The sequence below is a fragment of the Dendrobates tinctorius genome, unplaced genomic scaffold (assembly GCF_039654945.1).
Source record: "Dendrobates tinctorius isolate UK_male_01 unplaced genomic scaffold, ASM3965494v1 ptg000003l, whole genome shotgun sequence".
NCBI lineage: Eukaryota > Metazoa > Chordata > Amphibia > Anura > Dendrobatidae > Dendrobates > Dendrobates tinctorius.
The window spans coordinates 103,134,846-103,423,203 of NW_027361671.1; the positions used below are offsets into that span (position 1 = coordinate 103,134,846).

Sequence of the window (288,358 nt, forward strand, 5' to 3'; positions counted from 1 at the left end):
CGCACGTTCCTGGTATGACCCCGCTGCAGCGCTGTAGATTGGCAGTCACATGACCATGGGATCTGCCGAGGCTCCGGCTGTCACATGCCCAAACAGCGAGCGGAGCGGCCGCACAGCACGGAGCATGGCCAATGTGGCCAACAGGGTGTCGTGGTGGCCGGGAGCAGCTGGAGGAGGCCAGGGAGAGCACGCCGCTGCTGAACGGAGTCGGCAACCGGCAGGTGAGGGCGGGAGGAGGGATACTGGGAATTGGGGGGCTGTGCAGATAGGTGGCCACGGCGAGGCTGTGCAGGGGAGGACATGGGGGGGCTCTGTAGGGGGAGGACGTGGGGGGCTGTGCAGGGGAGGACATGGGGGGCTCTGTAGGGAGAGGACATGGGGGGCTCTGTAGGGAGAGGACATGGGGGGGCTCTGTAGGGGAGGACATGGGGGGGCTGTGCAGGGGAGGACATGGGGGGCTGTGCAGGGGAGAACATGGGGGCTGTGTAGGGGAGAACATGGGGGCTCTGTAGGAGGGACATGGGGGGGCTGTGCAGGGGGGTACATGGGGAGGCTGTGTAGGGAAGGACATGGGGGCTGTGCTGGGGGGTACATGGGAGGCTGTGTAGGGGAGGACATGGGGGGCTGTGCAGGGGAGGACATGGAGGGGCTGTGCAGGGGGGTACACGGGGAAGGGGGGAGGTGCAAGGGGAGAACATGAGGGCTCTGTAGGGGGTGTACTGTGGGTCTGTGCAGGGGGAGGACACGTGGGTCTCCTTACACTGTTTTATGGTGCGGCTCTCGGCAGGGCAGTGGTGGAGGTTCAGTAGCGTCATCAAGCTAATACATACATATATATATATATAGAGAGAGAGAGAACTGCAAGAAGATGAAAGTCTAGATATTTAGAAATAATAACAGCAGAGTTAGTAGTAGACTAAAAATTAGATCTTTAAGTGTAGTGTGGGCTCTTCGGATGCTTCCGGATTATCAACGACCAAAGGGGCGGCAAATTTTTCGGCCGCCACAAACAGTTGCTACGCCACTGCATGTACCCATTCACAGAGACCACAGGAAATACCTCAGGGTGGCGGTGACGATCCGGGGAGAGATAAAACATTATCAGTTCAGAGTTCTCCCCTTCGGGCTAGCTATTGCTCCAAGAGTATTTACAAAAATAATGTCAGAAGTAATGGCCCACATAAGAGAGCAAAACACCCTGATAGTTCCATACCTGGACGATCTCTTAGTAATAGGCGTCACCTTTCACCACTGAAAACAACAACTGGACATGGTCATGAGATCTCTAGTGAGTCTAGGATGGATGCTGAATTTGCCCAAATCCAGACTTGTACTAAGTCAGGTACAGGAGTACTTGGGGTTAATACTAGACTCAACCAAACAGAAATATTATCTTCCGCAGATGAAGATTCAAAAGATGACACTGATGGTGTCACAAATGATAGCTTCCCCAGTCACTACCCTGAGGAAAGCAATGTCTCTATTGGGATCAATGACAGCCTGCATGCCAGCGGTACAGTGGGCACAAAGCCACACTCAAAACCTACAGTGGGAAATATTAGACACAGACGTTTCCCTACACGGGAATTTAGACATGCAATTAGACATCTCACCAAACACAATACATTCCTTAACATGGTGGGCAGATCCAGTCAATCTAACCAAGGGGGTTTATTGGGCATTACCAGCGACAAAGATCCTAACTACAGATGCAAGTCCCTGGGGGTGGGGTGCACATCTAGGCAGTCAGGTGGCACAAGGGCCCTGGACCCAGGGAAAAGAGTCAGCTTCCTCAAACATGAAAGAGATGCTGGCAGTAAAACTAGCTCGCGTTCATTTTCTGGATTCACTTCGCTCCCAACACACACGGGTCTTCTCAGACAACCAGGTAGTGGTAGCATATCTAAACCACCAGGGGGGAAACAGGTCTCGAGCGCTGATGGAGGTAATAAAATCCATCTTCTTAGGGTGGCACGGTGGCTCAGTGGCTCATCTGCAAGGAGTTTGTATGTTCTCCCCGTGTTTGCGTGGGTTTCCTCCGGGCACTCCGTTTTCCTCCCACATTCTAAAGACATACTAATAGGGAATTTAGATTGTGAGCCCCATCGGGGACAGTGATGATGATGTGTGCAAAATGTAAAGCGCTGCGGAATATGTTAGCGCTATATAAAAATAAAGATTTATTTATTATTTTATTTATCTTCCACCTAGCAGAACACAATCTAGAATCTCTGACAGCCCTCCACATAAAAGGTTCGGAAAACCGAACAACGGACTTCTTAAGCAGAACACGCCTAAAACAAGGGGAGTGGGAACTAAGCCAGTTAGTGTTCAACCAGATTGTGAAACTCTGGGGCTGGCCAGAAATAGACTTATTTGCGAACAGTCAGAACCGGAAGTTGGAAACCTTCTGCTCGATCGATCCCCGAGGGGGCCCATTAGTTCTAGACGCCTTCACGATACCCTGGGATTATCAGCTTGCTTACGCTTTCCCACCAATATCTCTCATCCCCTTAGTACTGAGGAAAATATGGGGGGGACAAAGCGATGGTAATTATGATAGCCCCCTTCTGGCCTCGGAGAATATGGTTCTCCTGGCTGAGAAGAATGTCCGTTACAGACCCCTGGGTCCTACCAGAAACTCCAGACCTTCTATACCAGTGACCAGTGTATCACCCCCATATGAAAAACGTACACATGACAGCTTGGCTTTTGAAAAGGAACTCCTAAGCAATAGGGGCTTCTCGTCAAACTTGGTATCCATGCTACTACAAAGTCGAAAGTCAGTAACCATTAAGGCATATGGGAAAGTATGGAAAAAATTAATTTCAGTATCAGGTTCTGACCCAACGGGAGAAATCCCAATAGACAGAAATCTGGAATTCCTACAGAAGGGGTTGGAAAAGGGGTTAGCTACCAGCACCTTGAAAGTACAGGTGGCGGCCTTGGGAGCTTTGTATAACCATGACTTAGCCAAAAATCGGTGGGTTATGAGATTCATTAGAGCCTCAAGTAGATCCAGGCCGATCCCTCTATGCACCCCCCTCCGGGATCTAAACCTAGTGCTAAAAGCACTAACCAAATCTCCCTTCGAACCCCTAGTGGAGGCTCCCTTAAAAATATTATCCCTTAAGACCTCCCTCCTCGTAGCCTTAACTTCTGCCCGTCGCATTAGTGATATGCAAGCTTTATCTGCCCACTAACCCTTCACTCAAGTACTGGAGGATAGGGTAATTCTCAGAACCGACCCAGCCTATCCCCCCAAGGTTCCGTCACAGTTTCATAGGACCCAGGAGATCTCCTTACCCTCCTTCTGTCCCAATCCCAAGAACAAAACAGAAGGGGTACTGTACACTTTAGATGTAAAAAGGTGCCTGGTCCAATACTTGATAACCACAAGGGAGTTTAGGAAGGATAGGGCTCTGTTTGTCTGCTTTCAGGGTCCACGGAAGGGTCAAAAAGCATCGAAGGCCACACTGGCGAGATGGATAAGAGAGGCCATCACCCTATCCTACTCCTCTTGTGGGGCGGCCATCCCGGAGGACGTAAGGGCCCATTCAACCAGGGCAGTGGCGTCATCCTGGGCGGAGAAAGACGGCGCTTCAATAGACCAGATATGTAGAGCTGCCACTTGGTCTTCCCCCTCTACAATCTTCAGACATTACCGTCTAGACTTGACCTCCTCTTCAGATCTCACCTTTGGGAAAAGGGTTCTGTGTTATGAATGAGCCACCGAAGGAGGAAAAAACAAAAATACAAGCTAAGTCCAGAAAACCGGAGAGGTTGGTAGCTATCGGATTGCAGACCCCTGATCCTATCCACAACAACTAACAGCAGCCGTGGGGGGTTCCTACGATGCCCTAGACCCCTCGATCACAGCCGGAGAACTAAATAGGCCTAAAGAAAGAAAGGGGAAATCTAAACTGCCCCAGAGCAGACCCCAAAGCAATAGGCAGCCCCCAACATATAATGACGGTGAAGCAAGATGAAAACACTAACACAGATAGAAAGATAGGTTGAGCAAATGATGGGGCCCAAGCTAACTAAAAAGGACAGGACAGAAAAGCTGCTGTCTGCAATCCGCAAAAAACCCTACCAAAAAATGTCCCAACTGTCTGATAGGAAAAACAGGCCCTGAAGTCGCTAGGACTTCAAAAAGACTATATCAGTACTCAGGTAAATTCTGAAGACAGAGAAAAGAGACAAACTGATCAGAGACAAAAGTGGAACTCAGCACACCCCCGACCGGGGATGGCTGAACTCCAAAAAACAAGGAAAACAAAACTAATAAGTTCAATAGCAGAGCAAAAACTTATCTTTGGGAAGCAGGAATCAGACTGGTCTCCAAGAATCCAGCAGAGAAATCACCAGCGACTCAGAAGGGCGTCGGCTGCCTTATATCCAGTCAGAATTTCCTGTTACCCAGTCATCATCTACCATATCAGGTGTTTGGTAATCAGCCTCACTACCTTCCTTCACCAGAAGAGGGAGTTCATCAGACATCGACGATGAAGGAGAAAATGAACTCACAACAGTACCTCCCCCTTGAGGAGGGCGATCAGGATGGGCCCGATGAAAGGCACGAACCAATCCTTCGGCATGAATATCGGATGCAGGGACCCAAGAATTACAGTATCCTCCTGGCCATAACCCTTCCATTTAACCAAATACTGGAGTCTTCGTCTAGCCAGGCGAGAATCCAGTATCTTCTCAACCTCATATTCCACATTACTTTCAACCAATACCGGGTCAGGAGGTGCCACCACAGGAACTACTGGCTCAACAAACCTCATTAACAGAGACTTATGAAACACGTTATGGATCTTAAATGTAACAGGAAGAGCCATTCGAAAAGAGACTGGATTAAGAATCTCCAAAATCTTGTAAGGTCCAATAAATCTAGGTTTAAACTTTGGAGAAGCCACCTTCATAGCGATATTCTTTGATGACAACCAAACCATATCACCCACCTTAAACTGGGGACCAATGGTCCTATGCCGGTTGGAAAACCGCTGGGCCTTTTCCTGGGAGAGAGACAACTTATCCACCACTTGGTCCCAGATCTGGTGCATTCTCTCCACCACAGTGTCAACACCTGGGCAGGCAGAAGGCTCCACCTGCCCTGAAGAGAATCGAGGATGAAACCCAAAGTTAGAAAAAAAAGGTGACATCAAAGTGGCAGAACTAGCTCTATTATTTAAAGTAAATTCGGCCAAGGGCAAAAATGAAACCCAATCATCCTGATCAGCAGAAATAAAACATCTCAAATATGACTCCAAAGTCTGGTTTGTTCTCTCCGTCTGCCCATTGGTCTGAGGGTGAAAAGCAGAGGAGAAGGACAACTGAATTCCCAGCTTGGAACAGAAAGTCCTCCAAAATCTAGACACAAACTGAACTCCTCTGTCAGATACAATGTTCTCAGGAATCCCGTGCAAGCGAACCACTTGTTGCAAAAACAAGGGCACCAACTCTGAGGAAGATGGCAACTTAGGGAGTGGTACAAGATGGACCATCTTAGAGAATCTATCACAAATCACCCAAATAACAGTCATTCTCTGAGAGACAGGCATATCAGAGATAGAATCCATTGAAATATGGGTCCATGGCCTCCTGGGCACCGGCAAAGGCATCAACAACCCACTAGAGCGAGAACAAGGTTTAGACCGAGAGAGAGTCCCACAGGACTGCACAAAATTCCTGACATCACGAGACAAGGCGGGCCACCAAAAAGACCGACTCACCAAATCTCTAGTACCAAAAATACCTGGATGACCATCCAATGCAGAGCAATGAACTTCAGACATCACTCTCTTCCTCCACTGGTCAGGAACATACAATTTTCCAATGGGACAACGCTCAGGTTTGTCCTCCTGAAACTCTTCCAGAGCACGTCTCAAATCGGGCGAGATGGCAGAAAGAACTACCCCCTCACCTAAGATGGTAGCAGGCTTGGTCACAACAGGAGAATCAGCAAAGAAACTCCTAGAGAGGGCGTCTGCCTTGACATTCTTAGTGCCCGGAAGAAAAGAGACCACAAAATCAAAACGTGTGAAAAACAAGGCCCACCTAGCCTGTCTAGGATTCAAGCGTTTGACCGACTCCAGGTAAATCAAATTCTTGTGGTCAGTAGGGACCACGACTTGATGTTTAGCTCCCTCCAACCAATGTCTCCACTCCTCAAATGCCCATTTCATGGCTAACAGTTCCCGATTCCCCACATCATAGTTACGTTCGGATGGGGAGAACTTTCGGGAAAAGAAAGCACAGGGATTCATTTTAGATGTTACAGGATCTTTTTGGGACAAAACAGCTCCTGCACCAATCTCAGAAGCGTCCACCTCTACCTGAAACGGGAGTGAGACATCAGGTTGCCGCAAAACCGGAGCAGAAGTGAACCTTCGCTTCAGCTTCTGAAAGGAAGAAACAGCCTACGGAGACCAATTCAGCACATCAGCACCCTTCTTAGTCAAATCAGTCAATGGTTTGGCAATACCAGAAAAATTAGCTATAAATTTACGATAAAAATTAGCAAAACCCAAAAATTTCTGGAGGGCCTTCAAAGAAGTGGGCTGAACCCAATCATAAATGGCCTGTACCTTGGCCGGGTCCATTTCAATAGTTGACGGAGACAAAATAAATCACAAAAATGAAATCCTCTGTACACCAAAAAGGCATTTCGATCCCTTGACATACAGGGAATTCTCCCTCAAAATCTGGAACACAGTCCGAACATGTTCCACATGAGAGTCCCAATCCTTGGAAAAGATCAAAATATCATCCCGATAGATGATCAAAAATTTATCCACCAAGTCTCGGAAAATATCATTCATGAAGCACTGCAAGACAGAAGGGGCATTAGTGAGCCCAAAAGGCATCACCAGGTACTCAAAATGTCCCTCCGGAGTATTAAACGCCGTCTTCCATTCATCCCCATGCTTAATGCGAATAAGATTATACGCCCCCCTGAGGTCAAGCTTTGTAAGCCAGCAAGCACCTTTAACTCTGGAGAATAGATCAGAAATCAGGGGTAACAGATACTGATATTTAACAGTAATTTTGTTGGGGGAACGATAGTCAATACAAGGCCTTAATGACCCATCTTTCTTAGCCACGAAAAAAAAAACAGCACCTAAGGGTGAAGAGGATGGTCTAATATGACCCTTCTCCAACGACTCCTTAATATAGGATCGCATAGCCTCGTGTTCGGGTACAGATAAATTGAAAAGTCGACCCTTGGGAAATTTACACCCAGGGCTCAGCTCAATTGCACAGTCATAACTCCTATGAGGAGGCAAAGACGCAGACTCATTCTCACTAAATACATCATAATAATCACCCAAATAGTCAGGAACTTCATGCGACTGGGGAGAGGTGGAGAAAACAGGAGCATCACTAAGGGCACACCGACAACCCCAACTCACCACAGACACAGATTTCCAATCCAAAACTGGATTATGGATTTGCAACCAGGGAAACCCCAGAACGATGGTATCATGCAAATTATGCAACACCAAAAATCTGCAATTTTCTTGATGGTCTGGGGCGACCCGCATTACCACCTGGGTCCAAAACTGAGGTTTATTCTTCGCCAAAGGAGTAGCATCAATACCCCTCAAAGGGATAGGCATCCGCAGAGGTGTCATAGGAAACCCACAACGTTTAGCAAAATCCAAGTCCATCAGGTTCAGAGCTGCTCCCGAATCCACAAAAGCCTTAGCGGAAAATGTGGACAGGGAGCAGATCAGAGTAATTGCCAGAAGAAACTTAGGTTGAACACCACCCACAGCAAATGTGTGTGCAAAACGTTTCTCTCGTTTAGGGCAGACAGAAATAATATGCGAGGCATCACCACAGAAGAAACACAGCTTATTACGCCTTCTGAACTCCTGACGTTGCGCCCTAGACAAAACTCTATCACATTGCATAGGTTCAGACATTTGTTCAACAGGTGGCAACACCTCTCGTGCGGTTTTGCGTTCACGCAAACGCCGATCAACCTGAATGGCTAATGACATAGAATCGTCAAGACCAGAGGGAACAGTAAATCCCACCATAGTATCTTTTACGGTTTCTGACAAACCCTTCCGAAAGAGAGCTGTCAAGGCACCATTATTCCAGGTAGTAAGGACCTTCCACTTTCGGAATTTTTGACAGTACAACTCTGCAGAATCCCGACCCTGGCTCAGCGCCAACAGGGCCCTTTCAGCCTGATCAATAGCATTAGGTTCATCATACAACAACCCCAAGGCCTGAAAAAATGCATTCACATCAGTCAGAATAGGATCATCAGGTTTCAAAGAAAACGCCCAATCCTGGGGATCGCTGCGCAGCAAAGAGATGTCAATTTTAACCTGCTGCGCGGAGCTCCCCGACGAGTTAGGCTTCAAGACAAAAAATAATTTACAATTATTCTTAAAATTCAAAAATTTAAACCGATCCCCAAAAAACACATCAGGAGTAGGGATCTTTGGTTCAGCAGCATGTGAATGAGCAAGATAGGCGGAAATTCCCCGCACTTCAGCAGTGAGCTGCTCCACATGATCAGACAATTGCTTAATCTCCATTGAGAAAAAACTCCTCCTACGGCCTCAGAGAAATAGAGGAAAAAATATACACAAAAAAAAATTTTGACACTTTTTTTTTTCCTTTTTTTTTTCTAACAATTCTTTCCTGCTATTGAGTACCCTAGAATCTGCGGTATGGCTGGTGATTCTGTTATGAATGAGTCACCGAAGGAGGAAAAAACAAAAATACAAGCTAAGTCCAGAAAACCGGAGAGGTTGGTAGCTATCGGATTGCAGACCCCTGATCCTATCCACAACAACTAACAGCAGCCGTGGGGGGTTCCTACGATGCCCTAGACCCCTCGATCACAGCCGGAGAACTAAATAGGCCTAAAGAAAGAAAGGGGAAATCTAAACTGCCCCAGAGCAGACCCCAAAGCAATAGGCAGCCCCCAACATATAATGACGGTGAAGCAAGATGAAAACACTAACACAGATAGAAAGATAGGTAGAGCAAACGATGAGGCCCAAGCTAACTAAAAATGACATGACAGAAAAGCTGCTGTCTGCAATCCGCAAAAAACCCTACCAAAAAATGTCCCAACCGTCTGATAGAAAAAACAGGCCCTGAAGTCGCTAGGACTTCAAAAAGACTATATCAGCACTCAGGTAAATTCTGAAGACAGAGAAAAGAGACAAACTGATCAGAGACAAAAATGGAACTCAGCACACCCCCGACCGGGGAAGGCTGAACTCCAAAAAACAAGGAAAACAAAACAAAACTAATAAGTTCAATAGCAGAGCAAAAACTTATCTTTGGGAAGCAGGAATCAGACTGGTCTCCAAGAATCCAGCAGAGAAATCACCAGCGACTCAGAAGGGCGTCGGCTGCCTTATATCCAGTCAGAATCTCCTGTTACCCAGTCATCATCTACCAGATTAGGTGTTTGGTAATCAGCCTCACTACCTTCCTTCACCAGAAGAGGGAGTTCATCAGACATCGACGGTGAAGGGGAAAATGAACTCACAACAGTTCTGGAGGCGGTGGTCCCTCCCTAGAGGTACAATCTTTATAATTCTCTCCGTGGTGCCGTCATGGGGGAAAGAGAAAATCGTAGTTACTTACAGATAACCGTATTTCTCTGATCCCATGACGGCACCCGTACACCCCCTCCCTTTCACACACAGGTGTGCACATTAGAGTGAGTTAATTAGCTTTAGTACGCGGTGCCTCTATTAAGCTTAATTTGATTAATTTTGGATTTTTATAACCATTTGAGTTGCAGCTGAAAGTTCTGTATAATGCTCTGTAAACCAACTGATGTGGGAGAGAGGTAACGCCTTTTTCATCTGTAGGTTTCCTGTCCCTGAGGGCGGATCCCTTTCTCTCCGTGGTGCCGTCATGGGATCAGAGAAATACCGTTATCGGTAAGTAACTACGATTTTTATTTATATAGCGCCAACATATTCCGCAGCACTTTATAATTAAACGGTGACATACAGACAATAAATTCAAGATGAAACAGTTACAGGATAGAGGGAGGGCCCTGCTCGCCAGCTTACGGAGGCTATGTTGGACTCACTGTATATATGGAGGCTATGTAGGGGGCTCATACTGTATATTGGAGACTATATGGGGCTCACACTGTATATATGGAGGCTATGTGGGGGCTCATACTGTATTTTGGGACTATGTGGGGCTCACACTGTATATATGGAGGCTATGTGGGGGCTCATACTATATTTTGGAGACTATATGGGGATTCATACTGCATGGTTAAGCAGGATCAGATTTCCTAAATAAATCAGCGAAAAACATCATGCAGGAGGGAGAATTGGGAAATAAAGTCAGACAGGTGAAACTACGTTCCCTGTTGTGCCCAATGCAATATCTCCCATCCTGATAAGGACAGTGCTTAACTTAGCCCTCTAATGTGTAACTTATGCCTCTAAAAATGTCCTTGTACAAGTCCTCCCGGGAACAGGGAACGTAGTTTTACCTGTCTGACTTTATTTCCCTTTTCTCCATTCTGCATGATGTTTTTTTTTGCTGATTGAAAGCTTCTAATGGTAAGTTTCAACCATTTTCTTATTGAGCACTGGTTCACTTTTTCACTTTAATGTCTGTATATGCAATTACAATTGGCTAGACAAATTTTAATCTTGAATATTAAAAGTTATATTTTATTTAAGAAACCTGATCCTGCTTACCCCTACTTAGATTGATTGGATTCTTGTACCCCTAGTGTACTTTGCTTATCTTGGCTCATACTGTATGTAGGAGGCTATGTGAGGTCACATACTGTATGTAGGAGGCTATGTGGGGTTACATACTGTGTGTAGGAGGCTATGTGAAGTCACATACTGTATGTAGGAGGCTATGTAGGGTCACATACTGTATGTAGGAGCTATGTGGGGTCACATACTGTATGTAGGAGGCTATGTGGGGTCACATACTGTATGTAGGAGGCTATGTGAGGTCACATACTGTATGTAGGAGGCTAAGTGGGGTCACATACTGTATGTAGAAGGTTATGTGGGGTCACATACTATATGTAGGAGGCTATGTGAGGTCACATACTGTATGTAGGAGGCTATGTGGGGTCACATACTGTATGTAGGAGGTTATGTGGGGTCACGTACTATATGGAGGAGGCTATGTGGGGTCACATACTGTATGTAGGAGGCTATGTGGGGTCACATACTGTATGTAGGGGGCTATGTGGGGGCTTATACTTAATGTATGAGGCTATGTGGAGGCACATATATATAGAGAGGTTATGTGGGGACTATATATAAGGTGCTATATTGTGGCTTATATTGTATATAGGAGACTGTGTGTTGGCTCATATTGTACGTTATATAGGGGGTCTGTGTGCAGGCTCATTCAGTATATAGAGGCATGGGCGTAGCCACCGTGGGGCGGGGGGGCAACTGCCCTCCCCTAGAAGAAGGGGCGCACAATTAAAGAACACCTGGCCGCGGTAGTGGAGAGCGAGTTTACTTTTCCCGCCGCCACGCCCCCTCATGCACCCCATCCTCGCCCTCCCAAAGAGACCCACTGCAGCCCCGGGCCCTCACTGCTAATAAATCCCAGCATTGACGTCGCTGGGCTGCTCTATGCGCACAGGCCTTTGATGAGGTCACAGGAGAGGAGGAGTCAGGGGTCACTTGATCAGGGGCCTCAGTGTATGCAGGACTCTGCTGTGCTGGTTGTCATGGTGCTGGATGAGGGGAAGTCTATGTGTGGAGTCAGGAGGGGTTTAGAGGGTGGGTGTAGCAGAATTGTTTGTGTACAAGGTGTATGGAGCGGAGATGTGTGTGTGCGAGGTATACGGAGCCGTGTGTGTGTACGGAGCGGAGTCACGTGTGTACAGGGTGTACGAAAAAGAGCCCTGTGTGTACGAAGTGTACGGAGCGGAGCCGTGTGTGTACGAGGTGTACGGAGCGGAGCCGTGTGTGTACAAGGTGCAGGGCCGGTGTTAGGGGTAGGCAGACCAGCTGCCTAGGGCCCCCGCTCCTCCAGGGGCCCCCAGCCAGCGGCACATCACACAGCCACTATGGGGTCCCCGTGAGGCAGGGGGGCCCGCCTGCCCCCAGCGCCGACTCCCGCATTGAAGGAGGCAGTGATGGAGGAGTGTCAGCTGACTCTCCCTCTCCCATCATTCCCCGCTCTGCCTCTGACACAGCGGGGGCGCGATCACTGTGTGCCAGACAGAGCAGGAGGAGACAGGAGCAGCCAGCAGCGCAGGCACGAGGAGAAGGTAAGGAGTGTTTTTTTTTTTTTATTCAGTGTGAGTACTGGACTGTGGGGCCACTCTGGGGGGACTATATACCATGCTGGGGGGGCTATATACCAGCCTGGCCTGTATTATACCATGCTGGGGGGGCTATATACCATGCTGGACTGTATTATACCATGTTGGGGTGGCTGTATACCATGCTGGACTGTATTACACCATTCTGGGGGGGATATATACCATGCTGGGCTGTATTATACCATGCTGGGATGTATTACACCATCCTGGGGGGGCTATATACCATGCTGGGCTGTATTACACCATTATGGGGAGCTATATACCATGCTGGACTGTATTACACCATTCTGGGGTGGCTATTTACCATGCTGGGCTGTATTACACCATTCTGGGGGGGGCTATATACCATGCTGGGCTGTATCATACCATGCTTGGGTGGCTATATACCATGCTGGGCTGTATTACATCATTATGGGGGGCTATATACCATGCTGGGCTGTATTACACCATTCTGGGGGGCTATATACCATGCTGGGCTGTATTACACCATTCTGGGAGGCTACATACCATGCTGGGCTGTATTACACCACTTTGGGGAGGCTATATACCATCCTCAGCTGTATTATACCATGCTGGGCTGTATTACACCATTCTGGGGGGCTATATACCATGCTGGGCTGTATTACACTATTCTGGGGGGGGCTATATACCATGCTGGGCTGTATTACACCATTCTGGGGGGCTATATACCACGCTGGGCTGTATTACACTATTCTGGGGGGGGCTATATACCATGCTGGGCTGTATTACACCATTCTGGGGGGCTATATACCATGCTGGGCTGTATTACACCATTCTGGGGGGCTATATACCATGCTGGGCTGTATTATACCATGCTCGGCTGCATCATACCATGCTGGGGGTGCTATATACCATGCTGGGCCGTCTTATACCATGCTGGGCTGTATTACACCATTCTGGGGGGGGCTATATACCATGCTGGGCTGTATTATACCGTGCTGGGCTGTATTATACCATTCTGGGGGGCTATATACCATGCTGGGCTGTATTATACCGTGCTGGGCTGTATTATACCATTCTGGGGGGCTATATACCATGCTGGGCTGTATTATACCATGCTGGGCTGTATTACACCATCCTGGGGGGGCTATATACCATGCTGGGCTGTATTACACCATTATGGGGTGGCTATATACCATGCTGGGCTGTATTACACCATTCTGGGGGGGGCTATCTACCATGCTGGGCTGTATCATACCATGCTGTGGTGGCTATATACCATGCTGGGCTGTATTACATCATTCTGGGGGGGCTATATACCATGCTGGGCTGTATTACACCATTCTGGGGGGGGCTATATACCATGCTGGGCTGCATTACACCATTCTGGGGGGCTATATACCATGCTGGGCTGTATTACACCATTCTGGGGTGGCTATATAAAATGCTGGGCTGTATTATACCATGCTGGGCTGTATTACACCATTCTGGGGGGCTATATACCATGCTGGGCTGTATTACACTATTCTGGGAGGGCTATATACCATGCTTGGCTGTATTCCACCATTTTGGGGGCTATATACCATGCTGGGCTGTATTATACCATGCTCGGCTGCATCATACCATGCTGGGGGTGCTATATACCATGCTGGGCCGTATTATACCATGCTGGGCTGTATTACACCATTCTGGGGGGGCTATATACCATGCTGGGCTGTATTATACCGTGCTGGGCTGTATTATACCATTCTGGGGGGCAATACCATGCTGGGCTGTATTATACCGTGCTGGGCTGTATTATACCATTCTGGGGGGCTATATACCATGCTGGGCTGTATTATACCATTCTCGGGGGGCTATATACCATGCTGGGCTGTATTATACCGTGCTGGGCTGTATTATACCATTTTGGGGGGGCTATATGCCATGCTGGGCTGTATTATACCTTCCTGGGCTGTATTATACCATTCTGGGGGGCTATATACCATGCTGGACTGTATTATATCGTGCTGGGCTGTATTATACCATTTTGGGGGGTGTGAGAATCATGTGGGAATAGTGGATGAGGGCAGGTATATCTCGCCCACATACCTTTCCTATGTGGCCTAGTCTGGTCAGTATATCACCTGGTTACTAATGAATAATGGGAGGCAGATATAAAAGGATGCCAGGTCGTTGTGTGAGTGTCTCAGCCTGGGAACACAGAGAGCTTGTCTGTGTGAGAGACACACGTGAGTGGAAGCAGTGCCCACTGCAACTGTGGCTTTGCTGGACGGGAGAAGCCCGCCAGTTGGTAGTTAGGTTGTACCTTGTTTAGTTAGTGCCGGACAGGCAAGGATTTGTTTTATGTTTTTTTTCTTTATGCATTGCTTTCACCTTTAATAAACCTGACCCAGTGTCAGTTATACCCGGACCCCGGCTGTGTGCCTGAGTTTCATGCTGAACGCACGTGACCTTTGACCCCAGCAAAGGCTATCCCGGAGTGTTTTATCACATTGTGGTGGAGAACGCGGGCATCACGTTGGAAGCATGAGCATGGAGGACGTGGTGAAAGCGCTGGTACAGTCCACCGCCGTCCAGCAAGAAGCTAATCGGGTGATGATGGCACAGCTGAAGGAGTTGGTGGACATGACAACTACCGATCGTTCGCTTCTCCAGCAGGTGGCGCAGCGCCTGGCAAGCTTACCTGAGGTTAACCTGGAAACAGAGTCGAGAGTGATTCACGTGAGTCGGTACTGGCAGAAGATGTCGTCGAGGCATACCTGACCACGTTTGAACGGACGGCGGTGCGAGAAAAATGGCCGAAGGCACGATGGGCCGGCCTGATTGCCCCGTTTCTTTCCGGTGAGGCCCAAAAGGCTTATATGACTTAGAGCCTGAAGCTGCGCAGGACTTTGACAAACTGAAAGCCGAGATCTTGGCCCGGATGGGAGTGACGACCGCTGTCCGTGCACAGAGAGTGCATCAATGGACTTATCAGCCGGATAAACCACCGCGGTCACAGATGTTCGACCTGATCCACGTGACGAAGAAGTGGCTACAACCCGAGGTGTTGACAGCGCCAGAGATAATCCAGAGAGTCGTCATGGACAAGTACCTGAGAGCTCTACCGCCAGCCCTGAGGAAGTGGGTAAGCCATGGAAATCCTACGACGGCAGATCAACTGGTGGATCTGGTTGAACGTTACTCCGTGGCGGAAGGACTCCGAGACGACGCTACCCCAACTCGTTCTTCATCGTCTCCACATAGAACCGGTAAGACTGTTCCAGGGAGTAGGGGAGAAGGAAAAATCCCTAAGACAGTGGGGGAGGAAAACGGGACTGCCCGCAATGCAAGGCCGAGAGTAACGAACTATGGTCTAAGCAAGGGGCCCGTTAGGTGTTTCCGCTGCCAAGAGATGGGACACATTGTTGCGAACTGTCCGCTCACTACTGAACCCATGCAGTGCGACGTCACAGACTCTAAAAAACGCATGTCTATGGTTGCACGGGTACTGAGTGTGAATGCTGGTCAAAAGGATGTGGAAAAACACTTGTGTGATTTAACTGTTGATGGAAAAAATGTGGTGGCATTGTTAGACTCGGGAAGTGTGGTGACTGGTGAAGGCCAGTCTGGTGTCAGCCCCGACTGGACCATCAGACAAATTTTCTGTAACGTGTGTGCATGGAGACACCTGTTCGTACCTCACCACGGTCATATGCATTACTACTTCCTATGGGTCTGTGCAACATAAAGTGGGACTCGTCCCGGCGTTATTGCATGATGTTATCCTGGGCCGGGATTTTCCCCACTTCTGGCAATTGTGGGAGAATCAGTTGATGCCTTTGGGTAATAGTGTACATGATTCTTCTCCCAGGGCGCGTGTGGGTCCCGAACCCCTGGAAGAGGTCTCCCCGGAAGACTCGGGGGAAGAGTCTTCTGGAAATGACCTGCAGTTCCCGTTTTTAGTCATGGCAGGTGATACGGAGGAGACCGGGGAAGAGGAGGAGGCCGACAGCCGTCCACCTCCCCGTTTGCCGGATTTAGAAGTTCAGAAAGATGACTTCCAAAGCGAGCAAATAAAGGATCCTACCCTTTCTCAGGCTAGGACAAATGTAAAAGTTATAAATGGGGTACCCGTAGAACCTGGCTCTAGGCTGGCATATCCTTACATGGTTCTGGAGAATGATTTACTCTATCAGATAGAGAAAAAGGGGGAAGACACGGTGCAACTATTAGTCGTGCCAAAACCCTACCGGCGGCAGGTGCTGGACCTGGCCCATGGACATGTGATGGGAGGTCACCTGGGAGTCCAGAAAACCACCGAAAGGATATTACACTGTTTTGTTTGGCCAGGCATGCATCACGATATTCGTGTATATTGTGAGTCTTGTCCTGACTGCCAAGCCTCTGCACCTAAGCCCCGATTCTGTAGCCCTTTGGTACCCCTACCTATTATTGAAGTCCCGTTTGAGAGGATTGGGATGGATTTAGTTGGGCCCCTTCCACGGTCTGCACGTGGACACCAACATATCCTGGTCATCTTGGATTATGCCACGCGTTACCCGGAGGCCATCCCTTTGCGTAACACGCCACCAAGACGATTGCCAAGGAACTGGTGCATGTGTTTAGTCGGGTCGGTATACCAAAACAGATACTCACCGACCAGGGGACCCCTTTTATGTCCAGGGTAATGAAGGAGCTCTGCCGATTGTTACAAATCGAACCGTTATGCACATCCGTGTATCACCCTCAAACAGACGGGTTGGTCGAACGGTTCAATAAAACTCTGAAGCAGATGCTGAGAAAGGTGATAGACAAGGATGGGAAGAACTGGGACTATTTACTTCCGTATTTGCTTTTTGCCATCAGGGAAGTACCCCAGTCTTCCACGGGATTCTCGCCTTTCGAGTTATTGTACGCCCGACGTCCTCGCGGAGTGTTAGACGTTGCAAAAGAAACCTGGGAGGGTCAGGTCACTCCGTTTAAAACACTGATAGATCACGTCACACAAATGCAGGACCGTATTGCGGCTGTTATGCCTATCGTCAAAGAACACATGATGCAGGCTCAAGGAGCCCAAAAAATAATCTATGATAGGGGCGCCAAGATCCGTACGTTTGCACCCGGAGATAGGGTGTTGATCCTGGTCCCCACGGTGGACAGTAAGTTCCTGGCAAAGTGGCAGGGCCCCTTTGAGATCAAGGAAAGAGTTGGTGAAGTAAACTACAAAGTATACCAGGCAGGTAAACGGAAACCTGAACAGATTTATCATGTAAATCTGATAAAACCCTGGAAAGATCGGTCTGCCTTGTCAGCGGAGCTGGCCCGTCCCGTCTGCTCGCATACCGTACCGGAGGTACGGGTTGCAGAGACTCTCTCGGAGCAGCAAAAGACTGAGGTCAGGCAGTTTCTACTTCACAACCAAAAGTTTTGCTCAGAAAAACCCGGGCAGACTACGCTAATGAAACATGACATCGTAACGGAACCTGGTGTCACAGTTCACGTAAAACCCTACCGAATCCCGGAAGCGCGCCGTGAAGCCGTTTCCCGAGAAGTGTAGGCAATGTTAGATTTAGGAGTCATTGAGGAATCGCACAGTGCTTGGTCCAGCCCGATTGTACTAATTCCTAAACCGGACGGCACCATCCGGTTCTGCAATGACTTCAGGAAACTGAATGCAGTCTCAAAATTTGATGCCTACCCTATGCCCCGGGTCGACGAGTTAATAGATCAGTTAGGAAAAGCCCGGTATATTACGACCCTAGACCTAACAAAGGGGTATTGGCAGATCCCTCTGGCGGAGGCTGCCAGAGAAAAGATGGCATTTGCTATGCCGGAAGGTTTATTTCAGTATGGGTATATGCCGTTTGGACTGCACGGGGCACCGGCGACCTTCCAGAGACTGATGGATCGAGTCCTGAGGCCACATAGGCAGTACGCTTCGGCCTATTTGGATGACATTGTCATTTACAGCTTGGACTGGGAGACTCATCTCCAGAAAGTACAAGCTGTGATTGACGACCTGTGGGAGGCAGGTCTAACTGCGAACCCCAAGAAATGTCACATCGGGCTAGAAGAAGCCCGGTATTTGGGGTATGTAATTGGGAGAGGTATTGTTAAACCCCAGCTCGATAAGATTCAGGCGGTTCAGGACTGGCCGCAACCTGTCAAGAAGAAGCAGGTGCAAGCCTTTCTGGGGATCGCCGGCTATTATCGCCGGTTCATACCCAATTTTGCAGCCATCGCTACTCGCTACCCCCCTGACGGATCTTACAAAAGGGAAAGACTCCGTCATGATTAAATGGAGTTTAGCGGCTGAAGAAGCCTTCCATAGCCTAAAACGGGCACTTTGCTCTCAACCAGTACTGGTGACTCTGGACTTCTGCAGCGAGTTTGTGGTACAAACGGATGCCTCTGATACCGGTATCGGGGCCGTACTGTCACAAGTGAGGGACGGAGTGGAACACCCAGTCCTCTATCTCAGCAGGAAGCTGAACAAACATGAGCAAAAGTATGCAGTCATAGAAAAAGAGTGCCTAGCCATTAAGTGGGCTCTAGAGGCCCTCAAATATTACCTGGTGGACCGAAAGTTCAGGCTGATCACTGACCATGCCCCTCTCAAGTGGATGCACTTGAACAAGGAACGGAATAGCCGGGTGACCCGGTGGTTCCTTGCCCTGCAGGCCTACACTTTTACGGTGGAGCACCGTCCAGGGGTACAGATGGGGAATGCAGATGCCCTGTCCCGAGTGCACTGTTTGGCGGGTGTCATTGCTCGACCGGAGTGGTCTGAGCAGAGGGGGGGGGATATGTGAGAATCATGTGGGAATAGTGGATGAGGGCAGGTATATCTCGCCCAGATACCTTTCCTATGTGGCCTAGTCTGGTCAGTATATCACCTGGTTACTAATGAATAATGGGAGGCGGATATAAAAGGATGCCAGGTCGTTGTGTGAGTGTCTCAGACTGGGAACACAGAGAGCCTGTCTGTGTGAGAGAAACACGTGAGTGGAAGCAGTGCCCACTGCAACTGTGATTTTGGCGGGAGAAGCCCGCCAGTTGGTAGTTAGGTTGTACCTTGTTTAGTTAGTGCCGGACAGGCAAGGATTTGTTTTATGTTTTTTTTCTTTATGCATTGCTTTCACCTTTAATAAACCTGACCCAGTGTCAGTTATACCCGGACCCCGGCTGTGTGCCTGAGTTTCATGCTGAACGCACGTGACCTTTGACCCCAGCAAAGGCGATCCCGGAGTGTTTTATCACAGGGGCTATATACCATGCTGGGCTGTATTATACCGCGCTGGGCTGTATTATACCATTTTGGGGGGCTATATACTATGCTGGGCTGTATTATACCATGCTAGGCTGTATTATACCATTCTGGGGGGTATATGCCATGCTGGGCTGTATTATACCATGCTGGGCTGTATTACACCATTCTGGGGGGGCTATATACCATGCTGGGCTGTATTATACCATGCTGGGTTGTATTACACCATTCTAGGGGGCTATATACCATGTTGGGCTGTATTATACCATTCTGGGGGGCTATATACCATGATGGGCTGTATTACACCATTCGGGGGGGGCTATATCCCATGCTGGGCTGTATTATACCACACTGGGCTGTATTATTCCATTCTGGGGGGCTATATACCATGCTGGGCTGTATTATACCATTCTGGGGGGGGCTATATACCATGCTGGACTGTTTTATACCATGCTGGGCTGTATTATACCATGCTGGGCTGTATTATACCATGCTGGGCTGTATTATATCATGCTGGGCTGTATTATACCATTTTGGGAGGCTATATACCATGCTGGGCTGTATTATACCACGCTGGGCTGTATTATACCATTTTGGGGGGGCTATATACTATGCTGGGCTGTATTATACTGTGCTAGGCTGTATTATTCCTTTCTGGGGGGGGTATATGCCATGCTGGGCTGTATTATACCATGCTGGGCTGTATTACACCATTCTGGGGGGGCTATATACTATGCTGGGCTGTATTATACCATGCTGGGTTGTATTACACCATTCTAGGGGGCTATATACCATTCTGGCGGGCTATATACCATGATGGGCTGTATTACACCATTCGGGGGGGGGGCTATATCCCATGCTGGGCTGTATTATACCACACTGGGCTGTATTATTCCATTCTGGGGGGCTATATACCATGCTGGGCTGTATTATACCATTCTGGGGGGCTATATACCATTCTGTGGGGGCTATATACCATTCTGGACTGTTTTATACCATGCTGGGCTGTATTATACCATGCTGGGCTGTATTATATCGTGCTGGGCTGTATTATACCATTTTGGGGGGCTATATACCATGCGGGGCTGTATTATACCGCGCTGGGCTGTATTATACCATTTTGGGGGGGCTATATACTATGCTGAGCTGTATTATACCGTGCTAGGCTGTATTATACCATTCTGGGGGGGTATATGCCATGCTGGGCTGTATTATACCATGCTGGGCTGTATTACACCATTCTGCGGGGGCTATATACCATGCTGGGCTGTATTATACCATGCTGGGTTGTATTACACCATTCTAGGGGGCTATATACCATGCTGGGCTGTATTATACCATTCTGGGGGGCTATATACCATGATGGGCTGTATTACACCATTCGGGGGGGGGGCTATATCCCATGCTGGGCTGTATTATACCATACTGGGCTGTATTATTTCATTCTGGGGGGCTATATACCATGCTGGGCTGTATTATACCATTGTGGGGGGCTATATACCATGCTGGGCTGTATTAGACCATGCTGGGCTGTATTATACCATTCTGGGGGGGCTATATACCATGCTGGGCTGTATTATACCATGCTGGGCTGTATTATACCATGCTGGGCTGTATTATACCATGCCGGGCTGTATTATACAGCCCAGCATGGTATACAGCCCAGCATGGTATACAGCCTGTATACCTTGGTGGGCTGTATTATACCATGGTGGGCTGTATTTTACCATGGTGGGCTATATACCATGGTGGGCTGGGCTGTATATCATGTGGTGCTGGGCTATATACCATGTGGTGCTGGGCTATAGACTATGCGGCTGTGTTATATACCATGGGGGGTACATTTTACATTTTATTCTATAGGGGGAGGCTGTGTTATATAATATGGGAGGCTACATTATATTCTATGGGGAGGTGGGCTATGTTATATTCTATTTGGGGCTACATTATATTCTATGGGGGCTGTATTATATTTATTATATTCGATGGGGGATGCATTATACTATATGAGGAGGGCTACATTGTATTCTATGGAGGGGCTACATTATACTATATAAGGGGCTGCATTATATCCTATGAGGGGGTTGCCATATATTCTATGGAGGGGTTGCATTATACTATCTGGGGGGTGGGGCTGCATTATATTCTATGGGGGGTTACATTATATTCTGTGGAGTGGCTGCATTATACTCTGGGGTAGCTGCATTATTCTCTAAGGGGTGGCTGCATTATACTATAAGAGGGGGGCTGCATTATATTCTATGGGGTTACATTATATTGTATAGCGGGGCTGCATTATACTCTGTGGGGTGGCTGCATTATGCTCTATTGGGTGGCTGCATTATACTATATGTGGGCAGCATTATACTGTATCGAGGACTATGGGGAATACATTATATGATGAGCTATGGGGTGTATTATACTATGGGAAGTGAATTGTACTACATGGGTGACTATGGCGGTGCATTATACTATATGGAGAACTATGAGGAGTGTATTATGCTATATGGAGGACTGAGCAGTGTATTTTAATATATGGAGGACTATGAGGATTGTATTATACTATATGGAGGACTGAGGAGTGTATTATACTATATGGAGGACTGTGGGGCAGATTATATTGTATGGAGGACTATGGGGCGTAAACTGTAGATGTGCTGCTGATAACATGATACTGTATGGTGATCTGTTAGGGTGTGTGCACACGTTGCGGATTAGTCTGCGGCTTTTTCTGCAGAGAATCCATATCTGTTGGCAGAAACTGCAGGGTAAAACACATGCATTTTTCCTGTGGATTCCTAGCATGTGTACAGCTGATTTGATGCAGGTTCTAGTGCGGTTTGGCAGTGTGGATGAGAGATTGATTGATTTGTATGTCCCGGAACGTACACTGCAGCTGCGGTTCCACAAAAAAGTAACATGCTGCGGAAAATAAACCGCAACAAATCTGCACGGAATTTTCCGCAGCATGTGCACGGCGGATTTGGTTTTCCATAGGTTTACATGGTACTGTAAACCGCATGGAAACTGCTGCGGATCCGCAGGAACAAATCTGCTGTGGATCCGCAGCAAAAATCGCAACGTGTGCACACACCCTTAGTGATCCATTAGTGATCGTTCTGTCCCCATTATTCTTTCTCAGACGGTGGAAAGAGGCTGGGAAACAAGTGTTGAACGACTTCTTCAATTTTGTCGATCACACTCATTTAGCGGCCTGAAGTCAGTGCATGTAAATACAATCGAAATGCTTCTGTGTGATGTGCAATATGTTCGCATTTGGAGCCCCATTTTAAACTTTGCCTAGGGCCCCACTTTGCCTAAAACCGGCCCTGACAAGGTGTACGGAGTGGAGCCGTGGTGTACAAAGTGTACGGAGCCGTGTGTGTGTACAGAGCAGAGCCAAGTGATACAGGTTGTACGAAAAAGAGCCCTGTGTGTACAAGGTGTATGGAGCGGAGCCGCGTGTGTATGGAGCGGAGCCGCGTGTGTACGAGGTGTACGGAGTGGAGCCGCGTGTGTACGAGGTTTACGGAGTGGAGCCGCATGAGTACAAGGTATACAGAGTAGAGCCGCATGTGAACGAGGTGTATGGAGCACAGCCGCGTGTGAACGAGGTGTATGGAGCACAGCCGTGTGTGAACGAGGTGTATGGAGTGGAGCCATGTGTGTATACGAGGTGTACGGCGTGTGGCCACATGTGAACAAGGTGTATGGAGCAGAGCCACATGTGTACAAGGTTTACAGAGTGGAGCCATGTGTGTACGAGGTGTACAGAGCGTGGCCGCGTGTGAACGAGGTGTATGGAGCAGATCCGCATTTGTACGAGGTTTATGGAGTGGAGCCATGTGTGTACTGAGTGGAGCAGTGTGTGCGCGAGGTGTACGGAGTGGAGCCGTGTGTGTACGAGGCATATAAAGCGGAACCGTGTGTGTATGAGGTATGCGGAGCAGTGCGTGTACAAGGTGTATGGTGGGGGACAGTCCCGATTTTGAAGTTCTGCCCCGCTGTCTTGGCCGGGAGCTTACTTTTCCCGTGGACGCAGGCGTACCCAGCGGATCCCCGAGGAGCACTTTAAAACTCGCACGGGACATTCCACCGGAAGTGACGTGCTGGAAGCTGACTGGAAATTAGGTAATTTCGGAAGGAGATTGTGATGGAACCATGGAGGCACTTCAGGGAATGCTTCAGATCCATCGCCGTGTCCTCCTCCGACAGCGCAGACAGCGGGATTGCCTTGGAATCGGGGATGCCAGCCATGTGAGCGGATCATGATATGTCCTGCACCAGGAGTCTCAGGTGGGCACTACAATGGGAGCCGGGCTGCTATAGTATCTTTATAGAATCTTTCTTTCTCTCTCTGTTTCTTTCTCTCTGTTCTTTCTTTCCTTCTCTAATCTTTCTTTCTCTGTTCTTTCTTTATTTCTCTCTGTTCTTTCTTTCCCCTCTTTCTTTCTCTCTCTGTTCTTTCTTCTTTCTCTCTGTTCTTTCTTTCCCCTCTTTCTTTCTTTCTCTGTTCTTTCTTTCTCTCTCTGTTCTTTATTTCCCCTATTTGTTCTTTCGTTCCCCTCTTTCTTTCATTCTTTCCCCTTTCTTTCTTTTTGTTCTTTCTTTCTCTCTGTTCTTTCTTTCTCCTTTCTCTCTGTGTTCTTTCTTTCCCCTTTCTTTCATTCTTTCCCCTCTCTCTTTCTCTGTTCTTTCTTCTTTCTCTCTGTTCTCTTTCTCTCTCTGTTCTTTCTTTCTTTTTCTCTCAACTACTGCAAAATCAACCCAGGAATTTTTTAAGGAAAAGAAATGAAATTTTCTACAATGGTCGAGTCAATCACCAGACCTCAACCCCATCCAGCAGCTTAACACAAAACTTAAGGCAGAATGAACAACAAACAAGCCAAAACTAAAGTCAGCTGCAGAAAAGGAAAAACATCACCAAGGAGGAAACCCAGTGTTTGGTGACGTCCACGGCTTCCAGATTTCAGGCAGTCATTGCCTTTAAGAATCCTCTACTAAGTATTGAAAATGAACATTTTATTTACGGTAAAGTTATTTTGTCCATTTACTTTTGAGTCTTTGTAGAAAAATGGTTGCAATTCCTAAACCCTTCAAGGGACATTTTTGTTCAACCCCTTTATTTAAACCAGAAAGTCTACAATTCAATTGCTTCAATCTAAATTAAAAAAATAATGGCCTGCAGAGGCCAAATCATGAAGATTCGGTCACTGTCCAAGTATTTCTGGGCCCCACTGCATGTATATACCTGTATATGGATATCATTTTATTGTGGGCGAAGGTAAGGGGAGATATCGCTTGGGCCCCCGATCTTTTAAGACGGTAGTAATGTGCCTGGAAGCAGCGCTCCACTGCGGCCAACAAGGTGGGTCACGGATGGATCCAAATCACAATTGCTGTGGAGATACATGAATTATGGTCGGGGGTCTCTTCAGAGCTGAAAACATAAGAAACATAAGGGGTTAAAAATAAAACCTGATCGTCCCCCCCAGAGACCAATTACGTGGAAGAACCGAACACCTAGTAGACCGACGGAGAGGACCGCGGGGTGGACGTCAACGACGGGTGTGGGGCTTGGACTGGTGAATATGTTTTATTATTTTCTCACCCCACACTAATAATGCAGCCAGTTGTCAGGGTTTGTGGGAGTCAAATCCCCCAAAAAATTAGGATTCACCAGAATTCAACATCTTTGGTAACTTCGTAATGACCACACTGGCCACAACACGGAGAGACGGTGGCATTGTGTGTCGTCAGTGACTCGGGAGCCACCTCTGCCATAGACACGGTACAGGCTCCTCAGTGCCGCGTCTACTGTGCCCAGTGCTGCCATCTGCCCGGCGTGCCCGCCTGACAGAACAGCGCCGTGCCTACTGCGGGGAATCCTGGTGACGTACAATGACGTCAGGCGGTCACGTGTCTCACCGCAGTTGCCTCCCTCCTCCGGCCTCCTGAGTGTCAGTGCGGTCCAAGATGGCGGCAAAGGTCGACCGGACTCCTGGAAACCGGCACTGAGTGCGTCGTACAGGACACAGAGAGAGTCACCGGGACAGCGGGAAGAGTGCGAGCTAGGAGAGCTTGTGACCGGCCGAACAAGCGCTGAGGGGCTGACTAGCGAGGAGCCGGCGTGTCCTTGAGGAAGAGGAAGGAGCGACACGGAGGAGGACGAGGAGGAGAGCAAGAGGCACGGGGGACCGTCCGGGGCCATGTTCTCGGTTCTGTCGTACGGCAGGCTGGTGGCCAGAGCCGTGCTCGGCGGTCTCTCCCAGACGGACTCCCGGGACTACAGCCTGGTCACCGCCAGCTGCGGGTTCGGTAAAGATGCCAGGAAGGGCATCCTCAAGAAGGGCATGTGCTACGGGGACGACGCCTGCTTCATCGCCCGGCACCGGACGGCGGATGTGCTGGGTGAGTGTCTGCGGGGGCTGCTCCCGCCGGTGTCGCTGTGTACCACGTTTCTATACGTCCGGTGTAGTGTACGAGGCACGTGATAAGACCCCGACTCTCCAGGCTTAAAGGGGCAGCGCTTACCCAGACTAGATCCCGGCACGGCTGCTATCAGAGAACAATGGCGTAGTCATGCAGGAGCTGGTGTTCTCCCCAGACTGTGCTTAGTGCAGGGATCAGGGCTGTGAGCCATTAGTCCTGCACCCTCCTGTGTAAGGCACGCTCTCCAGACCTCTCTGTACATTTGGGGGAGACCTTGCTCTCTTTCTCCTCTTGTAAGGAGCCGGTGGTCTGCACTGTGTATGGTTATGGTGGGCGTCATTGCTGCTGACAGAATGGTGACTCCAGGGCCCGTCCTATAGGACACATTGGTTTGGTAGAGAGGGGAACCTCACTCAGGACCCCTGATCATAACCAGAGTATGGCCCCCACGTGCCAGGACTGGCTGGCGGGATCTGGACAGTGTCGCCCTCCTCATGGCCATACTGGGGAGAGGCCTCATCTGTTATGTGTCCTTGAGATGTGCACACCGTGGCCTGGTGACATTGTCAGCCGTGCAGAGGACATGGGACAAGGGCTTGTACTCCGTGTCCTGACAAGAAACCCAACCCTTACCTTCTGGTGTAAACTGACCTGAGCAGGATCCCGGCCCATTGCTGGCTTCTGCACTCAGTAACCTTGCACTTCTTGATTTTTTTCCTCTCTCTGGCAGAGTCTGTATTGTATTTCTGCTGCCACAGTCATAGAGTAGTAGAAGCAGGGTCTGTAGGATTTCACGAAACACGCTGAGGCTATCACACTGCCGCCATCTTCACACATTGCGTTTTTGCAGCATTTCTTTCTGCATCAGAACCTGCTCTCTTGGCACTAACGTAAAAGCAGGTTTTGCTGGGTGTTTGCCTCGGTTTTGCTGCAGATTTCTCTGTTCAAGCTGATAAAGTTTAGTTGTTAAAAAATGATTCAGCCTCATCAGGTTTTGGCAGTAAGTAAAACCCGATGCCCATTGCTTTCAGAAACGCTGCTAAACTGCTGAAAATGACATGCTGCGTTTTTATAGATCTTTAACAAAAGTCAGGAAAAAAAACAAGCTGTGTGCGTGAGTTTCTGAAATCTCAGACTTTGCTGGTACTGTGCATAGAAAAACTGCAGAAACACATATACTTGCTAGCGTAGTTGTATTAGGGCATCACACTGATTATATAATTTCAAGTAATTTTCCCGGATTAGAAAAACACGAGACTTCTACTAAAAATAGTGCCACACTTGTGCGCCCCTGAGCCTTTCTGCAGGCTTTCTTTTTGGGGTGTACGCTTTCCCTCCTCCTTGCCAGATGCTGCCAATCATAGCTCGGCGGTCTAAGGCTATGCGCACACGCTGCGGATTCTGCTGCGGATTTGGCCTCTGTGGATCCGCAGCAGTTCTGCAGACAGTGTACAGTACAATGTAAGTCTATGTGATTTACATTCTGCTGTGCACATGCTGCGGATTTTCAACTGCAGAAAAACTGCGGTTTTGAATCTGCAGAAAGAATTGACTTGTCACTTCTTTCTGCAGATTCCGCTGCGGTTTGCCAACTATTCCATTGTCCAGGTGTAAACCACAGGGGAAAACCGTTGGCCAATCCGCAGATAAACCGCAGGTCATTTTACCTGCGGATCCGCAGATACAAATTCGCGGGTGAATCCGCAGCGTGTGCACATGGCCTAATGGTTTGAGTGAGCTTTCACCTCTCCCGGACAGTGCCAATTACAGCTGCCGAGCTGTGCTTACCAGCATCTGCGAGGGAGAAGCTCGTGCCCCAGAGAAGAGCAAAGAAATGTCCAGTTGTAATGTAAGCAGAGATTTCACGTATTTCACTCCAAAAGTGATAATGAGAGTATCTCTGCAAAGAAACGATGAGGCGCAAAACAGAAAGCAGGGGCAAATCCAGGGCAGCTCAGGGACTTTTATAAAGGATTTAACACTTTTTTTTTTTTTTTTTTTTTTTTTTTTTTGTTTTGTTTTGTTACCAAGTGTCAGGTCGTCTTTTAAACAGGTTCTTCTTGATTTTACAAAATCTGTCCAATTTTATAAACATACATTTAATTAAATCCAGCTCTTGGAGGTCCCTGCTACTTCCAGAAGTGACTACCTGTTTTCCAGTCATCTGTGCTCTACATCTGATCTCACGAGTCATAAGCCAAATATGATGACCAGAACGTCATCACTTCTATCTGTAAGGACCACAGAGTTGCTGGAGCTTAGTCTCAAGGAGTAAGCTATTAAAGAGAATCTTGTCACCCCATTTTAGCCCTATCAGCTGCCGGCACCGCCATCAGGGGCTTATCTGCAGCATTCTGTAATGCTGTAGATAAGCCCCCGATGTAACCTGAAAGATAAGAAAAACGAGTTATATTATTCTTACCGAGGGGCGGGGTTGGGTGCGGTGGGTGTCACGGTCCGGTGCCTCCCATCTTCTAGACATGACATCCTCCTCCTTCTGCCGCGGCTCCTGCGCAGGCGTACTGATCTGCCCTGCTAAGGGCAGAGTAAAGTACTGCAGTGCGCAGGCACCAGGCAAAGTCAGAGAGCTCCAGTGCTTGCGCACTGCAGTACTTTACTCTGCCTTCAACAGGGCAGATCAGTACGCCTGCGCAGGAGCCGCGGTACAAGTAAGAAGGACGGCATCGCTAGAAGATGGGAGGCACCGGACCGCGACACCCATTGGACCGGACGCCCAGGTGAGTATAATCTAACTAGTTTTTCTTCTCTTTCAGGTTACATCGGGGCTTATCTACAGCATTACAGAATTCTGTAGCTAAGCCCCTGATGGCGGTGACTGCAGCTTATAGATGAAAAAATAGGTGACAGATTCCCTTTCAGCAATAGTTACCGTATTTCTTTATATTATACCGGTCTCTACCCTGGCGGAGATTATGTAGTGTTGTGGAAAACCCCTTTAAAACCTGTCTGAGTTATTTGTACTTCTCTACATGCTGCACATGTTGCCCTGCTGAGCTTGTGTGTCCCTTTTGTTCTATTAAATTTCTGCAATTATATTTCTGTTAATACCAGTATACTGTATGTTGGGACTGGCTGAGATTAGCTATGCTGGTTCCTGCAACACATTAACACATTGCACCTGCATTAACCAGGTTGTCCTGAGATGCCCATTACCCAGACATGGCAATCCTCTGTATTTCTCCCTCTGGCTACTTTGTTGTGAAATATTGCCAGAAGTTTGTGTACTAAAGAGAATGGTGAATAAAAGCAAGTGCAGCTAATATAGAGCTATTTATCCATAGTAAATTATTCCTGCTCTCATTCTGCTCAGGGAAATGAAGGCTATATGTTGTAATTTTAAAGGTCTGTTCAACTGCTGACAGTGCTATATGGGTGATGTGCATGGTCATGTAGGGTTAGTGACCAAAGAATCCCTGGTTTTAATCATCCCGGAACATTGACCGTAGAAGACCCATTTATGTGCTGTATCCCAGGCTCTCAGCATTGGGTGTTGCCTAAACGCTCTTCTTGCTCTTGAGTAATGGATGTAGCATCTAATTAGAATTTACCTTCTACAATGCAGTTGGTAACTTTGCACTAAATAATTTTTATACACACTTTTTAAAGAGGATCTATCACCTCTTGGAAAACTTCACAACTTAAAAGGAGTCTAAAATATCAAGCTTTTTTCCAAAATGTTACAATTTTTTTTGAAAACGAAAAGATTTCTGTTGGATTTTGTTATAATGCCTCTAACCCTTTAAAAATGGTAGGCTGAAAGTAGCTAAACTTGGCTCTTCAGTGTGTCACTATTTTGACAGCTCTGTGAGGCTGAAGAACTTTGCAGGTGAAACAGTCACTGTATGTAAGAAGGGTTCCTGTGTATTGTGGAGCAGCAGTAGGAAACTCGAAATGGGGAGGGAGAGAAGTAGTCTCACAGATTCTCCTCAGTGATGTACACACATTGTAGTGATTGTCAGCCTAAAAGGGTCAATGTGCCAACGATTCTGGATGCAGCGTGTTTTCGTCTAAAATGCTGCTTTCTATTGAGCGCAGGTAAATCTGCATGTGATCACTGAACCGTGCTGATTTATCGAATCCAATACATTCTATTGAAGAAACTTCTCTTGCGGGGGACTAGTATTTCCACATTAGAAATTCATGTGCTGCATGTCCGTCTCCACGGGTGATCCGCAGGCGTCTGTGCACGCGTAGTGGGCAAGGGGTTTCTAGAAATTCCATCCACTATGCTGTAACATCTGGCCGATGTGGGTTTGACGCTGCATTGATGGACCTCGTCAAACCCACAGCTGTTCCTGATCGTGGGCGCGTACCCCAACAGGCAGCTGTTTGCTCTTGCAGATGAACTCTTAAGAAGCTGCCGTATTCTCCTTCTTTATTTGGTCGTCATAATGCTCAGGATCATCTTATTATACCGCTGATAAGTATTAATTAACAATATGATGTAAAGTTCAGGTTCCTGGCAAATTTTCATTGATTCGTTCTTTGGGATGCATTGAAATGATTCACCATGTTATACATTCTCCACTAGTGAAATTGAGGGGAAAGAAAAGGTAAATTTGATTCTCCGACTGTATTCTATGCACTGATGAGTCAACAGAACAGTGATCAGGCCAGATCTCTGCACAAGGCTCCGTCTACCAGATGCTATAAGGAATCTCTCTCCTCACCGTTGGTATCTCCCAGAGAAGAGTCTTGCCAGACTGTGCGCTCATTTTTGTTAAAATGAAAGTAAAACCTGTGTTCCTGTAATAGTCTGATTACTCAGATGTATTTGAGAGAAGTCACTCTTCATGTTTTTCTCATAACTCATAGGTTCTCTTCGAGGATAAGTATTCCTGATGCTTCAGCACTCCAAGGTGTATTAGTAATGACACACAGAACCACTAATAAAGAACGTCTTCCAAGTATATTGATAAAAATTGTGATTAAAGGGTCGCGCTAGGGAATTTTACTCACCGGCCGCCGTCTTCACCTTGTATCTTCCTCACTGCTGCACTACGTCACCACGTTTGTGACCGGCTGATTCACACAGTGGTTGCTGTATGGGGCAGAGAGAACTTTCTCAATCTAAGGCTAAGGGACTTCAGAATGAGACTCTGTAGTCATGTTCTGAGTCCCATGAACATACAACGTCCTCTGCACATAGTGATTTGGCAGGTGGCAGAGGTGGTGTTGTGAATCCAGAACATGGCTGACACTGGGCGAAGAGGGCGGTGAGTGTTACTACACTAATTACCCTCACAAACATGATACCTAGCACACAGGAAAATTCAATGTACTCTTTAACCTTGGCTCCTCAGAAAACATTGTACTATTTCTCCTTTTAGGAGCAGTCTGGGTAACAGAGCGGCAAGTGTCAGAAAACCAGATTTCACACAACTGCCCTGTAGGCTCCTTGGCAGAAAGCAGATGCAGTCTATGATGCCGGTATTCTCTAAGCACAAGGCAGCGCTGCTGAGGATTGTGACTGATTCCAGCTCATCATTTGCAGTACACAGACTTTGTAGAGCAGTCCACTACAGAGTCATTTCTCTGCCTGTGTTCTCGTACATTATCCAAGTCCCTCCATTTTAGAAACAAACTAGTTTGGTTAAAGGGAACCTGTCACCAGGGTTTTTCTATATAAAGTAGGCCCAGCACTTGTACTCCCTCTGTTACAGCATTCTGGTATGCTGTATATCTGTCCCCAATGTGCTCTGCATAACACAAAAAATAGCTTTTATTATACTACCCTACTGCAGAGTTCAGTCCAATGGCATCGCTGGTCTTGATCCGGCGCCTTCTCTTTTTGCGATTGCTGTCCTTTTCTGCTTTGTGGTGATGACTGTTCCTACACCTTCCACACAGTGTCCTCCATCACTTCTCTCTGCCATGCCGAGGGCAGATCAATGTGCTGTAGTGTGCATGCTCTGGGAAAGGGCAAAGAGTGCCTGTACATGCACACTAAAGTACTTTGCTCTGCCCTCGTCAGGGCAGAGAGTAGTATGGCTGCGCAGAAGTGTGGTGGAGGAAACTGGATGACTCCGGACACGTCATCCATATGAAGGTGGACGGTGATCATAAAAAGAGAGGAGGCGTCCATAGAACCGGACCTTGCTATAGGCAAGTATAGTAAGCTATTTTTTGTGTTGTATAGAGCAAGTTGGGGACAGCATTATAGATTGCTGTATATGAGGGCATACTGGTGCTGGCCTTGCCTCATTTGGGAAAAACCTGGTGACAGGTTCTCTTTAATGAATATAAGTTACTGATAATTTCTGGAATTTGTGAAAGGGGTTTTCCTGTAAGAAGCATAACTAGAGTGGTGGTCAAGCATGTTACCGCTGTTCTACATCTGTGGAGCTTTCAGAAGCTGCCACGGGCTGTGTTCAGGAGTCATATACTGTACACCGACGAGAACAGAGTTAAATGTTCATCCACCTTCGAGCAAAGTTCTCATCTCTAAAGTTGTGCAATGAGGTTCTTGGGACCCCAGTTCTAGTGAATAGTGGAGCCCCCAGGGGTCAGACATTCAACACACAGCCTGCAAATAGATAATTGCTGTTTGTGGTAAACCCCTCTAAATTCTGCCTGTGTAGTTAATTTTTGGTTAAAATATTCCCTCGGTGTAAAGGTTAACTGCATCCACAACATGTCCTAGTAAGAATTTAGTGTTAGATTTTGTCTGGTTTTCTTCAATATATTCTTAAAGCACTACTATCTTATTTTTTTTCTTCTATATTAAGGCCCCGTTACACATAACGATGTCCCAGCGATCCCACCAATGATCCGACATGGATGGGATCGCTGGGACATCGTTAGGTTGATCGCTGGTGAGCTGTCACATAGACAGCCCCTCCAGCGATCAGGACCAGCGAGCAAGCTGGTTTCTAATGTCAACATCGGGTATCCAGGAGCTGCGGCTCTTGGAGGATACCCGCTGTTTACCTTGGAAACCGGCGTACACGCTGGTTTCCAAGGTAAACATCGGGTATCTGAGGCTGCGTTCACACGTCATGTTTTTTTTTTGCGCTTTCACGGCGGTTTTAAATGCGCGATTTTGCCGCGAAAAATAAGCATCCCATGCAATCCTATGGGATTCCGCAATGCTGTGCTAATGCTGCGTTTTTTTCCGCAGCAGAATCACTTCACAGTAAAAAAACGCAGCATGCTCATTAATTTAGCGGAATCGCGGCGATTCCACCCACATAGGAATGCATTGTTCTGCTTAGTTTCCACATGTAGCTGTGCCTACCATACGAAAAGTAAGCACAACATTTGCAGATGGTACCCACGGTCCGGAGGAAAGGAGACTGTCCTCCGGGCTGTGGGTACCATATCCCTGTAAAAAATAGAATTAAAACAAAAAATATTGTTGTTCTGACCTTCCGGCGTCCTGCGCCGCCTTCCCGCCTCTCTCCACGCTCCCGGCATCTTCCGGTCCCAGTAATCCTTTGCGAGAATGACAGCGATGACGTCGCGGTCTCGCGGGAGCGCGACATTTCGCGGTCATTCGCGATGATGTCGTGGGAGCGCGACGTCTCGCGGTCATTCACGCAAAGGATTACTGGGACCAGAAGATGCCGGGAGCGTGGAGAGAGGCGGGAAGGCTGTGTGGGACGCTGGAAGGTGAGAATAACAATATTTTTTACATCCTATCTTTTACTACTGATGCTGCATAGGCAGCATCAATAGTAAAAAGTTGGTCACACTCGTCAAACACGATGTTTGACGAGTGTGACCAACCTGTCAATCAGTTCTTCAAGCGATGCTACAGATCGCTTGGAAAACGCTAGCATTCTGCAAGCTAATTACGTTTGCAAAACGCTAGTTTTTCTGCGGGAATTTAAAATGCGATTTTCCTGCGGAATGGAATCCGTAATTCTCGCGGTAACTTTTGCGGGAGTTCCGCTACGTGTGAACTTAGCCTAAGAGCCGGGTGGCTCCTGGATACCCGATGTTTACATTAGAAGCCAGCGTCGCTGGTCTCTCGCTGCCACACGCAGCGATGCGTGCTGGCCAGCGGGAGACCAGCGATCAAAAAATGGCCCAGGCCGATCGAGCACGATCAGCGATAACCGGCAGGGGGACCGGTCGCTGATCCCCGTCACGCACAGCGATCTCGCTAGTGAGATCGCTGTGTGTGACGGGGCCTTTACTGCTGAAGTGGTAGCTCTAATGTGTTCCCTGCCCGTAGTAATATACTTATCAGCTGCCACGTCTTCTGCTTTTCCCCACATTGCTCCTGTCCCATTCCCCATTCTGCCATCTTGTGACTGCAGCTGCTGACTGACTGGATGTCAGAGGTAACGGTCACAAGCTCTCAGTGTGATTCCGAGAGTCTCGTTCTGGCTCTCATATACTTACATTTAGAAGTGACCCCCGGCTCGCCGAGCCAACACGAGGGTGAATCCGGCATGTCACAACTAGCGGTAGCTGACCGGAGTGGCCCTGAGAGTAGAAGGCAGCTGGTATGTATGTTAAGGCCCCGTCACACATAGTGATCTTGCTAGCGAGATCGCTGCTGAGTCAATTTTTGTGACACAACAGTGATCTCACCAGCGAGATCGCTGTGTGTGACAGCGATCAGCGACCGGCCCCCCTGCCGGTATCGCTGCAGGAAAGGCCAGGACTTTTTTTTGGTCGCTGGTCTCCTGCAGGCCAGCACGCATCGCTGCGTGACAGGCGGGAGACCAGCGATCTGCTGGTAACTAATGTACACATCGGGTATCCAAGGGACGTGCGTCCCTTAGATACCCAATGTGTACGTTAGTTACCAGCGCGCTGATGCAGGGAGCTGGTAATTAACGTACACATCGGGTGTCTAGGGACGCACGTCCCTTGGATACCCGATGTGTACGTTAGTTACCAGCTTCCTGCATCAGCGCGCTCGTAACTAACGTGCACGGCGTCGCTGTGCTGATCGCTGGTGAAGCTGTCTGTGTGGCAGCTCACCAGTAATCACATAGCGATTCACCAGCGATCCTGACACATTGATATCGTTGTCAGGATCGCTGGTGAGTCGCTATGTGTGACTACAGCCTTACTAGGGGCAGGAAACATGCATTAGTGATATCACTCCAGGGGTGAAAAAGAAGCTAACAAAAACACTGGGGTGCTGCTTCGATTCTGCATGCCTAAGTAATTGTAGTGTTTCCAGCGCTTGCTCACAAGTCGCTCATAATACTGCAAGCTTCCAAGTGGAGCTCCGTAATTCTGGTCAAAAGGTGGATCTTCACTTTTTTTTCCTTCTTGACATCAGTCCTAAGACTGCACCACCTGCTAAGATCATACAGCGGGACCTGTCACTAGGATTCTGAGTATGAAATCTAATTTCTGGAGTCTTTTGCTATCGATGTTCCCAACAATAAAATGGCTTATTTAGACAGTGGTGAAACATAGCGTGCGGTCACATTTCTTCAGTTAATTCTTGCATGTGCTTTATGTAGGCACAGAATGGGGTGTGGAGAAATGTAGAATAAAATGAGTCACTCCACAGTGGAAACGTTCAGTTCTGGGCCTCGTGGATTTTCCACAGTTCAGTGACTCATGCGGGAGAATGATTCTCTTATTTCAGTTTTGCCATATATGGGATCAGCGTTCTTTATGGAGACATAAGAGGGCAGCAAATAGTCCAGTTCTTAAGCCTATATTTAATTCCTCTTCTTGTGCTTCCAGCTACATTTAGTTTGTTCTGTAGCTATTCACAGCAGTGTTGAATGGAGGACAGATTTTACTTAAAGGGAACCTGTCACTAGATTCATGCTGTCCAAACCCCGATTGTAGCCAGGTATGTCTTTTTCAGAAAGCAAGACCATAGAAAGACATTGGACTAGTCCAATACTGTCCCCGGCCGGCTTCTCTCCATCTTGTGCCATGAGGGGAGCTGTTTACGTGAGAGCCAGCTTGGGGCCACGCCAGATTAGTCAGGTCTCTTCCATTGTCCTCAGTCGGATTTACAAGCTGTTTTCTCTGAGACATTGTAGCGTTTCAGAGAAAGACACAGGGTGTGATTCATGTTCCCCTGGCCCTGGAAGCGCAAATCAAGTGATAGGTCCCTATAACCTAGCATATATGATTGTATATAGTTTCTGTTGTCTAGATATTTGAGGTATGGGAATGTGACCGACTTTGGCTACTAACCACACTCTGGTATTGCTGAAGGTCATAGAAAATACATCCATGTTCTAATGTCATTTGTTCATTCGCCTTTAGAAATTTCTAATAGATCTTTTGAAGGTGGACGGCGAAGAATAAGGGCCAGGAAAATAAATATTAAAATCAAAATGAAGCATTCAGAGCAACACTGGCACATTGTATACCTTGAATTACAATATGCAACAGTCTTAGTGAATTGGAAGTGTTTGTCTGCTGCCATACATGAAGGGAATCCGCCACCAGTTTGTGCTACACAATCTAAGGGTTTAGAGACCTTGATTCCACTACTCAGGGCTGTAGAGTCAATAAGCCAAACCTCCGACTCCTCAGTATCCCCGACTCACGATCAGGAATAGAACAGACATTTAATAACTTTCCAAAATTATGAAATAATTTACAGCACATCCTGCACTGAACTACTGTACACAATGTTTTATATATTTTAGGTGTCGGGAGTCGGTCCTTTTTATACCAACTTTACCAAAATGGACTCAGCCCTGAAAGTAATGTGTGCGTTACTGGGCTCCTTGCTGTAGTTTTTATTAAGTCGCTGTTACCTGCTGTAGCTGTTAGTCCTCTCAGTGATGCACTGTGTATAACCTCACCATTCCCCCTCCCCCACACCAGTAATTGATCGCCTTCCACCAATACTGTAGATAGCTAGAAAGCTGACACAGTGGTGGTGGGCAAGGATAAGTAAAGCTCATGAATATTGAGAATTACATTGCGCGATCATGGAGAGGTCTTGCGGGATATAAGCCAGTGATTTGTAAAAACAAGATGCCCAGTATCTGGGTTTCTGTCTCTCCTTTATGCTGTACTCAGTTGGGGTAATAAAATTCTGGTGACTGTCTCTTTAAAGGGAATCTGTCACCAGGTTTTCGCTAGTTTATCTGAGTACAACATGATATAGGGACAGAGACCCTGATTCCAGCTATGTGTTACTTACTTTGCTGATTGTGGCAGTTTTCATTAAAAATGTTTTTTTGTGCTGTAGATCTACCGGTTCTCTGAATTCTGAGCTCTATATAACCCTGCCCACACCACTGATTGGCAGCTTTCAGTGTATTCTGTGCATAAGCAGAAAGCTGTGGTGGGGGTGGAGCTCTACAGAGCTTATGAATATGAAGGACTACATGGCAGTAGGCTTACTAGTCCTCAAGTGATAACATCATTGTTTTATCAGGAGATTATCAAAATTACAGCAAAAAGCCCAGTAGGTGACACATCGCTGGAATCAGGGCCTCTGTCTCTACATTATACTGCTTTCAGATTAGGTGGTAAAAACCTGTTCTTGGATTCCCCTAGAGTATAGCAGCCTTACTACAGGGTAGGTGTTTTGTGTAATTGTTACATTTTTTACGACTTGTCACTTGCATGTGTTTAGTTTGCAAACATTTTGCCAATGTCCAAGAACAATATTTTCCTTTAGAGGATAGGTAACACATGAAAGAGCCACTGTTTACAGGGTTGGGATTTATTTACAGTCTGATTTCCTGGCATGATATAACTTGTTAGTTTATCCATGTCATGCAAAATGAAAGCCCCCATGCACTCTACACAAACATCAGCCAAACCCACCAATATCTGTACCGCAGAGGATTGTCGGGCGAGAATGGTATCCAGAGAGTACTATTCTCTAATGTTTACGGTAAGCTTCTCCTGTGTATGGAGAGATGGGTAAGAGAGCTGATGGCCAAACCATCATCCCACCGACAACTATCTAAAGCCTATGGGCCTTTAGGGCCCCGTCACACATAGCGACTCGCCAGCGATCCTGACAACGATATGATCTTGTCAGGATCGCTGGTGTGTCACTACATGATTGCTGGTGAGCTGTCAAACAGGCAGCTTCACCAGTGATCAGCACCTGCAACACGCGCGTAACAAATGACGCACGTCGCTTAGTTACCCGCTGTGTACGTTAGAAACCAGCGCGCTGGTGCAGGGAGCTGGTAACCAAGGTAAACATCGGGTTTCTAAGCAGCGCTTAGAAACCCGATGTTTACCTTGGTTACCAGCTCCCTGCACCAGCGCGCTGGTTTCTAACGTAGACATCAGATTTCTAAGCGGCGCTTAGAAACCCGCTGTTTACCTTGGTTACCAGACTCCAGCTCGCTGATCGCTGGTCTCCCGCCTGTCACGCAGTGATGTGTGCTAGCCAGCGGGAGACCAACGATCAAAAAATGTCCTGGCCATTCCAGCACGATCAGCGATACCCGGCAGGGGGGCCAGTCGCTGATAAGTGTCACACACAGCGATCTCGCTGGTGAGATCGCTGTTGCGTCACAAAACTTGTGACTCGGCATCGATCTCGCTAGCGAGATCGCTGTGTGACGGGGGCTTAAGGTCATCAAATTTTTTTGCTAGGCAATCACCTAAAGACACTTGTCTGCTAGTAAAGTAGTTTGTGATTTGCCCTCATATCCCAAGTCATTTGATAAGGCCCTTCAAAGAGGCCATTATTGACTTTTACTGTTGCAAACTAATCACAATCCTTAGGCTATGTGCACACGTTGCGGATTCTGCTGCGCTTCGGCCTTGCGGAAACGCAGCAGTTCCGCAGACATGGTACAGTACTATGTCACCCTATGGACTTTGAAATCCGCTGTGCTCACGATGCGTTTTTTTCCGCGCAGTTTTGCTGCGGTTTACAAACCGCAGCATGTCAATTGTTTGAGCGGATTCCGCAGCGGTTTCACACCTTTAACATAGTAGAGGTGTGAAACCGCAGGGCAAAACCGCAGGTCACTTTACCTGCGGATCCGCGCGGAAAAAAACGCAGGTGAATCTGCAACGTGTGCACATTGCCTTGCTTTTTATTTTTTTTCAATTTGTAAATGAAAGCACAGTAAACTATGCTTTTCTACTCAGATCAGTTGCTGATAGAAAGCATATCGTGCTGTGTACGTTTTTGCATTGTCCTACTCCAGGACCTTCTGTTGGAGGTGTTTAGAAAATCTTCCCAATAATTCTTCTAACTGGTAGATGTATGTGTTTACAGTCTAGTGGAGAGTGAGACGTATTCTAATTTTTATGTAATTTGATAATTGTTTATTTAGCACATTATGTTGTCTTTCCCGCCCCGTCTGTCTCACTTGCTGCCCACGGGCTGTACTCCAGTGTAATCTATCTCTGGCCAGAGACATTGACAGATTACAGGAGGTGTCTTTGCCTCTGTGCTCCAGGCATGATGTCAGCCAAGCAAGTCTTGTTGGACAGGTAATAGGCAGCATGGTCGCCCAGGCTCTATAGCACTACACCAATGCCTGTGTTATGAACAGGGAGAAGACAGTAGACTGATGCCAGATACCCCTGGACACAGCTACCATCCATTAAGAGCAGGAGAAACCTAGTGAAATGCAACATGCCCCATGATTTTTTTCCACTCTATCAACCATTCCCCATGAAGATCGCCATGTGAAGCTTCAAGCACTGTAGTCAGGTGATATTTGATATGTGATATCCTTGTCCTTTTAGATACTTAAGGTTGGAATGTTTAACCTACTGTTTGGAAAATTGCCTTTTGCTTTAACATTATAAAGTCACCTCAATGTTATTTGAAGTTCATTGATGTTTAGTAAACAAAGAGCATGATTACCAGGACTCATGATGTGTCTGCTGACTGGTTCCCTTCACCAGTGCTACTTCAATGATCTTAGATCTCTTCTCACATGTTGGCTACTGCAGAACCATTCAGCCTTTCAGAGATGATTAAACTTTTACTGTTGTGAAGTTATAAGGGTTAAGAGTTGACCAGCGATTTCTCATTTACAAGACCATTTTTTTAGGGACCACCTCACATTTGAAGTCCGTTTGAGGGGTCTATATGGCTGAAAATACCCAAAAGTGACACCATTCTAAAAACTGCACCCCTCAAGGTGCACAAAACCACATTCAAGAAGTTTATTAACCCTTAAGGTACGTCACAAGAACTGAAGCAATGTGGAAGGAAAAAATGAACATTTTACTTTTTTCACAAAAAGTTTACTTTGGAACCAATTTTTTCTTTTTTTTTTTTTTCTATTTCCACAAGAGTATCGGGAGACAATGGACCACAAAATTTGTTGTGCAATTTCTCATGAGTACACTGATACCCGGTATGTAGGGGAAAGCCACTGTTTAAGCACATGGCAGGACTCAGAAGGGAGGGAGCACCGTTTGACTTTTTGAATGCAAAATTGGCTGGAATCAATGGTAGCACCGTGTCACTTTTGGAGTCCCTCTGATCATAGAATCCTAGAATGGTAGAGTTGGAAGGGACCTCCTGGGCCATCTGGTCCAACCCCCTGCTCAAAGCAGGATTCGCTAAATCATCCCAGTCAGATGTCTGTCCAGCCTCTGTTTGAAGACTTCCATTGAAGGAGAACTCACCACTTCTCGTGGCAGCTTGTTCCACTCACTGATCACTCTAACTGTCAAAAAGTTTTTTCTAATATCTAATCTGTGTCTCCTCCCATTCAGTTTCATCCCATTGCTTCTAGTCTTTCCTTGTGCAAATGAGAATAAAGTTGATCCTTCTACAATGTGACAGCCCTTTAGATATTTGTAGACCGCTATTAAGTCTCCTCTGTCTTCTCTTTTGCAAACTAAACATTCCCAAATCCTGCAACCTTTCCTCATAAGACAGGGTTTGCAGACCGGTCACCATTCTGGTCGCTCTTTTCTGAACTTGCTCCAGTTTGTTGATGTCTTTTTTAAAATGTGGTGCCCAAAACTGGACACAATATTCCAGATGAGGTCTGACCAAAGAGGAGTAGAGGGAAATAATGACTTCAAATGATCTAGACTGTATGCTTCTGTTAATACTTCCTAGAATTGCATTTGCCTTTTTTGCTGCTGCATCACACTGTTGACTCATATTCAGTCTGTGATCTATTAGTATACCCAAGTCTTTTTCACATGTGCTGTTGCTTAGCCCTATTCCTCCCATTCTGTATATGCTTTTTTCATTTTTATTGCCCAGATGTAGTACTTTGCATTTCTCCCTGTTAAAAACCATTCTGTTAGTTGCTGCCCACTTCTACAGTTTATTTATCTTTTTGAATCCTCTCTCTCTCTTCTTTAGTATTAGCTATCCCTCCTAGCTTTGTGTCATCAGCAAATTTAATCAGTTTACCCTCAATTCCTTCATCTAAATCGTTGAAAAAGATGTTGAACAATACAGGGCCCAGGACAGAGCCCTGTGGTACCCCACTTGAGACATTCCTCCAACTGGATGTGCAGCCATTTACGACCACTCTTTGGGTCCGATCACTAAGCCAGTTATGAATCCACCTAACAGTTGCCTTGTCCATTCCATACTTAGTCATTTTTTCAATAAGGATTGTATGAGATACTTTGTCAAATGCTTTGCTGAAGTCAAGATATACTATATCTACAGCATTTCCTTGATCCATCCAATCAGTGATTCCGTCATAGAAGGAAATTAAGTTAGTCTGACATGACTTATTAGTTACAAACCCATGCTGACTCTGTTTAATCACTTCATTCTTATCCAGGTACTGACATACATGTTGTTTAATTTGTTTAAATTACCTAAACAGTGGACCCCCCCCAATTCTCTAACTCTAACCCTCATACCTACCCTAATCACAAACCTAACACTAACACACCCCTAAAAGTAATCCCAACCCTAATGGAAAAATGGAAATAAAAAAAGTTTTTATTATTTTTATCCAACTATGGGGGTAATAAGGGGGGGGGGGGGTTAATTTACTATTTTTATTTATTTATTTATTTTTAGAAAAATCTATTGTTGCCGGCCGGCAGATCTTGGCGGGCGCACTGCGCATGCGCCTACCATTTTCTTCAAAAAGATGGTGACCGTGGAACAGGACTAGGGGATGCAGGAGGGTCCAGGGACACCAGAGGTACTGGGGGGAAATTTGGGGACCCCATTTCTCTCCTCTGATGTGCGATCACATTAGAGGAGAAATTTAGTTTTTTGGGGTTTTTTTGCGTGTGGTCGTCGTTATTTCGTTAACGGCAACTGCAACACTGAGATCAGTAAAAACCGACCCGAATCATGTTCTCTGGGGTCAAAAGGCGTATCGGCGGTCGTTAAGGGGTTAAAAAGAGAGTCCTGGTATTTGGGACTTTTTTTTGTGGGAGGGGATTAAAAAGCCTTCTTCACAACAATTGAACCTCCTTTAACGTGTTTGTTGATTTGGGGGCAATCTTAAAAGCGGCAATATTCCTTTGACAGTTACATGTCAAGCAGCACTCCACTCACTGCTGCTAACCTGGTAAATGCCACTGTCAATCTTTCATCGCAATATTGCAAGTATACTAAGGCCAGTCTTATAGTAATATAATAAGTGTACAAATCCCAGCCTGATACCAGTATCGTACCTATCTGCATCATCAGCTCTTAATATGCTGTTGGTCTAGTGATCGGATGAGTGCTGAAATGCACCAGTATGAAACTCGTGTGGCTACCTCGCTGCGTGCTGAGGCTTGCAGATAAGATACTGTCTTATACTGTAATTTGTTTCATATGTTAGCCTCAGGACAGGGTGTAGGCTAGGGCTGAAATCTGTGGTTTGTGTTTGGTGTTCTGATTTTACCTCTTATCCCAGAACTGATACAGGTTAGGAAAGGTTTCTTCATACTTCACTGAGCAATGTGGAATAGAACTGTCCTGGAAAGTCTTGTTCAACTCGTTGACATCCATTTTTTTTTTTATCCTTTTCCCCACAACAAGACTTCTGATGGACAGAGGATCAAATACTTGCTGACTGTGTTTAGTAATGCACATGTCTTCCGTACAACTATAGCTGATATTTTACCTTCTCCCAATGTGACATACAGCTGGGTATAGGTGCATGAAGGGGACTCAGGAACTGAGCGTGCTACATACAGCTGGCTCCTAGCTTTAATAACTCTGCTGATGGACGCTAGCACCAACCATGGCAGATTCAACCTACTTAGATGCCATAAAACAATACTGTAGCAACAATGACAGAACTGCATTTAATTTTTTATCTTTTACCATTCTGCTTTTCCATTTATTGTGGTAATTTAAACGGACTCGTCTGAAAAAAAAGAAAAAAAAAATCAGGTCCACATTCAGCTAAGTCATAGGGGAAAAAATAAGATTCTTGGAAGACTTGATTAAAAAGCAAAACAACAAAATTTGAAAAAATGGCAATGACTGGAAGGGACTAAATGAAGAGTAATGCAGCATTGGACACATGTCGAAACTCTTCACTTGTACCAGAGTAAGGTTGTTTTACACATGTGACTTTCATTGTCCAAGTACTGGACCATGAGGTCTCCTTACATTAACTCAGTATATGTTTTTAGGAAGCTGTTGAGCTGAATTAGGACCCCCAGCTTGTCCATACTCAGAATGTGAACGTCAGATGTATGAACCTTTCTGAATGAAGTGGTGTCCAGCGGTCATCTTGAAGCTGGGAGTATATTAATGCGCTTTACTCTTTCCGCTGACCACACTTGTTCTAGTATAGTGTCCTTTTTATAGGTGCCACTATCCTTCCATGTGTATGCTTGAAGTTGCTACTGTTTCCCAGTATCTCCAATTTCCCAGCATGGTTTGACTGCCTGCCTGTCTTCAGCTGGATCATTTCAGCTCCGGCTCTCCTGGCCACTTCTCCTCTCTTTATAACAAATCCGGGAACCAGAGAAAGTGAGGAAACAGTTGCAGTTCTCACTTCCTCTGGGTGTCTGATTTGTCCGAAGGGTGGGAGAATGACGTGACCTGGAAAGCCAGTGGTGATACCCGCACTGGAGGCGAGTATTGCTGTTACTATTTTAAAAGGGGGGGAAACATAATGATTGAAAAGGGATTGTCCGAGTAATGGACAATGCCATTAAGCTCCCCAGAGAATTCAGTCCAAGGCATGTTCGCACAACACATCTTTCACACTGATTTCAGCACACATTCTGCACATGAAATGGGTCACTTTTTGAAGCAGATCTGCAGCACAAATTGGAGGGTATGCCTCGGATTCTCTAGCATTTCTGCTTCAGTTTAATCAGCTTAAAGAATCTATTGTGTGAACATGGCCTGAAAGAGAGAAGCTAACACTGCATTGAGAAAGTTCATACGGTTTTGTCATCGAGAACCTTCGTAGGAAAAGGTAAAGACAAAACTTAGCAAGTGTGGTGTGGAAAACCTTGCTGGGAACAGTCATGACCAGTGAGCCAAACTTTATCCCCCAACAATCAGTTCCTGACCTCACTTATTAATTTGTAATTGAATGGACAATGATCCACAGTCGGGGGACGGTGAGCGCAGCAAAGACGGTAACCAATGTCAGTGGTTGTGTAGGGAGATCTTCTCCTAGTGCATATGGGGGTCTTGTTTCGTGTCCACATACCTCTGGCCTCGTTGTGAGTAGGGGCTTGTGCTGATGTGTTGCAGTCACTGTTCGCATGTAATCACACTTAGTGCTAATCTTCACTAACCTCTAATCCCTGGCATTCTGCATCAGATTTACATACCTATAAATACATTTTGACATGAGCAGGAGACCTTTTTCCATATGTATTACTAAATACTTTGTCAGGCTCTTATCGTGAATATCCGATTGTCCAAGTTCTGTAAGTGGCACCCAAGAGGAATCCCACTCACACTGAATACAACCAATTTTCTTTCATTGCTGAAGTTCACAAAAAACTCGAAAGGGTTTTCCAACAAAAAAAAGTTAATTTTAAAGTTAACTTTAATCAACACATCTTGAAATAATAATAATTTCCACAATTGGATGTGTTTAATAAAATGTCCCTGTACTGAGATAATCTTATAAATGTGCCCCTGCTGTGTAATGGCTGTGTCTGACCGTACAGGGACATAGTCTGATCATACCACAGCTCCTGAGCAGGGGAGGAAGGAAAAAAGTATAGAAACATTACAGTATGAGATCGCAAGTGATTCTTTTTGAAAGGTAAAAGATTTCCCGGCCAGGGGCACATCTATAAGATTATCTCAGCACAGGAACATTTTATTTAAACACATCCAATTGTGGAAATTATTATTACAAGATCTATTGATTAAAATGAACGTTGGTCGTGGGAAAACCCCTGTAAAGGCCCCGTCACACACAGCGAGGTCGCTAGTGAGATCGCTGATTTTGTGATGCCACAGCGATCTTGCCAGCGACATCGCTCTGTGTGACACACATCAGCGACCGGGGCCCCCTGCTGGGTATCACTGATCGTGCAGGATCGTCCTGGGCCATTTTTTGATCGTTGCTCTCCCGCTGGCCAGCACGCATCGCTTCGTGTGTCAGCGGGAGCCAACGATCAGCGAGGCTCCCAGCGCTCTAAGCAGGCGCTGGGAGCTGGTATCTAAGGTAAATATCGGGTTACTAAGCGGCGCGCGTCACTTAGTTACCCAATGTGTTCCCGGCGCGAGCACGCAGGTTTCTGAGGTACACATCGGGTAACTAAGTGATGCGCGCCACTTAGTAACCCGATATTTACCTGATATACCAGCGTCCTCGCTGGTGCTGATCGCTGGTCAAGCTGCCTGTTTGGCAGCTCACCAGCGATCATGTAGCGATGCACCAGTGATCCTGACAAGGTCGCATCGTTGTCGGGATCGCTGGTGCATCTTTATGTGTAACGGTACCCTAAGGAACTTTTTCACAATGTCATTGAGGATGACCTTTACATTACAATCTGCTCCTCTTTTATGATGAACAGGTGGTGGTACGGTTGACCTCTATTCTTTTTAATAGAATCTGATTAATCTGTTCAGGCAGTAGTCTGGCAACATGTGTCACTCAGATTATAGGGTTCAAAGCTGGGTCAGGACAAAAATCCCATTCTCAGTCTGTCAAGGCACCTTTTTGGAGGACTTTCTCTGCTAGTGAAATGCATATAGTAAAGAAGGTGCATTAGGCTTAGTTCACATCTGCATTAGTTATTTCCAGATTTGTGTCTATTGCCGGAGGAGAAATGCCAGAAAAAATGGCAGTGCTGGAACTGTCGCATAGTGGAAACCAACAGCACCCAACAGACTCCATTGACTATTGACTATCATGGGGTTCATCAGGTTTCTGTTATGGTGGCTGATTTATAATAATAAAATAGATAAAATGGCGCTGTATTCCCGTATTATTTTGTTCAGCATTCTTGGTGTAATCTACCACTGATCCTCCATCATAGATGTGAAAGTAGCCTAGCTTTTAATTTAGTAATCTGATAGTATACATTCCTCAACATTGAAATTGCAGCATCAAGAAGGACGCGCTGTAAGGTTATGTAAATGGAGGAAGTGTCGGGTGTCTCCAAGGTCCTTCTCTAAGGTAAAGGAAGAATTATTATTAAGGAAAAAGATAGAAAAATGACCTTCATATTTTAATCTATGGAATATCATTCATTAAAAGGTGTTTTCTGGGCTTGAGGTAAATTTATGTGGTCTAGTTTTGTTAGTGAATCCTGGCACTCCACACACGGTCTGGGTTCTCCCTCAATTTCCAGACTGAGCAGTTGGTCACTTGCTGAGTAGTTCTCATCTTTTCCTCAATAGACCATTAAGAGAAACAGATGAAACGCTAATCGGCACGTGACCACCCACTTGACCTGGCAATTTAGGAGATCCACACTGTCAGAATTCACCATTCATTCATGGTGAGTGCGGACATTTCTCACACCCAGAAAACCCCTTTAAAAAAAAATATTGAGACAGATTTTCTAATGTGTTTGTTTCCGGATCTGGCACATAAGGTTTGATTGTGTTATAGCAAATTTAAAAAGCAAATGTTCCCAAAAAAAGAGAAATTCACTGCATCTAGCCATTTTGTTGTGCTCTCTAGCTTCATGGCTTAAAGGGAATCTGTCACCCTTTTTTCTGACAGCTGCCGGCATTGACATCGGGGCTTATCTACAGCATTCTGTAATGCTGTAGATAAGCCCCCGATGTAACCTGAAAGATAAGAAAAACACGTTAGATTATACTCACCGGAGGGGGCGGTCTGGTCCGATGGGTGTCGCAGTCCGGTCCGGCAGCTCCCATCTTCTAGCAATGCCGTCCTCTTCTTCCCTTCCTGTAGTGGCTCCGGTGCAGTGCGCAGGCGTTGGGAGAGGTCTAGCGCCTGCGCACTGCAGGACTCTGCTCTGCTCAACAGGGCAGAGCAGTGCGCCTGCGCTGGAGCCACTACAGGAAAGGAAGAAGAGGACGTCATCGCTAGAAGATGGGAGGCGCCGGACCACGACACCCTTCGGACCGGACCGCCCCCTCCGGTGAGTATAATCTAACGTGTTTTTCTTATCTTTCAGGTTACATCGGGGGCTTATCTACAGCATTACAGAATGCTGTAGATAAGCCCCGATGTCAATGCCGGCAGCTGATAGTCAAAAAAAAGGTTGACAGATTCCCTTTAATGTCACATGAGCATTGCGACTGATCAGCTTTTGATCGGATGCAGTTTCATTATTCCATCAGTGCAGAAATCTACTCTTGATGTAATAGTGATGGCAGCTGCACTGCTCCTGTAATAAAATTGTTCTTCTTTCTCCTCTTCCACTTGAATATGTCATTCATTCAGGTTAAAAAAAACAACTGACAGCACAGTGAGGTGTCTGGTTAGTGTTTTATCTTGTGGGGATAGATGGAGAAAGAGAGTGTGCAGAGTTTTCTAACAAGTTCTTTACCTCACCCCAGAGTTGGATTCACATGTACAATGCTCAGCAGGTCTGTGTTTTATCCTTCAGGCTGCTGTTTCTGTCTGTGTGCTAAATAATGAAGAACAGGAATCCCTTTGTGTGCTGTGTATTTGGGGAGATTACTGCGGCTAGTCTCCTTCCACCAGCCCCGAAGCAATTGCAAATGGTGATGGACAACCGCAGCCAGAAATGCACACAATTTATCCTAAAACGTTACCTGAATGTACTGTTACCCTTTTAATGTGTGGTAAATTGACAATTGCTTTTTAACTGCATATTTATGTGAAGCTATAATTCCTCTATTTCCAGGTGTGGCCGATGGAGTGGGTGGATGGCGAGACTATGGAGTTGACCCATCTCAGTTTTCCGAGACTCTTATGCGCACGTGTGAACGTTTGGTTAAAGAAGGACGGTTTGTGCCAACAAACCCTGTCGGGATCCTGACCTCCAGTTACTGTGAGCTGCTCCAGAACAAAGTACCTTTATTAGGTAAAAAGTTTGACTGTTATACTAGTATTCTCTGGTATAAAAGACTGTCTGAAAATATTTGCAGTACTAAATTAGTGTTAGATTTAAAAAATAAATGGTGACATTTAGTGTTCATGTAATTAATATTTTTAATATGTGGAAAAAAACTTTGATACTGCAGCCATGGAAAAATCTTACCCTGGCCTAGGAGGCATCAATGACTGCACAACTGGATTGAAGAATAAGCTTCATTCATGGGAGGCCATGTCCTAGCTTCCTAATTGCCTCCCCAGCAAAAACATGAGACTTCCTGCAATAGTAGTGGTCACTTATTCAGCTGCAGGTGGAACCTAGTCTGCAGGTATTGGTTCAGGTTATCTATATCTATCTATCTGTCCAAACATTGACACATTTGTGGCAAAAAAGAAATCAATGTTACAGTAACATCTAGGTACATTGCTTACAGCATGTCTCAAAAAAAATGTATATAATAATTTTTTTTGACATGCTGTAGGCAATGCACGTAGATGTCACTGTAGCAGTGATTTTTTTTTAAATTTTTTTTGGCACAAATGTGTCATAATGTTTGGACCAATGCCCTTGGCGGTGTCTATGTCTCTGGAGGGATAAATCCTTCTAAGAAAATGCAATATCCAAAGGCACCTGCCAACATCTCAGGAATTGCAGTCATGTTACATTACAGTTTTGTCCTGAAGGGGAGGTTCAGTTATGTGAATTGGGGTCTGTTAATGATTTACTTAGAGACAAATAAGTTCCAGGATTTTGTTTACTCTAAGAATAATCCTCTGATGGTCTAAAGGTACTGTCACACTAAGCGATATCGCTAGCAATATCGCTATAACTTGTGACATTATAGCGATATTGCTAGCGACATCGCTGTGTGATACTTACCTACAACCCGCTCCCCCGCTGGTTATCGCTGATCGCGCGAGAACGTTCAGGACCGCTTCTCGTCGTCAGCTTCCTGCGGCGCTTCCTGTGGAGAGATGAGCGACGAGCGTGGACGTGGGCGGGAGGACGCAGGATCGCCGCGTCTGACAGGTAAGTAGCGACCCCCGTCCCCAGCGATGTCGCTGGTGAGATCTGCCTGTTTGGCAGCTCACTAGCGACCACTTAGCGATGTACCAGCGATCCTGACCGCGTCATATCGCTGGTCGGGATCGCTGGTGCATCGCTAAGTGTGACAGCACCTTAAATCGACTTCTCCACAGATGTAGAAATAGGCATTTTGTTAAAACATGCTCTGTTTGTGCTTGATTTCACATCTCTGAAATAGAGAGAACTTGATAGATCTGAGTCCGTCCTGTATATTCGCCTTGTAAATTCTTTGGTAAAGAAGCATTGTGTATTGGATTTGTGGTGGAGTAGAGAACGTCTTGAGTTGATTATTTTGGTTACCTCAGCTCTGTCTAAATGGAGGATACAGTAGATAGTTCTATATATTATACACTACAATCCACAGGTCACCCAAACAATGGTGGCCCAAGGAGAGCAGTAGGGTACATCTAGGAATCCCCTCTACCAAAGATCTCTGCAATACAACAATGTGCAAATCATTATTTTTGTTAAATTCATTATGATCACACACCGGCGTCTGTGGCAGGGATACTTTACGCCATGTCCATTACTTGCCTGCAATGACTTCTGTGCTGGTATTCCAGTTGTACTTGCGTTTCAATGTAGCACAGTCATTTGCCTATTTTTGTAGTATTCTTGTTTCATACAGGTATCAGCGGCAGATAATGACCTCCGTTTTTCAATACTGATTTAATTGTCTTTCATAAAATCTCCATTTCTTACAATTTTTATATTGTGTTGGTTTCTTACAACCAAGGCAGGCACCATAGAGTAAATACCCGTGCTCTGGTCAGCGGTGTAAAGGAAACCTAAGCAAAATGACACAAGAAATAGGTACATGGTAATTGGATGTGCCTTGTTTTTACAAAGTCAATATGCAAAACAAGTGCACAAATTTTATTTATGGTTTACAAAACCACAGTATCTGAAGACAAACCTAGGATAAAACAAAGTGCACACCCGTATAACCAACCACATGCCTGGCCATATTGCACTAAGGTATAACCACTGCCATAGCGGAAAATGACCAGACACTATATTCTAATGGGTCGAAACATACAATTGTGACGATCAGCCAGACGTGCTATAAAAAGCATGGGGAAAAAATGGAAACACGTAATATATGTGAAAAAGGAGGCCGATGGGTGGTTGAAGAAAAAGCTGGAGTATATGTAGTTGTAACAGAGAAATAGAGGAAATCTGTCAAATTCCAAATAAGCAAAGTGTATGATTGGTAATGTTGAAAAATAGTCCTCTTCGTAGAAAAGAGAAGAAAAAAGTCTCTGCAACGGATTTATAAGGGGGAGAGTCTGTATGTCTGTGGTCTAAAAGTGCATTGAGACTACACAATTATCGTGACCGATCTTTCTTAAGAATGCGCCTTCTCGATAATTGCACAGTCTAATCTGGCTGCCGATCACCTGATGAACGAGCAAAACGTTCGTGGGGTGAAATGATCTTTGTTCTCGACAATGCATCAACAGGACTCGCACTTCTGGGAACGATATAAACCGATGTGCATTGAACAATGTATTACTGCTTATTCCCCGTTTACCTGAAGTGGAGTCGGCCTATGGCTGGATTGCCTCCATCCTTCCTGAGAATAGAAGAGGCCACAGTGCTGTTTTAGCTCCTATAAGTTTAAAACATCAGCACTGCGGCCACTTCTGCTCTCAGTATGGTAGTGGCCTGAGGTTGGACCCTTATATAAATTGATGGCATATCCTGGAGCTGTCTGATCACATTTTATAAAACAAATGCTCTTTTAAAAAATGAATAAAATTTGGGGGTCATCTTGTCAGTGAAGTAGTTTACATGATTCACTATGTATCGGTTTAAAAAAAAAAAGTACATTCCACCTTGACCCTCCAAGATTTGGGGACTAAATGGGAAATGTATCTGGTGGGCTCCTGCAGGTCTTGTGATAGGACATATGTTCCTCTTAATCTAAATGTAAAGGTCAGACGGGAGCAGAATGTTCTGCCGAAGTACGAGGATCCATTTTATGACTTTCCAAGTATAGGAGATCATATTAATAACTCACAAGACGGATGGGTTTTTAGTACAGAAAGGGGCCAGTGATTACAGCCAATGTGTCTGAGCAGCTTTCGCTGACCTTCTGAACAGCACTTGTGGAAGCAGAAGAACCTGATGATTTCTAGAAAATGACACTCTGCACAGGCTGATCATACACTTCACTGGAAATACAATTTAATGATGAGGGATCTAAAAGAGGTTATTTAATTTTAAAACCCCAATCTTGTAAACCATACTAGGGAATTGTGGGTTAACAGAATGGCTCTTATGTTCACAACTTTTTTTTTTTTTTTACCTAATTTGGTAACTGTTAGTGTCATTCTTTGTGCTGTATTTACATAGGCAACCCATTGATTTTAATGGGCATTATGATATATGTAATACTTGGTGGTTGTCCATTTCATGTTATATTAAATTTGGGACCGCTGGGTGGCGTGGAGGCCTGTTTCTAAATTTAAAAAAAACAAAACGTTTTCCTACCAGACCGCCGCCGCCCCTCCTCATCACTACCTGTGGTCTCCCCACAGGTCTTCATGGCTTCCTCTTGTGTGGCCAGACTTCACTTTCATTTTTGGTGGACACTGATCAGGTGCATCCTTTATAGACAAGGGAGCCTTCAAACAAGTAGAGTGTGTGATAAGCGGAGAATCCCATTTTTTGGCCACTTGCATTGTGGACCCGTACGGTTTCCAAGAAATGGTGATGGCTCCTACCTTGAAGTCCTAACAAGTCTGAATTTATAGAGGTTGTCCTGTGACAAAATGGAGTTTATTATCTGTGCGTTTACACAAAACATAACTTTTTTTCATTTGAATGAAAAAAATGATTGGCTAGATGCTTGTTTTGGGTGAAGCCTCTCAACATGCCCACCTATTGTTTCCAATCCTGATGGTCACACACACTCAGTCTCGCTGCCTGCATTGTGTTTAGGGGGCAAATAGGCTGATTCATCAAGACACACGCCCCCTTAATGAATTCGGAACCTCTCCTGAGTGGTGTGCGCGCCTCCCTGGAATACAATTACTGGCGTGCAAAATACCCTGTTACACCCTGAATCCTCCCAGTTCTGCCCATTTCAGTGGAGTTGATGAAAATGCCTAAAGTTTTGCCAACTCTCTGCTGCACACAAAGGTTTTACAACAGTTTTCTGGCTGTTGTGCAGACCAGCCGTTAAAGGGAATCTGTCACCCCTTTTTTGAGAGATCATTCTATTGTGTGTCTCATGAGGATTCTCTTAGTACTTTTGCTTCCCCCTGACCCCGCACCTTTCATGCATAAATACCTTTTTTTATATCGGTTCAGATGTATATAAACTGCCGCTGTCTGGTCCACTGGGCGGGGCTTATTCATCTGCTCCCCCCCCTCCCTGTCTTGCTCTACACAAGAAGAAATGCGTAGAGCAAGACAGGGAGGGGGGAGCAGGTGAATAAGCCCCGCCCAGCGGACCGGACAGCGGCAGTTTACATAGATCTGAACCGATATAAAAAAAGGTATTTATGCATGAAAGGTGCGGGGTCAGGGGGAAGCAAAAGTACTAAGAGAATCCTTATGAGACACACAATAGAATGATCTCTCAAAAAAGGGGTGACAGATTCCCTTTAAAGTGAATCTGTCTGAGGGTTTTTGCTATGTAGTCTGAGCGCAGCATGAGGTAGGGGCTGATGCACTGACTTCCGGGATGTGTTGCTTATTAAGACTTATTTAGACTATTTTTTTCAATACAATAAGTGTTTTCTCAGCAGGAGATGAAGTATCTCTCACTACCAGACTAGCAGCCCAGTGCTTCCTGATCCAGCCATGACCCCAGCACTGATTAGCAGCTTACTGTGAATATACAGTGCCTACAAGTAGTATTCAACCCCCTGCAGGTTTACACATTCGGAATTAACTTGGCATTGTGACATTTGGACTGTAGATCAGCCTGGAAGTGTGAAATGCACTGCAGCAAAAAAGAATGTTATTTCTTTGTTTAATTTTTTTTTAAATTGTGAAAAGTTTATTCAGAGGGTCATTTATTATTCAACCCCTCAAACCACCAGAATTCTGTTTGGTTCCCCTAAAGTATTAAGAAGTATTTCAGGCACAAAGAACAATGAGTTTCACATGTTTGGATTAATTATCTCTTTTTCCAGCCTTTTCTGACTATTTAAGACCCTCCCCAAACTTGTGAACAGCACTCATACATGGTCAACATGGGAAAGACAAAGGAGCATTCCAAGGCCATCAGAGACAAGATCGTGGAGGGTCACAAGGCTGGCAAGGGGTACAATACCCTTTCCAAGGAGTTGTGCCTACCTGTCTCCACTGCTGGGAGCATCATCCGGAAGTGGAAGGCTTATGGAACTACTGTTAGCCTTCCACGGCCTGGACAGCCTTTGAAAGTTTCCTCCCGTGCCGAGGCCAGGCTTGTCAAGGACAACAAGGAAGGAGTTCCGGGAAGATCTCATGGCAGTGGGGACATTGGTTTCAGTCAATACCATAAGTAACGTACTCCACCGAAATGGTCTTCGTTCCAGACGAGCCCGTAAGGTACCTTTACTTTCAAAGCGTCATGTCAAGGCTCGTCTACAGTTTGCTCATGATCACTTGGAGGACTCTGAGACAGACTGGTTCAAGGTTCTCTGGTCTGATGAGACCAAGATCGAGATCTTTGGTGCCAACCACACACGTGACGTTTGGAGACTGGATGGCACTGCATACAACCCCAAGAATACCATCCCTACAGTCAAGCATGGTGGTGGCAGCATCATGCTGTGGGGCTGTTTCTCAGCCAAGGGGCCTGGCCATCTGGTCCGCATCCATGGGAAGATGGATAGCACGGCCTACCTGGAGATTTTGGCCAAGAACCTCCGTTCCTCCATCAAGGATCTTAAGATGGGTTGTCATTTCATCTTCCAACAAGACAACGACCCAAAGCACACAGCCAAGAAAACCAAGGCCTGGTTCAAGAGGCAAAAAATCAAGGTGTTGGAGTGGCCTAGTCAGTCTCCTGACCTTAACCCAATTGAAAACTTGTGGAAGGAGCTCAAGATTAAAGTCCACATGAGACACCCAAAGAACCTAGATAACTTGGAGAAGATCTGCATGGAGGAGTGGGCCAAGATAACTCCAGAGACCTGTGCCGGCCTGATCAGGTCTTATAAAAGACTATTATTAGCTGTAATTGCAAACAAGGGTTATTCCACAAAAATATTAAACCTAGGGGTTGAATAATAATTGACCCACACTTGTATGTTTAAAATTTATTAAAATTTAACTGAGCAACATAACTTTTTGGTTTGTAAGATTTATGCATCTGTTAATAAATCCTGCTCTTGTGTGAAGTTTGAAGGCTCTAACTTATTTGCATCTTATCAAACCTGCTAAATCTGCAGGGGGTTGAATACTACTTGTAGGCACTGTACAATGTACATAGAAAGCTGTGGTGTGGGCGAAGTCAGCTTTTGAGCTCTTCTACATCTACAGCAGAGATTGTATCACAACTGCTGCACCCAGTAAACAAAGTGGTACATCACTGGATTCAGGGTGTCTTTCTCTACATCTTCCTGCTCTCAGATGAGGTAGCAAAAAATTTGCTGACAGATTCCCTTTAAAAATTATCAGAACAAGAAGCGCCTACTTCTTGCCTAGACTGAGCACATTAGGTGGACCTTCTCAGAGGAAATAAAATAGTGCATTAGGGGGTGCTATAAAGGTATTATTTAATCATGGGACAACCTCTTTAAAGTCCCAATGACTTTCGGTTAATTATATTATGTAATACTTCATTAGTAGATTTAGGAGAGCATCCTTGCTATAAACTTCCTAGTTATGTAAAAGCCTTAATTTGTAGTAGAGGTGCCTAACAAATGCTGCCAACTCTGAGGGCAAGCTGATAGGCTTACGATAAAAATGTTTATTAATTATGATAAAATACAGGAATAATAATGGGAGCAAAAGAATCAATGTGTTAAAAAGTTAATTAAAAACAAGGCCACACATCCACATAAGAAAAAATGGCCATAAGTAGTAAAACCCTGAGATGTAATCAGGCCAAAAAAATGCGGTTCTTAATGTGATGCAAAAAATCCGTAGTTGGTAATAAATTATCAATAATACATATAATGTGCATATAAAGAGTTACCAGGAATCAACCATAAAGTTCTTAGTGCTAAAATGTCAAAAACAAGAAAAACTCGGGTGTAAAGAAGGTGTCAAAAGAATCAGTATGAACACAAATTGTGGATAGGGACGGTTAATAAACTGATATATAAGCACATTGGAACAGCAGTGCTACTGGATAGAGATAAGACCATCTAATTATGAAATGGTCATAGTAGTATTTGAATGCTTACAGAGGTAGTGGGGTCTTACTCTCCTGGATAGCGTGCCTCCCCAACGTGCGTTTGAGGACGTTGCGTTCATCAGTGGTTGGTGGCATAAGAATCAATAACCAGCAGCTGCACTGAGTCATCGGAAATGCTGGGGACACATGGAGACCACATGACCTGGCAGCACCAGGCACGACAGCGCTTCCGGTGACGCAGCGCAGCTACTGGTTATTGATTCCTATGCCGTGCTCTGCTTCAGCTTTGACCACACCCCCCGTTGCTGCTATTGGTACTTGCACGCGCACACACCTTTATCCAGGTTCACAACCCCATTATGTGATTGGCCCTTACACACATACCTTCATCTTTTCGAGACTTCTGATTTGCTAATCTTTATATTTAAACCTCCCTCCTGCTTCATGCCACCAGCCATGACGAAGGCAATGTACCGAAACACGCGTTGGGGAGGCACGCCATCCAGGAGAGTGAGACCCCACTACCTCTGTAAGCATTCAAATACTACTATGACCATTTCATTCCTGACTTGATTTTTACATAATTAGGTGGTCTCCTCTCTATCCAGTAGTACTGCTGATCCAATGTGCTTAAATATCAGTCTATAAATTGTCCCTTTCCTCAATTTGGGTTCATACTGATATTCTTTTGACACCACCTTTACGCCTGTGTTTTCCTTGTTTTTGACATTTTAGCACTAAGCACTTCATAGTTGATTCCTGGGAAGTCTTTATATGCACATTATATGTATTATTGATATTTTATCACAAACTACGGATTTTTTGTATCACATTGAGAACCACATTTTTTTGGCCTGATTATATCTCAGGGTTTTGCTACTTACGGCCATTTTTTCTTATGTGGATGTGTGGCATTGTTTTTATTCAACTGTTTTTCACACATTGATTCTTTTGCTCCCATTATTAGTCCTGTATTTTATCATAGGATAAAAAGATTTTTATTAATTATTATATACCTTTTGGACTTTGTGGTCTTTTTTTACTCCTTTTGTCTGTTTTTCCTTGTTATATTCTTATTGTCCGTAATTAACTGTATATTGTCCAGACTCAGTTATCAGGGCTATCCTTCTTATTCACTGAATTTTTGATTATCTCTACATATCTGTACCCTGCCCCTATTATCATTCATTTGTTATGAGATAAAAGGCTTGTACAATCTTGCTGTGATGTAGTATTCAGGCCATGTTCACACAGTATGGTCTAATTCACGCTTCCATGTTTAAACCTGGTCTGTGTCTGTTTTTACCATCAGTTTGTGATAAATAAATGTTGAAGCTTCTCTTATATTTTTGCAATGATAAATACTGACAGCACACAAATGTCTGAATGAGGCCTAAGAAGGTGCTCTGCACTCCCAATGAAACTAAAGATCTGTATAGTTGTAGTAGAATAACATTCCACAGAGTGAAAGGTTTTGTTTTGCAATCCTCAAACCCTCAGACCTTTCTCCTTGGATTGTGTGGCATCAGTGGGCATGTTTAGGGTACTATTGGGAGTGCTGAGAACCTTCTTACTATATTTTAAAAGGAGTTATCCGGTCAAAACCGATAACTTTGCAATCACTGTGTGTGACTGCAGACTTATGAACCCCCCCCCCCAGCGCATAGTGTGCTGCGGGGATTTGCCGGGTTCAGACCGGAGGGTGTGTATGCATTACACATACTCCCGGCTGGTAGGCATGGTCTCACTCCAAACACTTGTATTGAGCAAGATTGCACCCCATCTAGTGACGCGGCCGGTGGGCGTGGCCCATTAGAGGGCGCTGCCTCGCTCCATACAAGTGTATGGAGAGCACGGCCACCTCCACTGGCTGGGAGTATGTATCGCTCCTACATACACTCTGTTCCCAGGTCTGAAACCGGAGAATCCCCGCAGTGCATACTACGTGTTCTTCTCCATGGTGATGCAAGACCATGTATAACACAACTAGATCGTATCATGAAAATAGGTCTTTTAGGCTATGTGCACACGGTGCGGATTTTACTAAATCCGCAGGTCAAATGACCTGCATTTTTCCTGCGGATTTAGTGCATTTTTTGTGCAGTTTTACTCCAGTTTTTCTGCGGATTTCCACCTGCGGATTTGTAGAATGGGGCAGGTGGAAAACTGCAGCAAAAGCGCACAAAAGAAGTGACATGCTGCTGCTTTTATTCCGCGCGGAAAAATCTGCAGCATGTGCACAGCGGGTTTTTTTTTTTACATAGGCTATAATGGTACTGCACATCACATGCAGTTCTGCTGCGGATCCACAGGGCCAAACCCGCTGCAGATCCGCAGCAGAATCCGCACCGTGTGCACATAGCCTTAAAGGAACTGTTACAAGTTTACTACAGTTTTATGCTCTTTGCTTCTGTTGCTGTATAACCATGTATTGGTCCATAAGCATTTCACTTTTATTTCCTTCAAGGAAGCAGCACTGCCTGCTTGGTTGTTCTGGATAGAAGTAGTCATCGTTTACACACCGCAAACTTAGGAGATTCTGGTTTCTTAGTGGTACGGGCCGGAGAAGTAGTGCATCGGTCAGATGAGCAGCAGCATTACTTCAACACTCCATTCCAGCTGTCTATAGCACCTCCTGAGGCTGAAGGTGTGGTACTCAGTGACAGGTAGGTATCAGTGTACCTGGTGATGACTAAATCATGTGACTTTCCTTTTTACTTAGCATTGAGCTCCTAGTTTTCTACCCAATCCTGGCCCCTTTAAAGGGAATTTGTCACCCCATTTTAGCCCTATAAGCTGCGGCCACCACCATCAGGGGCTTATCTACAGCATTCTGTAATGCTGTAGATAAGCCCCCGATGAATCCTGAAAGATAAAAAAACACGTTAGATTCTACTCACGGGGGGCGGAGTCTGGTGCGGTGGGTGTCGCGGTCTGGCGCCTCCCATCTTCATACGATGTCCTCTTTTCACGAAGTGACTGGCCCTGCGTTACGCATCCCGATGATCTGTCGGTCACAAAACCAACAAAGACAAGCAAAGGGACACAATTACAACGGTGGGCCCTGCAATAGGGAACGGAGCAATGGACACCTCCTGCACTCTCCTAAGAAGTGCCCTGAACTCTCATGATGTTCCCTATACAGGTTATTTCAACCTGTCGCCGACCAGGATACCTTGGTACCTCACTTGCCCTGCACCTATCTCTTACTAGGGTTACTAGGGAACTGGCAAGTGCGGACACTGGTCCCACCGCTGTACTAATAAAACACCAAGGAAAAATAACAGACAGGGAAAAACAAACAGCACTTGGCTTCCTCTGCTGTCATGCATCGGACAGCAGAGTAAGGCACCCGAACACCACTTTCAGCTGTATGGCCACTGCACCAGATAAGGTGCTAACACCACTGCTCCAGATAACTCCTCTCTTTAGAACGGTTGGTTTCCAAAGGACCTGTATTTCACCAACAGTGAGCTGCAGCACCTGGTGACCTTTTATAGGAAGAGGGAGTGGTCACCACCTGCTGACTAACTAAACATGTAGTAACACCAGCGGTCACCGGGGGGGGGGGAAACCCACCAGCAGACTCATTAAACTTGTAGTAACACCAGCGGCCACCGGGGGCAAAAACTAACATTAACCCCCGATGGCCTGAAAAGAAAAAAAAGCCCACATAAGAGAATCCAGACTGACACAGATCCAAAAATGGATCGAGACACCTCTGTTATGAATGGGTCACCGAGGAGAAAAAAGCAAAACAAGCTAAGTCACAGAAAACCAGAGAGGTTGGTAACTATGCAGATCCCTGATCCTACCACACAACTAGCATCAGCCGTGGAGCGTACCTACGATGTTCCTAGACGCTTCGTCACAGCCGGAGGACTTAATAAGCCTGAAGCAAGAAAAGGGGAAAACTAACTGCCCCAGAGCAGACCCCAAAGGAATAGATAGCCCTCACACATGTATTGACGGTGAAACAAGATGAAGGCACAAACACAGGCAGGAAAATAGGTTGAGCAAACAATGGGGCCCAAACTAACTAGAAAGGAAAGAAAAGACACTGTCTGCAACCTGCAAAAAACCCTACAAAAATAATGTCCAACACTTCTGATAGCAAAATTAACCCGGAAGTCACTAGACTTTTCCCACTATATCAGCACTCTGAAATATTCTGAGACCGAGCAAAAAGAGACCAAACTAGTAAGGGACAAAAAGCAAATTGGCAAAATACTGATAAATAAGAGTGGAAATTCAGCACAGCCCCCAGCCGGGGCTGGCTGACCACTCAAAAAACTGAATAGACCAACAAAATCAAGTGTGAACTTTAGCAGAAAAACTTAGCTTTAGATGACTGGAACAGAGCTGAAAACCAAGAGCTGATAAGCCAGAAGGAATCACCAGCAACTTAATAGGGTGTCGGCTGTCTTAAATCCAATCTGAGACTCCTGAGGTCCAATCGTCATCCTCATTCTCAGGTGGCAGATCTCCACTGATCAAATCAGCCTCACTACCTCCTGTTACCACCAGAGGGAATCTGGAAGGAGAACTCACAACTGGTGAACCAGAGAATGAACTCCCAACACACCTCCTTGCTTCTCCCTCGGCTCCTGCACAGTCGTACTTTATCTTCCCTGTTGAGGGGGGAAGGGGGGTGTGGTATCCACACAAATGACATACAGATCCAAATTATTGGTAGAAAATCCCTTTATTGGAAAACATCGGCAGAACAGGGAGGTAAGGCCTCTTTCACACATCAGGTTTTCTGCTTCAGGTGCGATCCGGCGCTTTTGACTAAAACCGGATCCGTCGAAATGCAATGCCGGATCCGGTTTCCCCCCCATTGACTTGCATTAGAGCCAGATCGAGCCGGATGGCCATGCGTTTCATCCGATTTTCGCCGGATCCGGCAATGTGACGCGATCCGGCGTCTGGAAAAAACGGTGACTGTAACGTTTTTTGTATCCGTCGAAAAAGCCGGACACGCCGGATCCGGCGTGTCTGGCTTTTTCATACAATGAAAGCCTATGAGCGCCGCAATGCGCCGGATCCGAGCATGAGCATGCTCAGTAGCTCTGCCCACAGGACATATATAAAAGCAAGACAATGGGACCCTCAGCCACACCCAACATGCCACCCAAGCCAAGAACCAGGAGCAGGAGAAGGCAGCAGACATCTGCAGCAGCAGCACCATCAGCACCACCCCAAATGGAGCAGCATGCTGAACAACGGGAGGGGAGTCCAGCAGCAGATGAGAGACGGTAATTATCAAATCCCCCATTCCTCCAAACTAGGGCTATGGAATATCAAGATATTCATTGGCCCTTTGTTTCTCTTTATTCAACAGCCGCCCAATAGATGCAGCAGCAGCAGCAATGGCAGCAGCAGAAACACCACCCACAGGCATGGAGTGTGGCCACCAGGAAGACAGCACATCATCTTCTGGGAGCCCTCCCTCGCATCGTCAGCGTTTGACGGTAAGTTTTTATTTCCAAAATCCATCATCTCTGTAATATATGTGTATTCATTGCCTTTTATTTCAAAACAGGAATCACAAGATGAAGAGGAGCTCCCAGAAGAAGAAGGAAGGGGTGGACAGACACTTGGAGTGGGCTCACAATTGGTAAGTTTTTTGCATCAAACGCAGAAACACAACATCACACTACACACAACACATAGAAAACAATGTTCTGCAGAGCACACACAGCAAACAAATGCCTACATCCAAAGACATAACATTTTTTGTTTTCTTCTCTAGTCTTCCCAATCTGGTGCTCGGCCAAGAGGTCCTCGCAGTGCCTCCCAGGGTCGTCGGCGACAGCAACGCGGCGGTCACCAGCGTGTAAGTATAAATATTTTTGCTTTGTTTTTTTTTGCACTTTTTATTTCATTTCTTTTGTGGAGGCTAATTGTTATTTTTGTCTTTTTCTTTAACAGCCTTCACAGCGTGCTCCCGACTCTGACGGTGAGGATGGAGGGATTGATGTGGACCGCCTCATCGATCTCGTCAGAGAAAGGGAGCCGCTCTGGAATATGGCTGACCGACGCCACGCTGACCTGATCGTTACCCGACGACTCTGGGAGGAAATCTGTTCGCTCCTTGTGGACCGCTGGGAGGACCTCGAAGCTCGGGCCCAGATTAAAGAGCGTAAGTATATACAGTACCGGTTGCTTGATTTAAACCAGTGTTTCCCGAACTCCAGTCCTCGTGGTCCCCACGGATCATGTGTTCAGGATTTCTATTTACTTTGGAAATCCTGAAAACATGACCCCTGGGGACCATGAGGACTGGAGTTTGGGAAACACTGATGTTGTATACTAACCACTTTGTCCTTTCTCGTTTCAGGGGAGAGAATTGTGAAGCGGTGGCGGTCTGTGAGGGATCGTTTCAAGAAGGAGTTCAATAAAGAGATGCGGGCCCCGAGTGGATCTGGAGGACGCAGGAGCAAGTACAAGTACGCACGAGCCCTGTCGTTCCTCCGGGAGACAATGCTCACCAGAAGGTAAATATTACACACCACATGTGACAAAAAAATGTTTAGATGTAACTTTCTTTTTTTCAGCCAGGGCCATACCATGTCACTATTTTAATTGTTTTTTTTTTCTCTTTATTCCACAGCACGGTGAGCAGCACTCGGGAGCCTGCACGATTGGACCCTTCTGAGGCGATCCCTGAGGAGACCGGCACCGAGGGACACTTCGACCGCCCCGGTACATCTGCACCTTCCCAGCCTTCCCACACATTCGACCCATCTGTCCCATCCACCAGCACAGGAGCATCGTGGCCGCCTACATTACATGAAGCTGCTGGTGAGGAGATCGCTTTCCCTTTACCCCACCCTTCTGCCCCTGCCACCTCTAGTACACCTGCGGGTACTGGGCGGCAGCGGCAGAGGGGTCAGGAAAAGACTTATGCGCCAGAGTTCTTGCATCTGAATGCATCTTTCCAGAACTGTCTAAAAGTCTTGTCAGAGCAAATCTCCGCAGGCTTTCAGCAGATCAACTCCAGCATTCTGGAGGTGAAGACACTTCTGCAAACCATGCATTCAGAAGCAAGATCTTCGCCAAACCACACCTTTTTCAGGTCTGTTGTGGAGCGCATGGAAACGCTCTCTCCTGCCCAGCAGATGCATGTAATGCATTCATGCCACGCTGCTCTCCAGCAAGTTACCTCCCAACCTCCTCCTCCCACCACAGTAGTTCCTCCACCTGCACCCCCTCCAGCCACTTTCCATCCTCCCCCTCCTATTACATCTACACCCCCTCCAGCCACTTTCCATCCTCCCCCTCCTATTACATCTACACCCCCTCCAGCCACTTTCCATCCTCCCCCTCCTATTACATACCATCCACCTCCCCAGCACCATCCACCTCCCCAGCACCATCCACCTCCCCAGCACCATCCACCTCCCCAGCACCATCCACCTCCCCAGCACCATCCACCTCCCCAGCACCATCCACCTCCCCAGCACCATCCACCTCCCCAGCACCATCCACCTCCCCAGCACCATCCACCTCCCCAGCACCAGCAACCTCCCCAGTACCAGCAACCTGCCCCGTACCAGACATCTCCCCACTTCCAACAACCTGCCCCGTACCAGACATCTCCCCACTTCCAACAACCTGCCCCGTACCAAACTCCTTCCCCATACAACTTGCCATCAACATCATCTGCTCCTACAGTCCCTGCCCAACCCTCCACTCCACCACCCACCACCTCTTCTGCTTCCCACATGTCCACCCATTCTGTAGTTTTTTCCACACCTTCACCTCTAACTGTTCCTTCCCCACCACGATCCCAGTCCTCTCTCCACACTCCCAGTGTCGAAGTGTCCCGCAGCCCCTACAGCAGTATTTCCACCACACACTACACAGATTTATAATGTGTGTATTTAAATAAAAATGACCAGTTTTATGGTTTCAGTTTTATAGTTTCAAAGCTTTATTAAACAAGTTTATTAAAATTTTAAAAAAGTTTACTAAAAAAAACATTTTTCAATAAAAGTTAAATTATTTTACACTGGTTGTCTGTCATTTCTTTCTGCGGCGAAAAAGGTTAAATACAGGGTATTTAAAAGGTGAAATGGTATTCAAAACTAGGTATATAACTGTGGGTAAATTTTAGCTTTTTGCCACAGTTGTGTTCCTGGTTGTGTTTGAAGCAAAGTATTTCACCTAAAAAGTTGTGTTTATTGTTGGTGATTTCCTAACAATGTACACAACTTTTGTTAAAAGGTGAAATACTTTGCATAAAACACAACCAGGTACACACCTGTGGCCTAAAGGTAAAAATAGTAAGACCATGACAAGATAGCCAACTTTGGTTGGCAAAGGTATATACTGTTGGTACAGAAGGTACACAAGTTTGGTTGGGCACAAATCTTTCACACTCTGTCATCCTGCCAGTGTACTCTGCCTTGAGGTGACAAAGTATAGTGCAAAATTGTCCCTCATTACTGAAACCGTCACAGAACTTCTAGTGGTAATGTCATGGTAATCTTGCAAGGTGGTTTCTTCAGAGGTGTCCTCAATGGAAATGGGTTCCTTGCAGATAACAAAATTGTGGAGTACCACGCACGCTTTGATCACCTCGTCCACAGTTTCTGTCTTGAGGTTGATCGCAGTCAATAGGACCCGCCATTTGGCTGTCAGAATACCAAAGGTACATTCAACCATTCTTCTTGCTCTTGTGAGGCGGTAATTAAAAATGCGTTTTGGTCTTGTCAATCCTCTGCTAGAGTACGGTTTCAAAAGGTGTTCTGACAGCTGGAAGGCTTCATCCCCTACACAGACAAATGGCATAGGTGGACCAGATGTTTGCGGCAGCGGTCTAGGTGGTGGGAACTGGAAGGTGTTTCCATACAGTTTACGCCCCATGGCAGACAGTTTGAAAACTTGAGTCATTGGAGCGGCCATAGGCCCCAATATCAACCGCAATAAATTTGTATTCCGCGTCAGCGATGGCCATGAGGACAATTGAAAAATATTTCTTGTAATTGAAATATTCCGATCCCGATCCGGCTGGCTTTACAATGCGGATATGTTTCCCGTCCACAGCGCCCAAGCAGTTGGGAAACTGACATATCTGTTGAAACTTGTCAGCAATTTCAATCCACCTCTCTGTTGTGGGCTCTGGTAAAAACTCTTCAGCTAAGGAGTCCCACAGTGCACGGCATGTGTACTTCACTATTCCAGATATGGTGGAAATCCCGAGTCTGTACTGGAAATGCAGTGACGAAAGGGATTCTCCAGTTGCAAGAAATCTGTGGGGAATTAAAAAACAATAAATTAGTTTTAAATCACAGCATTACATACCAAAACTGAGCTATAACACTTGGAGATACAAACTACCACCAACAAGATTGCAGTGAAAGTGTGCTCTGATGCGATCATATCCAATAAATGTGGCTTACCTTAAAGTCACCATCAGACGCTCTGCGGGTGAAACAGAGAAGCGGCAATAGGTGTCCGCTTTTCTTATGAGGTGTGCAATGCGCTCCACCAAGTAATCAAAATTCTCCATTTTCATCCTAACATATCCAAAAAATTTATCCGGGTTTCGTCGAAGGTCCATGCAGAGTGTAGAATAGACCCCACGCGTCATTCTCTTGGCTGTGATGGGGTGGATCCACAAACGTCGTCTACGATGCCTGATGCGCTGCTGTCTCGCTCTCTCCTTCTCCAGAACAATCACCCTCAAACGATTCGCCTCCGCTATAAAATCCGCCAAATTCTTCAAAATATTTCCAATGACAACATCCATCTTCGCCAGTAACTTGCTCTTCTCTCCAACCTGCACTTTCTCCTCTACAACCTGTCAAAGAAGGGCTGTAGGAACATGCTATATATAGTTTTCCAGTAGCCAATCCCGTTCGGAAGGCCACAAGGGTCAATTTTAAAAACCGGATCCGGCGTAATCCGTCGAAAAACGGATAGAAAAACGGATGAACCGGATGAGACGGATCCGGTTTTGTCTGTCAAGAAAAAGACGGATCCGGCAGAAAACCGGATCCGTCACATCCGGTTTTACTAAACATTTGCCGGATCCGGCGTTCCGGCACGACGCCGGATCGCGCCTGACGCCGAAAACCTGAAGTGTGAAAGTAGCCTTAATATACAGGAGTTGTAGGATTACATAACAAGTGCCACATTAGAATGATTTATCATACTCTCCACATTTATATATTCATTTACATGTTGTAACCATAATGTGAGCTCTAAAGAATCAAATCAAGCTGCCTAGGGTATAACCTGATAAAACCTTTTCTATGTGCCAATTAGAGTAGAATAGCACCTCAAATTGAGGTGACAAGGTATTTATTTTAAATTGCACAGGGTTTAAACTGGCCTCCCAGAATATAGCGTGTAGTTAACCCATTCTGTGTACCTAATATAATTCAGTGGTACCTTTAAATTAGGTTGCAATATAAACTGCACAGGGATTAAAGATTACTAGCCATTGTGTCACTAAGCAGCCATAAGCAGGAATGCACAGACACATGCATCCAGAGCAAACACCCCCACACAAGCGAGAGTACAGTGAGCTCTCACAGAAAATACCGAGTGAGGAGGGGAGAGGAACAGGGAGGAAAATCCTCAAGGTTACCTGAACGGGCACTGGCGGACAGAGTAAGTTGGCGGCGCATCTCCCCAGACTAACATTAACCCCCGATGGCCTGAAAGGGAAAAAAAAGCACACACAAGAGAATCCAGACGGACACAGATCCAAAAATGGATCGAGACACCTCCTCCTTGCTTCTCCCTTGGCTCCTGAGCAGGCGTACTTTATCTTCCCTGTTGAGGGCAGAGTAAAGTACTGCAGTGCTCAGGTGCTGGGAAAGGTCAGAGAGTTCCGTGCCTGCACACTGCAGTACTTTACTGTGCCCTCAACAGGGCAGATATAGTATGCCTGAGCCAGAGCCGAGGGAGATGCAAGGAGGAGGACATTATCATATGAAGATGGGAGGCGCTGGACCGGACCGCGACACCCATTGGACCAGACCCCCGGGTGAGTATAATCTAACGCTTTTTTTCTTCTCTTTCAGTTTACATCGGGGGCTTATCTACAGCATTCTAGAATGCTGTAGATAAGCCCCTGATGGCGGTGCCGGCAGCTGATGGGGTGACAGATTCCCTTTAAACAGCTAATTGGTGATGATGCCGGTAGTTGGATCCCTACTGCTCTAGTATGCATGGCCTATTCCAAGACTGAGTAATACATTTAACAAAAAAAAAAAACGGATTTTAAATGCATTGACATTAGAAATAAAAAAAAAAAAAGCCTAGAAAGTGTTAGCTGAGGACCACCCATCTACTATATAATCGTCTAATTCTGTCTGTAACAGAAATCCCGTGGCGCTGAGTGGTCGCGCCCAGCCGGCCACGACCAATCGGCACATTGGAACGACGCACGCCTCCGTCGGGAGATAGAGATTGATTCTAGAATACCCGATGCATTAGAATCAGGCCACCATCTAGTATACTATAAGTGTCCAGGTGGTCCACGTTCTGCTCTGCAGTGATGTTCTTAAAAAGTTACTGCATAGTAGAGCAACTGCACAACATTGTGTTAGTATGGAGTCCGGCTGTCTGACACAGCCAGACTCCCCATAGTAAAGGTAAGTTTTTTTTTTTACCATATCTGCCTGTTTAAATGGCCCTGAACAAGCTATGTGTATACAGAATAAAGTGTACGGAGGGAGCAGGAGCTGCTGGGTCCTAGGAGATGGTCGGCACTATGCAGCCCTGAGGCGGAATTTCCCCTGCAGTTGGCTGAAACAAATGAAAAATCTGAAAACGTGTCCAATGTCTATTAAAAAAAAAAATGGTTGTGGAAAGGGGATCAAGATTTAAAATGTATTTTAATGGTCCTTTTTGGTCATAAATAATTAACACATTTCCTTTATTTTCCCACTGATATCAAAGGAAAAAAATGAGTATGAAAAGAACATAAAAATTAGTCCCTATGTATCACAAAACAGATCTAAAAATTATTTGGTTATCCGTACAAGGGAAAAATTTACAACCCTTTTAAACTGCTTGTAGGAAATAAAAATAAATAAATAAAAAATGTGCCTGGTCAGCAGTGGGGACAAACGGTCTGGTCTTGAACTGGTTAGCTATCCTGCTTTAGTGTAGACTGAGGAGCATGTGCTGGATGCGATGCCTCATTTCCTTTGAGCAGAACTGTAGGCATGTGAGCAGAGTGGTCTCATGTTGCTTTCACATCAGTGTGAAAAAATTTCCAGCAGCACACTGTGTTCTTGCAAGGGAAAGCAACAGTCCACTTGGCAGCGAGCCGTGTGTTAGATGGGAGTGTTCAGATGGCAGCCGTTTATAGGATGTGTGCAGGATCCTTCCCCCGACCCATCAGATGGCACACCATGCACATTCAGCAGGAGGCTGACCATTGTGCTGAACCTTGATATGTCAATGTGCTAACACACAACGAAGATATAGTAGATTAATAAAAACAACTGTTTCTATTAGATGAATAATAGGTACATTATATTAATAGTATCTAGTTATAGCCCATGACGCTAGTGATGCCGAGGTGGACCTTCTGTCTATCGGAGGAGATGCTAATGCTTCTTCTCGTTCTCCTCCGTACAGTCCGGATGCAGCAGACAGCAGTTCATTTGATGTTCAGCTCGGTGACATTATTCTAACCGCAACTGATGGACTTTTTGACAATATGCCGGATTATATGATTCTTCAAGAGTTAAAAAAGTTGAAGGTATGCAGCCATAAGTGACCAAACTCATGATGTGCATTTATTTTGGTATGTCCTGATTTCACCTAACAACCATGTAATACTTTTTCTCCTTCTAAATAGTTCCAATGACAGTCAGTACCATGTCTAGTAATCTGTTGTGCACGGATTCTGTTTGGGGTAGATTGTAATGAGCAGGAATCTGTCGGGGAAGCATTCCAGGTTGAAGGACAAGGGGCAGTAGCTTATTGGTCCCCTTTACATTAGGGACCAGTCATTGAACATATGATGATGCAGTGTGTATTTTAGGTTGGTGACCTTTCTAATGATGAATTTCCTCCTTCTCTCCAGAATGCAAACTATGAAAGTATACAGCAGACGGCACGCAGCATTGCTGAGCAAGCCCATGACCTGGCATATGATCCCAACTACATGTCACCATTCGCACAGTTTGCATGTGACTATGGTTTGAATGTCCGAGGTGAGACATAGTCTGTGTATGTAACACACTGGAAAGAGTCTGGGAGTTTGCATATGTGCAAATAGGGATGCTATTCCAGATGACAAACACTCAATTGCATACAATGCGCCAGAATTAAAAAAAAAAAAAAAAAAAAAAAAAAATTGTCTTCGTCTCTCTCTTCCTGATTCCTTCTATTACACTTCTTGTAACTATCACATTTGAACCCTTAACAGAATCAGTCAGCAGGTTTTTGCAATATAATCTAAGAGCATGATATAGGGACAGAAACACTAATTCCAGCGATGTATCACTTACTGAGCTGCTTGCTGTCACTTTTTTATACAATCACTGTTTTCTTCTGTAGATCTAGCAGTTCTCTGAATGCTGAGCTGTGTATAGCCCTGCCTAATCCACTGATTGGCAGCTTTGTGAATACTGTACATTGTCAAAAAGCTGCCAATCAGTGATGGGGCGGGATCACATGATCAGGTTGACTAGGAGGCACGAGAAAACTAGTCCTGTAGCGATAATCTTTTGCTGATAAAACAGTGATTTTATTGAAACGGCAAAACACACAGCCCTCTAAGTGACACGGTATTGGAGTCAAACTCTGCCCCATCCTGCTGCTCTCAGGTTAAATAGCAAAAACCTGCTGACAGATTCCCTTTAACCCCCGACACCCCTGGGCCATTTTCTGTTTTTGTTTTTCCCTATGATACCATTTTGAGGTAGAATGTTTTGATTGCCTCCTATTTCATTTTATTTCAATGTTACGGCTAACAAAATCCGTAATTATGGCTTTTCTAATTTATTTTTCTTGTGGCGCTGTTTACCAATTGGATTAATTTATTTTCTATGTTGATCAGACATTTCTGAATACAGTGATGCCAAATATGTGCTGCGATCATCTGATCGCCTGTGCAATACATCAGCACTGCTATGTATAGCAGAAATCATGATCTATGAATGCCGGCCATGAGCCTGCGTTGACAGGAGTAGCGTAATGACAAGCACGAGGGGCTTTCATGAAAACCCATTGCCCACCCCCACCCTACAATCACGTGACAGGGCCGAATTAAACCCTTCACCCCGATTCCTGTTTTCACCTTCGTGACCAGGCCAATTTTTACAATTCTGACCACTGTCACTTTAGGTAATAACTCTGGAACGCTTCAACGGATCTTGGTGATTCTGAGAATGTTTTCTCGTGACATATTGTACTTCATGATAGTGGTAAAATTTCTTCGATATGACTTGCAATTATTTGTGAAAAAAAACAAAAATTTTGAAAATTTCGCCATTTTCAAACTTTTTAATTTTTATGCCATTTAAATCAGAGAGTGATATCACACAAAATATTTAATAAATAACATTTCCCACATGTCTGCTTTACATCAGCATACTTTTGGAAACATAATTTTTTTTGTTAGGAAGTTATAAGGGCTATTTGAAAAAGGAAGTTATAAGGGTAAAAAGTTGACCAGTGATTTCTGTTTTTTACAACAAAACTTGCAAAACCCTTTTTTTTAGGGACCATATCACATTTGAAGTCACTTTTAGGGGCCTATATGATAGAAAATACCCCAAAATTACACCATTCTAAAACCTAGCTCTCAATTCTCAAGCTACTCAAAACCACATTCAAGAAGTTTATTAACCTTTCAGGTGCTTCACAGGAATTTTTGGAATGTGGAAGAAAAAATAAACATTTATTTTACTTTCACAAAAATTTTCCTTTAGACATAATTTTTTTTTTACTTTCGCAAGGGCAACAGGAGAAAATGGACCATACAATTTGTTGTGCATTTTCTTCTGAGCATGCCAATACCCCATATGTGGGGAAGATCGAACTGAGTGCACGGCAAGGTTCAGAAAGGAAGGAGCGCCATTTCACTTTTTGAATATAAAATTTGCTGGCATAATTAGCGGTTGCCATGTCGTGTTTGGAGAGCTCCTGATGTGCCTAAACAGTGGAAACCCCCAACAAGTGACACCATTTTGGAAACTAGACCCCTTAGGGAACTGATCTAGATTTGTATTGAGCACCTTGAACCCACAGGTGCTTCACAGAAGTTTATAACGTTAAGCTGTGAATATAAAAAAAAAATTTCCCTCAAAAACTCTTTTTAGCTACAAATTTTGTATTTTCACAAGGGCAAAAGGAGAAAATGGACCCCAAAGTTTGTTGTGCAATCTCTCCTGAGTTCAGATATGACCCCATATGTGGTCTCAAATTACTTCTGAGGCACAGTGCAAAGCTTAGAAGGGAAGTAGCGCAAGGTACAGTGCAGATTTTACTGCACTTGTTTGAGGGTGCCATGTTGCATTGGCAGAACCCCCCCATAATTTACCCCATTTTACCAATTAAACCTCTCAATGAAGTCATCTAGGGGTGCAGTGATTATAGTGACACCACAGGTGTGTCACGAACTTTATACCATTGGGCAGTGAAGAAAAAATAATTTACATTTTTACCACCAATATTGTGTGTTAGCCCCAAGTTTTACATTTTTACACTGGGAAATGGGTAAAAATGGCACTAGAATTTGTCCCACAATTTCTGCTGAATGTAGAAATACCCCATATGTGGCTGTACTACTTTGCCATACGGAGAGACTTGGGAGGGACGGAGTGCTATTTGCCTCCTGGAGCACAGATTTTTCTAGACTAGTTTGCGGATTCCATATAAAGACCCAAATAAGTGCTAGAAAAGCAGAATCCCCCCTCAGGTGACCCCATCTTGGAAATTATAACCCTTTGGGAATTTATCTACGGATGATTTTGACTCCATGGGTGTTTTCCAGAAACAGGCAGCAGTGGATGTTGCTGAGTGAAAATTGCAACTGTCATTGTAGTGACCAGTATGTTGTAGTGACAAGTACATTATGCCCAGCTCGTGCTTCTGGAGACACACACTTGTAAATTAGGCGGGCTCTCATCACTACCGAAATGCCAAACGTGGGGAATAAATGTGGTTTAGGCACAATGGGGGTCAGAAGGGGGGGGGCATTTGGATTTGGGAGCGGAAAATTTGCTGAATTTCTCTTGGGGAGCGAGGAGCCTATTCGCTTTTCCAGTCTTTTTGCTACCAGTAACGTAGAAGCCCCCTATATTTCCGTTAGCAGATGACGGCCCTGATTGAGGGCTTGCTTTTTAGTGGATTGAGTTAAAGCTTTTATTGGGAAAATTTTACATACCGTTTGGGATCACATTTATCTGGCGCTCTACGCTGAGCACTTACTTTGGGGTTTCCATCTAAATCTCCGAGTGACATCACGGATGAAACCCCCGAGGTATCCATTCTCTATAATGAGGCAGCAGATTTACTCTGGACCCCGTCTGGCCTCTGTTCGGCGATGTCCTTTTCAGAAGTGCACAAAACTGTGCAATCCTAAAAAGACTGACACCACCAGATCACAGGTCCCCTGGTGTCCACAGTGACTCCATCTGCCTCATTATAGGGAATTTTCCGCCGGGAGTTCTGTTTGAATCGCGTATTTCAGAGATTTACACGGAAGCGCTCATTGCAAAGCGCAGGATAAATGTGCACCGAGCCTTACTGCGATCTTTGGAAGGCAGAATGAAAAAATCAACCTCATCTGAAGAATTGTTTTTATTTATTTTTTTACGCTGTACTTCGTGCGGTATAAGTGATTACGTGACTTTATTCTTCGGGTTGGTGTGATTACAGTGATACCAAATTTATAGCAGGTCTATGTTTGGTTGCTGTCACACATTAAAATATGCTTTTTATTGCGAAAACTAGTTTTTGCATCACTATATTTTGAGAGCTATAATTTTTTTTCCATATTTTGGCCCACATTCATGTGAGGGCTTGTTTTTTGCGGGACGAGCTGACTTTATCGGTACCATTTTTGGGCACATTACATTTTTTGATCGCTTTCTATTCTGATTTTTGGGAGACCGAATGAACAAAACCCAGCAAATCAGGAATTGCTTTTTGTTTTGTTTTTTATACCGTTCCGTGTTTTGTAAAATTGGTAAGACAGCTTTATTCTTCGGGTCAGTACGATTACAGCAATCCCTCGTTTATATTGGTTAGGTTTTGGCGCTTTTACACAATAACTCATTTAGAGAAAAAAAATAATAATTTTTGCATCGCTTAACTCTGAGAGCTATAACAGCGGCATCATAGTGGTTAAATGCCTGCGATTGGTGCTAGGACCGATCCTGGGCATTGCTGCGGGGTGTCAGCTGTCACATATAGCTCAGCGTGAGGCAGTGCAATCGTTCTGCCGTAGATATACTGCACCTCCCGCAGAACAGTATATGTATGGCGCGTGTCGGGAAGGGGTTAATGATGCGCTTCCAGTCGCGGGTAGAGCACCGCTACACCTGCAGCCACTAAAGGCACATGACAGCTGATTAAGTCAGCTATGATGTACAGGGAAAGATGCGGCCTCAGTGTCAGAGCCCGTGTCAAGGTCAGGGACTCTACAAATGACGTCCTTTGTCGTGAAGGGGTTAGAACTGTCAGAATGCTGGCATAAAGGAGGCCCACACTTTCCATACAGCCTTGGGCTTTTCTGATGTGTCTGCTGTACACGGATTATTTTATTTTTTTCTCTTAAAATTGAAGTCCTGGTCGGGCTATTCACAAATGATGAAATATCTAAATTCGTGACACAATTTGCAAATTCTTGACCATGTTTGCGACCAGTTTGGCTGTCACTTTGAGCCTATAGATAGATGGGGATAGATATAGTGAGCTGATCTGCAGTAGCCACTTCATATTAAATGGAGCTGTGCTGTTCAGCTCTTTTCAGTGTTATTACTATGCTAAGGCTGGTTTCACACTAGCGTTTCACTGACCTGTGTCGGTCTGTGCATGGCTGCCGCTAAGCTCCACCCCCTGCCGCGCCTCCTCCTGTCAGCTCCACCTATGGGCTCATGACGCTGCATGCGACATGCGTACCCTATCTCTAGCATTGGGTACACAGGCTGTGCGCAGGTATGCGTTTGCCGGCGTATGCGTCCTTTTCACGGTGCGGCGACCTGCGCCAAACGCACCGTGTTGCATTTTGGTGCGCTCGGCGCACCGTAAAAAGGACGCATACGCCGGCAAACGCATACCTGCGCACGGCCTGCATACTCAATGCTAAAGATGGGGTACGCAGGTCGCATGCAGCGTCAAGCGCCCATAGGCGGAGCTTAGCGGCAGCCATGCGCAGACCGACGCAGGTCAGTGGAACGCTAGTGTGAAACTAGCCTAATATTGCGCCATCATATTTCACAGCGCTTTACAGATACTGTCATCACTGTCCCCATTGGGGCTCATAATCTATATTTCGTATCAGTATGTGGGAGGAAACCCAGATAAACACTGGGAAACCATACAAACTCTTTGTAGATGTTGTCCCTTGTTGAATTTAAACTCAGAACCCCAGTGCGGCAAATCTTCAGTGCTGACCATTAAGTTTTGTTTCTGAGCTTTTTGTTTTTTCACACCAGTTCCTGAGCCTGTTCAATTCGCCTGCAATATCCCTGTGACATGCATTGCTTCCTGGGGTGGTGCTATGGTATTCTATTAAGCTGATGGCTAATACACAATTTTGCAATTGGATATTATTAACCATTTATATTCTGTCTTGCCTGCTTGATATCATCATATAGACTTCAGATTACAGTTGACAGTCTACTATGCATGTTTGTATCTGCTGTGTACAACAACAACAAATTATAATCGTTTTGTTTTTCCCTTTAGGAGGGAAACCCGATGACATCACTGTTCTTCTGTCAATTGTAGCTGAATATACAGACTAAAATACCTGGAACATCTGCTACAAATTTAGCGTTCTGTTTCTTTCCCTGTAACCCTTGAACTTCTAATTTTATGTTATACTGTATCCTGCTGGCAGGACTGCAATTTTTCAGCATATTTCATTGGCCATTTCTAAAACCACGCCATGTGCGGATTACAACGGAGGACGAAGTTAAAACCACTACTGTTATAATGGTTGTGATTTACAGAAGGCGTAAATTTACCTTCATCACCCAACTAGGAGCAACATAAGGACGTGCCTCTGTATAAAGCAGCGCTTTTATCAGGACACTGGGTTTTGTTTCTAATTTTTCATTTTGCCAAAAAGCACATTTAGGATCCATTCAAAATTGGGGAAAAAATGCGGATTTTGTAATTCATGAATTTCCTGACATTTAGTAGATCTTGAATTCCCCATCATCATTTTGCATCTTTTGAACCTTGACTAGAAGCCTTTTTATATTTTGAACTGCTGTACTATACGACACAAAGAAGTTCCTTCAGATGTTTGTGTTCTTTTTAAGACTACTTAACTTAAAGCCATGTTTATATATGTGTTATATACAGATCTGTATATAATATATATTTTGGGTAACATTTCGTGACTATGCAGTGAAATTCTACCTGTCACTTCAGTTTTGGGTGTAAGTCGGTCACTTTAAAGGACTTTACTGTATTTTGAAGATTGCAACTCAGAAATACTATGTGACTGTGATTTCATTGTATTTTATACGTGTGTTGTGTGTAATGTTACCTCAGATTGTATATTAACGTTTTTCTTCATTTTTGTGAAACTGTATATTTGCATACCTATGTTGGGCTTTTATTTCAATGTCAACATGTACCATGTACATGTCATAATGATAGCACATCATGCTTGTAACAGGCATTAAATTCTCAATGAGTTACTCGTGTGTACGCAGTTAAGAAATGTATGTTCTCTTGCTAACCTGTTGTCTTGTCTACACAAGGTCACATCGAATGACTTCTGATATTGCCTTAACTGCCCAAAACTTGACAAAGCAGGAAAACCAGCATATTTACTCACAAAAAAACATGACTTTTCAATGGAAATTTGACATTCATTGCAGCTTGCCTTATTCATCCTCCTCATTCACAAGTAACCTACTTATCCTCCCAGCTGGGCTGTTAGCTCTTTATGCTTCTATACCTACCTGCTAATACACTTTCACTTTTTTGAGATTTTATCCAGGGAGAAAACCTCTAAAGACTCCAATATACATTAGATGAAAGTGGCTGAACGTGCCAATTTTGGCAGGATCAGACAAAAATCTAATGTTTATGGTGCCTTTAAACTGTCCCCTGCTACGTTATGATACGGATTGGGCAATTTCAATTCAATGGGCTGATGGTTTTGTTTAGCGGGGAGACCACCCGCTGCCAGAACACTCAGCCTGTCGACATGGCTACTAGCCTGGAGTACCACATTGGTTAGCGCAGGGTAAAGTGAAGGTCCAATTTTTACTATACATGTCCTCTACAATTCTTTGTATCCAGAAATGTAGGGGCGCTGTGCTGACAAGTGCCATTGGCCCTTTCTCAATGTGGCTTAAACCAGGCACTCCAGGTAATAGTTTCATTAACTGTGGCCTGGTATTCACAAGTAACCACTAGTTCCAAAAGGGAGGGGAGCCTGTTCTTAGGGAGAGGATGCCATCCGCTGACACAAACCTCCTAGTGCCCTTAAAGTGTTGTTCCTAACTTCAGACATGGATATTGTCAGATGGTGCTTAAAAATACTATTGTAATTTACTGCCTATTAAAATTTTCAGCTGTTCTTGAAAATTAAGAATTTTGTTTACAACTCGTTGCCAAAGAGACCGACCACTGGTGTTCTCTAGCTTGTAAGCACTGTGCTCTTAAGGCCTGTTTCACACATCAGTTTTTCACCATCGGTCAAAATCCGCCGTTTTGCAAAAAAAAAAAAACTGATCCACCATTTTGGTTGGCGGATCCGTTTTTTTCCCATTGAGTTGCATTACCGGCGGATCTTAACGGCTGGCCATCCGTTGGATCTGTTATTTTGCGGATCCGCCAAAATTTTGGTGTCCGCCAACATGCCTGGACAGACCATGCAACGTTTTTCGGCCGTCTGAATCCACATTTTACATTGCGCATGCCTGGAGGATTTGCCTTGGCTGCAAATTTAACCCTAAACCCTGTTCTGGCGGCAGAAAAAATTTCTCTCTCTTGCTCTCTCTCGCTCTCTCTCTCGCGGTTCCTTTAAAATTCTTCGATGGATCCGTTAAAACAACGGTCCGGTGCCAAACGACGTGGTCAGTACAGGAACGGATCCGTTGTCTGCCATTTTAGCGGATTTTAACTGAGGAAAAAAACTGATGTGTGAAACAGGCCTTAGATGGCAGGGATTAGGAGTTAACTATCACTCCAGGGATCCTGACCAGCTTCAAAACAGTTGATACAAGCTCTATAGAAAAGAACTTGCCAGTGCTGCACATGTTCTGCTGTTTAGCAGGGGTGGTCAAGCCTTCTAGGCAACGATCTGTAAGCATAAAAAAAATCTAAAGAACGGCTGAAAATGTTAACTGCAATAACTAGGAGATCTGACTCTTTATGAAGATATGAATAACCCTTTAACATTTGGACCTTATTGGTCACGCTGTTTTAATATGTCAATTAGGCACATTATAAATTGTTTGCTGGAATTGAAAATGATGTAAAAATTCTTTCCCCAAACAAGCGTTTGTTTGCATCATCCCACTATGAAATCCCTGCCCTGGAGATCAATAATTGCTCTGATAGTTTAATCATGTAGTACATTTACTAATGTTACTAATTTCACTGTCAGGAAAGAACATTTTGGAATCTTAAATTCAAGTTTACTGACAACCAGTTATTTGTCATATTGGGCTAAATAGGATTATATTTGGGGCTGACATTTGTTACCTATGTTGCTCTTCTTCACAAGACCTCCTGGCATAATAATTATGTATTAAGTGGGAATTAGAATTAAAGTAGAAAACTAAAATGTATAACGGGTCAGAGGCTGGCTCCTCTGTGGGCAGGCTAATGCATTGGTATTTCCTTTGCGATGTATAGATGATATTGGCCACCATAAATGTGGTTGTTATATAATGCCTTTGCTACATTAACCTCTTATAGACGGCATATTATAACACACATAAACATCCCGACCAAATATAGCTCTTGGGTAGCTTTCTTTTTAACTTGGTCATCCATAGTTCTACTGTTTTTAGATCCTAGTGGAGCAAATGATACCTGGCCATGTTTGTAAGCTGGTGATTGATGACAGACCATCTCTGGTTGTCCAGTTTGCACTAGAATGTGCACCAGCTTGGTTATTCTGCTTACAGGGGTGTTATACTGCTTCTTGATCCTCTGAGAACCTGGATCAGGTCACCTGTCCGCACACTAATCATCCTCTTTGCCACATTAGTTCAAAAACCTGATGGTGCAAGAGGATTGAAATAAAAGAATTCAGACTCCTTTTATTCTAGTAGTTTGTTTGTGTGTTGTCCTGGTCATTATGTCTTATTTGGGTGGCAAGAACAAATGTTCATGGGGAGGAGAATGGTCTCATATAATCTATTAGGCCAAACATTTTTGCTTTCTATAAAGTCTTTCCGGATAACCCAGCCTTCCATAAATTGTAAGTGAGCCTGAAGATACCATGGAAAACGTCTTACCTGGAGAAGTTTGATTCTTCATACAAAGTAACATTTACTGAAATTTGGAATGGTTGTGATCATTAAAGCTCAGTTGTCAGTGTGTTATGAATTATGATTAATTTAATCTTCGAGGCCAATGAAATGATTTCGTACTATTTTTAGTCTTCTGTTGGGCCATTTCACAGGGAATCTTAGTTGGATATGAAAAATTTAAAGTTGCATATTGTCAAAATGAGTTTATGGACTTTGCTTTTAGTCTTGTTATGGGGGCCGTGACTAAAGATGTTCGGTTACTCAGCAGTGAATATGAAGTCGCATGACAATCCAGTTTAGCTGTCTGTATGTAGATCGGTCTGATAAATTATGCATCTTAAAATGACTGGACGGTGAAGCAACTATCCTTGATAAAGATGCACCGATACATTTTAGGGCAATCACATCATAAATTACAAAGTAACCCTTAAAAGTCTTTCCCAGCATTAGAAAACCAGTCTGCTTTCTTCTAAAAATGGTGGCACATCTGGCTACTCTAATTGACATGGCATTACTTTAGCTCAAGTAATGCTGTGTCTGAGATCTCATGGATCAAGACATGTGGCTCTAAGTGTGAGTGCACACGTTGCGGATTGTGCTGCGGATTTTTCTGCTCGGATTTGGCTAAGGGTGTGTGCAGACGCTGCGGAATCCGCTGTGGATTCATCCGCACGGTTTTTGTAAAAAAACGCAGGTCAAAAGACCGCGGATTATCTGCGGTTTAGCCTGCGGTTTGGTCCTGCGGATTCACCATCTCCACAATGGTGGAGATAGGAACCCGCTGCGGATTCCGCAGAAAGAATTGACATGTCAGTTCTTTCTGCGGTTTCAAAACCGCAGGAAATCCGCGCGGATTTTTCCGCAACGTCTACACAGCGGTTTTTGTTTACCATTCATTTGAATGGTACTGTACACCGCAGCTAAAACTGCTGCGGGTCAGCAGCAGCCAAAACTGCTGCGGAACCTGCAGCGTGTGCACATACCCTTAATCCGCAGGTCAAAAGACCTTTGTTTTATCTGCGGTTTGACACCTGTACAATGGAGCAGGTGTGAAACCGCTGCGGATTCCGCACAAAGAAGTGACATGCTGCTGATTGAAAACCGCAGCAAATCCGCACTGAAAAATCCGCAGCATGTGCACAGCGTTTTTCATTTTCCATAGAAAATAAAGGTACTGTACAATGCAGCAGAAACTGCTGCGGATCCGCAGGGCCAAAAACACTGCGGATCCGCAGCAGAATCTGCAGTGTGCACACACCCTAAGGGTTAGACTTCTTTCCTCTGCCAAAGCAGCCTGAACCAATTCTGTTGTCCATTCAACAAGATCCTATGTTTTTGATGATCAAATTAAAGTCTCGTGTTTGGCGATATTTACCCATCCAGGTTATCATTGGTTCTATACAGGGTACAATTCCTATATATTTTTTTTAATTCTAAATAAATTAGATTGTTCTGTTTTTTAAAAAGGTCTCTTTTCATCTTGGGCATTTATGGCATAAACTATGAATATATTTTGACCCCAACTCGGATGAGAAACACAACGAAAATGTTAATGTAGAACCTGTCTTTCCATCTGTGTATGCTTCGTCTGCTTCTATACCTCTACTCATAATGATCAAAGTTGGAACACTGAGCAATGTAGCTCTTGGCTTCTCCCTCAAGTAACACCAAAGACGGGTAACAGTAATAGCTTTCCATACATCTAAAAGCAATATTGTAAGATAGATGCTTATGTTTTGCCACTTGTGTGATGTTCTGCACTCTACATATCAGCCTGGTCTCTTCCTTTTAACGCTGAATGCGCACAAAACATCTATTTTAAGATGAAAACAAAACCCATGCACTTCCTAAAGTGAAAATGATAATGTGATCAAAGTTGATGCTAGGACTAGTACAGAAACTCTCGCGTGTTAGGTTTTTGTTGTTTTTTATCATCTTTTATATGATGAAAGTTTAGTGGTTTTGGGGAAAAAGGGATATTCAGCTACTAAAATGCTGCTTTATCAGTATGTTACTACATTGTGTAAATTTGCATTAGTGGGAAAGTTTTGTGCGCTTGCTCTCTGCAGATCTGCTGAATGATAAGTGTAATGTAAAAATAAGTGTACTCAACTGAACGTAGTCTTAGAGTGTTGTCTTAATGTTGGGCCTCTTCCCTGGAAGAAAGAATACGATGTGTTATAAATGGGTTGTACAAAATTGGAATCACACTTTGTGTGTGTGTTGTAGTGCAACTCGGCTACATTAAATCGGATGTGGCTGAGGACCACATACAACCTACTCACAGGTGTCTAGTCCTATACAATCTGTACGAGGCTGAATCTTGGATGTGCATATAACCGCTATTTATGGGTGATCTATCTAGGACAGATGATATCTAGCTGTGTGTAAATGTTCAGTTACGTAAAGTTGCTAAATTTCTGCCTTTCAGTCGGAAAGTCTACTTTAAGATTTTAAGGCTGTACATGGTAGATCTTGGTGACAAGGGTACATAAACAGAGTATTTTGAATGTTTGTTTTTTTTATGTAGCTTCTAAATGGAAATGTCTGCATTTCATGTATGATGTCACAAGTATGGGAATAGACTATGTAAATATATGAAAGTAAACAGTAAAGTTATTTAATAAATATAGTATTTATACTAAAATGTTCGTAGTCACGATCAGTGTGTTTTTTTTTTTTTTTTTTTAAATCCCACTTGCCTTAGAATTTTACTGTATCCATTTTATTTGGTCGGTTTGGCCTTAGGTGTAGGGTTTTTTTTTTCGCATTGCTTTTGAGGACACTTTCTAAATATAGTAATGCTTTTTTTTTTTTATATACCTATTTTGAATAAAAAAAAAACCCTGACCAAACAGCATGAAAGATAAAGTACATGAAATTAAACAAAAGTAAGATTTCAGCACACCAGTCACATTACACTGGTAGTTGGTGATCTGCCATAATAGCCATGTAGTCCGCAAGATGTGAGTGCTTCAGTTCTTAAGGCTATGTGCACACACTGCGGTTTTGGCCGCAGCAGTTCTGCAGACAGTGTACAGTAGCATGTTATCCTATGGGATTTACATTCTGCTTTGCATATGCTGTGGATTTTTAACTGCGGAAAAGCTGCGGTTTTGAGTCCACAGGAAGAAATGACATGTCAATTCTTTTCTGCGGATTCTGCTGCGGTTTACCATCTCCTCCATTGTAGAGGTGATAATCCGCTGGTAAAACCGCAGATTATTTTACCTGCGGTTCCGCAGATAAAAAATCCGCAGACCAATCCGCAGCGTGTGCACATAGCCTAAAACTTGCGTAATCTTCAAGATCCTTCATATCAATAAAATGTTTTAAATAAGACATTTTTTTTTTTTTTTTTTGAAATTGCATCTGTAGTTATGTGACAAATGAATCAATGACTTAAGACTACAACATTTTCCCATTAGCCAGGTGAGTAGCAGTCAGACTCTTCATAGGGTCTGTTGGCAGCTAATACAGGACTTTAGGACAGAGTGGGGCAGGAGAAGGCGTGTAAATCTCAATACAGAGGGTTGCCAGTTAGGGATACTGAAGATCTGCTGAATTGTGAAGTGTAGGGCTGCTTTTTAAGTAAAGATGATCCTATAAATTTAATGTTACTTGCAGACTGTGCCCCCCATTAAACAGTTGTATAGATTTCATCCTGGTTATACTGTATCTCATCTGATGCTTCAGTTTCCTTTTTGTGAATGGTTTCTTACAAGCGCTTCCTAGCAGCACATCTTGGGTTTTTGTGAATTTTTTTTTTTTTTTCTACTACTCTTGGTTACTATCAAGCAGTTGCTAAGATGAAATGGCCAAATTGACTTCATACTTTACCAATGATCTGAAGTTCTTGCTCCAATTATCTTCTATTATACAGAATGTTTCCTGGCCACTGCCTGCTCTGCACACTGATTTGTCTCATACACGAGAAGCGGTGGTCAGCGGCACATAACTTGTTTGGCCTCGTTTCCTGGCTACCTAAACATGTGGTGAGTCACACAGGGGGGTGCTCTGCTTCCTGACATTGTTAATAAATCTCCCCTGGTAATCGCTGTTCATCTATACTCTCTTCTCATAAAGTTAGAGAAATTAAATTTGTCATGATGCATGAATGTTGTAGGACAGCATCAACATTTCTAAAAGTTGTGGGTATAATGCGGACGCTTCTTTGTAAACATTTCCTAAAATGGCCGTACAAGAAATAAAACAAGGCATGAAGAGCCATTTCAGCAAGGCTGTGAAAAGCTGCTCAATGCAGGATTGTACAATGAATGTTGCAGTTAATATGAAGGCACTTTACATCTCTATGTATTAATGTGTATATATAATCTTAGTATACACACATGCTGCCAAAGAAGGTATGTAAATGGTTCCCAGCCAAGAGGAAGAAAGCTGGATCTCTAGTGCCACCTATTGGAGGTAGGATGTTTCACTAAACCGAAGACCTCAATATGAAATTACATCAATTTGTAGACCGTTGTTTTTGTGTTCTTGCGTGGTCAGTGGCTGGGTGGGAAATCAAAAAACGCTCCGTTTTTTCTTTGTAATATTTCTTTCTGCAGGTAAATGTCCTTTTAATCAGCCTTACCAAATGAAGTCAGACAGTTGGGGATCATGCAGATGTTCACGTGAATCAGTCCTAGCACCGGCTGCTCATGTTTCTCTTGACTTGAGTGTGACAGCCTCATAAAATATATGAGGCTGTCACATTTGGGTTGGGAGAGACACGGCCAGTCCATGCATTGCAGTCTGAAATTGAACAGAGAGCCACGGACATCTGCATGAACTCTTAAGCCCCCATCTCACATAGCTGTTGTCTCACTGATTTTGTGACGCAACAGCGATCTCGCTACATGTGACACATTGCGGTGATTGGGCCCCTGCTGCGATGTCGCTGATCGTGCTCGAATGTCCTGGGCCATTTTTTTGATCACTGGTGTCCCGCTGGCCAGCATGCATCGCTGTGTTTGACAGGGACAACAACGAACAACCTCAATACTACAGGTCTGAGAGACAGGGTCCCAACGACCGTCGTTTTGTTGCTGTTGAGATCTGACTGACATCTCACCAGCAACCTCGTAGTGACACACCAGCGATCCCTACCACGTCGCATCATTGTTGGGATCTCTGGTGCGTTGCCAAGTGTGACGGTACCCTTACTTATTTGGTCGCTATGTAAAATAGGAGGCATTACAGCACATACTTTCTATGTGGATGAATAGTAGTCTGCATGCCCTTTTCACAGGGAGTATTTGCTGACCTAAAAATCTGGCTTTGCAAAGTTTGTTTTCTCCACCAGAGTAAACGGCACTGCTGAGGAAAAAGGAAAAGTGACCACTTCCTCCATCTGCTAAGTCACCCACAAGCTACCTGCAGTACTGGTAAAATCGGTTGCAGGGAGTGCAGAGGGAATTTGGGGAATAGCAAAGAGAGACAGATGTGCTGTACTGTTGCCTATGCAAAATGACCATACCTATAAATTATCAAGAATAACTGATTATTTTTCCATGCAGAAAATTATCACTTCTATATTAACCCTCCATACTATACTATTTATTGAACTGAACACCAGATATAAATAATAAATGTCCAGCACTGCATTGCTACTAAGGATCAGGATTGCAGAACGGGCTATGGTAAAATTTAAACTGGACTTATGTTTGGACATAGTGCAGTGTATGTCTGAGCAGAGTGGGGCATTGTCGTTTCTTCAGAGAAGAGGACTAGAACTCTAGTGCCACCTATAGGAAGTAGCAGTCCTAAAAGTCAATGTCGACCCTTTACGCTGTGTGCCCACAGTAGAGTTTTTAGGAGTCAAACTGCTTCAAAAATGCTTAAAATAAGCTTCCCATTCATTTTAATGCTTTTTGGCCTTTTTGTGTCAATGCATGCGTTTTTTACCGCTAAGGAATCGCTTAGCGGCTAAAAATGCAGCATGTTCATTACTTTTGCGGCTTAGTCCGCGTTTTTAGCTATTTCCTATGGTCCAGAAGACGTGTGGAAAAAACGCATCAAAAACGTGCATTTTCTGGGAAGGAGTCCGGTTTTGTGTCAGGTTTAAAACGCTACTGTGGGCACTTAGCCTAAAGGTGTCTTGTCACTTGACGTAATAAAGATTTTCAGGCAACGTCACATTACCTTTTGGTGTCCAGACAAATGTTATCACCAGTGTATTGCTAGGGGCATGACCTAAATGTTACCGGCGCAAAACAAAATATGCAGACATTGCATATTTCCTATGGATATGTCAGCAGCTCATCTGCAGCGTAATACAGTAACAGCAATATGGATGGGATTTGACCAATCTTTTTTTTACATGTGAATTAATGTGCAATGAAGATTTTCAAGTCTGTGGCATCTCACTTCTTTTTAAGGCTGCTTTTACACTTACCATGTTTTTGCAGGTCGTTTTTGCGGCCCCCAAAAGATTTCTATGGGGCCGCAAAATCGTCCCGCAAAAATTCCACAGTGTGCCGTACAGCCGTGAGGGCCGTGAAAAAGGATCGCGCCTGCTCGATCTTTTTCACGGCATACGGACACGGGCCCCCATTGAAAATGTTTTTGCGGTGCACCGTGACTTCTGGTTTTGCCTAACACCGGTTTTTTTTTTTCCAATACTATTTCCATAGTATTGGAAACATGAAAAACGTCGATCCGCAAGATTTTGCTGTCAGTTATTGCAGCAGACCGTAAAAATTGCGGCAATACGGCCCGCAAAAAACCCAGTAAGTCTGAAAGTAGCCTAAGGAATACATTGCCTTCACTCATGCAATACACAGGGTGAAGTCTGTGGTATTTCCATAAAATCCATGGCAAACCCTGCATGTAACATGGATTCTAATGCATATTTGTGGTGACCTTGCAGCAATAAGTTATAACTCTGAACATAAGTAAAAAGTATCATTTGGTTTGGCTAAAGATGCATTCACATATCTACACTATGCAGTCTATGCTCATAATACCTGGCCTGACTGTAGGTCTCCTTACCTGCTAGGAACTTGAGGCTTTTATTTTGCCTCAGAAGACCAGCAGTTGGGCCAGGAATTGAGATTTGATCATGAACGGTATGATATGGCTGTGCGAATATACCCAAGACCTACATTCATACGGTCAGTATTTGGTTGGTATTTTACATCAGTATTTGTAAGTTAAAATAAAGAGTGGAGCAATCAGATGAAAAGTAGAATAGAAACACCATATACAAATCAAAAGAATACCTGCGCTGGCTAACTATATCCAAAAAAACGACCAATATAAGTGAATGTGGATTGTTATACCACTTACGTCATAAAAGTTGCAGAACTGCAAATTGATCCAACGTGCACCACGTGTGGAGATAACCGTGCCGCGGTGGTGAAGAACAGAGCCTCTGGTCTTCACCACCGCGGCACGGTTATCTCCACACGTGGTGCACGCTGGATCCATTTGCAGTTCTGCAACTTTTATGACGTAAGTGGTATAACAATCCACATTCACTTTTATTGGTCGTTTTTTTTTGGATATAGTTAGCCAGCGCAGGTATTCTTTGTATATGTTTTTTTCTTTGGGTGTGCACAGACCCAGTATATATACCAGCAGCGGCTGCATTGCACATATCCATTCCTATCTGCACCAGGAAGCGCCAGTGTGTATTTGTTATTATAGAATAGAAACACCTCACCACTTCTGTATTTTCCACCAACTCCTGGTTTTACCTTACAAATACTGATTTAAAATACTGAATGTATGGAAGTGGCCTGATGGTGAGAAATTGTATATTAGGCAGCCATATACAGAAGAGAGGCAATGTGCTTAAATGCAGCAGCAACCAGTTGCTATGTCAATAACACTAACATGCAATACACAACACATCATTCAAGTGTATTGCTAAAACTCCCCCCCCCCCCCCCAAAAAAAAAAAAAAAAAAGCCATAAAATGGGTTCTGATGCAATATATGCATGTACAATACCATTTTGCAATAAGGGTAAGTTAGTAAATGTTTTGTTAAAGCATTAATAATATCTGTGTGGCAGGCCTATATATACCCACTGAGATAGGCCATCTACAACCACAACACAACATCTTTGTCATGAGGATCCTGCTTGAAATCCCCCTGAAAAAGCCCTTTAAAGAAAAAAAAAAAACAAAAAAACAAACTAATTAACAAACACGGCAATGTCAAAATGACTTACTGTGCATATGTTCAATCTTTTTAAGCTTCTTTTAACCACTTCAAGCCTCGGAAGCCATGAAGCAGCCAATAGAAGTCACCTGACCATTCTGCAGGCGGCTTCAGTTTGGAGGCCGCTCAATAGTTTCAAACACAGCTGGTGGTTTCCTGAAACGTCTTGTGCTTAAAAAACTCAGCAGGAATGCTGGCATCTGCAGACTTTGTGTGCACATACCCCATCTGTAAACCTATAGGGGTAGCAATATACAGAAAGGAAGTATCTGGCTGCAGAGCTCCTTCACCAGCAGAGGTTTAGAAAGTCTGTGACAGTTCCCTGCAGAATTCTTCATCTTCCTCCTCATCTTCACTTGCTGTCACCAAGGTATGCAATGCCTGATGAGGCTTTTCTTGCTGTTTTGATGACATTGCTCCGAAAAACAGGGAACAAAACTAAAAAAAAAAAAAAAAAAGCATATGAAGTTTATAGTTAGACATGCAGTATGACTTCACCTGTTCTACAAATGTGCACAATCTATACCAGATGTTCTCCAAATATCAACCCCACTAATTTATATAATTTACATTTGGAGGTAAAAAATAAAAAAGTTACACATTTTATCTCAGTAAAATGTATATAGTTGCTTTTTTTAAAATGCAAACATTCCCATTTTACTTTATCTGGTCACCTTTGCTCATCCTTACACAATGCCTTTATGTTGATAATAATTGTATAGTAGGAGGATGAGTTTTATAGATCAGGTTATTTGGTGTTGGGGGTCATGGCTTTGTCTGGCAGCATGGGTGTTGTGGGTCACCTAGGTTGCTCCTGCTGGTGCGGTGCCAAAGTGGGGGTGGTCAACTCACAGCGCTATACCTGAGACATTAGGGACCTCCTACCTAACTTAACTAAGAACCTCCTGTTTGGTTTTGCCGCAGTAAATCAACGTATATTATTTCTAGGTGTCTTTTCTCCAAGTTGGAGAAAAGATGTCGATCATTGAACTAGGACACCTAGAAGTATCATGTACTGAGAAGTGTGTATGACACAAGTGCACTATTAATTCGAGCACCTGCTGGACATTGGATGTGATTACTCCAAAGCCTACAATCAATAGTCATATATATTTGTTTTATATATTTATTTTATACACTTCTGTATCACTATTAATTCCACAGCGCTTTCCAGACATTATATATACAGTCATGGCCAAAAGTGTTGGCACCCTTGAAGTTGTTCCAGAAAATTTAGTATTTCTCCAAGAAAATTATTGCAATTACACTTTTGTTATACATGTTTATTTCCTTTTAATGTATTGAAACAATACACACAAAAAAAACAGAAAAAAAAAATCAAAACTGAAGATAATTTCACACACAGCCTTAAAAATAGGATGGACATAATTATTGGCATCTTTCCAAAATTGTGGGTAAACAACTTTGTTTCAAGCATGTGATGCTTGTTCAAACTGACAAGTGGCAAGTAACAAGTGTGGGCAATATGAAAATCACACCTGATAGATAAAAAGGGGAGACGTTGACTAAATCGTTGCATTGTGTGTGCCAAACTAAGCATGGAGAACAGAAAGAGGAAAAAACTCTGAGGACTTGAGAACCAAGATTGTTGAACAATATTAACAAAGTCCATCTCCAGAGATCTTGATGTTCCTTTGTTCATGGTGCGCAACATAATCAAAACATTTATAACCCATGGTACCAAAGGCGGACACTGACACAGGGGCATCAAGCTGTGTCTGGCACCCCTCCTTTTATGGTGACAAAGCTATACTAGATGGAGGCCCGATGCTATCGCATCGGGAGGGCGGTAATGTCACGATGGGGGCAGGCTTTTCAGCATTGAGAATCTCTGCCCACATGTGCTCACCCACCTATCCACTCTCTTTCCCCATGTGCCGACTTCTCCCGTCTGTGCTCTCTTCTTTGACCTGTCTACCCCATGTGCTGTCCCCCTTGTCTGCAGTCTCTCTCATTCCTGGGCTGTGTTCTCCCCTCATGTGCTGTCCCGTTTGAGCCGTCTCCCCCCTGTGTCTGACTGTGTACAAAACATACCACAACTCCTGAGCGGGGGAGAAAGCAAAAAATACTGACATTACAGCAGGAGATCGCAGAGGATACATTTTGTGAGGTAAAATATTGTTTAAAGACTGTCAGTGAAATATTTTACCTCACAAAATGAATCCTCTGTGATCCCCTGCTTTAATGTCAGTATTGTCTTTTGCTTCCTCCCCTGCCCAGGAGTTGTGGTATGCTCCGTACACGGTCAGACAATTTTTAGAATGAACTTTCATTCGCGGGAAAACCCCTTTAACGTGACCGGCTTTCTCTGTCTGTAGGCATGTCGCGCATCTGCCACCGGGATCAGCCAAATGATTCACTGTGCCTGCGCGGAATTTGCGCAGGCACAGTGCGACGGTGTTCCGCTTGTGGTACCACGCAAGAGGCTGCGTGAGTGTGAATGTAAGTGTGTGTGTGAGTTGCGTACGGCGTATAGAGCGTGTGTGTGTGGTGCGTCGGTGTTCCGCTGGTGGTATCGCGCAATAGTTTGTTACCAGCAGCAGTCTCCATATTGAGACACCCATCACTTGGGTGTCCCAATATGGCGGTCGGTGAACTTCCTCCGCTTGGAATTCTGGGATACGGTGACAACTGGACAGAACAGGAAATGAAAACATTACAAGGCATATTATATATATATATATATATATATATATTTATTAGACACACACACACACAGTATATATATAAAAAAATTGAAAGAATAGCACAGTTAAAAATAGGGTGCAGAGCCTCACAGGCACATACCAGTCCTTGCATATAAGGTCAAAAAGAGTTGAAGCAGCACACCATAATGCAGTGGTAAGGTGCTCTTTATTAGCCCCTGTGGCGAAGTTTCGGTCCTAGGTCCACACCTAGGAAAACGCTCCGCGACAGTCAACCCCTTAGGCCTGTTTTACACTTCAGTTTTTTTCCATCAGTCAAGATCCGCCGTTTTCGTAAAAAAACTGATCCGCCATTTTGTTTGGCGGATCCTTTTTTTTTTCCCATTGACTTGCATTACTGGCGGATCTTGACGGATGGCCATCCGTCGGATCCGTTTTTTGCGGATCCGCCAATTTTATTGCGTCCGCCGACATGCCCGGATGGAGCTTGTAACGTTTTTTTGGCTGAAGGATCCACATTCCTGTAGTGCGCATGCCCGGAATGATCTCAGCCGGAAATTTAACCCTGAAATCATTTCTGGCGGATGGTAAAAAATTCTCTCTCTCAAAACCGGACCGCTGCCATCCGTTCACTTCAGTTAGCAACGGATCCACTTTCCACCGTTTTGGCGGATTTTAACTGACGAGAAAAAACTGAAGTGTGAAACAGGCCTTAGGTCTCCTTGAGATTACAGATTACCTTGTTATAAGCTGTAGTAGGTAGTGGCTCTTCTGTGGTATGCTGGTTTGGTTTTTCAGCAGTGATTAACACTGGCATGGTTGTATGCAGTGGGCCGTTGTTAGCTAGATGATTTTCTTTGCTTCTTTCAGCCAATACACTGGCTTCTTTGTGCACAACAGGAGTAGACCTATTAGAAAAATGTATAAAATTGCACAACTAATATTACTTTGTTTTACTTTAAAGTGAGTACACACAGTGCGGATTCACCTGCAGATTTTTCTGCGCGGATTTGCAGGTAAAACCGCAGGTAAAGTGACCTGCGGATTTGCCAGCGGTTTTCCCCTGCGGATTGACACCTGGACAATGGAACAGGTGTCAAACTGCTGCGGAATCCGCAGAAAGAATGGACATGCTGCGGATTTGAAACCGCAGCAAATCTGCGCGGAAAAGGTTTTGAAATCCCATTAGCTAACATGGTACTGTACATTGCTTGCGGATCTGCTGCGGATCCGCAGGGCCAAATCTGCTGCAGATCCGCAGCATGTGCACATACCCTTAGGCTTTCAAGCAGTGTTAGATCTGTCAGTGCCTGAATAGAAAGTAAGGACTTTTCCTACTACTTGTAACGTTTGGCAAAATATCAATTTCAAGAAAAATTTTACAACTTTTTTTTGCATACTGTGGTTTTTTCTGTTTATTGTTTTTTTTATTATGAATTGGATGTTTTTATTACACAATAATAATTACAAATATTAGTAAGCAGGAAATAATCTGAAATACTAGACATTATATACGGTATTTATTAAAAAAATAAGGTGTGGCATTTAGAGAGTCGGTTTTCAATGTATTCAAATCTTTCCTGTGTGATTCCTATGTTTGAGCCTATCGTATAGTTATTTGTTGATTAGTTCTTTGAGGACTTGCACATAGATCTATATTCGTTATTCACAGGCACCCCCATGACAGATCATCATTTAAAGCAGTTGTTTAGTACTTTTATATTGATGGCCTATCTCTTGAATAGATCAATATCAGATTGTTGGAGGTGCGACACCCAGAATATCCCACCTCCGATCTGCTATTCCTGCCGCCGGCTGAACATGATCACTTGCGGAGCAGAACAGCACAGCTCCATCAACTGTATAGTGGCTGCAGCCGTATACTGCACATCCGCCCCCATTCGACTGATTAAAAGTGGATTTACAGTACCCCACTGTGGCTACTATACAGTTGAAGGAGCTGTTCTGTTCTGCTCCACAACTGATCACATCCAGTTGCCACTGGCAGCAGAAACAGTTGATCTGGGAAGGTGTTATACCCCCACCGATCTGATATTGATGACCTATACTTAGGGTCCTGTCACACCAAACGATGCACCAGCGATCCCAACAATGATATGACCTGGTCAGGGTCACTTGTGCATCGCTACATGATCGCTGGTGAGCTGGCAAACAGGCAGACATCAACATTAATGTTGAGTAGAATTAATTTCGGCCTATTGGTTCGGCCCTCCACAACAGTCAGTTTCCCCTCGGGAAAATTAATTGCCCACTCCTGGTCTAGACCAACTCTTGAAAAACAACCTTATAGCATTATCCCTTCTCCACCGACTTTTAAAGTTGGCAAAATGCAGGGGATACGTAGCTTTGGTTGCTACACACTACTAAATTTCTATATTAACACTTGTGCAATATTAAGGAAGGAAGAATTTTCACAAATTGACTTTTTGAAATGGTGGCATCCCATGACTGTACTCCTGAGGAAGCCATCTTGGTATGGCAATACAAGTAAGGTAGCGGTCCCAACACAGTTAAATTTTGGAGGATGGGACATACCCTTTGGCCTAGATTCATCAAAACAATTTTGCGAACCCCCCCCCCCCCCAATATATACAAAAAAAATAATGAATACATGATCTCCGCTACTGTAAACATTAAAATATAAAAGGTACTTGGTTAGAGTTTTTTGATCAAAGAATTCAAAAATCATCCAACCATGTCAAGTGTACCTTTTATAAAAAGTGGATCCTTAACGATCTTCCAATATCTTAAAAATAATTTTAACATCCTGATTTGGAGTCGTCCTCTATGTTAGAGATCACCAACATATTACCAAAAAATATAAAAAAACCTATTGCATTCCCAAAACAAGTCATACAACTTCTTGATAATCTAAAATACAACAATGTGTGGAAATTAAACAAACTTTAAACTATATTTAACAATAATTTGGAATTGGAAAAAAAACATTGAGAAAAACTAAAGACCTAAAAAAATCAACTAAGTCAAACTTAAAAGTCAAAAAGATACAAGTATGATAGCTATGTAATCTACATATTAAAGTGTTGGTGTCTGCTAAAAAAACCCAACTCCCTATTATTGCATAAGTTCTATGAGTGTATATAAAAAACGTCTAGCTGAAACCCTTTTTTATTTTCCACATCCCCTCTTTGTATTCCTGTCCCCCATCACCATCACCCCCATCATTCCTCAAACCTCCCTGATTTTACAGAAGTTTGATAAAACCAATAAAAATGTATTGAAAAAATGCAATAAAAAACAATGTTCTGAAAAGGAAGGATCATATCCATGGCAAGAACAAAGGATTTCAATCTATGTGGAATATGTTTGTAAAAAAGACTGACTTACCCAATAACTGAGCCTTCAGAAGATGCATTGTCCATTTCTTCTAATGTTGCCAAAACAAAGTTTGCTTCAAATACCATGTCATCTATACTGAAAATTATTGGTCTAAAATGACACAGTTAAGTAATTATTGGTCTTGACACAAACAGTTTGTTTACAAGATGATTAGAAAAGCTGAGATTACCATTGGCAATTAATATTTAAAATAATGTTTATAAAGAAATTTATTGGATAAAACCTACTCTCCTGGTTTGTGGAAATGAATTGTAATGACAGCACTGGTCGCCTCTGCAAATGACAAGAAGCCCTATAAATAAATAGAGAGCGCTGTGTTAGAAATGAGTGTCACAAGGCAATTAGATTAAGGCTTAGTCTTCACAATATAAAATATTTACATATACAGTAACTTACATTGCTTTTACTTATCTTTTACCACTAGGACACCTGTCTCACTGGCTCATATGATATCCATATGCCCTCATTAGGAATACACAAGTGTTTAATTCCTTTAGCACCAGAGGGTGTTTTGAGGTAGGACAACCTTAATCCAGGAAAGAAGACGACAATGGCCTTCATTTATTAAGACTGGCACTCTGCATGCCACTCTTATTCATGGCCGATCAGTAATAAGATGCACCTAATTCATGGACTCCTTTCTCAACAGCCGCTGTGCTTATATAGCGCAGCAGAAAGTGCATTCCCGCAAAATGCTGTACATGTACAGTGTGGTGATCTTGCCAGCTCAAGAGCAGAGCTAGCAAATTCATCAGCAGGTGTCCGCTATATAGCTTGCAGTGACGCCCACGATTGGTGCTACTACTGATTATGGTCATTTAACTCCTCAAAAGTGACAGCAGCATCTATCTGCTTATTAGAGCAAGAGGGCTACAACCTTGTGGTGAGTGCCTTTGTGTCTCCATGTCACAGACATTACCAGTAGTGAAAATTTAAGGTAACATTATAGGACAACAGCCTTTGTTGAAACCATGTGGTTGGTCTCAAACTATCTTACAAGGATTTACGAATGTGGTGAAGTAAAAGCTCTATAAAGCCCTCCTAAATGTCAAAGAAATGTTAAACTCTGTAGGCGTCTCTTCAGAAAGAACAACCAGTCCATCTTTAATCAAAAAGGTAGGTTTACTTGGGGGTAATATAGGACCGATGAGAGAGATTGAGTGTTACGGTTCTGCAGCACAGGGCTAGGGTAGGAGGGGGAAAACTGACCCTGCACTGCGACTAGGCTGATGCCTTATGATGGAGTGGGCGGCCCATTCCTTGTGAATAGACCCACCGACGATCCTAGGCTAATCTCAAGCGAAGACCTATAGCTAGGGGGATGGACTGGGTACAAAAACGGGTCACCTCCTAGCAGAAAACACAAAGAAGGCTGCAGAAACAAACTGAAAACAAAAACTAAGAGTAGCAGAACCGGGGTTCCCAGAACTGCACTAGTTAAACACACAGAAAGCAAAGCAAGGCTCCAAGCGGATTAACACTGTTGTCCAGCAAGGAATGGGAGACAGGTGCAAGCTAATAAAGGGTGATACAATCACCTGACCAAAGGCAAAACCCAGCACCAGGGGAAAAAGACCAGCAGCCAGAACTCTACAAGAAAATGGCGGATAGTCACAAACTGAGCAGATTCTAACATTGAGAAGCATTTCTATACTGTATATCACACTGAAGGAAGAAACTTCTGGCTGTAATCAATTGCCTTAGGTATGGTTGATGTAGTGAGTTATAGAATGTCCCTAGACTATATGGTTAGTTTAGATGACTGGGCGACATGGTCTATTGGCTTATTAATCCCTTAACGACCAGAGGTATTTTTGTTTTTGCATTTTCATTTTTTGCTCCCCTTCTTCCCAGAGCCAAACTTTTTTATTTTTTGGTCAAAATGGCCATGTGAGGGCTTGTTTTTTTGTGGGACGAGTTGTACTTTAGAACGACACCACTGGTTTTACAATGCTGTGTACTTGAAAACGGGAAAAAATTCCAAATGCAGTAAAAATAGTGAAATCCCACAGTTGTTTGTTTTTTTTCTTTCACCAAGATCACTAAATGCTATAACTGCCATTATGATTCTCCAGGTCATTACAAGTTCATAGACACTAAACATGTCAAAGTTCTTTTTTATTTACGTGCTGAAAAAAAAAATTCCAAAGTTTGCAAAAAAAAAAAAAAAAAAGTGCCATATTCTGATACCTGTAGCGTCTTCATTTTTCGTGATCTTAGGTTGGGTTATTGCATTTTAATGCAATGTTGCGGCGACCAATAAAACGTAATTCTGGCACTTTTCATTTTTTTCTCGTTACGTCGTTTAGTGATCAGGTTAATAATTTTTCTATATTGATACAGCGGGCGATTCTGAAGGTGGTAATACCAAATGTGTATGTTTGATTTTTTTTTTTTTTAAATGTTTTACTTTGAATGGTGCAAAAGGGGGGTGATTTAAAAAATATTTTAAAAAATTAAATTTCAAACTTTTTTTTTTTACTTTTTGCATGCTTCAATGGTCTCCATGGGAGACTAGAAGCTGAACTTGTCCAATCGGCTCTGTTACATACAGGCAATGATCAGATCGCCTGTGTGTAGAGGAATTGCTGACTTGGTATGAGTGCCGGCCACTGGGCGGCGCTCATAGCAATCCGGCAGTGACAACCATAGAGTTTGACAGCGGTATTTAACGGGTTAACTGCGATACCACCCGCGGCGGTTCCGGGCACATTTCAGCTGTTCATAAGAGTTGACATATGCCGGGAAAGATCAAAGGGAGGGAGTCCGACATCGGCATACTATTACGCCGGATGGCAGAAAGGGGTTAAGGAGCTTTTAATACCTTGATATTTGGATTTTTGATGGCTGAGATTGTGAAAAGCATATCCTTAATTGTGGCTTCCATTCTGTTGGTAAGGTGGGGCAGAGTAGTGGATACAGTGGGGAAAATAAGTATTTTATACACTGCCGATTTTGCAAGTTTTCCTGCCTAGAAAGAAAAGAGAAATCCTCCTACTCTGCACTCATTACCTGTATTAACTGTACCTGTATAAAAGACACCCATCCACACACTCAATCACACTCTAACCTCTCCACCATGGCCAAGACCAAACAGCTGTAAGGACACCAGGGACAAAAGCGTAGACCAGTGTTCCCTAACTCCAGTCCTCAAGAGCCATAAGGTCAGGTTTTAAGGATTTCCTTAGTATCGCCCAGGTGGTGGAATTATTCCCTGTACAGGTGAACAGATCTCACTTGTGCAATTTTAAGGGAAATCCTGAAAACATGACCCGTTGGTGGCTCTTGAGGACTGGAGATGGGGGAACACTGGTGTAGACCTTCACAAGGCTGGGATGGACTACAGAACAATTGGAAAGCAGCTTGGTGAGAAGGCAACAACGGTTGGCACAATTATTAAAAAAAATGGAAGAAACACAAGATTGTCTGTCAATCTTCCTCGGTCAGGGACTCCATGCAAGATTTCGCCTCGTGGGGTAAGTTCTGCCCAGAACTACACAGGTGGACCTGGTCAATGACCTGAAGAGAGCTGAGACGACAGTCTCAAACATTACCATTGGTAACACACTAGTTCGTCATGGATTAAAATCCTGCAGAGCATGCAAGGTCCCCCTGCTCACGCCAGCACATGTTCAAGCCCATTTGAAGTTCGCCAATGACCATCTGGATGATCCAGAGGAGGCATGGAAAAAGATCATGTGTTAAGAGGAGACCAAAATAGAACTTTTTGGCATCAAGTCCACTCGCCCTGTTTGGATTAAGGATAAGTACAACCCCAAGAACACCATTCCAACAGTGAAGCATGGTGGGGGAAACATCATATTGTGTGGGTGCTTTTCTGCAAATTGGACAGGACGCCTGCACCGTATTCAAGGGAGGATGGATGTCATGTATCACGAGATTTTGGCGAACAACCTCCTTCCCTCAGTAAGAGTATTGAAGATGGGTCATGGCTGGGTCTTTCAGCATGACAATAACCTGAAACATACAGCCAGGCCAACTTAGGCCTGTTTCACACATCCGTTTTTTGGCATCTGCATGCATCCATCAAAGTGTTAAAAAACGGATCCGTTTCCGTTTTGCCGCAAACGGATCCGCCTTTTTGACGGATCTGCAGTAGCCGCTAATGGAAGTCTATGGGGCAAAAAACGGATCCTCCTGAAAAAATGGCAGATCCGTTTAACGGAAAACAACGGATTTAGACAGATTTTAAAAAACGGAAGTGTGATCCAGGCCTTAGGAGTGGCTCCGTAAGAAGCATTCAAGGTTCAGGAGTGGCCTAACCAGTCTACAGACCTGAACCCAATAGAAAATCTTTGGAGGGAGCTGAAACTCAATGTTGCCTAGCGACAGCCGCCGAAACCTGAAATATCTGGAGAAGATCTGTATGGAGGAGTGGGCCAAAAATCCCTGCTGCAGTGTGTACAAACTTGGTCAAAAACTACAGGAAACATCTGATCTCAAAAGTTTCTGTAACAAATATTACGTTTTTCTATTTTATTAATTATTTCATGCAATAAAATGCAAATTAATTACGTAAAAATCATACAATGTGATTTTCTGTGATTTATTTTCAAGATTCTCTCTCACAGTTGAAGTGTACCTACAAAAAAAAATTGCAGACCCCTCCATTCTCTGTAGGTGGGAAAACTTACAAAATCGGCATTGTATCAAATACTTATTTTCCCCACTGTATATACAGGTGCTTCTCACAAAATTAGAATATCATCCAAAAAATTTCAGTTATTCAATATAAACGTGAAACTCATTATATAGAGTAATTACAGAGTGATCTATTTCAAGTGTTTATTTCTGTTAATGTTGATTTATTATGGCTTACAGCCAATGAAAACCCAAAAGTCGTTATCTCAGTAAATTAGAACAAAAAACACCTGCAAAGGCTTCCTAAGTGTTTTAAAAGGTCCCTTAGTCTGTTTCAGTAGGCTCCACTATCATGGGGAAGACTGCTGACTTGACAGATGTCCAGAAGGCAGTCATTGGCACACTCCACAAGGAGGGTAAGCCACAAAAGGTCATTGCTAAAGAAGCTGGCTGTTCACAGAGTGCTGTATCCAAGCATATTAATGGAAAGTTGAATGGAACAAAAAAGTATGGTAGAAAAAGGTGCACAAGCAACCGGGATAACCGCAGCCTTGAAAGGATTGTTAAGAAAAGGCCGTTCAAATATTTGGGGGAGATTCACAAGGAGTGGACTGCTGCTGGAGCCATTGCTTCATGAGCCACCACACACAGACGTACGTACCCAGGACATGGGCTACAAGTGTCGCATTCCTTGTGTCAAGCCACTCATGACCAATAGACAACCCCAGAAGCGTCTTACCTGGGCCAAGGAGAAAAAGAACTGGACTGTTGCTCAGTGGTCCAAGGTGTTGTTTTCAGATGAAAGTAAATTTTTCATTTCATTTGGAAATCAAGGTCCCAGAGTCTGGAGAAGAGTGGAGAGGCCACAATCCAAGCTGCTTGAGGTCTAGTGTGAAGTTTCCACAATCAGTGTTGGTTTGGGGAGCTATGTCATCTGCCAACTACCAGGAAATTTTGGAGCACTTCATACTTCCCTCTGCCAACAAGCTTTTTGGGGATGGAAATGTCATTCTCTAGCAGGACTTGGCACCTGTCCACACTGCCAAAAGTACAAATTACTGATTTAAAAACAACAGTATCGCTGTGCTTGATTGGCCAGCAAACTCGCCTGACCTTAACCCCATAGAGAACTGTCAAGAGGAATATGAGAGACACCAGACCCAACAATTCAGACAAAAACAGAGAAACACAGGACAACAAACGTGAAAAAATACTCTGCTGTAAAAAAATATATCTAACAATAAACAGCAAGTGCTAGTAAAAAATGATGACAAAACAGGGTATTTAATTGATACGCTTTTTGCAAAAAAATGTATACTATGCCGCTCTACCAAACGACAAGGTATACGCTTCAGAGCAGTCCTAACTAATGTATTTAAAACCTGACCATGTGAACAGTACCTATATGAGCAGAATTCAGAAAGGTAATGTCTAAAGTGGACACGCTGTGTCAGATGGCTTTATATGTACATGGCCCCCAAGAGAGGGGTGGGAACCTGCCAAAAACTTGCAAAAGCAAGAGACCAATTGAATAACAAATTCAGACAAGCTGAAGGCTGCTATCAAGGCAACCTGGGCTTCCATAACACCTCTGCAGCGCCACAGGCTGATCGCCTCCATGCCGCATTGATACAGTAATTGATGCAAAAGGAGCCACAACCAAGTATGCATTTACTGAATATATATTTCAGTAGCCCAACACTTTGGATTTTAAAATCATTTTTCAAGCTGGTGTTATAAAGTATTCTAATTTACTGAGATAATGACGTTGGGGTTTTCATTGGCTGTAAGCCATAATCAACAATAACAGAAATAAAAACTTGAAATAGATCACTCTGTAATGACTCTATAATATGCGAGTTTAAATTTTTGTATTGAAAAACTGAAATTAACTTTTTGATTATATTCTAATTTTGTAAGAAGCACCTGTATATCTTAGCTTGTAGCTAGACGAAGAATGCAATAGAGATTTTGGGGTATTTAGAATTAAGCTCTGAAATAGTATACGTTGATGTGAATGATCTAATAGAGCTATTGATAATTTAAGTCCCATTTTATACCAAAGGTAAAAAGTATGATGGGATTGTTAGGAGATTATATGTGCTGTATTATATATAATAGTTGATGTCTGGGGGGCTGAAGATGGCGAGGTCGGGGGCTTTTGATACTTACCAGCTGGGACTTTTACGAGCATTAGTATAATAAGCCATGTTATAACCCTGTTAGTAACCATGCGCTGCATCACATTTAAAGGGGACCTGTCACCCCCCAGATGTATATGACCTATTAATATGGGCATACACGTATTAGAAATGCTACACTCGTCCTACCTGTATGCCTCATATTAATGGTATTGTTGCTGAAAAATGTTATATTCTGTGTGTACGCTTATGATTTCTTCCAGGCTCCGAGGCATGCGGTACTGTAAGATATCCCTGCCCGTTTTCATTACAATACTACCAGCCTCCCATCACCTTCTGTTATGGCCCTGGAATTCTGGGCCTGCGCCCTTCACTCCTTCAGAAATACCTCATCCTCCCTTCTGTGGGCACAGCATTCAGGGATCTTCTGTGCAGGCGCCAGCGACTTGCGCTCCAGTTGCCTCTGGTATGCGCGCCGATAAAGTGCTCTCCCCACTTCCTCCCTGGATAGTCATCACCTGGTACACATGATTCCTAGCAATGACTATGCAGGGAGGAAGTGGGGAGAGCATCTTATTGGCACCTACACTGGAGGTCACAGTGACTCGCCTGCGCAGAAGATCCCTGAATGCAGTGCCCATAGAAGGAAGGGAGCGGTTCAGACTGTGGTGACTCGCAGGGCGCAGGCATAGGATTCCGGTGCCATAACTGAAATACATGGGAGGAGGGTAGTATTATAATGAGGAGAGAAGGCAGGGATTTCTCACAAACACGGCACGCCCCAGAGCCTTGAAAAAATTATTAGAATAAGGAAACAATATAACATTTCTCAGCAACAAGACCATTAATATGAGGCATACAGGTAGGACTGACTAGTGTAACATTTCTATAACCTGTATATTCTCTTTAAAGAATCACTCCAGCCCACCCCCACCCCCTCCACACCTAAGCTGAAACCCTAGTTACGCCTCTGGGGCTTCCACATTACTGGTGGCACAAGGATTTTGGAGAAGCGACATGGCTGCCACCGAAAGAAATCCAGCGAAATCTGCACTCTCAAATCCAAATGTCCCCCTTCTTCTGAGCCCCAGTGTGCCTATACTGCAGTTAGTATCCACATATATTTGCCATTGCTTTAGCAAGGAGAGCCCACTTAATTGATGGGTGCATGTCTTCAGAAGCACGAGCTTGGCACACTGTTCAGGCACCACACTGGCATATCTGCATTTTCACTAAGCAACATCCACTGCCACTTGTTTCTGGAAAATGCCCATGGAGTCAAAATAATCACTACACCTGTAGAATTCCCAGAGGGGTGTAATTTCCAAATTGAGGTCAACTAAGGGAGATTTCTGCTCTAGCACTGGGCCGACTTCTCAGTTGGCTACAAGTTCTACGCTAGGGATGGGCTGCACCTCAATGGAGAAGATGAAGCTGTGCTGGGGGAGAAAATAGCTAGAAAGTTGGAGGAGTGTTTAAACTAGGGACTGGGGAGGGTATTCATTTTATAGGAGGGGAAGACTGTGCAGATAGAGACCTGGGCACAAATAATGAAATTGGGGGTGGGGGGGGCTAGAACAGTTAAGATTTTAGGGAAGAATAGAGGTACAGAGAGAGATACATAAAGTGCATGTATACTAATGCCAGAAGCTTCACCAACAAAATGGAGGAATTAGAATTAACTTTGTTGGAACAGAATTATGACATGGTGGGGATAGCTGAGACATGGCTGGACGAGAGCCATGACTGGGCGGTTAATTTACAGGGCTATAGTCTATTCAGAAATGACCGTACAAATAAGCGAGTGGGAGGTGTGTGTTTATATGTAAAATCATCCTTAAAACCCATCCTGTGTGATAATATATGTGAATCTAATGAAAATGTAGAGTCCCTGTGGGTGGAGATAAGGGGAGGGGGGAAAAATATATTATTGATAGGTGTTTGTTATAAGTCTCCAAAAAAATAATGGAAGCAACGGAGAATATCCACGTAAAGCAAATAGATGATGCAGCGACTCAAGAAGTCATTATTATGGGGGACTTCAACTACCCTGAAATACATTGGGGAACAGAAACCTGCAGTTCCAGCAAAGGTAATAGGTAATTGTCTTTCATAGTTGTCAAAAACCTTTCACAACTGGTTCAGGACCCAACGAGAGGGAGGGCACTGCTAGACCTAATATTAACCAACAGATCAGACTGCATATTAAATATAAGGGTTGGGGGTCACTTGGGTAATAGAGATCACAAAATAATAAGTTTTCATGTATCCTTTAATACGATGTGTAGTAGAGGGGTTACAAGGACACTAAACTTCAGGAAGGCAAATTTCCAATGGATGATAGATGATCAGTGAAATAAACTGGGACGAGACATAAAAGTACAAAAGAAAATGGGAGACGTTTATTTGCATCCTGAATAGGACCTGTGCACAATATATACCGTATGGGAATAAACATGCTAGAAATAGGAGGAAACCACTATAGCTAAATAGAGCTGTAAGGGGTGCAATAAGTGACAAAAATAAAGCATTTAGAGAATTAAAGCAAGTAGGTAGTGAGGAGGCATTAAATAAATATAGAAGATTAAATAAATTCTGTAAAAAAGCAAATCAAGACAGCAAAGATTGAGACAGAGACTCACTGCCAGAGAAAGTAAAAATAATCCCAAAATATTCTTTAACTATATAAATAGTAAGAAACTAAAAAATGATAGTGTTGGTCCCCTTAAAAATAGTCTGGGTGAAATGGTGGATGAGGATGAGGAAAAAGCCAATATGCTAAATGACTTTTTTCAACAGTATTTAAACAAGAAAATCCCATGACGGATAACATGATCAGTGATAAAAATTCTCCATTAAATGTTACCTGCATAACCCAGCAGGAAGTACGTCGGAGTCTAAAATTCAATAAAGTTGACAAATCCCCAGGTCCAGATGGGATACACCCCTGAGTACTGCAGGAATTAAGTACAGTCATAGATAGACAATTATTTTGAATCTTTAAAGATTCCGTAATAACAGGGTCTGTACCACAGGACTGGCGTATAGCAAATGTGGTGCCAATATTCAAAAAGGGGACAAAAACTGAACTTGGAAATTTTAGGTAAGTGAGCTTAACCTCAACTGTGGGTAAAAATTCTGGAAATTTTTCTAAGAGATACTATACTGGAGTCCTCACTGTATCTGAAACTGAACCTGTCAAAGACTGAACTCCTTGTTTCCTCCCGCTACTAATGTACCTATACCAGACATTGCCATTTCCGTGTGTGGTCCCAGTATTACTCCCCAGCAACATGCCCACTGTCTTGGGGTCATACTTGACTCCAAGCTTTCCTTTGCCCCCCACATCCGATCACTGGCTCGCTCTTATCTGCATCTCAAAACATTTCTAGAATTCAACCTTTTCTTACTTTTGACTCGGCAAAAACTCTTACTGTTTCTCTTATTCATTCTCGTCTGGACTATTGTAACTCTCTTCTAATCGGTCTCTCTTACCAAACTCTCCGCCCTCCAATCTGTCTTGAATGCTGCAGACAGGATCATATTCCTCGTCAATCGTTACACCGATGCCTCTACCTTGTGCCAGTCATTACACTGGCTACCCATCCACTCCAGAATCCAGCACAAACTTATTACTCTCACCCACAAAGCTCTCCATTGCTCAGCACCACCCTATATCTCCTCCCTTGTTTCAGTATACCACCCTACCCATGCCCTCCGTTCTGCTGATGACCTGAGGTTAGCATCCTCAATAATCAGAACCTCCCATTCCAGTCTCCAAGACTATACACGTGCTGTGCCAATTCTTTGTAATGCACTTCCCAGGTCAATACGATTAGTCCCCAATCCCTACAATTTTAAGTGTGCCCTGAAAACGCATTTATTCAGACTGGCCTACCGCCTCAACACATTAAACTAATCTATCCCTGTGTGGTACAGTCAAAAGTTTTACCATAACCAGGTTCCCTGTATCATGTTCCCACATGCTTTATGCATCTATTAGCCCTCTGTGTCTGTACTGTTACACACTTATTATGGCTGGTCCATACAATCGGGGCAATTGTTACCACCCACCTTTCGTGTCTACCTTTTTCCTCAGATTGTATGCTTGCGAGCAGGGCCTGAATTCCTCTTGGTATCTGTTATGATCTGTGTGATTATTGTTATGCTGTAATGTCTATCGTCTGTACAAGTGTTATGAATGGGTCACCGAGGAGGAAAAAACCTAAACAGGCTAAGCCCAGAAAAACCAGAGAGGTTGGCAACTATGCAGATTGCAGATCCCTGATCCTAACCACACAACTAGCAGCAGCCGTGGAGCGTAACTAGACGGCTCGTCACGGCCGGAGGACTAAATAAGCCTAAAGCAAGGAAAGGGGAAAACTAACTGCCCTAGAGCAGACCCCAAAGGAATAGACAGCCCCCACACATGTATTGACGGTGAAACAAGATGAAAACACAAACACAGGCAAGAAAATAGGCTGAGCAAACAATGGGGTCCAAACTAACTTGAAAGGAGAGGAAAGGAAAGACACCGTCTGCAATCGGCCCAAAACCCTACAAAATAATGTCCAACACTTCTGATAACAAAATTAACCCTGAAGTCACTAGACTTCTCCCACTATATCAGCACTCTGAAATATTCTGAGACAGCGCAAAAAGAGGCCAATCTAATAAGGGACAAGAAAGCAAATTGGCAAATACAGATAAATAAGAGTGGAAATTCAGCACAGCCCCAGCCGGGGCTGGCTGACCACACAAAAAACTGAATAGAACAACAAAATCAAGTGTGAAAATTAGCAGAAAAACTTAGCTTGAGCTGACTGGAACAGAGCTGAGAACCAAGACCTGACAAACAGAAGGAATCACCAGCACCAGAGTAGGGCGTCGGCTGTCTTAAATCCAATCTGAGATTCCTGAGGTCCAATCATCATCCTCATTATCAGGTGGCAGATCTCTACTGATTAAATCAGCCTCACTACCTCCTGTTACCACCAGAGGGAGCCTGGAAGGAGAACTCACAACTGGTAGACCAGAAAATGAACTCACAACAAGTCCCCTCTGAAATGTAAAGTGCTGCGGAATATGTCGGCGCTATAGAAATAAAATTTATTATTGGAGTATTAGAAGAATAACCTCATGACCTAATATCAACATGGGTTTAATCTGATGAGTTTCTATGAAGAGGTACGTTACGGACTGGACCAAGGGAATGCAGTGGACATGGTGTACATGGATTTTTCAAAAGCTTTTGATACGATGCCACACAAAAGGTTGATACATAAAAGGAGAACAATGGGGATAGGGGAAAATGTGTAAGTGGGTTAAGAGTTGGCTCAGGGATAGGAAGCAAAGGGTGTTTAGCAATAGATCACACTCAGACTGGGTCGCGGTTAGCAATGGGCTCTTTATATGGAGTCTGCAAATTAGTCTCCGAAAATTTGTTCTCCAAGAGTCAAATAGCGCTCCTTCCCTTCCAAGTCTTGTCGTGTGGCTAAACAGTACTGTACAGCCACATATGGGGTATTTCCATGTTCACGAGAAATTGTGTAACTAATTGTGTGGTAATTTTTACCTATTTTCCCTTGTGAAAATTTAAAATATGGAGCCAAAACATTATCATGGTAAAAAATGTATTTTTTTTCTTCACCGCTCAATGGTACAACATTTTGTGAAACACATGTGGTGTCAATATGATCACTGCACCCCTAGATTACTTAAGTGGTGTAGTTTGTAAAATGGGGTCAGTTATGGGGGATGCTGCTGGCCTGAGTCCTCAGAGGCTCTGCCAATATGACATGGCACCCGCAAACCATTCCAGGCAAATATGCACTCCGATATGGCGCTCCTTCCCTTCTAAGCTTTGCAAGGTGCCTAAGTAGTTTTGTTACCACATATGGAGCATTATCATACTCATGCAACATTGTTTAAAAAAAATTTGGCCCAAAACTTGAGGCCAAAACATTTTAGTTGAAAAAATGAAACTTTTATTTTCATAGCCCAATGTTTTATACAATCCTGTGAGATACCTGTGGGTTTAAAATGCTCAAAACACCCTTAGAGGAATTCTTCAAGAGGTGTAGTTTCCAAAATGGAGTAATTTTTTTTTTGGGGGGGGGGATTCCACTGTATATGCGCATTTAGGGCTCTGCAAACGCAATATGGCGTCCGTTAACTATTCCAGCCAATTTTGTGCTCCAGAAGTCAAACGGTGCTCATTCCCTTTTGAGCTCTGCCCTCAGCCCAAATACTTTTTCACCACATATAGAGTATTGGTGTACTCAGAAGAAATTGGACAACAAATTGTATTGTCCACTTTCTCCTGTGATAATGAAAAATGTGGAGCTAAAGCAACATTTTGTGGGAAAAAGTACAATTTTAATTTTTTTCTGTGATGCACCTAAAGCATTGATATATTTACTGAATGTGGCTTTGAGCACCTTGAGGGGTGCAGTTTTTAAAATGTTGTAACTTTTGGGTATTTTCTGTCATATAACCACTGAAAGTCACTTCAGATGTGCTGTGGTTCCTAAAAAAATAAGTTTTGTAAATTTTGTTGGAAAAATGGAAAATTGCTGTTAACTTTTTAACCCTTCTAACTTCCTAAGAATTTAGTTTTTTTAAATGATGCCAACATAAAGTAGACATATGGAAAATATTTATGAATTATTTTGTTTGGTATAACTCTCTGATTTAAGGACATACAAATTCAAAGTTTGAAAATTGTGTCATTTAATTGACAAATTTTCAATGTTTTCATACATAAACGCAAATTATATTGACCAAAATGTACCACTAACATGAAGTACATCATGTCTTGAAAAAGTTGTGTAAGGTGGTGAGATATAATGTCTTTCATGCTTCCATTCCCTCTAATTATCTTCCAGTACTTAATGTTTACAGATGTGTTTTATGATTGCCTGCGGTACTGCTACATGTATAACTATGTATTACCGCTCATTGCTTATGGTATTGCCACTTGAATGTGCTACCATTATATAGAAAACTGTATTATTGTCTTGTATTCCTTTATTATAGTATTGCATGTATGTTATGTGTCCTTTGTACATGTACCGACAGGGAAAGTTAGTGTATCCTTCTTGGGATGTTAGAAGAGGGCACTCTTAGTACATAGTTTCCCCATAGACCGAGTAGATGTAATTATGTTGCAGGCCACTAGATGGGGGATGTTCAGAGGGTTAATTGTAGGAGGGGCTGCTGAGAGTTAAGGTTAGTGATGAGTGGTTTAGTTAAATGGGGCCAGGACGCCCAAGTGTCCACATGGGCTATAGACCCAGACAGTTCAGCAGTCACGTAACGTTAAGTCGTTATAGCCCATGTTACCCACGGCCACTGCATGTCTTAGCAGTGGGTCAGAACAGAAAAAGGAAGATGTGGCATCTTACCGCCTGGGCCAATGCTATTAGGGCAGAAGTTGGCTGGACTAAGGAAATAGGAGGAGCTGGAGCTTCGACGAGATCTGTACAGACGGGCCAGATGCTTCACCAGGAGCCACCAAACAGTGATTGATGAATTCGTGTCTGGGGCGAAACAGACTGAAGGAAATGTCATTATATTGAGGTCAGGCCAGGAAGGAACTGGGAAGCAGTCTAGTGCGGTCCGGTCCAGGTGTGCACTGAAGTGAAAGCAAGCAAGAGAAAGATGAGGAAGCAAGCAAATGTCATAATATAAATCAACTGAACCATAGAATCGTAGAGTTGGAAGGGACCTCCTGGGCCATCTGGTCCAACCACCTGCTCAAAGCAGGATTCGCTATATCATCCCACACAGATGTCTGTCCAGCCTCTGTTTGAAGACTTCTATTGAAGGAGAACTCACCACCTCTCGTGGCAGCCTGTTCCACTCATTGATCACTCTGTCAAAGTTTTTTTCTAATATCTAATATGTGTCTCCTCCCATTCAGTTTCATCCTATTGCTTCTAGTCTTTCCTTGTGCAAATGAGAATAAAGATGATCCGTCTACAATGTGACAGCCCTTGAGATATTTGTAGACAGCTATTAAGTCTCCTCTCGGTCTTCTCTTTTGCAAGCTAAACATTCCCAAATCCTGCAACTTTTCCTCATAAGACAGGGTTTGCAGACCGGTCACCATTCTGGTTGCTCTTTTCTGAACTTGCTCCAGTTTGTTGATGTCTTTTTTAAAATGTGGCGCCCAAAACTGGACACAATATTCCAGATGAGGTCTGACCAAAGAGGAGTAGAGGGCAATAATGACTTCACGTGATCCAGACTGTATGCTTCTGTTAATACATCCTAGAATTGCATTTGCCTTTTTTGCTGCTGCATCACACTGTTGACTCATATTCAGTCAGTGATCTATTAGTATACCCAAGACTTTTTCACATGTGCTGTTGCTTAGCCCTATTTCTCCCATTCTGTATATGCTTTTTCCATTTTTATTGCCCAGATGTAGTACTTTGCATTTTTCCCTGTTAAAAACCATTCTGTTATTTGCTGCCCACTGCTCCAGTTTATTTATATCTTTTTGAATCCTCTCTCTCTCTTCTCTAGTAATAGCTATCCCTCCTAGCTTTGTGTCATCAGCAAATTTAATCAGTTTACCCTCAATGCCTTCATCTAAATCGTTGATAAAGATGTTGAACAATACAGGGCCCAGGACAGAGCCCTGTGGTACCCCACTTGAGACATTCTTCCAACTGGATGTGCAGCCATTTACGACCACTCTTTGGGTCCGATCACTACGCCAGTTATGAATCCACCTAACAGTTGCCTTGTCCATTCCATACTTAGCCACTTTTTCAATTAGGATTGTGTGAGATACTTTGTCAAATGCTTTGCTGAAGTCAAGATATACTATATCTACAGCATTTCCCTGATCCACCCAATCAGTGATTTTGTCATAGAAGGAAATTAAGTTAGTCTGACATGACTTATTAGTTACAAACCCATGCTGACTATGGTTAATCCTTTCATTCTTATCCAGGTACTTACATACATGTTGTTTAATAATTTGTTCAAAGATCTTTTCTGGTATAGAAGTCACTCACCGGCCTATAGTTGCCTGGGGCCACCTTCTTCCCCTTTTTGAAGATAGGAACAACATTTGCTCTTCTCCAGTCTTCTGGGACTTCTCCTGTTTTCCAAGAATTTTCAAAGATTATGGAGATGGTGATTAAAAATTTCTTCTGCCATCTCCTTCAGTACTCTGGGGTGTAATTCATTTGGACCTGGAGACTTGAATTCATTTAGGTTATTCTAAGTGTTTCCACACTATCTTTCTGTTTTATAGATATCCTGGATTCTTCTATTCCCTTAATAGGACAGTGAAGAACAGTTGATGTTACATTTCCTTTTTGAGAGAAAACAGATGCAAAATAGGAATTTAAAAGTTTAGCCTTCTCAATATCCTGTCTTACCATTTCATCATTTTCATCCTGTAAAAATCCTATAGCATCTTTGACTTTTCTTCTACTTTTGACATATCCCCAAAATCCTTTATTGCTTTTGATGTCTCTTGCAAGCCTCAATTCATTGTCAGCTTTAGATTATCTGATCTGTGCCCTGCAGGTTCTGCAGATAGCATTATATTATTCTTTAGATATGCCTCCCTCTTTCCATTTTATAAACATTTCTTTCTTCCTTTTTAGCATGTGCTTAAGTTCTGTGTTCATCCATCCTGGTTTCCTTAAATGCTTCCTATTCTTCCCTCTTTTCGGAATTGTTAACAATTGTGCTTTGAGAATTTCATTTTTCAAGATTTCCCATCCTTCCTGGACATTTTTGTCCTTAAGGATATCCCAGCCATTGGATCCCTCCAATTCTCTTTCTGAATCCCTTAAAATCTGCCTTTGTGAAATCTAACCTTGATATCTGAGTCTTCACAGGTCTTCCTCCTCTAGTCATCCAAAATTCTAAAATAGCATGGTTGCTACCTCCAAAGGTCCCAGACACTTTTACCTCCTCAACCATTTCCTCCCTGTTTATGAGGATTAGATCCAAGGTAGCAGTTCCCCTTGTTTTCTCCCCTACCTTTTGGAAGATAAAGTTGTCAGCAAGAGAGGATAAGAATTTCCTTGACCTGTTAGTTTTGCCTGAGAGAGATTCCCAACAAATGTCTGGATAGTTGAGATATCCCATGACAACCATGTCATAACTTTTGGAGAACTTGGCCATTTGATGTAACGTGGATGTAACGTGTATGGTGCAGTAACCCCTGTTAAAGCTAGGGTGCGCTTCATATACGACTCAGAATATGCATGTGGGCATTTCCTTGATGGAGAAACAGTGACCGGCATGGTTGTAAATGTGTTGCAGAGGTTCTCTGTGCTATAAGCCAAAATAGCGTTATGCTGGGACTTGTAGTCCACGAGTTGCTTATCTATAAGGGCGGCTTATAGGGCTAGTCAGAGAACTGGGCGGGATCGGCTAGCCACACATAGACTGCCCACATATGGAGGTCATTTGGGTTATATAATGGGACTGAGGTCTGATCACATGGGTTGTGTGTTTGATCCTCAGTGGTCAGAGTGCAAGGTCCCGGAAGGCCTGTGTGTGTTGGAAGTGTCTGGGACTGAACTTCCTGGAAGAGCACATAGAAAGGCTTGGACAGGGTAGAGTCTGTGACGGCTCCCTGTAGGGAAGCTACTGCCCGACTGTGGCTCTGCAACTGGAGACTGCCTAGTGAGCAAGGCTCTGTCTGGAACAGTGATCCCAGTGCGGCCGCTTCCTTGATATCCCGTGAGGGGTAAACCGTGACTAACGCTGACCAGGGTCAGTAAGAGACTGTGTATACTGTAAACTGAATGTTTAACGGACATTGTAATAGAAGCTACATGCTGTTTAGTTGATGAAGAGCGGTTTATGCTGAAGTGTAACCCCTTAATGTCAAATGACAGACACAGTCCGTCATTGGACATTTTCCCTGCTTTGATTGTTATGAACAGCTGACATGTGCCCGCAATAAGCGCGAGCGGAATCGCCGTCCGCCCGCGCCTATTAAATAGTTAAATCCCGCTGTCAAAGCTGACAGCGGGCATTTAAATAGCATTTCCGGCCGCCGGGCCGAAAATGACGTCATCGCCGACCCCCGTCACATGATCGGGGGTCGGTGTCTTGTTGTCTGGACAACCAGAGGTCTCAGACCTCTATGGTTGTTCCAAGCATATGGCTTTCAGCGCCACCCGGTGGTCGGCGCTGAAAGCGCAGCAGTAAATCTGCTACATATGGGCGATCTGCTCATCGTCCATATGTAGCAGAGCCGATGGGGTTGCGCATGCTTCTAGCCTCCTATGGAGGCTATTGAAGCATGCCAAAGGTAAAAAAAAATAAAAAAATTTAAAAAAATAAAAAAACCTAAAAGTTCAAATCACCCCCCATCAAAATAAAACAGTAAAAAAAAAATCCCACATACACATATTAGGTATCGCCGCGTTCAGAATCGCCCGATCAATAAAAAAGCATTAACCCGATCGCTAAACGGCGTAGCAAGAAAAAAAAATTCAAAACGCCAGAATTACGTTTTTTTGGTCGCCAAGACATTGCATTAAAATGCAATAATGGGCGAACAAAAGAACGTATCTGCACAAAAGTGGTATCATTAAAAACATCAGCCCGGCATGGAAAAAATAAGCCTTCACCCGACCCCAGATCATGAAAAATAGAGACGCTACGGGTCTCGGAAAATTGCGCAATTTTTATTTTTTTATTTTTGCAAACTTTGGAATTTTTTTTCACCACTTAGATAAAAGAGGACATAGACATGTTTGGTGTCTATGAACTCATAATGACCTGGAGAATCATTATGGCAGGTCAGATTTAGCATCTAGTGAACCTAGCAAAAAAGCCAAGCAAAAAACAAGTGTGGGATTGCACTTTTTTGGCAATTTCACCGCACTTGGAATTTTTTTTCCCGTTTTCGAGTACATGACATGGTAAAACCAATGGTGTCATTTAAAAGTACAACTTGTCCCGCAAAAAATAAGCCCTCACATGGCCATATAGATGGAAAAATAAAAAAGTTTTGGCTCTGAAAAGAAGGGGAGGGAAAAATAAAAATGCAAAACCAAAAATACCCCTGGTCGTTAAGGGGTTAATAAACCGAATGAACTATTTAACCTGGAGTGTTGCCTTGTATACCTCAAAGACCGGCCAAGTGAGTAAATCCCCGTCCACTCATTTGGTGGATCTCTACACGTGCGAAATCCTAAGTAAATAAAGTGTTAAAGTTGTCTAGGACTGTGTCTCGATCGCCTAGACTAGGGACCGTTAGGGCCAGGGCCGGACAGGGACTAAAATTCAGCCCTGGCATTTGAAGTTACACAGGGCCACTAGTCACATGGTGACTATATAATATCTTTGTACACTTGTAGGTTACAAGAAGTGAGAGGAGATTAACACGACTATATAACATGTAGTCACAGCTGTGCCCAGTATTTCAGTTCAGTCCTATTTATTGCTTTTAGGTACAGTACTCCTCCCAGAGCTCTGTCCCCTTTTGTACACACGGTGACAGAATTCCTGGCAGAACTGCTATACATTGAGCAACCAGACCCCCTGGTCACAGCCGCCGATATCATACCTCCCAACTTTTGAAGAAGGGAAAGAGGGAGAAAGACAGCAAATTTTAAGCCACTCCCCGGCAACATCCATTTCGCAACTAGTCACACCCATGTTCACGCCCAACCGCACCCATTTAGTACTGCTGATCACACTGACTGGTACTGAGGGCACAGTGGCTGGCATTATGGGCATACTGACTGGCACTTAGGAAGAGAAAACAAAGAGCGAAAAAAGAAAAACAGAGAAAGAAAGGAGAGCGAGAAAGAAAGAACAGAGAAAGAGGGGAAAGAAAGAAAAGAGAGAGACAGAACAGAGAGAAAGAAAGAAGTAAAGAAAAGAAAGAAAGAGGAAAGAAAAAGAAAGAAAGAGGGGAAAGAAAGAACAGAGAGAGAGAAAGAAAATGAGGGAAAGACAGAACAGAGAATGAGAAAGAAATAACAGAGAAAGAAAAAGAGAGAGAAATAAAGAGAGATTCTATAAAGATACTATAGCAGCCCGGCTCCCATTGTAGTTCCCACCCGAGCCTCCCGATGCAGGACATATCATGATCCGCTCACATGGCCGGCATCCCCGATTCCAAGGCGAACCTGCTGTCTGCGCTGTCGGAGGAGGACATGGTGATGGAGCTGAAGCATTCCTAGTTCCGTCACAATCTCATGAAATTATCTAATTTCCGGTCAGCTTCCAGCATATCACTTCCGGTGGAACGTCATGTGTGAGTTTTAAAATGCTCCTCGGGGCTCCGCCGTGTACTCCTGGGTCCGTGGGAAAAGCCCGCTTTGTATGCTTCGTACACACGCGGCTCCGCTCCGTACACCTCGTACACGCGGCTCCGTTCTGTACACCTCGTACACACACGGCTCCGCTCCATACACCTCGTACACACGCGGCTCCGCTCCGTACACCTCGTACACACGTGGCTCTGCTACATCTATCCTGTAAACCCCACACATATCAGGCAGATTGCGGCCCCCCAGCCAGCCTCAGCTCAGGGCCTCAGGCAGATTGCGGCCCCCCAGCCAGCCTCAGCTCAGGGCCTCATGTTATGAGTTCATTTTCTCCTTCACCTCTGATGTCTGATGAACTCCCTCTGCTGGTGAAAGGAGGTAGTGAAATTGATCTGGATGGGAAGAACCTGTCATCTGAACAGGTGGAGTGTGATTGGACATCTGGAATTTCTGAGTGGATATAAGGCAGCTGACGCCCTGCAGGGCTGCTGGTGATCCTTTCTGCTCTGAGCTCTGGCATCCAGTTTAGTTCCTGTCTACTAAAAGCTAAGTTTTTGCTCTGCTATTTTTTCATGAGATTTTGTCTGTTTACTTAGTGTTTGTGTTCAGCCTGCCCTGGTTGGGATGGGCTGAACTCCATTTTTGTCTCTGATCAGTTGATCTCTTTGCTCTGTCTTCAGAATATACCTGAGTGCTGATATAGTGATTTTGAAGTCTAGTGACTTCAGGGCCTTTTCTATCAGACGTGTTGGACATTTTTTTTGGCAGGTTTTTTTGCGTGATTGCAGCCAGCATCTTTTCTGTCCTTTCCTATCTAGTTAGTTGGGCCCCATCATTTGCCCAGCCTGTCTTTCTGTCTGTGTTTGTGTTTTCATCTGTTTTTCACCGACAATACATGTTGAGGGCTGTCTATTGCTTTGGGGTCTGCTCTGGGGCAGTTTAGATTTCCCCTTTCTTTCGGTTTATGTAGCTCTCCGGCTGTGACGAGGGGTCTAGGGCACCGTAGGAACCCCCCACGGCTACTGTTAGTTGTGGTGAATAGGATCAGGGGTCTGCAATCCGCTAGCTACCAACCTCTCCGGTTTTCTGGACTTAGCTTGTGTCTTTGTTTTTTCCTCCTCTGGTGACTCATTCATAACAGCCTCAGGCAGATTGCGGCCCCCCAGCCAGCCTCAGCTCAGGGCCTCAGGTAGATCGCGGCACCCCCAGCCAGCCTCAGCTCAGGGCCTCAGGCAGATTGTGGCCCCCCAGCCAGCCTCAGCTCAGGGCCTCAGGCAGATTGCTGCCCCCCCAGCCAGCCTCAGCTCAGGGCTTCAGGCAGATTGCGGCCCCCCCAGCCAGCCTTAGCTCAGCCTCAGGGCCTCAGGCAGATGGCGCCCGCCGCCCGACCTCCCCACCCATAGGCCCTCTTTATAACTAAACTCACCCCAGCCAACTTACTGGAGTCTGGACCTGTCCTGAAGCCTGCCCTGAACCAGCGCGCGGGGGTAGGAGACTCGCAGCAGCAGCCGCTCCTGGATTCCTGCTGCCACCCTGGACGCCATCGCCGATGATAGGACACAACACAGTGAGACGTGAGTAGGCGCTGCCTGCCCTGCAGGCAACCATTGACGGCACAGCGCGCTCTTTCCGGCTCCGCCCTCAAAGAACATGCCACGACGTAGTTTCACATTGCCACGCGTTCTTAACCCCTAGGGTGCCAGTGCCACCCCAAAATCTACAGCGCGAGCCGCGCACCTTTGAAACCGCCGCTGCGCCCGCAAATTTAAAGGGCCAGCTGCGGGTAAAAGAGGCCGGTGGCTGCCGCATTAGCCTGCGGCCCACAACAGGCTAATAAATAGCGGCCCACCGGGAAAATGCCCGGTTAGGCAGATTACCAATCCGGGCCTGGTTATGGCCTGGGAAGTGCCAGGGTGAAGTTGAATCTGGAGATTCAGGTATGCCGAGAAGAAGAGTATTGTTTCATGTAGGGGAAGAACTGGGCGCAGCTGCCACTGGAATACAGGTCACGAATACGGTCTTGGCCCTCCCTTACAGTAGTCTCAGAATCACTGGGATATGTTGAAGTGTTATTACATCATAAAGTGACGCATGTCAGTTTTTAAAAATGAGGCTTGGTCCTTAAGGGGTTATTTATATAGCGCCAATAATTCTATGGTGTTGTACATGAGAAAGGGTTGCATACAAAGTTATAGATATCGTTTACAGTAAACAAACTTACAATGACAGACTGGTACAGAGGGGAGAGGACCCTGTCCTTGCGGATTTACGTTGTTCGGGATAATGGGGAAGAGACAGAAGGTCGGGGGTAAACAAAAAGCAAAAAACACAAATATCCTGAACTAAAAAGTAAAAAATATACTGCAAATAATGCATAAAGGTAATAATAATAATAAGGGTATTTAGTAAACATAATTTTGATCAAAATAATGTACAAGCCATCCCGCCACGTCACGGCAACCCTTGTGGGACAGTCCCTACTCGGGGGTGCAGCAGCTCTGGTGGTGGTGAGGCGGGAGCTTGGGTGGTGGTGAGGCGGCAGAATGGTTATTGCAGGCTGTAAGCTTTCCTGAAGGGATGGGTTTTCAGGTTCCGTCTGAAGGATCCAAGGGTGATGGATAATCGGACATGTTGAGGCGTGGAATTCCAGAGGATGGGGGATATTCGGGAGAAAACATGGAGGCGGTTGTGTGAGGAGCGACTAAGTGTGGAGGAGAGTAGGAGGTCTTGGGAGCATCGAAGATTATGTGAGGGAAGATTTTGGGAGATTAGTTCAGAGATATAGGGAGTTGACAGGTTGTGGATGGCTTTGTATAGCATGGAGTGGTAATATTTTTGTCATATTGGACCTATAATTTTTGATAGGTGCAGTATTCCTAGTCATTCCATGTCCATACTGCTATTACTATGGGTATTGGTTTGATAACCAATCATTTTGAGCCCATAATACAAGATAGTGATTGATTTGGTACTGGGTAGGTGGAGCGCTGATGTCAGTGTTGTTTTACGGTAAGTAATTGGTCACGTGACTATGTCTATTGACTTACACTATTGAATACTGAAAAGTGATAAGAAAATAGGTGCATACATGATAGGATGTGATTTGTCGCTGTGCTGGTGGAAGTGATATCATCCAGTTAACACACGTCTGGATCAACATGACTGTCTCTACAGTAGGTATAATAGCAGTATGTTGTTTAATTGTATAGAATGAGGATAATTATATACGGTATTTTTCTGACCATAAGACGCACTTTTTTTTCCTCCAAATTTGGGAGGAAAGTGTGGGTGTCTTATGGTCGGAATGTAGCATGTGGGGAGGGGGTAGCTGTGGAGTGAGACCGCACTGGGATCGCAGGAGGCAGGAAAATGTTGCCTGCTGCAGGAATCCAGCTGCTGGGAAAACCATGTGGTCCCGATACTTAAAGTGAAGTGAATATTCATGAGCCGCTTCCCCTCTCTCCTGTCAGCTGAGCAGTGAGTGGGGAGCAGCAAATGACAGACCCACATGGTTTCCCCAGCGCCGATTCCTGCAGCAGCTGGGGAGATCTGTGTTTGGTGGTGGAGGGGGCAGGAGGAGAGTGCAGCAGGAGGGATAGCCACATACCTGACAGGCAGCACAGCTTGGGCTGTTCTGATGCCATGCTGAATGCTCCTGTGGAGGACCTGTGGTGAGGTCATGAAGAGGGCGGGCTGGAGCATCACATGACCGCACAAAGCCCTGCCTCTTCATGATGTCATCACAGGTCCTGCAGACACCGCACTACAAACAGTGCAGCATCCTCTTGCATGACCTGTGGTGAGGACATAAGAGGGCTCTGTGCAGCCATGGGATGCTGCATTACCTCACCACAGCATGGCTGGCTGCAGGACCTGCACTGAGCACAGTGAGCAGCAGCCTGTACAATAATTAATTATAAGGTTAGTAATTGCAGCACATAAAAATCACTGACATCCTGTGGTGAACTATAAATCCCAGCATGCCATAGGATCTGCAGGACATGCTGGGAGTTGTGGTTCTCGCATGGGATCTTAAAGCAGCACCGCAGTGTTATTTTTCAGTGCTGGAGTGGTGCTTTAAATATAAGTCCTGTGCCCCCGTTCTTATACTCACCCTCCAGCGTCTTCCTTCAGTACTTTACAGACAGCACACTGGTCCCACAGCACCATCTTCTACCTGTAGCTCCCAACATAATACATATATATATATATTTATGTTTGGAGCTACAGGTAGAAGATATATATATTTTAACACCACATATATAGTAGTATGTTATTAAATATTTTACCACTTTTTTTGGTTCAAACATATTTTTCCTCTATTTTCCACCTCTAAAACCTGGGTGCGTCTTATAGTCCGGTGTGTCTTATAGTCCGAAAAATACGGTATGTTTTACTGGCTAGATCAAGCACTAAGAATGGACTGACCTCTTATGGTGAGTTATAGGGTAGAAGGCAGGTTATGGTGCATAGGGTTTACCTTGTGTGATCTTTATTTTCTCTGGCAGAAATACCTATAGAATATTTCCAGCAATGCATTAGTAATTTTCTTTGTATTTTATTACATTTAATGTCTTACCCTGACTTCCTTTAAACAAAATGTTACATCAGACGAGCCAATGTTAATTTGAAAGTCATTAAATTCATCAGAGCCAAGGTGAATTTCAGTGTGCATTAACTTTGATAGTCCTGCATAAAAACAGAAATATATATTGATTTACCTCTGGAGAATTAAGACAGTTTAACAATAATTACTTCACTTGTGAACTCACTTTTTGAGATTTTTCAGAGGAATACTGTACCTAATATGTACATGAATATTGCTTTTTAAATTAAATATGGTACAGAAGTCAGCTAATCGTGGCTGGTCAGGCTGCAAAATCCTCTGGCAAACAGCTATTATGGTTCAGGGAAAATGCTATTAGCCAACTATAGGAAAAATGTAGTATTTCATGATGGCTACTAAAAAAGTAACTGGCCATGTAACAAATGGATGGACCAAGTCTAATAGAGCAAAATACGCTTTTGTTAGGAACTCTCCACTCTGATACAAAAATGGAATTTTCTAGTGGGGAACCATTCTGTATTATGTCCATATGACCTGATAGGACACATGGAAATATGATGTCTTGCAACATTTATCTTTACAACTTTCTTTTTATATTGCCTTTTCCAAGGTAGATTTGAGCGTTCTTTCCTCTGTGCCTGTCTATGAGACATCTTCCATTACCCTGCTGTCAATGCATTCACAGTGGAAACAAGTAGGAGTCTGTTGATGCTGTGCAATCAATGACAGACATTTCTATAAATTGCTTGTGTGCTGAAGAAAAGCCAGTGCAACTTACTATTCTGGGCACCTGCAGTGGCCATAGCTCTTCCTAGCATCAACCAATATACCGTATCCAAGTAGATTCCAGAATTATGTGAGATTCTATCAGCACAATAAATGTTTTACTGATTGAATACCTTTAAGTATGACAGTTATAATAAGGTGGAACAGGGTGAATTAAGTGGTAAGACCACGTTCATCCCTGCATTCTGAAATATCGTTTGTCTATTCTGTTTTTAAGAATGAACAAAATTCATGTTAAAATTGCATCTGTTATATAAGTGTTGCAGACAGAGGCTTGATTGATTATAACGGGATCCGTCTTTTTTTGTCAGTATTTAGAATTGCAATTTTTTTTTTTTCCTTTAATGAAAAAAGACACATGAAAGAACCCAGCCAGACCCCCCCACAATAGTCAAAGGGGCCTTTTTGCATCTGTTTGTATCAGTTATGTAACAGATACATATTGGATATGAATTCTGTTTCTATGTTCCTAAAACTGAACAGACAAAAGTAATTCCCGAATGCAGGTTTGAACATAGTTTTAAGAGACAAAGAATGGTTGCTGTAATCTTCATATAATGCACCATGACAGTTCTAGAAAGAATGGACACCGAACCAAACTAAATACTTTGATTACTAAGAGAATAGTAGTAAATTTCAGAAATGTATGAGATCATTTCATACTGTTCTGCAGCACTTGCTTGATTCCTTTCATTTGTTTCTGGCAATAAAGAGGTTGTCTTGGATTTCTATATTGATGACCTATTCATCACCCCATCAATCAGCTGTTGGAGGATGTGCAGAGTGTATACAGGGTCATAACAGCTATCACGAGATCTGAGCTGCAGTACCAGAGAATGACTACTATACAGTGCACAGAGCCATGAGGTTTTAGCACTGTACGCTGCGTACATGCTGCCACATTTGGAAATACAAACAATTGTACAGTGGGGGTGGACGCAAGACCTACTCTAAGGGTTCTTCTTCTCCTTCTCCTTCTTCCATTCCATTAAAGGAATCCACAGGTGTAAAAATGCAGGCCAAATCCACAGGAAACACACGGGTTTTGACCTGCAGATTCTGCCAAAATATGCAGATTCCGCACAGCAATCCGCAATGTGTGCACATACCCTAAGGCCGCTATTTGCTCATGAACTGCCATGGCAAACATCAGGACCACACAATCCTGGTCTCAGGGTGCCGATGGGAATAAAGAGGGAGAAGCCACACTCATTTAAACATTAAGGCCTCTTTCACACTTCAGTTTTTTTGCATCAGTTCAAATCCACCAAAAAGGCAGACAAGCGGATCCATTGTCAACTGATGTGAACGGATGGCACAGGATCCATTTTTTAGACGGATCCTGAAAATGAGGAAGTTTAACCCCTTCACCCCCAAGGGTGGTTTGCACATTCATGACCGGGCCAATTTTTACAATTCTGACCACTGTACCTTTATGAGGTCATAACTCTGGAACGCATCTATGGATCCCGGTGATTCTGACATTGTTTTCTCGTGACATATTGTACTTCATGATAGTGGTAAAATTTCATTCAAATAACTTACGTTTGTTTGTGAAAAAAACGGAAATTTGGCAAAAATTTTGAAAATTTCACAATTTTCCAACATTGAATTTTTATGCCCTTAAATCAGAGATACGGCACACAAAAAAACTTGATAACTAACATTTCCCACATGTTTACTTTACATCAGCACAATTTTGGAACCAAAATTTTTTTTTGTTAGGAAGTTATAAGGGTTAAAAGTTGACCAGCGATTTCTCATTTTTACAACACCATTTTATTTTTAGGACCACATCACATTTGAAGCCACTTTGAGGGGTCTATATGATAGAAAATACCCAAAAGTGACACCATTCTAAAAACTGCACCCCTTAAGGTGCTCAAAACCACATTCAAGAAGTTTATTAACCCTTTAGGTGCGTCACAGGAATTTTTTATGAATATTTAAAAAAAAAATGAACATCTAACTTTTTTTCACAAAAAAAAATACTTCAGGTTCAATTTTTTTTATTTTACCAAGGGTAACAGGAGAAATTGGACTGCAAAAGCTATTGTGCAATTTGTCCTGAGTACGCTGATACCTGATATGTGGGGGGGAAAGACTGTTTCGGCGCATGGCAGAGATCAGAATGGAAGGAGCGCCGTTTGACTTTTTCAATGCAAAATTGGCTGGAATTCAGATCGGACGCCATGTCACGTTTGGAGAGTCCCTGATGTACCAAAACAGTGGAAAACCCCACAAATGACACCATTTTGGAAACTAGACCCCCTAAGGAACTTATCTAGATGTGTGGTGAGAACTTTGAACCCCCAAGGGCTTCACAGAAGTTTATAACATAAAGCCGTACAATTAAAAAAATCATATTTTTTCCACAAAAATGATCTTTTCACCCTCAATTCTTATTTTTCCAAGGGTAACAGCACCCTAAAAGATATTGTGCAATTTGTCCTGAGTACGCTGATACCCCACATGTGGGGGTAAACCACTATTTGGGCGCATGGCAGAGCTCGGAAGGGAAGCAGCGCCATTTGACGTTTTTGGCTGGAATTGAGATCGGCCACCATGTCGCGATTGGAAAACCCCTGAAGTACCTAAACTGTGGAAACCCCCCACAAATGACCCCATTTTGAAAACTAGACCCCCTAAGGAACTTATCTAGATGTGAGGTGAGCACTTTGAACCCCCAAGGGCTTCACAGAAGTTTATAATGCCAGGGCATGAAAATAAAAAAATCGTATTTTTTCCACAAACATGATCAATTATTCCCCAATTTTTTTATTTTCCCAAGGGTAACAGGAGAAATTGAACCCCAAAAGTTGTTGTCCAATTTGTCCTGAGTAAGCTGACACCCCATATGTGGGAGAAAACTACTGTATGGACACACGTCGGGGCTCGGAAGGGAAGTAGTGACGTTTTGGAATGCAGACTTTGATGGAATGGTCTGCGGGTGTCATGTGCGTTTGGAGAGCCCCTGATGTACCTAAACTATTGAAACTCCCAACAAGTGACCCCATTTTGGACACTAGACCCCCCCACGGAACTTATCTAGATGTGTGGTGAGCACTTTGAACCCCCAAGTGCTTCACAGAAGTTTATAACGCTCGGACGTGAAAATAAAAAAATCATTTTTTTCCACAAAAATGATATTTTTGCCCCCAATTTTTTATTTTTCTAAGGGTAACAGGAGAAATTGGACCCCAAAAATTGTTTTGCAATTTGTCCTGAGTAGGCTGATACCCTACATGTGGGGGTAAAACACTGTTTGGGCGCATGGCAGAGCTTGGAAGGGAAGGAGCACCATATGACTTTTTCAACTCAGAATTGGCTGGAATTGAGATCAGACGCAATGTTGCATTTGGAGAGCCCCTGATGTGCCCAAACAGTGGAAACCCCCAATTCTAACTCCAACCCGAACCCCAACACACCCCTAACCCTAATCTCAGCCCTAACCCTAACCCTAGCGGAAAAATGGAAATAAATACATTTTTTTAATTTTATTATTTTTCCCTAACTAAGGGGGTGATAACGGGCGGTTTGATTTACTATTTATGGCGGTTTTTATATTTGCTGGCTGTCGCACGCTAAAAAACGCTTTTTATTGTAAAAATAGTTTTTGCATCACCACATATTGAGAGCTATAATTTTTCCGTATTTTGACCCACCGAGTCATGTGAGGTCTTATTTTTTGCGGGACGAGTTGACATTTTTATTGGTACCATTTTCGGGCACGTGACATTTTTTGATCGCTTTTTATTCCGATTTTTGGGACGCAGAATGAACAAAAACCAGCGTTTCATGAATTTCTTTTGGGGGAGTGCGTTTACACTGTTCCGCGTGCGGTAAAATTGATAAAGCGGTTTTATTCTTCGGGTCAGTACGGTTACAGCGATACCTCATTTAGGTCTTTTTTTATGTTTTGTCGGTTTTATGCAATGAAAACTATTTTATATAAAAAATAATTATTTTTGCATCGCTTTATTCTGCGAGCTATAACTTTTTTATTTTTCCTCCAGGCCCCCGAAGGCCCCCGTCGCCATCTTGGATCCGGAGGCCTGGAGGAAAGGAGTCCCCAGCAGCAGCGCTGCACATTGCACTGCCGTGGGGGGCTCGGGGAAGCACGGAGGGAGCCCCCTCCCTGCCGATGCTTCCCTTTAACTCCCGGTACACCGCGATCATGTTTGATCGCGGTGTGCAAGGGGTTAACGTGTCGGGGGCGGTCCGTGACCGCCCCTGACACATAGTGCCGGGTGTCAGCTGTGATAATCAGCTGACACCCGGCCGCGATCAGCAGCGCTCACCACGTGGGCGCCGCTGATCGCGGTAGACGTACTATCCCGTCCATGGGCATAGGGGCCCGGGTCCCATGGACGGGATAGTACGTCGGATGTCAGGAAGGGGTTAAAGGAGAGAGAGAGACTGGGTGATTGCCTATTTTTTTTTTTTTTTTTTTTTTTTTACACCCTGAGCCGATGTTTTTATTAATACCATTTTGGGGTAGATACAATGTTTTTATCACCGCTTATTGCAATATTGCGGCGGCCAAAAAAACATAATTCTGGTGTTTCGATTCTTTTTCTCATAATGCTGTTTACTGATCAAAATAAATTTTATATTTTGATCAGTTTTTTTTACTGTTTTATTTTCAATAGGGCAAATCAGCTTTCATGTGCGGGGACAAATTGTGAGACCGCATCAAAGTTAGGGACATGATATATGACGTATATACACGTTACATGTCGTGAAGGAAAACACCACAGTCGTCAGTTCTGTTCCAACAGGAATACTTTACTAGAACAATACAATGCTTCCTGCTCTGTCCCTGCAACTTAGTGACATGGCACGGTCTCCACAGCTTCCATCCAGGTCAGGAACCATAAAGTCCTTCTGGGGTCGGTCATCAACACCAGGACACTGTCCCCACTGCCCGACAGTCCTTGGAAACTTGTGGCCCCGCAGACTGGGGTACTTTCTGCTGCGGGCTTCTGCCTCGGGTAAGGCCTCTTTCACACTTCAGTCTTTTGATGTCAGTTGCAATCCGTCAAAGTGTGAAAAAACGGATCCGTTGCAGATTGGCAAAAAACTGATGCACCGCTGATCACTGCTGACACCCGGCACAATGTTTCAAGGGCGGTCCGCGACCGTGACACGTTAACCCCTTGCACACCGCGATCAAACACGATCGCGGTGTACCGGGGGTTAAAGGGAAGCATCGGCAGGGAGGGGGCTCCCTCCGGGCTTCCCTGAGCCCCCCACGGCAGCGCAATGTGCAGCGCTGCTGCGAGGGGCTCCTTCCCTGCAGGCCCCCGAATCCAAGATGGCGACGGGGACCTTCGGGGGCCAGCAGGGAGCCGGCTTCCTCAGTGCCTGCTGCACTGCCTGTGACAGATAGCTGATCTGTCACAGTGATCTGTGATGTGACAGATCAGCGATCTGTCACAGGACAGTGATGTCCCACCTGGGACAATGTAATAAAGTTAAAAAAGAATAGCCAAATTAGAAAAAGAAAAAATATTCCCCCAATAAATTCATTTTTTGGAACTAAAAAAACAAACAATAAAAGTACACATTTGGCATCACCGCGTCCGTAACGACCTGCCCTATAAAACTGTCCCATTAGTTAACCCCTTTAGCGAACCCCTTAAAAAATAAAAAACGAAGTAAAAAAAAATGATTTATTATCATACCGCCGAACAAAAAGTGCAATAGCGCAAAATCAAAAAGACGCATATAAATATCCATGGTACCGCTGAAAACGTCATCTTGTCCCGCAAAAAATGAGCCGCCATACAGCATCAGAGAAAAAAAAGTTATAGCTCGCAGAATAAAGCGATGCAAAAATTATTTTTTTATATAAAATAGTTTTCACTGCATAAAACTGACAAAACATAAAAAAAAGACCTAAATGAGGCATCGCTGTAACCGTACTGACCCGAAGAATAAAAGGGCTTTATAAATTTTATTGCACGCGGAACGGTGTAAATGCACCCCCCCAAAAGAAATTAATGAAACGCTGGTTTTTGTTCAATCTGCGTCCCAAAAATCGGAATAAAAAGCGGTCAAAAAATGGTACCAATAAAAACGTCAACTCATCCCGCAAAAAATAAGGCCTCACATGACTCGGTGGGTCAAAATACGGAAAAATTATAGCTCTCAATATGTGGTGATGCAAAAACTATTTTTACAATAAAAAGCGTCTTTTAGCGTGTGACAGCTGCCAAATATAAAAACCGCCATAAATAGTAAATCAAACCCCCCATTATCACCCCCTTAGTTAGGGAAAAATAATAAAATTAAAAAAATGTATTTCCATTTTCCCGTTAGGGCTAGGGCTGAGATTAGGGTTAGGGGTGTGTTGGGGTTAGGGTTGGAGTTAGAATTGGAGGTTTCCACTGTTTGGGCACATCAGGTGTTCTCCAAATACAACATGGCGTCTGATCTCAATTCCAGCCAATTCCGAGTTCAAAAAGTCAAATGGTGGTCCTTCCCTTCCAAGCTCTGCCATGCGCCCAAACAGTGTTTTACCCCCACATATAGGGTATCAGCCTACTCAGGAGAAATTGCAAAACAACTTTTGGGGTCCAATTTCTCCTGTTACCCTCAGGAAAATAAAAAATTGGGGGCAAAAATATAATTTTTGTGGAAAAAAATTTTTTTCTTCTTTTCACGCCCGGGCGTTATAAAATTCTGTGAAGCACTTGGGGGTTCAAAGTTCTCACCATACATCTAGATAAGTTCCTTGGGGGGGTCTAGTTTCCAAAATGGTGTCATTTGTGGGGGGTTTCCACTGTTTTGGTATATCAGGGGTTTTCCAATCGCGACATGGTGTCCGATCTCAATTCCAGCCAAAAACCTCAAATGGCGCTGCTTCCCTTCTGAGCTCTGCCATGCGCCCAAATAGTGGTTTACCCCCACATGTGGGGTATCAGCGTACTCAGGACAAATTGCACAATAACTTTTAGGGTCCTGTTACCCTTGGGAAAATAAAAATTGGGGGTGAAAAGATCATTTTTGTGGAAAAAATATGATTTTTTAATTGTACCGCTGTACATTATAAACTTCTGTGAAGCCCTTGTGGGTTCAACGTTCTCACCACATATCTAGATAAGTTCCTTGGGGGGTCTAGTTTCCAAAATGGGGTCACTTGTGGGGGGTTTCCACTGTTTAGGTACATCAGGGGCTCTCCAAACGCGACATGGCATCCGATCTGAATTCCAGCCAATTTTGCATTGAAAAAGTCAAACGGCGCTCCTTCCCTTCTGAGCTCAGCCATGCGCTGAAACAGTGGTTCCCCCCCACATATCAGGTATCGGCCAAGAGGCCGTGGTTCTCATGGCTGAGAGCCATGTTAATAACCAACCAATGGATTCTGCCGTTACACTAGGACCTTCTCTCGCAGGGACCCTGTTACCATCCACAGGTCAAAGCCCTGCACCTAGCAGCCTGGAATTTGAAAGGGAACTATTGAAGCAGAGAGGCTTCTCAAAAAACCTGATTAATACCCTTCTGCAAAGTAGGAAGGAATCCACAAGAAGAATATACGCTAAGGTGTGGAGGAAATTCCTGGCCTTTCACCCAGTAAGATTGTCCGGTGAAGTACCCATTATGGCCATTCTAGAATTCCTTCAGAGAGGCAGAGAATTGAGGCTCTCAGTAAATACTCTAAAAGGTCCATGTATCGGCCCTAGGGGCCTTGTTTAACCACAACGTGGCAGCTAATAGGTGGGTGACCCAGTTTATTTCAGCTTGTCAGCGGTCAGAACCAGTTCATATTCCTCAGCTACCAGCATGGAACCTTAGCCTTGTTTTGGATGCCTTTACTCAGGCCCCGTTTGAACCCATAAATTCAGCATCAATGAAATGCCTTTCATTAAAAACTGCTACGCTAGTAGCCTTAGTATCGGCTAGAAGAGTAAGTGATCTTCATGCCCTGTCAGTAGTTCCCCCGTTCCTGTCAGTAACACGGGACAGACTAGTATTAAAAACGGACCCATCCTACCTTCCCAAACGGGCTACCAAGTTTCATAGGTCTCAGCAGATCTGCCTACCTTCCTTCTATGAGAACCCAACAACACAGGAGGAGGTTAAATACCACACCTTGGACGTAAAAAGAGCTGTGCTAGCCTACTTAGATAGGACCAGTCCCTGGAGGCAGTGTAGGTCTCTTTTTGTCTCCTTCCAGGGTAACAAGAGAGGGGCTAGAGTCACGACAGGCACGTTGTCCAGGTGGATCAGAGATGCGATCACAATGGCATATTCGGCAAAACGAGAGGACCCTCCACAGGGTATTAAGGCGCACGCTACTAGAGCCATGGCATCCTCCTGGGCCGAGAGGTCGAACGTCCCAATTGAGCAAATATAAGGCTGCAACCTGGTCTTCTCCGTCTACCTTCTATAGTCACTATAGACTAGATTTATCCTCTACCGAGGATTTGACTTTTGGTAGATCTGTCCTTAACACGGTGTGCCCTCCCAGGTGATCATCTCTGAAAATCTCTCAGTGGGTGCTGTCGTGGCGAAGAGGAAAAACCGGATTACTTACCGGTAATACTCTTTTGTAGAGTCCACGACAGCACCCGCTCACTTCCATCCCTTAAAATTTCACAAGTGGTTCTCTTTGGTGGTGGAGATTAGAATTAGGACTTAAGTTGTGGATAACTATAGCAAGCATAGAAGTATATAAGGATAGATGAATTGTCTAAACAAATTGACTAAAACATGTATGGCGGTTCCTCTGTTGTTCTCTGTAATACAAACGGAGGGAGCGAGGGGGACCGCCCCATTTATCTCTCTGTAGGTTTCCTGTTCCTAGGGGCGGATCCCCTCTCTCAGTGGGTGCTGTCGTGGACTCTACAAAAGAGTATTACCGGTAAGTAATCCGTTTTTTTTTTTTTTAGACCTTCACACGGATTGTATTTATGCTATGGGACCCACCAAGGTATATTAAATAAATCATTAGGAGGTCATATGGGTGTCATGGATACATCATATGTTTATATTGACTGATGAAGCAGTGATGGATTGCAAATATAAATCGGATCAAGTTATCAGCAGTACATCTCATGTTTACATTGGGATAAGCCTCCAATAACAACGGTTTTTGTGCATGCATCTGATCTCATCTTACCAGAATCATCCTCACAATAACTTTTCAATATAATTTTATGAGGAGTAGAAGAGAGCGTGATTTCCTCCTGACATGATGGAAAGTGAATTAGAATATCAGATAATGCCCTGTAAACGAACATTGGATTCATTTGTATAGGTAATACAACTAAATTTACATTTATAGTGTACAACAAAATAATTAATACATAGGAACATAATGGTCATATTTCTTCTAGCAACCAGATTCCGTTATCAGTTAGCAAACTATAGCTTTAATGTGATAATTACCAGCAGTTCTGATCTTGGGGATATTATTTATTCCAGTGACTTTACTAGAGCCAATAAAATATTCCTATTCTAGCATTGGTTTTAAACTATTTTAGAGGAAATCTGTCAGTTTTTGCTATGTAATCTGACAACAGCATGAGGTAGGATCAAAGACCCTGATTCCAGGGATGCGTCATTTAGCTTACTGTTACAGTTCTAGCAGAGCTCAGTTGTGGATTTGAGTATAATCCTACCCTCTCCACAGCTTTGTGTGTATATTGTATAGTGACAAGAGCTAATAATCAGTGCTGCAGTGTGTAATGTGTTTATAATTAGTGTGGTTGTTATTTTAATATTAAAAAACAAAAAAAATGGAACTTGCGCAGTAGCAGCTATCGGTGTATACAGAGGTGATCCGACAATTGTTATTGCGCAGGCAGCGCCATGTTGCTAGAGAAAAAAAATTTCCTCCAAGATGGCACCGACAGCGCCATCTTGCTATTAACCCCTTAAGCCCCAACGGTGGTTTGTACGTTCTTGACCGGGCCAATTTTTACAATTCTGACCACTGTCCCTTTATGAGGTTATAACTCTGAATGCTTCCATGGATCCCAGTGATTTTGACGTTGTTTTCTCATGACATTGTACTTCATGTTAGTGGTAAAATTTCATTCATATAACTTGCGTTTATTTGTGAAAAAAATGGAAATTTGGTGAAAATTTCGCAGTTTTCCAAATTTGAATTTTTATGCCCTTAAATCACAGAGATACGGCACACAAAAAACTTAATAACATTTCCCACATGTTTACTTTACATCAGCACAATTTCGGAACCAAAATTTTTTTTTGTTAGGAAGTTATAAGGGTTAAAAATTGACCAGCGATTTCTCATTTTTGCAACACCATTTTATTTTTACGGACCACATCACATTTGAAGTCACTTAGAGGGGATCTATATGATAGAAAATACCCAAAAGTGACACCATTCTAAAAACTGCACCCCTTAAGGTGCTCAAAACCACATTCAAGGAGTTTATCAATCCTTTAGGTGCGTCACAGGAATTTTTTGAATATTTAAAAAAAAAAAATGAACATTTAACTTTTTTTTTTTACAAAAAAAATACTTCGGGTTCTGCAAAAGTTATTGTGCAATTTGTCCTGAGTACGCTGATACCTGATATGTGGGGGGAACCACTGTTTCGGCGCATGACAGACCTCAGAAGGGAAGGAGTGCCGTTTGACTTTTTCAATGCAAAATTTGCTGGAATTCAGATTGGATGCCATGTCGCGTTTGGAGAGCCCCTGATGTACCTAAACAGTGGAAACCCCCCACAAGTGACCCCATTTTGGAAACTAGACCCCCCATGGAACTTATCTAGATGTGTGGTGAGCACTTTGAACCCCCATGTGCTTCACAGAAGTTTATAACACCTGGGTGTGAAAATAAAAAAGTCATTTTTTTTCCACAAAAATGATATTTTTGCCCCCATTTTTTTTATTTTCCTAAAGGTAACAGGAGAAATTGGACCCCAAAAGTTGTTTTGCAATTTGGCCCGAGTATGCTGATACCCTATATGTGGGGGTAAAACACTGTTTGGGCGCATGGCAGAGCTTGGAAGGGAAGGAGCACCATTTGACTTTTTCAACGCAGAATTGGCTGGAATTGAGATCAGACGCCATGTTGCATTTGGAGAGCCCCTGATGTGCCCAAACAGTGGAACCCTAACCCCAACACACCCCTAACCCTAATCCTAACCCTTGCCCTAACCCTAATGGGAAAATGGAAATAAATACATTTTTTTTTAATTTTATTATTTTTCCCTAACTAAGGGGGTGATAACGGGGGGTTTGATTTACTATTTATGGCGGTTTTTATGTTTGGCAGCTGTCATACGCTAAAAGACGCTTTTTATTGTAAAAATAGTTTTTGCATCACCACATATTGAGAGCTATAATTTTTCCGTATTTTGACCCACCGAGTCATGTGAGGTCTTATTTTTTGCGGGACGAGTTGACGTTTTTATTGGTACCATTTTCGGGCACGTGACGTTTTTTGATCGCTTTTTATTCCGATTTTTGGGACGCAGAATGAACAAAAACCAGCGTTTCATGAATTTCTTTTGGGGGGGTGCGTTTACACCGTTCCGCGTGCGGTAAAATTGATAAAGCGGTTTTATTCTTCGGGTCAGTACGGTTACAGCGATACCTCATTTAGGCTTTTTTTTGATGTTTTGGCGGTTTTATGCAATGAAAACTATTTTATATAAATAATTATTTTTGCAACGCTTTATTCTGCGAGCTATAACTTTATTTTTTGCGGATGACGCTATATGGTGGCTCGTTTTTTGCGGGACAAGCTTGCGTTTTCAACGGTACCATGGATATTTATATGCGTCTTTTTGATCGCGCGTTATTGCACTTTGTTCGGTGGTATGATAAATCATTTTTTGCTTCGTTTTTTATTTTTATTTTTTAAGGGGTTCGCTAAAGGGGTTAACTAATGGGACAGTTTTATAGGGCGGGTCGTTATGGACGCGGCGATTCCAAATATGTGTACTTTTATTGTTTGTTTTTTATTTTCAAAAAATGAATTTATTGGGGAATTTTTTTTTTTTTACTAATTTATTTAGCGATTGTTTTAAAAAATTATTTTTACACTTTTTTTAACTTTATTGCATTGTCCCATGTGGGACATCACTGTCCTGTGACAGATTGCTGATCTGTCACATCACAGATCACTGTGACAGATCAGCGATCTGTCACAGGCACTGCTGCAGACTTCCTCATGCCTGCGCTTTGCAGGCACTGAGGAAGCCAGCTCCCTACAGGCCCCCGAAGGTCCCCGTCGCCATCTTGGATTCGGGGGCCTGTAGGGAAAGAGCCCCCCGCCGCAGCGCTGCACATTGCACTGCTGTGGGGGGGCTCAGGGAAGCCCGGAGGGAGCCCCCTCCCTGCCGATGCTTCCCTTTAACCCCCGGTACACCGCGATCGTGTTTGATCGCGGTGTACAAGGGGTTAACTTGTCGGGGGCGGTCCGTGACCGCCCCTGACACATTGTGCCGGGTGTCAGCTGTGATAATCAGCTGACACTCGGCACAATCAGCTGACACCCGGCCGCGATCAGCGGCGCTCACCACGTGGGTGCCGCTGATCGCTATGACGTACTATCCCGTCCCTGGGGATTAAGTCCCAGGGCACATGGACGGGATAGTATGTCATATTGGATTAAGGGGTTAAAGAGAAAAAAGACCAGCGAGGACCCAGACTAAGGTTGATGTCACGACTCTGTTGTTGGGTGACCTGGGACCAGGGGTTCCTTCCCTGTCTCTAATGCTAGGGGGCACCCTAGCTTGCCCTGCTCACCGTGTTACTTCTAAAAGGTGAGGATGCCGGAGCCACGTACTTTGCCTTAACTCCTGAATACACCCTCAGTCTGTACCCCTCCCCCACCCAGGGAAGAGGGGAGTAGTAGTGCACCGTAGTACACCAACCACACTAAAAAGGTAATACGAACAGGGGTAATGGAAAATATCAAACATACAAATATACACTCACATATAACAGAGGTATGCACCGGGGAGTGGAGGATGGGTTAAAACCAAAGTAGGAGAAGAAAGGGAATTATCATACACACAAACCCATGCAACAGTAACAGATAAATCCACCAAACGCCTTTTCAATTAACCACCAACAACTATCCTCCAAGTCATGCAGCATAAACTAGCTCTGAAAATGTCTGTTAGTCAGGACCCAGATTATATAGTGGATGGAAGTGGCTAACAGTGCACAGCTGAGAGCCATAGGCCTTTTTCACACTTCTGTTTTTTTGTGATCAGTTGAAAAATTCCGTTTTGGAGCAAATGGATGTCAGCGGACATCCGGGCAGGCTCACTTGCAAAAAGCGGACCGTCTCTACAAAAAAAAAAAGTTTCAAAGTCCGTCTGCTCCGCCTGGGATCCGCTACAATTCAAACGGATCCGTCCAAAAAAACGGATGCAACGGACGACCTTTAGTCAAAATCCGCCACTAATGCAATTCTATGGGGGAAAAAAAAGGGAGATTTTTGTGTACTCACCGTAAAATCTCTTTCTCTTAGCCTTTAATTGGGGGACACAGAACCTTGGGTGTTATGCTGCTGTCCACTAGGAGGCGACACTATGCATAATCTGAAAAAAGATTAACTTTGGCTCCTCCTCTGCAGTATACACCCCTGGACGGCGTCAGCCTTCTCCAGTTTTGTGCCAAAGCATAAGGAGGAACGTAACCAAATAACATAACCATGCCTGTAAGAAGGCTACTATGTACGAGCTCAAGAACAATATGAGAACTCAACAGGAGACAACGGCCCGTAAGGGCAACAGGGTGGGAGCTGTGTCCCCCAATTAAAGGCTAAGAGAAAGAGATTTTACGGTGAGTACACAAAAATCTCCTTTACTCTGTCGCCTAATTGGGGGACACAGAACCTTGGGACGTCCCAAAGCAGTCCCTGGGTGGGAAGCAGTGGACGAATATTGTGCTGACAGTCCCCTAGACTTGGGGTACTGCCGCCTGCAGAACCAGTCTACCCAGGCTCGCATCCGCTGAGGACTGGGTATGAACACTGTAGTGTTTCGTAAACGTGTGTAGGCTAATCCAAGTGGCCGCCTTGCACACTTGTTGTGCCGAAGCCTGATGCCGAATGGCCCAGGAGGCCCCTACTGCCCGTGTAGAGTGTGCCGTGATACCGGCCGGAAGAGGGGAACTGTTAAGTCGGTAGGCCTCATGTATGGTGGACTTGATCCACCTGGCAAGGGTAGCCTTGGAAGCCGGCAACCCCTTGCGACTACCTTCCGTAAGAATGAAGAGGGAATCGGATTTCCGGAAAGGTGCAGTCCTGGACACGTAAATCCGCAATGCCCTGACTAGGTCAAGCGTATGCAGAGCCTTCTCCACTCTATGTACCGGAACCGGGCAAAGGGAAGGCAGTGAAATCTCTTCGTTAAGGTGAAAGTTGGACACAACCTTCGGAAGGAAGGATGGTACCGTGCGGAGAACCACCTTGTCCTGGTGAAAGGCTAGGAAAGGTCGTCTGCAGGAAAGTGCTGACAATTCCGACACTCTGCGTAACGAGGTGATAGCCACTAGAAAAACCACTTTCTGAGACAGAATGGAGAGTGGAACTTCTCTAAGAGGTTCGAAGGGTGGAGCTTGCAATGCTGTCAGGACCAGATTGAGGTCCCACGTATCCATCGGACGTTTGTAGGGAGGAACCAATCGGGAAACTCCCTGGATGAAAGTCCTTACTTGCGGTTTAATAGCAATGCGCTTTTGAAAAAGGACTGAAAGCGCCGACACCTGACTCTTAAGCGAACTTAAGGATAGCTTGGCATCTAGGCCCGATTGAAGAAAACCTAGTACCTTCGGGAGGTAATAAGGGAGTGGGACTTGTCCATGAGATTCGCACCAAGAAAAGAAGGCTCTCCAGGTACGATAATAGAGCTTGGCAGAGGCAGGCTTCCTTGCCCTGATCATAGTTGCAATGACTGCCGGTGAAAAACCTGCCTGGGTTAGAATCCAGGTTTCAAGGGCCATGCCGTCAAATTGAGGGCCCCTGAATTCTGGTGGAAGAACGGACCTTGAGACAGAAGGTCGTGGCGGTCGGGTAGACGCCAGGGGGCGTCTGCCGTAAGTTGGACGATGTCGGCGTACCAAGTACGTCTGGGCCAGTCTGGCGCGATGAGGATGGTCGGAACTCCCTCTTGCTTGACCTTCCTCACGACCCTGGCTATTAGGGGGAGGGGTGGAAAGATGTACAGGAGTCGGAACTGGGACCAGTCCTGGACCAGGGCATCCGCTCCGAGCGACCGCGGGTCGTGTGTCCTGGCCATGAAATTGGGAACCTTGGCATTGAGATGGGATGCCATTAGGTCCACATCCGGGGTTCCCCATCGTTGACAGATCTGGTAAAAAATCTCGGGATGGAGAGACCACTCCCCCGAGTCCATTCCTTGCCTGCTGAGGAAGTCGGCTTCCCAGTTTTCTACACCCGGAATGTGTACCGCAGAAAGAACCGACCTTGTGTCTTCCGCCCAGCGGAGGATATGAGCCACTTCTCTCATTGCCTGGGCGCTGCGGGTCCCGCCTTGGTGATTCACGTATGCCACAGCCGTGGCATTGTCCGACTGTATCCGTATGTGCGAGGCTGCAAGCAAGTGATGAAAGGCTCTCAGTGCCAAGAGAATGGCCCTGATTTCCAGAACATTGATGGGCAATGTCACTTCCCTCGGTGACCACTTGCCCTGTGCCCTGTGATGTAGGTGTACCGCCCCCCAGCCTGTCAGGCTTGCATCGGTAGTCAGGATCTTCCATTGTCCTGAGAGGAATGGCTTCCCTCGTGTAAGCGAGGTTGGTTTGAGCCACCAGTGCAGGGACCTCCTGGTCGATGACGTCAACCTGAACTCCCTGTCGAGGGAGAAGGGGTTCCTGTCCCAAGATCTGAGTATGGCTAGCTGAAGGACCCTGAGGTGAAACTGGGCAAATGGCACTGCCTCTATTGCTGTTGCCATCCTGCCGAGGATTCTCATGGCAAACCGGAGAGATCGAGGAGGACTGCGAAGGAGTGTGCGAACTCCCAGACGGATGGCCAGTGTCTTGTCCTTGGGAAGGAGCACCAGGCCCCTGGTGGTGTCGAATACCATTCCCAGGAATGTTAGAGTCCGAGTTGGGATGGTCGACGATTTCTGTAGGTTGACTAGCCATCCCAGGCGACTCAGAGTGTCTAGAGTGATTGAGACACTGACCTCGCAGTCTTTGAAAGTGGGAGACTTGACGAGGAGGTCGTCCAGGTACGGGACGACTAGAATGCCTCTTGAGTGCAGGACGTCCATGGTGGCCGCCATGACTTTGGTGAACGTTCTTGGAGCCGTGGCGAGTCCGAACGGAAGGGCGACAAACTGGTAGTGGTTTTGGTTGACCGCGAACCTGAGAAACCTTTGGTGGGCGGGAGCAATTGGTATGTGGAGATATGCATCCTGTATGTCTATGGTGGCGAGGAATTCTCCCTGCTCCATGGATGCAACGATGGACCGGAGGGACTCCATGCGGAAATGACGGACCCGTACGTAATTGTTGAGCTGTTTTAGGTCCAGTATGGGTCGGACGCCGCCTCCTTTCTTGGGGACTACAAACAAATTTGAGTAGAATCCTCGGAATCTCTCGTTCTCGGGAACCGGCACCACAACTCCTGTATTCCCGCTACACCTCTGGCGGAATCCAGGGCTGCATGAATCATGTAGTCTGCTACCACTGCCATCTGGACCGCTTGGTCCGAGAGTTCAGGATTTGAAGCCTGAAGACCCTCCTGTAGTCTTTTGGCCCAAGCTAGGATGGCCTTGGCTGCCCAAACTGAAGCAAACGCAGGGCCCAGAGAGGCGCCTGCCGCTTCGAAAATAGAACGAGCCATGCGTTCTACTTGCCGGTCTGCTGCGTCCCTGAGGGTTGAGCTATCCGGCAGAGAGAGTAAAGTCTGCGCTGCTAGCCTAGAAACCGGAGGGTCCACTTCAGGTGGATCTGCCCATTGTTTGGTGTCTTCCTGTGGGAAGGGGTACTTCGCTTCCAGATATTTGCGATTAGCGAATTTTTTGTCAGGCTGCGCAAACTGTTTGGTAAGTATTTTCTCAAACTCATCGTGATTAGGGAAGACCTTAGGTGGTTTTTGAACACTTTCGAAGCAAATCCTATGTTTTGGGACTTCCGGGGGCGACTCTGGAATTTTTAGCACCCGATGAATAGAAGAAATTATGTCCTCAACTAGCGCTGTATTGCTAGGGGGAGAAGGTACCACGGACCTGACCGTTTCATTATCTGAGTCGGAGTCACAGATGCCCTCCGAATCCTGTGCCTCACTAAGGTGATCCCTGGAGGGCGACCTGGGGCGGGGGTCTTCTGTGGTGGGGGATCCCTCTGGTAAATTGCACTGTCTGTCTGTGGCAGGGGACTGCCCAGGAGACCTGGAATGACGCTGTCTCTCCCTAGAGGGGAACGACCTTGTGCTATAGTGCGACTCAGGTGATCGAGACCTGTGAGTCCGCTTACGTCTGTGAGAGTCGGAAGCAGCATGTTCCTGAGACAAGCTGTCCGTTTGCTGTGTACCGTCCATAGCCGGGGTCCGACTCTGCAGAGCTTGCAGCAATGTAGCAGTTAGGTTGTCTATGGACTGTGACATAGACTGAGACATCTGAGTTGCCCATTCCGGCGTGGCCTGTGACACTGAAGCGTCAGTAGGGACTCCCTGGGGTTCTGACCCAGAGTTCTGGATGCAGACCCGGCAGTGCGGATACGTGCTGCCACTAGGGAGCGTGGCTTTGCAGGCTGTGCAGAATGCATAGAAACATTCCTGCCTGGTTCTCTTCCTTGAGCCCGGCATAGTGCACAGAGGCTGGCTATAAGGGATCGTACAGGGGTGGCTACGCAGAGGGAACCCACAGAAAGCCTTATAGGAAGTATAGATTCACAGCTGAGTAATGAGAACCCAGCTGTGAGCTTACCCCACCGGTGTGCCCCTAGGTCCAGCGCCGACAGATCCAAGTTCTGTGCCCCCCGGAGACCGCTGTGATGCTTCTCTCCTGGATCTCATCCAGAAAAAATGGCCACCGGGGCTCTGAGGAGAGGGAGGAGGGGGCGGAGAGCTGAAAAGGGCGCGCTGGGCTGTGTAAAAACGCGCCCTTTCTGCCTCAATCCGCCCCTTCTATGACACTCCAGTGTGTCATTTTGGTCATCCGGGGGGCGGGCCGGGGGGCGGGGAAAAGGCGGCGGCTTCAGCTAGGCCGAAGCCGCAGTCTAAATTTGAAGCCTGATGCCCAGGAGGGCTCCAGAGCGGCGCGGTAATCCGGGGGGGGGGAGCGGATTTGTACCAGACCCCCCCCAGAACTGGATAGCGGTGGGGGTAGCAGGGGTAGCGGTTTTTGTATGGGGGGCCCCTGAAGGGCTATGGAGCCGCTGCTGCTGCAGAGACAGGGACGCAGCAAAAGCCCTGTTTCTGCTGTGCCATCCAGTCTGCACCCTCCCCCGGCCCCCACAGGATCCCTCAGCCGGCCTGGGGTCCCTGGAAGCTGCGGAATGCTGCCTGATCTCCGACCCTACCTGAGGCGTCTCAACCTAATACCCCCTGCGGGGGATTAGGGAGGGTGCGTCTGTCACCGTCAGGGGGTCTTCATCCTCGCCTCGACCTCAACCCAGACCCCTTAAGGGTGTTGGGGAAGGAGGGGGGTCTCGACCTCGAACCAGGACCCGAGGGACTGGGGAGGGAGCGACATGGGGAAAAAAACCACCTCAACCTCAACCGGGTACCCCTAATAGGGGACCGAGGAGGGAGCCATGCCGGGAGTCTCGCTGGAGACCCACTTTTCTTCATCTGTATTTCCGTGAAAAAAGGAAAAAAAAAACGGAAGAAAAAAGGTGTGCCTCCTTGCGACACTAAGCAAAAACTGGAGAAGGCTGACGCCGTCCAGGGGTGTATACTGCAGAGGAGGAGCCAAAGTTAATCTTTTTTCAGATTATGCATAGTGTCGCCTCCTAGTGGACAGCAGCATAACACCCAAGGTTCTGTGTCCCCCAATTAGGCGACAGAGTAAACGGATCCGACAAAAAAAAGTGGCAAATCCGTTTTTTTTCTAAAACTGGTGGATTTTGACGGACGTCAAAAAACTGAAGTGTGAAACAGGCCTTTGCTTCATGGGCTCTCAGAGCAGATTAACCCCTGCACTGCCTAAGGAAATTTACACGATTTATTAAGAAGGTGAAGTGTTTTGCTATTCAGCGCAGGAGTAAGAGAAATCAGAAACTGCGGTATTCTGGCTCTTTTATGTCACGGTAAACCTGTGACAGTACCCTCTTTCAACGAGAGACCTCCAGAACTTCAGAAAAGGGTTTATCAGGGTGCGCCACTTGAAAAGACCGGATCAGCCTGGCCGCATGGACATCAGATGCTGGTACCTATATCCTCTCCTCAGGACCGTATCCCCTCCAGTGTACCAGATACTGAAGTGACCGACGAACCAAGCGAGAATCAACGATCTTTGCCATCTGAAATTCTGAGTTTCCATCCACAATGACTGGAGATAGTGGTAGCAGTGATGGTACAGAGGACTCAATGTACAGTGGGGGAAATAAGTATTTGATCCCTTGCTGATTTTGTACGTTTGCCCACTGACACATGAACAGTCTAAATTTTTGAGGACAGTAAATAATAAAAGTAGTACAGATAGGCATATGTAACATGTGGGGGAAGAAGAGGGAAAGAAATCAACAAACATGAATTGTAATTGGTATCTCACCCACATGTGCACCTAAGGACTGTAGATGACCAGTTGTACTAACATGCAAAGGACAAGCAGGAGGACAAAATCCAAAGGATACAACTATAGGTCATTTATAAAATTGCTTTATTGTGATAAGGGCAAGGTACAGGTGTGACATGCTATACAGCCAAAAAAAATGATAAAAACAACCAGACAGGGACACTAGGACTCCTGTGGCCAATACTGTATTAGAAGATACATATAATTATATAATCAGTGGCAGATCTTGCTATCATACATGATAGCTAGTGTTGCGCTAAATGACATATATGTCAATATAAACAATATTCATATATTGCTATCATGAAGAATTGTCAATGCTACAGTACATAGCGCCTATGCTTGCATCATAATAATATAAATATTTTTTTGTTACAGAAGCAAAGGCAACCAGGAAATCATGCAGTAAAGGATGAATAAAGTAGCCATTAAATAGTGCATAGATAGCAATCTAATTAACAGTAAGACAAGCAGCAATCAAAGATATAGTGTCATGTAAACATAATATTATACCTGAATACAATACCAACTGACCACTTCCAGCTTTGACGTCATTCTGACTTCCGGTTCGTGCCCGCTATTTAAACAGCGCTGCTCACATTATTTTAAGTGCCCCCTGACGAAGGTGTTCCGAAACGCACGTTGGGGCGGACACTGGGACCCCTGCCAATCCATTTGTCAGTTGGTATTGTATTCAGGTATAATATAGTGTCATGTAAACATAATATCTTTGCCACTGATTATATAATTATATGTATCTTCTAATACAGTATTGGCCACAGGAGTCCTAGTGTCCCTGTCTGGTTGTTTTTATCATTTTTTTGGCTGTATAGCATGTCACACCTGTACCTTGCCCTTATCACAATAAAGCAATTTTATAAATGACCTATAGTTGTATCCTTTGGATTTTGTCCTCCTGCTTGTAAATTTTTGAGGGTAGACTCATTTTAATATTGAGAGAATATCAAAAATAAAATCCAGAAAAATCACATTGCAAAAATTATATAAATTTGCATTTTGCACTGAGGAATAAGTATTTGATCCCTATGGCAAACAAGACTTAATACTTGGTGGCAAAACATTAGTTGGCAAGCAAAGCAGTCAGACTTTTTTTGTAGTTGATGAGGTTTGCGCACATGTCAGGAGGAATTTTGCTCCACTCCTCTTTGCAGATCATCTGTAAGTCATTAAGATTTTGAGGCTGTCACTTGGCAACTCAGAGCTTCAACTCCCTCTATAAGGTTTCTATGGGATTAAGGTCTGGTGACTGGCTAGGCCACTCCTTGACCTTAATGTGCTTCTTTTTGAGACACTCCTTTGTTGCATTGACTATGTTTTGGGTCATTGTCTTGGTGGAAGACCCAGCCACAATCCATTTTTAATGTCCTGACAAGAGGGAAGGAGGTTGTTCACGGTACGTGGCTCCATCCATTCTCCCATTGATGCAGTGAAGTAGTCATGTGCCCTTAGCAGAGAAACACCCCCAAAACATAATGTTTCCACCTCTATGCTTGACAGTGGGGACAGTGTTCTTTGGGTCATATGCAGCATTTCTCTTTCCCCAAACATGGAGATTTCAGTTAACGCCAAATAGCTCAATTTTTGTCTCATCTGACCTCAGCACCTTCTCCCAATCACTCACAGAATCATCCAGGTGTTCATTGGCAAACTTCAGACGGGCCTGCACATGTGCTTTCTTGAGTAGGAGGACCTTGCAGGCACTGCAGGATTTTAAACCTTTACGGCGTAATGTGCTACCAATGGTTTTCTTGTTGACTATGGTCCCAACTGCCTTGAGATCATTAGCAAGTTCCCCCCGTGTGTAGTTTTAGGCTGATCTTTCACTTTCCTCATGATCAAGGATACCCTATGAGGTGAGATTTTGCATGGTGCCCCAGATCGATGTCGATTGAAAGTCATTTTGTATTTCTTCCATTTTCTCACTATTGCACCAACAGTTGTCTCCTTCTCACCCAGCGTCTTACTTATGGTTTTGTAGTCCATTCCAGCTTTCTGCAGGTCTATGATCTTGTCCCCGACATCTTTATAAAGCTCTTTGATCTTGCCCATATTGTAGAGGTTAGAATCTGACTGATTAATTGAGTTTGTGGACATAAGTCTTTTATAAAAGGTGACTATGTAAGGCTAAGTTCACATTAGCGTTCGGGGGCTTTGCGGAGGGCTGCATACTTTCTGTTAAGCTCCGCTTACTTCCGAAAACTTCTGCATGCGTCCTGCGCATCTATCTTTAACATTGGGTACGCAGGACATGCAGATGTGTCATTTTGACACGCCAGTCATCCGCACATAACGCATGCAGAGCTTAACGGAGGAAGTACTGAGCCCTCCGCAAAGCCCCCAAACGCTAATATGAACTTAGCCTGTGACAGTTGTCTTTAATGCAGGTAACGAGTTGATTAGGAGCATCTTAACTGGTCTGTGGGAGCCAGAACTCTTAATGGTTGCTAGAGGATCAAATAATTATTTCTCACTGCAAAATGCAAATACATTTATATAATTTATACAATGTGATTTTCTGGATTTTATTTTTGATATTCTATCTGTCAATGCTAAAATTAACCTACCCTCAAAATTATAGACTATTCAGGTCTTTGTCAGTGGGCAAACTTACAAAATCTGCAAGGGATCAAATACTTATTTCCCCCACTGTATTTTTTTTTTTTTTTTTTTAGAAGAGATCGATGAAATACATTATGGATCCTAAAGGTGGGCGGCAAAGCAAGGCAGAATGCTACAGGATTTACGACGGCTACGATCTTATAAGGACAGATAAACCTGGGATCCAGTTTCCAAGAGGGAACCTTCAACTTAATGTTCCTTGAGGATAACCACACCAAGTCACCAACACACAGGTCCAAATCCACCAAATGTCTTTGATCAACCACACTCTTACATTTGGACCCTGTCTTCCTCAAATCATCAATAACCCCTTGCCACAAAGAAGCAATTGAGGAAGAAAATCATTCTTCAGGAGTTCCAGAAGAACGATTCCTATTAAAAGAGCTGAACTAAGGATGAAATCTCTGTGCCCTGAAGAACAGGGATCTGCCAGTAGACTCATGACGACAATTTATTGCAAATTCAGCTAGAGATAAGTAACCCAATCCTCATGATTCTCAGACACAAAATACCTAACGTAAGTTTCAACATTCTGGTTAACCCAGTTTGCCCATTAGACTGCGAGTAAAATGCTGAAGAGAAAGACAGATGGATCCCCAAATGGGGGAAAAATGCCCTCCAAAATTTGCAAATAAACTGCATCCCCCGGGTAGAAACAATATTGGTAGGGATCCCATGCAATTTTCTCTGATGAAAATTAGCACCAAGGTCTTGGCATTAGGTAAAGCTGGTAGCGCAATAAAATGAGACAATTTACTGAATCTGTCCACCATCACCAAAATTAAAGTATTCCCCACCGACACAGGTAGGTTTTAGGTGTCGGGCTTCTTCCTCTGCACAGGAGGAATCCAAGCCTTGCCTTCTGCGGTCTCCCATTCAGTTCCAGACGCCGAGGAGCCTGCTCAGCAAAGACGTCGGTCCCGGCGCCTTGCTCAAGCTAGTGCTGTCGGGTTGGTTGCAGCTGCCATCCCTGTGTCAGCTATAGCAGCCTGCACTAGCCAGCGGTGAGCAGCTCCTGGGACTAAGTCCCTCTTTTGCTCCACTGAGCATGCCCATGACTCAACTTTTCATTGGAGCGCAGGGGTCACATGCTCAGGTTGCCTGTTCTGATTGGACCATGTGGAAGGTCCCGGAAGGTCAGCATTATAAATATAATATAGACTCATATTTTCAGTGGTATGTGTGATGCTGGATGCATGAGACTGGTGACTGACTCCTTATGATTTCCTCCCTCTGATTTTGCTTGTTACAAGGTTTAGGGTATAGAGTCAGCGTCTATTAGTGGCATGGTGTAGCGCCACTGTGCTATCCAGTCACAGCACCTCATCCAGCGCCATTTTGTGCCATTTAGTCCTAGGCACATTAGTACCGCACTTAGCAGCTGCATCCGCCAGTGCGACGCCGTGTGCAAGTCTTGCACTTTCCTCCCTAGTCCGGGTGATTAGTGGCGTTCGTCAGAGCGGTGAAGTGGGCACTCGGTGCACTATATTTCTGTTACCGTCTTGCTGGCACTGCAGGTGCAGCGCCGAGCGCTGGTGGTCTAGAGGGACTTTTTCCTCTGTCTCTGGGAAGGAGTCTTGTGACCTTGTACTAGTGCTCACCCTGCCAAGTCCTGTGAGGTTAACAGGCTCCGGCGTTTGTTTCATCAGCTCTGTGCAGTAACAGAGTTCGCTTATGTACACACCGGGTCAGCGGTTATCCCGCCGGTGTTCAGTCAGTACACTGCGATATAGTGTCCGCCATTACCGAGCAGCAGTTTACCATCTCTGCACGGTGGACTCCGGGTTGCGATCGCACTGTCTCATATTTCATATTCAGTGCGATCCGCGAACCCTAACAGCAGGTCAGTGATAAAATCGACTGACAAATTCGGACAACTGGGAATCGTCAATGCTTGTGGACACCCAGACCGACAAGTATGAGAGGTTTTAGAACGTGCACACTACAAGTATAGTTTAGAGGCCTCCCTGAAAACAAACTTGAAAACTTGTCGCGCCCCCCAGATAACCTGTCAGGCAAAGCGATCTTAGACTACACTAGGGTTGCCTGGGAGTCATGGTCCCCAAACTTGAGGTGTTGCAGAACAACAGTGCATAGATCTGCCTCCGCCAGGCTGAGCTGCTGCAACTGCCCTGTCAGAGCAGCGAAAGGATCCATTATAGATGAAAAATCTGTTTCGGTCAGAGCTCATGTCACGACTCTGTTGTCAGGTGACCCAAGACCAGAGGTTCCTTCCCTGTTCCTAACGCTAAGTGGTGTCCTAGCTCACCCTGTTTGCTGGGTTACTTCTGAAGGTGAAGATGCCGGGGCCACGTACTTGTCTTAGCTCCTGAATCCACCCTCAGTCTGTACCCCTCCCCAACCCAGGGAAGAGGGGAGTACTAGTGCACCTTAGTATACAACCACACTAACAAGGTAATACGAACAGGGATAACAGAAAATACCAGATATACACTCACATGTAACAGAGGTATGCACCGGGGTGTGGAGGATGGGGTAAAACCAAAGGCGAAGAAAGGGAATTATCACACTCACAAAACCAAGCAACAGTCACAGATAAATCGACATCTTCTCATATAACCACCAACAACTATCCGCCAAGCCATGCACCATAAGCGATCTCTGATGAAATGTGTTAGTCAGGACACAGATTATATAGGGGATGGGAGTGGTTACCAGTGCACAGTTGTGAGCCTTAGCTCCAAGAGAGATTAATCCCTGCACTGAATAAAGACATTTACACCATTTAATAAGAAGGTGAAGTGCTTTCAGAGCAGGAGCAGTAGGACTTCAGAAAGGAAGATTTTAATGGACTCAAAAGGAGGGTAGGAAAGGATGTTCTAAAGGATGGGAGATTTTTTTAAATGAAATTCTCATCAGTAACAATCTCCCAAAAATGAAGAATTAGAAGCATTTAAAGAGACTAGGATGAATAAACAGAACATATTCACTTGTTAAAGGGAATCTATCACCTTTTTTTTCGTATATGAGATGCGGCCACCGCCATCAGGGGCTTATCTACAGCATTCTGTAATCCTGTAGATAAGCCCCCGATGTAACCTGAAAGATAAGAAAAACGAGATATTATACTCACCCAGGGGCTGTCCGGGTCCGATGCCTCCCATCTTCTGATAACGTCCTCTTCTTTGCTTTCCAGCGCACTGCTCTGCCCTGTTACAGAATGCTGTAAATAAGCCCCTAATGGCAGTGGCTGTATCTTCTATACGAAAAAAAAAGGTGAGGGAGGGGGCATAGTTGAAGAAAAATATAATGCTGTTTGCAGGGAATGCAGGGCAAGAGTAAGAAGAGTAAAGCCAGTAATGAAGTAAGGCTTCCAAGGGAAACCAAAAGCCGCAAAAAAAAAAAAAAAAAAAAAGTAAAAGAAGCTATAGGATTTTTACAGGATAAAGTGGTCAAAAATTATGCTGAGAAGACCGAACTTTTAAATTCCTGTTTTGCATCTGTGTTTTCTAAGAAAGCAAATGTAACATCAAATGATCTTCACAGTGCCATTGAGGGAATAAAAGAATTAACTCTATCCATAAACAGACAGATGGTGAGAGAACACTTAGCTAATTTAAATGAATGTAAATCTCCTAGTCCAGATGAATTACTTCCTAGGGTACCGAAAAGCCCCCGTTACACACTGCGATATCGCTAGCAATATTGCTGCAAAGTCAACGATTTTGTGACGTTGCAGCGATATTGCTAGCGATATCGCTGTGTCTGATACTTATCTCCGACCGTCTCCCCCGCTGGTTATCGCTGATCGCGCGAGAAGCTGCTGGACCATTCCTCGTCGGCCGCTTCCTGCTGTGACGACGAGCGTTGCGTGGAGCGTTGCGTGGAGCCGGGCGGGAGGACGCAGGATCGCCTGGTGTGACAGGTAAGTAGCGATCCCCGTCCCCAGCGATGTCGCTGGTGAGATCTGCCTGTGTGGCAGCTCACTAGCGACCACCTAGCGATGCACCAGCGATCCTGACCGCGTCATATCGCCGGTCGGGATCGCTGGTGCATAGCTAGGTGTAATGGTACCCAAAGAGTTAGCAGAGCTAACTGCAAAAAAAAACAAAAAAAAAAACAAACAAACACACACACACACACAGGAGAAGTCCTAGAAGATTGGAGAATCGCAAATATTGTCCCTATCTTCAAAAAAGAAAAGACGGAGCCATGAAATTACAGGCCAGTGACCCTTACTTTTATACCAGGAAAGATCTTTGAACAAATTATTAAACAGCATGTATGCAAGTCCTTTCATAAGAATACAGTAATTAACCAGAGCCAGTGTGGGTTTGTAGTAAACAAGTCATGCCAGACTAATCTAATTTCCTTCTATGATGGAATCACTGACTGGGTGGATCAGGGAAATGTGGTATAGTATCTCTCAACTTCAGCAAAGCATTTGATAAAGCATCTCATACTATCCTTATTGAAAAAAATGACCAATTATGGGATTGACAAGGCTACGGTTAGGTGGATTCATAACTATAGCTCAGTGATTGTACTCAAAGAGTGGTAATAAATGTTGCACATGCAAGTGGAAAAGTGTTTCAAGAGGGGTACAACAAGGTTCTGTCATGGCCCCAGTGTTGTTCAACATTTTTATAAATGATCTAGATAAGAGAACTGAAGGTAAACTAATCAGATCTGCAGAAGATGCAATGCTAGTAGGGATAGCTAACACTAGAGAAGACAGAGAAAGGATTCATAAGGATCTAGATAAGCTTGAACAATGGGCAGCGACTAATAGAATGGTATTTAACACTGAGAAATGCCAGATTCTACATCAGGGCAAGAAAAATGAAAATTACATCTATAGAATGGTAGGAATAGAACTAAGCAACAGCACGTGTGAAAAAGACTTGGTTATACTAATAGATCACAGACTGCACATGAGTCAACAGTTGAGTTGAGCGACTTTGGTCGGATTGGGTTTCATGAAACAAAATTTGTTTCAGACGAAACTGGTCCGACTAGGGCAAAAAAAGTCGGAGTTTCGTCCAAAACCTGAGCCCAATGCAAGTCAATGGGGATTAAAAGTCGGCATTGAGTGGATGAAGGTAGTTAACCGTTAAAGGATCTGGGAATGTTTAGCTTTCAAAGAAGAAGGCTAAAAGGAGACTTAATAGCTGTCTACAAATATCTGAATGGATGTCACAGTGTAGAGGGATCATCATTCTAATTTGCACATGGAAACACGAGAAGCAATGGAATGAAACTGAAAGGGAGAAGATACAGATTAGACATTAGGAAAAAAAAAAAAAAAACACATGGATTTTTGTGAGTACTCACCGTAAAATCCTTTTCTCCGAGACGCTCATTGGGGGACACAGAGACTGTGGGTGTGTGCTTCTGCCGTCTGGAGGCTGACACTAAGTATACAAAAAAAGAGTTAGCTCCTCCTCCGCCGCATACACCCTCGCCCCCAGACCGGGCGTAACTCAGTTTAGTGCATAAGCAGTAGGAGAACGTGCCTTAAACTCAGGCAAGAAATTATATGTCTGAAAAAGGGGCCACCCTAAACCCTACACAAGGATTTGTATAACTCAAAATAAGTAAATGCCAACTGGCTAATAGGGTGGGTGCTGTGTCCCCCAATGAGCGTCTCGGAGAAAAGGATTTTACGGTGAGTACTCACAAAAATCCATGTTTCTCCTTCGTCTCATTGGGGGACACAGAGACTGTGGGACGTTCTAAAGCAGTCCTCTGGGCGGGATCTTAGCTCACCCAATCCATGCTAATTTGCGCCCCTGATTAGAGGTGCGCAACTGCTGCCTGGAGAATCTTTCTTCCCAGGCTTGCATCCGAGGATGCCTGGGTATGTACGTTATAATGTTTGACAAACGTATGCAGACTGGACCAGGTAGCTGCTTTGCACACCTGCTCCGCTGAAGCCTGGTGTCGCAGTGCCCATGAGGCACCCACTGCTCGAGCCGAGTGTGCCTTGATCCCTGCCGGAACCGGCGTGCCACTGATTTCATAAGATTCTTGGATCGTCAGGCGAACCCATCTGGCCAAAGTCGCTTTGGACGCAGCGAGCCCCTTCCGCCGCCCTTCTGGAATCACGAATAGAGAGTCTGTCTGGCGGAATGGTGCTGTCCTTGTCACATACCTCCTAAGGGCTCTTACCAGATCCAGGGTGTGCAATGCCTTTTCTACCCTGTGCACCGGTGCCGGGGAAAACGAGGGTAAGACAATGTCTTCGTTGATATGGAACGCAGACACAACCTTCGGCAAGAAGGGAGGAGCTGGCCTTAAAACTACCTTATCTTTATAAAAGGTTAGGAACGGCGGTTTACAAGATAAGGCCGCCAATTCCGAAACCCGCCTAATAGACGTTATAGCAACCAGAAAAACGACCTTTCTGGACAGGTAAGGTAAGGAGACTTCTTGCAATGGTTCGAAAGGAGCCTCCTGAAGGGCTCTGAGCACCAAGTTCAGGTCCCATGATTCCGTCGGCGCCTTATAGGGGGGTACTAAATGTGCGACCCCCTGCATAAACGTCCTAACCTGCCAGACGGAAGCGACCTTTCGTTGGAAAAGCACCGACAGGGCCGAGATTTGCGTTCTGAGCGAACTCGGAGCCAATCCTGCGTCCAGCCCTGCCTGCAGAAAAGCCAGTACGTTGGGGATCGAAAAAACCAGAGGAGCAACTCCGCGATCCCTACACCAACGGAAAAAAAACTTCCCAAGTCCGGTGATATACTTTCGCCGAGGAAGGCTTCCGGGCACTCACCATCGTGGCCGCCACATCGTGCCTGAATCCTGCCTGTGTTAACAGCCAAGATTCAATGGCCACACCGTCAAACACAGGGCCCCTAAGTTCGGATGGCAGATTGGCCCCTGGGACAGTAAGTCCGGCCGATCTGGGAGACGCCAAGGTACGTCCACCACTAGTTGAACCAGATCTGCATACCAGGCCCGCCGGGGCCAGTCTGGGGCCACCAGAATTGCTGGAACCTTCTCTCTCCTTATTTTTCTGATGACTCTTGGAAGCAGAGGCAGCGGGGGAAACAAGTACGGGAGACGAAACTGGCTCCACGGAAGCACCAGAGCGTCTGCTGTGATTGCCTGCGGGTCGAGGGATCGAGCGACAAACCTTTGTACTTTGGCGTTCTCTCTGGATGCCATAAGGTCCACGTCTGGTGTCCCCCACCGTTGGCAGATCTGTTGAAAGACCTCGGGATGCAGGGACCATTCCCCTGCCGTGACCCCCTGTCGGCTGAGAAAATCTGCCGCCCAGTTTTCGACTCCCGGAATGTGCACCGCTGAAATTACCACGTGGTTCTTCTCTGCCCAACGCAGTACCAGCCCAACCTCGTGCATGGCTGCCTGGCTGCGCGTGCCCCCTTGATGGTTGACATATGCTACTGCTGTAGCATTGTCCGACTGAATGCGCACCGGCCGGTGTCTCAGCAACCGCTGAAAATGTTGCAGGGCCAATCGTATTGCCCGTATCTCCAGAATGTTGATCGGGAGATTTATCTCCCGAATGGACCACCGCCCCTGGGCTGTGTGACTCTGGAAAACTGCTCCCCAACCATGCAGGCTTGCATCGGTCGTCACCACCAACCACTGTTCCGGGGCAAAAAGGTTTCCCCTGGACCAGAGACGAGTCGCGAGTCCACCATCGGAGTGATCGCCGGACCGGCGGAAGCAACTTGCACTGATGATTGAGAGACAGCAGCCCCCGGTCCCATGCTGACAAGAGCGCATGCTGAAGCGGACGGAGATGGAACTGGGCAAACGGGATTGCCTCCATCGCCGCCACCATTCTGCCCAACACACTCATGCCGTACCTGATGGATCTGGTGCCCGGCTGTAGAAGGTTCCGTACCCCCTGCTTGATCCTTCGCGCCTTGTCCTGAGGGAGGATCACCAGCCCCCGGGAGGTGTCGAAAACCATGCCTAGGAATACGATTCTCTGGGCTGGAACCAAGGACGACTTGTTTCGATTGATCAACCAGCCTAGACGGGCCAGGGTATCCAGAGTGATACTGACATTCCTCTGGCACGCCTGAAACGACGGACCCTTTACCAAAAGGTCGTCCAGGTACGGTAGTACCGTTATGCCCCGTGCATGCAGGATGGCCATAACCACCGCCATTATCTTTGTAAAGACTCTGGGGGCAGTGGCCAAACCGAAGGGCAGAGCCACAAATTGGAAATGTCGCCCTCCGATCGCAAAACGCAGGAACCTCTGGTGTGGAGGAAATATCGGAATGTGTAGATATGCATCCTGCACATCGATCGAGGCCAGGAATTCCCCTGGATCCATGGCTGCAATGACCGAGCGGAGGGACTCCATCCGGAACCGCCTGACCCTGATGAATTTGTTCAGGATCTTTAGATCCAGTACCGGCCTCACAGTCCCGTCTTTTTTGGGGACCGAAAACAGGTTGGAGTAAAAACCCTGCGTCTCTTCGCCTTGCGGCACTGGGACAATGACCCTTTTGCGCTGAAGCGTCATTATGGCCTGTAACAAATCTTCCCCCTCCGATTCTGTCCCGGAAAGTCGGGAACGGAAGAATCGCTGTGGCGGGAGTCCGACAAACTCTATCTTGTACCCGGACGATATCAATTCCGCCACCCAAGCGTCGCGTGCCACTGCGACCCAAACGTGGCTGAACCCTAGTAGGCGTCCGCCCACTCTGTCGTCCGTAGGTACGAAGCGCCTCGAGTCATTTTGCCGGAGGCTTTTGGGATCTGGCCCCCCTCGCTCTGGGCAAACGGCCTCGGCCTCTACCCAGCGGATTGGCCCTGTAAGAGGTTTGCCTTTCCCTACTCTGGCCATTGTTTGCGGAGGAGGATGCCCTGGCCGAAGTCCCCCCCCAGGGGCTACGAAAAGGCCGAAAACGCCTCTGCGTTTGCCTGAATGCCGGGCAACTCCTCTGCTGCGGGAGGAAACTACTTCTCCCCCCTGTGGCTTCTGAGATAAGCTTATCAAGCTTCTCACCGAACAACCGATTGCCCTGAAAAGGCAATGAGGTTAAGGATTTTTTAGAGATAGAATCCGCTTTCCACAACCTCAGCCATAATGCTCGCCTAATGGCGATCGCATTTGCTGCTGCCACAGCCGAACACTCGGCCGCGTCCAGTGAGGCGCTGATGAGATAATCACTCGCTCCTGATATCTGATTTGCAACTTCCAAGACCTCCGCGGGCAGATCCCTGTCTTGGAGGGCCTTATGCAGAGCGTCCGCCCATGAAACCATGGCCTTAGCCACCCAAGTTGCCGCAAAGGAGGGGGCCAGAGCCGACCCTGCTGCCTCATACACTGAGCGGGCAAGCCCCTCTATGAGGCGATCAGTTGGGTCCTTGATGGAAGAAACACTGGGTATCGACAATAGCGACCTTGATGCTAAACATGATACCGGTGGGTCCACTACTGGCGACTCCACCCATCCTTTATGGAGCTCAGGAGGAAACGGATACTTTGCTTGCAGCGCTTTTTGCATTGCAAAACGCTTATCCGGGTGTTCTCTATGTTTTTGGACTAGATCCTCGAACTCCGGATGTGTGGCAAACCTTCTATGTGGTCGCCTGGTTTTCTTGAAGGAGACCTTGTGACCTGAGGCCGTGGACACATCGTCCTCGATCTCTAATGTCTGGTTGACTGCCTCAATGAGGCTGTCCACCGAGTCTTGGTACCCCAGGCTTTCTAGATTCCATGCCTCCTCCTCCTCGCCCTCATCCTGATCGCTCCCTGAGCTCAGCGACGGGGAACGAGATGCCCTAATACCCGCCGCCGAAGCCCCGGAGGGCCCGGCCGACGGGGAACGAGCTCTTTTGCCATGAGCTTGTCTGGAACTGGAGCGGCCTCTAACGGTCGGAGGGTCCTGAGACGTGGACGAGCTGTCTTCCGCTGGCAGACCACCATCCTTGTCCCTGCCCGGGCCTCGAAGGGATTCAATTGCCCTTGTAAGGGACAACATAGAATGTGATAAAGATACCGCCCATTCCGGGGGGTCCTGACCCCTGGGCTCTGAAACAGTGGGGGGCTCCTGGGCGCGCTCCGACTCGCAGGCTTCACAAAATTTACCCGCCTGCGCCTTTGGCAGCCTGACCCCACAGGAAACGCAAACAGCGTATAGGAAAGAGTGAGCTTTCCGTTTGCCAGACATATTGCCCAAGCTTGAAGGTAGGGTAGAAGGAGGAGGAGGGTAACCCCTTCCCTGAGTACCAGTGCGGCTCTCGAAATGGGGTTGCACTCACCCACAGGTAACGTTCCACTCCTGTTGAACGACCGCGGAAATGCGAGGGGGGAGGGGGGTCGGGAGTTTCCGCTCCGGTACTGTGTGCGCCCGCCGCTCTCCACCCCCTGGGCTGAGCCATACCGGAAGTCAGTGGGCGGGTCTTCCGGCTACCACCGGAAGTCGGCGGGCGGAGCCTCGCGCGATACCCACGGACTTCCTCATGCAGCGGGGGCCGCGGCCGCCGGCGGGGCTTCCGGCCGCACTCCGGTAGACGGGGCGTGCGGCGTTACTCGCCGGGGGCAGAACCGGGTACCTGCGGTGCCAGGAGAGAGGCGGACCTCCCCATTTATCAAAGGTGAGCAGGGCCTTCCACTCACCCATAGGTACGCCATGGGGGCTCTCTTGGGGTGCTCTCAACTCCATCCCCGGGCAGGGAGGGGGAGGCTTCTGGTATCGGGACGAAACATCGATCCCTCGGCTCACCTGCGCCTCCAACTCAACCCCTGGTCTCACTACCTAGGGGAGGAAGGGGCCTCAATGAATCGCGTTGCAGGAGAGGAACAACGTGGAGGGTCGCTCACACGTGCTCGCCCGTTGAGGTTATGGGGAAACCGAATCCTCTTATCAGGATGCGTTGCCGCCTCTTTACAAAATAAAAAAGAAAAATGGTTGTCTGGGGAAAAGTCCCAGATGTGTCCCTCGGTGCGGGAGAGAAACACGTGGAGGGTTACTCACACGTGGTCGCCCGTTGATGATTTGGGGAGATCGGAACCTCTCTATAGGATCCGTCGCCCCTGTCTTATCTTCATAGAAGAAAAAAAAAAAAAAAAAAAAAAAAAATCTAGTCTGGAGCTCCAGACTGCGTGTGCCTCCATCAGACACTAAGCAAAAAACTGAGTTACGCCCGGTCTGGGGGCGAGGGTGTATGCGGCGGAGGAGGAGCTAACTCTTTTTTTGTATACTTAGTGTCAGCCTCCAGACGGCAGAAGCACACACCCACAGTCTCTGTGTCCCCCAATGAGACGAAGGAGAAAAAAAACTTTTTTACAAGTGAGGGTGATCAATGAGTGGAACAGCCTGCCACGAGAGGTGGTGACTCCTCCTTCAATAGAAGTATTCAAAACAGAGGCTGTACAGACATCTGTCTGAGATGGTTAAGTGAATCTTGCATTGAGCAGGGGATTGGATACGATGACCCTTGAGGTCCCATTCAACTCAAACATTCTATGATTCTATGAGAGCCAGAATGAGGCCAAAGTGAGGCTCTCAGACTTAAACTGAGAGCTTGCCACCGTTATCTCTGACTTCCAGTCAGTCAGAAATGGAGATTGTGGATCAGGACCGGAGCAGCGCCGGCAATAGCTGAAGACGGCGACTGCTAAGCATAAGACTAGGGCCAGGTAACTTATATTACCACATTTTTTTCGGACTAAAAGACGCACCGGACTATAAGACGCACCCAACATTTTGGGTGTGAAAAATAGAAAAAAAAATAAAAAAATATTTGTATAAAATGGGGTCTGTCTAACAGTCGGAATTTAACTTCTTACCTGGGGTCCAGTGGCGGTCGAGAAGGTGTCACAGGAGGCATGGTCCCTTCCTCAGAGCAACACTGCAGGCCCTGGGTGGGAGGAGGGGGTATCCCAGTGGTGAAAGACCAACGTCACCAGTGAGGTAGAGCAGAGTGCACTGCAGAAATCTCAATCTGCACACGTGCCATAGGAGGCAGCCTTTTCTCTGAAAGCCACAGCCTCAGGAAAATGTCCGCTGGAAGCGACGAGTGCGGAGATTGAAATCTCAGCTGGGCCAACATCTCATTCTGTGCATGTGCCACCTCCAGCGGTCCATGAGTTCAGGAAGGTGGCCACCTGGAAACCAATCGTGTATTCTGCTCAGCTCAACACCGACACACAGATTTGCCACACTTTTGCCCCCACTGACTCTGTGAGGAAGTGGCCCTTCTACATAACCGCCGCAACCCCTGCCTTTCCGACTAAGATGCGCCCCCATTTTCCTCTCAAATTTTTTGGGGAAAAATGTGTCTTATAGTCTGAAAAATATGGTAGTTACCCCACTTCAGTTATGATATATAAAAGTGATACTGGAGTAGTGCTTTAAAAGCAAATGATATATAATATATTAAATATAAACTTAAGATATACTGTAAATACAACTAGTAAAAAAATGTGTGTGTATACTTGTGAGGTAAGCATACCTGGATTGGATCTTTAGTACATTTGGACACAAACATTTGGAATAAATGGCTTGTATTGGTTCACAGTCCTCATAGGTCAGGTTGTAAGTTTTAGTAAGACCTTGAAAAAATAATATATTATAAAATGCAATGTACTGTATTCTACTGCTAACTGTAAAGGTAGATTTTTCATCTGTATTGTCATTTGTATGTCATCAGTATAGCTTTTTTTTTTTTTCCCCGAGGAGGGCATAACATTTAAAAGACCATAACATTTCCTATGTGAAGAGCATATTCACATGGTGTCTCTTGAGCAGCTCAAAGCTCTGCAGTCTCCTTACTTCCTGAGGGGTAGGGTATGTCTCTGAGTGACAGTTCTGGTCAACTTCCTTCTGCTATTGTCATTGTTCTGAAGTGAAATTTGCATATAGAGAACCTCAACCTAAAATCATCATATTAGATACATTAATTAAATGGAACCTGTCAATTAAAAAAAATGCTGTTACTCTGCAGGTTATAGCATTCTGACATCATGCAGTGGCCACCGCACTGAGAGCTCCATTGCGGAGAGGAAATTAACTTTTCACCACAGCAGCCTCAGGCTTTCAGTCATAGGGGTGCAGCCGGCACAGTTTCAGTTACTGCTCAAAGCATAGAGAAAGCCAGCTGTAACCACGCCCCCGGCACTGACTGACAGCCGGCTCAGCACTAGGTCTCAGATGTACTCCATGGGAGACAGGTCTGGAGATGTTGTAGGCCATGGTAGCACATTGAAACACTTTGGAGAAATGGCCATACCACTGGATCCACCACCACAAAATAACTGTAATGCCGACCTGTTAATGTACCTGGGATGAAGACTATGGAGGTCCAGCAACCATACATTATGCCACCTGATACCATACTCCCGGGACTATAACAGGCATGACGTCCCATTTTGAAGACCTCTTCATGGGGTTGCCCATGTGGTCTCCAATCATTGCATCCAAGACAAAAGGAGGACTCATTACTGAAGAGGATAGATCTCCATTCCAGCTCCATTGCCGTCTTGGTCTGCACCATGATAGCCTTTGAGTATGATGGTATGAGATCAATAGAACAACTGTAGCTGAATGTCTGACTCGTAGCCCAATGTTGTGCAAATGTCTTCTGATGGTTTATGTAGATACTGTTTGATATCGTTGACTTGGTATGCGACATCAAATTTCACTTGCAGTTCAGAATGGATCAATCGTGGAAAAAGTGGTACGGCCCTTTCTCCAGTGTTCGTTTCTCAACATGACAATGCCAGGCTGCATTGTGCTCATGCTACTGTGAGCAGTCTGTGTGGCCTAAATGGCCTGCAGTATCTCCGGACTCTCCTCCCATCAAGCACATCTGGGACGTTATTGGTCTGTAATTGCAAAGGGAGCTGCTAGCAGCACATCTTGATGATTTGTGCAGACAGCCAATAATAATCTGACTTATGGCAGCCAAGGGAATGTACATGTGTGTATTTCTGCACACGTTGCTCATAGCTAGTACTAAATAAATTGAAATGTTTTGAAAATGTAGTTCTTCGTCTTTTTCTTCTTGGTGTGAGGAGTGTATCTCAGTTCTCCTTATAATACAATCAACATGAAAAATGTTGTACGAGTATTAATACCTGTACTAGGGGCACCAGAGATATAACATACAAAAAAACACTATGAATTAATAACCATTTACTCACCATTCTTGAAAAACAACTGAAAAACCATGTGGCATGAGCCAAAATACAAGTATATAAGGCATTTTTCCACATTCCTGTCCAATGTGCTTAAACATCTAAACACAGGAAGAACTGACTGCAATAAAAAAGTGCAATCAATAAGAAAGTGCAATGCACACAGTGTATGATCATATAGAGAATAAGCTGACATGTACACGTATTCACTATACTCTATAGTACCTGTACTGTAAATGTTAAATCACTTTGCACTAAAAATATTGCCACTTATATATGGGGTATACTTGGGCCTAAGTACAATATATATATATATATATATATATATATAGATTTGGCAAAGAAAACATACACATGGCAAATGTACACTAAGCATACACATGAGTATTCATTCAAGACATATTCCACATAATAGGGGTCTTTTTTGCCAAGTAATTTTTGTAACACAATACACTTTTCCATACTTAGAAAAAAAACAAACAAACTTACTTTTATTGAGAATTTGCATTTCAGTTGCAAAGGAACATTCCCATGGCCTTGCTCATGAATAAAAGCTTTATGATAGCTATGGAAGAAGAAGGATGAAAAGAAGATGCAGGCATACGCTGATCTGGAAGTACTCACTGCTCGTAAGGCAAGCTGAGAAAAAAAGTAAAATAATAGGCAACAGTCCTAGTAAGAGACATTATACAGTAGGTCCCCAAGAGGAAAATGCATGTGCAAATGGAACAGACAAGAGGTAGAAATAATAAACAATTAGCAAGACAACCCCTATAAAGGAGTGGTTCTGTAGGGGGTGACTATAGACCATTTCTCTGTTCTCGCCCTTTTTTGCTGTTTTAGTCACTTTTGCATTTTGTTATTGCTCTGAACAAAAGACTGAATTGTAGATGCATATCAATCCAAATAAATTTTAACCCCTTTCTGACATGTGGCGTAACAGTACACCTATGTCAGACTCCCCTCACCACTGGAGCCTGCACCTTTCAGAGCACATGACAGCTGATCTATACAGTTGACATGTGTGCGCAACAGTCGCGAAATCACGATTCACCAGCGGCTGCTAACTAGTTAACTGCCAATCTCTGACAGCGGCATTTAACTCACACTTACAGGAAGCGCAGCAATAATCCCGCTCATCGGTGACCCCGTCACATGATTGTGGGTCACTCATGGGTCGGCATGACAACCCTCCTGCAGCATACCTCTATGGTTGTTATTGCCCGTGGTCGGCGCTCATAACAAGTGAGCATTTCTACTACACACAGGCGATCTGATCATTGCCTCTGCTACACACAGACTATCAAAGTACTGCAGCTTCTAGTCTCCCATGAAGACTGTTGAAGCATGCAAAAAGTAAAAAAAAGTTATTTAAAATTATAAAAAAATATACAAAAGTTCAAATCACCCCCCTTTTGCCCCATTCCAAATTAAAAAAAAAACAAAAAAAACCACAAAACAAAAAAAAAACAAAACACATATTTGGTGTTGCTGTAATTGCCCTATCTATCGATAGAAAATAAATAATTAACCCGATCACTAAACAGTGTAATGAGAAAAAAATTAAAATTGCCAGAATTACGTTGTTTTTTTTTGGTGGCCGCTACATTGCAATAAAATGCAATAAAGGGTGATCTAAAGATTGTATCTACATCAAAATAGTATCAATAAAATCATCAGCTCTGTGTGCAAAAAATAAGCCCTCAACCAATCCAAGATCACGAAAAATGGAGACGCTACAGGTCTCAGAAAATGGCGCCTTTTTTAAACAAATCTTGGATTTTTTTTTATCACTTAAATAAAAAAGAATCTAGACATGTTTGGTGTTTGTGAATGAATAACAACCGGGAGAATCATATGGCAGGTCAGTTTTAGCATTTAGTGAACATGGTAAAAAAAACAAAACAAAACACAAGTGTGGAATTGCACTATTTTTGCAATTTCACCGCACTTGGAATATTTCCCGTTTTCCAGTACATATATGTGAAAACCAATGGTGTTGTTCAAAAGTACAACTTGTCCCACAAAAAAAAAAAAACATTCCTCACATGGCCATATTGACTGAAAAATAAAAAAAAGTTATGGCTCTGGGAAGAAGAGGTGCAAAAAATTGAAATCAAAGACTAAAATACCTCTGGTTGTTATGGTGTTAAAGGAGTTGTATAGCCCCAGGAGAAAAGTCTGCTCTCACTCTGTGTGAGTGCAGACTGCCAAATCAAGCGATGCATCTCACGCCATCAGGGTGTGTGCACACGCTGCGGATTCTGCTGCGGATCCGCAGCGGTTTTGGCCCTGCGGATCCACAGCAGTTTCTGTTGCGGTGTACAGTACCATTATTCCCTATGGGAAATTGAAACCGCAGTGCAGATGCTGCGGAATTGTCCGCGTGTTTTTTTTCCTGCGGTTTCTAATCCGCAGAAAGAATTGCATGTCAATTCTTTCTGCGGATTCTGCAGCGGTTTACCATCTCCTCCATTGTGGAGAGGATAAACCGCAGGCAAAATCTGCGCGGATCAATCCACAGCAGATTCCGCAGCGTGTGCACACAGCCTCAGGATTCAGCAGTCTGCAGTTTGTAAGGCAGTGGTAGCACCGTACGCAGACAAGAGGCAGTGACCCACAAAATTCAAACACTAAAGCCTATTTAATGTGTTTCCTCACAGCATTAAAAGTCCAATCCACACAAGTGCATATAACTAGAATCCATTTCACCATTTGCAGAATATATATTATACGGCACACTATACAGACACTAAAGACGACAGTCTTGCTCTGACTAGTTCCCGTGGGCGTCTATGCGCCGTATCCAAGACTCTTCACACAGCATTACATGTTGCAGGCACTACACACGCTAGTCCTCCTCTGACTAGCTCCCATGGGTGTCCTGCACCACTGCATCACTGTCTGTTTACTCACACAGCCGTACACAGTCCAGGATATCCTCCGGATCGCAGCTGGGCACCATATCTACCTGCTTTGCAATCGTTACGCACGCCAGTCTTCTTTCGGGCACAGGACTGTCCACATCCAAGACCAGTCACCGTGGATGACTTGCATCTCTGTGTACACTAGGGGTTGCCAGGCCTATCTCTGGTCCTGACACACCTGAGACTCACTAAGCCCTCACTCAGCCCTACTCAGATCTCCCTAACCCTTTCCTGCAGGGCTTTTATCACAGAAACCTGTGGCTTTCAGCCACATGGAAAATCTGGATCCAGAATGGAACAGCCTGCACAAACTACTATCATACTGCAATCTGTTTCAAACACAACATCCAGAGCAAGTTTTCCCTACCTCTGTCTTGGACACTAACATGTCCAAGACTAACACTTACTTTTTTTATCAGTCTGCATTGCAGTCACAGCTACGCCCGTGACTGCCATGCACACCTATGGCATTCATACACCTCCATGCATATCCTGGGTAGACTACACAGCGACCCCTACCTGTGACATCGGTCACTGCTTCCCCATTGCAACCCCAGCTACGCCTGTGAATGCAATGCATTCCCATAGCCTCAATACGCCTCCATGCGTACCTTGGGGAGAACATACAGCGCCCCCTAGCTGTAACAGGGGTTACTGCCTCACATATCCCCCTCCCTTGTTCAAACCTGTGGGGATGAACACTTGACTCCCCACATGGGCGTGAGACAGGGCATCTGCATGTCCCTGTGACATCCCCGCCTGACACTGCACTAAGAAACCAAAGTAGGGTCTGGAACCATCGATCAGCGCATGCATCCCTCCCCTTTGCGTATCTCCTCCATACTTCCATTACGGGACCACCCACCTCGCCGTTCTCCATTGCAGACGCCACGCTCACTTTCACATTAAACTGTAGATTTGGGCCGATTTTGGGTCGTCTCTACTTTGTTTATTTTGGGTTCAGTAACCCCGCATCTCATTCTGTCACCTTTGTACTTGCCTTCGGGCCTCTGGTACTATTTCCTCCGTACCCTTACCAGTGCCTCGGTGACTACGTCACACTGAAACGCAGTGGTCTGCGCTGGCAACTCATAGTATCCATCTTTATCACATCGCACCCGAACCTGAGACTCCCGACACTGCTGTCTAGCAAGTGCTCTATTTTACCCTGATCCCCAGTCACATCCTTGGCAGGTGCCAGAGGGTTCCTCGTGCGCATGTCCCCAGTCGCCTCTGCGACCACACACTCCTGGTTCTTCCCGGCGTTCTTTCTAAACCTGCAGTTTTTACACCAGTTTCTCTGCATGGGACCCTGGAACTGAGCTGTCCCAAACTTACCAGGGGACATTTCCAGCTCTGGGTTCAGTGGAGTCTCCACGCTCTCTACTGCAACAACCTCTAGGGGGAGCCTATCGGGGTTACACTCTGTACCTACATTGGCAACCCCTGAGGAAGATATCTCAACATCTTTGGGTTCTGCGCCCAAAACAACCATTTTCATCTTCTCTTGCCAATACCTCTACTTTCCGTCGTTTGGGGTTGTCCCCGGCAACAATGTACCTATCGACCAACGTCACTTTGCTCTCTGAGTCCAGAAGAGCCTCTGTGCAGCACCCGTTCACAAGTGCCTGGCACAGTCGCTGTTCGCTGTGAGCAGTGCCCACAGTGGTGGTACAGACCGGCTGGGCACTCAGATTCATGGCGAGTATACCCTCAGTCCATGGGCTCAGATGTCACAGAACAGTTACTAGCCCCATGTCCAGGCTCTGGTACAATGTCCTGTGTGGGTTTATACCGCTCAATCAATCCCATCAGTAGGTCCAGATTGCCCAGGACCCGTTGCCCGACCCAACGCTGCATGGCGTCAGGCAGAGCCCGCACCATCCGATCAACCACAACTTTCACCATCATCTCGATTGGGGAAAAAAAACTCAGGCTGGAGCCACTCCTCCACCAACTGCAACAAGACATTTGCCTGAGACCTGGCAGGCCGAGACTCTACATATGTCCAAGGGTACACCAAATGATCACCCCTTACCTTTGGGGTCTCTTCATGACTCTGCTGATTGCCCCTCACCTTAGGGGTCTCCTCTTTACCCCACTGAAGCTCTGGTAGCTTCCACTGCAGCGCCTCTTGCTGCTGTAACTGCAGCTCCTGCAGAACCTCTTGCTGCAACTGCTGCTGACTGTGCACAAACTGCTCCAAAAGTTCCTCCATATTTCCAGCAGACATGCTCACTGATCTGCAGCACTCTTTGGGGTATGCCTCAGTTCACACTGCCTGCATTCTTTCCACCATATGTAAGGCAGCCGTAGCACCGTACGCAGTGAAGAGGCAGTGACCCACAAAATTCAAACACAAAAGTCTATTTAATATGTTTCCTCACAGCATTAAAAGTCCAATCCACACAAGTGCATATAATTTCAGTGCATGTATCTTCAGTGTATATAACTAGTATCCATTTCACCATTTGCAGAATATATATTATACGACAACGTTCATTTTACAGATACTAAACACGCCAGTTTTCCTCTGACTAGTTCCCGTGGGAGTCTATGCGCCGTATCCAAGACTCTATTCACAGAGCATTACATGTTGCAGGCACTACACACGCTAGTCTGTTATGAATGAGAAACCGTGGAGGAAAAAACAAGACAAAAGCTAAGTCTCAGAAAACCAGAGAAGTTGGTAACTATGCAGATTGCAGATTCTTGATCTTAACCGCACAACTAGAAGCAGTCGTGGAGCGTTCCTATGTTGGTCCTAGACGCCTCATCACAACCGGAGAACTACATAATCCTAAAGCAGGAAAAGAGGAAAACTAACTGCCCCAGAGCAGACCCCAAAGGAAAGACAGCCCCCCACATGTATTGACAGTGAAACAAGATGAAAATACAAACAAAGGCAGGAAAATAGGCTGAGCAAACGATGGGGCCCGGCTAACTAAAAAGGACAGAAAAAGAAAGACACTGTCTGCAATCTGCCAAAAACAACCTACAAAAATATTGTCCAACACTTCTGATAGCAAAATTAACCCTGAAGTCACTAGACTTCTAAACCTATATCAGCACTCTGAAATATTCTGAGACAGAGCAAAAAAGAGGCCAATCTAATAAGGGACAAAAAGCAGATTGGCAAATACTGATTTAAAGGAGTGGAATTTCAGGATAGCCCCAGCAGGGGCAGGCTGATTACACAACAAACTGAATTGACCAACAAGCGCAAGTGTGAACGATAGCAAAAAACAAACTTAACTTGAGAAGACTGGAAGAGAGCTGAAGTCCAGGACCTAAGAAGCAGACTGAATCACCAGCACCCGGATAGGGCGTCGGCTGTCTTATATCCAGTCTGATACTCCAGAGATCCAATCGTTATCTTCCTCATCAGGTGGCAGATCACTACCACTTAAACCAACCGCACTACCTCCTGTCACCACCAGAGGGAGAACGGAAGGGGAACTCTCAACTGGTGGAGCAGAAAATGAGTTCATGACATTACCCCCCCCCCCGAGGAGGGGTCACCGAACCCTCATCCATGCCACCAGGCTGATCAGGATGGGCCCGGTGAAAAGCACGAACCAATTTATTGGCATGAATATCAGAGGCAGAGACCCAAGAATTATCCTCCAGCCCTTAACCCTTCCATTTGACCAAATACTGGAGTCTCCGTCTAACCAAACGAGAATCCAATATTTTCTCTACCTCATATTCCACATTGCCTTTAACCAATACAGGATCAGGAGGTGCCGCCACAGGAACTACTAGCTCTACAAACCTCTTCAACAGTGACTTGTGAAATACGTTATGGATTTTGAACGTAACTGGAAGAGCCAATCGAAAAGAAACAGGATTAAGAATCTCCAAAATCTTATAAGGTCAAATAAATCTTGGCTTAAATTTTGGAGATGCAACCTTCATAGGAATATTCTTAGACGACAGCCAAACCATATCACACACTTTAAACCGGGGACCAATGGTCCTACGCCGGTTGGAAAAACGCTGGGCCTTTTCCTGAGAGAGTGAAAACTTATCCACCACTTGGTCCCATATCTGCTGCATTCTCACAACCACAGTGTCCACACCTGGGCAGGACGAATATTCCACTTGCCCTGAAGAGAATCGAGGAAGAAACCCAAAATTACAGAAAAAGGGTGACATCAGAGTGGCAGAACTAGCTCTATTGTTCAGCGCAAATTCGGCCAAGGGCAAAAATGAGACCCAATCATCTTCATCAGCAGATATAAAACATCTTAAATAAGACTCCAGGGTCTGGTTTGTTCTCTAAGTCTGCCCATTGGTCTGGGGATGAAACGCGGAGGAGAAGGATAACTGAATTCCCAGATTGGAACAAAAGGCTTTCCAGAATCTGGAAACAAACTGGACCCCTCTATCGGACACAATGTTCTCAGGAATCCCGTGTAACCGAACCACCTGTTGTAAAAACAAGGGCACCAACTCAGCGGAAGATGGCAACTTTGGGAGTGGTACAAGATGGACCATCTTCGAAAATCTATCACAAATCACCCACTCTGAGAGACAGGAAGATCAGAAATAAAATCCATTGAGATATGGGTCCATGGCCTCCTGGGCACCGGCAGGGGCATCAGCAACCCACTAGAACGAGAACAGGGTTTAGACCGAGAACAAGTCCCACAGGACTGTACAAAATTCCTGACATCACGAGATAAGGCAGGCCACCAAAACGACCGACTCACCAAATCTCTGGTACCAAAAATACACGGATGACCAGCCAATGCGGAGCAATGGACTTCAGACATCACTCTGTTTCTCCACTGGTCAGGAACATACAATCTTCCCATAGGGCAACGCTCAGGTTTATCCTCCTGAAATTCCTCCAGGGCGCGTCTCAAATCGGGCAAAATGGCAGAAAGAACTACCCCCTCACCTAGGATAGTAGTAGGCTGGGTCACATTAAGAGAATCAGCAAAGAAACTCCTAGAAAGGGCGTCTGCCTTTACATTCTTAGTGCCCGGAAGAAAAGAGACCACAAAATTAAAACGCGTGAAAAACAAGACCCATCTAGCCTGTCTAGGATTCAAGCGTTTGGCCGACTCCAAATAAATCAGATTCTTGTGATCGGTGAGGACCACAAATTGATGTCTAGCTCCCTCCAACCAATGTCTCCACTCCTCAAATGCCCATTTCATGGCCAACAATTCCCGATTCCCCACATCATAGTTGCATTCAGATGGGGAGAACTTTCGAGAAAAGAAGGCACAGGGATTCATCTTAGAAGTCACAGGGTCTTTTTGGGACAACACAGCTCCTGCACCAATCTCAGAAGCGTCCACCTCCACTTGAAATGGAAGTGAGACATCAGGTTGCCGTAAAACTGGAACTGAAGTAAATCTCCGCTTAAGCTCCTGAAATGCTGAAACCGCCTCAGGAGACCAATTCAACACATCAGCTCCCTTCTTGGTCAGATCAGTCAGTGGTTTGACAATACTAGAAAAATTGCCTATAAATTTACGATAGAAATTAGAAAAACCCAAAAACTTCTGGAGAGCCTTCAAAGAAGTAGGCTGAACCATAAATGGCCTGTACCTTGGCCGGGTCCATTTCAATAGTCGATGGAGACAAGATAAATCCCAAAAATGAAATCCTATGTACACCAAAGAGGCACTTCAATCCCTTAACAAACAGGGAATTCTCCCTCAAAATCCGGAACACAGTCCGGACATGTTACACCTGGGAATCCCAATCACTAGAAAAGATCAAAATATCATCCAGATAGATGATCAAAAACTTATCCACAAAGTCTCGGAAAATATCATTCATAAAGGATTGGAAGACAGAAGGGGCATTAGTGAGCCCAAAAGGCATCACCAGGTACTCAAAATGTCCCTCCGGAGTATTAAACGCCGTCTTCCATTCATCCCCGTGCTTGATCCGAATAAGATTATACGCCCCCCTGAGGTCAAGCTTAGTAAACCAGCAGGCACTCTTAACACTGGAGAATAAATCAGACATCAGAGGTAACGGGTACTGATATTTAACCGTCATCTTGTTAAGGGAACGATAATCAATACACGGTCTTAATGAACCATCTTTCTTGGCCACAAAAAAAAAACCAGCGCCTAACGGTGACGAGGATGGTCTAATATGACCCTTCTCCAACGACTCCTTAATATAAGATCGCATAGCATCATGTTCGGGTACAGATAAGTTGAAAAGCCGACCCTTGGGAAATTTACACCCAGGCATCAACTCAATTGCACAGTCATAACTCCTATGAGGAGGCAAAGACGCAGATTTACTCTCACGAAATACATCAGAGAAATCAGCCAGATAATCAGGAATAACATGAGACTGAGGAGAGGTGGAGAAAACAGGGGCGTCCCTAAGAACACACTGACAACCCCAACTCACCACAGACACAGATTTCCAATCCAAAACTGGGTTATGAGTTTGCAACCAGGGGAAACCCAGAACAATAGTATCATGCAAATTATGCAGCACCAAAAATTTACAATTTTCTTGGTGGTCTGGGGCAACTCGCATTATCACCTGGGTCCAAAACTTAGGTTTATTCTCCGCCAAAGGAGTGGCATCAATACCCCTCAAAGGAATGGGCGTCTGCAGAGGCATCATGGAAAAACCACAACGTTTAGCAAAGTCCAAATCCATCAGATTCAGAGCTGCTCCTGAATCCACAAAAGCCTTAGTGGAAAATGTGGACAAGGAGCAGATCAGAGTAATTGCCAAAAGGAACTTAGGTTGTATACTGCCCACAGCAAATGTGTGTGCAAAACATTTCTCTCGTTTAGGGCAGACAGAAATAGTATGAGAGGCGTCTCCACAGAAAAAACACAGCTTATTACGCCTTCTAAACTCCCGACGTTGTGCCCTAGACAAAACCCCATCACATTGCATAGGTTCAGACATTTGTTCAAAAAGTGGCAGTGCCTCCCGTGTAGTTTTACGTTCATGTAAACGCCGATCAACTTGAATGGCTAATGACATAGAGCCATCCAGACCAGAGGGAACAGGAAATCCCACCATAACATCTTTTATGGTCTCTGACAAACCTTTCCAAAAGAGAGCTGCCAATGCTCTATCATTCCATATAGTAAGGACCGCCCACTTTCGGAATTTTTGACAGTACAACTCTGCAGGATCCTGACCCTGGTTTAATGCCATCAGGGTTCTCTCAGCTTGATCAACGGTATTAGGTTCATCATACAACAACCCCAAGGCCTTAAAAAATGCATCCACATTAGTCAGAATAGGATTTTCAGGTGTCAGAGAAAAAACCCAATCTTGGGGATCGCCGCCCAGCAAGGAGATGACAACTTTAACCTGCTGCACAGAGCTCCCCGATGAGTTAGGCTTCAAAGCAAGAAATAATTTACAATTATTCTTAAAATTCAGAAATTTAGACCAATCCCCAGAAAACACATCAGGAGTAGGAATCTTGGGTTCAGCAGCATGTGACTGAATAAGGTAGGTGGAAATTCCCTGTACTTCAGCAGCAAGTTGCTCCACACGATCAGACAGTTGCTTAATCTCCATTAGGAAAAAAAAATCCTCCTACAGCCCCTGAAAAAAAAAGGAAAAAATACATAGAAAAAAAGTGTCAGAATTTCTTTCCTGCTTTTGAGTACCCTAGAATCTGCGGTATGGGGGCTGGTGATTCTGTTATGAATGGGAAACCGAGAAGGAAAAAACAAGACAAAAGCTAAGTCTCAGAAAACCAGAGAAGTTGATAACTATGCAGATCCCTGATCTTAACCGCACAACTAGAAGCAGTCGTGGAGCGTTCCTACGTTGGTCCTAGACGCCTCGTCACAACCGGAGAATTACATAAGCCTAAAGCAGGAAAAGAGGAAAACTAACTGCCCCAGAGCAGACCCCAAAGGAGAGACAGCCCCCCACATGTATTGACGGTGAAACAAGATGAAAATACAAACAAAGGCAGGAAAATAGGCTGAGCAAACGATGGGGCCCGGCTAACTATAAAGGACAGAAAAGGAAAGACACTGTCTGCAATCTGCCAAAAACAACCTACAAAAATATTGTCCAACACTTCTGATAGCAAAATTAACCCTGAAGTCACTAGACTTCTAAACCTATATCAGCACTCTGAAATATTCTGAGACAGAGCAAAAAAGAGGCCAATTTAATAAGGGACAAAAGCAGATTGGCAAATACTGATTTAAAGAAGTGGAATTTCAGCATAGACCCAGCAGGGGCAGGCTGATTACACAACAAACTGAATTGACCAACAAGCGCAAGTGTGAACAATAGCAAAAAACAAACTTAACTTGAGAAGACTGGAAGAGAGCTGAAGTCCAGGACCTAAGAAGCAGACTGAATCACCAGCACCCGGATAGGGCGTCGGCTGTCTTATATCCAGTCTGATACTCCAGAGATCCAATCGTTATCTTCCTCATCAGGTGGCAGATCACTACCACTTAAACCAACCGCACTACCTCCTGTCACCACCAGAGGGAGAACGGAAGGGGAACTCTCAACTGGTGGAGCAGAAAATGAGTTCATGACATTACCCCCCCCCTGAGGAGGGGTCACCGAACCCTCATCCATGCCACCACGCTGATCAGGATGGGCCCGGTGAAAAGCACGAACCAATTTACTGGCATGAATATCAGAGGCAGAGACCCAAGAATTATCCTCCAGCCCTTAACCCTTCCATTTGACCAAATACTGGAGTCTCCGTCTAACCAAATGAGAATCCAATATTTTCTCTACCTCATATTCCACATTGCCTTTAACCAATACAGGATCAGGAGGTGCCGCCACAGGAACTACTAGCTCTACAAACCTCTTCAACAGTGACTTGTGAAATACGTTATGGATTTTGAACGTAACTGGAAGAGCCAATCGAAAAGAAACAGGATTAAGAATCTCCAAAATCTTATAAGGTCCAATAAATCTTGGCTTAAATTTTGGAGATGCAACCTTCATAGGAATATTCTTAGATGACAGCCAAACCATATCACACACTTTAAACCGGGGACCAATGGTCCTACGCCGGTTGGAAAAACGCTGGGCCTTTTCCTGAGAGAGTGAAAACTTATCCACCACTTGGTCCCATATCTGCTGCATTCTCACAACCACAGTGTCCACACCTGGGCAGGACGAAGATTCCACTTGCCCTGAAGAGAATTGAGGAAGAAACCCAAAATTACAGAAAAAGGGTGACATCAGAGTGGCAGAACTAGCTCTATTGTTCAGCGCAAATTCGGCCAAGGGCAAAAATGAGACCCAATCATCTTCATCAGCAGATATAAAACATCTTAAATAAGACTCCAGGGTCTGGTTTGTTCTCTAAGTCTGTCCATTGGTCTGGGGATGAAACGCGGAGGAGAAGGATAACTGAATTCCCAGATTGGAACAAAAGGCTTTCCAGAATCTGGAAACAAACTGGACCCCTCTATCGGACACAATGTTCTCAGGAATCCCGTGTAACCGAACCACCTGTTGTAAAAACAAGGGCACCAACTCAGCGGAAGATGGCAACTTTGGGAGTGGTACAAGATGGACCATCTTCGAAAATCTATCACAAATCACCCAGATAACAGTCATTCTCTGAGAGACAGGAAGATCAGAAATAAAATCCATTGAGATATGGGTCCATGGCCTCTTGGGCACCGGCAGGGGCATCAGCAACCCACTAGAACGAGAACAGGGTTTAGACCGAGAACAAGTCCCACAGGACTGTACAAAATTCCTGACATCACGAGATAAGGCAGGCCACCAAAACGACCGACTCACCAAATCTCTGGTACCAAAAATACATGGATGACCAGCCAATGCGGAGCAATGGACTTCAGACATCACTCTGTTTCTCCACTGGTCAGGAACATACAACCTTCCCATAGGGCAACGCTCAGGTTTATCCTCCTGAAATTCCTCCAGGGCGCGTCTCAAATCGGGCAAAATGGCAGAAAGAACTACCCCCTCACCTAGGATAGTAGTAGGCTGGGTCACATTAAGAGAATCAGCAAAGAAACTCCTAGAAAGGGCGTCTGCCTTTACATTCTTAGTGCCCGGAAGAAAAGAGACCACAAAATTAAAACGCGTGAAAAACAAGACCCATCTAGCCTGTCTAGGATTCAAGCGTTTGGCCGACTCCAAATAAATCAGATTCTTGTGATCTGTGAGGACCACAAATTGATGTCTAGCTCCCTCCAACCAATGTCTCCACTCCTCAAATGCCCATTTCATGGCCAACAATTCCCGATTCCCCACATCATAGTTGCGTTCAGATGGGGAGAACTTTCGAGAAAAGAAGGCACAGGGATTCATCTTAGAAGTCACAGGGTCTTTTTGGGACAACACAGCTCCTGCACCAATCTCAGAAGCGTCCACCTCCACTTGAAATGGAAGTGAGACATCAGGTTGCCGTAAAACTGGAACTGAAGTAAATCTCCGCTTAAGCTCCTGAAATGCTGAAACCACCTCAGGAGACCAATTCAACACATCAGCTCCCTTCTTGGTCAGATCAGTCAGTGGTTTGACAATACTAGAAAAATTGCCTATAAATTTACGATAGAAATTAGAAAAACCCAAAAACTTCTGGAGAGCCTTCAAAGAAGTAGGCTGAACCATAAATGGCCTGTACCTTGGCCGGGTCCATTTCAATAGTCGATGGAGACAAGATAAATCCCAAAAATGAAATCCTATGTACACCAAAGAGGCACTTCAATCCCTTAACAAACAGGGAATTCTCCCTCAAAATCCGGAACACAGTCCGGACATGTTACACATGGGAATCCCAATCACTAGAAAAGATCAAAATATCATCCAGATAGATGATCAAAAACTTATCCACAAAGTCTCGGAAAATATCATTCATAAAGGATTGGAAGACAGAAGGGGCATTAGAGAGCCCAAAAGGCATTACCACGTACTCAAAATGTCCCTCCGGAGTATTAAACGCCGTCTTCCATTCATCCCCGTGCTTGATCCGAATAAGATTATACGCCCCCCTGAGGTCAAGCTTAGTAAACCAGCAGGCACTCTTAACACTGGAGAATAAATCAGACATCAGAGGTAACGGGTACTGATATTTAACCGTCATCTTGTTAAGGGAACGATAATCAATACACGGTCTTAATGAACCATCTTTCTTGGCCACAAAAAAAAAAACCAGCGCCTAACGGTGACGAGGATGGTCTAATATGACCCTTCTCCAACGACTCCTTAATATAGGATCGCATAGCATCATGTTCGGGTACAGATAAGTTGAAAAGCCGACCCTTGGGAAATTTACACCCAGGCATCAACTCAATTGCACAGTCATAACTCCTATGAGGAGGCAAAGACGCAGATTTACTCTCACGAAATACATCAGAGAAATCAGCCAGATAATCAGGAATAACATGAGACTGAGGAGAGGTGGAGAAAACAGGGGCGTCCCTAAGAACACACTGACAACCCCAACTCACCACAGACACAGATTTCCAATCCAAAACTGGGTTATGAGTTTGCAACCAGGGGAAACCCAGAACAATAGTATCATGCAAATTATGCAGCACCAAAAATTTACAATTTTCTTGGTGGTCTGGGGCAACTCGCATTATCACCTGGGTCCAAAACTTAGGTTTATTCTCCGCCAAAGGAGTGGCATCAATACCCCTCAAAGGAATGGGCGTCTGCAGAGGCGTCATGGAAAAACCACAACGTTTAGCAAAGTCCAAATCCATCAGATTCAGAGCTGCTCCTGAATCCACAAAAGCCTTAGTGGAAAATGTGGACAAGGAGCAGATCAGAGTAATTGCCAAAAGGAACTTAGGTTGTATACTGCCCACAGCAAATGTGTGTGCAAAACATTTCTCTCGTTTAGGGCAGACAGAAATAGTATGAGAGGCGTCTCCACAGAAAAAACACAGCTTATTACGCCTTCTAAACTCCCGACGTTGCGCCCTAGACAAAACCCCATCACATTGCATAGGTTCAGACATTTGTTCAAAAAGTGGCAGTGCCTCCCGTGTAGTTTTACGTTCATGTAAACGCCGATCAACTTGAAGGCTAATGACATAGAGCCATCCAGACCAGAGGGAACAGGAAATCACACCATAACATCTTTTACGGTCTCTGACAAACCTTTCCAAAAGAGAGCTGCCAATGCTCTATCATTCCATATAGTAAGGACCGCCCACTTTCGGAATTTTTGACAGTACAACTCTGCAGGATCCTGACCCTGGTTTAATGCCATCAGGGTTCTCTCAGCTTGATCAACGGTATTAGGTTCATCATACAACAACCCCAAGGCCTTAAAAAATGCATCCACATTAGTCAGAAAAGGATTTTCAGGTGTCAGAGAAAAAACCCAATCTTGGGGATCGCCGCCCAGCAAGGAGATGACAACTTTAACCTGCTGCACAGAGCTCCCCGATGAGTTAGGCTTCAAAGCAAAAAATAATTTACAATTATTCTTAAAATTCAGAAATTTAGACCAATCCCCAGAAAACACATCAGGAGTAGGAATCTTGGGTTCTGCAGCATGTGACTGAATAAGGTAGGTGGAAATTCCCTGTACTTCAGCAGCAAGTTGCTCCACACAATCAGACAGTTGCTTAATCTCCATTAGGAAAAAAAATCCTCCTACAGCCCCTGAAAAAAAGAGGAAAAAATACATAGAAAAAAAGTGTCAGAATTTCTTTCCTGCTTTTGAGTACCCTAGAATCTGCGGTATGGGGGCTGGTGATTCTGTTATGAATGGGAAACCGAGAAGGAAAAAACAAGACAAAAGCTAAGTCTCAGAAAACCAGAGAAGTTGATAACTATGCAGATCCCTGATCTTAACCGCACAACTAGAAGCAGTCGTGGAGCGTTCCTACGTTGGTCCTAGACGCCTCGTCACAACCGGAGAATTAAATAAGCCTAAAGCAGGAAAAGAGGAAAACTAACTGCCCCAGAGCAGACCCCAAAGGAGAGACAGCCCCCCACATGTATTGACGGTGAAACAAGATGAAAATACAAACAAAGGCAGGAAAATAGGCTGAGCAAACGATGGGGCCCGGCTAACTATAAAGGACAGAAAAGGAAAGACACTGTCTGCAATCTGCCAAAAACAACCTACAAAAATATTGTCCAACACTTCTGATAGCAAAATTAACCCTAAAGTCACTAGACTTCTAAACCTATATCAGCACTCTGAAATATTCTGAGACAGAGCAAAAAAGTGGCCAATTTAATAAGGGACAAAAGCAGATTGGCAAATACTGATTTAAAGAAGTGGAATTTCAGCATAGACCCAGCAGGGGCAGGCTGATTACACAACAAACTGAATTGACCAACAAGCGCAAGTGTGAACAATAGCAAAAAACAAACTTAACTTGAGAAGACTGGAAGAGAGCTGAAGTCCAGGACCTAAGAAGCAGACTGAATCACCAGCACCCGGATAGGGCGTCGGCTGTCTTATATCCAGTCTGATACTCCAGAGATCCAATCGTTATCTTCCTCATCAGGTGGCAGATCACTACCACTTAAACCAACCGCACTACCTCCTGTCACCACCAGAGGGAGAACGGAAGGGGAACTCTCAACTGGTGGAGCAGAAAATGAGTTCATGCCACTAGTCCTCCTCTGACTAGTTCCTGTGGGTGTCTTGCACTGCTGCATGACAGTCTCTTTACTCACACAGCCGTACACAGTCCAGGATATCCTCCGGTTCGCAGCCGGGCACCATATCCACCTGTTTTGCAATTATTACACACGCCAGTCTTCTTTCGGGCACAGGACTGTCCACATCCGAGACCAGTGACCGTGGAGGACTTGCATCTCTGTGTACACTGCGGGTTGCCAGGCCTATCTCTGGCCCTGAAACTCACTAAGCCCTACTCAGATCTACCTAACCCTTTCCTGCAGGGCTTTTATCACAGAAACCTGTGGCTTTCAGCCACATGGAAAACCTGGATCTGGAATGGGGAACAGACTGCATCACTATCATACTGCAATCTGTTTCAAACACAATATCTAGAGCAGGTTTTCCCTACCTCTGTCTTGGACACTAACATGTCTAAGACTAACACTTTCTTTTATTATCAGTCTGCATTGCAGTCACAGCTACGCCCGTGACTGCCATGCACACCTATGGCCTTCATACACCTCCGTGCATATCCTGGGTAGACTACACAGCGACCCCTACCTGTGGCATCTGTCACTGCTTCCCCGTTGAAATCCCAGCTACGACTGTGACCGCAATGCATTCCCATAGCCTCAATATGCCTCCATGCGTATCCTGGGGAGAACACACAGCGCCCCCTAGTTTTAATAGGGGTCACTGCCTCACAAGTCACATATAATTACTGCAGACTTTTCTTCTGAGACCAGACAACTCATTTAAACCAGATTTAAGGGGTTGTCTCATCACCAACTCCTTGAAAACATCTAATTTTTCTGGGGGGAACCCAAGGTCAACCAAGCATTAGAGTGGTACAGTAGAAATATGGTCTTCTTTTTAATACAAGGACTGTTCAAGACCAACAGAACGGGAGCTTCTTATACAGAAAGCCTCTCCATTCTGGCTCATAGGCGGAAGTTCTTATGGAGACCTTCCTCTATGACATATTTGTGGGAAATAAGGTTTGTGGATAAGGAATATCTGCATGAACCAACCCTTTTACATTTTTATATCATAAGCAAGGCCACAATTTGCATTTTATAGACTGTTCGTGTCCCAGAGTATGTTACCCATTACATTAACTTATCAGTTTATTATGACTCTACTGAGCGCTAGATTGAAGAGGCAGAAGAGGTCATCAGAACGTTGTGCTCCTTTAGCTCTGATTTTCTTAGGACAATTTAATAAAAGCTTCTGATGGGTCTCTATGCATGACCTGGAATTTAGGAAATAATAGTTATCCTTCAAGCAAAACGAAAAATTCTTCTGGAATAAGTATAACTTACACCTTTTTCTAATGGGTCAAACCACAGCTCATCACCAATTCGTGAAAGAGAGTGAAGCGCTTTTCCAAACACTAAGAAAAGAGACAACAGAGTAGCTTGATGATATTGTATTAACCAAACAAAACATGCAGAAAACATATCACAGATAAAAACAATATTTATTTAATGTTTCACAAGTAAGCATTGTGAATTTAATTAGGTAAAGCTGGCAGAGAATTCATACTGCATATGATTATATCATCCTAAAGGCCTATTACTAGAATCTGGGTGTCTAAACTGCCGGCATATTAGTCATTACAGAGTGTGCCGCTCAAGAATTCCAGTTGTGCTCAAAAGTTTACATACTAAGGCAGAAGTTTTGCTTTCTCTGCCTTTTTTTCAGAAAATATGAATGATAACACAAAAACTTTTTCTCCAGTCATGGTTAGTGGTTGGGTGAAGCCATTTATTGTCAAACTACTATATTTTCTCTTTTTAATTCATAATGACAACACAAAACATTCAAATGACCCTGATCAAAAGTTCACATACCCCATTTCGTAAAGGGAACCGGTCACCTCGTTTTTCCACAATAAGCTGCGGCCACTGCCTTTCGGGGCTTATCTACAGCATTCTAGAATGCTGTAGATAAGCCCCCGATCTAACCTGAAAGATAAGAAAAACAAGTTTTATTATACTCACCCGGAGGCAGTCCGGTTCGATGGGCGTCACAGGTCCGTGTACAGCACCTCACATCTTCATGCGATGTCATCTTCCTTGTTTCCTGTCGTGGCTCCTGCACAGACATACTGATCTGCCCTGTTGAGGGCAGAGCCAAGTACTGCAGTGCGCAGGCACCGGGAAAGGTCAGAGAGTCCCAGCTCCTGCGCACTACTGTACTTGGCTCTGCCCTCAACAAGGTAGAGTAGTACGCCTGAGATACTTTGAAATAGGCGAGATACTTTGTGGCATTTACGCACTAATGGCTTTCTTCTGGCGACTTGACTATGCAGTCCATTTTTCTTCAAGTGCCTCCTTATTGTGCATCTTGAAACAGCCACACCACTAGTTTTCAGAGAGTTCAGTATTTCAGCGGATGTTATTTGTGGGTTTTTCTTTGCATCCCGAACAATTTTCCTGGCAGTTGTGGACAAAATTATTGTTGGTCTACCTGACCGTGGTTTTGTTTTTACAGAGCCCCTGATTTTCCATTTGTTAATCACAGTTTGAACACTGCTGACTGGCATTATCAATTCCTTGGATATCTTTTTGCATCCCTTTCCTGTTTTATACAGTTCAACTACCTTTTCCCGCAGATACGTTGACAATTCTTTTGCTTTCCTCATGACTCACAATCCAGAAACATCAGTGGCAGGATGAAAGATGCAAGAGTCTGTCTGGATCCCAGAAACTCACTCAGCCTATATGCACACACACACTTATTACAAGCAAACAGGTCACAGGTGAGGATGTTACCTTTAGTAGCCATTCAAACCCATTTGTGTCAACTTCTGTGCATGTTATCAGGCCAAAATCACCAGGGTGTGAACTTTTTGATTTGGAGAATCCATTTTGGATTTTAAGTTCAGGACATCTCCTTCAACTCCTGAAATGTGCCCCCCTCCCTTGGCATCCCATCAAGGCCAAGTGTTTATCTTTAATTAAAAAGCTAGAAACAAACCCTTTGAAGCTCTTGATACAATGGTGTGAAATATTCTGTAGCTGCAAGTCAGCTGGCCCCTTTGTGTGACTAAGCACATGGTACAAGTCGCAGCAAACTCTGAGGTATTGAATCTGGAAAATGACCTCTAATACCAGAATGCAATATCTCTGAGACTAGCCGTGCACATAATCTGAATCGCCGTTCCTTTCCCCACGCGCTCATATTATTTAGCCACCTGTAGCACTCTGGATTATGGAGTTATAAAGCATAGCGAATAGGAATTACATACAGTAGGCTTATTTAGTCCCTATGCGCAGATAAAATCCAGTGGAACCCAGGGGCGGCACAACCAACCCATTCAGAGCTTTGGGCGCAAAGTTATGGGCCATCCATGATTCTGGAGATAAAATCATATTCTCAGACATGGGAAGAGGGAGGTAGCACAGCCCAGGGGTGGCAGAAGACTGTGGGAGGGAACAGCCTATGAGATATAAGGCAGCCACTCATTTTGGACTGAGTTTTTCTAACGGCCGGCGGACACGTTTGCTGACGCAGCCAGGAAAGCCTGTAACTAAGATTTGGACCTGTGATCCATCAGCGCCTCCCTGTGGTCACATGCTACATAACACGGTAATTGCAACCTATCTATACCCAATCCATTGTACTACACTCCTGACTGTATACCTGTATATTGTTCTGTAAATATATGCTTGTATATTTCTAGTGTGCCTTTTAGGCGATTAAATATAAAATTAATCTTGCGTTGCGCTTTTATCTCGATTCATGAATACCCATGTCCGCATGCTCGGTTGGTTATATTATATTCTTCCCGGGTTGGTTTCTGATCTGATATAAGCCTGTTGTCGGACGGGGCTTATGTCGAACGAGTAACTGATGGCAGAATACCGTATTGTTTTAGTGAGGAACTGTGGCAGTGACTGCCGGGAGGTTTAAATATATATCCCCAGCCTGGACTGGTGATATATATCCCCCCTCACTGGGAGCGCCTCACTAACTCGTACCTATAAGGGAAGTCTTTCCGGCAAATATTTGCCCTCGGTGCAGTTCCCTGATTTACCTGGAGCAATTGGTGGAGCCAGAGAGCCGATCCCTGTGGGTCCTTCTCTCCCCTCCCCCGAGATGAGCGAAGTCAACGTCCCGCTTCCCCTGTGAGATACCTCACAGGGTCATTTGGATGTTCTGGATTGTCATTCTAATTTAAAGAGAAAACACAGTAGTTTGACAATAAATGGCTTTACCCAACCGTTGACCATGAGTGGAGAAAAAATGGTTTGGTGTTATCATTCATATTCTCTAAAAAAAAAAAAAAAAAAAAAAAGGCCAAGAAAGCAAAAATTCTGCCGCAGTATGAAAACTTTTGAGCACAACTGAAACTGGGCACGAGTCAGAGCTAGCGTCTAGAGAATTAATGAGATTCACATTAGGCTTGATGTAATAACGAGGAATCCTCGGTATTGGACCCATATGTACTTTAGGTGCAATAGAAATGTATAGATTGAAATGATATCCAAAGAGAAATGTCCTTCACTCTCAGTAAGGTGACAATTGCTTTTGTGTTCTTGTCTTTACTCCCTCCCTCTTCCCTTCTCTTTCCCTTCTATGCAGCTTCTTTATTCAACATGTTTTTTTATTATACAGTACTTGTTTAAAAACTGTTGTAAATTTTAAATAAAAATATTTAAAAAAAAAGTCAACTGTACTGTGCTCGGGTGGTGACGAGTCACAATGTCAGGGCTCTTAGCACACTGACCAACTTCTTTGATTTCCACTGCACATCTTATGCCATCACTAGCTGTGTCCAGAAAGATGTAAATCAAGCAAGAATAGTTGTACTAGCAGCCAGGAAACTGTGGTCCCGATTCATCAAGACCAGCTTTTGTCTGGCAGCTCCCAAACCAACCGCAAGATATAGCAAGCCATCACTGGGAACTACCCAAGCTAAGGCCATGTGCACACAATGCAGATTTGCAGCGTTTCCGCAGCGGATTTTACCGCGCAGAAACGTTGCATATCCGCATTGTGATGTACACTCACTGGCCACTTTATTAGGTACACCTGTCCAACTGTGTGTTAAGACTTAATTTCTAATCAGCCAATCACATGGCGGCAACTCAGTGCATTTAGGCATGTAGACATGGTCAAGACAATCTCCTGCAGTTCAAACCGAGCATCAGTATGGGGAAGAAAGGTGATTTGAGTGCCTTTGAACGTGGCATGATTGTTGGTGCCAGAAGGGCTGGTCTGAGAATTTCAGAAACTGCTGATCTACTGGGATTTTCACGCACAACCATCTCTAGGGTTTACAGAGAATGGTCCGAAAAAGAAAAAAAATCCAGTGAGCGGCAGTTCTGTGGCCGGAAATGCCATGTTGATGCCAGAGGTCAGAGGAGAATGGGCAGACTGGTTCGAGCTGATAGAAAGGCAACAGTGACTCAAATTGCCACCCGTTACAACCAAGGTAGGCAGAAGAGCATCTCTGAACGCACAGTGCGTCGAACTTTGAGGCAGATGGGCTACAGCAGCAGAAGACCACACTGGGTACCACTCCTCTCAGCTAAGAACAGGAAACTGAGGCTACAATTTGCACAAGCTCATCAAAATTGGACAGTAGATTGGAAAAACGTTGCCTGGTCTGATGAGTCTCGATTTCTGCTGCGACATTCGGATGGTAGGGTCAGAATTTGGCGTAAACAACATGAAAGCATGGATCCATCCTGCCTTGTATCAACGGTTCAGGCTGGTGGTGGTGGTGTCATGGTGTGGGGAATTTTTTCTGGGCACTCTTTGGGCCCCTTGGTACCAATTGAGCATCGTTGCAACGCCACAGCCTACCTGAGTATTGTTGCTGACCATGTCCATCCCTTTATGACCACAATGTACCCAACATCTGATGGCTACTTTCAGCAGGATAATGCGCCATGTCATAAAGCTCGAATCATCTCAGATTGGTTTCTTGAACATGACAATGAGTTTACTGTACTCAAATGGCCTCCTCAGTCACCAGATCTCAATCCAATAGAGCATCTTTGGGATGTGGTGGAACGGGAGATTCGCATCAGGGATGTGCAGCCGACAAATCTGCGCCAACTGTGTGATGCCATCATGTCAATATGGTCCAAAATCTCTGAGGAATGCTTCCAGCACCTTGTTGAATCTCTGCCATGAAGAATTGAGGCAGTTCTGAAGGCAAAAGGGGGTCCAACCCCTTACTAGCATGGTGTACCTAATAAAGTGGCCAGTGAGTGTACAGTACCTTTAAAATGAATGTAAAAAAAAAAACGCTGTGCAGACGCTGCGGATTTTTCCGCGCGGTTTTCCTGCGGTACAAAATCCGCAGCATGTTGCTTCTTTTGTGCGGTTTTCTATCTCCCCTGTTACCAAATCCGCAGGGGGAAGACCGCAATGGAAAACCGCACAAAAACCGCATGAAAACCGCGTGAAAAATGGAAGAAATCCGCAGGAAAAATGCAGGTCATTTGACCTGCGGTTTTCTTCCATTCTGCACGGAAAAATCCGCAGGGCTCAAAACCCCGTCTGCACTCAGCCTAAGAGGTAAGCATTTATACCAGAGGGGAATGGAAAACTCTGAACAGCTGAGAACTCAGGACTGAGAGCTCTAGGAAACAAACAGAACTGTTTATCCCTTGCAATAACAGAGCAAGAGAAATCTACACCACTTAACCCTTGCAACACCATAACAAGGGAAATCTGCATAGCTAACTGGAAGGCAAAGCAGATCCATCCAGTGCAGGAGCACTTGCAGCCAGACGCTGCGATCTGATTCCTCTCTGTCGTGGTATCCCCCTGACCAGCTATGTCTGCAGGCAATTAGCGATTATTTTGATGATAAGTTCCCTTTAATAATGACAGAACTATTCCATGTACGTCACAACTTTTTGGCTGCCCGGATGACACTTCCTATAGAGTTGTGTCAGACACAAGAGTGGCAGTGGCACTGTGTTCATGGGGCACCCTAACTGATAATGGGGCTATAGTTAAGACAATTAAACATGTACCTGAGGGTGGAGATTAAACTGAGATTCTGTGGCATACAGCATTTATATTTCACCTTTTCCTTTTATTTTTACTTTCTGTAATGGTTGCAGAAGTAAAGTATTTTCTCCAGCTGTATAGAACAGATTGTACAAAGGGACCACAACAAAATGCTAACACAAAGTATATCATATACTGTACATCACTTTTTTTAAATGGGAGATTTAATCAAACCATCATGGTGACAATGGATTAGTGTGGATATACAGCAACACATCTTATATAGCCACAAATGTGAAGCTGCAAGAAAAAAAAAAAAAAGTTGATCCTTAAGGCCGGGGTCACACTAACCGACGCAAAATACGGTCAGAATTTTACATGCGTAATACGGATGAATGGCCCCTAAACAGTGCTCCGTATGTCATCCGTAAGCAAGGTGTGTTCGCGTATTTTGCGCATGTAAGCATCCACATGTAATCCGTGTGGCATCCGTATGGCGAGATTTTCTCGCAGGCTTGCAAAATGGACATATAATGGAGCCCTATGACAGGTTTTATAACACAAACCAAAGAATAGATATAGACACATAGAATACATATATATATATATGTGTATTCTACGTGTCTATAGCTATTCTTTCGTTTCTTTATTAAACCTGTCAGTGTGAGTTTACTGTATAGCGCACTGAATTGCCGGCTTTGCTAAAAGACACCGGGTGCGTATTTCTCGCAAGTCACACGTGTGGTCCGTGTGTAATCCGTATTTTTTGCGCACCTATAGACTTGCATTGGCGTACTACGGCCGTAGTACGCTGACAATCGCAGCATGCTGCGATTGGCACGGACCGTAGAATACGGATGAGAAATATACGCCTGGTGCGAGTGACCCCATAGAGAATCATTGATCCGTGTCTAATGCGTGCTTTTAGCGCCTCTCACTCGGCCGTATTCCTCGCCAGTGTGACCCCGGCCTTAGGCCTGTTTCACACTTCAGTTTTTCCTTTCAGTCCGAATCCGCCAAAATAGCGGAAAACGGATCCACAGGAGGACTGACAGGAACGGGTGGCATTGGATCGGCGGATGTACGGATCCGCCGAAGTTGAAAAATTAAAGGAACCGCGCCTGTGAAAAAAAAAAAAAAATTAAAAATACCGGCGATGTAGCGCAGTCCGGGAGCGGGTATGGTGACGCGGGAGCTGTGGGCACGGCGGGATCATCAGCGGTGATGTAGCGGGAGCAGCAGCGGTGTCGTGGAGAAGGTGCCGTAAAGGAGTGACGATGTAGAGGGAGAGAGAGATTTATCCATCCATCCAGCAGCCAGATAGAAATGCGGGTTAATTTAGTAAATAGCGGATGCGGAGAACAAAATAACGTTACATGCTCCGTCCGGGCCGCTGAGCGGACGCCAAAATCTTGGCAGATCCATACAAAAGCGGATCGAACGGACGACCATCTGTCAAGATCCGCCGATAATGCAAGTCTATGAGGAAAAAAACGGATCCGTCAAGTAAAATGGCGGATCCGTTTTTTTTTTTCAAATTGGCGGATCTTGACTGAGGGTCACAAACGTAAGTGTCAAACAGGCCTAAAGGGATTGTTCACTACTAGGACAACCCCTTCTCACTCCCCACGCTTGGTCCCGATAAAATAAAAAAGGTTATACTCACCTCCCGTGCCTTTCATGTTCAGTTTGTCTGAAGGCGGAGACGGTGATGTCAGTGCTGATTGGGCGCTGGGCTCACGTATCACAACAACCGCACTGGAGCCCCGGGGAAAGCGAGTGGTGACACAGCGGGAGTGGTGACAGCGTGAGAGGTGAATTTAAGTTTTTATATTTTATTGGGGCCAAGCGTGGGGTATGACAAAGAGTTGTAGTGGACAACTTCTTTAAGGGCTCACACTGGTGAGTTGCCAGCGTATAAGTCACACAACTGATATCTGAAGTTTCATCAGATAGCACTCGCTTCAATGTTATACCATGGAGCATTCCCGACTAGCGTTTAGTTTCTCATGTCGGAGTCCGCATAAGAAAAAAAAGAATTGCTGCATGCAGAAATTGGCACGCATCCATACAAGTCTATGGGTGCGAGCAAAACATCGGGCAGCACTTGGATGCCATCTGAGTGCAGTCCAATATATGCTGACTCACAGACTGGATGAGATGGAGAAATGAAGTTGTCCATCTTCTCCGCACCTGTAATGTGATTCTCACATGCGAGAGAATTGGATCACAGTAAAATGACACTCGGATCACACTCGCAGCAGAGTTTCAGCCGAGGGTCATTTACATTTAGCCTCCTATGCTCTCGGGAGAGACAATCATCAGATGCTACTCGCCAGTGTGCGCAAACCCTTAATAAATTTGTGTGTGTATAAAAAATAAATCACAGAATCATGTCACAGGACATTTTTGATCCAAGTCAAAATTACCGGTCTATGATAAATTTCGGACAGCACATGGGGCCATCAGCAGGCTGTCTGTGATTAACACTGTACCATATAAAGCTTTAGGCTGGGGTAACACTTGCAAGTGCAATGTGATAAACTTGCGCGAGTCTTGCGCATCAATACCCGGCACAGCCGCCGGCGGTTCGGACTGGAGGGTTCAGCTGCATAGAAAGACATAGGCGCACACTCTGGTCCTGAGTGCCGGCGGCAGTGTCAGGCATTGATGCAAGTTTCTTGCAAGTGTGACCCCGGCCTTACAATTTATCTCACACTAATGTTAAAAAGTGACACTGACCAAACACTGATCAAAATCAGACTCTTCTCTGTGTAAGAGAAAAATCATGGAGGTCTGAATGAGGTCTTATTCATGCATATCAGAGAACAGGATGTAAGGAACGGCGCACCCAACGATGCCAGCTTCCCTAGTTTCGCAGATTAGTGCTAGAGGTGGGACCCTCGTCTAACGTACGTGTGGTGTACCCTGGGATATGCCAGAAATTTCTCACAGACCATTTTCAGACCGCTCGGCACCATGTGAGACAAAGCCAACTACAGCTATCCAGGCTCCCAAACTGTTGTCAGACGCCATCTTGGGCAGTCGCTGCCATAATTAGTCTTCTTTGATAGGTGACATCCTGATTTCTAGCAGCACAGGGGATCTTACTGTCAGACATTATTTCATCCTGAGTAGCCGGATCTGGGGTACGGCCGGCTGACTGGTTATAGAGCCCTAGATGGAGGCGCGATGCTCTCGCATCGGGAGGGCACAGTGCTCTGTACGCAGGATTTCCATTACAGAGAGATATTCTCACCTTCCGACAGCCCCCGATCTGCTCTCCACACTCCCGGCATCTTCCGGTCCCAGTAATGCTTAGCGAGAAGGACCAGAGATGACGTCACTCTCGCGACAGCGCGACGTCATCAGCGGTCTTTCGCGCAAAGCATTACTGGGACCGGAAGAAGCCGGGCGCGTGGTAAGAGGAGGGAAAGAGTCCAGGGGCCGTCGGAAGGTGAGTATATCACTATTTTTTATTTTAATTCTATTTTTTTTTTACAGGTTTATAGTACCCAGGGCCTGGAGGAGTCTCCTCTCCTCCGGACCCTGGGTACCATCCGCACATTGAGCGCTGCGCCGGTCATCTCCCGGCTGCATCGCCGCTGACCTCAGTGTGGCAGATGACCCGCGTCCACCGCCGCAGATCTCCCGACGGTAGCGGTGGCGTGCATCGTTCAAATGCCGCACCAATTCACAGCTGGACTGTGCCTGTCGCTGATCGGTCGCGGCCAGCCGGGCGCGACCAATAAGCGACGGGGGATTTCCGTTACAGACAGAATTAGACGATTATATAGATTAGAAAAACAGCGCCACTTCTGTCCACAGTTTGTGGGGGGTATTGCAGCCTAGCCCTAGAATAAGGCTACAGTTCCCTCACATTTGATCTAGGCGGTGTGATGTGAAAGAAGCCATCAGCCCAAACCGCACGCACTGTGGACACAGAGACATTGGATATTATTGAGCCAATGGCCTAATTGTGCTCAGCTCAGGCAGGGTGAGATGGCGGCAGGGACTACTAGCCTTACACCTTGCTACCTTTCAAGTGTCCTCCTGGAATGACACACTTCATGTTTACTGGCAATCACTGAGGTGGCCCAATCACTACAGTGACTCCTGCCCCGGTCTAATAGCTTCCTTCCTCGCCCTGTATAACCCTCTTATCCAAAAAGGCGGGAACATGTCACATGACATAAACAGTGAGGGGCTTCGGCATTCTCTTAGCTTTGGTACTTCCCGTGTGCCGTAGATACCTGGTCACATGCTCCCTCCTAGGCTGTTGACGCCATCTTGTGATTGGCATTGGTTGTTGCTCTCCCATTGGCCGAGGCGCTTTCTTGCTACTTCCATTCTGGCTGTCGGCCCCGGTCCGCAGGATGGTAAGCTCCTTGTTACCGGCGAGGCAGGACCGGGTGTCTTGCGTTGTACACGTACTACTTCCTTGGCGGCTTCTCGCCTGCGGGGTACAGGGCGGAGCTGTGCAATGAGCCTCGTACTGTGGGCGCAGGTCGGCTCGGGGCCTGTGGCGCTCAGTGACTGCAGATGGGTGTTGGTGCTGTCATATGATCTCGGGCAGATGCCTGCGGTGCCGCAGTTGTCTGTACACACACCTTATAGATGATAGACCAGACTGTGCGACATTTATCATGTAGACATAATGGGCATCATCAGCCCGCAGGAAGGCAACAGATAACATATGCCACTTGGGGGTCGTTGCAGGGCCCTCGGCCGGGACTGCAGGTCATGTGACCACTGATCGCACCCAGCTGTCAGTGATCGTCAACTCTTGCAATCTGGTTTAAACTGGAACCGTTTTGGGATCGGCACACCACCACACATCTAGCTCCCGGAAATCTATGAAAATTCATGGGGTTTTCATGTTAACCCTTGTCCCTAAATTCTGATCTATATTTTTTTTTTTTTTTTTTAAAGAAAAAAACAAACTTTTCTTTACTCCCCCTCCACAGGTCCAGTGCTGATTGTCCAGCGCTACCCTCAGTATCTGTTATTGTCTGCAGCACTGATGACACGACGACCGCGCTGCAGACAATCACTGAGCTCATCAGCTCTGCCTGAGTTGACGGCACAGTCACTGAGCTCATTGGCCGCAACGCCATCAATGTGACGTCAGTGCAGCAGACATCGGGAGCAGTGATGGAGACTCCGTGCTGGACCTGGGGACGGTGAGAAAAGGGCCTTTTTTTTTTTTTTTTTTAAACAAGCTGCTGTTGGCGAACAGGTTTTCTGAACCCAGAAAACCCCTTTAAGGGCGGTTTCAAAAAAATTCAGTATTTACCCTACGTGGGAAGATGGATTAAGGCCTATTATTCCCTTTCCGACATCGGGCGTAATAATACGACGATGTGGACTCCGGTGGTGAGCCCACATCTTTCCTGGCACGTCAGCTGTTTTGAACAGCTGACATGTGCCCGGAACAGTCGCAGGTGGAATCACGATCCACCTGCGGCTATTAACCCGTTAAATGCCACTGTCAAACTCTGACAGCGGCATTTAACATGCGCTTCCGGCAATCGCGCTGGAAATCCGCCCATCGGTGACCCTCATCATGTGAACGCGGGTCACCGATGGGTTGGCATGACAACCAGAGGTCTCCTGGAGACCTCTAATGGTTGTCACTGCCGGGGATTGCTATAAGCGCTCATAACAAGTCAAGCAATTCTGCTACATCCAGGCGATCTGATTATCGCCTGTATGTAGCAGAGCTGATCGGGTTATGGCAGCTTCTAGTTTCCCATGGAGACTATGCCAAAAGTTAAAAAAAAAGTTTTTAAAAATGTTAAGAAATATATAAAAGTTCAAATCACCCCCCTTTCGCCCCATTCAAAATAAAACAATAAAAAAAATCAAACATACACATATTTGGTATCACCGAGTTCAGAATCGCCCAATCTATCAATAGAAAAAAGAATTAACCTGATCGCTAAACGGCATAACCAGAAATAAAAGTAAAAATGCCAGAATTACGTTATTTTGGTCACTGCAACATTGCATTAAAATGCAATAACGGGCGATCAAAAGATCGTATCTGCACCAAAATGGTATCAATAAAAACGTAAGCTCATGACGCAAAAAATAAGCCTTCACTCAACCCAAGATTACGAAAAGTGGAGACGCTATGGATATTGGAAATTGGCACAAATTTTTTTTTTTTAACAAACTTTGGATTTTTTTTGTCACCACATAAATAAAAAAGAACCTACACATGTTTGGTGTCTATGAACTCGTAATGACCTGGAGAATCAAAATGGCAGGTCAGTTTTAGCATTTAGTGACCCTAGTAAAAAGGCAAAACAAAAAACAATTGTGGAATTTCACTTTTTTTGCAATTTCACCACACTTGGAATTTTTTTCCCGTTTTCCAGTACAGAGTTCCCCAACTCCAGTCCTCAGGGCCCACCAACAGATATGTTTTCAGGATTTCCATGGTATTACACTGGTGAAGCAATTATCACCTGAGCAATACTAAGGAAATCCTGAAAACATGATCTGTTGGTGGGCCCTGAGGACTGGAGTTGGGGAACCCTGTTCCAGTACACTATACGTTAAAACAAATGGTGTCATTCAAAAGTGCAACTCGTCCCGAAAAAAAGCCCTCATGTGGCCATATTGACCGAAACATAAAAAAGTTATGGCACTGGGAAGAAGGGGAGCAAAAAGATGCAAAATCGAAAATACCTTCGGTCACAAATGGGTTAAAATAGAAAATTTTAGTTCTGGAAGGAAGGACCCAACCAGGATGCTGTTTCTTTAATTAAAAGGCAACTGAGGATATTCATTATTTTTTTTTTTTACATTTCTGTTAGTCAATCGCCCTTATGTAAAACATTGCTTCTTCTTCATTTATTTTTTTATTTATAAATATTTTCTTTCCTAACATCCCAAGTCGATTATTATTATTTTTGCATTCATTTTCCTAATTTGTCACCCATTTCTTTTGCTTTCTTTTATTTAACATCGCTCATGTTTCACCCTTTCATACTCCCTTGTCTGCAATCAACTCCTCCATAAGCCCGGGCACAGAGTAAGTTTCCTCTAATCGCGCACTAACACTGGTGAGGTCGCAATGATTTGGGTTTCCGTGTCTCTACCTTTCTCTACAGTTTGATGGTCTAACATTACTCATCGCACCGTTATACTGGACCTTTCCCTCAGCCCGATCTTTTTATTGTGAAAACTTCACCACTTAGAATTAATTTTCAATCTCAACTTACACTTCAGAGGTTGGGGGAGAGGGTGTCGTTCACACTCCTGGGGGATTTTTGCCTGTTTTTTTTTTTTTTTTTTTTTTTTTTTGAACTTCTGAACCCTAAAAAAGCCTCTCTTCCACTCTAAGCCAAAATGGAGAGCTGCTAAGCAAGTAAACCCCCTCTCTGGCGCTGCCAGTGTATCCGTTAAAACAATTTATTCCAATGGGCCAGTCGGTTATACTGAGTGCGGTGATCGGCTGTCAGTCCCATAGACGTTCACAAAAGGGCGATATGGATGAGCAATAAGCTCTAATTATAGGACAACCCCTTTAAGCTTATATATATATATATATATATATATATATATATATAGATAGATAGATAACTGCTTTAAGAAAACTGCCCCCGATGCCAGTTACCACAGGGAATGCTCTTCACACGATGCCAGTTACCACAGGGAATGCTCTTCACACGATGCCAGTTACCACAGGGAATGCTCTTCACACGATGCCAGTTACCACAGGGAATGCTCTTCACACGATGCCAGTTACCACAGGGAATGCTCTTCACACGATGCCAGTTACCACAGGGAATGCTCTTCACACGATGCCAGGTACCACAGGGAATGCTCTTCACACGATGCCAGTTACCACAGGGAATGCTCTTCACACGATGCCAGGTACCACAGGGAATGCTCTTCACACGATGCCAGGTACCACAGGGAATGCTCTTCACACGATGCCAGGTACCACAGGGAATGCTCTTCACACGATGCCAGGTACCACAGGGAATGCTCTTCACACGATGCCAGGTACCACAGGGAATGCGCTTCACACGATGCCAGGTACCACAGGGAATGCTCTTCACACCATGCCAGGTACCACAGGGAATGCTCTTCACACCATGCCAGGTACCACAGGGAATGCTCTTCACACCATGCCAGGTACCACAGGGAATGCTCTTCACACGATGCCAGGTACCACAGGGAATGCTCTTCACACGATGCCAGGTACCACAGGGAATGCTCTTCACACGATGCCAGTTACCACAGGGAATGCTCTTCACACGATGCCAGGTACCACAGGGAATGCTCTTCACACGATGCCAGTTACCACAGGGAATGCTCTTCACACGATGCCAGTTACCACAGGGAATGCTCTTCACACGATGCCAGTGTACCAGTCAATGGGGTCTCCCAGTGTTTTGTTTTCCCCGTTTTCATATTAATATTAGTGGTACAACAGGTCCTTGTACATCTTTTCCTGTCATCAGTCAGTTTTAGTAAATCCCAATATCTGTCACTGATGTGAACACATTTCTCCTGTCTTGTTTGCCTTGGGACTGGGTTGCTGTGTCCTGTGCTTGTTGTATGAAGCCATTGTGTGTGAACCTAGATGGATGCAGTAAAGGGGATGTACTGTATTGTGATATTGCTTTCTGTAGTACGTGATCTTGCCTCCATATAGGTGCCAGGGATAACTGTCACCGAGAGCGCACACTGACTGCAGTGTTGATGGGATGGTGATGCCTATGTAAGGCCACGTTCACACAGTCAGTATTCGGGCATTATTTGTAGTGGCTGATAAATACAGAAGTGGTGACGTGTTTCTATTATACTTATCCTCTGACTGTTCCACTGCTGATTTTGGCTTAGAAATACTGAGGTAAAATACTGAACGTGTGAACGTGGCCTAAGTTTGCATTACTGCGCCTCATCTTTAGGTTATGTTCCAAAATCCACATAAAAACACTTCAAATACACTTGAACACGCTTCCTGATACCCACATTACTGTTCATATAGCAACATAGAACAAAACATACACATTAAAAATGGTACATGATTAGACGCGTGGTACGTCCTTTTAAAGCATGGTATCAATTATACAGATTTTTCAGGATACGATTATCATCCTTAATTCAAATATATTAACCTCTAGAAATTATTTATCCACATTAATAGAAGGAAAAACCATATGCATTTTATAAATATCTCTAGTTATTTACATAGTTTTATTAAAAATTATTTTAAAAAATGCATCATAGTCTTATATTCTTTATTGTTATACTGCCACCTAGTGGTGCAAAAAATACATTATCCTTCTAAATTCATAAATATCCAACTTCATTTATTTATTATCCTCATATATGAATTGTAAAGAGCACCGGGCACTACTCAATTGCATAAAAATAAAAAATCAATGAAGTGCATAATGCAAAAATAGTTTATAGAAATGTGCATGCATAGTGCAGAAACGCTTATTATAAATAGCGCCAGGCAGTCTTCACAACACAAACATACATGAGCCTCAGAACAACATACCACAGGTTAAATGCTGAAGGACCACATGTAGGAATCCCCTTAACGTGCGTTTCGCGTTATTGCTTCTTCCGAAACGCGCATTAAGGGGATTCCTACATGTGGTCCTTCAGCATTTAACCTGTGGTATGTTGTTCTGAGGCTCATGTATGTTTGTGTTGTGAAGAATGCCTGGCGCTATTTATAATAAGCGTTTCTGCACTATGCATGCACATTTCTATAGACTATTTTTGCATTATGCACTTTATTGATTTTTTATTTTTATGCAATTGAGTAGTGCTCGGTGCTCTTTACAATTCATATATGGGGATTATAAATAAATGAAGTTGGATATTTATGAATTTATAGAAGGGTAATGTATTTTTTGCACCACTAGGTGGCAGTATAACAATAAAGAATATACTGTATATACTCGTGTATAAGGACGACTTTATGAGACGATAATTGTGTCCTGAAGAAAATCTGTATAAATTGATACCACGCTTTAAAAGGACGTACCACGCGTCTAATCATGTACCATTTTTAATATGTATGTTTTGTTATATGTCATATCAAATAAAGAATTGTGTTTTTTTTAATAGTTTCCGAAGTATTTTTTTTTTTTTTTTTTTTTTTTTTGTAGGATAGTTTTAAATATTGGTTGGGAAACTTCATATTTTTGTCCAAATTATCGGATATCTGTTCATATAGCAAGCTGTTTTTTTTTTTTTTGTTTTTTTTTGTACCAATAAGATTTGTAAAACTACACTGAGGAAGAAAATGAAATGACTTGACACTTCAATAACCACCAAACCGTCTGCAAAAACACACAATGGGGAAAAAGAACGCTTAGTACTTCACACACAGCGTTTATGGAGCAAAAGCCTGCTCTCTTGGCAGTTAAAAAGATGCGGTTTGCTGCTTTTTTTTTTTTTTGCGGATTACTTGTGATTTGTCTGCAGCACCTGATAAAGTTTTATTCACCAAAAATGCAGCCAAACTTGTTTACTGTGGTGTTATATTTACTTTTTGCCGCATTTTTGCACTCTTATTTATTTTTATGGGTGACAAAAATGCTGAACAAGTTGATGTGTTACAGATTTAAAAAAAAAAAAAAAAAAAAGATCGTGCTCAAATTCAGTCGGCAAAAAAAAAAAATGCATGAGATTTCTGAAATCTCATAGCTATTGCTGGCATTGTAAAATATGGTACATCTTTTCTGTAGGGGAAAAAAAAAACAGCAACAAAAACGCTGCTTGTGAACTTAGCATTAGAGTATGTGCACACTGAGTTTTTGGAGCAGAAACTCTCCAAATCCTCGTCAAAATTGCTCAAAAATTGGGAGTTTATTCTCGGTGTGCACATAGCCCTAGAACCGAAAATCTGGTCAGAGTTAGATTTCTCTTGGGATTTTTCGACTTTAAGAAAAAAAAAAAAGCCTTAGTATGAACATAAATATACAGTGAAAGTATTCTTGGTTGCAAATTTTGATCTACCTTGACATTGCAGAAACTTCAGAAACTAATGATCTGTTACGAAAGGCATTGCTTCTTCCACATGCTGGATTGTGTGATAATGAATTTTTTATATATATATATATATATATATATATTATATATATATATATATATATATATATATATAACGTGTGTGTGTATATAATATGTGTGTGTGTGCGTGTGTATATATATATATATATATATATATATATACACGTGTGTGTGTGTGTATATAATATATCCACATATATATATTATACACATATATATATTTATACACACACATACAGTATATATATATACATACACCACCTTAAAAATTAGGATTTCAGTTGCAGCCTTTTCTGCAATGGAAATCTGCCATATGTGAAGATACCCTTTGCATTACGGGCACTTATGTTTCTGAAAGCAATATCATATTTTTGCAGAGCCCCCTTCAATCCACCCCGCATTGATCTAGGTTTGCACACTGATGTTTACTATTGTTATTGTGATAGTCGCCTTGTGATTTATTTTCTAACTAAGGGAAACCTTTCACGTCCAGAACTGATATTAAACCTGTAAGTACAGGGGTTCTCTGCAGGTAAATAGCATTTAAATCCTGTTTAGCTGGTTTATTGGATTACAGTGGCTACAGGGAAAAAAGTTTTATTCTCCCTGTAGTCCCCCTTCGCCCTGCCAATACACACTAGCACACACGCCTGTAGAATACTCAGGTGTTACCTCCATTCTCGTGAACTCATGACCATGTGGCCAAACGCAGAGAACACAACTTTACCAGAATCCATGCAAGTGGTGACCATACCCACCAGGCATCTATTTCATCCACCTGTATGTTACATGATCCTATATCCGTTGCATGTCCTCTAGTTTATTATAGGGATCCCAGTTTTGTGTGCATACTACACTAACGTTGTGATTGCTGCTCGAAATGATGCTCTGATTTCTAGCTAACCTCTTGTTCTACCCCACAACTCTGTAGTTGGTCTTGGTGTTAGGAGATCTGCACATCCCACATCGCTGTAACAGCTTGCCAGCAAAATTCAAGAAACTGCTCGTCCCTGGTAAGATACAGCATATTCTATGCACCGGGAATCTCTGCACCAAGGAGAGCTATGACTACCTCAAGACACTGGCTGGGGACGTCCACATCGTCAGAGGAGACTTTGATGAGGTTCTCGTTTATTTTCTCTTGTTTGTTTCTTTGTGCATTACCATTTTGAATAATGTACGTGCAGTGCACGTCTACACACTCCAAACTTCTCTACTAATTACGGTGATGCCTTATTTATGCCTTACACACATACGGAACATTGGAACACCTTGGGTGTTTGATATGTGCTCCCAAAAAGATTCTAGAGGGGAAAAATTCTTGCCCATGCCGTTTTTCTGCTCTCGTACGAAACATTGGGCGAATTGGCTGCAAAGTCAAAGACGGAATCTAAAATCAAGCTTTTGCTTTCTCTGCATGTATCTACTGCACATAGTTATATCCATTTAATAAGCTGCAGTATGTTGCTTGGACTCGCCATAGTCTGACCTGAGACCACCACCATCTCTGTGTATAAATGGACCAACTGTGCTAATTTAGTGCTACATCCCTTTTGTGTGTGTTTTTGTTTTTCTTTTATTTTCTCTTGTTCTTTTCAGCAGTATAATCCCTGAATTCTAAAAAAAAAACAAAAAAACTGCAAGCTATCATGTTGACTGTGTAGGATCTTTTTTTTTTTTTTTTCCTGTAGGTTACATCACAGTATTGTAATTCCAAAGTGAAATTTATTGGCACTGCACATCCAATTTGCGACCAGGGAAAAAGTCCAAACAATCAACTAATTATAGGTGGCTGTCTACAATAATAGAAGAGTCTTAGGGTTCATGCAGAGGTCCGTGGGTCTCGGTCCGACCTTCATATATTTCTATGAAGCTGTCACGCTCAGGTCAGGAGACCCGCGGCCACTCCATGCATTAGGGGTCTGTGCTTGGACCAATTTGCACGGACATCTGCATGAGCCTTTAGAGATCACTTCTTTAAAAGGAGTTTGGTTGCATAACTCGCTGATTACAGGCATGTAAACATTTGAAGCTCGCAAATAAGACAGGGAATACAAATGAACAGCACATGGCCTACGGCCTGTTCACATTCTGCATGAGGCTTCTTCAAGGCCTGATGAGCAGATGCCAGGGCACCCCATGATGCTTGCACAGGATCTGATGGGTAGAAACTAGAGCAGAAGCATCACGGGTGAACTGAAAATGCTGTAGGCCATGTGCTGTTTCTTTGTATTCACGGTCTAATTTACATGCTTCAATTAGAAGATTTATACACCTTCAGTCAGTGAGTGCCGCAGTTGAAATCATTTTAAGAAGTTACATTACATGTATGAGACCAAAGGGTGTTTAGCCTGCCAGAAATGCGTTGTATTTTAATTTCCCACCTTTCCCTTATGTGTTTTTTTTTTTTGTTTGTTTGTTTTTTAAATGGATCACTATTAAAGGATAACTGATATTTTAATATTACCAGATGAAAGTGTCAATGTATTATTAATTTTAATGTTTAATTATGATTATTGTAGTTTAGACCCATTCAGTTCTATGAAGCTGAGCAGCAATACCAGAAACGACATGTGGACAAGTGTGGTGTTGTGCCTGAAACAAATCAGACCTGTATCTATAAGGCCCCCTTCACAAGTCCGTGTTTCTGGCATGTGTGGCGTCTGTTCTCACACTTACAGAAGACACGTAAACGTGCACACCCATTATAATCTTTGGGGCTGCACCCTTGTCCGTGTCTTCTCACCGACTGTATGTCCATGTGACCCACACATAGACATGTCTGGTTTTTTTTACCCCACCAGCACAGATGAAGATGCGTAGTGTATCATCCGTGTTCCACGCACTGGAATAGGAACTACAGATATTTTGGTGTTAAAGATGTGTAAAGGAATAGATTATAGATATCCGTGAGATATATAATTAGTGCCTTGCGTATGTAGTTTACTGTACATGTATTAACCTAATGAAGAAAAATGATGTGGGATCCCCCCTATTTTTGGTAACCAGCAAAGGTAAAGCTGACAGCTGTGAGCTGATATTATTAGTTCGAGAAGATCCTTGGTTACTGGGCCTTTTCCAGCCTAAAAATACCAGCCAGCAGCCGCCCCAGAAGTGGAGACTTCACATTAGATCCGCAAATTCTGGCGCTACTTTTCGCTCTTCCTGTAAGTCCTGTTGCATTAGCAATCTGGGAGATGGGGCTTAAGAATGATGTCGTCTAACACAGCTGGTTTCAAGCCCTGGTGTTGGTAATGAAGAGTTGGCTATCAGGCACTCTCATTACTAACCCAGAAATAAAAAAAAAAAACACCCACAGAGAATACTTTGTTAAAGTATACACTCCCCGACACTTTACCTGGTTCACTACTTGATTAAAAAAACAACCCTACACAGGTCTGCCATAGTCCAGCAAATAGAAACCTGAAAAGGACATACACAGAGAAATGAAAGACATTCCCTTGTTCCCCACTTAACAAAAAAAAAAAAAAAGTTTGTACGCAGGTCCGACATTGTCCAAGCGAAGGCCATCGAATCCTCCATACAAAGCCTGTGGATCCTCGATCTGAGGCTCTATAGTCTTTACAAACGGCCACTGCCTGGTCGCTCTGCGCAAGACCCAGTGGCTCTGAACAGCGGTGACGTCAGTAGTGATATCAGCCCCAAGCCCCACATCATGTATTTATATATTGGGTTAATACATGTGCAGTAAGCTACACACAAGGCACTAATTATATATTTCACGGCTATCTATCTATGTATTTGCACATCTTTATCACCTAAAAATCTTTCATTTTCTATTCCGGTATGTGGCACGTGGATAGTACAGACGGACGGCCAACAGAAAACGATACGGAAAGTAAAAACGGACAGTCTCACGCTTTCAATTTTTTTAAGCCTTCAAAATGGCGATACACTTTACAGAGTAGTTTAGTTTCAAATCAACGTTTACTTCTGTTAACAAAATTGTTTGGATGTGTCTGAAGATAACGGCGCTTAATGTTTTTCATGGCCAAGCATTCCCTTCCTCCTGCTGATTTGTGCTCTGATCCCAATCAGTTTTACAGTCTGATATTGCCGTCTCTTTTAACCCTAAAGGATCGGTTACTTTTGCTCATCCTTTAATGTGATGTCTTCTTCTTCTATAGAATTTAAACTATCCAGAACAAAAGGTTGTGACTGTTGGCCAGTTTAAGATCGGGTTAATCCACGGTCACCAAGTGATTCCCTGGGGTGATATGGCCAGCCTGGCTTTGTTGCAGAGGCAACTGGACGTAGATATTATGATTTCAGGACATACACAAAAATTTGAAGCATTTGAGCATGAAAACAAGTTTTATATTAATCCCGGGTCTGCTACAGGAGCCTACAATGCATTAGAGAAGTAAGTACAGTAATTTGTTTCATGGTAAATTAATATTTCAAATAATTCAGAATTTTAATGGAAAGGTGGGCACATGATCAAAGATGGGTGTTTAATAGTGTTGAGCATTCCAATACTGCAAATATCGGGTATCGGCCGATATTCGCTGTATCGGAATTCCGATACCGAGTACCGATATTTTTACACTATCGGATACCGGAATCGGAAGTTCGCATAATGCAATGAGCCAGTGTTGTGGCTGTGATTAGCTGCTGAAATGATGTCCTCATGATGCGCGGGCCTGCCGGGGGTCTCTGCGGGCCTGCCGGTGGTTGTGTTTGTGTGCAGGCATCGTCCGATGGGACTACAAGTCCCTTTGTGCTATGCCTGCTACAATGACAGTGATTGACACATTAGCCAATGATGGGACAGTAGTAGTCCCATCATCTGGCTGTGTTGAATGTAAAAAAAAAAACAAAACAGCAAAAAACATACATACTACATATATACAACATACATACTACATTCATACATCCATACTACATATATACTACATTCATACTACATACATACTACATATACTGCATTCATACAACATACTACATATATACTACATTCATACAACATACATACTACATTCATACAACATGCACATACTACATTTATACATACATACTACATACATACTACATTTATACATACTACATACATTCATACAATACATACATATAGACATACAGTACATATAACAGAGTACATACTCACCATCACTTGTCACTTTGATCCCCGAAGCCAGTGTCATCTCACTGTAAAAAATATTAAAATAACAAACAAGCAATATACTCCCTGATCCGCAGAAATCCACGAGTGTCCCATGACTATCTTCTGCAGTGCATCACTGAGAGGTTACTATAGTTCACTGGTCTCACTTTATGGCAAAAGCTGCATGGGAACTTTCTCACACAGCAATGCCAAAAGTGAGACTAGGGACTATTTTTTTACAGTGGCGGAGGGATACAGTGCGGAAGGATACCTACCTCCCGTCATTGTATTCCTGGGGCCCCTAGATAGTGTTGGCATGAGCTGATGCTGCTGTTCTCCACAGGAGATAGTCGTGGGACACTCGTGGATTTCTGCGGATCAGGGAGTATATCGGTTGTTTGTTATTTTAATATTTTTTAAAGATGACACTGGCTTCGGGGATCAAAGTGACAAGTGATGGTGAGTATGTACTCTGTTATATGTATGTATTGTATGAATGTATTGTATGTTGTATGTCTGTAGCATGTAGTATGTATGTAGTATGTATGTTGTATGTATGAATGTAGTATATATGTAGTATGTATGTGTTGGGTTTTTTTTTTTTTTTTACATTCAACACATTAGCTGGATGATGGGACTACTACTGTCACATAATTGGCTAATGTGTCAATCACTGTCATTGTAGCAGGCATAGCCCGATGGGACTTGTAGTCCCATCGGACAATGCCTGCACACACATACAACCCCCGGCAGGCCTGCACAGACCCCCGAGAGGCCCGTACAGACCCCGCACACACACACGCACAGTATCCGCCCACACTCTCTCTCCCCCCCCCCCCCGAACTGGATGTACAAGTAAAGAAAGGGTTTTTTTTTTTAATTCCGATATTTCTGTCCTATTAACTTGAATGGGGTTTCCAGTATCGTAATCGGCGATACCCGATACCTTTTGGGTATCGATCCGATCCGATACTTCACGATATCGGATGGTATCGCTCAACACTAGTGTTTAACAATCGCCAGAAGTTTTAAAATTTTAGCATAGCCTCTTAGTTGCGCCAAATTTATTCAACTTTTTCAAAGCTTTTTATGCGGGAATATTGTCTTAAAAGCTTTGATGAATCAGGTTTTATATCTTCAAATTTAGTTTACAGGGAACCTGTTACCTTCAGAAACGAAATTTACCTGCAGTGATGGGGGTAATCTGCTTTTAAATCCTGTTTAGCCAGCTTACTGGAGCAGCAGCTGCAGGGAGAAAATGAAGTTCTTTTGGGAGCAGTTGCAGTCACTGCTCACTACAGAGTCCTGTAATTTCTCCCCGGACCTTTGAGAGCTTGCTGTGCATCTTGTGTGTGGAGTGCAGACTGACAAAGTGCCGGGGAGTGATTTACTGTGCCTTCACTTCATTTTCTCCTTAGAGCTGCTGTTTCAGTACGCCGGCTAAACAGGATTTAAACAGTTTATACTTGCAGATTTCCCCCTTAAATATGAAGGTAAATTGCATTTCTGAACATAACAGGTTCCCTTCAAGGAGATCTGGACGTATATACGGCCCATTTCATTCAAGCTTTTCTGCCAGTATTCTGGCATAAAATGTTTTAAAAGCTGCATAATGTTGGCGCAACTCAAGTCTGTGCTACGATTTTGCACCTTTTTGGCTTTCTCGCACCATTTCCCCCTAGTTCTGACAAAGTGGGCAGGGAGAGAGGTGACCACTTCTCGTTAAATTGATAACGAGCGGCGATGTTCGATACACTTCTCATCTGTCTCTCCTACAGGCGTACACCAGCGCATCTCTTCATCTTTTCCGGCATGAATAATACCAGTCTTTGATTAATCGGGCCCACAATATTGTATACATATTTTTGCATGGCTCTGCTAGTAACTTGCCTCTGACAATGATGCACTGTTAACTACAGCTATGTATGTTATTTAGTTATATAAACTCTTACAATGATCGAAAAGAGCTTCTGATTGACAGCCATCCTCTATTTTAGAAAAAAAAAAATATTTTGGTCCTCATTTAAATTGTCTCCTGCCAATAAAATCTTAAAATCTAAGCATAGGTTTTACCTTGGGTTTACATGTGTCATTCTGTAGAAAATGCTATATTCTAAAAGCATGTAAGGGATAATTATTTATCATGAAATTTGTTTCTTTATTTTCAGCAACATCATTCCTTCTTTTGTTCTCATGGATATCCAAGCTTCAACCGTTGTCACGTATGTCTACCAGCTGATAGGAGATGATGTCAAAGTAGAAAGAATTGAGTACAAGAAGTCCTAAGACGAACCCTTTGAACTTTCCATTGCCTTGAACCTTCATATCCATGCATTATTTAATCAGTGAACATCTCTAGGCAGTTTCTGTAAGCTTTGTTACTCTGTTCAATGTAAAGTGATTGGTCACTTTCTGCTGCTTTAATGTTTGATGTAAACTCTCTAGTGATGATTTCTTAGTTTACATGTGTTATAAACAAGTGTGCCACATTGAATTAATACCCTGTATAAATAGCCTTGTACATATAACATAAAATGTTAACATTCACTGATGATACAAAAGTAACAATACAGATTTTCATTTCCTATATGATCTGACTTTCATGTCCTTTTTGTGTTGTGTTTTACCTTCATGACTGCCTTGTGAAACTTGGGCTACAAGTCTGCAGTCACTCTTATGTTCACTGCACACTGTGAGGATTCTCCGGCGCTGGAAGTGGACGGTCATGTGTTTTCTTTGCATACTTCTGGCCACACTCCGACTTGTGTGTCTCCTCGCTCAATACATTTGCATTGAGTGTGGCTATGCTCAACTTGTCGGCACGTTACCACATGTATTCAAATACTTGCGGTCACACGCCCAACACTGGAGAATTCTCAGTCTCTGCTTAAAGGGGTTGTCTGGCCTCTACAAGTCTGTGACTGCAGACTTGTGAATCCCTCACATCGCGAGCCCTGTTCTCTTTAAAAGGTGCTTTTGAGTCCCAGCACCCGCATGTCACGCAGCTGTTCAACAGCCGCAACACATGCATGGATTGCCTGTTTGTGGAATTGCGCCATTTGTTATGCTTAAATTGTACCAGAGGTTGAACTACCTCTGGTACAATTTAAGCATAACAAATGGAAAAATGTTAATAGGATATGGACACCTTAGCAGGCTCTTTCTTTTAATTGCTTGTGTTTTTGGTAATGTAGTTTCATTAAAGTGTTTTGCTGTTTTGCCTTCCACATCCTGTTTGTATCACATGGCAAAAAGCATATTGTACAGTGAGCAGTGGCTGAATTCTCCCTCTGCGCCGCCCCATTGACTGAAACCGTGCAGATCGCAAGAGGAAATAAGTTGTTGTTGTTTTGTTTGTTTTTTTTTCTCTCCCAATAGCCGTACGTTCAGTAGGGCAGCTGCAATGCCATTTATCTGCAAAATAACCTCATATCCACAGGTAAACCCCTTTCCAAGGTGACTGATTGCTTTTTAAGTAAATAAAAAAAAAAAAAATGCCCAAAGGCATTGACAATATGATCTGTTGCTCCTAAGCAAGTAACTGGCATTCACTCAGAAATCTTCTATTCTCATTTTTAGGTTTTTATTAAATAATACAGGATACAGGGGATGGTAAGGTGGTAAACTGTGTGGTAAAATACACACGTGTGTGTATAATGTTGCTCAAAAAACAAAGGGAACACTTACTTTGTGTTTAACTCCAAGTCAATCACACACAGTCAGCACAGTGTCCAGAGCATGGGGCAGATACCAGGAGACAGGCCAGTACACAAAGAGACATGGAGGGGGCTGTAGGAGGGCAAACAACATAGCAACAGGACCGCTACCTTCTCCTTTGTTCAAGGAGGAGCAGTGCCAGAGCCACGCAAAATGACCTCCAGCAGACCACTAACATCTATTTGTCTGCTCAAACTGTCAGAAACCGACTCCATGAAGGTGATATGAGGGCCTGACATCCACAAGAGGGTGTTGGGCTTACTGCCCAACACCGTGCAGAGCGATCAGCATTTGAGAAAGAACATCAAGGTTGGCAGATTCAACATTGATGCCCTGTGCTCTTCATAGATGAAAGCAGGTTCACAGTGAGCACATGTGATAGTCTGGAGATGCTGTGAAGAACGTTGAGCTACCTTTCTTCTGATGCATGACAATGCTAGGCCTTGTGGCTGAAGTGTGTCAGCAGTTACTGCATGATGAAGGCTTTGGTGCTATGGACTTGCCTGCTCGCTCCCCAGACCTGAATCCAATCGAGCACATCTGGGACATCATGCCTCGTTGCACCACATACTGTCCAGGAGTTGACTGATGCTTTAATCCAGGTCTGGGAGGTGAACCCTCAGGAGAACATCTGCCGCCTCATCAGGACCATGCCCAGTCGTTTTAGGAAGGTCATACCGACACGTGAAGGCCACACACACTACTGAACATCGTTTCCTTGTCTTGAGGCATCTCAAATGAAGTTGGATCAGCCTATAATTTGATTTTCCACTTTGATTTTGAGTATCATTCCAAATCCAGACCTCCATTGGATATTAATTTTGATTTACATTGACTATTTTTATGTCTTATTGTTCTCAACGGATTCCACTACATAATGAATGAAGATTTGTAACTGGAATATTTCATTCAGTGATATCTAGTATGTGGTATCTAAGTTCCCTTTATTTTTTGGAACATTACATACACTATCTTGGTGATGCATGGTAGGAAGGTGATGTTTATACAATTAAGAGTAAGAGTTAAAAAAAAAAAAAAATCCCTTATAGCTTTTGCAGTGTTCTCAGCTGTTAGTTGGTCTCGTTCATGGAAAGAGCAGTGATTTGCTTACGCACATCCTCTATGGTCCTTGACACTTCAGTAGTTGTAGCTGCTGTATGTACTCTAAACGGTAATAAAAACATCAGTCAGTGACTCCCATCAAAATACCTATGGTAATATGAAAGCTATGTTCACATAAGCTGCATGGAGGTAGACCGGATTCCTATACATCAGTACTACAGAGACAGGAGCTGCATGTGCTGCTATTGGTACCTTTTACTGGCTCTGTATTGTGAAGATATCCAATAGAAGCAATGTGCTATGGAAGAATTCCTCCATGATACTGTGCGCTACATCATAATAGCACTTTCTAAATACTAATTGTAAGACAAGGGTTAATAAAACTGTACCTTCTATAATGTCCCATTATTTCCTTCTTGCTTTTTCCGGAAGCGGAATGATGCAATCGAGCTTTCTTTAAACCTATGTACAGTATAACACATCTCTAAGACACAGTGCAAAGCAACAAACCCACTCACATTTTCATTGTTTTCCAAGCTTAAAGGTGTTCCTATAAACATATATCAGCTATGATCACTGAGGATTTGACTACAAGAACCTCCACATATCATAAAAAAAGGGGTTACCAAGGTCCACTGTTGGGATGGAGCAGTAGTGTACATTTGTGTCAACGGCTCCATTCAAAGTCAATGGGGTTACTGAAGATGGCTACGTAATAATGCTCGGCTCTTACCATCCTTCCTTTTGATAGTGATTGGAGCTATGGTCACATATGCGCACTACAGCCCTGATCTTGTGATGGTGGGGGTCCCAGTGGCATTTTTTTACTTTAGATAACATTTACCACTTGTCCAGGCTTGGGATGAAAGTGTGCAGTCACTCTATGTGACTGCAGACTTCTGGATCCTGAAAGGTGCGAATGCCATTAGTAGTCTCCATTTTACCCAATGGAGAATTTTTTTTCATTCATGCAAGAAAAACAGCGATTAATGCAGTTCTCCCAATTTCTTTTCTTCCTTAATGTAGTTTCTCCTGCCAAGCTTAAATCAACTCTTTTGTACAACCGAGTACTATAACTGTAAATCCTAGTCTTTAAGTTGTTGTTAGGCCTCATTCACATGTCAAAACACAGAACATGTGTCAATCTTTGAATTATACTTTTTCTCTAAGTTCCACTCCTGGCTTTGGCATACAAACACTGATGCAAAAATACAGAGGTGTGAATGAGATCTTGGAAACTGATATCTGCCACAATACAGGCAAAAAAAATTGCATTCATGAAACTCATCAAACCAGCCTAAAATCACAAACCAGTCTTTTGTGCATCTTACAGCTATATTCATACATCTGTGTGCTGTCTACTTTTTTTACTGGACAGCACGTTGACCTTCAGAGTTTCATTGATCATTAGGCACATCCGTTTTAAAAACTGGTCCATGCCCTGGCCCGTGAGACTCAGAGCATGTCATATACTCATCTGCTTGGTGGATCAGACTTGGATATTAAAGTCAATGGGATTACATGTAAACAGATGAAACATGGAAGACATACTATTTCGTTTTTCACTGATTTATTGCTAAACGTAAATGGATAGAGAAAAGTTTAGACAGTCTACTTTAGTTTTTAAAAACAGATGAGAAAAAAATGCAACACGGAAGCAGTATAGATGCCATATGGGAGAAAAAAGGATTCTGGGTACTTACCATAAAATCTTTCTCGGAGCCTTCATTGGGGGACACAGGAGACCATGGGTGTATGCTGCTGACAATAGGCAAAAAATGTTAGCTCCTCCTCAACATGCCACACCCACCAACTGGCATGAACAGGGCCGGCTTCAGTTTTTCGTGAGCCTCGGGCAAAAGAGTCTCAGTGGACCCCTTTAACACACCACGATTTGTGATGCACAGATATGGCAGAGAAATATAGGTATAGTACATTGCCAAAGATTTTGCTATTTCCCAGCCTTACCCCTATGCCAGGCCCTTCACTGGCTTCCTATTGCCCAGAGGCTCCAGTTCAAAACCCTAACCATGGCATACAAAGCCATCCACAACCTGTCTCCATACATCTGTGACATGGTCTCCCGGTACCTACCCACACGCAACCTTCGATCCTCTCAAGATCCTCTCTACTCCCCCCTCATCTCTTCTTCCCACAACCGCATACAAGACATCTCCCGTGCCTCCCCCATACTCTGGAACTCTCTGCCGCAACATATCAGACTCTCACCAACAACGGAAACCTTCAAGAAGAACCTGAAGACCCACCTGTTCCGACAAGCCTACAGCCTGCAATGATCCTCAGTCTACTGAACCACCGCATAACCAGCTCTACCCTCTCCTGGTGTATCCTCACCAATCCCTGTAGGCTGTGAGCCCTCGCCAGCAGGGTCCCCTCTCCTTCTTGCACATGTTTATTGTACTTGTCTATATTTCCCCTTTTCACATGTAAAGCGCTATACAATAAATGGCGCTATATAAATGCATAATAATAATAATCTCACCTCTTACATTAGTCATATCTATTGTAAATTCTATAATGGCTCAGAAACTGAACAGTGTAGTCCTCCATACAGTATTATGGGATATATTATTGCTCCATACAGAATAATGAGCCCCAAATGGTGCTCCATAAAGTATAATGGCCCCAAATATTGCTCCATACAGAATGGACCCCATATACTGCTCCACACAATATAATGAACTCCATATATTGCTCCATACAGAATAATAAGACCCATATATTGCTCCTTACAGAATAATGAGCCCCATATATTGCTCTATACAGTATAATGAACCCCATATACTTCATACACTGCTCCATACAGAATAATGAACCCCATATATTGCTCTACACTGAATAATGAGCCCCACATATTGCTCCATACAAAATAATGAGCCCCATATATTGCTTTATACAGTATAATGAGCCCCATACAGTTTAATGAGCGCTATATATTGCTCCATACAGTATAATTGGCCCCATATATTGCTCCATATATAATGGGCCCAATATATTGCTCCATATATAATGGACCCCATATAATCTTCCATACACAATGGGCCCCATATAATGCTCCATACATAATAGGCCTCACATTGCTGCATACATAATGAGTCGCATTTATTGCTCCATACAGTTATATGATGGGCCCCATATAATACTCCTTAAAAAATGGGCCCCATATATTGCTCCAAACATTAAAAAAACATTAAAAAAAATAAATAATCACCTCTCCTCACAGGTCGCTGTTCTGCTCCGAACTCCTCAGCATCGGTTTCTTCCGGCTCTCTGCACTGTGACTGTTCAGAACTGAGAGCGCACTGTAGTGACGTCATTGTGCCCTCTGGCCTGAACAGTCATAGAGTCAGAAGACACTGAAGGCGCCACAGCTGCAGGGGAAAGGTGAGAAGTAAGTATTGCAAGTACCGATGCAGAGTAAGTGGGGTGGGGGGGTCAACTCGTGAGCACTGGCACCAGGCCACCATAGAGCGCCGGTGTTCCCGACGGCAAGTGCCCCCCAGCCTGCTCGGCACCGGTAGTTGCCTGGGTACGTCAGGTGCTGATGCCAGCCCTAGGCATGAAGCTGATCAGTTAGTGAGAAAGCAGTAGGAGGAGCAACATGAAAAACAACTTCCAACAGGCGCAATACAGGCACAAAAAGGGAGAGTGCTGTGCCCTCTATGAAGGCTCTGAGAAAGGTAAGTACCCAAAATTCTCTTTTCTCTATCTCTTCATTGGTGGACACAGGAGACCATGGGATGTCCAAAAGCAGTTCTACGGATGGGAAAAAAGGAAAAGGAATGCCAAGAACAGGTCTAAGTACAAGCAACTGCTGCTAGCAGACTATTCCTACCTAAACTTGCATCCTCCGAGGCATAGGTATGATCAAGTAGCAACCTTTCAGAGCTGCGACACAGAGACCTGATGATGAACGGCCCAGGAAGCCTTCACTGTAGAGCGAGCCTTGACCCTGGGAGGGGGCAGTCTAGTACTCTATATGCTTCCAGGATGGCAGAGTGGCTCCAAAGAGCTATTGTGACCCTGGAGACCCGAAGTCCTCTGCAGTAGCCCTCTGGAATCACAAACAAGGAGTTGGAGCATCTGAAGGATGTTGTTCTGGAAAGATAAAAGCAAAGAGCTCTAACCAGATCCAATCTGCGGAGGGGACCGTTCTCGAGGATGAACTGGGGATTGACTGAAAGATGGAATGACAATATCTTCGTTAAGATGGAAGGAAGAAACCACCTTAGGGAGAAAGGAGGGAACTGGTCGCAACACCGCTTTGTCCTGATGGAGGACAAAGAAGGGAGAATGGCAAGATAGGGCTGACTGTGAGACGCGCCTGATGGCGATTATCGCCACAGGGAAGGAAACCAAGAAGAGACAAACTTCTCAAGTGGGATCAAAGCAGGAACCCTGAAGGACTTTCAGGATTGGATTGAGGTCACAAGGATCCACAGGAGGATGATATGGAGGATGTGAATGGGCAACTCCCTGCAGGAAGATCCTGACCTGAGAGTGAGAAGCCAGATACCTCTGAAACAGGATTGAAATGGCTAAGATCTGACCCATAAGCAAGCTGAGAGATAGACTAGACTCGAGAATTGACTAGGAAAGCCAGTAGGGAAGGAAGAGAGAAGGCTATAGGGGTTATATGGTTAGCTTCGCACCAGCGAAAGAAGGCTTTCCATGTGTGATGATACTGTAGATGGGAGAAGAAGAGGGTTTCCTCGCCTTAAACTTTAAGTCTGCGGCTTCAACAGCCATGCCGTTAAATTCAGAGACTGAAATCTGGTGGAAGAAAGGACCCTTGGAAAAGAAGGTCTAGACAATCCGTGAGCTTCCAAGGGCATCTGCAAAGAGGTTGACCACTTCTGCATACGAAGCTCTTCTGGGACAGCCGGGAGCCATGAGAATGACTGGTACTCCTTCCATTTTGATTTTATTGATGAGTCTAGGAATCAGCGGTAGGAGTGGAAATAGATATTGATGGTTGAACTGAGTCTATGAGAGAATCAGGGTGAGGGGGTACAGAGACCTGGACAGGAAATGAGTAACCTTGTTTCTCATTCTGGATGTCATCAAATTGATGTGGAGTGTGCCTGCCCCATCTTTGACAGATCTGTCTGAAAACCAATGAGTTCATGGAACTCGGAGGCCAAGTTGTCCGCCCCGGGAATGTGCATTGCAGATATTGCTGGCACTCTGTGTTTGGCACATGGCTGAATTCAAAATACTTCTGCCATGACTGATCCACTTCAGATCCCGCCCTAGTGATTGATGTGTGCAATGGCTGTGGCATTGTCGGACTGGAAGCAGTCATTCTAGAAGGTCCTGCCAGTGCAGGATTGTGAGATACATTGCCCTGAGTTCCAAGATGTTGATGGGAAGTGAGGATTCCTGAGCTTTCCAGCAGCTTTGGACTGTGAACTGATTAAACACTGCTCCCCACCCTAGTAGACTGGTGTCCATTGTCACAATCTGCCAGTTTAACGGAAGAAATGAGCTCCCATTGCCAAAGAGGGGAAAGAAATGCAACCAGGTATGTCTTACAGAGGAAGGAGGATGGGATAAACCTAGGATCAGATCTCCTTGTCCCGAAACAATATAAGTTGAAGGGGGTAAGGAAACCTTTCCTCGAGGAGAAAAAATATGGCGCCTGCTGTATCGAAAAGCATGCCTAGGAAGACTAGGTGTTGGACCGGGATCAGAGATGACTTTGCCCTGTTGATGAGCCAGCCCGAATAAGAAAGAATGTAGAGAGTAAGCTGAAGACTCTTGCAGCAGTCCCAATAGGACACAACATTGATTAGAAGGTTATCCAGGTAGGGAATAACTAGAATCATGGAATGTTAGAGTTGGAAGGGACATCAAAGGTCATCATGTCCAAACCCGTACTCAATGCAGCGCAGGATTCACTCAACCATCTCAGACAGATGTCTGTCCAGCCTCTGTTTGAAGACTTCCTTTGAAAAAGATCTCACTACTTCTCGTGGCAGCCTGATCCACTTATTGGTCACCCTCACTGTTAAATATTTTTTTTAATATCTAATCTGTATCTTATCTCTTTCAGTTTCATTCCATTGCTTCTCGTGTTTCCATGTGCAAATGAGAATAAGGATGATCCCTCTACATTGGGACTTCCCTTCAGATATTTGTAGATGGCTACTAAGTCTCCTCTTAGCCTTCTTTTTTGCAATCTAAAGACTAGGACGGCCGCCATGACCTTGAAGACCCTGGGGGGTGGAGACTAGACTGAAGAGGAGTGCTGTGAATTGGGAGTCAAAATCCTATACTGCGAAGCAAAGAAATCTTTGATGTGATGCGCACATTGGAATGTGAAGGTAGGCATCTTGAATGTCCAATGAACAGAGGAACTCCACGGATTCCATGTAGGCTATCACCGAATGGAGGGACCCCATCCTGAAAAGGCGAAGACGCTCTTGCCTGTTCAGGAGTATGATTTCCAGGATAGGATGGAACCGTCCTTTTTTGGAACCACAAAAAAGTTTGAAAAGAAACCGGAAAATTATTCTGGAGAGGGAACGAGAATGATGGCGCCTAACTGGAGGAGGGAGGAGATGGCCTGAAAAAAAAACGGGAACTAGTGAGGGATTGCTTGGGAACTGGGACTCAAAAAAGCGATAATGGCGAAAAGATGAAAATTCTATTTTGTAACCGGTGGAGACAACCTCACTGACCCATGTGTCCTCGACTATAGAGGGACACGTGCCCCTAAATAAAAGAAGACGTTCACCAACCCTGGGGACAGTCCACAGGTGTGACCGACCCATCAGAAGAAAATCTGTTTGGATCAGGAGGGCTTGCTTTGTCGAACACATGGCTGCCAGGAAGGAGCCAGCTTAAACAAAGTCTCGTCTTCTCCTGGTCGGCAGCGGACCAGTTCTGATGGTTGGGTATTCCTGATGATGAAAATTGACAAAAGTAGCGAAATTATAGGGTACACTTCCTACCAGGGGGACGCCTGGGTCTGTGTTGGGGAAGAGAGGTACTCTTCCCTTCAGTAGCATCTGAGATGACCTGATCCAGTCTGGTTCCGAACAGACAAGAGTCCTGGAAGGGGAGGCTGGGGAGAAATTCCTTAGAGTCCGAGTTTGCGCTCCACACCTTGAGCTGTTGGACTCCGCGTATGGCCATGATGTTGTTGAAACCCAGGTGGAGGCAAAGGCGGAGCACATGGTTGTTCCCCCGGCTTTGAATGCAGACTTGGCCAGAGATTCAATATGTCTGTTGGTAGGGTCCTTGAGGGAGGCGCCATCATAAAGAGGGAGAATCGTGTTGGAGAACAGCCAGGATACCGGAAGGTCCACAACACGTGACTCAGCCCAAGATTTGAGCAGGTCGGAAGAATACAAAATATCTCCTTAAATAAAACATTTTTCTGGATTCTCCTACTCTTTGGAGAATACTTGTCAAACTCCTTATGGTTGGAAAACATCCGGGGATGGCGTTCCACCTTCTTTAAGGATACTGTCGGCTCCGTGGTAAGGGAGTCCTGTTCCTTGACATTGGGAGTCTGATTGATGGCTAATATCAAACTATTCATCAAGTCCCGAATCTTGGAAGCTTGGTCAGAATCGAGGTCCGATTCCATCACGGTGTGGCGGTGGGACCCAAGGGATTTCAAGGGGCTCAGGAGAGGAGAAGCGTGAGACAGAGGGCATCCTGGAGGATGTGAAGGGCGAAGAAGACCCAGAATAGGTGAAATGCTTCTGTTTCTTTTATCTTAAACGCGATCCACCATGATGGAGCAAATACGAGTTAAATCTGATCTGTCCCGTTCGGAGCACCAGGGGAGGCTGCTAGGACAGGCAGACCCACAATGACTGTAACAGGGGTTTGGGAAACCTTGGTTAGGTTAGCGATAGATTGTGATAGACCGTCAGACCACTCAGGGGGAAAGAGTGTGCTCTCGTCCCGGACAGGGGGAGGCTCCTGAGAGATCTGCATCCTGGAAGGGTTGGATAGAGGGCCGTATGTTGACCTGAGGGCAATTTTTTCTTGCAGGAGAAGCAAGAAAAGTGGAAAATAAGAGGGGGATGGGCATTAGCGAGTATTCCTAATATTAGACATAGAGGAAAGTACCAAGGAAGGACTGCTGAGGAGTGCCGGTGAGCCTGTGTGCCACAAGGACAGAGCCAACCTGGTCCTGAAGAAACGGTCTGTGAGGAAGCTGCCAGCAGGGAAGAGGAGATGTTGGTCGGCATTGAGCATGGCAATGGTGCTGAAGAGGAGAGGAGGGGACAGAATCCGGGAGCGTGCGCAAGGAATACATGCCAAGCACTGCACCCGTTATGAACAAGCCATCTGAATGTTTTCCAGGCAGAGCCAAAGGTAAAGAAGTGCGATGAAGCCCATGTTGGGCTGAAAGAGTAAGGTGGGAGTGGCTAGAGGGAAGTAGGAAGCTGGGGCCTGAATTTGACAACCTGGCTTGTGTCAAGCAGTGACTGGTGTCACAGTTAGGCTTCGCAGTGTGTTCTCCCCAGGATGCGCACGGAGGCCATGAGAGTGCATTGCAGTCACAAGCGTAGCTGTGATTGCAATACAGACTAAAAATAAGTGTTAAGCCCCCGTAACACAAAGCGATCTCGCTAGCGAGATCGCTGCTGAGTCACAAGTTTTGTGACTCACCAGCGAGATCGCTGTGTGTGACATCTATCAGCGACCGGCCCCCCTACCGGGTATCGCTGATCGTGCTCGAATGACTTTTTTTGATCGTTGGTCTCCCGCTGGCCAGCACACATTGCTGCGTGTGGCAGGCGGGAGAGCAACGATCAGCGAGCTCCCAGCTCGTATCCAAGGTAAACAGAGGGTTTCTAAGCGCTGCGCTTAGGAACCCACTGTTTACCTTGGTTACCAGCTCCCTGTACCAGCGCACTGGTATCTAAGGTACATAGCGACGCCTGCGCTCGTCGCCGCTGGTGCTGATCGCTGGTGAAGTTGCCTGTTTGGCAGCTCACCAGCGATCATGTAGCGACACACCAGCGATCCTGACAAATTCATATAGTTGTCGGGATCGCTGGTGAGTCGCTATGTGTGACGGGGCCCTTAGTCTTGGGCATGCTAGTGTCCAAGGCAGATTTAAGGGAACACAAAAACATTTTTTTTTTCTATTTGTGAGATTTAAGGGAAACCTGCTCTGGGGTTTTTGTATTTTGAAACAGACTGCAGGATGGTAGTCTTGCAGTCCATTTCATTTCAGGCCCAGGTTTTCCATGTGGCTGAAGGGTGTGGGTGTTTGGAGGAGTACAGAGCAGTAGGCTCTGCAGCGCTCCACCTGTGTGAAGCAACACATGCCAGTGAAGCCAAACAGCCAGGAGAGCTGAGACGCCTGGCACCCACAGCTTGGTCTCGGAGGTGGATGTCTTGTGCCCGGCGGTGAAGCGGAGGTAGACGGTCCTGTGCCCGAAGGAGGACTAGCGTGTTTAGTGACTGTAATCTGAAGGATATCGTGTACTGTGGAAAGCTGTGAGTAAAAATACATTAACACGGCGGTGCAATAGCCCACGGCAACAGGTCATAAAGGTGGATCGGGGTGTTTAGTGACTGTGTAATCCAGAGAATATATGCCCGGCTGCAATCCAGAGGATACTGGGTACTATGTAGTGCTGTGAACTGAACATTAATACTATGCACGTGTGTGAATTGGACATTAATGCCGTGAAGTAACCGCATTAAAGAGACTTTGTGTTGGAACTTTGCTGGGTCACAGCCTCATCACTGCATAAGTGTGCTACCACTGCACTACACTGGTGAATTGATCCGAAGGAGAGGGAGCCATGAGGAATACCCCTGTACCGACTAAGATGATTGTGATCGCCGCACTAGGGAAAGAAGTAGGGATCACTAGATGGTGAGGTTCCAGTAATCCTACATAACAGATAGTAATGTGCCCCAGGGACTAATTATGTCCATCTTTGACAAAGATCACGGATGTGAAACGCGTCGCTTGTCATCTTCTTGTCATCCGATCCTTCCCGGGGCAGTCATGTTTTAATTTAAGAATTCTTCAATAAAGGATTTGCATTTTATTCAAGGAGCTGGAACATTGCTATTTTTCTACTGGATCATTTACGTCTGACCAGGACGGAGTTCCGTGCACCTGCCATGAATCATTGGTGAGCTGGCTTTTTTCCTTACATTATAGCAAAATCAGGAGTGGAAGAATCCGAAGAAAGTATAATGGAAACATGTTACCACTTCTGTATTTATCAACCACTCCTGGTTTTGGTCTACAAATACTGATGTAAAATACTCACCAAATACTGAATGTGGAAAATCCCTCTTTAGGCTACATTCCCACAATGAGCTTTTGGTGAGTTTTTGATGTTGCAGATTTTCTTCACCATTTCTACACCCATTAAATAAAATAGGTTACTTGCATGCTTTTGGAAATACAAAGCGTAAAAGACTCATCATGGGAACGTAGCCCAAAAAATGCAGTGCATACTGAACACAGAAATATACTGCAATTACAATTCTCTTTTTTATTGAAAAAGCACTTTGCTACATTTTCCATTTTGGCAAAAATATAACTGCAGATATAAAAAAACAAAATATAAGTAAAACAATTTCATTCATCATCATGGATAGGATACAGAGGTAACAACAAAGTACATCCAACTTGATAGGAAACCATACAAAAAATGCAAGAATCCGAGCATGAATATGAAATATTGCTATAGGAATATATCAATATATCATCAGACCAAACTCCATCTGCCTACCCACAATAAACAACCCTGAGCTGCAGAATGACGAAACTACATTGGGTTTCTGAAATTAGTCTACTCATCTAAGATTTGTGTTGGGAGTAGTGATGAGCGAATGTGCGCAGATAAGATGTTATCAGAGCATGCTTGGCGGTTATCCTAGTATCTTAGGCGTGCTCAGATAATACTGTACAGTATGTTCAAGTCCCTGTGGCTGAATGATTCGCGGATTTTAGACAGCCGCAACACATGTGGGGACTACCTAACAAACAGTAATATAGTAATTACACATATGGTTAAAAAGGGAAGATTTTCAAGCTAAGTTGTTGATAACAGTAGAAATAAACAATTTATAGAAATTTCCTTACATTCCATATTAACTGTGTATGTTAAGTATAATTGGATAAAAACATTTGTGTTTTAAGACGTCGTACCACATTGTATCTGTGAACGCAGATGTTTCTCAGTCAGGGCTCTCATGTTGCTTGTGCTGTAGATTTTGGCAATGCTGCATAAATATCGTTTTTGGCCCAAAGTAAGGTCTGCATGCTAAAATACAAAATGTACATGAAAAAAAATTTGCACCGATTAGTGGTTAACTTCATAGAGTTGTGATATTTATCTACAATATTATCTACAAGCCAACACTGCAGCTTGATATCCTCACTCCAGATGCCTCACTGGTTTTGGTGGAATGGACCAACCATCTAATGTATATCGGGGGGCCTTCTGACTTTCCCAGTTGGGGTGAAAAAATGATTGGTCAGTTGGAATTTCAACGGCTCATCCTTTGTTTTCAGGGGGAGATAAGCCACAGCAAGTGGAGTCTGATAGCACCGTTCTCCACTATCCCCGTTGAAAACACAAGACCACTCAGCCAAGGCATACTTCTGCAGAAGCAATTGTAGGGTGTATTGTCTGGGTATAAATCTTATGCAATAAGCCTCAATATGAAACAAGAGGAATGTGGAGGTACAAAACGGCCCTACAGGATTTTATACACCTCATATTATCACCTCAGAAAACTTTGACCCTAAGACCCCTTTCCATTCCCATCTCCAAAACCCCCACCCTCCTCAAAATCCACATTAGATAACCCCTACATTTTACTTTATTGTTTCTGCTATTTGTACACTAAAGTACCGCAAGTAAAAAAGACTCTACCTTCAGATATGCTTCATTCTTCATAGTCCTTGGAATTTTGATGGTTTTAACCTGCTGTCTTAAAGGAACACTCTGCAGTCTGCATCCTTTCTGTGGTTCCTTTGAATTCATATTAGCAGGCGTTCCTTTAAAAAAATTGAAAAAAATTCTTCCACTACAATCTTTAATACAGTAATTCTGCACATAAAGTTTACAGAGTTCACAGAAAAACCTATTTGCCATAAGAAGGAGATTCCCTTTGGATGTCCTAGAGGAAAACTGATTGAAGCTGCTTAAAACCAATCTACGGTAATACCCTCACTGCAAATATTAAAAGTTAGTCCAGTTGCCCCACTGCAATGAGAGGAATCCCCTGTCATTTATTTAATCGTTATAACTCTCCCAAAATTAAGGTATTATAAGAAAAAAACATTATTTAAATCAGGCTTTTATTAGTAACATGTTTTTTATTAATCTGAAACATAAAAAAATCTAAGGAGTCAGAATAAGCTGACAATTTCATGTAGCTCGCTTGTCATCTTCGCTGTATAGACTGGGGCAGTATGAACACAGTCCTGTTATTATCATAAAAAGGGGTTTCCTGTGTTTTTTTGTCTTTTTTTGTTAAGTCAGTTATGGAAGGGAAGATAAAAAAGGCATGCTTACCCGGGAAACCTGCCCTTCCCTACAACTGTCTCTGCCAGACTCGAAGAGATGACATTGCGACTACCATTCACCTGACCCTGCAGCCAATCACTGGACAGGTGGTTATGATGTCATCTTTACTGGTCCAGGAGCAATGATTGGAGCAGCAGTGCTGGAGCGGAGGACAGATTCCTTGGACAAGTATGCTTTCTTTGTTTATTTTTTAAGCATCCCAACTCTCTATTGTATTGCTGGAGATCTAGATAAGGCAAGATAGTATCACTACAGTATTTACAAACAAACAGATGATTGTGGTCAGTCCTAAGGTCTGTTATTGGCTGCAGCGGTCACTTGCACATGTATGGCATGTCATCACTGCAGGAACTAAGCAGACCAGGGACCATAAGGCTGTGTGCACACGCTGCGGATTCACCTGCGGGTTTTTCCGCGCGGATCCGCAGGTAAAACCGCAGGTAAAGTGGCCTGCGATTTTCCTGCGGATTAGCCTGCGGTTTTACACCTCTACTATGTTAAAGGTGTGAAACCGCTGCGGAATCCGCACAAAGAATTGACATGCTGCGGTTTGTAAACCGCAGCAAAACCACGTGGAAAAACCGCAACGTGAGCACAGCGGATTTGAAATGCCATAGGCTAACATGGTACTGTACCATGTCTGCGGAACTACTGCATTTCCGCAGGGCCAAAAACGCTGCAGAAACGCAGCAGAGTCCGCAACGTGTGCACATAGCCTAAGAGTGACAGCCAGAGAAAGTGGGCAAGTATAAATTAATTATTTATATTATATTAATTCTTCCTCGTGGACAATTTATTTTTAAATAGAAGAAAACCTCTTTAGGGCATGTAAATTAATTAAAGAAGTAACTTTGGTAGTTAACGTGGAAGGAAACCGACCAGCCACATTTTTGGTAGGTAACCAGACATAGTGCAGGACGTGGTAGTGTGCAACAGTTGCAAGGATACCTGGTTTGTTTGCAATCTGTTGCTCCTCACCAGCAAAATTTGTCTTTTTATTCGTATGCAAATTAGACTTCAAATGCACTTGGGATGTAATGATGCACTTGCAGTCCATAGCTCCTTTCAATTCTTCCCACCCGGCGCCGTGCTTTGCTACTTGACAGTGGAGACATAGTGTTTAATTCTTCACTTTCCTGATTTGTCAATTATCTTTGGTTGTTTTGTGACTTTTTAGGGCAAAAAGATAAACATTTTGCAAAATGGTGCAAAAATTGCACAGGGATTTCAAGTGTACATAAAATATCTCTGGGACAGGGACTGGAGGATACTAGCAAAACAATTTTGCACCTTTTCGAAAAGTCACAATTAATTAATAGAAAACTTCTGGAAACCTTACACGTCATGTAAAGTAGCAAATTTAAAAAAAAAATGGCAAACACATTTAGAAAAGGTTTCATAAAAGTCACAAATGGAAAGATGAATATAGTGCAAACAAAAAAGGTAGAAATATGCTAAAAACTCAACAAGTGCAGTAATGAATTGGAGCCAAAGTCTCTGCTATATTACATCACCTTTGTCTCTGGTTGAAATATCTCACCCACGCAGAGCTTTTCTTTTGGCTGATGCATGTAAAATATGTTACTATGTGTTGCTCAAATCCTTATCTCATACTGCGCATGCCCCAGCCAATTTCATCCAAAGGGACGAGTGATGTTTTCCAGCTGAGACTCTCTCTACACTGTCATTCCATCAGCAGATCGCGCGCCACTGGGAGAGGAGAAGTGAAGAGGTACTATGGACGGCAGGTGCAGAGATACCTTCCCAATGCACCTGCAGTATAACTTGTATATGAATTTTGTTGCAATTGTTGCACACCGTCCTATCCTGCACCACCTCTGATTGTCCACCAATAATGTTGCTGCCGTTTCCCTTTATCAGTGAGCTCAGCTTTTGTGTACTTGACTCATCCATGTATTACAAGGAAAACCACATAGACAAAAGATGTCTGGCTGGTCACAGCTTTCACCAGTTAAATAAGTAACTACCAAAGTGGCTTGTATCTGGGAAGGAAAAGTCATTAATAGGACAGAAATCTGATCTCACACTCACCTTCTTCAAGATCCTTGTGACTAATAGCCATGGTCCTGAAAAAAAAAAGATGTAACTGTGTGTAAAGAATATAATATAGTACATAAGAATATATACTATAGCAATATAATATATAGTATATAACATACAGAATAATATATACTATATAATATACATTATAACAATCTATAGTATATAATATACAGTATAACAACAGAATATATAATATACAGTATAACAATATAATATATTGCATATCATATATTAACATACATTATAGCAATATAATACTGTATGTAGTATAGAACATACAGAATAATAATATATAATATACATTATAACAGAATGTATAATATACAGTATAACAATTTAATACACAGTAAATAATATACAGTATAACAATATAATATATTAACCAGACAGGCCTAAATGCATCTGCACTAATCCAGGGTGCAGTGGACCCAAGTAAAATGGCAGCTGCACAGGTGCATAAATACCAAATGAAACAGCCAGCCTACATTCAGGGATTGGCCGTGTGGTACACCAGTGCAGAAGAAATAATCCGCATGTGGCAGCGTTCACACAGGAAAAGCAGGGCTTCTGGTTCACAACCTCTTAGCAACACCATATAGGGGGGCTGCCCAGTGCCAACTAGAATGCATCCCGTGTGAACAGAGGCCACAAGTTTGCAGAAACATTTGGGCCCAACTGCACCCTGAAAGAAATATAAAACCCATCACTTGGGTTACTGGGTATTTCAATATGGCGGCTGGCGTACTTCCGGTCGATGCAGTGGATTGTGGGATTCGAGGACCTCCAGACGGAAGTGGATGACGGACCATTTAAGGCAATTATATATATAGATAGTATATAGCTTACAGTATAAGATCATTTAGAATATAGCAATATAATATATAGTATAACAATATAATAATATAACATATAAGAATATAATAATAATATGCTAATATGCCGGATAACAATATAATATACAGATATAGTATGGCTCTCAGCATCATGCATGCACACTGACCTTACAGTGACCTTCTTTTGGTCCAGCTCTGCTGGCATCTTCTTCCTCTTAGAGGCAGGGGCGCTGCAGGCTGCGTGTCCCTCCATCTTCTCGAGCTGCCTCTCCCAGGTACCAGCCTTCTAGGAACATGCCCGGTCTCCATGGTGACACGCACACTGTGGGATTCACATCTGTCGCCTCCTTGGATGCTCTTGGAGACAGAAGTCAATAAGTGCAGCGCATGCGCAGACATTACAGCTCTGATCCATTCTGCATTCGCGGTTTGAGCAGTTGCGGCCTCCGTACTGTCCCGGAAGTAGAACCACGTGTAAACAATAGCTGTCGCTCCGCTTCATGCTGGCCCGGCGTCCAGTGCAGAGACCATGCCTCGCTATGCGCAGCTCGTGATGGGGCCGGCGGGCAGCGGGAAGGTGAGGGCTGCTGACATGGTGTCCCCGAGGATGGCTGCTAGCTGTGCGGACAGTGACGCTGACCGTACACTGGGCACAGACTGATGGCAGTGGAGGACAGTACAGCTAGAAAGCTTCATGCCCGCACATTACAGCTCCGCTGCTCTAGTTTCCCTGTGTTTTAGATCCGGGCTCGGGAGAGGACACATTCTTGTTTCTATTGAGAGGTTGAAGCTGACGTAATAGTCTCAGCAGGGAGTTTGCTCCAATGTATCCATGATGGGGAGCAATCACCTGGGCTATCAGCAGCACAGATCTGCCTGGCTGCGAGGTTTGCTACAATGTGTCAGAGAAGCCCCTACAGCCCACTCTGCCCAGAGGATTGTCCTAACTGGTATAAGCCGCAAAACCCTGGATTGTGTTCACTTTATATTCTGTTATATCAGGGCATGCTGGGAATTCTAGTTCTACAACTGGATATAAGCCGCAGAAAAGTAGATTTGAACCTTCTCACCCCGTGACACCTAATCACCTTTCCTTGTGACGTGTTTGTCTTTTCGGCAGAGCACCTACTGTTCTACCATGGTCCAACACTGCGAGGCTCTGAACAGGTCGGTTCAGGTTGTAAATTTGGATCCTGCAGCTGAATATTTTGACTATCCGGTCATGGCAGGTAAGCTGTGTCCCAAAATAAGTATATTAAAGGGGTTTCCCAACAAGCAAAGTACATTTTAACCAAGAGATCTTGGTATAATAATTTAAATAATTGGATGTGTTAAAAAATATGTTCCTGTGCTGAGATCTTATAAATGTGCCCCTGCTGTGTAATGGCTCTCTGACCGTACAGGGACGTTGTCTGATCATACAGTCATAACAGATCATAACAGAAGCATACAGTCTAGATCACGTGAAGTCATTATTGCCCTCTACTCCTCTTTGGTCAGACCTCATCTGGAATATTGTGTCCAGTTTTGGGCGCCACATTTTAAAAAAAGACATCAACAAACTGGAGCAGGTTCAGAAAAGAGCGACCAGAATGGTGACCGGTCTGCAAACCCTGTCTTATGAGGAAAGGTTGCAGGATTTGGGAATGTTTAGTTTGCAAAAGAGAAGACTGAGAGGAGACTTAATAGCTGTCTACAAATATCTAAAGGGCTGTCACATTGTAGAAGGATCAACTTTATTCTCATTTGCACAAGGAAAGACTAGAAGCAATGGGATGAAACTGAATGGGAGGAGACACAGATTAGATATTAGAAAAAACTTTTTGACAGAGTGATCAATGAGTGGAACAGGCTGTCATGAGAGATGGTGAGTTCTCCTTCAATAGAAGTCTTCAAACAGAGGCTGGACAGCCATCTGACTGGGATGATTTAGCGAATCCTGCTTTGAGCAGAGGGTTGGACCAGATGGCCCAGGAGGTCCCTTCCAACTCTGCGATTCTATGATTCATACCACAGCTCCTGGGCTGGGGAGGTAGCAAAAGAGACTGTACAGACATTACAGCACAGGATCACAGCTGATTTCCCCCCCCCCTGTTTTAAACTGTTTAAGGCATGGAAATGTTTTACCTCTCAGCAAGAATCGTCTGTGATCCTGCTGTCCTGTTTGTATAGTCTCTTTGCTTCCTCCCCTGCCCAGGAGCTGTGGTATGAGCAGACCATGTTCCTGAACGGACAGACACGGCCATTACACAGTACACAGCAGGGGCACATTTATAAGATTATCTCAGCACAGGAAAATAATTTTTAACACTTCAAATTGGAGAACTATTTTATTTATTTTATTCCAAAATCTATTGATTAAAATGTAGTTTATGGGAAAACTCCCATTAACTACGCAAAGAAAAAAAAATACCAGAACTATATTATTACGCTCAAGTAAATCTAGCTATAAGTCACAGACCATTTGGACAACCAAATGGCCACTTTAGACCATAACAGATGTTCACAAAACACAGATAAATGTAAAATAGTTGATCTGCCAAGTTGGACTTTTACTTTTTTTTTCATTGAGACCGACAATATCTTAAAGGGTTTGTCTGGGCATATAATATATTTACGATAGGTAATCCTTGTCAGATTGTGTGGTCTAAAGGGCCGTTTACATTTAGCAATGCACCAGCGATGCGACCAGCATCGCTAAATGATCGCTAGTGAGCTTCCACACAGGAAGATCTCACAGCGATGCAGCAGCGACGCAGCGCACGATACTTACCTTTCACACACAGCGATGAAGACGTCCTCCCGCCTCCACGCGTCGCTCGTCGTCACAGCAGGAAGCTGACGACGAGAAATGGAGCCGGACATTATCGCGCGATCAGCGATGGACAGCGGGGGAGCCGGTCGGAGGTAAGTATCACACATAGCGGTATCGCTAGCGATATCGCTATAAAGTCACAAAATCGGTGACGTTATAGCGATATTTCTATGTGTAAAACCCCCTTAACACTCGGTCACCCCCAGAGGAGCTAATTAGCAGCTGGAGTTAATAAAAGCCGATTAGTGGAGAATGCCAAGTGTCAGAGCCCAGTAAATCTAATATTCACTTATCTTAAACTAGATTATGGCCCGATGCTATCGCATCGAGAGGATGGAGGACGGAGGTATCACACATGGCGATATCGCTAGCAATATCGCTGCGGGTTAAAACCCCCTTAACTCAAAAAGCTCAAAAGGGTGAGATTCCATCTATAATAATAAATGCCCTAAGCAACTTCCGGTTGTAACAATTTCCGTCCAGTTGTAACCGGTGACGTCACCGCACACCTCTTTCCATGTTAACCCTCAACACACACACTCCTCTCACCTTTCACCATCTCCACTCACTCTTTCACTCCACATACGACCCTTTCTCTCACTCCGTCTCTCATACTCACGCCGTCATCGCCGCTGATCCACGATCCCGACGTCGTCCTCGCCGGCGACATGTTCTTGCGGCGACGCCATCTTGAGTATCGCGGGATTTCGCCGATCCAAAATAGCATCGGTACAGGAACATGTCACCGGCGTGGATGCCGTCGGGATCCAAAATGGCGTCGGCGAAATCTCGCGAGATTTTGCCGACGCCATTTTGGATCCCGACGTCCTCCACGCCGGCGACATGTTCTTGCGGCGACGCCATCTTGACTATCGTGGGATTTCGCCGATCCAAAATGGCGTCACCGCAAGAACATGTCGCCGGCGTGGAGGACGTCTGGATCCAGGATGGCGCCGGCGGAAGAAGATGTCGGGGATCGTGGATCAGCGGCGATGACGGCGTGAGTATGAGAGACGGAGTGAGAGAAAGGGTCGTATGTGGAGTGAAAGAGTGAGTGGAGATGGTGAAAGGTGAGAGGAGTGTGTGTGTTGAGGGTTAACATGGAAAGAGGTGTGCGGTGACGTCACCGGTTACAACTGGACGGAAGTTGTTACAACCGAAAGTTGCTTAGGGCATTTATTATTATAGATGGAATCTCACCCTTTTGAGCTTTTTGAGTTAAGGGGGTTTTAACCCGCAGCGATATTGCTAGCGATATCGCCATGTGTGATACCTCCGTCCAGCTCCCCCGCTGTCTGTTGCTGATCGCGCAGCTCCATTTCTCCTCGGGCGCTTCCTGCTGGCGCCGACGAGCGACGCAGACGGGAGGACGTCAGGATCGCCTCGTCTGAAAGGTAAGTAACGACCGCTGTATCGCTGCTGCATCGCTGTGAGATCTGCCTGTTTGGCAGCTCACTAGCGACCATTTAGCAATGCACCAGCGATCCTGACCGGGTCGTATCGTTGTCGGGATCGCTGGTGCATCAATAAAAGTAAAGGGGCCTTTAATGTGACCATACAGGTTGTATACAGCTGAAATTAGTCATTCCTGTATGCCTCCTAGATGATGCCTTGTACAGTAAAAAAAAAAATCATCTTTTATAGCTTCGATCTGCCAGGCTATGGGGTGTAAAAAATCTTGTATAATGAAGACCAGAGGCAGTCTTATCGTCCAGGAAGCGTACGTCCCATAACCTGAAAGAGCGAAACTGTGAAAGATTATTTTTGCTGAACAAAGCATCATCGAGGAGTCATACAGGTATGACTAATTTCACCTGTATACAATATTCACCTGCATACAATAGTCCATATTAATAACTCAAAAAGGTGACAGATTCCCTTGAAGGACTAGTTTTTAAAATTGTATGCTCAGCCAACCCCTTTAGTTAGTGCAACACACCTTCAAAGTATCCTCTATTCCTTTGTTGTACGGATGATTGGAATTTATTGTTTCTAGTAATTTCTCGCTTAATATAGTCTGACTGTATTGTTCTTCAGGGTTAGGCCCTGTTGACATTGTGCATTATATTTTTGTTTTTGTTTTTTGGCTTCCCAGTGATTTCAACAGCAAGAATGGCACAGTTTGCATCAATTCTCTTGTTAAAAAAAAAAATCGCTAATGAGTCATTGATCCTAGTCGCAAAATTAATCAGTTGCAACCGATGTGGCTCCGTTAATATGTTATTATTTAGAGATATGAAACCATCATGAACAGAGCTTAACTGGTCAGAATTCTAGCAATATGTCTTTCACATGATCATTACTTTGTCTTGAATATATATTTTAGGTTGGCCATAGAGAATATTGTGTCCATCTTGTTAAAGGCATTTATTAATTTATTACAACAACGGTACCTGGGGGGGGGATTGGTTCCGATTAAGAGAAATCTTCCTCATTGCATATGGCAAGATACTGTGCACAATTTTCCATGTTGCAGATGACTTTTTTTCTTTTATTTCATCTCAGATATCCGAGAGCTGATTGAAGTAGACGATGTAATGGAAGATGGATCGCTTCGATTTGGTCCTAATGGAGGACTAGTGTACTGTATGGAGTATTTTGCTAATAACTTTGACTGGCTGGAGAGCTGCTTGGGCCACACTGAAGATGATTACATACTGTTCGACTGCCCAGGTACTTGGATATTCTTTGTATCTTCAGGGTTACATTTTTCCACTGCAGCATCTAGACAAATAGATTAACTGCAATGCTTGATAAATATCTCCATAGAACATCCATTTGACATTATAGATTTTTAGGGATATATTTCCATGATTAACCTCAAACTTTATTTGATTATGTACATTTTTGAATATAAATGTAAGAAAATGGATCACATACGGATGTCCATATAGATGAAAATTGTCTCATTTTCCTGGATGAAACTTGGTCGATCTCTCATACATTCATCTGGCTCTGGCCTTATAGTGGGGATGTTCTGAAGAGAGAATCATAGAATCATAGAGTTGGAAGGGACCTCCTGGGCCATCTGGTCCAACCCCCTGCTCAAAGCAGGATTCGCTAAATCATCCCAGACAGATGTCTGTCCAGCCTCTGTTTGAAGACTTCCATGAAAGAACTCACCACTTCTCGTGGCAGCCTGTTCCACTCATTGATCACTCCAAAGACATACTGATTGGGAATTTTTTGGGGGAGTGTAATGTTGGTATAGCGCTGCAGAATATGATGGCTCTATATAAGTTAGTAAAATAAAAATGATGCGGGTTTACCAAGAGTTTGGAAAACTTTTAGCGCCTTATAAAGGTGGATTCATATGGATAATTCCAGTGTAACTGAGCTTCTGTGATTTTTATCTAGGTCAAATTGAACTGTACACTCATCTACCAGTTATGAAGTACCTGGTGGATCAGCTTCAGCAGTGGGAGTTCAGAGTCTGTGGTGTTTTCTTGGTTGATTCTCAATTCATGGTGGAATCTTTCAAGGTAAGTCTTACAGCCTAGCAGATTAGTATGAGCCATCGGAAAACATACCCTGTAGGTGACAGCTTTATCTTGTGATGGAAAACAAAAAGTATATGCAAAAACAGCATATCCAAAAAAAAGCAGACTATATCATGGGGGAAAAAAAAGAGAACAAATCTAAAATGGTGATTAAAAACACCAAGGATATGTCTTAATATATCTCCTCCCAAGATTATGAGCAAGAAGAAACCACGTCCTCAAATGAAAATAATGGGTGCAGATATGTAGTTGACCTCACACACACCCAAAAAAAATTATACATAATAATGTAATACAGTTAAAAAAATATTTGTACAATGGGTGCGTAATAAATGTTTCAAAGCCTATATTTACTACAAACTCCTTTTTCAGAGATTTTTTTTAAAACCGCAATACATTATTATACATTATTATTGGAGGTAATGTTTTCTTATATAATTTTTTTTTTGTGTGTGTGTTCTAATTACATATCTGTGCCCATTATTTTGATTTGTGGATGTGGTTATTCTTACTCATTACTTTGAGCTGAGATGTTTTTAATCGCTGTTATTTTTGTTTGTTTTTTTTCATAAAATTATTTAATTTTTTTTTTTTTTTTTAGTCCACCTTTTACATATACTTTTTGTTTTCCACTGGGTGATATTTAAAGTCTTGACTGATATTCTCCATACATATTAATATGTTTGCCCATTTTGCCCACTGTAATTTCTCCCATCTTCAGCATCCTTATTACATTAATTTTGTTAAATTTTTTAAAATTGTCCCTACAGTTCAAATCTGACATTAGGCACGGAAAGATGCTAGTGCATTCTGTTTGGCATAGCTGCCAAGGCACAGATTTTATTGATTACCGTATTTTTCGGACTATAAGACGCACTTTTTTCCTCCCAAAATGTGGCGGAAAATGGAGGGAGCATCTTATGATCCGGATGTACCGGCTCTCGCTGTGGTTGGGGGAGCAGTTTCGGCGGAGCAGCGTGTCACAGAGGCAGGAGACGGCGGCTCCGGCTAACTCCTGTGCCCTCTGCTAAAGAGAAATGAATATTTACTGCATTCCACGCCCATGGGCGTGGAGGGGAATGAATATTCATTTCTTTTTGGCATCCTGGTTTGATTCGTCCCATCCTTATTCTTGTATGATTGGCCACATCCCGGTCCTGGTATGCATGGCCCCATGAGAAAAGATTAAAAAAAACCAAACAACTAATATTACACTTACCTTCATCCGCTCCCTCACAGTGTCCTGCTTCCTTGCCAGCAGTAGCTTAATGCTTGTAAGCAGTGCATGGCAGGGAAGGCAGGAAGGCTCCATCTGACAGTGCGCGCTACTGAAGACCAATGAATACTCGCTGCTCTCTGCGATGAACAGTCCCGGTGAGTATTCTGGCAGCTGTGCTCTGCATGTGAGCAGCGCATGACTTCCCTGCCATGCGCTGCTTGCAAGCATTAAGCAGCAGATGGCAACGAAGCAGGACACTGTGAGGGAGTGGAGGAAGGTAAGTGTAATGGTTTGTTTTTTTTAATCTTTTCTGATGGGGCCATGCATACCAGGATGAGGATGGGGCCACTCATGCCAGTATAGGGATGAGGTGGACCTTTCCTGCCAGGATGGATGGGGATGAGGGAGCCATGCATACGAGGATAGGGGATATTAAGTACAGAATTGACCACATTTTTTGCTTCAGTTTTCTTCTTTTCCTAATTTCCTCCTCTAAAACATAGGTGCGTCTTATAGTCCGAAAAATACGATAGGATAGATGCACTGTCTTGCCTGGGCGTCATCTGATGTCACGCGAAGCAGAACAGAATTGGAAGGACATTTTAACAGCTGCTGTTCTATTTCTTTACCAGTTTATATCTGGTGTCATGGCTGCCCTCAGCGCCATGGTCTCCTTGGAGATACCACAATGCAATATCATGACAAAGATGGATTTATTGAGCAAGAAAGCCAAAAAGGAAATTGAAAAGTAAGATTACAAGTGAGTTTGTCAACCCAAACTGATGGTAAAAACTAAGCAAACAGTCCCAAAGAATATATAAGCCTTTAAAATCTTACCTTCTAGTGTTTTGATTATTGCCTCCGTTCTGCAGGAAATCAAGTTTAATTAAACATTAATTACGGTACTTGGTGCACTTTTGTGTGGCCAAGAAACTTAGCATGGTGTTCCACCCACTGAGTTTACATGCCCCCACTCCATCACTGGTGATTGACAGCACTGGCTTTCCTGGAGCGTACAATGTCTGTAGAGAAAGCTCAGCCAAGCCAGAGCTGTACCCCCTACAAGGCAGTGTGCTTAGTTTATACTGTATGTTTGGCTGACAGACTACCTTTTTAAAATTGTCCTACTTCTTACTATGCAGTCTATTAATGTTGCACATTTAAATTATGTTCGCTCTCAACATATTGCTTTTCCCTCTAACAGATTTTTAGACCCAGACATGTATTCCATGATTGAAGACTCAACAAGTAAACTGAGAAGCAAGAAATTCAAGAAGTTGACAAAGGCAATTTGTGGATTGGTAAATTAATTTTTTCTTTTTACAATTTATTGTATAAACTAATCTTGAATATCTTTGATTCAGAATTGCAGATCACTAGCAAATTACAGTTGCCATTCCATACATGTGGATGAGGCTTTCATGGCATGCTGGATTTCGACATGTTCAGCTTGTAGTTATGTCACATATTTAAATTCTTCAATGTAATAGGGGGGAAATCCACAGCAAATTCTAAATGAGGGCTCACACTCATTAGTGTAAATAAAATCAGTCCGATGTTGATGCAGAAAAGTAGGACGAGTGTCATGTGAGTACAATGCCAATTTTTTTTTTTTTTTTGCTATTAATATCAGCCCACAGCTGTCTATCTAGCCCTTGCTGGTTATTAATAATAGAGGGACCCTATGTTGTTTTTGTTTTTTTTTTTGGGGGGGGGGGTCACTCCTTGATAATAACCAGTAAAGGCTACGCAGACAGTTATGAGCTAATATTAATAGCCTATAGACATAAGCTCCCGGCTGTTGGCTTTCCCTCATCTGATTAAGAAAATTAAGGGAGACCCCATGGCATTTTTTTTCTGTTATTCTTTCTCTGTTCTATTCTGCAGGTTCATGCTGTGAATTTACTGTACTCGGGTGATTAAATGCTGAGTTTCCTGAGATGGGTGTGTAAAAATCGCACAGCACACGCTTGGTCCATGTGCCGTGCAATTTTGTTTTCTCGCACCCACTGACTTGCATTGCTGAGTCCGATCCAATATATGCGGCCACATGCTGCAATTTTTTATTTTTATTTTTTTTAATTATTTTTTTTCTCATTCCAATCTGAGCTGAAAAAAAATTGCAGATGAACACCGAATCATTGATTAACACTAGCCAGAGTGCAATCTAATTTTCTCGTTCGCCTTATTGGGGGACACAGAGACCATGGGTGTATGCTGCTGCCACTAGGAGGCTGACACTATGCACAAAAAGAAGGTTAGCTCCTCCTCCGCAGTGTACACCCCACCGACCGGCAGGAAGTTCCTCAGTTTAGCTTAGTGTCAGTAGGAGGTGGACACGGGTCTTTCATTAGACCCATATCTACCTCGATGTGCGTCGTTCCTTTTCAGGTTCCAGGAGGGATACAGTGTGAAGAGTCACAACTGTACTCCCACAAAGAGGCTATGAGTACGGCGTGTACTGCCACCCCGTATCCTCTTAGTTCTCCGGGCGGACCACAGGCTGAGCACAGGTGTCGTGCCAGCGAAAACAATGGTCCTTGCCCCCCGCCTCCCACCCACTCGCCCACCAGAGCCTGTCGGTTGGACGAGGCGCGAATATGTAGAAGATGAGCAGACAGCGTGGGATACAGAAGGTACCTTTATTGAAGCACCGGAACATAAAGCCACAAGATGACCCGGGAACGGCGCCAAAGTAGCGCCGCAGATTCTCGCACTGCTCGCGCCGTCTGACGGTCGTCGCATCCCTTTTTGGCCCCGGCGGCGGTGCGGGCCTTCTTCACCCCACCGCCGGTACTCTTGTGAGGGTTGCGTCTGGGAGCAGGGCTATGGCGGCGTCTCCTTTAGGGGCGGACGCGGCTGCGTCGCAATTCTTCCGCGCCGCCCTGTGCTGACAGGCGGCCGCCGTTTCAAATTTAGTCCCCGGCTTCAGTTTGGGCCTTCGCGCCCGTCGCGGCCACGCCCCCGTTCATTATCATAGGCCGGCTGCGCTCCCGCCCGTTCCTAAGCCCTCCCACCGCCTCTCTAGTCTTGTGGCTGGGAAGGGGGAGGAGGCGGTTCTTCCCTCTGGTGCAGGCGGCTAGCTCCGCCTTTCTTCTTACACAGAGACCGCGCTTTTTGATTCCTCACATCAGGCTGCCGCCATCTTTGCAGCCTGACAGCCGGAGACTACAGCAGATGCCATCTTTCGGGGACACCGGACCGTGAGTCTGCAACTGCAGACTGACTACCCTGCCTTGCTGTCCCCCAACCCTCCAGCACTTCCGCAGGTTTTTTTTCGCATGCTCCTCTTGCAATCGCAAATTCCCCTCTGCCGGGACTGCAGCAATCCCGTTCAGCAGGATGCCGTCCAGGAGCCATCTACTGCGCCACGTGAAATCGAACCCCCCATTCCTGGCTGGGCCTCGTCCCTTTCACAATCTGTGGCAGACCTCACCAGGGTGTCTCAGTCCCTAGTTGGCCGTTCTTGATAAGTTGCCCCTGGACACTTCTGCAGGGTCCAGCAGGTCGCAAGACATTCCATCTGAGCCAGCTAGCAGATGCCGCGAAAGGCCCAGGCAGGATCCACGGCTGGAATCCTCTCCTGGTCTCTCATCGGCACCTAGTCCTTCCCAGCAGTCGCCCTCCCGTGCCTCCTCACCCGAGTCAGGTGTAGCGTTCTCGGATATGTCCTCTGAAGGGATTTTAGAGCTGGATTCTGACCAGGACGCGGACATGAAGGTTACGGTACAGAACCTCATTGCTGCGATTAACCACACCTTCGAAATATCTGACTCCCCTGCGAAATCCTCAGATCAGGAGGTTTCGTTCAGACGGGCACAAACACTATCCAGGGTATTCGCCTTCCACTTTGAGTTTGGCAAGATCCTTGCCAGGGAAAGAGAAAATCCATCCAGGCGATTTCAAAGAGGGAAGCGTCTCGGCATTCTGTATCCGTTGGCTAAAGAGCTCTCTGACAACTGGTCTGCTTCCCTGTCGGTGGACGCACCCGTGTCCAGACTTTCTAATAACACGTTTCTCCCGCTTTCAGGTGTAGCGTCACTAAAGGATTCTAATGATAGAATTATAGAATCCTTGGCAAAGTCAGCATTCGCGGCGGCTGCAGCGGCGCTATGTCCAGTCTTTGCCTCATCTTGGGTGGCAAAGGCCATAGCCACTTGGGCAGAGGATCTCCGTAAGGGCATCCTAGATAAGGCCCAACCAGAGCAATTGACCGATCTGGCCAACCAGATTTCCCATGCAGGGGATTATCTGCTTTCTGCTTCCTTGGATGCCGCGTCTCGCGCTGTTCAGGCGTCAAGCAACGTTGTGGCAATCCGACGTACAATTTTGCTCAAGGCTTGGCAGGCGGACTTGTCTTCTAAAAAGTTTCTTACCAATCTGCCTTTTCATGGAGCGCGTCTCTTTGGGTCCCAGCTGGACCAGATTATTAAGGACGCCACTGGAGGCACGAGTTCTCTCCTCCCTCAGTCCAAACCTCGCAGACCCCCGCCAAGGCGTCAGTTTCGGCCCTTTCGGGCTTACCGCCGCTTCAATACGGCAGAGAACTTCTCTAACCAACAAAGACCACAGGTACGCCAGGATAGAAAGACGGTGTCCTTCAGACCCACTCCCTCCTGGCGAACTCACTCCTCCCAGGGCAGACCCTCCAGGTCCAGATCTGGACGGTCCACGTCAGCATGACTGTCAACGAACTCCCGAGGGTCCCTCCCAATTGGGAGGTCGACTCCGTTTCTTCAGGGATACCTGGCTGGCCTCAGTAGAGGACGCTTGGGTCAGGGAGCTTGTATCTTCAGGGTACAAGATAGAGTTCATTTCTCGTCCACGGGATCGCTTCTTCGAGTCCCGTCCTCCAAAAGATCCAGCCTTAGTTCCAGGGTTCTTGCATCCATCCCCTCTCTCCTCAGTTCCGGGGTGATTGTGTTCCCGAATCAGAACGTTTCACGGGGTTTTCTTCAATCCTGTTCGTGGTGCCGAACAAAGGCGGGACAGTTCGCCCCATCTTGGACCTCAAATTACTCAACAGGAGAGCCCGACTGCGTCATTTCCGAATGGAGTTTCTTCGGTTATTCGCTTCCATGGAGACGCAGGAGTTCATGTGTTCAATAGACATTCAAGATGCCTATCTACATGTTCCCATATTCTCCGGGCATCAGAAATTCCTGCGATTCGCCAGGAACATTATCAATTTTGTGCACTGCCGTTCGGTCTTGCCACCGCACCCAGAGCATTTAGAGATCATGGCGGCGTTGATGGCCTGGTGGAGAATCAGAGGTCTCGTTCTTTTTCCGTACCTCGACGACATTCTGATCAAAGCTCCATCCTTTCGTCAAGCTCGCCAAAGTCTTACCTGACCAATTTCGGGTGGCTCATCAACGAAAAGAAGTCCTGTCTTGTCCCGACACAACGTCTTGTGTTTCTGGGTCTATTGTTCGACACTCGTCGATCGAGGGTTTTTCTCCCTCAAGAGAAAATTGGCTCCCTGCAACGGGATGTACGATCGCGGCAGCTCATGAGACTTCCATCTCTCCGGACGACCATCAAAGTCCTGGGAAAGATGGTGGCGGCAACAGAGGCGGTCCCCTTTGCCCAATTTCACTCCAGACCTCTCCAACTCGCCATCCTATCCCGGTGGAACAGGTCTGTCCTTTCCCTGGATCGCCCATTTCGTCTTTCAAACCATGTCAAGCAGTCCCTCAATTGGTGGCTGACGTCTCCTCTCATCTCCCTAGGACGGTCATTCCTCCCCTTTCACTGGCAGATTGTGACAACGGATGCCACCCTCCTCGGCTGGGGGGGCAGTGTTCCGCAATCACACTGTTCAGGGTCGTTGGTCAACTCAGGAGTCAGCCCTGCCATTCAACGTCCTCGAGATACAAGCGATTTATCTGTCTCTCGTTCACTGGGAGAGACTTCTCAGGGGACTGCCTATCCGGATTCAGACAGACAATGCCATGGTGGTGGCATATGTCACACGCCAGGGAGGGACGCGGAGTGTCTCAGCCCTGGCAGAAATGTCCAAGATTCTTCATTGGGCGGAGGCTTCAGTCCCGGCAATATCCGCGGTACACATTCCCGGCGTGGACAATTGGGCCGCCGATTTCTCAGCCGCGAGGATCTCGCGGCGGGAGAGTGGTCCCTACATCCGGAAGTATTTCTTCAACTTGCCGTCGTGGGGAACCCCGGACGTAGATCTGCTAGCTTCTCGCCTCAACAGAAAAGTTCCACAGTTTGTATCCAGGGCTCGAGATCCTCTCGCGGTGGGCCATTCCTTGGTCACAGTTCGAGCTCCCCTACTGGTTTCCTCCCCTGCCTCTTCTTCCCAGGCGGCTGAAGAAAATCAAGGCGGAAGGAATTTCAGTCCTCCTCTTCGTCCCGAATTGGCCCAGTAGGGATTGGTTCGCGGACATCGCCAACCTTCTCGCGGACGCCCTCTGGAAGCTTCCAGACTGAGCAGATCTGCTGTCTCAAGGTCCGTTTTGCCACCCCAATTCTCGGCCACTCAATTTAACGGCGTGGCTGTTGAGGCCGAGGTTTTGCAACGATCAGGATTTTCCGATCGAGTTATTCATACCATCATCCGAGCCAGGAAGCCATCGTCTTCCAAGATTTATTGCCGTTCTTGGAAGAACTATTTCACTTGGTGCGAGATCAATGACATTCCGCCCATGTGTTTTTTCGCTCCCTTCTGTCCTGGCGTTCCTTCAAGCGGGGCTGGATGCGGGTCTTGCCTTCAGCTCTTTAAAGGGTCAAGTGTCGGCGCTGTCCATTTTATTTCGGAAGACGTTGGCTCCCGTCCTCGGGTTAAAACCTTCCGTCAAGGTGTGGCTCACATGGTTCCTCCCTACTGAGCGCCCGTAGATCCATGGGATCTTAATCTGGTTCTCGAGGTTCTACAAGGTCCTTCCTTTAAACCTCTCTGGGATGTTTCCCTTTCTCTCCTTTCGTGGAAAGTAGCCTTTCTGGCAGCCATCACCTCCATCCGGCGCGCGTCGGAATTGGCGGCCCTCTCTTGCCGCTCTCTTGGTACTCTACCAGGACAAGGTAGTTCTGCGGCCTCCGCCCTCTTTCCTTCCTAAGATTGTGTCCACTTTCCACCTGAATGAGGACATTGTTCTCCCGTCCTTTTGTCCGGGTCCAGCTCACCCTCGGGAGCGGTCCTTGAACAAGCTGGACTTGGTCAGGGCGATGAATGTCTACCTAACTAGGATGACTTCTTGCGGAAGACAGATTCTTTCTTCATCATTCCAGATGGGACGCGGAAAGGTCACCCGGCCTCCAAAGCTACTATTGCTCGCTGGATCAGATCGGCAATTTTGGAGGCCTACCGGGTCAAACAATGAGTGGTCCCTCCGGGAATTAGAGCGCACTCTACCCGGGCAGTGGGTGCCTCCTAGGTGGTTCGTCACAGAGCTTCCGCGCTGCAGCTTTACGAAGCTGCAACCTGGTCATCGGTTCACACGTTTGTAAAATTCTACAAGGTCCATACCTACACTTCGGCAGATGCCAGCCTAGGTAGAAGGATCCTGCAGGCTGCGGTAGTGAGTCCGCTGGCCTGATGGAAGTTTGTTTTTCCCACCCCAGGGACTGCTTTGGGACGTCCCATGGTCTCTGTGTCCCCCAATAAGGCGAACGAGAAAACAGGATTTTTGGGTTGCTTACCGTAAAATCTGTTTCTCGGAGCCTTCATTGGGGGACACAGCACCCTCCCATGTTCTACAACTCTTGTTATTATGTTGGTTGGTTTGAGTTGTCTGTTCTGTTTTCAATCTATTCTGTTACTTCTACTGCTTTCTCACTAACTGAGGAACTTCCTGCCGGTCGGTGGGGTGTACACTGCGGAGGAGGAGCTAACCTTTTTTTTGTGCATAGTGTCAGCCTCCTAGTGGCAGCAGCATACACCCATGGTCTCTGTGTCCCCCAATGAAGGCTCCGAGAAACAGATTTTACGGTAAGCAACCCAAAAATCCTGTTTTTTATTGGATTACACTCATCTGCTTTAAACACAGATGAGTATGAGCCCTGTGAGAACAGGATATATATTCTTTATTTTTGTATGTGCTTCTCCTTGCTTCCAAAATGGAGTCTATGATTTGAGCTAAGAGGGGTCTTAGGAATTTGTTTGTCTAAAGACCTGGAGATAATGGAGGAGTGAGACTGAAGAGTAGAGCCACACCTAGACCCAAAAGCTGGGTGCTGATCGTGTTAACACTAGCCAATTGGATATATGTATGCTAATACTAGCACATATTTAGAGATCAGCTGAGTCAATTATATTATTAGTATGTATGTCCAGTAAGAAACCTATATAAATGCTGACCAAATGATATAATAAAGTAGTTCTGTTCTGATACTAAGTGTGTCCGTGTGGTTCTCTTTGTACATGTACTTGGAATTAACAGTTTAATTTGTAGCAGAAACAACGTCTCAGAACATCCCACAATATGTGGCAACGAGAGCCCTAACACGTGTTTTTTGTTGTGTTTTTTAAATTCGGTGCAGAGTCGCCATAGACAATGGTGATATCTATGGTGGGTAAAAACGTGCTGATCTGGCTTATGATTCTTATTTTATCTGTTAGATTGATGACTACAGCATGGTTCGGTTCTTACCGTTTGATCGATCAGATGAAGAATGTATTAACATCGTCCTCCAGCATATAGATTTCTCTATACAATATGGGGAAGACCTGGAGTTTAAAGAGCCAAAGGTATGTTCAACATTGAAGGAAAACAAAGCAAAGGATCCTTTTATGTTTAATATTTATTAAAATAGTCTATATTAAGAATAGTGTGGATCATGCAAAAAAAAAATCAAGAAAACATAAGTAATCTCATACACAAGCCTCCACACCAACACTCACACCTAGGGCCTGTCCAGCTCTACGTATGGCAGCCCAGGCATGCGATATTCCAATGTGACTAAAACCGAGATCACAGATAATTCAGCTGCTGTATAAAAGCGATCTGTCCATAAGCTCAATCTATTTAGAGTTATGCTCTATACAAGGGCGTCTATACCAGTACATTAGTATGTGCCCATGTTCATTATTTGAAAGTAGTGTACCTAAACCAGAAATTATTCCATGATTTACTTTTTATGAAGCATCATTTTAATAAGATATCTGTGACCATAAACAATATATTCAATGGGCTGTCCGCAATGCACCCACCTCATGATAAATGTTTTTGTTCCTGCCTAGAGCATGGTTTGGCATGCTTTCATAATTATGTCATCTCTGTTATAGAGAAGTACCAAATTAATTTGGACAGCAGATGACTCCAAATATAGCCAGTCTTATCCCTTATGGTAATGACTGGCCAACTATGTAACATATGGACATGCTTGGTCTGTCCATGTAGTAGCAGGTTTTTCAGCGCAATGCCCCTTTCTGACACATAGTGGGGATCCTTAGTGGAAGACCCCTAATTATGACAACAGTATGCCCTAATAAAATACATACACTGTGTGCGCAATTATTAGGCAATTTGTATGTTTGATGATTAATTTTATTATTGATCAAATACAGTGCTGTTGATCAGTATAAAAGGTTAATAAACCTGAATATTAGAAAGACAAAGCTCCTCACTTTTATTTTAAAGGTGAATGTTTGTGAGCAGAATGTTCGGACAACTGTTAGTGTTCAGAATTATTATGCAACTAATTGAAAAACATTAAATTTCCCCGCCTAAAATATGTTTCTTGCCATCTGTTAAAGTGAGAATAATAACTAAACAATACAAAATGTACAAAAATCCTTTTCTGACATTTCAAAGAAAATACCAATGACCAATATAGTCACCCTGCTATTCAATAATAAGAGTCATAATCCTTCCATCGATGGCGTCTGTCCGTTCCTAATCTGTTGCTGATCATCTGTTTTGGGCATCATCAACCACAGCCTCCCGAACACTGCTCAGAGAGATGGACTGTTTTTCTTCATTGTAATTCTCCCATTTAAGAAGGGACCACATTCTGGAACGCTTCAACAAATCCCAGTGATTTTGAGATTTTTTTTTTTTCGTGGCACATTAGAATTTATGATAATGGTAAATTTAGGTTGATATGTTTTGTGTTTATTTATAAAAAAATATCAGAAACTTGACAAAAATGTAAAAAAAAAATTGCAATTTTCAAGCTTTGATTATCCCGTTAATCCAGATAGTCATGCCATAGCAAAACATTAATAAATAACATTTCTGACATGTCTGCCTTATATCAGCACCATTTTAAAACACTAATTTGTTTGTTTAGCCTTTTAGGAGGTTTAGAAATGTAGCAGTAATTTTTAATTTAAAAAAAAAAATAAATTATTACATAACAATTGATAACAAACAATATTGCAGAAAATGATGTAAGGGAGATGGCTAAAACCGTAAGTTTTGAGCAGGGTCAGGGATTATATGTGAACTAAAATCCATAGCCTCGCCACGAACACTGTGCAGTCTCGAAGTGGGGGAAGGGGGGGTAATTGCATATGGAGCAAGCGATTAAGGCCCCCCCCCCCAGAGGGCTAGTAATCGTCCATATTCATGAGCTTTGTATAACCTTGCCCCCACCACTGTTTGTCAGCTTTCTGCCTATGCACAGTGAACACAGCTGCCAATCAGTGGTGTGGGCGGGGTTATACAGAGCTCATCCATTCAGAGAACTGCTAGCTCTGCAGCAGATAAAACCTGTATTTCATTGATTTTATCAAAATTGCCTCAAGCAGCCTAGTAAGGGACACACTGTGGGAGTACATCTGCTCCTACATCATGCTGCTCTTAGATGGGGTAGTAAAAATCTGGTGACAGATTCCCTTTTAAGAATCTGAATATTTGCTGAGACTTTTACTGTGTAATTAAATCATGTTTCTTTTTTTGTTTTTTCCCTTCTTTATAGGAGACGGAGGAGGACAAATCCCAGAATTTTGATGAATTCTTTCAGGACAGAGCAGATGAAGATTGATGTTGATTATATCAGTAATAGAAATTTGTATCCTGACTTCAGTATCTATAAATTAAGACGGCTTTACTCTGATGTGTGCGGAGCTGTTATGCAACCAACGTTGATGAACTGTACATCCTATGCAGAGGTGTCTTCTACGTTGGCATCTTATACAATCAAAACCTGTGCTTGACTGCAGCTGTAGAAAAATGAGTACAAGAATTACCATCTCAGTGACTCTTAAATACACAATTTTTTTTATATTGTTGGTCTCTATAGGCTGGTTTATTGTAGTATTATATATATGTATTTTTTTAGTTTAATTTATTTTTCATTTCTCTTATTATAACATGTTATGCTGTGTATATGTTATACACATACACTGAAATATGCCTTTAATGAGCACTAATTATACAGAAAGTCTAAAAGAAAAAGGGAATTGTAAACTTATTGTAATTGAAAATCTGTTTTTAAAATATTTCAATTAATGCTGATTTGTGTGTATGTATACAGCAGGTGAAATAAGTGTCGACCACGTCACCAATTCTGTAAGTAAATATATTTATAAAGGTCCTATTGACATGAAATTCTCACCAGATGTTGGTAACAGCCCATGCAATCCACACCGGTAAAGACATTAACCCCTTCACTGCCAAGGGTGGTTTGCATGTTAACTCTCAGGCCAATTTTTACAATTCTGACCACTGTCCCTTTATGAGGTAATAATTCTGAAACGCTTCCATGGATCCCACTGATTCTGACATTGTTTTCTCGTGACATATTGTACTTCATGTTAGTGGCAAAATTTCTTTCAAGTAACTTGTGTTTATTTGTGAAAAAAACAGAAATTTGGCGAAAATTTTGAAAATTTCACAATTTTCCAACTTTGAATTTTTATGCTCTTAAATCACAGAGATACGGCACACAAAAAACTTAATAAGTAACATTTCCCACATATTTACTTTACATCAGCATAATTTTGGAACCAAAATTTTTTTTTGTTTGGAAGTTATAAGGGTTAAAAGTGGACCAGTGATTTCTCATTTTTGCAACACCATTTTATTTCTCGTTCGCCTTATTGGGGGACACAGAGACCATGGGTGTATGCTGCTGCCACTAGGAGGCTGACACTATGCACAGAGTTAGCTCCTCCTCCGCAGTATACACCCCACCGACCGGCACTAATTTCCTCAGTTTAGCTTAGTGTCAGTAGGAGGTGGACACGGGTCTTTCATTAGACCCATATCTACCTTAGCGTGCGTCGTTCCCTTGCAGGTTTCGGAGGGATACGGAGTGAACAGTCACATCCGTACTCCCACAAAGAGACTATGAGTACGGCGTGTACTGCCACCCCGTATCCTCATAGCTCTCCACGGCAGGACCAAGAGCCCCGAGCACGGATGCGTGTCAGGCGATCCACCTTGTCCTCGCCATTCTCTCAAGAGCTTACCGACAACTGGTCGGCTTCTCCCTCTGTAGACGCTCCTGTGTCCAGACTATCTAACAGCACGGTCCTTCCGATTTCAGGTGTGGCGGTTTTGAAGGATTCTAACGACAGGATCATGGAATCCTTTGCAAAGTCAGCATTCGAAGCGGCTGCGACGGTGCTAAGCCCAGCCTTTGCCTCTACTTGGGTAGCAAAGGCCAAAGCTGCTTGGGCGGAAGATCTCCGCCAAGGCATTCTTGATGGAGCCCAACCAGAGTGTTTGGCCGAGATAGCCAACCAGATCTCCCATGCCAGGGATTATCTGGTCTCGGCCTCCTTGGAGGCCGCCTCTTGTGCAGCTCAAGCGTCCAGCAACTTAGTTGCAATCCGACGTACAATTGGGCTCAAGGCTTGGCAGGAAGATTTGTCGTCTAAAAAATCCCTTACCAATCTACACCTTTCAGGGTGCGCGTCTCTTTGGATCCCAACTGGACCAGATTATCAAAGACGCCACTGGGGGCACAAGCTCTCTTCCACAGTCCAAGCCTCGTAGACCCCCTCCAGGGTGTCAGTTTCGGTCTTTTCGCCGCGTCGCGACGGCAGAATCTTTTTCCAACCAACAAAGGCCGCAAGCACGCCAGGATAGGAAGAAGGTCTCCTTTATGCCCACTTCATCCTGGCGATCTCACTCCTCCCAGGGCAGAGGGTTCAGAACTGGAAGGTCCACTTCGGCATGACTATCTATAAAACCCCGAGGCGCCTTTCCAACTGGGCGGCCGACTCCTTTTCTTCAGGAACATCTGGCTTGCCTCAGTGGAAGTTGCTTGGGTCAGGGAAGTTGTATCCTCAGGAAACAAGATAGAGTTCGTGTCTCGGCCCCGGGATCGCTTCTTCGAGTCCCGTCCCCCAAAAGGCCCCGCCTTAGTTCCGGGCGTCTTTGCACCCATCGACTCGCTTCTCCGCTCCTGGGTCATTGTGCCCGTTCCCGAAACAGAGCGATTCCCAGGGTTTTACTCAAACCTATTTGTAGTGCCGAAAAAAGGCGGCGCGGTTCGGACCATTCTGGACCTCAAACTGCTGAACAAGAGGGTCCGCCTGCGTCATTTCAGGATGGGGACCCTCCGTTCAGTAATCGCTTCCATGGAGGCGCAGGAATTCATGTGTTCAATAGACATTCAAGATGCCTATCTGCATGTCCCCATCTTACGGGCATCAGATATTTCTGCGTTTTGCGATTCATCAGGACCACTACCAGTTGGTCGCCCTGCTGTTCGGTCTTGCCACCGCGCCCACAGTGTTTACAAAGATCATGGCGGCGTTGATGGCCCTGTTGAGGATCAGAGGTCTCGTACTCTTCCCGTACCTCGACGCCATTCTAATCAAAGCTCCGTCTTTTCACCATACTCTCCAAAGCCTTACCATCGTTCTCGACACCCTGTCCAGTTTGGGTGGCTCGTAAACAAGTCCTACCTCGTTCTGACTCAACGTCTTGTGTTTCTAGGCTTATTGTTCGGCACCCGTCGATCGAGGGTCTTTCTCCCGGAAGAGAAGTTGATCTCTGTGGCGAGAAGTTCGATCGCTACAGAGCCTAAAGCTTCCATCTTTCCAGTCAGCCATGAAAGTCTTGGGAAAGATGGTATAGACGACGGAAGCGATCCCCTGTCTCGGTGGAACAGGTCCGTTCTCTCCCTGGATCGTCCAATTCGCCTCTCGTTCCGGGTCAAACAGTCCCTCAATTGGTGGCTGACGTCACCCCTCATTTCCCTGGGCCGGTCATTCCTTCCGATTTACTGGCAGATTGTGACAACGGACGCCAGCCTTCTCGGCTGGGGAGCTGTGTTTCGCAATCGTATGGTTCAGGGTCGGTGGTCGACCCAAGAGACAACTCTGCCGATCAACGTCCTCGAGATACGGGCGATTTATCATTCACTGGGAAAGGCTTCTCAGGGGTCTGCCGGTCCGGATTCAGACAGACAATGCCACAGCGGTGGCATATGTCAACCACCGAGGGGGGACACGGAGCTCCTCGGCTCTAGCAGCAGTGTCCAGGATTCTCCACTGGGCAGAGGTATTGGTCCCAGCGATATCCGCAGTGCACATTCCCAGCGTGGACAACTGGGCCGCCGATTTTCTCGGCCGCGAGGGTCTCACGGCGGGAGAGTGGTCCTTACATCCGAACGTCTTTCATCAGCTTTGCCGTCGTTGGGGGACTCCGTACGTGGACCTGCTGGCGTCTCGCCTGGACAGGAAGGTCCCACAGTTCGTATCCAGGGCCCGAGATCCTCTCGCAGTGGGCACCGAGGCTCTGACCATTCCCTGATCGCAGTTCAAGCTCCCTTATCTGTTCCCTCCCCTTCTTCTTCCCAAGCTGTTGAAGAAAATCAAGGCGGAGGCGTACCAGTCATCCTCATCGCTCCGGATTGGCCCAGAAGGGCTTGGTTCGCGGACATCGTCAATCTTCTCGCGGACGCCCCCTGAAAGCTTTCAGACAGAGCGGATCTGCTGTCTCAAGGTCCAATCTGCCATCCCAATTCTCTGCCACTTAATTTAACGGCGTGGCTGTTGAAACCGCGGTTCTGAGGCGGTCAGGTTTTTCAGATCGGGTTATTCACACCATGATCTGGGCTAGAAAACCATCGTCTTTGAGAATTTATTATCATACATGGAAGGCCTATTTCACTTGGTGCAAGGCCAATGACGTTCCGCCCATGTCCTTTTCTCTCCCTTCTATCCTGGCGTTCCTCCAGGCAGGCCTAGATGCGGGCCTTGCCCTCAGTTCTTTGAAGGGTCAGGTTTCAGCGCTCTCCATTCTTTTTCAGAAGATATTGGCCTCCCGTCCGCAGGTCAAAACCTTTCTTCAGGGAGTGGCTCATACGGCACCTGCGACCCGCGCTCCCGTGGATCCATGGGATCTCAATCTGTTTCTGGAGACTCTTCAACGGTCTCCCTTTGAACCTCTCAGGGAAGTCTCCTGGAAAGTGGACTTTCTGGTGGCCATCACCTTCATCCAGCGCGTGTCGGAAATGGTGGCCCTTTTTTGCGCCCCCCTTTCCTGGTGCTCCATCAGGACAAGGTGGTCCTGCGGCCCCCGCCTTCCTAAGGTGGTGTCCACTTTCCACCTAAATGAGGACTTTGTTCTCCCGTCCTTTTGTCCGGGTCCAATCCGCCCTCTGGAATGCTCCTTGAACAAACTAGACCTGGTCGGGGCCATGAAGGTCTACCTGGCTAGGACGTCTCCCTTGCGGAAGACAGACTATTTTTTCATCATTCCAGATGATGCGCGGAAATGTCAGCCGGCCTCCAAGGCTACCATTGCTCGCTGCATCAGATTGGCAATTTTGGAGGCCTACCGGGTCAAGCATCGAGTGCCCCCTCCGGGAATTAGAGCTCACTCTACCCGGGCAGGGGGTGCCTCCTGGGCGGTGCACCACAAAGCTTCTGCGCAGCAGCTCTGCAAAGCGGCAACCTGGTCTTCGATCCACACGTTTGCCAAATTTTACAAGGTCCACACCTATGCTTCGGCGAATGCCAGCCTAGGCAGAAGGATCTTGCAGGCGGCGGTGGGGAGTCCGCTGACCTGATGGAAGTTTGTTTCCCACCCCAGGGACTGCTTTGGGACGTCCCATGGTCTCTGTGTCCCCCAATAAGGCGAACGAGAAAACAGGATTTTTGGGTTGCTTACCGTAAAATCTGTTTCTCGGAGCCTTCATTGGGGGACACAGCACCCTCCCATATTCTGCAACTCCTGTTCTTAGGTTGTTTGTTGAGTACAGTTGAGTTGTCTGTTCTGTTTTCATTCTGTTTTGTTTTGTTACTTCTCCTACTGCTTTCTCACTAACTGAGGAAATTAGTGCCGGTCGGTGGGGTGTATACTGCGGAGGAGGAGCTATCCTTTTTCTGTGCATAGTGTCAGCCTCCTAGTGGCAGCAGCATACACCCATGGTCTCTGTGTCCCCCAATGAAGGCTCCGAAAAACAGATTTTACGGTAAGCAACCCAAAAATCCTGTTTTTTACGGACCAAATCACATTTGAAGCCACTTTGAGGGGTCTATATGATAGAAAATACCCAAAAGTGACACCATTCTAAAAACTGCACCCCTTAAGGTGCTCAAAACCACATTCAGAAAGTTTATTAACCCTTCAGGTGCTTCACAGGAATTTTTGGAATACTTAAAAAAAAAAAAAAAAAAAAAAAAAATGAACATTTAACTTTTTTTCACAAAAAAAATACTTCAGGTTCAATTTTTTTTATTTTACCAAGGGTAACAGGAGAAATTGGATTGCAAAAGTTATTGTGCAATTTGTCCTGAGTACGCTGATACCTGATATGTGGGGGGGAACCACTGTTTCGGCACATGGCAGAGCTCAGAAGGGAAGGAGCGCCGTTTGACTTTTTCAATGCAAAATTGGCTGGAATTCAGATCGGAGGCCATGTCACGTTTGGAGAGCCCCTGATGTACTTAAACAGTGGAAACCCCCCACAAGTGACCCTCTTTTGGAAACTAGACCCCCCCCCCCCCCAAGGAACTTATCTAGATGTGTGTTGAGAACTTTGAACCCCCACGGGCTTCACAGAAGTTTATAATGTACAGCCGTACAATTAAAAAATCATATTTTTTCCACAAAAATGATCTTTTCACCCTCAATTCTTATTTTTCCAAGGCTAACAGGACCCTAAAAGTTATTGTGCAATTTGTCCTGAGTACGCTGATACCCCATACGTAGGTGTAAACGACTATTTGGGCACATGGCAGAGCTCGGAAGGGAAGCAGCGCCATTTGACGTTTTTGGCTGGAATTGAGATCGGACACCATGTCGGGTTTGGAAAGCCCCTGATGTACCAAAACAGCGGAAACCCCCCACAAATGACACCATTTTGGAAACTAGAACCCCCCAAGGAACTTATCTAGATGTGTGGTGAGCACTTTGAACCCCCAAGGGCTTCACAGAAGTTTATAATGCCCGGGCGTGAAAATAAAAAAATTGTATTTTTTCCACAAACATGATCATTTAGTCCTCAATTTTTTATTTTCCTAAGGGCAACAGGAGAAATTGGACCCCAAAAGTTATTTTGCAATTTGTCCTGAGTAGGCGGATACCCCATATGTGGGGGTAAAACACTGTTTGGGCGCATGGCAGAGCTTGGAAGGGAAGGAGCACCATTTGACTTTTCAACGCAGAATTGGCTGGAATTGAGATCAGATGCCATGTTGCGTTTGGAGAGCACCTGATGTGCCCAAACAGTGGAAAACCCCCAATTCTAACTCCAACCCTAACCCCAACACACCCCTAACCCTAATCTCAGCCCTAGCCCTAACGGGAAAATGGAAATAAATACATTTTCTTTAAATTTTATTATTTTTCCCTAACTAAGGGGGTGATAATGGGGGGTTTGTTTTACTATTTATGGCGGTTTTTATGTTTGGCAGCTGTCGCACGCTTAAAGACGTTTTTTAATGTAAAAATAGTTTTCGCATCACCTCATATTGAGAGCTATAATTTTTCCATATTTTGACCCACCAAGTCATGTGAGGTCTTATTTTTTGCGGGACGAGTTGACGTTTTTATTGGTATAATTTTCGGGCACGTGACATCTTTGGATCGCTTTTTATTCCGATTTTTGGGACGCAAAATGAACAAAAACCAGCGTTTCATGAACTTCTTTTGGGGGGTGCGTTTACACCGTTCCACATGCGGTAAAATTGATAAAGCCCTTTTATTCTTCGGGTCAGTACGGTTACAGCGATACCTCATTTAGGTAGTTTTTTTATGTTTTACCGCTTTTATGCAATGAAAACCATTTTATATAAATAATTATTTTTGCATCGCTTTATTCTGCGAGCTATAACTTTTTAATTTTTTTGCTGATGACGCTGTGTGGCGGCTCGTTTTTTGCAGGACAAGATGATGTTTTCAGCGGTACCATGGATATTTATATGCGTCTTTTTGATCGCGCGTTGCACTTTTTGTTCGGCAGTTTGATAAACATTATTTTTTGCTTCGTTTTTTTATTTTTTTAAGAGGTTTGCTAAAGGGGTTAACTAATGGGACAGTTTTATAGGGCGGGTTGTTACGGACGCGGCGATAACAAATATGTGCACTTTTATTTTTTAATTTTTTTATTTCCAAAAAATGAATTTATTAGGGAATATTATTTTTTTTTAAATTTATTAAGCGATTTTTTTTTTATTTTTTTTTAAATTATCTTTACACTTTTTTCTTTTTTTTAACTTTATTAGGTTGTCCCAGGGGGGATATCACTGTCCTGTGACAGATCGCTGATCTGTCACATCACAGATCACTGTGACAGATCAGCAATCTGTCACAGGCATAGACGCAGACTTCCTCATGCCTGCGCTTTGCAGGCACTGAGGAAGGCAGCTCCCTGCAGGCCCCCGAAGGTCCCCGTCGTCATCTTGGATCCTGGGACCTGCAGGGAAAGAGCCCCCCGCAGCAGCGCTGCACATTGCGCTGCTGTGGGGGGCTCAGGGAAGCACGGAGGGAGCCCCCTCCCTGCAGATGCTTCCTCTTAACCCCCGGTACACCGCGATCGTGTTTGATCGCGGTGTGCAAGGGGTTAACGTGTCGGGGGCGGTCCGTAACCGCCCCTGACCCATTGTGCTGGGTGTCAGCTGTGATAATCAGCTGACACCCGGCCGCTATCAGCGGCGTTCACCACATGAGCGCCGCTGATCGCACTAGACGTACTATTCCGTCCTTGGGACTTAGGTCCCAGGTCACATGGACGGAATAGTACGTCCATCGTAGGAAAGGGGATAAAACATAGATGTCCATAAATTAATTTATATGTAGTGATGAGAAATGACACACACAAGTAAAAAGTATTGAACACACTTCCTGAAATGTAATTAATACTTCATACAAAAGCCTTTGTTGGTGATGACAGCATCAAGATGCCTCCTGTATTGAGAAACTAGTCGCAGGCATTGCTCAGGTGTGACCTTGACCCATTCCACACAAACACCCTCCAAATCCTGAAAGTTCTGTGGGCTTCTTTAGTTCCTTCCATACATTTTCTATTTTATTCAGGTCAGGTGATTGGCTGCGCTATTCTATTTTCTTTTTCTGAAACCGATTGAGAGTTTGAGGAAGGGGGCCGTTTCCCCCGAAACGCGTCGGGTTGGCCCCTGCACATGTCCGTTATTGCGGACCGGTGACGTCACCGCTTCACCTCACGCGCCCCGGCGTATATTTGCCAGTGCCATATGCTGAAAAACCCCCACACATGATGTTCCCACTTCCAAACTTCATTGCTTAGATTGTTTTTGGGGTGATATGCAATGTTTTTTGGCTTTAAAACATGGGTGTGTCCTATGGCATCCAAAGAGTTCAATTTTGGTCTCATCTGACCAGACTATATTCTCCCAGGCTTGTCTAACACATGAGCAAACATTACATCCACATGAACGTGCTTTTTGTTCAATAATGGAGTCTTGCATGGTGAGCATACTTATAGGCCATGGAGGTTGAGTGCATTACTTATAGTTTTCTTTGAAACGATTGTGCCTGGTGATTCAAGGTCCTTAAGTAGCTCTCCACAGGTAGTCCTAGGCTTTTGGACAACTCTTCTGATTCCTTTCACTCCTCTGAAGTCTTGCAGTGAGCACCTGGATATGGCCGATTTATGGTGAAATGATGCTCTTTCCGCTTCCAGATTATGGCCCCTACAGTGCTCACTGGAACCTTCAGTAATTTAGAAATTCTTCTGTAACCAATGCCATCAGTATAGAATCGTAGAGTTGGAAGGGACCTCCTGGGCCATCTGGTCCAACCCCCTGCTCAAAGCAGGATTCGTTAAATCATCCCAGACAGATGTCTGTCCAGCCTCTGTTTGAAGACTTCTATTGAAGGAGAACTCGCCACCTCTCATGGCAGCTTCAAAAACAATTTAAGCGGGCACCATCAATAAATAGTACAAAAATATAACCTACTGGGATCGCCAAATTTACATAGAGATACTATAGATTCTAAATAGATGAAAGACTATGCAAAGAAATAATTTAGGATCACCACACTAATAACTAGTAATTGTGAAAAAAATCATAAATTTTTATTGTACATCAGGTCATGAAACACTACACACAGTAAAAACATTTAAAAACAAAGCAAGGGACTATAGCAGACAAGAGGTCCCATAGTCCACAATATGTCCACCAACTGCCTGTACAATATACAAATCACATATAAATTACTATTTAGTAGTAGTATGCTGCTGGTTGTTCCATTTAGGTAAGACCATAGGTTATGTAAAACAAAACCTGATACACAGTGGTTATAGTATACTCAGGTAGAGTGTAATATCATATCAAGCATAATACCTGAATAAATGACCACACAAAGAATATGTTTAATCCTAGTGGTCAGTGGCTCTAGCAGATCAAAGGTGAAGTACTGAGAGATGCACTAGCCCTGATTGAAGTATAACTATACATCACCATTTCCCTATCGGGGTAAGTATCAGAGTCCGGTCACCCAGTCATCCCAGTCAGCAGTTAGACAGGCAGCCCATCGGGTGGCATAAAGAAACCCACGCGTTCCGACACACAAGGTGTCTTCCTCAAGGTGAGTGTATCCCATCCCTGTGTACACCAGATATTTATATACAGCAATCATTAGAAAATAAAGAGAAAATTGTTACCAGCTGGGAGCCCTCAGCAATAGAGCGGTTAAAGTCAGAGTCTCGGCGCATGGTGTAATACCCGGAAGAACACGCTCAGGGCGAGGGAAATGACCCACAGGAGTCTGTGACGTAACACAGACGGCGTCTACGCTCATGGAGCACAGCACGGGCTAATCCTCCAAGGTTACTCCAAGTTGTGTACGCAAACAGCGTACCAGATAGAGCAGTTAACACCAAGGGAGGAGTTACACAGATGACGAAAATATGAGGGAGATTGCTAAGCAGGCAGCGCCCTCATATGGTGAAGAAGTCATCCCTGTCAAACGCTCCCATATGTGTCCACACAATTATTAGCCATATAAACGCCAAGATATGGCACCCTTATATCATGGCACAAAGGGTACATTGCATGGCGTTTTTGAACAGAACACCTTTATTTACAAATATAAAGGTCACACTATCAATGTAATACAATAATTCCACTTGTATGTAAAAGTGGTATAGCGTAAACCAACAGAATATTTTAGCAGATAGACTTTCAAGGCAGACTGCTCATCCAGATCACCTGCGTGTAAATACATCATACAGGACGCGTATCAATCGACAAAATTACTATGCAAAGGCTGTATTAAAGTAGTCCTCATCAAATACCCCTAGATATGTAGAGTCAATTAACCTGTTGTCGCCCTACAAGCTCATCAAGATCTCTTACATCTAAAGTACATTGTGCAGGGCATATGTAGATAGAAAAAACAACACTTATATAGTAAAATAATATAGCGCGAATCAGCACGATATTAGTACACCCAGAGCTTGCAATAAAATACTAATCTAGGTTGAAAAAACTTTTAATTCTCTTACATGCTCATCCAGATCTCCTACATCCAAGATGTATTATTTGTATGAAGCACATATGGATGAGAAAACTCTCCAAGCAGAGACAATATTTACATAGTAAATAGTATGACGCAAGTTTATGTGGTGATAATACATAATGATAGTACACGGGGCTTGGAATGAGGTACTCATCCGAGTCACTTGTAGCTACAGTATATTATGCAGACCACATATAAATGTAGGAGTGGCCATGCAAAGACAGCACTTATATACTAGAGCGATAAAACGCAAATTGGGAACAGTCCCAATAGAGAGACCCTATATATAGGTAAAATCGAGGGACCTGTTGTTACCTTACATGCCTCAGTGAAAAGGTATACAGTAGAGGCTATCTTAATGCAAGGTTTAGGAAACATACCAGCAGCATACTCCAAACTGGGTGCCTCAAAGGCAGAAAATTCAAGGAAATGGCAAGAGGTTTTTCCTTTCTTCCCTTTATGTGTATACAATGCTGTAACAGCAACCAAATGCAATATATACGAAGAGTAACCCTAAGTATTTTATTCACCCTTTAGCATAGTATATAATGGGTATTACAATCTTGCCACACCAGATTAAACAATTCAGAGTGACAATGAAGATATAAACAGAGTATAAAAGAGAAAATGGGTATAAACAGGATAAAGACTGATATAATAAATGAGAAGGGAACGCAGTGGACTAACAGCCTATGATCCCTATTCCTCTGTTGGTTTAAATCAGGAGAACAGACAGCAAGTAAGAACTCCTTGATCTTTGGTAGATTTGCTTTTTGAAAGGCCGGACAGAAGAGGGGACTCCCAAAAATGCCACTCTCTCATTACACAGACCTGTGTGAGAAAAGAATCAAATTAGAAGAGTGACAACGCATACCAATCAAACACCGAATTTAAGATCTCCTATAAAAACCGGTGTATAGCAGTTCTTCGTTTAGACCAGCAGGGGAGAGGCTGTCAAGGTAGAATATCCATCTAGCCTCTCGCCGAAGTAATTCATCCGTAACATTGCCACCCCTAATGTTAGTCTGTACACCCTCAAGGCCCATGACTCGTAGAGAGGCCGAAGACCCCCCATGATAGTCCAAGAAATGGGCTGCCACCGATGAAATTGGCTTACCCTTTGACTTGTCCACCCGAGCGGTAGATATGTTCGATAGATGCTGCTGAGTTCTACGTCGCAGTTCCTGTGTCGTCTGTCCAACGTAGATCTTTCTACAACCGCAAACCAATGCGTAGACCAAGTTCCGAGAGCGGCAGTTAAAGTAGGCCTTAGACCGTAGCTGTAAGGGTAGATGGACCAAAAGAGCAGCTTGGTTAGAAATAGTAATAGAGCAAATCGTACAACCCCCACAGGGGAAAGTTCCTCTGTTATCATGTCCTGACCTTAATTTGGCCATAGGACGCCTATAATGACTGTTTGACAAATGGTCCTTAAGGTTCTTAGCCCTCCTGGCTACCACCTTAGGTTGATCACCAATGAAACCCCTAAGTTTGGGTTCACTGAGTAGAATACCCCAATTGATCCCCAAAAGGCGATAGATGTCACTCCATTGGTTATTAAATCTCGTGATAAGGCTGATCTTAGGTGTATTCGTCCTTACCCGAGGTCTGAGGGCATCATCTCTTGATTTGTTCATCGAATATTCAAAGGCTCTTGAAACGGTCTTCTTTGGATAACCCCTCTCATGGAACCTTTTGGTAAGCTGTCGGGATTCTTGTAAAAAGTCTCCCATATGGCTACAGTTACGTCTAAGCCTCAAGAACTGCCCTTTTGGTATCCCTCGTCGTAGATGTGCCGGATGGAAACTGTCAAAATGTAGTACATTGTTCGTGGCGGTTTTCTTTCTGAATAGAGTGGTGGTTATACGATTCTGGTGTATCATCAGTTTTAAATACAGAAACTCCACCGAGCTGAAAGAGAAGGAAGAAGTCAGCTTGATATTCCAGCAGTTATCATTCAGACCACCAATGAAATCATGAAGTCTATCCAATGTACCAGACCAGATGATCACAATGTCATCAATATATCGTAGCCATTTGGTGACTGATTCCTTAAATAGATGTTGTTTATACACATGTGTCTCCTCCCACCACCCCATAAAGAGGTTGGCATAGGAGGGCGCACATTTTGCTCCCATAGCCGTCCCGGATACTTGTTTGTAGAATGCTCTATCAAAAACAAAATAATTCTTCTCTAGGACGAATTTTAAAAGCTCCAGAATAAAGGCATCATGTCCCCTCTCCCCCGTAGTCTGACATTCCAGAAAAAAAGACACAGCATGCAAACCTAGACTGTGATCAATGTTGGTATAGAGAGCTTCTACATCCAGTGTTGCTAGGATGGCGCCCTCCGGTGGATCCAATTTCTCCAGGAGAAGTTTCAAATGTGTTGAGTCACGGACAAACGAATCCAAGGTCTGTACAATTGGCTGCAAAAAGTAATCCAAATAAGAACATGGCCTCTCATATAAACCCCCCATCCCTGAGATGATAGGTCTACCTGGAGGGTGTGTCATAGACTTGTGAATTTTTGGCAACATATACAATGTCGGTACCACAGGATGAATAGTTGTCAGAAAGTCCAGCTCTTTCTTGTTAATGATGTCACAGGAAAGAGCCCTCATTAGCATTCTGTCCAATTGTCCTTTAAAAATAAAGGTAGGGTCAGAGGGGAGTAGTTGGTAATGATGGCTATTGTCCAACTGTCTTCTTACCTCTTGGCAATACATCGTTTTGGGCCATAGGACAATATTTCCGCCCTTGTCTGCTTCCTTAATTTCGAAGGCATCGTTTTTTTTAAATCATATAGGGCTTGCCTCTCAGCCACACTTAGATTGTTGCCCCGATACTTATCGACCCTCAGGTCCCTAATATCACTGCATGTCTTCTCAAAAAATATTTGTATTACTGGAAACAACGAGAATTTAGGAGTGGCCTGTGATGGGAGTCTACCAGTAAATCTGTGCCTGGTTTGTCCGGTCTCACTTTCAGTTAGTAGGTCCAACAGGTCACGAAAAACCTGTCTGTCTTGGTCGGGTAGTTCATCAATAAGGGACGGCTGATGGTACAGCATTTTAAAAGTTAATTGCCTGCAGAATAGGTACAAGTCTTTTGTCAACTCAAATTTGTCCAGACACATCATGGGTGAAAATGAGAGTCCCTTGGTAAGTAACTTGGTTTCAATATCAGAGAGTGTATATGTGGACAAATTGATGATGCGCAAATTTCCCACATCACCAATATTGTCCTGCCAAGGAACAGTACCTATCGATATCTCCGATTGTTGAACCTGGTCTCTCTTTTCGAGGTCGGTGACCAGACTCGAGAATTCCCTTTCCTTTTCTGTCGATGGCCTAGGCTTCCTTCGCCCCCTTCTATGCTGCTTTCCCTGTCGCTTGTATCTGTGGATAGTGCATCTCTCAGTATTTCACCTTTGATCTGCTAGAGCCACTGACCACTAGGATTAAACATATTCTTTGTGTGGTCATTTATTCAGGTATTATGCTTGATATGATATTACACTCTACCTGAGTATACTATAACCACTGTGTATCAGGTTTTGTTTTACATAACCTATGGTCTTACCTAAATGGAACAACCAGCAGCATACTACTACTAAATAGTAATTTATATGTGATTTGTATATTGTACAGGCAGTTGGTGGACATATTGTGGACTATGGGACCTCTTGTCTGCTATAGTCCCTTGCTTTGTTTTTAAATGTTTTTACTGTGTGTAGTGTTTCATGACCTGATGTACAATAAAAATTTATGATTTTTTCACAATTACTAGTTATTAGTGTGGTGATCCTAAATTATTTCTTTGCATAGTCTTTCATCTATTTAGAATCTCTCATGGCAGCTTGTTCCACTCATTGATCACTCTGTCAAAAAGTTTTTTCTAATATCTAATCTGTGTCTCCTCCCATTCAGTTTCATCCCATTGCTTCTAGTCTTTCCTTGTGCAAATGAGAATAAAGATGATCCTTCTACAATGTGACAGCCCTTGAGATATTTGTAGACAGCTATTAAGTCTCCTCTCAGTCTTGTCTTCTGCAAGCTAAACATTCCCAAATCCTGCAACCTTTCCTCATAAGACAGGGTTTGCAGACCGGTCACCATTCTGGTCGCTCTTTTCTGAACTTGCTCCAGTTTGTTGATGTCTTTTTTTAAAATGTGGCGCCCAAAACTGGACACAGTATTCCAGATGAGGTCTGACCAAAGAGGAGTAGAGGGCAATAATGACTCCACGTGATCTAGACTGTATGCTTCTGTTAATACATCCAAGAATTGCATTTGCCTTTTTTGCTGCTGCACCACACTTTTGACTCATATTCAGTCTGTGATCTATTAGTATACCCAAGTCTCTTTCACATGTGCTGTTGCTTAGCCCTATTCCTCCCATTCTGTATATGCTTTTTTCATTTTTATTGCCCAGATGTAGTACTTTGCATTTTTCCCTGTTAAAAACCATTCTGTTAGTTGCTGCCCACTGCTCCAGTTTATTTATAACTTTTTGAATCCTCTCTCTTCTCTAGTATTAGCTATCCCTCCAAGCTTTGAGTCATCAGCAAATTTAATCAGTTTACCCTCAGTTCCTTTATCTAAATCGTTGATAAAGATGTTGAACAATACAGGGCCCAGGACAGAGCCCTGTGGTACCCCACTTGAGACATTCTTCCAACTGGATGTGCAGCCATTTACGACCACTCTTTGGGTCCGATCACTAAGCCAGTTATGAATCCACCTAACAGTTACCTTGTCCATTCCATACTTAGCCATTTTTTCAGTAAGGATTGTGTGAGATACTTTGTCAAATGCTTTGCTGAAGTCAAGATATACTATATCTACAGCATTACCCTGAATCACCCAATCAGTGGTTCTGTCATAGAAGGAAATTAAGTTAGTCTGACATGACTTATTAGTTACAAACCCATGCTGACTCTGGTTAATCACTTCATTCTTACCCAGGTACTTATATACATGTTGTTTAATAATTTGTTCAAAGATCTTTCCTGGTATAGAAGTCAGACTCACCGGCCTATAGTTGCCTGGGTCCACCTTCTTCCCCTTTTTGAAGATAGGAACAACATTTGCTCTTCTCCAGATTTCTGGGACTTCTCCTGTTCTCCAAGAATTTTCAAAGATTATGGAGAGGGGTTCAAAAATTTCTTCTGCTATCTCCTTCAGTACTCTGGGGTGTAGTTCATCTGGACCTGGAGACTTGAATTCATTTAGGTTAGCTAAGTGTTTCTTCACTATATTTCTGCTTATAGATATCCTGGATTCTTCTATTCCCTTAATAGGACAGTCAGTGAAGAACAGTTGATGTTACATTTCCTTTCTGAGAGAAAACAGATGCAAAATAGGAATTTAAAAGTTCGGCCTTCTCACCATCCTGTCTTATCATTTCATAATTTTCATCCTGTAAAAATCCTATAGCATCTTTGACTTTTCTTTTACTTTTGACATATCCCCAAAATCCTTTATTATTGCTTTTGACGTCTCTTGCAAGCCTCAATTTACTGTCAGCTTTAGTAATCTGATTTGTGCCCTGCAGGTTCTGCGGACAGCATTATATTCTTCTTTAGATATGCCTCCCTCTTTCCATTTTATAAACATTTCTTTCTTCCTTTTTAGCATGTGCTTAAGTTCTGTGTTCATCCATCCTGGGTTCCTTAAATGCTTCCTATTCTTCCCTGTTTTCGGAATTATTAACAATTATGCTTTGAGAATTTCATTTTTCAAGATTTCCCATCCTTCCTGGACATTTTTGTCCTTAAGGATATCCAGCCATTGGATCCCTCCAATTCTCTTTCTGAATCCCTTAAAATCTGTGTTTCTGAAATCTAACCTTGACGTGTTTTCCAGTCTTCGTAAGGTGCACCCCATCCATAGCAAGTAGTCCATCGTATAGGTAATTCACTCCGTGATCCAGAAATCCAAATCCTTGCTGACGGCACCATCGACGTAGCCAGTTGTTCACCTGCAGAATCTTATTCCACCTCCATTTTCCATGGCCATCCACTGGGAGGATGGAAGAGAAGACCACCTGCGCTCCCAGTTCTTTCACTTTCTTACCTAAGTTTTCAAAGTCTCTGCAGATGGTTTCCAGGTCGTTTCTTGCTGTGTCATTTGTCCCCACATGTATTAGCAGGAATAGGTAGTCATCTGTAGGTCTGAATAGTCCTGATATCCTGTTAGACACATCTTTAATTTTTGCACCTGGAAGACAGCACATTTCTCTTGTGGTTATATCCGGTCTGCAGATAGCGGCCTCTGTTCCTCTCAACAGGGAATCCCCCATGACCACCACTCTCCATTTCTTCACAGCATTTTTCTTTCTCCATCCAGGAGGATTCTGAAGGCGTACAAGGTTGCTGTTTGAGGGCGAAGTCTTAACCTGATGTATTTCTTCATCGTTCTCCTGCGTAAGAGCCTGGTACTGGTTCTTGAGCAGTATGGGCACTGACTGCCTCCCGATCCTCTTACTTCTCTGGGTCACATGTTTCCATTCCTCTGTTTCTTCAGGTGCACTTCGAATTTCTTCTCTTTCTGTTATGTTTTGCAACAATAAGGTTGTGAAGGTGTTGAGACAGCTCACTGGTTTTACCCATCATGAGATGTTTCTTGTGTGGCACCTTGGTAATGAGACATCTTTTTATAGGCCGTCAGTTGAACCAGGTCAGATAGATTTCAGCTGGTGTCATGACTTTCCATGGCTGTTCACTTCTTTATGTGTTAAATAATTTTTGCCTATGTCATTAGTGTTCAATACTTCTTTCACTCTTTGTATACAGAAAGTATTCAGACCCCTTTAATTTTTGTACTCTGTTTCGTTGCAGCAATTTGGTAAATTCAAAAAAGTTCATTTTTTTTTCTCATTGATGTGCACTCTGCACCCCATCTTTTTTTTTAATCAGATTATTTTTTATTAAAGGCAATCTGTCACCTATTTTTTCGCATATAAGATTCGGCCACCGCCATCATGGGCTTATCTACAGCATTCTGTAGTGCTGTAGATAAGCCCCCGATGTAACCTGAAAGAGAAGAAAAACAAGTTGTATTATACTCACCCAGGGGCGGTCCGGGTCCGGCGCCTCCCATCTTCTACCGATGACATCCTCCTCTTTGCTTCCTGGTGCGGCTACAGCGCAGGCATACTGCTCTGCCCGTCATCGCTAGAAGATGGGAGTCACCGGACCACGACACCCATCGGTCTCGGACCGCCCCTGGGTGAGTATAATATAACGTGTTTTTCTTCTCTTTCAGGTTACATTGGGGGCTTATCTGTAGATAAGCCCCTGATGGCGGTGGCCGCATCTTATATGCGAAAAAATAGGTGACAGATTCCCTTTAACGAAATTCAAACAATGAAGCAGAGTCCAGACATTACAATGTCCAACAATTCACATATTTTCAATTACAGCGCATCAACTCCCTTCCCCTCCCTTCCCCTCCCCGTTATAGAAACATCATCAACAAATACTCAGAAGTACAGTTGTGGCCAAAAGTATTGACACCCCTGCAATTTTTTTCAGATAATACTCAGTTTCTTCCTGAAAATGATTGCAAACACAAATTCTTTGGTATTATTATCTTCATTTAATTTGTCTTAAATGAAAAAACACAAAAAGAATTGCCCTAAAGCCAAATTGGATATAATTCCACACCAAACATAAAAAAGAGGGTGGACAAAAGTATTGGCACTGTTCGAAAAATCATGTGATGCTTCTCTAATTTGTGTAATTAACAGCACCTGTAACTTACCTGTGGCACCTAACAGGTGTTGGCAATAACTAAATCACACTTGCAGCCAGTTGACATGGATTAAAGTTGACTCAACCTCTGTCCTGTGTCCTTGTGTGTACCACATTGACCATGGAGAAAAGAAAGAAGACCAAAGAACTGTCTGAGGACTTGAGAAACCAAATTGTGAGGAAGCATGAGCAATCTCAAGGCTACAAGTCCATCTCCAAAGACCTGAATGTTCCTGTGTCTACCGTGTGCAGTGTCATCAAGAAATTTAAAGCCCATGGCACTGTGGCTAACCTCCCTAGATGTGGACGGAAAAGAAAAATTGACAAGAGATTTCAACGCAAGATTGTGCGGATGTTGGATAAAGAACCTCGATTAACATCCAAACAAGTTCAAGATGCCCTGCAGTCCGAGGATACAACAGTGTCAACCCGTGCTATCCATCGGCGTCTGAATGAAAAGGGACTGTATGGTAGGAGACCCAGGAAGATCCCACTTCTTACCCCGAGACATAAAAAAGCCAGGCTGGAGTTTGCCAAAACTTACCTGAAAAATCCTAAAACGTTTTGGAAGAATGTTCTCTGGTCAGATGAGACAAAAGTAGAGCTTTTTGGGAAAAGGCATCAACGTAGAGTTTACAGGAGAAAAAAAGAGGCATTCAAAGAAAAAAACACGGTCCTTACAGTCAAACATGGCGGAGGTTTCCTGATGTTTTGGGGTTGCTTTGCTGCCTCTGGCACTGGACTGCTTGACCGTGTGCATGGCATTATGAAGTCTGAAGACTACCAACAAATTTTGCAGCATAATGTAGGGCCCAGTGTGAGAAAGCTGGGACTCCCTCAAAGGTCATGGGTCTTCCAGCAGGACAATGACCCAAAACACACTTCAAAAAGCACTAGAAAATGGTTTGAGAGAAAGCACTGGATACTTCTAAGGTGGCCAGCAATGAGTCCAGACCTGAATCCCATTGAACACCTGTGGAGAGATCTAAAAATGGCAGTTTGGAGAAGGCACCCTTCAAATATCAGGGACCTGGAGCAGTTTTCCAAAGAAGAATGGTCTAAAATTCCAGCAGAGCATTGTAAGAAACTCATTGATGGTTACCGGAAGCGGTTGGTCGCAGTTATTTTGGCTAAAGGTTGTGCAACCAAGTATTAGGTAGAGGGTGCCAATACTTTTGTCTGGCCCATTTTTGGAGTTTTGTGTGAAAAGATCAATATTTTGCTTTTTGCTTCATTCTCTTTTGTGTTTTTTCATTTAAGACAAATTAAATGAAGATAATAATACCAAAGAATTTGTGTTTGCAATCATTTTCAGGAAGAGATTGAGTATTATTTGACACAATTGCAGGGGTGTCAATACTTTTGGCCACAACTGTACATCCTCATTTCGGGAGCATCGTCTCCACCCACGGTGTCCACAACGCATTGTCTAATGGGTAAAGTTTCTCCTTGTGGAGAGTGACATACCAGCTCTGGCTTGTCAAGGTAAGGAGGCTTATTCGCCGTGCAATGCTCCTCTGGGAAAATAATATGCAAATTGCCTCTTCAGAGAGGAAGAGGACTTGAACTCTATAGGGCCACCTGTTGGTAGTAGCGATCCTACAAGTCACAATCTTACCTTACCCCTTAGAACTCAGTCCAAATCCTCTCTCCTAGCCAAATCGGTTCTCATACTTTGCACTGACGAGGGCCAATAGCCCGAAACACCGTGTCTGCAAATTGAGAATCTGATTTGGCTTTTATCCTAAGTCCTATTACAAGACTTGTTAAAGGGTTGATTGTGACTTCTAAGATCGCTACTACCAACAGGTGGCACTATAGAGTTCAAGTCCTCTTCCTTTCTGAAGAGGCAATTTGCACACAACGCATTGAACGTTTTTTCCTTTTGACATAAATACTTTTTTCCATATTTACAATAAAGTCTGATTGTCTAAAATAATTCTTGTATTGTCTGCGGTTCTTCATTTATCCAATGCCTAGCTATTAACTTATGTGCAATGTATAACAACCTAGTTATTGCCAATTTGAACTGGTTTTGAATCTGAATCTCCTCCAATAAACTAAAATACAAACCACAGGATTTCTCTCAATTCTACAGTCATACACTCCCTCTATAGGGTTAATAACCGCTGTCCAATCTGGAGCACTACCTCAACATATGTAAGATCCCTGCCCCATCAACCTGACAATGAGGGCATCCAGAAGTCTGTCTCAGTCATGCCCTATATAGTCTTTCAGGGGTCCTATATACTGTATGGAGCACATATATTTGTGAGAGTCTACCTGGCTCACTCAGTGACAATTGCAGTATGTTTTAAATAATCGCCTCCCACTTTTTCTCTATCGGCCCCAGTTTGTCTTCCCACTTCTCTTTAGCCTTAATCGGGTACTCTGCACCCCATCTTGACTAAAAAAAAAACCAAATGTACGAATTTTTGCAAATTTATCAAAAAAAACAAAAACAAACCTGAAATATCACTTGGTCAAAAGTATTCAGACCCTCTGCTCAGTACTGAGTAGAAGCACCCTTTTGAGCTAGTACAGCCATGAGTCTTCTTGGGAATGATGCAACAAGTTTTTCACACCTAGATTTGGAGATCCTCTGCCATTCTTCCTTGCAGATCCTCTCCAGTTCCATCAGGGTGGATGGTGAACGTTGGTGGACAGCCATTTTCATGTCTCTCCAGAGATGCTAGATTGGGTCTAGGTCAGGGCTCTGGCTGGGCCAGTCAAGAATGGTCACAGAGTTGTTCTGAAGCTACTCCTTTGTTATTTTAGGCTAGTTTCACACTAGCGTATGACCGAGGAGCGGAGGGCTGCGGCCTTCCTCCGTTAAGCTCCACCCATGGCCGCACCTCCTCCGGTCAGCTCCGCCTCTCTCAGCATGCAGCCTGCGTACCCTATCTTTAGCATTAGGTATGCAGGCCGTGCTGATGAATGCAGATGCCTCTGCATGCGTCTTTTTGACGGTATGGAGAGCGTACTCAAATGCAACATGCTGCCTTTGGCTCAGGTCGCTGCACTGTCAAAAAGATGCATGCGGAGGCATCTGCATTCATCCGCACGGCCTTCGTACCTAATGCTAAAGATAGGGTATGCAGGCAGCATGCCGACAGAGGCAGAGCTGACCGGAAGAGGTGCAGCCGGGGGTAGAGCTTCACCGAGGAAGCCCGCAGCCCTCCGCACCTCGGCCATACGCTAGAGTGAAACTAGCCTTAGCTGTGTGCTTAGGGTCATTTGACTTGTTGGAAGATGAACCTTTGGCCAAGTCTGAAGTCCAGAGCACCCTAGAAGAGGTTTTCGTCCAGGATATCTCTGTACTTGGCCGCATTATTGTTTCCTTCAGTTGCAGCCAGTCGTCCTGTCCCTGCAGCTGAAAAACACCCACATAGCATGATGCTGCAACCATCATGTTTCACTATTGGGATTGTATTGGGCAGGTGATGAGCAGTGCCTGGTTTTCTCCACACATGCTGCTTAGAATTATCACCAAAAAGTTCTATCTTCGTCTCATCAGACCAGAGAATCTTATTTCTCATAGTCTGGGAGTCCTTCATGTGTTTTTTCATATGTATTGCACTGAGGAGAGTTTTCCGTCAGGCCACTCTGCCATAAAGGCTTGACTGACTGGTGGAGGGCTGTAGTGATTGTTGACTTTGAGGAACTTTCTCCCATCTCCCTACTGCATCTGTGGAGCTCGGCCACAGTGATATTGGGGTTCTTTACCTCTCACACCAAGGCTCTTCTCCCACGATTGCTCAGTTCCACTGGAAGACCAAATGTAGGAAGACTCCTGGTAGTCCCAAACTTCTTTCATTTAAGGATTATGGAGGCCTATTTGATCTTAGGAACTTTGAGTACTACAGAATTTTTTTTGTAACCTTGGCCAGATCTGTGCCTTGCCACAATTCTGTTTCTGAGCTCCTTGGCCAGTTCCTTTGACCTCATGATTCTCATTTGTCTGACATGCACTGTGAGGTCTTATACAGACAGGTGTGTGCCTTTACAAATCAAGTCCTTTCAGTTTAACCCCTTTACCCCAAGGCTGTTCCTTTATTAGATAATAACTCTGGAACGCTTCCATGGATCCCGGTGATTCTGACACTGTTTTCTCGTGACATAATGTACTTCATGTTAGTGGTAAAATTTCATTGATATAACTTGCGTTTATTTTTGAAAAAAAAAAACGGAAATGTGGCGAAAATTTTGAAAATTTTGCAAATTTCCAACTTTGAATTTTTATGCCCTTAAATTACAGATATATGGCACACAAAAAAATTAATAATTAACATTTCCCACATGTTTACGATACATCAGCACAATTTGGGAACCAAAATTTTTTTTTTGTTAGGAAGTTATAAGGATTAAAAGTTGACCAGCGATTTCTCATTTTTACAACACCATTTTATTTTTAGGGACCACATCACATTTGAAGTCACTTTGAGGGGTCTATATGATAGAAAATACCCAACAGTGACACCATTCTAAAAACTGCACCCCTCATGGTGCTCAAAACCACATTCAAGAAGCTTATTAACCCTTCAGGTGCTTCACAGGAATTTTATTGAATGTTTAAAAAAAATGAACATTTAACTTTTTGTCACAAAATAAATGCTTCAGGTCCAATTTTTTTTTATTTTACCAAGGGTAACAGGAGAAACTGGACTGCCAAAGTTATTGTGCAATTTGTCCTGAGTACGCTGATACCTGATACGTGGAGGGGACCACTGTTTCAGCGCATGGTAGAGCTCAGAAGGGAAGGAGAGCCATTTGACTTTTTTGGCTGGAATTGAGTCCGATCACCATGTCGCGTTTGGAAAGCCCCTGATGTGCCAAAACAGTGGAAACACCCCCACAATTGACACCATTTTGGAAACTTGAGCCCCCAAGGAACTTATCTAGATGTTTGGTGAGCACTTTGAACCCCTAAGTGCTTCACAGAAGTTTATAATGCCCGGGCCTGAAAATAAAAAAAAATCATATTTTTTCCACAAACATGATCTTTTAGTCCCTAATTTTTTTATTTTCCCAAGGGTAAGAGGAGAAATTGGACCCCAAAAGTTGTTGTCCAATTTGTCCTGAGTATGCTGATATCCCATATGTTTGAGAAAACTACTTTATGGGCAAACGTCGGGGCTCGGAAGGGAAGTAGTGTCGGTTTGGAATTCAGACTTTGATGGAATGGTCTGCGGGTGTCATGTTGCTTTTGTAGAGCCCCTGATGTGCCTAAACTGTGAAACCCCCCCTGTAACTATTTCAGCAAAAACCGAACTCCAATATAGCGCTTATTCCCTTCTCAGCCTTGCACTGTGCTGTAATTTCAAAAACTTTTAATTCATATGCCCTTAAACCAGAGAGTTATGTCACAGAAAATAGTTTATAAATAACATTTCCCACATGTCTACTTTACATCAGCACAATTTTTGAAACATATTTTTTCTCATTTTTCCAGCAAAATTTACCAAACCATTATTCTTGGGACCACATCACATTTGAAGTGAATTTGGGGGCCTATATGACAGAAAATACCCAAACTTGACATCATTCTAGAAATATCACCCCTCCAAGTACTCAAAACCACATTCAAGAAGTTTGTTAACCCTTCAGGTGCTTCACATCAATGAATGCAATATGGAAAGAAAACATTAACATTTCACAGAAAAGCTCTATCATACAAAAGCACTAACCAACAATAGGGAGGAGGATAGGGCCAGGGAGAAATTAACTGAATGGGAAAAGAGGACAGGAAATAAACACACATGTACAACAGCAAACTACAGAACACCACAACTCCAAACTTCAACTACTTAGCTTTAGGACACAGCACAGGAAGATGAATCTTTCACGGGTAGGGACTAATCGCCTAGAGGTAAAGGAGGAACAGGAGTAGCACTGCCAGAGCCTTGCAAAATGACCTCCAGCAGGCCACAAATGTGCATGTGTCTGCACAAACGGTTAGAAACCGACTCCATGAGGATGGTCTGAGTGCCCGACGTCCAGAGATGGGGGTTGTGATCACAGCCCAACACCGTGCAGGACGCTTGGCATTTGCCACAGAACACCAAGATTAGCAAATTCGCCACTGGAGCCCTGTGCTCTTCACAGATGAAAGCAGATTCTCACTGAGCACATGTGACAGACATGACAGAGTCTGGAGACGCCGTGAAGAGCGATCTGCTGCCTGCAACATCCTTCAGCATGACCGGTTTGGCAGTGGGTCAGTAATGGTATGGGGTGACATTTCTTTGGAGGGCCGCACAGCCCTCCATGTGCTCACCAGAGGTAGCCTGACTGCCATTAGGTACCGAGATAAGATCCTCAGACCAGACCCCTTGTGAGACCATATGCTGGTGCGGTTGGCCCTGGGTTCCTCCTAATGCAGGACAATGCCAGACCTCATGTGGCTGGAGTGTGTCAGCAGTTCCTGCAAGATGAAGGCATTGAAGCTAGGAACTGGCCAGCCCATTCCCCAGACCTGAATCCGACTGAACACATCTGGTACATCATGTCTCGCACCATACACCAACATAACGTTGCACCACAGACTGTCCAGGCTTGGACTGGCCCACAGGGGAACAGGGGAATCCCCTGGTGGGCCCCGTGCAGATCTGGGCCCCAGCCTTACTGTATAGGCAGTACTTGTCATAATTCAGTTGATTCACTCTGTACAGAAAAAAGCAGCATCTCATCATTCATTAACCAAAATACCCAGTTTATTATTATATAGAGATATAGGTAAATTTGTGAACCAGGGTCATGTAATATTTGTATTAAGGTAAAAAGTGGGCCCCCAAAGTCATTGTTACTGGTGGACCCTTGGCACCCCAGTCCGACACTGAACAGATGGTTATGGTTCCCGGCTGCGATCCGGAGTATATCAAGTACTGTGAACGGCTGTGTGTGTGAGTAAAGAGGCTAAAGAAGCCTGTAAGTGAGAGACATTGGCACGGTGTGCAGTCACCCATGGAAACTAGACAAGGTGAAGTCCGGCATGTTTAGGGACTGTGATACAAAGCCATATACTACGTAGTGCTATGAACTGGTGTGAATTGAACACTGATAATATGCACTGAAGTTATATGCAATTGTGTGGATTGGAACCTTTCTGTGTGAAGATAACACATTAGACTTTATTGTTTGAACTTTGAGGGTCGCGGCCTCATCACTGCGTACGGTGCTACCGCTGCACTACAATAGTGATCAAATAATAGCACATGCAAGGAACAAATACCGTCACAACATGGCCGGACCACATATTGCCAGTGTGAGTTCTCCTTCAATGGAGGTCTTCAAACAGAGGCTGGACAGACATCTGTCTGAGATGGTTTAGTGAATTCAGCATTGAGCAGAGGGATGGACATGAGGATTTTGATTCTACGTGTGAATGGTGCTGGAAATGTGAGAAGTCAGAAGTGTCTTTGTTGTAATCTCTGCAGATGAGTCCTGGCTGGAGAAGTAGACATGTCTGTCTGGACCACATGGAATAGATGGGAAAAGTGAATGACTCCACCTGAAAGAACGTTAGCTGTAAGTCACCATCTATAACTGTACTGTAATCTCTTATATGTTCTGTAGGACTGGTATCTACCACTATGTGTCACCATATGGCGGTAATATCAGTGCTGGTCTTTGTATAGAGATTTATTTTCAATAACGGTGTGGTCATCTCCTGAGCTTCCCCTATACCACCATAGCTATATAGCTATAATCATGATTACCTAGTTAGGGGCCACAAGGAGACACAGACAGAAAAGGCCCCTGTGCAAGAACTATATATGGGCCTTCTGCAGCCCAAGAGCACCTTCTTTGGAGGTAGATATGGGCACCCTTACCTCTTGCGCCCATGTGCGGTTGCGCAAGTTGCACCAATGATATGTCCTCCTGTTAGGAGCCCACTCAGATGTTTTGCGCCCTCCCCCACCCCTCCGAGCTGAAGCCCTAGCTACACCTCTGCGGAGATTACGTCACTTCCGGCGACCAAGGTGACACGGTGGGTCAAGCGGAAATCCTCTGTGACGTCACTGATTGTCAGGTGTCAATGAAAAGGTGCAGTTGACAATGCTCTGATGCCCATCACATCACAGGTGTACTGACCAGACTCCATCTTAGGTATGGGCAAATAAATAATGGCTATACACTAATACGTTTCTAGTCTAAGCATAGACTGAATACATTGGTAAGTCGTGTATGACCTAATCTAATACCGGCAAAACTAACGTGTTAATTTTAAAGTAACAAGTGCCGCGAGTAAATATGGCTCATGTTGTGTATTATGCCATATGCACTTGTAAGCTGATTTATATTGGCCTCACATCCCAGGAACTACATGTAAAAACTCCCCAGACATGATGTGGATGGTGTGAGCTCATTAAAGGCGATCCCCAGTCATATTAAGGCATGACACAATGGTATCCCCAATGAGATGAATATCTGGGGTACTGATATATGTGTATATATATATGTGTATGCCTTCTTGATGTTACAATTTATTGATGCAAAATATTGTTATATTTTCTTGGTGGATTATTGATTCCATGTCTTTAGTGTATAATTCCATGTTGGGAGTGTCCATTGTGCTCACTTTTATAATCCCCCTATTTAAGGCGTAGGGCTGTTCTTGGCTTATTGTGAGTGTAACCTGCTTTCTGTTCTGATGATATTGTTTCATTTGTTATTCTGTGTTTTCCCAGCTACCATCTCTGACCAGATGGACTACAGGACAGGGTGGAGGCCATATACTAGAGGAGGCTTATTTAGGTCATAATATGGACAGATTTTTTTTATTCAGCAGCATGTTAATAACACTGTTATTTTTAAAGGACTCCGTGTCGGGATGTGCTGCAGGAGGCTGGAGAAGAGGGAAGTCTAAAGAAATGAGATGTGGATGAGAAAAGTCATCATGGCGTCTGGACAAGATGGAGACTAAGAGAAAGAAAAGACTCAGAGAAGAGGTCACTTATAAGGTACCAGGATGTACATTTTTACTTGTGTTGAGGTAGGGCTAAATTAACCCTTCACGGTTGATCCAGTGATTTCCAAATTAGTTCACAGGGCGTTGCTAGCAACTGGGAATGACCACACGGAGATGGGGTTCTCTGTACGGGAGGATCGAGGCAGATCACTGAGCCCCTTTACTGAATCTCACATTACATAGCATTCTGCTTCATTATGCAAAGTATACAGCTACCAATAGAATCGTAATACATTTAAGCCAATAGTATTGCAAGAAAATCGGAATATGTCCCTAGCTGCATGATGTAGAATATAGAACAATAGCACATTCTTTTAGGGTCTTGTAATATCCACACGTTATGAAGAATTCAAGGTATTAAACTTTAGATGTTTTATTCTTCGTCCTCCAGCACACAGCATAACACTTGCATTCCCATGCTACACAGAAGTGAAACTGAAACTTCCCTTCTCATCCCTCTTGTCTCCACCCCCCAAGTCCCATAAGTCTGGCTTGCTTAAAGAGACAGATCTAATTATTATACATCACATCATCCCCTTTTTTTTTTTTTTTTCTATAAATAACCCATATTACTGATAAATGCAACAACATGAAAACGTCCAAAGAAATCATATGTCCGTTTTGTCTTATTTGTTCAATTCCAAAACCAGAGAAACAAACAAAAAAAAAACAAACAAAACAAAACTGTAATTACACTTCTTCAATAAGCCTCGATGGAGCTCTTCTCTCTCGTGTAGGATAACGTCTGGGCTCATTGAGAGGGTTCATTATTGATGGACCAGCTACCTCTTGTTGGTCCTCTCCACCATCGGATACCAAATCTTCCACCAAAGAGAGTTCATTGTCATCATTCTGCGGTATGACTTTAAAATATGAAGAATTTCGCGTTATGGAGTGTCCATCTCGTTCAGCTGTGATCATGCTGCCTTTCCTTTTAGTAACATAATATTTTGCAGGACCATATACAGGTGAGGTCTTGTTGGTTGGTCTTTGACGTACCACCACGACATCCCCTCTTTCGATGGCACTTGACTGTGTCCTTCGCCTTCTGTCTGCATAACGTTTCATGGCTTGTTTGTTGGAGAAATCTGTGGATCTCACTGAGGAGTCACTCGGTCGGGGATGGCTGGTCACATCAGGGAGACGTATACTCAGGGTTCTGCTGAACATTAAATGAGCTGGAGCAGCATTAGTAGTGGAGTGTGGCGTATTGCGGTAATTACGCATGAATTTGTATAATGACTGTTTCAGTGGGATGTGCTCCAGACTCGCTGCCTTGATACGTTTCTCCAGAGTGCGCATAAAACGTTCCACAATTCCATTGGCTTGCGGCCAGCAAGGTGTGATTTTCCTGTGATTGAATCCCAAGTATTCAGAAAATTGTGTAAACACGTGTCCATTGAATGGAGGTCCATTGTCTGTTTTGACCACTCTTGGAATACCATATGCCGAGAAAATGTCGTCCAGCTCTGGTATAACATTATTAGCAGATGTTGAAGAGATAAATGAAATGACAGGGTATCAAGAATATTCATCAATTGTTACGAGAATGTATTGGCCATTTGGCAATGGTCCATATATATCGACTGCCACTTCCTCCCAGACAGCAGTGGGTAACGGAGACATTTGTAATGGCTCTAAGGTTGATGATGGAGTGATTATTTGACAAGTAGAACAGCGTCTAATCTTTTCTTCCACCAAGTGATCCATATTTGGGAACCACACTTTTTCTCTGAGTAACTTCTTTGTGCCAACAATTCCTAAATGACCTTCATGTGCTATCTGTATGACTAAGTTACGCAAAGTCTTAGGTACAACTAGTTTGGTACCTCGAAGAATGAGGTGTTCTTCAGTGACTGATAATTCCTCACGTACGTTTGAGAATAGTTTTAACTCTTTCAGATCAATCTCAGAATCAGGAAATTTTTCCTTTTGAATTTCATGCCACCTTCGATTTTGGATGATTTGTATTAGGGCACAGAGTGTCTTGTCTTTTGTTGTTTCATTTATAAATTGATCAAGAGAAAGTGCTTTTGGCACGGCATGATCTGTAACAAAACGTAGGTATTCTTCAATGGAGGAATGCACAGGTATATCATCATTAGTAGGATGTCTTGAAAGATAATCAGCCGGATTGCTGTATTTTCCAGGTTTGTGAACAATTTTATAGTTGTAGTCCTGTAGACGTAGGCCCCATCGTTCAATTCGTGCAGGCATTTTAGCTCTGGGATTTCCAAAAATTGTAAGAAGTGCTTGATGATCTGTGACAATGGTGAAGGGAGCTCCATAGAGAAATAAGTGAAAGTGTTCACATCCCCAGACAACTGCCAAGCTTTCTTTTTCAGGTTGAGAATATTTTCTTTCAGTGTTTGTTAAGCTCTTACTTGCATAAGAAATGATGTGAGGATTTTGATTGTTATCCTTGTACTGCGCTAGAATAGCACCCAGTCCCACGGGACTGGCGTCCACAATCAGTTCAGTTCGAAGAGCTGGATCAAAATAAGCCATAGTGGTTGTCGAGCAGAGTTCATTTTTAATTGTTTCAAAAGAGGCCTGACAGTCTTGAGACCATTGAAAAATACAACTTTGTTTTGTAAGTTCCCGTAGTGGATTGCTGATTGTTGAAAAATTCGGAATATATCTAGAACAGTAACTTGCCATTCCAAGGAAAGAACGCACTTCACTGGCATCCTGTGGAATTGAGGCTGTTCTGATAGCTTCCACTTTCTTGGGGTCTGGTTGTACTCCTTTTGCCGAGAAGATGTGACCATAGAATTCTAATGAACCCTTGTCAAACTCGCACTTCTCTTTGTTTAAAGTGAGTCCAGCAGAAAGCAGACATTCGAAGATAGCATATAGAGCACGATTATGCTCAGCTTGAGTTTTACCAAAAACCAATATGTCATCACTGTAATTAAAGGCATTTGGGATGTGTTGAATGACACTCCTTATTGCATCCTGAAAAATTTCTGCTGCTGAGCAGACTCCAAAAGTCAATCTTTTGTATCTTCTGAGGCCCACATGGGTGGAAAATGTGGTCAAGTATCGGGACTCTGGACTCAGTTCTAATTGATGATATCCCTTATTGAGGTCGAGCTTTGAGAAGACGGTGGCTCCATTTAATAAATGAATAATGTCATCAATCGTAGGTGAGATATGTCTTTCCCTCTGGATAGCGGTGTTGGGTAGGCGCATGTCAACACACAGTCTCACTTGATCAGGAGTCTTTGGTTTTGGAACTACCACAAGTGGAGAGACCCACGGAGTGGGACCAGTAACAGTTTCAATAACGTCCTCATCCATGAGCAATTGGAGTTCCTTTTCTACCTTCTGTCTCAGGTGAAATGGAATACGCCTGTGAGGCTGGGCTACTGGACGAACATTGTCATCCACATGAAGGTGTACTTGAGAGTCCTTTAGTTTTCCCAAACCACTAAATAGGGAGGGAAAGCTGTTCACCATAGTTTGTACATCCATATCCGCAGGGTCAGTTATGGTATGAATAATCTGGATGAGCCCTAGCTCCAAGGCAGTGTGATAGCTGAGAAGACAGCCTCCCGATCCTTGTAATGTGTGGAAAGTGGTTTTCTGCTTGTTTTCTTTATATCTAATTTCAGCATCAAATTGTCCCATTATAGCTAGAGGTGTTTTAGATCCATAAGGAAAGATTTTAGTCTGCACTTGTTGTAAGACTGGCCTTGTTTTCAATTGTTCATATGTAGTGCCATCTATGATATCCACTGAAGCTCCTGTATCTATTGTAAAGGTAATGTCAGTGTTGCAGATTGAGAGTGTAACACAGGGAGACTGTACTGAACCAGTGACAGAGGTAGTGAACACATAGTTCTCAGTCGCAGACATTTCTTCTGTGTCCTGATTTATCACTTTTACATCTGCAGATTTTGTCATAGGCAGCGGAGGCTTGTAGTGCGCTGATTTGCAAACAGCTGCAAAATGATTCCCTTTTCCACATTTACTGCAGGTTTGTCCCATAGCTGGACATTTGTTCTGGTGGTGAGGGAAATCCTGTCCACATCTATAACATTTCTTCTGTTTCTGGGCTTGTTTGTCTGGTAAATTTTTCTGTTTGAGATTATGCACATGTAATTTATCCCCATTCTCCATTACGGTAGCCTGATGATCTGCTATTTCTATAGCACGGGCCATTTTGAGCAAATCATGTAGAGAGATATCCTGCTGCAGAGCCTTACGCCTTAGGTTATTAGACGAGCAGGTGACAATTATTTGAGTTAGGATTTCATCATCTACATCTGTAAAGGCACATCCATGTGCTAACTCTTTCAGCCGTGTGACATAAGCAGCGTCGGACTGGAACACCTTGGGCCCACCAGAGAAAATCATTCTTGGGGCCCACTATGTAGCTGCATAGAGTTAAATACCAGACCACCAATTATGCGGTAAAACACGCTAATATCCGGGTATAATATAAGGTTGTACATGTCTTAATTATGTAGCAGGAGTTGGGGTAGCCCCCTCATAGAATATAAAGCAGCCCCCTCACATAGTATAATGCAGCCATCTCATAGAATATAATGCAGCCATCTCATAGAATATAATACTGCCCCCCTCATAGGGTATAATACTGCCCCCCTCATAGGGAATAATGCACCCCCTCATAGGGTATAATACTGCCCCCCTCATAGGGAATAATGCACCCCCTCATAGGGTATAATACTGCCCCCCTCATAGGGAATAATGCACCCCCTCATAGGGTATAATACTGCCCCCCTCATAGGGTATAATACTGCCCCCCTCATAGGGAATAATGCTATATAGATATATAGATATAGAGTTAGATAGATATAGAGTTAGATAGATATAGAGTTAGATAGATATAGATAGAAAGATAGATGTAGAAATAGATAGATATAGAGATAGAAAGTAGATAATGGATAGAAAGTAGATAATGGATAGAAAGTAGATAATGGATAGAAAGTAGATAATGGATAGAAAGTAGATAATGGATAGAGATAGATAGAGATAGATAGATATAGATAGAGATAGATAGAGATAGATAGAGATAGATATAAAGATAGATATAGAAAGAAATATAGATAGATAGATCGATAGGTAGATAGATATAGAGATAGATAGAAAATAGATAATGGATAGATAGATATAGAGATAGATAGCTATAGATAGAAAGATATAGAGATAGATATATAGATAGAGATACATAATAGATAGAGATAGATAATAGATAGAGATATACAGATATAATAATAATAATAATAATAATAATAATATAGACATATATAGATAGATATAGAGATAAATATATATAGATAGATGGCTATAAATAAAAATAGATATAGAGATATATATAGAGAGATAGATAGATAGATATAGAGATAATAGATATAGAGATAGATAGATATAGAGATAGATATAGAGATAATAGCTAGATATAGAGATATGTATAGAGATAGATAGATATAGAGTTAGAAAGATAGACAGATATAGAGAGAGATATAGAGATAGATAGAGATAGCTAGATAGATAGATGGATAGATAGATATAGATAATAGAGATAATAGATAGATATAGAGATAGATATAGAGATAGATGGATAGATCAATAGATAGATAGATAAAGAGAGAGAGATAGAGATAGATAGATAATGAGATATAGAGATAGATACAGAGATATAGTGTTAGATAGAAAGATAGATATAGAGATAGATAGATATAGAGATAGATAGATATAGAGATAGATAGATATAGAGATAGATAGATATAGAGATAATATATAGATAGATTAGATATAGAGATAATATAGAGAGAGATATAGAGAGAGATATAGAGATAGATATAGAGATAGATAGATATAGATATAAAGATAGATATAGATAGATATAGATAGAGAGAGCGGTAGATAGAGAGAGAGATAGATATAGAGAGAGATAGATACAGAGATCGATAAATAGATAGAGAGATAGATATAGATAATAGATAGAGATAGATAAAGATACAGTGGGGAAAAAAAGTATTTAGTCAGTCAGCAATAGTGCAAGTTCCACCACTTAAAAAGATGAGAGGCGTCTGTAATTTACATCATAGGTAGACCTCAACTATGGGAGACAAACTGAGAAAAAAAAATCCAGAAAATCACATTGTCTGTTTTTTTTTCATTTTATTTGCATATTATGGTGGAAAATAAGTATTTGGTCAGAAACAAGCAATCAAGATTTCTGGCTCTCACAGACCTGTAACTTCTTCTTTAAGAGTCTCCTCTTTCCTCCACTCATTACCTGTAGTAATGGCACCTGTTTAAACTTGTTATCAGTATAAAAAGACACCTGTGCACACCCTCAAACAGTCTGACTCCAAACTCCACTATGGTGAAGACCAAAGAGCTGTCAAAGGACACCAGAAACAAAATTGTAGCCCTGCACCAGACTGGGAAGACTGAATCTGCAATAGCCAACCAGCTTGGAGTGAAGAAATCAACTGTGGGAGCAATAATTAGAAAATGGAAGACATACAAGACCACTGATAATCTCCCTCGATCTGGTGCTCCATGCAAAATCCCACCCCGTGGGGTCAGAATGATCACAAGAACGGTAAGCAAAAATCCCAGAACCATGCGGGGGGACCTAGTGAATGAACTGCAGAGAGCTGGGACCAATGTAACAAGGCCTACCATAAGTAACACACTACGCCACCATGGACTCAGATCCTGCAGTGCCAGACGTGTCCCACTGCTTAAGCCTGTACATGTCTGGGCCGGTCTGAAGTTTGCTAGAGAGCATTTGGATGATCCAGAGGAGTTTTGGGAGAATGTCCTATGGTCTGATGAAACCAAACTGGAACTGTTTGGTAGAAACACAGCTTGTCGTGTTTGGAGGAAAAAGAATACTGAGTTGCATCCATCAAACACCATACCTACTGTAAAGCATGGTGGTGGAAACATCATGCTTTGGGGCTGTTTCTCTGCAAAGGGGCCAGGACGACTGATCCGGGTACATGAAGGAATGAATGGGGCCATGTATCGTGAGATTTTGAGTGCAAACCTCCTTCCATCAGCAAGGGCATTGAAGATGAAACGTGGCTGGGTCTTTCAACATGACAATGATCCAAAGCACACCGCCAGGGCAACGAAGGAGTGACTTCGTAAGAAGCATTTCAAGGTCCTGGAGTGGCCTAGCCAGTCTCCAGATCTCAACCCTATAGAAAACCTTTGGAGGGAGTTGAAAGTCCGTGTTGCCAAGCGAAAAGCCAAAAACATCACTGCTCTAGAGGAGATCTGCATGGAGGAATGGGCCAACATACCAACAACAGTGTGTGGCAACCTTGTGAAGACTTACAGAAAACGTTTGACCTCTGTCATTGCCAACAAAGGATATATCACAAAGTATTGAGATGAAATTTTGTTTCTGACCAAATACTTATTTTCCACCATAATATGCAAATAAAATGAAAAAAAAACAGACAATGTGATTTTCTGGATTTTTTTTTCTCAGTTTGTCTCCCATAGTTGAGGTCTACCTATGATGTAAATTACAGACGCCGCTCATCTTTTTAAGTGGTGGAACTTGCACTATTGCTGACTGACTAAATACTTTTTTTCCCCACTGTAGATAATATAGAGATAACAGATAGATATAGAGATAGAGTAAGATAGAAAGATATAGAGATAGCTAGATAGACATAATAGATATAGATATAGATAGATATAGAGATAGATAGCAAGATAGATATAGAGATAGATGTAGAGATAGAAAGATAGATATAGAGATAGAGCGATAGAGATAGATAATAGATAGAGATAAATAGATAGATAGAGAAAGATAGATAGATATAGAGATAGAAAGATAGATAGATATACAGAGAGATAGATATAGAGATAGAGATAAATAGATAGATAGATATAGAGAGATATAGAGAGAAATAGATATAGATATAGAGATAGAAAGATATAGAGATAGAGCGATAGATAGATATATATAGAGATAGATAGATATATAGATAGATAGCTATAGAGAGATATAGAGATAGAGCGATAGATAGCGAGAGATATAGATATAGAGATAGATACAGAGAAAAGATATAGAGATAGATAATGGATAGATAAATAGATAGATAGGTATAGAGATAGATAGATATAGATATTAGATAGAGATATATAGATAAAGATAGATAGATATAGATGGTAGCTAGATAGATAATAAATATAGAGATAATAGATATAGAGATAGAGTAAGATAGATAGATATAGAGATAGATAGATATAGAGATAGATGTAGAGATAGAAAGATAGATATAAAGATAGAGCGATAGATAGATAGAGATAGATAGATAATAGATAGAGATAGAAAGATAGATAGATATAAGAGAGATAGAGAGAGAGAGAGATATATATATATATATAGAGAGAGAGAGATAGATAGATAGAGACAGATAGAGAGAGTGAGAGAGATATAAAAAAAAACAAACAAAACACAATACTCACCTCTCCTCCTCGCTCCCACGCTGATCCCGGCTTCAGTGTCAGGAGCTGCCCCCTCTGCCAGACACACAGCGGGTGCGCGATGTAGTGACGTCATCGCGCACTGGCTGTGAGTCAGGAGCAGAGGGACCTGAGGGCGGCGCCGGCCCTGATGCAGAGCGGCTTACTGGGCTGGGGGCGGGGCCTCTGGGGGGTGGAGACCTGAAATGATATTCACTGCTTCGCAGTGAATATTCATTTCTCTTTAGCAGCGGGGACAGGGGCTCCTGCCTCCTGACACCCGCTGCTGCTCCGCTGGCAGGGGCCCCCATAGCAGCTGCATGGTGTGCGACACACCACTGGCTGGGGGCCCCTGGAGCAGCGGGGGCCCTAGGCAACTGCTGGCCCTGTATGCCAGCAGGTGCCAGGGCCCACCAGATGCCAGGGCCCACCGGAGAATCCTCCGGTTCTCCGGTGGGCCAGTCCGACGCTGGACATAAGTGTCTATGGACTCTTCTGGAAGCTGCTTGGCAATCCTGAATTTATATCTTTCATATCTGATGTTCTGTTTGGGGTTGAAGTAGCCAGTGAGAGCTTTAGTGCAGTTGCTGTATGTGTCTGTTTCTGCTGCAGGTAACGTACTGTATATGTCTTAGACTCCTGTGCCGGCACAATGCAGGAGCAAAGCTCTCTTTCTTTTCTCCTCCTTTATGTCCATGGCTTCTAGGAAATTCTCAAATTTGTTTAGCCATTTTCTCCAGTTATGGGAGAGATTAATGACATCAGTCATATCAAATTGTGGGAATGTGTGCAAGTAGTCAGCCATGATAGAGTCTCTCAGTGGTGCTGGCGTGTGAAGCGGTAAAATATAGTCTGTACTCACAGCAGTAGGTGATTATATCCCATCCTCGTCGCCAGTTGTAATATCCACACGTTATGAAGAATTCAAGGTATTAAACTTTAGATATGTTTTATTCTTCGTCCTCCAGCACACAGCATAACAGTTGCATTCCCATGCTACACAGAAGTGAAACTGAAACTTCCCTTCTCATCCCTCATGTCTCCACCCCCCAAGTCCCATAAGTCTGGCTTGCTTAAAGAGACAGATCTAATTATTATACATTACAGGTCTCATCACATATCTCATATCTTGTACAAGCTGGAACAGTCTGGTTTCATAACAGCCGTGAACTTTCATCTAGTTAAGTTACAAAATTTAACTCGTAAACAGCAAAATGGCGTCGCAAGCACAAAAATGGATCCCGGAGAACAAGATGTCCTGTACATCTGAATACTGTACTTCACAATTCCCCCCTAGATAAATTTTGATAACACATATGCAGCATCAGAGGTGCTATCCCAAGCTATCAGCTTGAGGGGTACTGGTCTTCACATGACTGATGCCGTGTTATCAGTCATGGCAGTCGCGGCGCACCCATCCCCCCTGTATACTGCAGTTCACAAATAACAATTTTCGATGACGGTGGTGGAGATCTTTTGTAGGTAGACATGCGCTTGGCTTCGACATCAGCCTTTTAAGATCGGTGCAGAGAAGAGCAGGGGCAATGACACCTTTGGTATCATCATTATCTGACTTAGTGCAGAATTTCCTAATACATACAGAAATACACCAAAGAACAAGTTTTAGTATCACATATACAGCAAGGCTACAGGCAGCAATATGTAACAAGCTTTGTAAGATCCCAGCTATCCAGCCCCCAATTCCCTTAAATCAATTGGCTGGATTGAAAAAGGAGAAGGTGTCTGACCACCAACTATCCTTAGTACGATCATTGTCTTTATCGTATTGATCTCTGAGTCTTTGAATGTCTTCTAACTTTAACTTTTAACTTCATAGTACTGTTAGGATCTATATAATGACAGCAAGCGGGTCCAATGACCTGACACATGCCACCTTGTGCTGCTGTTAAGGTGTCCAGCACTATAGTATGTTGATTAGTGACTATAATAAGTTGATTTTGGACAGCAACAGTAGTGTTAAGTATGTCTAATATATCCCAAATTTGATCATCTAGATAGCCTGTGGCTCTAACCAATTTATCCCACATTTGTGTAATCATTGGGTAAATGAAAATAGAACTGACAATTTTATTGGCCACACTCATCTGTGCTATATGTGGTCTCCCTGAAGGGCGGGGTGAATTGTCCGCAGCTCTTTTGTATGATGTATGTTTGGGTATAGCCTGTGTATCCAACTGTTTGTTCGGAATAACAAAGGTGGCCGGGGTCAAGCGACCCAGAGTACAAGTACCTCTTACCCCTACTGGCAACCATTTATAAGCATTGTCTCCACATACCCAGAACATGTCATCAGGTAAATCCCATAGGGCTGAATGTTGCAGCACCAATCTGTGAGCTAAGACTATGAATGCAGATGCATTCTGAAGCATACACCAAGCTGGAGATTGTCCTAAAGGACTACAATAACCTACATCAGTGGGGGTTCCTGGCACATATTCAGAGGACTCATTACAAGAGATATTGCCAGGAATACTGGCACAGGTTTCGTTAGAACCCTGGGGAAACAAATTAGAAAATTCCCATGACGTGTTATGTAACCACCTTTCTAACTACATTGGTTTGAAGGCATCAGTAGAGTGTGAAGTTACATTGAAAGTGACTTGTAGACCATACGTTGGAATTTGCCTTAGATTGGTTAGACTAGTCTTATTCTTAGGGACCCATGCCTCTCCTTCATAGGCCAAATATTGTAGGTGTGTACTGCTTCCTAAAAGGTTACCTTGTCACCAGGGGTATCCCACCCATCCCACAATGGGTATACCAACAGTTAAATTCCATAACTTAGCATTATCTGTGGCATTATTAGCGAGTGTGTCAGAACAATCAGTCCAAGCAAATAACTCCTCGGGTGGAACAGGGATAGCCAAAAAGGGGATGCTTGTGGCTGACACTGGTGAATACGTGCAGATCCAACAGTCTGCCAGAGACTGGGAATTGTCCAACAAATCTCTCAGTAATTTTTCATAATGTTGTATAAACTTATTATTCAAGGACGTTGGGGAATTTAGGCTGTCCCATGCGGTTACCAATAATAATATGGAAAATGCGAAAGACCAAAACATTATGCCCCTTCATTTGCTATTGGCGTGTTGGTGATGAGGAGGACTTGATAGGGACCGTCATACAAGGGTTCTAGTCCGTGCTTCCTGACATGTCTCTTCACAATTACCAAATCACCAGGCTTCAGGTTATAGCAGGTGGCGGTTTCTGCTGAATCTGGAAAAGAAGAGGAAACTAGAACATGGGTGTTAGTAAAAAATCTTGCAAAGCTGAATAACACATTGAACAGCACGGTCAGTTTCTTCTGATAACTGCTGAGGCTGGAAATTTGCAACTGGGAGCCTAGCACCAAACAATATCTCATATGGGGATAGGCTATATTTTACAATAGGGGTAGTACGAATATGGTATAGTACAATGGGTAGGAGCTCTGGCCATGGAGCCGTAGTCTCCTGCATCATTTTGGTCAATTGTCCCTTCAGTGTGCCATTCAACCTCTCAACTTTCCCACTGGATTGTAGGTGGTACGGAGTATGGAGGGCTACAGTGGATCCAAGTATTGTCAGAACTTTTTGGTACACATGAGAAGAAAAGGCCGGACCTTGATCACTTTCAACAACTTCTGGAACCCCATATCTGCATATAACTTCCAGCACCAATTTCTTCGCTGTGGTTTTTGCAGTCATGTTGGTAACAGAGAATGCTTTCGGCCAACTGGAGAACCGGGGCCCAGTAAAATTTTTGCACCAGTGCAAGGGCCTGATTCTTTCCTCGATGTGTAGGCCCATGTGGCAATAGCAGGGTACATCCGCTTAGGGAGACACACAAGTTGGTCCTTTTTCCAGAGACCATTATCCATTCGTGCCCCATCAGTCTTCAATTGCTTCACCTCTTCCTTTGGAGACATTCTCTGCATCATCATTAAGCGGTCTCGCAGGGTTCGACAGAAAACTTCAGTCTGTTGTAGATCATCAGGTTCTTGTAGGGTCAGTGTTTCTTGTAACTGTTTACGCTGAGAGCGTGTGGTCACCATAGTAGGTATGGTTGGTTCAACGGGTAAGAGAGCGGCAGCTTTTGCTTGCATATCCGCAAATGCGTTGCCAACAGTCTGTGGACTGGTCCTAGGACCGTGTGCCTTAACTTTGATAATGGCCACCTGAGTAGGTAATTTGATCGAGTCCATGAGGGTTTTAACAGCTTCAGCATTTTTCACTGGGGTTCCAGCAGTAGTAATAAACCCTCGATTGGCCCATAGAGCCCCAAAATCGTGAGCAATACCAAATGCATACCGTGAGTCCGTGTATATATTAGCCCGTCTGTTCTTGGTCAAAGTACATGCAGTAGACAGAGCCTGGAGTTCGGCTTCTTGTGCTGACTGTGAGGGCGGGAGCGCAGCTGCGTGTACTACAGTGTCCTCTGTGGTAACAGCATATCCCGTGTGGAATCTACCAAACTCGTCAGCATATCTTGAACCATCCGTGTATAACACCAGATCAGGATTTGGGAGCGGATTCTCACTGACATTTGGTGGAGTAGCTGTTTCTTCAGTCAGAAGTTGGGAACAATCATATTGGAGGTAATCCTCATCACTACCATCTTTCCTTATAGTTCATTATACCGTCTTTCAAGGCATTGTAAAGGGATTGCATTATGCGGGATGCATCCGGTATCCACTGACAAAAATAAGTGCATAGTCCAAGAAAACACTGGAGTTCAGTTTCATCTTTTGGGAAAGGAAGGGAGCTGACAGCTATTATTCTTCTGCGAGGTGTCTGGCACCCTGTCGGAGACAGTGACCCAAGAATACCACTTGACCAAGGCAGAACTGAAGTCTCGAGGCCGAAACTCGACAGTTCAGTGCTGCCAGATACTTAAGGAGGCTAACAGTGACAACAATGGCAAAAGACACCTGCTCATATTTTTTTTGCAAACTGGTTGGGACTGTTTTGGGCCCCTTGTGGCATAACTGTCCATATTAACTGTCGTCCCTGATAAGTGAATGCAAATAGAAACTGGCAGTCTGGGTGTAACAGAATGCTAAAGAAGGCATTGGTAAGATCAATAACTGTAAACCAAGCAGCATCCTGGGGCATTTGGGGCAAAAGAGTATGAGGATTAGGCACCAGGTTTGAGAAACACTTTTACTGGTTCTACAGGCATTTTCCCTATATCATTTGGCCCTTTTGACCAGAGTTTAGATAGTATCTCTGAGAGGTATGGGGTGAGTCATTGATCCTCAGGCAATATTGGGGGTGGATCTGGACCTATCAGGGCCATCATAACTGTAGGAAGGGCATGCAAAATACAGAATTCCTCACTGTCTTCATAACGTAAGAGCCATCTGACCATCATCTTGGAATTGTATTCCGGAGCGGAACTGTGATAATAAATCTGCCCCTAGTAAATTTACTGGACATGTGGGGGAGATTACAAACTGAACAGTAACCTTGGGAAAAGGTCCCACAGAAATAGGGTTTATAAAAGTATATTAATTGGGTCTACCATCTACTCCAATTAAAACAGCAGGGGAATGACAATCTCTAAAAATGTTCGAGTCTGGCACAGCGCCAGCATTAGCAGGGAGGGGCTGAGGAGCAGGTTTCCCAGTAGCTGAAGTCTGAGGGGGGCCAGAGTTTGCTGTGTGGGCTGAAGGGCACACTGATACTGATAAGGGACTGTGAACTCGCAGCCTCGCTGGGCACAATGGTGGGGGCTGGAGCAGCTGCTGGCTTGCTTTTTTTTTTTTTCTCTGTACACTGAACAGACGGGTTAAATTCTTCTGAAAACTTATTTTTTTGCAGCGGTGGCTGATAATAGATACTGTGAGCGTTTAAGAAAGAAAAGGTGGGGGCTGCCTCTCGGTCTTCTTGTACAATTGTCATCTAGCAGGGAGACCTCTTCTTTCAAATCATCACTTTTAACTATTCGTCTGCCTAACACATTAGTATCATTAATCTCAGTTCCTTCTTTTAATCACTTCCTCACACCACAGTCACTTGCTTGAACCACAATACATCCCGTCCTTGCCATAATAATAGACAATTTTTACTTCTTCAACATAGCAGTAACAGAAACAATCAGAATTCACTTTCTCTGTTCTTCCTAACACCTTCGTCACACAATTAATGCGCCAAGCCACAAAATTCTTCTTTTCCTTCCACGGATTCTCTCATTTAGAGCTAAATATCCTTTAGTTGTGCACAATACTGGAGCGGCCGTCTCAGTTTGTTCCACAGGGTCAATAATCCCCCTCTGGGATTGCCCAAAATTCGCGGTACTCAGTGAAAGGAGGAGGGCGTCTCAGACTATCCCTCCGGACACCTCTGGTTTTATATATCTATCTATATATACCTGAGTTACGTATCCTACCCATCTTCGATCACATGACCACGCCTGATTACTAACAATGATCAGGAATTCAGGATATTTTGACTATAAAGAGAGTGACAATCACTGGTCAATCCGGGGTGTCCGTCCCTTATGAGGTACGGTTCGAGCACTGGGCCCCCAACGGGACTGCACCTCTATATGATTCCACCCATGAATCACCCCACCACGGGGACAAACCTCAGATCCTCTTTGCAGCAACAAGCACAGGAAAACCACACCAACGGTCAGTCTGAACAGTATAATTGCCAACTTACCGTGGTTGTCGTGGGGGGGTGATCAGTCCCAATTTTCCAGCACCTGTGTCCGCTCCGAGGGTCCTTTGTCTTGTTGTCCTCCGGAAGCAGAGGCGTCCCTGTTCGGGGGCCGCACGTTGGGCGCCAAAACTGTTGAGGTAGGGCTAAATTAACCCTTCACGGTTGATCCAGTGATTTCCAAATTAGTTCACAGGGCGTTGCTAGCAACTGGGAATGACCACACGGAGACGGGGTTCTCTGTACGGGAGGATCGAGGCAGATCACTGAGCCCCTCTACTGAATCTCACATTACATAGCATTCTGCTTCATTATGCAAAGTATACAGCTACCAATAGAATTGTAATACATTTAAGCCAATAGTATTGCAAGAAAATCGGAATATGTCCCTAGCTGCGTGACGTAGAATATAGAACAATAGCACATTCTCTTAGGGTCTCATCTCATATCTCATATCTTGTACAAGCTGGAACAGTCTGGTTTCATAACAACCGTGAACTTTCATCTAGTTAAGTTACAAAATTTAACACGTAAACAGCAAAATGGCGTCGCAAGCACAAAAATGGATCCCGGAGAACAAGATGTCCTGTACATCTGAATACTGTACTTCACACTTGTTGATACTGACTGCCTCTCATCAGTACTGTGGTTCCTGTATAGTCCGCAGTCTGATAACAACTCCCAGCATCTCCTTACCATTGTTAAGGACATACTGGGAGTTGTGGGTTCATGAGATACAAATGTATATGGGCCTGAATTAGAAGGATTCAGCTCGTCAGTTATTAATCACATGATGTCATAGACCTAATGGAAAAGCTGGGTAGAAAGGCAAAATGGGAGCCTTCAGCTTCATCCGCCTTGGGCACCAAAATACTTTGTTCCGACCCTGGTAACGGATAAAGCAAAATCCTACATGACCTATCAGTGTTCTACGATTTGGGTTGGGGACACTTATTGTATGTGGGCTGGTGAATTTTGTGTGCCAGGGCTGCTTTTTAGTCCCAGTCCGGCCCTGAATCCCCTCGTGTATCTGAATGCAAGGAAGAGTATGAACTTGTGCTAATTGTGCAGTAACACTTTGTCATCTCTGCTCCGTCCTGTCTTCCAGCAAAGGGTTAAATTGCTCTGACTCCATATCTGGCTTCATGGCTTGATCATAGATGCTGGATCCTGATCCCCAACAAAATCCCACCAACCCAAGATTGTGAAAGAAACACACAAACACTTTTATTGGATGTTAAATCGACCAAATTTTATTCCAAATCTCATAATTATTATTTCATTCAGTGTCTGAAATTTAGAATCAGCCAATTACTATGAAAAAGACACTGAAAATGGCAGAACCCCCGACTCACGAAGAATCATCCTTCAGCACTCAGGAAAGGAAAAACCACCTGTGGTGGAAACCTCTAGGGAACCATGGCTGTAGGACTGCCCTTCCCTTGGGCTTAGAAGGTTAATGCCAACATGTAACAGCAAATTGTACCAGAATTTGTACATTGTATCATATTTGTTATGGAGAAGCCTAATGCGACCTCTCCAGGCCGTACACATAAACGTGAGGGAGATCTGGCTGCAACATCTGTCACCCCATTGATCTGGCTGGCTAGGTGCTATGGCTGATCTGGCTGGCTAGGCGGTGTGGCTGATCTGGCTGGCTAGGCGGTATGGCTGATCTGGCTGGCTAGGCGGTATGGCTGATCTGGCTGGCTAGGCGGTGTCCCCTTCCTCCCATTGTGGAGTGATGAAGCTCCAGGTCTCCAGACACATCAAGTACGGCTCCTCCTACGGCTGACTGACTTGTGGTTCTGGAATCTTCTCCTCTATCATAGATGCATGTGTTTATGACATCAGCTCAGTTGCCATAGTTACCACAGGTGTTTTATACTGTTGCTTCATTGGCTACAAAGTCCCTCTCGGTGTTCCAAAGAATTAACCCTTAAATGACTGGCATTGTGTCTTTCTCCAGAAGCCTGTAAAATAAACTTGTCACTAGACAGGACCATTATCATTATTATATTTTAAAGTTGCCCCAACCAATGTCTAATATATGAGCGCATCTACAGAGTTGATGTGTAACAAGCACAATAATTCCATTAAGCCCTACTAAATGCATAAATGCTCAATATGAGAACAGAGCAGTCTCATAGAAAATGAATGATACCGAGGTGAATGCAGTTAGATATAGGAGGCTATACAGGGGCTCATACTGTATATAAGAGGCTATATGGGGACTCACACTGTATATAGGAGGCAAGCACTGTATATAGGAGGCTATGTGCGGCCTTATACTGTATATAGGAGGCTATATGCGGCCTCATACTGTATATAGGAGGCTATATGCGGCCTTATACTGTATATAGGAAGCAACGTGCAGGCTCATACTGTATATAGGAGGCTATGTGGGTGCTCATACTCTATATAGGAGGCTATGTGCAATTCAAAAGAATGAAATATCCAGCTACAGGTCCAGGGAAAAATTGTTAAAAAACAAAAAATGAAGGAGCGAGATAAAGTGGCGCCTGAGTAAAAGGGTTTGTAACTGCTGCGAGTCTAGATACCAGCCACAAGGAAATCAAAAGGATTATAAATATTTGTGATAGACTCGCGCTGAAAAAAAACAAGAAGTGGGAGAAAAGCTAGTCACTTATTAATGAGACAAATAGAAGAATATTTAATAGGTAAAACCTGACAAGTATAAACAATAAATTGCAGTTAGCCCAATCGTGGGGATAAATAGCTGAGAAAAAAAATAGTGATTAGTATATCTTAATAAATATATTGCAACTTGCCCAGTACAAAGCTGTGAAAAAAATGGTAGTTAATGGAAATAGCAAGTATTGCACTCAAACAGTTGATTAACCAAGGAGAGATGGCATGTACCCGAATAGAATTCTCCTAGAGGCTGCAAATAAGAGTGGCAGGAAGTAAAGGGTTAATATGTACATAGAACACACAATTAGGTGAAAATATTAAATGGTCATAAGCAATATGTCCAGGACCTGAAGAAGGCAGCTGAGTTTTCCAAAATGCGTTGGTTTTGGCCCTCTCTGCCACCCGTACCTCCATCCAGCAGCAGGTACGTGGCACCACGTGATCCACCGCCATCACACTGGTCCTGCTCCTACTGCACATCCGCCAGGACGCAGCTATCGACCATAGTGACCGGATACCCGCCGACCGCAGGAGCGCTGATCTCACACTACACCTCGGCATATAGCCGCATCTCCCAGGTCAGAACTTTACTGCACCAGACAGAACGCAGTCACCGAATCCTACGCAGACCATCAGAGGTATTGTGAGTAGCAACACTCGCATACAGCTATATATGGTGAAATCACCTTGTACTGCTGAGCGCGCTATTTCACTGGGCACGAGCCCTCCACTCATTGGAGAAAGTACTTGGAGTAGCTGTCACCGGCCTGGGCAGCTCTCCCCACGACTATAGACATTGGACTATTTAATGAATGCAGGTATATACCAAGCATCAACTATGGAGTAAGGATACAATCAGACTCTTTATGCCGGAACATATTGCTTATGACCAATTTTAATTTTAACCTTTTTATATATATTCGCATGGTTTTTTTTGTATGCCAGTGTGGGCGAGGTTTGGGGTTTCCAGATGTTTTCGGCTGATTAATCAACTTTTTTAAAAAGTTGATAAATTTGGCACAAATGTACTCCAGTGTCATCCTGGAATGATTTTATGCACATCAGATACACTTCGAGAAATGTATGACTTTATGCACTAAACAGTCACAAAACTGGTCACAAAAATAAACAGCATTTTTTATTTTGGACACAATTCATGAACCCTGTGTCAAAATTTTGGCGAGTTTGGCACAAAAAAACATCAGCAACTACCACAAGACAAAGGAAATAGAAAGTGACTTAAAAATGCAAATGAAGATTTAGGATAAATACATAAAAGGTATGTAATATTTGACCTTACAGGTACATAACAGGAACAGGAACAGTTAAGTTAGGGGCTTAAATAATTTGTTCTTGCCAGGCCATACGTCCATTATCTGAAACAAAGTAAGCGGCAAACTTATCCCTCATCTGGGCAACTTCAACCGTGGTTCTCAGAGGGTGAAATTGGTAGCCATGCAATGTAACAGGTTCTTCAGGTTGTAAGCTTGGTCGCTCTTTTACCATTATGTAGTTGTGCAGAAGAACACATGCTTTCACAACCTCATGAAAAGTGTCAATTTTTAGATTAATGGATGTGCACAAAATCCTCCATTTCAATACCAGCAATCCAAATGCACACTCCACGGTCCTTTGTGCCCTTGTTAGTCTGTAGTTGAAATTTTTTTTAGTGTGATTTAAGTTTCTACTAGAGTATGGTTTAATGAGGTTGGCACACATTTGGAAGGTCTCATCACAAACAACAACAAAAGGCATTGGCGGTCCATCAGTGTTGGGCCGAGGTCGTGGCGGCGGAAAATTAAAATCATTCCCATACAAACGTTGGCCCATGTCTGAGTCTTTGAACATCTGCGAGTCATTGCCTTGTCCGAAAGAGCCAATGTCCATGGCAACGAACTTACAATCAGCATCCACAATAGCCATTAGAACTATGGAAAAATATTTTTTATAATTAAAGTACTCTATTCCACTTCCAGCTGGTTTCATCATAATCCTAATATGTTTGCTGTCCACAGCCCCCACACAATTAGGAAAATTGCAAATTTCCTGGAATTTGGAAGCATTTTCAATCCAGAGTTCACTTGTGGGTTGGGGAGGAATTCTTGCCACAGAATGCCAGCTAAAGAACGACAAGTGCCTACAATAATCCCAGAAAGGGTGGATACCCCAATCTGGAATTTGAAATGTAACGGGGACAATATCTCTCCAGTAGCAAGGAATCTGCGGAAAATAAAAATAAAAATCAGTACACTGCTTAGGGTTAGGGTAGGGTTAGGGTTCAACACTACATACCTCAGGGTGACCAAGAGCAGGGCTGGACTGGGACTAAAATTCAGCCCTGGCATTTGAAGTTACACAGGCCCACTAGTCACATGGTGACTATATAATATCTTTGTACACTTGTAGGTTACAAGAAGTGAGAGGAGATTAACACGACTATATAACATGTAGTCAGAGCTGTGCCCAGTGTTCAGCCCAGTCCTATTTATTGCTTTTAGGTACAGTACTCCTCCCAAAGCTCTGTCCCCTTTTGTACGCACGGTGACAGAATTCCTGGCAGAACTGCTATCCATTGGGCAACCAGACCCCCTGGTCATAGCTGCCCCTATCATACCTCCCAACTTTTGAAGAAGGGAAAGAGGTATAAAGACTGTGGCGCGCGCAGCCCGGCCACACCCATTTTGCAACTAGTCACACCCATATCCACGCCTAATCGCACCCATTTAGCACTGCTGATCACACTGACTGGTACTGAGGGCACAGTGGCTGGCATTATGGGCACACTGACTGGCACTAAGGAAGAGAGAAAACAGAGAGAGAGAAAAAAAAGAAAAAAGAGAGAGAAAGAAAGGAGAGCGAGAGAGAAAGAACAGAGAGAGAAAGAAGAAAGAACAGAGAGAGAAAGAAAGAAAGAAAGAGGAGAAAGAAGGAAAGAACAGAGAGAGACAGAGAAAGAACAGAGAGAGAAAGAAAGAAGTAAAGAAAAGAAAGAATAGAGAGAAAGAAAGAAGAAAAAAGGGGAAAGAAAGAACAGAGAGAAAAAGAAAGATTAGAGAGAGAAAGAAAGAACAGAGAGAGAGAAAGAAAATGAGGGAAAGACAGAACAGAGAATGAGAGAGAAAGAAAGAAAAAGAGAGAAAGAAATAAAGAAAGATTCTATAAAGATACTATAGCAGCCCGGCTCCCATTGTAGTGCCCATCTGAGCCTCCCGATGCAGGACATATCATGATCCGCTCACATGGCCGGAATCCCCGATTTCAAGGCGATCCTGCTGACTGCGCTGTCGGAGGAGGACATGATGATGGATCTGAAGCATTCCTGGTTCCGTCACAATCTCCTCAAGAAATTATCTCATTTCCGGTCAGCTTCCAGCACATCACTTCAGGTGGAACGTCATGTGGGTATTTTAAAATGCTCCTCGGGGCTCCACCATGTACTCCTGTGTCCGTGGGAAAAGCCTGCTTTGTATGCTTCGTACACACTTGGCTCCGCTCCGTACATCCCGTACACATATGGCTCCGCTCCATACATTCCGTACACACACGGCTCCGCTCCGTATACCCCATACACACATGGCTCGGCTCCGTACATCCCGTACACATATGACTCCACTCCGTACACACGTGGCTCCGCTCCGTACACCAAGTATACACAAGGCTCCGCTCCGTATACCCCATACACACATGGCTCGACTCCATAGACCTCATACACAAACAGCTCTGCTACATCTACCCTGTAAACCCCTCCTGACCCCACACATACGGTACTTACCTCATTCAGCACCATGACAACAGCACAGCAGAGTCTTGCAGACACCAAGAGGCAAGGCTGAGCGCACAGGACCTGTGATGAGGTCACAGGAGGGGCGGAGTCAGGGGTCTCATGATCAGGGGTCTGGGCAAAGGCTCCTGATTATGTGACCCCTGACTCCTCCCCTCCTGTGACCTCATTACAGGTCCTGTGAACAGAGAAGAGAGCAGGCAAGCGACGCTGTGAGTGGATGCGGGGGGGAGGTCTCATGCTACGGCGAGGATGGGGTGCGTGGGGGGGGCCTGGCGGCTTATCTCCCTGCAGTGCGGGAGGGTTGGCAACTATAACCGCCGTGCCCGCAGAGGGCCGGTGGCAGGAGCAACAGCAAGGCCAGTGGCCGCATCAGCTGGCAAGAGGCCAGATGATCGGGCACTGCCGCCCGCGGCCCACATGACAGCGGCCCGGCAGGAAAATGCCCGGTTGGTTATATTACCAATCCGGGCCTGACCAAGAGACGTTCCTCAGCAGGAATTGCTTGCCGGAGCTGTGTGTCCTGCCTGGCAATGTATCCTTGGACACGTAGCAGCAACTCATGGAAGTTCTTCTGCGACATCCTCGTGTAGTAAAAAAACCTCTCCAGGATTTTCTGCAGCACGGTATACAAGGAGTGGTAGGCTCCACGGCTCTCTCGGAGTTCAAGGATGCGGTGTTGCCAATAGCGACGACGTCTTCTCAGTCTTTTTCTTCTTCTGTGTTCTTGACAAGCAAAAGCAAAGGCAGCAGCCAACTTCAATTGTAAATCCAGATCTTCTAGGAAGCTGTCCAGGTCAAGATCCATCTTTCAGGTAGATACAGCAGGCAAAGATGAAAATTTCCTCAGTACAGTGTGTCTATATATATAGAAATTCCATGAGACACGTCTACTGGGTGTCTGATGTCAAGGAAAAGCTACTGGAAAAAATTGGAAATTTCTAATGCATGCGAATAGAAAATGCAAACGCATGCAAAAACGCATACACACGCATGTAAACTCTGCGTTTTTTTCCATCTTGCGTAAGATGATGCGGATAAAAAAAAGCTGCGTAAACATGCGTTTGCATGCGTTTTTGCATGTATTTGGGAATGCGGATGATATGCTGCGGACTCAACCGCAAATGTGAACCTAGCTTAAGTTGTTGAGAAGCACTAGTCAGGGTTCGGTTACTAAAAAAATCCCAATCTCTGATGATCCCCTGGAGCACCATCAAATCCATTATCATCACATGGGAAGAACATGGTACCACAACAAACCTACCAATAGAGCGCCGCCGACCAAAACTCTCAGCGCGGGCAAAGTGGGCGTTAATCACAGATGCAGAACAGAGGACAAAGTTAACTCTGAAGAAGCTGCAGAGTTCCCAAGTAAAGACTGGAGTACCTTTCCATACGACCACAATAAGCCGTACACTGCATAGAGGTGGCCAGAAAAAAATCCTTTTCTTACACATGAAATCTGTAAGGCTCGTTTTGAGTTTGCCAAAAGACGTGGGAGACTCCCCAAATGTATGGGGAAACGTGCTGTGGTCAGAAAAGATCAAAATTGAACACATTGGACCACCAAGCAAGCGCTATGTCAGGTGTGCTGTTCCATGCATGTTTCTAGTTAAAGAAATGTATTTATGTTTTTTCGCTTGTCTCTGCTGCCATCTACTGGCCAGACCATTTAGTTCCTCGGTCTTTCCTTGTTCAGCCTATGGGGAGGGGCTTCTCTTCAGCCTCTTCTCTTCCTGTTTGCTCAGTCATCGGCAGACATCTTACCTGAGAGAACTGTTCTCCCTCATGAGCTGAGGAAGCAAAGTCTTTTGACCCACAAGTAGCGACTCCAGAGACAAGCTCCATGCAAGAGACTCAGTGTAATGTTTGAATCGTTATCTACGGAATAAACCAACATTGTTCTTCATCACAACGCGTGTATGCTTATCTGAGAAGCTGCTAAGGGTCATGTCTGCCTCGCTTATTGGATACACAAAGGTAGGAACTTCTCTCACTTACATGTCTGCATACCTTTAATCGCCATTAAGTGGGGACAGAATAGTCAAAAGACTAGCTTGTCGGCCCATACAAGTCAGAAGACTACTTTTAAAGCTCATAAGCAGCTAGAAAACCTCCTTATAGCCCAGCACCCCAGCTACAGATCTCCATCTGCCCCGTCTCCCTATGTGTAATCTGCCCAGCAACAAGCCTCGCACACCAGTCTGCCTGCAGCAGTGCACGTCTGGACAAGCCTAGAAGTAGCTCCACCACCTGCCACATCTTGCAATAACTCTGCTCGTACTGTTAATGAGGACTGTCTATGCACCTGCTGTTTCCTTCTGGCCACATCGCTCCTAAAGGCCTGCAGTACTCCATACCTCATTACCGCGCATCAGCGATCCGCGAACCCCCAAGTTTCGCCAAAGCCACTCTGGTAATCTCATCCGGGACCTCCCGCAGAGCCGCACAGCGATTTTCGGACCCCGATTCAAAAGTTGAATTTTTTAAAGAGACAGTACACCTTTATTCAAAATGGCCGAAAAAGACCTCGGACAGGTCCCTACTGCTGAAACAGTGCAAATACAACCTGATACCGTCCACGATGAAGCCCAGGAGGCAGACCCCACATCTCAAGCAGACCAAGTCACCCGACCAAAACGTTCTGCCAAACCAACTATAAAGGTGCTTGAAAACTATCACAATATGAAAGATGAGCTATGTGATCACCTGGAAGAACAGTGGGAATGCGTCACCTCTTATATGTCAAGACTCGAATCCTCATCAGGCAACGCCGCAAGCTTGCAATCCGTCATGGAGCGGCTGAACACCGCCCGTGAAAGGTACAAGAGACTATCAGCAAAGTACATCGCTCTTCTAAAAGATTTTAATTCTGATGAAGCTCTTCCAGACCTCAGTGAGGCGCTAGAGACGGACAAGGAGAGAGACGCCAAGGTCCAACATGCCATAAACAAGGCTGAACACCGTATCTCTCACCTGCAAGAAACCAGGTCACACCGATCGACCTCATCTAAACGTTCCTCTCGGTCATCCAGGGCATCGTCCTCAAGAAGTTCAACCATGAGCGACAGGATACTAGAGGCCCGCATAAAGGCAGAGGAATCCAGAGTGAGACGTTCTTTCACTGAGAGAGAAGCTAAGGCAGAGGCAAAAAGGGCAGAAGCAGACATGGAAGCAAAAAGGGCAGAAGTGGAAGCAAAAAGGGCAGAAGTGGAAGCAAAAAGGGCAGAAGTGGAAGCCAAGAGAGCAGAAGCAGAAGCGGAGGCTCAGCTGAAGATTCTTCGGTCACAGATGGAAGAGGAGGTCGCACTAGCTAAAGTGAGACTACTTGAGCAGGCGTTGATCCAAGGTCCTGATGCAGCTAACTTGCCACCACTGGAATCAGACGATCCAGTCAATCGCACGAAAGACTATGTACTAAACCAGCTACCTGTAGCAACCCCGGTCTACAGTACCGTCCAAGTCGACGACACCAAAACCTCCAACGTACTCCCAGAGATACCTTCTCAAACACAGTCACCACAAGATGGCAACCAAGTGTTTCCTGACCCACCTTTACAGCTCAAGCGGTATTCGTCAGATTCTTCAAGGGCTAAACCACAGCTCAACCCTGCAGCAACATCATTCTATCCGGGAACAGCTCATCCATTCACACCAGGCGGCCCATACGCCCCAGGGGCATCACGAGTCGTCGTGGCAACGAGTGGTGAGAAGTCGGATATGTTCGAGTTCGCCAGGTTCATGGTGAGCAGAGAGCTAATCAACACCAGTCTTATGAAGTTTGATGATCGTGCAGAGAGCTACAGGGCCTGGAAAGCAACCTTTAAGGCAGCCATCGCCAATCTCAACCTAACTGAAGAACAGGAACTTGACCTCCTGATAAAGTGGTTAGGTCCAAGCTCTTCAACCCGCGTCAGGAGCCTCAGAGCGGTCCACGTGGGACAAGCAGAAGCAGGTCTCGCTGCCGCATGGCAAAGGCTGGAACGCACCTTTGGCAGCGCAGAGGCAATAGAGAAAGCCCTATTCAAGAGACTGCAGGATTTCCAAAAGATCAACCTTAAAGACGTCCACAAGCTGCAAGACCTAAGTGACCTGCTAATGGAGCTGGAGCTCGCCAAAAGAGACCCTCGTCTGTCTGGGCTGTGCTATCTGGATTCAGCCCATGGAGTAAACCCGATCGTGGTGAAGCTGCCATACAGCCTGCAGGAAAGGTGGGCAATGTCAGTATCAAGATACAAAAGAGTGAACGACGTTACCTTCCCTCCATTCATCCACTTCTGCAGGTTCATCGATGAACAGGCCCAGATGAGGAATGACCCCAGCCTCGACTTCCTAGAGTCCAACGCTTCGACAGCCGCACCAACTCCTGCGCCAAGGTATGAAAACACCACATACAAACGCAGAGACACTAAGAGAGCTGTGAGCGTTAGGAAGACCGAGCTACCGTCACCTGCAACGCCCACAGACGAACAGAACATCGTCTCAACACGAGATAAATCCTTTAATCGTGAATGTCCCATCCACAAGAAGCCACACTCGTTGACCAAGTGCAAAGGGTTTAGATCCAAAACCCTACAGGAGCGCCAGAAGATCCTCACAGAGCTCGGGGTTTGCTTCAAATGCTGCGCATCACTCGAGCACATGGCCAAGGACTGCAAATCCACAGTCAAGTGTGGGGAGTGCCACAGCGAAAAGCACGTTTCAGCCATGCACTCAACCCGAATAGCTAGAGACACACCGGCTGCAGTCACCACTGCTCCCGCTCCAAGTCATGGCGGGGAGCCACAGAATCAGACCGACACCGCCACAACTGTCTCCTGCTCATGCTCAGAAGTATGTGGAGAGGGCCGCATGGAGAAATGTTGCGCCCGAATATGCCTCATCAAGGTTTACCCCGAAGGACATCCAGAAAAGGCAATGAAGGTGTATGCCATCATAGACGACCAAAGCAACCGGTCCCTGGCAGGAGCCAAATTCTTTGAAGCCTTCGGAATTAGTGGACCATCAGAGCCCTACACCTTGAACACCTGCTCAGGCCGCATAGAGACTAGCGGCAGAAGAGCCCAGGGATTCATCGCTTCTCCTATCAACGGGAAGACTGAAATACCTCTGCCAACGCTAGTTGAATGTAACCAAATACCCAGCCATAGGAGTGAAATTCCTACCCCAGAAGCTGTACTTCATCAGCCGCACCTGAAGCACCTCGCAAGCGTCATCCCACCTATGGACAACAACGCGGAGATTCTACTCCTGCTCGGCAGAGACAACCTGAGGGTACACAAGGTGCGACAACAGTGCAACGGACCTGACTACGCACCATACGCCCAGAGACTGGACCTCGGATGGGTAGTCATAGGAAACGTGTGCGTTGATCGATCAGAAATCGACTCCTTCAGGACCTACGTCCATGGAGACGGACGCACAACCTGCCTAAGGCCATGTCCTCATCCCTATGAAGTGAAAGAGAAGCCCCCAGACTCAATACAGCTGCCTGACATCGCTTCTTCTCTGCGTACCGACAACTTGGGAAGATCAGTCTTTCACATCACCAAGGACGACGATAAAGTAGCCTTGTCAGTGGAGGACAGAGAATTCATCGACATAATGGACCGTGAGTTCTCTAAGGACAAAACCGACCACTGGGTCTCTCCATTACCCTTCCGATCCACCAGGGTAAGACTGCCAAACAACCGAGACCAAGCTCAGAACAGATTCAACTCTCTTCAACGTTCAATGAACCACAAACCTGAAATGAGGGAGCACATTGTCGCCTTTATGGACAGAATATTTCGCAACAACCACGCGGAACCCGCTCCTCCCGTGAAGAAGAACGAAGAGTGCTGGTATCTGCCTTCATTTGGTGTCTACCACCCACGGAAACCGAACCAAATCAGGGTTGTCTTTGACTCCAGCGCCAAACATGGAGGCGTATCACTCAACGATGTCCTCCTCACAGGTCCCAACCTGACGAACAACTTAGTAGGAGTGTTGCTGAGGTTCAGGAAAGAACTCGTCGCCATCACTGCCGATATCGAACAGATGTTCCACTGTTTCCTAGTCAGGGAGGACCACCGGAACTTCCTCAGATTCCTGTGGTTCAAGGACAACGACACCAACAAAGAGATGGTGGAATACCGTATGAGAGTCCATGTCTTCGGGAACAGCCCTTCACCCGCAGTAGCAACCTACGGTCTCCGAAGGACCGCATCAGAGGGAGAGTCTGAGTATGGCACAGACACAAGAGACTTCGTTGAAAGAGACTTCTATGTAGACGACGGGCTCAAATCACTGCCCACTGAAGAAGCAGCCATTGATTTGCTCAAGAGGACCCAAGGTATGCTGGCCCAGGCAAGGCTCAGGCTTCATAAAATCGCTTCAAACAGCCCGACCGTAATGAGAGCCTTTGATTCGGGTGATCACG

The 288,358-nt window shown here is 44.5% G+C and overlaps 5 protein-coding genes and 1 long non-coding RNA gene across 7 annotated transcripts; 3 read left to right on the forward strand and 3 right to left on the reverse strand.

The window, feature by feature from the left end:
- Positions 1 to 24,540: 24,540 nt before the first annotated feature.
- Positions 24,541 to 26,267, reverse strand: LOC141080344 (uncharacterized). The gene is made up of 2 exons (XR_012228888.1): positions 26,070 to 26,267; positions 24,541 to 24,975 (listed from the first exon to the last, which is right to left on the reverse strand). It is a non-coding gene; the product is annotated as an uncharacterized lncRNA (long non-coding RNA).
- On the forward strand, positions 25,458 to 75,515 carry PPTC7 (protein phosphatase targeting COQ7). The gene is made up of 6 exons (XM_073565474.1): positions 25,458 to 25,946; positions 48,075 to 48,254; positions 58,121 to 58,319; positions 68,263 to 68,386; positions 68,714 to 68,843; positions 74,551 to 75,515. Exons 1-6 carry the CDS (start codon positions 25,745 to 25,747, stop codon positions 74,607 to 74,609), a joined length of 894 nt encoding a protein of 297 aa, XP_073421575.1. The 5' UTR covers positions 25,458 to 25,744; the 3' UTR covers positions 74,610 to 75,515.
- A 10,195-nt stretch (positions 75,516 to 85,710) lies between these two features.
- Positions 85,711 to 182,070, reverse strand: RAD9B (RAD9 checkpoint clamp component B). 2 transcript variants are annotated; one of them, XM_073565496.1, is made up of 11 exons: positions 181,860 to 182,070; positions 172,166 to 172,236; positions 154,830 to 154,979; positions 154,347 to 154,461; positions 152,657 to 152,756; positions 127,018 to 127,124; positions 117,117 to 117,226; positions 92,754 to 92,818; positions 92,515 to 92,616; positions 89,885 to 90,053; positions 85,711 to 86,917 (listed from the first exon to the last, which is right to left on the reverse strand). In XM_073565496.1, the coding sequence occupies exons 1-11, from the start codon at positions 181,891 to 181,893 to the stop codon at positions 86,780 to 86,782; spliced, it is 1,161 nt and encodes a 386-aa protein (XP_073421597.1). In that variant the 5' UTR covers positions 181,894 to 182,070; the 3' UTR covers positions 85,711 to 86,779. The 2 variants fall into 2 exon arrangements, with proteins under 2 accessions (XP_073421597.1, XP_073421606.1); XM_073565505.1 differs by lacking the exons at positions 127,018 to 127,124; positions 152,657 to 152,756.
- Positions 182,062 to 196,590, forward strand: VPS29 (VPS29 retromer complex component). The gene is made up of 4 exons (XM_073565530.1): positions 182,062 to 182,200; positions 189,808 to 189,999; positions 193,025 to 193,260; positions 196,170 to 196,590. Exons 1-4 carry the CDS (start codon positions 182,198 to 182,200, stop codon positions 196,285 to 196,287), a joined length of 549 nt encoding a protein of 182 aa, XP_073421631.1. The 5' UTR covers positions 182,062 to 182,197; the 3' UTR covers positions 196,288 to 196,590.
- Positions 196,591 to 197,562: 972 nt separating this feature from the next.
- On the reverse strand, positions 197,563 to 214,624 carry FAM216A (family with sequence similarity 216 member A). The gene is made up of 6 exons (XM_073565539.1): positions 214,402 to 214,624; positions 213,390 to 213,424; positions 210,681 to 210,805; positions 209,951 to 210,065; positions 199,170 to 199,242; positions 197,563 to 198,882 (listed from the first exon to the last, which is right to left on the reverse strand). The coding sequence occupies exons 1-6, from the start codon at positions 214,485 to 214,487 to the stop codon at positions 198,789 to 198,791; spliced, it is 528 nt and encodes a 175-aa protein (XP_073421640.1). The 5' UTR covers positions 214,488 to 214,624; the 3' UTR covers positions 197,563 to 198,788.
- Positions 214,625 to 214,648: 24 nt separating this feature from the next.
- GPN3 (GPN-loop GTPase 3) lies at positions 214,649 to 233,191 on the forward strand. The gene is made up of 8 exons (XM_073565518.1): positions 214,649 to 214,811; positions 215,355 to 215,463; positions 219,555 to 219,722; positions 220,407 to 220,531; positions 222,401 to 222,516; positions 222,973 to 223,069; positions 230,350 to 230,478; positions 232,653 to 233,191. The coding sequence occupies exons 1-8, from the start codon at positions 214,764 to 214,766 to the stop codon at positions 232,716 to 232,718; spliced, it is 858 nt and encodes a 285-aa protein (XP_073421619.1). The 5' UTR covers positions 214,649 to 214,763; the 3' UTR covers positions 232,719 to 233,191.
- Positions 233,192 to 288,358: the final 55,167 nt, after the last annotated feature.

Coding starts and splice junctions, on each gene's coding strand:
- PPTC7 (XM_073565474.1), top strand. CDS start 25,745: ATGTTCTCGGTTCTGTCGTACGGCAGGCTGGTGGCCAGAGCCGTGCTC. Junction 68,387..68,713: donor AAGAGTTAAAAAAGTTGAAG/GTATGCAGCCAT, acceptor CCTTCTCTCCAG/AATGCAAACTATGAAAGTAT. Junction 68,844..74,550: donor CTATGGTTTGAATGTCCGAG/GTGAGACATAGT, acceptor TTTTCCCTTTAG/GAGGGAAACCCGATGACATC.
- RAD9B (XM_073565496.1), bottom strand. CDS start 181,893: ATGAAGTGTGTCATTCCAGGAGGACACTTGAAAG. Junction 154,980..172,165: donor TTGACCCATTAGAAAAAGGT/GTAAGTTATACT, acceptor TTTTTTTCTCAG/CTTGCCTTACGAGCAGTGAG. Junction 154,462..154,829: donor AATGCAAATTCTCAATAAAA/GTAAGTTTGTTT, acceptor TTTTTATTGCAG/TCAGTTCTTCCTGTGTTTAG.
- VPS29 (XM_073565530.1), top strand. Junction 190,000..193,024: donor TCAGAGGAGACTTTGATGAG/GTTCTCGTTTAT, acceptor CTTCTTCTATAG/AATTTAAACTATCCAGAACA. Junction 193,261..196,169: donor GCCTACAATGCATTAGAGAA/GTAAGTACAGTA, acceptor CTTTATTTTCAG/CAACATCATTCCTTCTTTTG.
- FAM216A (XM_073565539.1), bottom strand. CDS start 214,487: ATGGAGGGACACGCAGCCTGCAGCGCCCCTGCCTCTAAGAGGAAGAAG. Junction 213,425..214,401: donor CAAAAGAAGGTCACTGTAAG/GTCAGTGTGCAT, acceptor TTTTTTTTTCAG/GACCATGGCTATTAGTCACA. Junction 210,806..213,389: donor TCACAAGGATCTTGAAGAAG/GTGAGTGTGAGA, acceptor ATTTTTTTAAAG/GAACGCCTGCTAATATGAAT.
- GPN3 (XM_073565518.1), top strand. CDS start 214,764: ATGCCTCGCTATGCGCAGCTCGTGATGGGGCCGGCGGGCAGCGGGAAG. Junction 223,070..230,349: donor CAAAGGCAATTTGTGGATTG/GTAAATTAATTT, acceptor TTTATCTGTTAG/ATTGATGACTACAGCATGGT. Junction 230,479..232,652: donor TGGAGTTTAAAGAGCCAAAG/GTATGTTCAACA, acceptor CCTTCTTTATAG/GAGACGGAGGAGGACAAATC.